This window comes from Euprymna scolopes, chromosome 5, assembly GCF_053919585.1.
Source record: "Euprymna scolopes isolate OS-2025 chromosome 5, ASM5391958v1, whole genome shotgun sequence".
Taxonomy (NCBI): domain Eukaryota; kingdom Metazoa; phylum Mollusca; class Cephalopoda; order Sepiida; family Sepiolidae; genus Euprymna; species Euprymna scolopes.
Window position 1 is genome coordinate 97,761,400 of NC_136486.1, and position 288,358 is coordinate 98,049,757.

General features: G+C 32.2%; 4 protein-coding genes and 1 non-coding gene across 12 annotated transcripts in view; 1 reads left to right on the forward strand and 4 right to left on the reverse strand.

The window, feature by feature from the left end:
- Positions 1 to 40,997, forward strand: part of LOC145276931 (cytochrome P450 2H1-like) — a 70,097-nt gene extending 29,100 nt beyond the window's left edge. Inside the window, exons 1-6 of one of the 4 annotated variants that reach the window (XR_013868057.1) lie at positions 2,207 to 3,446; positions 14,904 to 16,132; positions 20,013 to 20,807; positions 27,549 to 27,648; positions 36,827 to 37,241; positions 40,444 to 40,997. Coding sequence is in view for 1 of the 4 variants with exons in the window: in XM_080128407.1 (XP_079984533.1) it covers positions 15,739 to 16,132; positions 20,013 to 20,807; positions 27,549 to 27,648; positions 36,827 to 37,076 (1,539 nt within the window). In the remaining 3 variants the exon portion in view is untranslated. Of the gene's footprint in view, positions 1 to 2,206; positions 3,447 to 14,903; positions 16,133 to 16,970; positions 17,176 to 20,012; positions 20,808 to 27,548; positions 27,649 to 36,826; positions 37,242 to 40,443 lie in introns of those variants that run through there. The other 3 variants (XR_013868056.1, XM_080128407.1, XR_013868058.1) reach the window with 3 other exon arrangements.
- A 20,244-nt stretch (positions 40,998 to 61,241) lies between these two features.
- Positions 61,242 to 185,279, reverse strand: LOC145276932 (ATP-dependent chromatin remodeler CHD1-like). Of its 5 annotated transcripts, none has more exons than XM_080128409.1 (40): positions 185,001 to 185,279; positions 171,300 to 171,516; positions 165,100 to 165,703; positions 162,200 to 162,283; positions 160,501 to 160,568; positions 158,823 to 158,933; positions 157,186 to 157,329; positions 155,080 to 155,222; positions 144,319 to 144,378; positions 127,245 to 127,470; positions 126,270 to 126,370; positions 123,088 to 123,275; positions 121,040 to 121,164; positions 117,942 to 118,158; positions 116,380 to 116,469; positions 105,414 to 105,604; positions 103,450 to 103,585; positions 102,988 to 103,040; positions 101,940 to 102,246; positions 99,324 to 99,395; positions 98,317 to 98,466; positions 96,874 to 97,022; positions 95,775 to 95,877; positions 94,266 to 94,352; positions 92,121 to 92,172; positions 89,765 to 89,883; positions 88,088 to 88,299; positions 87,823 to 87,965; positions 85,552 to 85,684; positions 84,186 to 84,336; positions 81,103 to 81,213; positions 79,438 to 79,680; positions 77,301 to 77,402; positions 76,602 to 76,780; positions 74,150 to 74,261; positions 72,580 to 72,728; positions 67,680 to 67,880; positions 67,347 to 67,475; positions 62,696 to 62,857; positions 61,242 to 61,844 (listed from the first exon to the last, which is right to left on the reverse strand). In XM_080128409.1, exons 2-40 carry the CDS (start codon positions 171,362 to 171,364, stop codon positions 61,715 to 61,717), a joined length of 5,802 nt encoding a protein of 1,933 aa, XP_079984535.1. In that variant the 5' UTR covers positions 171,365 to 171,516; positions 185,001 to 185,279; the 3' UTR covers positions 61,242 to 61,714. The 5 variants fall into 5 exon arrangements, with proteins under 5 accessions (XP_079984535.1, XP_079984534.1, XP_079984537.1 ...); XM_080128408.1 differs by lacking the exon at positions 185,001 to 185,279 and adding an exon at positions 184,532 to 184,692; XM_080128411.1 differs by lacking the exon at positions 144,319 to 144,378.
- Positions 185,280 to 214,482: 29,203 nt separating this feature from the next.
- LOC145276616 (uncharacterized) lies at positions 214,483 to 214,851 on the reverse strand. The gene has a single exon (XM_080127809.1). The coding sequence runs from the start codon at positions 214,849 to 214,851 to the stop codon at positions 214,483 to 214,485; it is 369 nt and encodes a 122-aa protein (XP_079983935.1).
- Positions 214,852 to 230,411: 15,560 nt separating this feature from the next.
- LOC145276617 (uncharacterized) lies at positions 230,412 to 232,130 on the reverse strand. The gene has a single exon (XM_080127810.1). It carries the CDS (start codon positions 232,128 to 232,130, stop codon positions 230,412 to 230,414), a length of 1,719 nt encoding a protein of 572 aa, XP_079983936.1.
- Positions 232,131 to 272,052: 39,922 nt separating this feature from the next.
- Positions 272,053 to 272,125, reverse strand: Trnah-aug (transfer RNA histidin (anticodon AUG)). The gene has a single exon. It is a non-coding gene; the product is annotated as a tRNA-His (tRNA).
- Positions 272,126 to 288,358: the final 16,233 nt, after the last annotated feature.

The window sequence follows — 288,358 nt, forward strand, 5'->3', positions numbered from 1 at the left end:
CAAGAGTCGAAACCAAAACGTTTAGCTTATGATTTACTTTTTCCTTTGACATTAATGCCTGGCCTATGAAGACATGTTTGCTGCAGGACTAAACATTAAAACATGAACCGATAGTTAGTACGTCACGCATGCATATTTGTAATGCTGTCGTTTGACTTTCACCTGGCAAATTCCATTTTTTCCAATTTTCAAACTTTTGCACCGATTTTCCTCGGCTAAAACTCAAATATAAAGTTTTGCATGGGATCAAATACCCTATATGAAGTTAGACCAAAACTGACAGAGGAGTTTGGTAGGCAAAATTTTTTAAACAAATATATATATACATACACATACATGAATATATATAGAAAGAGTTTTGTATTTACTATAAGCTTTTTACGCAAATATTACGCAAGTATAAATCATGTAGAATATCTGCATTAATATAATTCCATGTAATAGTTAAATAAAAATTATCATCTGATAAAAAAAATGTAAAAACTAATAGAGAATTTAACTAAAATATTTTCAAGAATATGCAAATTAACTAGATCTTTTGCAAATGAATGTAATCCTACGATCCATATATCACAAAGTTGTATTTTCTTTTTCTAATAAGTAGAAAAAAGTGTTCTTAATATAAATATCAATACACAAAAAAAACACAAATGTATATAAGTATAGATATATATCTATTTCATATATCTACATAAAATTGTATGTATCTATGTTCAGTAGTTACTCTAATAGTGCTCAATACGTGAATTCTTTCTTCGCTCGTTTTTTTGGAGGGAATATAGCTACATTTTCTTCCTGTTAGAATAACATCGACTCCTTGCAATAGCCTTATAAATTTCCACAAAAATGGAACACGGACAATTCTGTGTAGCTTAATTGCCACATACACTTTCAAAATTTACTACCTAGACAGATAGGTAGTATTTTTTTTAAAATGTATATGGCAATTAAGTTCAAAACAGTAATATAGAAATATTAATATAAATATTAGTTATGGAACGATTCAATGTTTTTCCCAGATTCTCATCAAAATTCTGGATTCCGATTTAAATTTAAAATGAATAAGATTTTATTTCATATTTATTTTAATAAGGATAACAATTTATTCGTGTTTGTATACGTGTATATGATTATGATGCTTTTTTTTTTTCATTTTTTTTTTATATTAATGGCTCACCACTAAGCAAGCTGTAAAAAACACTGGAATTTCTTTCCTCTTGCAGAGAGCGGCCTCTGTAAGGTGGTTGGGTTACACAGTTAGACTTACACAACCAGGCTCCTGGGCGTATTAATTTCAACCAAAACTTTGAAGGACTACTTCCACACTCTTTCGAATTTACACATCAGTAACAGAGATAAAGTGGTCAGCCATAGCCTAGAGCGACACGAAGACTCCCTTTTTCATTTGGCTACTACACCAAGATATAAAAGAGGGCACCACTTCTTTCCTAATTTTTTTTTTAACACAGGAATCACCACTCATCAAGACCCGATGGGCACTCGAGGATAAGGGTTAATGAATATAAGGTGGGAGTTTAGTACTTGTTAATGGTGTAAGTTGGATATAATGTGATTATTTACAGGTACGGTTCAACAATAACTCGTTTACATTGAATTTGAAGGCTACCATACTGTAGTCGGCTGGGAAGTAGGCCATTGGGACAGTGTTCCACAGATGGGCAGTTCTAGGAACAATCTTTGTTCGTGGAATCTGCATTTAGATTTAGGCACAGATAGAGAGTGGGGGAAATTGTTGATAATGATTGTAGCTAGTCGAGTGTTCTTACCTTAATCATCACTTTAATCTAGTTTCTTCCATAATATTACGCAAGTAAAACTCACATTTGACCTTGTGTCTAACCTGCTGAAGATGAGGAAAATAAAGTAATGCTGAGATCTTAGAAAGGCACATCGAGTACCATTTTGAACTCTTCAATGACTCGCATGTAGATTGAACACTGATTTTCTTGGCATTACCGCCTATTTAAGATGATAGTTTAGTATCTGTTCTGTTGTTATGAGATCATATTCCCAAGCATTACCTTCCTTCTTTGTGGGGTAGTGCAGTTTGTTCGTAATGATACTATCCTCTTAGGTGAACACTCTCACCATTGTACCAAACTGGGTCGTTCATTGCAGAGTAAAGTGACAACTATTAAGCTTCTTTTATTGCTTATCTCCCTCCCACGGCAGGATGATGCGATACAAGGTGAGGAAAATAGGATTTGATACGCCAGCGCTTTAGTGGAAGAACACTTGGCTTGCATAAAATGTCTGGGTAGCCCTGTAGGTAGGGGTGCCTCAGGCGATTAACAATAAACTAATCTCTTCTCAATGGGTGAGAAGGTAAAGCCTACGAGGGTGGATCTCCTAGAATAACACAGGATCAGAAGCATAGACCTCAGTCAACAGGGAAACAAACAATCTTAACAATCTTAACCATCTTAACAATCTTAACAATCTTAACCATCTTAACAATTAACCATCTTAACAATTAACCATCTTAACAATCTTAACCATCTTAACAATCTTAACCATCTTAACAATTAACCATCTTAACAATTAACCATCTTAACAATCTTAACCATCTTAACAATTGCTTAGAATCTTTTGGTTTTGCTTCCGAGAAAAAAAAAAGAAAAAAAAACTTCTTTCTTAGAAAACTTATCCGGTCTGAGTTAAGGCGTAATTTGTAAATGATTCATGAACGGCGCAGTTTATCAGAATATGCGATATTTCCAACTCCGCCATTCCACAACATTCCAGTCACGGAACTGTTACCAAAAATACTTGAAAATTCTAGCATTAACGTTATTATCACGTTATCTAAATTAGATATCTGTGGGAACATGCCAACCGGATGCTAACGTCTCCAGCATAAGAGACCAAATAAAAAATCGTCGTTTGCACATGGCTCCACGCATCGCCTCCGTTTGGAAAAAGAAAAATAAGAAACCATAAAAGAATTATCAACCAATGGCAGAGCTCCCCGCCGAAAATAAAGGCCTAAAATATCACAGCCGCTGGGAGCCGGTTTACGACTATAAAAGGAGGGGACCAGAAAGAAAAGAAGAAGAGATTCGCCCAGCTGCGTCAGTGAACGCACGGACATTCTTCCACCCGACCTAAAGAGAAGAAGAAGAAGAAGAAGAAGAAGAAGAAGAAGAAGAAGAAGAAGAAGAAGAAGAAGAAGAGGAAATAAGGCACCAGTGAACTGAAGCCAACTCCGCTCTCGCGTTATGGGCCAAGATGCCTTCAATTCTAACAATGCCTATTTCACACAAACCAAAGAAGAAAAAGAAGAAGAAAAACACAGGAGGCGAAGACGCCGCGCTGCTAGTTGTTGATAAATGTAGTTGCCGCTCTCAAGTTAAAAGCCTGGACACATATCACCGAAGTAGCACGACCGGCCGCCCACTTACCACCCCCGTCGTCTGAAAAGATAAGTACGCTTTGTTTAATTATATTACCCTACAAAAGTTCATTCCTTATCAATGCATACACACGCTGGACTACCATTCTCAATTTTCCTACAACCTTTATTTCTCTTCCCACGCGCGAACAAACAATAGTGACCCGAACTTGAGATGAAAACACATTTCCTTTTCTTGCTACAACACCAGTCCTGCAACGAACATTGGTTACATACGCGCGGACATGTTATAACTAAAACGTTCATTCCTTTCAACAGCAAATAAACCACGTTTACCTTCTCCATTAATTGAGTCTTTGTTTCCTTCAATTCCTCATTCGTTTCATTATTCTTTTGTAACGGGATTGGGGTATTTATATATCTTAGTCCCCTACATATCCTTAACATTTTCTTGGCATTTTTTTTTAAATAATGTCATGGGTTACCATACCCTATATTAAAGTATTAATACAGTAGAACACCGGGATAGGGTGGCCATAGATTACAGTTTTTTTCAAGTTACGATGTGGAATACGATGTTTTTCTGTACCCTGGTTACGGTATTTGCTTCACCTTACGATGCTATTTATAATGTTATTTGATTATATGCATGTGTATTATATACTGTACTATATTTTGTTAATAATTTTTAATGCTGTATCCCGGGGTTCTACTGTATTTATATTAATATAAATATTACTGATGTGTAAATTCAAAAGGGTTTCGATCCTATGGCTTCGTTGAAAGAATGGATAAGAGTTTGTTTTTTTTTGTTTGTTTAGTAGAGGTAAAAAGAAAAAAAAATAGCCAAAGTAGCAAGATCGGGCCACAGGGGAAAGCCAAGGAAAACCTGAGAGAATTTGGTAAGGATGGAGTGGATAGAAAGAGAGATAAATAAGGACCTGGCCAGAGATAGACAATTTCTAAAAGCCGTCCAACACATGCTAGCATTTAAAACGGACGTTAGATCAATTATTATTATTATTATTATTATTATTATTATTATTATTATGGTGATGATGGTGGGGGGTGACGACGACGACGACGACGACGACGATGATGATGATGATGATGATGATCTAAACCTATGTCATTTTTGTAAAATCTTTTCACCGCCTGTCTTTATACAATGTATGTAATTCAAAGTAACTTGCTTCCTGGTAGGATATCTGGCACTCCCTCTACTCACAGGGATTGGACTGCATTGAAGAGCAGAGAATACAGGACCATGTAGCGTTCAAAAAGACATGCTTGTCAGGCCATCCCTGCTCCACCCGGCACCTCCTTCACATGCCCGATCTGTGACCGCACGTGTGGGTCCGGTTGTTTGGTTGGTTGTTTTGTCTTATGGCATATCAACCTTTTTGGGTTATTTAATGCCGAATCCAGTTATTTTGGAAACAGTTTTTATGCTTCAAGTTCTTTATTGTATTTATTTACTTCCCCATCAAAGCAAATTAGGCACAAAGCCGATTTTTATGGGGGGTAAAAACCAGCTCCCCTAAAAGTAGGCAAAAAGGGGGCACTCTGGTTACCAAAAATAATAATTGTCCCAGTATAGAGGGTTTCCCTTCCATTGACTGGTACAAATTATCTTAAGTGCAGCATCTGCAGAACAGATACTACACTTTGATCCCCGCCCGAAGGCCAAGAACAACAGGGTGTTGATTTATTTGCTTCCCCACTGAGCAAATTAGGCACAAGGCCGATTTTTAATGTGGAGAGGGAGGCGGGAGGAAAAAGAGGACCAGCTCCCGATGGGTGGGAAATGGGAGCTGGATAGTGACAATTGGTATGAAGGGTTGCCCCTACATTGACCAAGGTATTATCTGTAGGGTTACCCCCACATAGGGTCTTTGCTTGCAGTATCTGCCGGAACAGATATTACACTTTGATCTTGGCCCGAAGGCCAAGAGGTATTTATTTGCTCCCCCACTGAGCAAATTAGGCACAAGGCCGATTTTTAAAGTGACTAGTGAAGGGGAAATGGGGACCAACTCCCCGGGGAGTAGGGTAGCTGGATAGTGACAATTGGTATGAAGGGTTGCCCCTACATTGACCAAGGTCTTATATGTGGGGGTTTCCCCCACATATGGTCTTTGCTTGCAGTATCTGCCGGAACAGATACTACACTTTGATCTTGTTTATATATTTTATTGCTTTAAAAATTTTGAAAATACAATTAAGTAAAAAAAACAAAAGATTTTCAAACAACAAAATTAGGCACAAGGCCCTACAAGAAATTGGGGCGGGGAAGGGTTCAGGATCTTTGTGACTAAAGTGATTAAAAGTAAGAAATGTAGACTTTGGAGTCTTACTCTTGGCTGGCAACATTTACCAAAATACCTCATTCACTCTATGGATCTTAAAATAACTAATAAATCCCCAGCGTTTAAGAATCAAAAACATATTTACAATTTATAAACAGTTGTCTGTGTGTTTGTGTATGCATTTTTTTTTTAATTTAAATTTTTGTGTGTGTGTGTGTGTGTGTGTGTGTGTGTGTGTGTGTGTGTGTGTGTGTGTGTGTGTGTGTGTGTGTGTGTGTGTGTGTGTGTGTGTGTGTGTGTGTGTGTGTGTGTGTGTGTGTGTGTGTGTGTGTGTGTGTGTGTGTGTGTGTGTGTGTGTGTGTGTGTGTGTGTGTGTGTGTGTGTGTGTGTGTGTGTGTGTGTGTGTGTGTGTGTGTGTGTGTGTGTGTGTGTGTGTGTGTGTGTGTGTGTGTGTGTGTGTGTGTGTGTGTGTGTGTGTGTGTGTGTGTGTGTGTGTGTGTGTGTGTGTGTGTGTGTGTGTGTGTGTGTGTGTGTGTGTGTGTGTGTGTGTGTGTGTGTGTGTGTGTGTGTGTGTGTGTGTGTGTGTGTGTGTGTGTGTGTGTGTGTGTGTGTGTGTGTGTGTGTGTGTGTGTGTGTGTGTGTGTGTGTGTGTGTGTGTGTGTGTGTGTGTGTGTGTGTGTGTGTGTGTGTGTGTGTGTGTGTGTGTGTGTGTGTGTGTGTGTGTGTGTGTGTGTGTGTGTGTGTGTGTGTGTGTGTGTGTGTGTGTGTGTGTGTGTGTGTGTGTGTGTGTGTGTGTGTGTGTGTGTGTGTGTGTGTGTGTGTGTGTGTGTGTGTGTGTGTGTGTGTGTGTGTGTGTGTGTGTGTGTGTGTGTGTGTGTGTGTGTGTGTGTGTGTGTGTGTGTGTGTGTGTGTGTGTGTGTGTGTGTGTGTGTGTGTGTGTGTGTGTGTGTGTGTGTGTGTGTGTGTGTGTGTGTGTGTGTGTGTGTGTGTGTGTGTGTGTGTGTGTGTGTGTGTGTGTGTGTGTGTGTGTGTGTGTGTGTGTGTGTGTGTGTGTGTGTGTGTGTGTGTGTGTGTGTGTGTGTGTGTGTGTGTGTGTGTGTGTGTGTGTGTGTGTGTGTGTGTGTGTGTGTGTGTGTGTGTGTGTGTGTGTGTGTGTGTGTGTGTGTGTGTGTGTGTGTGTGTGTGTGTGTGTGTGTGTGTGTGTGTGTGTGTGTGTGTGTGTGTGTGTGTGTGTGTGTGTGTGTGTGTGTGTGTGTGTGTGTGTGTGTGTGTGTGTGTGTGTGTGTGTGTGTGTGTGTGTGTGTGTGTGTGTGTGTGTGTGTGTGTGTGTGTGTGTGTGTGTGTGTGTGTGTGTGTGTGTGTGTGTGTGTGTGTGTGTGTGTGTGTGTGTGTGTGTGTGTGTGTGTGTGTGTGTGTGTGTGTGTGTGTGTGTGTGTGTGTGTGTGTGTGTGTGTGTGTGTGTGTGTGTGTGTGTGTGTGTGTGTGTGTGTGTGTGTGTGTGTGTGTGTGTGTGTGTGTGTGTGTGTGTGTGTGTGTGTGTGTGTGTGTGTGTGTGTGTGTGTGTGTGTGTGTGTGTGTGTGTGAAAAAATAAAATTCAATTTCATTGGAAAATAAAAAGTTTTTAAATTAAGAGAAAGATTGTTCGTGGAGTGGGGAAAACTAATCAAAAGTGTCCATATCAAAAACAAAAGATAAATCCTACTGGGTTGTTAGTAAGACCCCCCCTCCCTGTACTAATCTAGGTTACTAGACCCCCCACTGTTTTCCGGGGAACCGAAAACAAGCAGGGCGATCCCTAATGGGGATTGGGGAAAATACCTTAATGGAAGTGGGAGAAAACAAAGGTGGAGGGAGGGTTGGAAGGTGACCTCTGAGTAGGGGAGTGACCGGGGATGTTGAAAAAGCAAGGATGTGACACAAAGGGGAAAGGCAGACTCAGAGGTTCTCTAGTACCAAAAAATAAAATCAGGAACAAGATCTCATTTATACCACCAGTCAAGAGTCTTCTTAAGTTTTTCTTAGCTAGAACCTAAGCGGGATGGGTTCCGAAGGCCCCAGCACTGCCCGTGCCATGCTTAAGGAGGAAACACGTATTGAAACTTGGCTCCTCGACGGATGCACAAACTAGTGCTGTGCACCCACCTCTTGTCAAATTCCACTCTAGGCAACCTCCTCCAATCGCATCTGATCTTTACTTTAAGCAAATGTTTAAAGTAAACGATCAGATTCCGATCAGGAACAGATGTCCCTTCGTGGACCAACTTGAGGCACGTGATCCAAATCACCATGCGCGCTACTGCCAGGATCGCCAGGAAAACCATGGGGAACGGCGGCTCCATGTTGTACACAAAATAACCTTCGTCGAGATCGAGCGGACATTCGGCATCGATGCGAGCCGTTACCCCACCGACGTACTCCAATAAGGGCTGGATCCGGCTGCAACTAAAAAACGCGTGCCCGATCGTTTCGGGTTCGCGTTCATCACAGCGCGGACAGAAGCCTCTCGTATGTTCTTTATACCAGCAGAGTTCGTCGAGAAGGGGCAGCGCGTTTCGGACCAGTCGCCAGGTGAGGGAAAATTCCGAGTTGTTCCCGTCCCGGTGCCCAACTCCAATGAGAACGGACAACCTCCATCGACCATCCCATTCGCCTACAAAGTGGATCCTTCACGGTCCCCTCCACTAGCTCCCGATAAAGTTTCTTTCTTGGCTGATCGAGGACACTGGTCCCCGGCAAAGCTCTAAGAGCGGTCCGGCATTCGGAGAAGAACTTAGACTCCCCCCTCGGTCTACTATGACCTTCTACCAAGGGGTTGGGTTTGAGATTGGGAAACGAATTCTCAACCACAGGGACCCAAGGAGCGTTTTCTTCAAGCGAACGACCCAGGAAAGCCAATCTCTCGGCATTTCTATGACACAAGAGACTGGGCTGACCCAGGGCTCCCTCGTTCGGACTCTGGACACAGACCTCTCTGCAGACATAATGCTTACCATCGTTCCACAATAGTGAATCGAGGCGCCCTGCAAGCGGGTTAGTCGTTCTGCAGGGAGAGGAAGTACAGACAATCGGTAAAGGATGAACGGAAAGATGTATGTAGCACACACCTCTGCCTGATCCTTCAAGGACAATTTCCTTCCAATCCAAGTCTTCACCGACGATTTGACCTTGCCATATACTTCCGACCAATTCTTTTCCAGCTGAAGTCCTGATCCAAACCAGACACCGAGAATACGGACCGGTCCATTGGTCCAGCTGAAAATACCTGGAAGCGAGTTTACCCCAGTCCAGGCCCCCAACTGCAGGCCAGCAGACTTGCTGCGGTTGAAGATGGCCCCTGTGACTTCTTTGTATCGAGCGAGCGCCTTGACCACCGCTTGAACGTCCGTGTGGCAAGACACGAACACGGTGATGTCATCAGCGAACACGGAAACCCTGGCTCGTGTGCCTCCAGGGAGAGCTATTCCACGCAGGACTGGTGTAGCCGCCTCGTCCCTTAACTTGCGAAGGAGGGGTTCCAACGCCAGGACGTACAACAGAGGTGACAGCGGACAACCCTGACGCACCGACTGAGAGACAGCGAATGACTCCGACAGCTTACCATTGATCTGCACCGCTACCGTCGGCCTATCATACAGGACAAAGATCCACTTGCGGAAGTCCAGATTAAATCTGGCGGCCTCTAGCACAGCTCCCAGGAACCGATGGTCGACCCTATCGAATGCCTTGGACTGATCTAACCTGATCAGCGCGGCTTCGGCGGCGTCTTCTGTCCCCTCTATGATCGAGCGTATCAAATGCAAATTGTCTTGAATCGATTTCCCCTTCACAGCATAAATCTGGTCCGGTTCGATCAAGTCAGTGATGACAACCTGCAAACGATTCGCAAGAATCTTTGCTAAAATCTTTAACTCTGTGTTTAGCAGAGTCAAGGGCCTAAAATCGTCGAAATTTTCCACCCCACCATGCCGTTGACCTTTCCTCAGCAATGTTATCACTCCCTTCATCACCTGTCCAGGGATGGAACCCTGAGCAAACCAATGGTTGAACATATCCTTCAGAATAGGGACCAACATGGGCGACAGCCTCAAGTAGAACTCGTAGGGTAAACCATCATGCCCTGGGGATTTGTTGTAGCCGACCTGCTTCAACGCAGTAATGACCTCTACTACACTTTGATCTTCGCCCGAAGGCCAAGAACAACAGAAAAAAGGTTCAAGTTCTTTATATCTTCAAATATTTATTTGTAGAGTTTGGTTTCGTTGTTTTATTTTACAATATCAACCATTTTGGGGCTATTTAATGCCGAATCCAGTTATTTTGGAAATAGTATTCATGTTGTATCCAGTTATTTTGTAGAAGGTTTTTTTTCTTCAAGCTATTTGTATCTTCAATCACTTGTTTGTAGTGTTTGATTTGGTTGATTTATAGTGGATTTTATCGTTTTTGTTCTCTTCAATGCAGAACATGAATGAGTTTTGCAATGAGAGGGGGAAAAGGATTACAGTATTAATGTTTGGCACATTTTAAATTACGAAACCAGTCAGGAAGTCGGGGGAGATAGAAAGAGAAAGAGGAAATGGGAAAAAAGGAAAAAGGGGGTTTTTGTTCTTGTTTTTGGTTTTGCGGTACATAATCAAGTTTTGCCAAAGGAAGTAGAAAAACAAAACGCGGTTCGGTGCGTTTCATCTCAGGAAGCCAATATCTTCAGACAGCCTGATCTGGTAGCACCAGTGTTGTTGGTCCGGAATAAAACTATTAAAACATCAGCAGACTCACTAGCATAAGATCATCAATATTAGATAACAATGGACAACCAAAAAGAAGAAGAAAATGAAGAAAAAAATGAAGAAAAAAAATAAGAAAAAAAGAAGAAAAGAAAGAAGAATTCTCCAAAATTGTTATAAAATTTCAACCAAATTTAGTAAAGTATTTTTTTTTTGTTAATGTCGAATAATAACATTTTTAATCGGTTACTTGTCCTGATACACATGATTATACAAGCATCATCACATTAAAAAACTGGTTCTCGTTAGATAACCAAAGTTAAGCGACATTGTGCGACCATTTGCGAATACTAGGCACTGTGTATATTCAGGTAAGAGGGTGAGATACATACCCCTACCTTACACAGTTCCAGGTCACCATTGGGGAAGGTGTAGCACCTGTTAACCTCCCTCTGATATTTTATAGGGTTACTATACAGGGCGTAGATGGTGTTACTCAGCTATGATGGAGGCAACACATCTAGTAAAGAGGGTGCCTGTTGAAAAACCAAACCCGACAGAGGAAGCCTGTTGGCTCTGCAGGGTAATCTTCTTGTGATGCTGTCACAAACCAAACAATTTGTCACAAGAGGGCCAGCATTAAAGTAGTAAGGCAAAGAAAACTGTCATGAGAATGCTCACGTCAGTGCGCAATCTGGTCTAATAGGAGATAATAAACCATAAGTGTAATATAGTGCATATGGCTCTACAGAGTGGAACGATAAAAATGTCGTCCTAAAGAAAATAACATTACAGCTTTATTTTAAAACTTTTATTGAAAAAAATCAATTCAGGTAGCTTGATTATCTAGTAGAGCTGACATCTATTCAATGTAGCCACCTTCAGCCTCAATCACCGCATTAGTACGAGTCCAGAAATGGGAGTATGCCTTTTCCACCAGCGCCGGCAGAAGACAACTCTTCTTTCACCAGAACATTCTTGAGACTTCTTGGGCTTTTGTATTCAACAAACTCTTTATCTTTCATCGTCATCAGTCGCAAAAAAAAAAATAATTATAAAAAAATTGCTACAACTTTGTACCCTTCTCTCACTGACCCCCTCCTACTCCGATTTGAACCCGCTGGACTACTTCGTTTGGTCATATGTTAAGAACATCACCAACATGACCTCCTACAACACTAAAGCCAGCTTGATCACCACCATCTGCCGAGTATTCGCCAAGCTCCTGCTGGCACTGATGGAAAAGGCATGCTCCCAATTGTGGGCCTGTATCGAGGCAGTGATTGAGGCTGAAGGTGGCTACATTGAATAGATGTCAGCTCTACTACATAATTAAGTTATCTGAATCGGTTTTTTCAATAAAAGTTTTAAAATAAAGCTGTAGTGTTGTTTTATTTAGGGCAACAATTTTATCGTACTCCACTGTACAGCAGACACATCCAACATCCTAATTACTTTTCATGAAAAGTTTACTGCAATTCTGTCCATTACTTTTACAGTTTGTTAGTAGCAGTGGCATCAGTAAAAGTAACACCACCCTAGAGTTCAAACCTTTTTCACTATGTGGAACTGGCAGAGTCAACATGGTAGTGCCAGTAGTGTCGAGTAGTTTTGGAACCTATATCTCTTTATTGTTTTTAGTTTTTAAAGTAATAACAATATTAATATTTTTAACCCTCATCTTAGAACATGCCTTGCATCTCAAGAGTGTTTTATGTCAGGTTTGGTGAGTACTAATATTGTTAAAAATAGCATCGGCAACTAACGGTGTTCTTATGTATCGAGTCTTGATTGGACAAAATCTCCAAGCAACAGCTTCTTTCAGCCAATCAGGGAAGCAAAAATAGTCAATGTTGAAAATTTGCGCATACTATAAAAACCCAAACACGTAGCTTTCTGCCTCTTTCCTGTCCTCCTTTCACTGACAACACACCTTCATATAACACGATCCTTCTCAGCCCCTGTGGGGAAAGGACATCTTGAGGATAGCACATACACATGACGAGAGATATTCACGAACTACAGTATAGTGAGCATACACGTCTCTCTACAAACGTACCTGTTCCCAAATTCATAGAAAAATCATAGTCTGTCATTAACAGAGAGTAGACAGAACAGATATGCGCTACATACACACATAAACACACATGGCACTAGCCGAAATGAGCACACATACATACTCTTACTAACAAAACAAGTCTGCCAATGCACACACATTACCATGCCTATCTCATTTATACACTCAATTTCTCTTCACAGACAAAATAACTTTTTTCTGTTTGTATTATTTAGATTCTTCAGACTACTGCTCTCATCTTGAGTGTTATTTTCACAACGTGTTGGTTAATGTAACCTTTGACCTTCATCAGGTACATCTTGTTGAACTCAAGAATTTTTCTGTCAAACTCTGGAATCTGGATGGGATTTCGAACAGAACCCTTTATTTAATCGAATTGTGAATTACTTAGGACTGACCGAACAAGAGCATGCTACCCCCATGGATCAAATAAAGGGTTCCATTCAAAATTCAGTACAGATTCCCGAGTTGGACAGAAAGATTCCCGAGTTTGACAAGATGGACCTGAAGAAGGTTGGAAGTTACATCGACTGATATGTTGCAGAAATAACACTCAAGATGAGAACAGTAGTCCGATGAATCCAAATAATACGAATCTCAAAAATGCAGAAATGTAACTCTTTTCTGTTTCGGAATTTTTAGATACGGATTGATAATTTGTATTATTTATTCGGACTACTGTTCTCATTTTGGATGTTATTCTTACAATTTTTCAGACAATGTAATCTCCAATCTTCTTTAGGTGCGTCCTATTGAACTCGGGAATCTATACAGAAGTCCGCAAGGACCTATGACACAACAAATATAAGTGTTAATTAATAGAGTTAAGAATACAATTACAAACCAGTAATACCTTGATATCAGTTGTGGATGGACTAGTCTAGCTTCTTCTGAAAGAGGAAGTGTACAGGGAACATCAAATTCATAAGTGGTCCCCAGTTGCATGGGAAGATGACTTATAATTAGAGCTATAACAACAGCATATTCTTTTCATTTTTTTACTCTCGAATGTGTATCCCTCAATATCGTATATGCTTTTATATCGAGTGATGTGGTTCTCGGTAGATAAACTGTATCTAATTATGTCGGATATATACTCGAGAGTCAAAAAAATGAAAAGAATATGCTGTTGTCATAGCCCTACTTATAATACTTAGCATTCTCAAATCGTCACCCATCTAATACCGGCCAGAGCCTACATCACTTTACTTTGGTGATCTAAAGAGAACTGGTGCATGAATGCGATTCTGATCAAGCATGACAAAACAAGAATAAGCTTCTGCTGTTGTAGGTTCCGTCTGAAATTCCGTACAGATTCCCGAGTCTGATAAAACGCACTTGAAGAAAGTCAGAGGTTACATCGACTGAAACATTATATGAATCACATCCAAAATGAGAACAGTAGTTCGAATAATGCAAATAATACAACTCTTCTTTCACCAGAACGTTCTTGGGACTCTCTGGGCTTTTGTATTCTACAAACTCTTTATCTTTCATCGTCATCAGTTGCGAAACAAAAACAATTATAAAAAAATTATTTTGTATGGATAGACTTTGTGATTCTTTCCTTTGGATATTGTTTTTTTCCTTTTACAATAGAGCTTATAAGTGACGAATGAACAAACTATGAAATGAAAGGGAACAAAACAACAACAACAACAACAGCAAAAATGGCAATGTCAAAACGTCCTCTTGTCGATACAACGCACGAAAGTCTTTTTTTCCTTTCTTTCCTCAACTTGCAATAAATCCTCGTGTATTCGATATTATCTTCCACCGTTCGTTCTCGTTCTAAGCTGTCCAACAAAAAACAACTCAACCCTTACGCTTTAGAATTCGTTCCTTTTAACAGTTACCAATTGTGCACATATGCAAATTAATAGCATACGTTCACCAATGAACGACCTACAAAATTATACTTGTCTTTTCTTTTCTACATTTTCTGCTAGCATTTTACAGGTTAAGCAAACACGAAGTTGTTTGCGAGCGTGATGCTTTCTTTTACACAAATAAACAATAAATGCTAAATTATAACATAGTAATATTACACACAGCATCCCAAGGGTTATTTATGCAAAAGTTTTGCAATTCTGTAAAGTATATTTGGAACTAATAAGTTTTAAGTTTTAAGAATAGTAACAATAGAGGTAGGGTTAACATCGTTATCTTTTCCCTGCTTTCGAACGCACTTGGGGCTACAAGGATTTTTCATGTAGAAATTTGTTGTTATGGAACTTATAAGTGACCAATAGACAAACAAATAATATATATATATAGATAGATAGATAGATCGATCCAATTAGTGTGTATACGGTAAGTAATTGTTTAAACGTATACATTGTATCGCCTCGTTCGGAAAAGAAATCAATCAAAAATCACAATTATTTACCTGTTTTATTTTATTTTATTTTCATTTCAGGTGTCTCCTTATTAATCACACGTGTGGAATTGTTGCTCTTACAATGGAAAATAATACGGTTCCATCGAACGTGACAGTTGAAATTCATTTATCAACTTCGTGGCACTTTTACAATGTTGAATGGGAAATCCAAACACTGGACTAACAAACATAATGAAAACATAATTAAAACCAACCACAACCTTAAATTTTATATCAATTCATAAACATATGGAAACTACGTAGAGCAAATTTCATATACACACACATATATATATATATATATTTATTTATTTATTTATATATTAAAAAAACATGGACTCTTCCTATCGAATCCCAACATATGAAGTTCAGGCAACTAAATTGTCTGAAATCTACACAAATGATTTGTTTATAGTGGTGAAGGCTTTGTGTAGAACCATTCACCTTTTTTTAAACTCCTGCTAAATTTATATATGATATTTTTTTGATCTTGTGAAAAAAATAAGCGAAGAAGACTCAGTGTAATACGACTTTGCTAGTCTTTCTCTATTATATCGTTATTTTCATAGCAGGCGCTTTACTGAGCTCAAATCTCTAGTCCCCCTCCTGTAAAACATTCACAGCAAAAACTCGTCCAGCTAAAACCACTATAAATAACATTCTTTTCTTCCTCTGTCCACTAAATGGAACTTCTATGAACAGACTTTATTTCCAAGAACTTCCCAATTATCTAAAATGCATATTTTTTTAAAAGGACGGAAAAGTTCATTTTTATTTGCATCAAAGTTTTAAGATAAAAAAAAAAACTGTTATAAAAATATTACAAAGAAAACTATTTTTAAAAAAAAACTTTAATAATCTTTATTCTTTGAAAATGGCGACGGTCGAGGAGAATGCTTTAATTTTTCTAAAGATTGATGACAGCACATGGGAGAATGTGGAAATGAGTCTCTGGTTCTCGATGGTCGGGGTCCTGGCTGTGACATTGTTCATCTTATGGAAGAGAAGAGACGAAAACTATCCACCGGGTCCCTTCTCGTGGCCGCTAGTAGGCAACACACAACTGCACAAGGCCCACATTCAGTTCACCAATCTCCGCTCGAAATATGGGGACATTTACAGTGCAACGGTTGGCCGGCAAAAAGTGGTGGTCCTCTGTTCAATCGATGGAATATTGGAATGTCTTCATTACAACGGAGCAGCGTTTGCAAACAGACCAAATTGTCCAGCATTGAAGTCTCTCTATAAAAACGAGGATAAAAACAAAGGTAATATTCTTCATTCATTATTCTACTTAATTCATTCATGTCTGCCTTAAATAGTCTTCACTTCCTGTATATTAATTCAAGGGAAGTAACTACATTTCATCTGATATTAACACTCAAGACTAATTGAAAAAAAGGTCACCTGACAATATAGATTTCTTCTATTGTCTAGACAATATATTTGCCTTAAATAGACTCCACTTCCTGTGTAATAATTTAAGGGAAGTAATTTATTTGTCATCTGACATTAACAATTTACACAGAGTGATAAATCTGTATAAAAGTGAACGTGTGTGTGTGTGTGTGTGTTCGTTTGTATGTGCAAAATGGTCTCTACCAATCTACTCTGTCAATTTTTAGTCTATAGACTTTAAATTTGATATATAGGTGATTTAGACCTGTGAAACAAATTCGATTTTGTTTTTTTAACAGGAAAAATAGCTGCTAAGAGGTCAAAATTGAAAACAATTAAAATTTGGCAGGTGTAAGCCGACTTAATTTGAATTCTCTACGCATGTGCAAATATACATTTAACTGCATTGATTTTTAAAGCTTTGCTGTGTGTAACCTTAGGCAATAAATATCACTGGAGAGCTAAATGTTTTGGTTTTCATTCTAGCTGATGGCACCCAAGTCATATTATTTTTTAACTTTTAAAATCACTACTATATACTGAGTGCAATATAATACTCAATAGGGAATTGGGTCCATAATAAATATGAAATCTGCATAAATTAAACTATAATCTTAAAATGTCTTTTTATTTAACAAAATTATCGTCAGTTCCTACTACTTGTTAACAGATTTGATCCATCTTCATTTGGAAAATATTTTGTGATAATGGTAATCTCTGGAAATCATATCCAAATCCTGTTTTCTCGTGAAGTCTTTGAAGGAAAGGAAAGGTCACAGCAGCAGTAGCAGTCGCTGTGACGTCACGAAGGTTGCAGGTTTTCTCGCCTATGCTGCTGCCTTATGTGTCTACCCACGGCCACCGAGAGTAAGAAGAAGGCCTGTTAACTGAAAAATGTCTGCAGGCAATGTAGGTAAGATTTGTTAGACTGTCAGTACTATATGAGGGTCATTTGAAAAAGAGCAATAAAACATTTTTAAAAAGAAAAAGGAACACAGTTCGATTAATACTGAAACTGAATTTTATTCAATATCAAATATAAACATTATCTATGTAAAATTAAGTAATTTTAAAGCAATATACAATTTAATACTGATAAAACTGAATTATTAATTAGGGAACAAACAATTAAAGAAACATTAAACAAATATTTTTTGGCCTTCGGAACAAGATCAGTGTAGTATCTGTTTTGATGCTACACTTTACCTTTTCTGTCTTCGGTCAGTGGAGGAGAAATCTTTCATGACTGAGATTATTTTTGTTCCTATCCAGATTGAGAAGCTGGATTTTCTCCACAAGATTATATGTTGAAATATTTAAATAACTATTACTTTAAATAAAGAAATTATATTTAAAGTTTTGGTTTTCTGTTCTTCTATGTCCATTTTTTCCCCATGTTTTTCATCAAAATGTGTAGCGTATTAGTTATCTCACAAGCCATCATCAGTGATTGCTCACTGGCAGTAACCTGTGGTGTTCCCTGGAGACCAAGTGACAAGTCTCCCCAGATTTCCAGTGTTCTCCACCTTTTGACCACTTGTGCAGATGATTGCATGTTATCGCAACAGCCATTGTCACTGATTTCTCGTTGGCATCGGCCATTAGTGTTTCCTGGGGTTTGGGTGACAAATGCCTCCCCAGATTTGAACTGCACACTTCCAGTGGAGATTTAGTCAGTACTCTCGCACCTCGGTCTTTCCATCCTCCCTGACCCTTCACAACTAGTTGGTGTGGTGTGGCGCCAGTCGATGTCATCTACACCAGTTCTTTTATTATTATTACTATTATTATTATGATAATAATAAGGGTGCTTGTGCAGTGTACGCACGTGTATTTTAAATATTATTTTCAAGTTAAATTAAATTTTAGGTTTGTATTGCTGTAAACATAGATTCGAAAAAGTTGTAAAAAAACAAATATATTACAAATAAATGTTATCAAAGGCAAGATAAGTTACTCTTCTACCTATCTGGGAAGGTTTTTAGTGGTTTTACTCACTTTAAAACGTGTAATCGCTTCGAAAATCATACAATGTTTATCAATATATTTTAAAAAGAAAAATGTCGGCATGTTTGTAACTTATCTTACCTTTGATAACATTTATTTGTTATATATTTGTTTTTTTGACAACTTTTTCGAATCTATGTGTACAGTAAAACAAACTCGTTATGTAAATTATTTACAGTTAAAACGTTATAAAAAAACAAAAAATTGAAGCTTTAAATATATTTCAAAGAAATGAATTACGCCCGTGCTAAAATATTGATAATTCACCAATCGTAAAAAAAAAAAAAAAAAAAAAAAAAAACACTGCCGTGAAAAATGCTTGTTTTAAAATATTTGAAAATACTCAGTGAAAAGTTGTATTTATTATTAAAAGAACGGACTGAAAAATATTGTTTGTTTCGCAGTAAAAAAATAAATGAATAAAATGAAATATTCGACTTTCTCCAATAAAAATAAAAGTTCAAACACGAATTAACTTACGATATTTTGATTAAAATTCTCCCAAATGTGCAATTATAATAATTATTTTCCTAATGGAGAATTGTCCTTTTTCTTTAGAACATACATGGACAATCGGTAACACATATTGGTAGCCATATTTTTTTATGCCTGTTAGCATGACCACATGGTTGAATACCGGAAGCTGTCTATACCTACAACTTAATTAGGAAGTGACATTACGCTGTCATATGCATCGGCCTTCTTTCTCGGTAGCCACGGTCCACCTCTACTACTACTGCTTCCACAAATTTCCATGGGTTCTTACTACTTATTATATATTTTTGCTGTCTCTCATGACTTTGGTTTCTCCAAGACTGTAGCAGTCGATGTTCACCCATTGGCGTACAAAATCAAAATGTGTAAACGTGTTTGTACGCACGTCATTTGTGCATACAATATCCTAAATAATATAACAAATAACTATATTTTGGACCAATCAGAAAACCATCTGAATTTGTTTGAAATGGGTTCTTTTTTTGGAAGGCACTTAAATCCTTTAAAAGCCAAATTTTTCTTCAATAAGCCAGAGGAGCCTAGTTGATTGGTGTCACTAGGCACCCCATTGTTGGTGCTTCCCTCGGCAACACCTCTCCACACACACACACACACACACACACACACACACACACATTAACGAACACACAGATACACACACAACTCATCGACGACGTTATCATCTGGCAATCTGTAAAAACTTTATTCATTGAAATATTTCCAATCTTTCTTACTGAATATCTTACTAATACGAAACCAAATGAACATTCTCTTATAAACAACTTTCAATGAATTATAATTTATTTAATTGAGCAGAGAAGTTTTGATAACGAATTCCTTATCCCTGAAACTCACAGCTCTTGATTAATCGATTCATACTTCTTCAATGCCTCATCTTCCCCTTGTTTTTACAAGAACTCTAAAAATATTCACGAACAATTTAATTTTTTTTTTCTTATTACTGTAAATTTCCACTTTAAACATATATAAAATATTTCTTTTGTGAATATATGCCTTCTTAACTCATTATTTTGTTTTGTTTACCGTATGACAATGTCTCTCGTTTTTCTCATATCTAGTTATAAACCTAAAAACTTTTTCACTGAAAATATTTCTCTGAATCCGGTTCATTCCCAAAATACTTTTCTCATTACAAAACACTCTAAAATAAAATCCCAAAACTGGTGCTGAACTAAAAACTAAGTGACCGAAATCCTAAAAGACTAATTCTTCATTTCTTCTTTCCAGGTTTCATAACGGCTGATTACGATGACAAACTGGAACAAAAACGCAACTTTCTACTTGATTCTTTGACCGGCTGTGCTTACACCTTCGAGGATGATATGGAAGTGCGGATCACTGGGGAGGTTCAAGACATTGTGAAGAAATTCCTGCGAGAGAGCAAGCCATTCAACCCGCTGCATCATTTCATCCCATCGTGCTTGAACATGATGCTCTCCCTCATTTTCAGCCAATGGCATCGCAACGATGAGAAAGACACAAACTTCCAAGAAATCCTCAAATCACTCTGCCTGCGCGCGCAGTGCCTCAAGCAGACGTTCCCCGACATCATACCGATGCCGACCTTCCTCCAAAAGATCCGCTTCAAGAGCATTTGGGAGCAGATGCGTCTGCAGCGGGACTATCAACGCAAGTTGATTAACTTCCATAAAGATACCTTCGATCCGTACACGATCCGTGATCTGACAGATCAGTTGATGATGTATGTGGAAAGCGGCGAGGACAAGGGCCTGTTTTCATGTGACGATATAGAGAATCTGCTACTAGAAATCTCTGGGAGTGGCTTCGAGGCGATGGCTATTACACTCAACTGGTTGCTAGGTTACATGGCCATGTATCCTGCCGTTCAAGGTCAGGTGCAAAAGGAGCTTGATCATGTGGTGGGTCGTGACAAGGAGCCATGTTTGGACGATCAAGCTTTGTTGCCCTATACTGTGGCCACTATCTGTGAGGCACAGCGTATGGCTACAGTCATGCCCTTCCTTTATCCACATCAAGCTGTAAAACAAAGTATGCTACAAGGTAAGCTATCACATGATTATAATTACGCTATTTTATTATTCTTATTTATGCGATAAATTTTCTTCAATAAGCCAGTGGAGCCCAGTTGACCTGAATCCGTGGATCAGTGTCACTAGGCGCCCCACTGTGAGCGCTTCCTTCGGCAACATCTCTCCACTCACATGCATACAAATATTAACGAACACACATACACACACACACAACTCATCGACGTTGGCCAAACAAGAAAAGTCAAACAACCAAGGACCTTTTTTTGGCTTGGATCTGCAGTTTGTTGTAACCTGTTGGGAAAAAATACTGAGAGAAACCAAGTTCAGATTTCTAGTTTATTCATTTTTGGATGAGCGGATCCTTTTAACAAAAATAATGGGTAAGTGATGTTGCATAACGAGGGCTGTTGTTTGAATGGCAAAGTTTCAATGGCACCTTAAGGTTAGAGGTTATCCCAGGCTTTGTTGCCATATAATGTGGCAACTCATTGTGACGTGCAGTGCGTGTATCGCTACAGTTATGTCCCTTCTTTATCCAAACTAACCTTGTAAAATAAAGTATGCTACAAGGTAAATTATCACATATTATTATTACTGTGTTGTTTTATTTGCCGCCTTTCTAGGTAAATTATCGGTTTCATAAAAGTGTTTCTGTAGAGCGAACTGGATTCCAACATAGTTTTTCAGTCCATGTTGTTAAGCACTTAGTCAAAGTTGTCCATCATCATCATCATCATCATCATTTTATTATTATTATTTTTTAATGTCCGTTTTACATGCTTGCATGCATTGGACAGGTTTGAGAAATTTATTTCCAAAGTAACCGATCTCCGGTCCATTTTTATCACCTCCTCTCCTTTGCTTTTTTTTTTTGTTTGTTTTTGTTTTTTTTTTGTTTTCTTTTTTTCTAATGGAAATTGCTCCAAACAAATCACTTGATGTAAAAAAAAAAAAACTTTAAGATGAAAAACTAACCAAAGATAAGTGTTAGATAGATTTCGACCCACAAAATAACAATTTCCCCTCCTTTGCCAGGAACACCGCTCACATCTGAGGATTAAAAAGACAAGGTAAGAAACGATGTTCATGGAATGTGAGGACTAAAAGATAAACTAATTAGAAGCAAGAGTTAGGAGTCTAAGCTTTCTCCTGGAAACTAGACCTGTTATCTGAACTATCCTACATCTATTAACTCTCATCCAATCTTTACAATGTGACCATACCCTCAAAATCTCCTGCTCTGCAGACATCTCCATATACTGTCCATATTTAATTTTCCTCTAAGGTCATCACAACTAATTCTGTGTTTAAGTTTATTGTATCATTCTCATTTAATTTATCTCCATGCAATACATGTCCTCAACCACGACTGACCAGGTTTCACTTTCATACATCATCACACTGTGTAGGCATGTCTGATAGCCTCTTCCCATGACAGATTATGTTATTTTGGTCTGTTATAAACGGTTTATTGTATACAATTAATTAAATACAAGTTGTTCTTTTACAATAAAGAAGAGGGTAGAGGATTTATACCATTAGTGCATAAATGACCACATTAAATCAAACAGGATATACCACAAAAGTATCTTAGAAAATTAGTAAAAGTTAAGCTTGTTTCATGTATATTTTTCATAATTATTCATTGATTAAGATTGTGCTTAATAGCCATATGTGGTAGCTTTCTTGTTAATCAATGATCTTTTTTTAGTAAATACTTATTTTCATGTCTACATGATAACACTATTTCAACTATCTCGTTTAATCATTTGTCTATATATATACAATAGGATAAAATTAGCAATAACATGATTAAAAGAAATAGACAGACTATTAAATGAGATAGTCGAAATAGTGTCAACATGTAGTCATGAAAATAAGTACTTACTAAAAATCATTGATTAAAGATAAAGCTACTATATACATATATATATATATAAATATATATATATATATATATACACACTCTCTCTCTCTCTCTCTCTCTATATATATATATATATATATATATATATATATATATATATATATATACACACACACACACACACTCTTATTCACTCACTTCACACAGGATATATTGCTACTCGAATGTAAAGGGCTACTATTTGCAATCATGTTTGTTGATATTATGTAGGGAGTTGGCAGTGAGATATCTGTTCACATTACATTTACATTTCAACATGTTAGTATAGTCAGGAAAGCAGAAAACAGGGTAGAAATTTCAAAGTCTAGCAGTTCAAGAAAAGAAACTGTTATTATAGAAGGCTTCCCAGCACATAGGGACCTCAATAGTGAAGGGGTGGGATTTTTCTCCTTGTCAGGTTAGTCAGGGGTATATATGTTGAGAAGGTACAAGTGCTATAAGCGCATTTCATTAAAGTACTTGTAGAACAGGTATAGGGATGGCGATGGGGCAGGGATTGGAGCTTGGTTGATAATGTGCAACCTATTAGATTGGAGACTCATTTTTCGACCTTGTCTAATTGTTGGTTTTGGTTGTTTTTGTTTTACAGCATATCAACCCTTTTCAGGTTATTTAATGCCGAATCCAGTGATTTTGAAGAAAAAATTTTTAATAGAATATATTTGTTATTTTTAAGTCAGTTTCTATTTAACCCATAGTTGGGACCCTAACAGGTACTACCACTCCGGGTCAGAGTCGACCTGGGAGCAATGGCTATTAAAGGGTATCTTCACACTCCACAAAGCCCGCAAGCTCGGGCCTCACCACTGGATATAGTTTAAGGTCATATATCCTGGACCACAACCTTGTCTAAGGGGGGGAGACTAGTAAGAGATGCACCAACCCAGATGTGGCAGCAATACAGCAATATGCATGAGCGAATGGTGGCTTTGTAGAAATGCAGAACATTGCCAGGTGTGAGTACTTTTTTAGTACGGTAGAGAGAGCCCATCTTCTTTGCAGCGGACTTGGCAATGTCTTCAATGTATTATCAATGTTATCTGTGATTCTTAAGTTTGAACGATGGGTTCTCAAATAGGGTCTTGGCAATCGGTGATTGATAAGGTTTCTCCTAATTGTTAAAGGAAAGAAGTTTAGTCTTAGTAGCATTACATTTTGCCATTAATTTTCGTCCACGTTCTGCTACAGACTGTGGATCATTTGATAAGGTTTTGAACCATTTCCTTGAGTATGTGTACATTCGTTTTTTTCCTCATGTCTATTATAGAGCATGATGTCATCAACAACTATGCCATCAGGGAAGTCGTTTTTTTTTTTTGTTTTTTTTTTTACACAGGCATCACCATCAAGGCCAAGAGGTCACTCGAGGATAAGGGTTAAAGAGTGTACAGTAGAAATTGGACAATATAGTAATCAGTTCGGTAAATTTGTTAACTTATATGGAACGGCTCATCAAGAACTTGTTTACGTTAGACTTGAAGACAACCATATTGTAGTCAGCCGGAAAGCAGGAAAACGGAAGACAATTCCACAGGCGTGCAGTTCTAAGAAAGAAGCTTTGTTCATGGAATCTACGTTTAGGTTTTGGCACAGATAAAGAGTGGGGGGAATTATTGATAGTGTTTTCAGCTAAACGAGTGTTTCTTGTGAAAGTTTGGCGAGGGGGGACCATAGACTGAAGCTTAGTCGAACACTTTCCATGAAAATAACGATACATCAGAGACAAACTCGCAACATCTATTCTGTGAGATAGAGGTTGCAGGGAAGAGAAAAGGACATCTCCTACGAGGCTACGAAGTCTATTTTGAACTCTATCAAAGTAGGACAAGTCCTTTCTAGCAGCTCCTTCCCATATGTGGCAACAGTATTCCATCCTTGGACGTACCTGGCTCTTATATAGATAGAGAATTGCATCAGCAGTGAGATATCTACTGGATCGATAGAAAGATCCCACCATTTTTCCAGCGCCCTTGGCAACAGATTTGATGTATGTGTTCGATTTAAGATCAGGAGTAACGGTCAAGCCCAGAAGCTTGTCAAAACTTGAGGCCTCCTCAAGGCGAGAGCCATTCATTTCAATTGATGCCAGATGTGGATCAGAGTGTTGATGATGTAAAGAGAGAAGCTTGGTTTTAGATGCATTAAAAGTAACCAACAACTCCTTTCCCCATTGTACTACGTGCTCAAGATCAGAGGAGAGAGAATCGGAGAGAACTTGGTCGTTTACTGTCTTAGATGTGCTACCATAAATGGTAGTGTCATCAGCATAAATGTCTACAAATGATGTAAGGATGTGATTTGGAAGATCATTAATGTAGATCAGGAAAAGAGTTGGGCCCAGGATGGACCCCTGAGGGACTCCAGCATTAATACTGTGAGCTTCTGATTTTTGCCCATCAACTACTACTCTTATGAACCTATCAGAGAGAAATGATTTAATAATTGAGAAGACATTCCAGCTATACCATAGCTAGAGATCTTATGACGTAAACCTTTATGCTATACCCTATCAAAGGCCTTTGATATGCCAAGAGCAATTGCCCTAGAAAGGTTGCCTCCGTTGAGAGATTTGCTAATCCTATGAGATATAACTGTAAGCACAGCTGCTGTAGATCTCTAAGCATGTCACTAGGAAGGTTGTTTCTGTTGAGGTGGTTGACTACTTCTTTATTTAATATGGATTCCAACAACTTACTCATGGCACACAGGAGACTTATTGGTCTGTACTGAGAGGGAGATGACTTTTCACCTGAATTCTTAAATACAGGGCATACTGATGATGTTTTTCAGGGTGTTGGAAAGCACTTAAGGCAACGCTTAAACAGTTTTGTAAGTATGGGGGCAAGTTCTGGTTGGAGCTTTTTCAGCACTATAACTGGAATGCCATCAGGGCCAGTTGCTTTACTGGAATCAAGGTTCTTGATTTACTTGGCGACCTCGCACACAGATATTTGTATGTTGCATAGCGTGTTGTCTGTTATAGGAGGAAATACAGGGAGTTGATGGTCATTGTCGCATAGGGTAGAATTAGCTGCAAAGTTCTTGGCAAACAGTCTGGCCTTGTCTGATGCTGACGAGATGACCTCAGGTCCATTGATGATAGTTGGGATAGAACGCACGCTTCTGTTCAAGATCCTGTTTGCTATTTGCCAGAACTGGTGGGAACCAAGCCGCTGCTCAGCTACTTTGGATTTAACAGACTGAGCATATAGCTCTCTTGCATGTTTCATTACTCTTTTACAGTGGTTGCTGGCAGTCCTGAAAGCAACTTTAGTCTCAGTACATCTATTATGTTGGTAGTTATGGAAAAAATGATTTCTGTGTGCGATGGCAGCAGCACATTCAGGGGAGAACCATGGCTGGTTGTTAGGTTAATATCATGCTGTTTGGACGTATGGTCATCAATGGCAACCTGGATTTTTCCCTTGTCTAAGAAAGATCTGAATATATTAAGTATTGGTCCAGTAATAAAATCTTAATAATTATAAACTTCTGGGAACCGTCCAGGCGTTATTGCTTGCTTGCTTGAATCTTGTAAACTTTGGTTTCGGTTTTGATTCTAGCTAATGGCACCCAAGTCATTTTTTTTTTTTTTTAAATCATGATTATATATTGGGTACAATATAATATGAAATAATCGATAAAGAATTGATTCTATAATAATTAGTGTTGAGATGATTAATCCCAATCAGGAATGGGAAAAATCAGAACTTTTTGAAATATCGGAATCAGAAAAAATTTATACCTATTTTCCAATGCCAAAAACGATTCTTTTACTTATCATTTTTTATTTGATTTTGTTTAAAACAAAATTTTCAACTGCTGATAGTAATGATAAAATAATAAATATTTATTGATTTTAAACTTCCAGTAAAACAAAAATCTATAGATCCCCCCCCCTCCACACAAGTATGTTTTTACGTTTGAGAAAATACATTCACATTTAAGATGTGTTTTTACAATAATCGGGACAAAATAACCATCTTATAGTTGCATATTTAGAGATTCATAAAGGATCGAAATCATGAATTTAGTACGGAATCAGTAACTGTATTGGAATCGTTCCATCACTAATAATGATAAACACAAAATGTGCATGAATTAAAATATCATATTTAAGCATATTTTACAACCGAGCGATGAGGAAGAACTTCATGTTAGACCTTATCAATTATTGAATATACATAAAGTAAATGCAGAGTTTGTTCCATTCGATTAGGATCAATGGCTTTTAACAAAACGTACATAATTAACTCTGTTTTCATCAGTCATATAAGATAGATATTGATTAGTATTCTAAGTACATAAAAATCGTATCTCTGATAGATTGTAATATTCAATTCTGATCAATGTTTTATTATCTTTTTATTATTCATGAATAAAGGAAGGCAAAGGAGTTTTTATTCTCTCACTCAGAATTCCTCCGACTGTCACCCCATGACACTGGGAACACATTTAATAACAAAAATATTTTTCAAGTTTCGTTGGCTGACCAATATTCGACTGTAAATAGAAGTAGAGAAAAAGAAAGTGTGAAAGAAATTAAAGAGGAGAGGGAAGGAAGTATACGGATGGAAGTTTTGACTATTTATTATAGTATTCTTAGTTATTATCGTCTGTAGTAGGGCGCTAACCTTCAGCCTCGAAAAATGTCACTTAGACTTGACTTGTGTGTGTGTGTGTGTGTGTGTGTGTGTGTGTGTGTGTGTGTGTGTGTGTGTGTGTGTGTGTGTGTGTGTGTGTGTGTGTGTGTGTGTGTGTGTGTTTTGGACTATTTGGACTACTATTCTCATCTTTGGTAATATTTTTTGTTTTTGTTTTCAGGTTATGATATCCCGAAAGATACCTGGATTTTGTGCAATGTCTGGAGTATCCATTATGATCCAAAATACTGGAAAAATCCGAAAAGGTTTGATCCAACAAGGTAATACAAAAAACAGTTTTCAAATGATTCGATCAATTTAGTAGTAGTCATGAGTGAAACATTGACAGATTCCAAGCTCCATGGCTGATGCTCTGACATTGTCATGTTTTTTGGGTTGGGCACCTCATATTCCTAAATGGTCACCCATCTGGTACTGACCAGGCTCAACGTTGTTTAACTTTGGTGATCTACTGTGATTACGTAGTATATTCAAATGATATAAATGTATTTTGAGAAAACAATATTTCGGTTTCAAATCTGATGAATTTATAAAATTATTAAGAGGTTAATGTAGTTTGCTTAAAGCATTGTTTAGTTCGTATATAAACGAAATGTAAGTTTATAGGAGGCAATACAATGCAAACTGTAGCAAATTAAGATGTGATGGCGGAATAAACTTTGTAACTTCACCTTTATTGATCCAATGTGCATGTATATACATATACACTGCTGATTAAGACCACTTAAAAATCTTTTTTAAAAAAAAACTTTTTTTAAGATTACCAATACTACAATCTACATGGTTATGGAAACAAAAAGCTACATTCCAAAGATTTATTTTTAAAATTTACTTTTTTATTAAATTAGGCTTTTTACACATGATGAAAATTATAAGATCAGAGACAAAAATTCTATTAAATTGTACAAAAAGTGTATGAAAAGTGTATGAAAACATTTAACAATCAAACTTAATAATGAGTTCTACCTCCACTGCTTTTGATGACTTCGAAAAAGATTTTGGGGGGCATGCTAGAAATAAGGGTTTCCATTAAGGTGCGGGGGATCTTGCTCCAGTTTCTGAAGATGGCTTCACAAAGTTCATTTTTTGTTGAATATTGTTTGCCATTTCGATAAACTTCTCTTGTCATCCATCCCCAAACATTTTCAATTGGGTTCAAGTCTGGTGAGCATGCAGGATGTCCCAAGAGATGGACTCCATTTTCTTGTAGAAAGCTTAAGGTCCGTCTTGCAGTGTGGATTGCAGCATTATCCTGTTGGAATAACCATCCATCCCCACCCAAACAATGACCCTCCATCATCAAAGATGCTTTTTATAGCATGCTAACATAACCAGCTGCTGTCTGACGACCCTACACAACCTGGAGCTCCATCGTCACTCTGTAAGAAAAGGCACCCTATACCATTATGGACCCTCCACTACTACGACATGTGGAAAAAATTTCAAGGGGCATGTTTTTGTCATGCCAATATCGCTGGAAGCCATCAGGACCATCTAAATTAAATTTATTTTCTCATCAGAAAACAGGACTTTCTTCCACTTCCCAACGTCCCAGGTTTGGTATTCACGACCAAATCTTAAGCAGTCACTTTGTGACGTGGAAGCAATCGAGGAATTTGTTTACCCTTTTTATTTACCATGCCTTTTTGTTGTAAGTGTCGCCTGATGTTTATTGGACTGCAATCAGCATCTGTAACCGCCATAATTTCACTAGAAGAAAGTCCTCTGCTATTAATAACAATCCGTCTGATTCTCCTACTCAATGCAGGAAAATTTTTTTTTTTTTTTTTGGGGGGGGGGGTCCTACCAAAGGATTTTGTTTTTCCATAAGTCTCAGTGTTCTTTAGAAAGTTGCAAATAACAGTTTTACTGCGATTTACCTTAGCTGCTATCGCTCACTATGACAAACCTTGCTTATGAAATCCTAGAATTCGAGAGCGTTCAACTTCGGTTAGTTTTCTTGCTTTACGCATGGTAACACCTTTACACAGTGATTGCTAATCTCTAACTGAACTAAAAACATTAGATTTACCATAAATTTAACAATTTATATCCTTGGTCTTATAATTTTAATCATGTGTAAAAAGCCTAATTTAATAAAAATGCAAATTTTTAAATAATATTTTTGGAATGTACATTTTTGTTTCCATAACCTTTTAGATTGTTCGGGACAAGATCAAAGTGTAGTATCTGTTCTTCCGATGCTGCACTTCAATTTCTTGTTCTCTGTCAGTGGAGGAGAAATCCTTCACGACTGAGACAATTTTCATTTTTGTTCCTTTTCTCCACGTTAAAAAACGATCCTGGTGTCTAACTCTGTCCAGTGGTGAGGCATTGTAAATAGGAACCTTTTAGATTGTAGTATTAGTAACCTTAAGTCGGAAGAGTTTAAGATCTATCCTTAAAAAAAAAGGTTTCTTTTTAAAGATTTTTAAGTGGTCTTAATTTTTTTATCAGCAGTGTATATATATGCGTGTGTGTGTGTGTGTGTGTGTGTGTGTGTGTGTGTGTGTGTACACGCAATGGTTAAGTTAGTTTTACTCATTTCAAACTGCTTTAAAGCTTCACCGCTCACTCATTTTGTGACTAAGTTTTAAAAAATTTTTGCAGTTCATAGGTCAACTTCTCAGCTATATTTTGAAAAAAAAATTTCAATTTTCCTTCAGGAAAACAAAAGTTATAATAAAATTACTGTGTTAAAAAATTCTCAGAATGTGCAAGGAACGTAGCAACGTTTTTTTTATTATTATTGGCTGCTGGTCACCATAGTAACCAAATCTGTTATGCTACCTTAAATTGGCTGGGTATAGCGGAGATGATTACGTAACAAGATATAAAAAAAACTGTCACTAATAATTCACCGCCATCCTGATCTGTCACTCAGCTCTACTGTCGTTAATAATTCACAGGTAACAAGTGAAAAAATATTATTTCAAAGCAAAGCCTGGAAAAATCATGGATTATATAGAAAAATGCAAGCATGAAAAGTAATATGGTTAAGATTAAACATGGAAAAGTACAAGGATTAGTTGTTAAAACTTGGGGAAAAAAGACAAGATATTCTAGTAAAAAATATAATAAATTTATAACTTAAAATATTGCAGTATTAATTAAGGATTAATTATATAATGTTAAATTGAATATTTTTTAAATTTAATTTTAATAACTAGTCCTTTACTTTTCTATGTTTAATCTTTATCATAATACTTTTTATGCTCACATATTTCTATGTAATATATATCTATCTATATATATATATATATATATATATATATATATATATATATATATATATGTATGTATGTATATATATATATATATATATATATATATATATATATATATATATATATATATTGTGGTGTCACTCACACACACACACGCGCGCGCTAATAAACAAACGTTCATTGATTTTAATTTCCCCGCGCATTTGCACAAAAATAAGTTCTTCTAGCAACGACATAATTTCAAATGCGCCCACGCGCTTTTCTTACAACAAAAGCAAAATAGACATATTTCTGGCAGATGTAGGCAAAGACAATACCACGTGACAATATCGACCAATGAGGAATTTTAGAAGATTGTTTTTTAACGCTTTCCCAAACCAAATATCAGCAGCAGCAATCTTGTGCTGGAATCCGATTCAAAAAGTATTAAAACACAACAAACATTCTTTCTCTCTCTTTTTTTGCTCTAACTTGACACGAGAACATGTCTCTTGTTTTCATCTCATCGTCGTTTTCAAATCTGTCGAAACCATAATTACGCACGCCACACAGGCATCAAAAAAAAACACACACACACACACGCACCCATTCCGTACATTTTCTATAAGAATTACTAACAACGGACTACTTTCCTCATGGGATTTTGAATAAGGAGAACTTCGACAGTTAAGACAAAAACCTTGAAATAAGGACATTATTTTCACAAAAGACTTTCACCTTCCAATCTTATTACTTTAACGAAGGACTTTCATCTAACATGGCCTTTTAATCTTAGTAATTCCACAAAGGATTTTCACCTAATTTGAATATTCTAACCTCAATAATTCCACAAGAACTTTTACCGATCGGACCTTGCTTGTTCATCTTGTTATTTTGTTGAAAAATAAATACGGCGCATTTTAAACGAGAAGGAGGTGTCACTGTGTTTTATTTCTTTTTTTTATTATTATTTTGTTTGAGGCAGGGGAATTTGATTTCTCTTAAATTTCTTTTCCTCTACAATATATATATATATATATATATATATATATATATATATATATATATATATATATATATATATATATATATATATATATATACAATAATAATTATTAAATACCAACAGACACTAGTGTTTCATCCTTTCAGGAATCATCAGTGCAGGATGTCACGATTGACACCAGTCCTAACCTGGCGACAGAAGCCATTCTTGGCTTCATTAGCAAGGACCCAATCCAATACCGATTCTGATACCTTAAAAAGTTCTGATTTTTCTGATTCCCGATTCTGATTCAAATTAATCGTCGCAACGCTTATATACATAAGTGGTACGATGAGTAATTGGAATCAGAATCGGTATTGGAATCGGAAAAATTTGTGCCTCTTTTCCAACGTCAAAAACGATTCCTTTAATTATCTTTTTTATTTGATTTTGTTTGAAAACATACAAAATCTTCCATGCTGTTAGTAATAATAAAATAATAAGTATTTATTGATTTTAAACTAATAATAAAACTAAAATCTATAGCCCTAACCCCCTACAAGTGTGCTTCCACGTTTGAGGAAATATATGCTCATTTAACATATGTTTTTTACAGTAATCAGGACAAAATAACAACTTTAAAGTTAAACATTTAGAGATTTATAAAGAATCGGAATCGGGAAATGTATTTGTAAAGTGTTGAGCCATTATGTTGAACAAAGATGGCGATAGTAAATCCAATTGACAAAGAATCAATGCAGTCACAGTCTCGAGTGTTGAGTAATTCTACAGAACAAAGATAGCGGCATCAGATTCAGTTGGCGAAGAATCAAAGCAGTCACGATCAGCAGTGGTTCAGTCGTGTCAAGACGGAGACTGATAGCGAACTAATCAGGAATTTAGTAAAAAAATATTGGAATCGTCCCATCACTAATACACATCACACATGCACACGCATACACGCGCACACACACCTGCACACACATACGCATACCCATACACGCACTAACACACTCATACACACACATGCACACACCCACACACACATGTACGCACACATACACTCACGCACGCATATACACGCGCTCGCTCACACACACACACACACACAGATATGCACACACACACAAGCACACACACACACATACACACACACACACGCACTCACACACATATTGGATCGATGTATAGTTTATTCCACCATCATATATTTATTTGCTTCAGCTTGTGTCTCTCCGTTACACTTCTGCATTTTATTGCATTATTTAATTATATCATTTATTATATAATTAATTATTTAATTATTAAATTTAATTTACTTCATAAAATAATTGTAACAATAAAATTTTAATTTGAAATTATGTTCATAGTTTAATGCAATAATAACATTGCTTTGCTATGAACAAATAAATAAATGCCCACCACTCAATAAGTCCCGGGCCTAAAATTTTACTTTATACATTAACGCATGCTCCTTCTAGAATGCTTCTCTAACAATTCAGTATCCCTATTTTTGTAGAATGATTTGTCTTTTGCCTCAAAATACATCTATATATATTTCTAAAATCATTCGAATTATATATATATATATATATATATATATATATATATATATATATATATATATATATATATATATATATATATATATAAAATAAAATAAAAATTACAATTAAATTTACCAAAATGATCCAAGATGGTAAAACTAAAGTATATTATAAATATTAAAGAATTAATATTTATAAAGTTATCTCAGCCAGATGTAAAAGCTCGATAAAACCAAATAGGAGATAGAGCTTATAATACGAGCAAACAGTTAATAAAACCTGTTAAAAAACACTTTAAAATGAGTTAAAACCATATTTAATCTGAATGGAAATTCAATTAACTTTCTTGAAGTTATATATTTGGATTTTACCGTCATTGGATTATTTATCTTCCACCAGACTATCCATTCACGTGTAATCACCTTTTTCTTCACCATATTCCCTCTGCTTCACTTTTTTTGTTATCAAGTAAGATCTTTGACTTACTTGTTGTTTCATCAAATACTTTTGCATGCAAAATCCGATCCCGCATTTTGCTAATTCCTACCCTCTGATGAGAAGGAAAGTATTTCTTCGAAACTCCACGGATTAAGGACTATTCACTTATCTAGTGTTTCCCTTTCAGATTAAATATTTTTTAACTCATTTCAAAGTGTTTTTTAACATGTTTTATTAATTGTTTGCTCGTATTATAAGCTCTATTTCCTATAGTGTTTCCTTTTCAGATTAAATATGTTTTTAACTCATTTCAAAGTGTTTTTTAACATGTTTTATTAACTGTTTGCTCGTATATATATATATATATATATATATATATATATATATATATATATAATATTTATTACGACACTATATATATATACATATTCCAAGGTCGTACCATTGGTTTCATTACGCCAAATCAATCATAAGAGGTTGGAAAGAGTCAGCATAAATTCATCAGGGTTGATTCAGCGCAATGAAACCACTGGTACCACCTTGAAATATGTATATATATAATGTTGTAATAAATATTGTATCTTCAGCTCTCACATCCACGATCGAGCACTTTATTGGATTTTTTCCATCGCCTCCTGACACGATATATATATATATATATATATATATATATATATATATATATATATATATATATATATATAATTCAAATGATTTTAGAAATTATATATATTATATATATATCTGTGTGTGTGTGTGTGTGTGTGTATTCCACATGAAAATAAAAACCATTGACTTAAACGAGGTTGTTGATAGTGCTTTTTAAAAAGAGCAAGATATTATTTTATTAAATTTAGGTTAACAAAATTATCATTGGTCGTGACAATAAATCTATTGTTTCAATCTAAAAAGATTACATCAGGCAACCAAAGCCTCCAGTCTTCATCGAGGCCAGTCTATTAATGGCCATTAAAAGACTGTTCTCGATGAGGACTGGATGCTTCTGTTCTCTGCTGAAATCTTTTTGGATTGAAACAGTAGATCTATTGTCACGGCCAATGGTAATTTTGGTTACCTAAGTTGAATAAAATTATATATATATAAGCAAAACTTGCTATCTTTTATAAGGTTTTTGCTCTAATCTGAGTTGTTTTCCTGTTTTCCTTAAACTGATTTACTGTAGGCACCCAGAGTTAACTCCCTTGTTTGTTCCTACTAAATATCGGGAAAGCAGAAGAAATTATGAAATTTCTTTTTTATTGTGTCGTTAACGTCTTCTTTTTTTTTTTGTATATATAAGTTTTTGCCTAAGCATCATTTTCGAAACTTAATCATCATCTTTATTTCTCAAGATTAGGTATAATCCAGATATACCCTCCCAGGAATTATCTCCTCCATTTTAGTGAAGTAGAGGGTTATTGGTGGTCTATTGAGGTGCCTCTACCAAGGAATACAGACAGGTCCATTCTCATCTTTTTTAACCTTCAGTGTATTCTCAAAGGAGAACCTCACCCCCCACCCGATCCATATCCACATGAAACGTATTTCATTTTTAACCTTGCTACAGTGGAATGCTTGAAAATAGTGAAATTTTTCAGTGGAATCAGGTCTTTATTTTTTTTCAGATAATTTTTAGTGTAATTTTCAGATCTTAGAATTTTTGTGGTGAGGATTGATAATTTGTATTAATTGAATTATTCAGACTGCTGTTCTCATATTATTATTATTATTATCATTATTGAAGTACAAGGAACTTTCACATAGGTCGTCAAAGATCTCTCCTTGAAAACAGCCTGTGGTGTTTCCTGGAAGCTGAGTGACAACAAGTCTCCCCAGGTTTCCAGTACTTTCCACCTCTTTCGATAACATCTGCAAACAAATTTGCATTATCGCAACAGCTACCTTCCATTGATTTCTCGTTGACAGCGGCTATTGGTCTTCACTGAAATTTGAGTGGCAATAAGCCTCCCCAAGCTCCCAGTTTTCTTCGCACATCTGGCGGAGGTCTTGTCAATTCCTCGTTATTTCCTTCCTCTTTGACTCTACTTGGTTATTTGGTCTCACTCTTTTTTTTAGGGGGGGGGGCAATGATATGGTAATGGAAGGATGGGGTGGGGGTTAGAGAACTTATAGACATGTGGCTTCAGTGTTCTTGGTTCCATGTATTGCTTCATATTTTGCCTTTGCATCAGTTTGTCTGGCCCGCGCTTGTTGCTCATGTGTGTTGGTCTCCACATTCAAGGGTTTTTTCTTAATATTTCAACTGTTTTTCATGATTGTTGTTCGTTGTATTTTTCCAGTCATTCCTTTGATTCCAATTTCTCCCATTCTTTTTTCAAAGTTTTTCGAGATTATTCCTAGTGCTCCTACTATTACAGGTATTATTTTAATTTTCTTCATCATCCATATCCCTTTCAGCTCTCTGGCTAGCTCTGTGTATTTGCTCCGTTTCTCCTTTTCTTTGATATTCACTCTGTGGCTAGCTGGAACAGCAAAGTCTACGATTTGACAGGATTTTTCTTTCTTGTTAATTATTACATCCGGTCTTCTTGCTTGGATGGGTTTATCAGTTTGTATGTCCATGTTCCATAGGGTTTTGTGGTTCTTGTTTTCAAGTACTTCTTCTTATTATTATTATTATTATTCCTATTATTATTATTATTATTATTATTATTATTATTATTATTATTATTATTTCTATTATTATTATTATTATTATTATTATTATTATTATTTCTATTATTATTATTATTATTATTTCTATTATTATTATTATTATTATTATTATTATTATTATTATTCCTACAACATTTTTGCTGGTGTAACCTTCAACTTTCTCTCGGGTGCATCTTGTCGAACTCGGGAATCTATACATAATTTCGAAATCATCCTATATTTAATCCACTTGGGTGAATTGTTCTCGTTCTGTCAGTCATGATTGGGTAGAGTTTTAAGTAATTTTTATTATATTCTTAGTATCACCTCTATTAAAGACTGCGTCTTCAGTCTCCAGAGATTGTCACTGAGAAGTGATGATCACTTAGCACTTTATCTGTTGTACCACAGGTCCGAGTCTAAAGTAGGTCGGAGGTCACATCAGCTGAAACGTTGTGTAACATTCAAGATGAGAGCAGTAGTCGGGATACTATAAATAATACGATTTTTATGTCTTTTTATTTTTTTAAATGATGCGATCGTCATTATTATTTTTATGTTTTTTGTTTTGTGTTTTTTAATGAAGAATACAATGTTTGTGCTTCAGGTTCTTAAAAGATGGTAAAACGGTATCAGTTCCTGATTATTTCCTTCCTTACGGACTGGGAATGCGAGAGTGTCCTGGTCAGTCGCTGGCCACGCTGGAAATCTTCCTCTACTTTTCTCATATTCTACATCACATGATAATCCGTTCCGCCGATGATACGCATTCGTTTTACATGGAAGGAGAACTTGACTCTCTTCTGCAGCATAAGCCAAAGCCGTTCCTGATCAAGGCAATCAGAAGAGAAGACTGACACAAGAAATAGTAAGACGGATTCTTCAATTTTAAAAAGCTTAAGAATTTTTATTAGACGTGAGAGTCGCCAACCTGATAGGTCCTGAACTGTCATCTAGGCTTCAGCCTCTGTCCCATCGACGAAATGTTGCATCCCTCTGCCTGTTCTACAAGTACTTTAATGGTGAGTGCTCTGACGAACTGCAAGCATTTGTGCCTCCTCGACGTGACTACCCCTGACAAACCCGACAAGCAACTAAGTCCCAACCCTTTACAGTAGAAATCCCTGGGTGTAAGAAAGCCTTTTACTCTAATAGTTTCTTCCCCAGAACAGCAAGTCTTTAGAACTCCCTTCCGGGATTCTGCTTTCCCAACTGTACTGATATGCAGAAGTTCAAGTGTAATGTGAACAAACATCTTGCTACTCATCTCCTTTCATAATGCCTCCGCAAATTATGTCCCTGATAGTAGCCCCCTACTTCAAAGTGGCACAGTTTGTTTGGGGTGAAAATTGAATAAAAATGAAAAGAAAATATGAAAAATTCATGTTTAGTTAATTAATCATTAATTAATCTTAATTAATCTTAATTAATCGTTAATTAATACTAAACCGCTTGTGAATCTTTGGGTCAGAATTTGTTATATTGCATGTGTGTGTGTGTATATATATATATATATATATATATATATATATATGTGTGTGTGTGTGTGTGTGTGTGTGTGTGTGTGTGTGTATATATATATATATATATATATATATATATATATATATATATTGTTCACAGAGAGTTTTAGATGAGATAAGTCATTGGTACCGTCGGTTTCAAACCCGAGAATTAGGACCGTTTTAGATACCCATATCAAGCTCTCTTCAGCCAATACTCTTATTTTCGAATTTTCCTTATAATAATTATAATTAAGCGTTAATTAATACTAAACCGCTTGTGAATATTTGGGTCAGAATTTGTTGCATTGGTTAAGTGTCAGTTTTAGCCATTTAGAACTGCTTTAAAGCTTCACCGCTCACTCATTTTCGACCAAATTTCAAACAATTATTACAATTTATAGATCATTTTCTCAGCTATATTGTTTAAAAAAAAATTCAATCTTCGTTCAGTAAAATAAAAGTTATGATGAATTTACTGGTGCTCGAAATAGTAAAAAAAACGTAAGGAGGTGAGGAACGTTTTTTATGACTGGTTTCCATAGCAACCACATCGCTTCAGCGGCTACTGTTGCTACCAATTCACCACTCTCATGAAAAGAGAAGTAACAAGGAAACAGAGAGAATGAAATAATGAAAGGGAGATAATTTCGGAGATTTTATTGAAAGCAGACGAATGATGTATATTGTTATTACATATGTGTATGTTATGTTTATGGGGGCAAAAAATAAGACTGCATTTACTAGAAGCCTGGAAAAATCATGGATTACAATAGAAAAATGCAAGCATGAAAAGTTATATGGTTAAGCTTAAACATGGAAAAGTAAAGGACTAGTTCTGAAAACTAGAAAAGAAAAGAACAAGATATTCTAGTAAAAAATATAATAAATTTATAATTTAAAATATTGCGGCATTAAGAATTTTTTTTAATTCAATTTATAGCATTATATAATCAACTCTTAATTCTGCAATATTTTAAGTTATAAATTCATTATATTTTTTACTAGAATATCTTGTCCTTTTCTTTTCCAGTTTTAAAAACTAGTCCTTTACTTTTCCATGTCTAAGCTTAACCATATTACTTTTCATGATCGCATTTTTCTTTTGTTATATATATATATATATATATATATGTGTGTGTGTGTGTGTGTGTGTGTGTGTGTGCTGAATGTGTGTGTGTGTGTGTGTGTGTGTGTGTGTGTGTGTGTGTGTGTGTGTGTGTGTGTGTGTGTGTGTGTGCTGAATGTGTGTGTGTGTGCGTGTGTGCGCACAAATAGGCTCCAATATGGTTTACGATTATACTAAACTGACCACACACAATGATATCACGGAGCAAAAATGTTACATTTTGAACAGTGGTGGTTTATTAAAATTGTGGGTCTGCGTACGCGCCTGCTCCCCAAAGAATGGAAAAAAAAATTTTTTTTTAACTTTTTACAAAGGTGTTTGACATAAATGCGCATAAGAATACTTTGATAAGTATGTTTCAGCTTGAACAGGGATGGTATAATAAAATTGTTATAAATATTTTGTCCGAGTTTACTTGGAGAACAAAACATCCTGGTATCGGCTTCACAAATCTCTGTACAGAGAAACCAAAGACACTCAACGATAGTATTTAGTAGATATTCAAAATCTTTTACTGCATATTGTCAATGGTGATGCATTATGGCAGAAGCCCTTTAATGTAAACGGTTCTGATATTTTTCTTTATATGCCCTGTATTTACATTAATGTATACTAGCAAATCTATATTATGATTCAAAGGAGGAGATAATGCCTAGGAGGATGGTCTCAAACAGGTACTACTCTACTCTCCACCTCTCAAAGAAAAACAAAGAGGTGATAATGCTTGGGAAGACTGTATTATGACTACAGATCAGATACTATACTATTCTCCACTCAACGAATGAACATTTATTACCCTTCTGCCCCCAAGGAGAATAGAATGCCTAGGAGGACGGTATCATCACAACTAAACAGATACTATGCTGCACAAACACACATAATTAAGTATTAGGGGCAGTATCTCTCTTGGCAACCCCTCAGCAGTGAGGATGAAGGTCGCGTTTTGGGTTTTAGTGTGTGCAGGCGTGACCGACAAGGCCGATCCTGGCATTGAGCTGCCTTTCACAGTGAGGGAAGGCAGCCCCATTTCCATTTGGAGGGTGTGCTTGAGAACGTTTTCCTCTCTCCTTCCTCCTCTTTGTCTTCTCCTCAAGGTTCGCATGTGGGTTAACCTCGAAGGCGGCTGTGCCTTTGGCGATGGGCTGCCTTCAGGTTTGCCTGTCTTTGGCCTTGGTTTCAAAGGTGTATCTATTGATGCCACACTTCATCAGGTTTGCTTTCAAAAGATCCTTATATCGTTTTTTTTTCTGGCCTCCTCGGGTGTGCTTTCTTTCTTTTAGTTGCCCATAGAAGAATTGTTTCGGCTGCCAGAAATCTGACATCTTGATAATATAGCTCAATCACCTCAGCTGGTGATGATGGCTTTGATGCTGGTGGTGTTGGCCTCCTGAAGAACACTGAGGTTGGTGTGATAGTTCTCCCAGATGTTCAGAATGCTCTGCAATCTGAATCGAGCATTAAAAAAGATAGTAATAGTATTGTTTCGGCTTCAGACAGACAGACAGATACCAAATTCCCATTATTAATAGATAACATTTCTGATATAATTTTTTTTTATCTTTTCATATGTATATTATTTTTTTTTTTTTTCAGATTAGCAGATGTTTCTTGGATGAAAATATATGGAACATTCATGATTGGCTTCCTTCAAACGCACGTTTTACAGTTGTGTCACGGGATTTGGTTTGAAACAGCAGAACCGTTAAGCAGGAAAAGTTCAATTTCAATTTTGATCTCGAAAATCATTTAAAAAAAAAAAAAAAAAAAAAAAACTGTGTCGTTAATTCAGTGATATCGTCTGCTTAGTAAAGTGGACCAAAGAAAATAAAAGAAAATGGAGAAGGAGGAGGAGGAGGAGGAGGAGAGAGGAGAAGGAGCAGAACAAAAACTAACAAAAGGATGAAATCGAAAACAAAAACAGCAACAACATGATGATGATGATGATGATGATGATGATGATGATGATGATGATGATGCGCACTTTGATTTTGTTGATCTAGATTCTCCACAATATGTGATATTATCACAGGATCCAAACATATGATGTTGCCATAGAGCCATTTAAAGTATATGAATTTTAAAATATAGAATAAACAAACAGTTTTAAAAACGTTTTTAGATGCAAATAAAAAATAATTTTCTTTGTTTTTTTTTTTTTCTTTTTTGTTTTTTTTGTTTGTTTTTTTTCTTTTTCTTTTTTTTCTTGTTTTTTCTTTTTCTTTTTCTTGGAAGCAAATAAAAAATAATTGTCTTTGTTTTTTTTTCTTTTTTTAATTAATTTCGGATTTTAAATCCTTCGTCAGAGAAAGAGTTCTTATGTTTTGTTGGTCTTCTTTTTATTTTTTTATTTTTTTTCCTCGGAAGTTAAAAGTCCTTCCTTTTGTTGTGCCATCGAGCCCGTGCCGGCTGGCTAATGTACGTAGAACTCTCCAGTTCTCTTCATAAGATAAAAAGAACTCTTTCTCTGACGAAAAATTTTACATCCGAAACTAATTAAAAAAAAGAAAAGAAAATTCTTTTTTATTTGTATCTAAAAACGTATTCTTAAAACAGTTTGCCAGTTTATTCTATATTTTTCATTTCATTCCAAGATGCCTCTACAAGCCGGCACACTTTCAACATTATATAAATTGTGAATCAATTTGAAACGCGATGGTTCTTTCGATCAAAAGTTGAGCATCATGCAACATGGTTTTTATCGTGGCTCATTTGTTTTTTTAATTGATCTTTCATATTACAAATTTTACTTTTTAAATTGGTGGTTGTTGCTTAGCTTGTGCAGATAAGTCGAGGTTTCAATCTATATGACATCTGTAGCGGACCAGGATATAATACCCTAGCTCGCCACAAGAAAATAATGAAACGAATGGAATTGAAGGAAACAAAGACTCAATTGATGGATAAGATAAACGTCGTTTATTTGCTGTTGAAAGAATGAACGTTTTAGTTATAACATGTGTTCATGTCCGCGCGTGTGTAACCAATGTTCGTTGCGGGACTGGTGTTGTAGCAAGAATAGGAAATGTGTTTTCATCTCAAGTTCGGGTCACTATCGTTTGTTCGCGTGTGGAAAGAGAAATGAGTGTTGTAGTGAAAATGAGAATGATAGTTCAGCGTGTAGACAAAGAAGAGGATATGAGAGTTGACATCAGTTAGTAGTCAGCTACGCGAAGGTGTTCTCAGCGAACAGTATTAGATAGAGAGAGAAAGAGTGGGAATGTGTACATACAGTCTGTTAGCTCGTGCCCCATACATAGTAGTAAGTGGGCGTGACGCGCACGAGCGTGCGCCTCCCGAAAGGGAGGCGGCTGGTTATCCCAACCTCTCTGGTCGAGAGTTGGTCCTAAAAGGGTTAGAAACAGCTTGTCTCTTTGTTTTATACTCGTTTCCGGTGGTGTTTTGCGCATGTGTATATTTCCCCAGAAAGCGGAAGTGACATCGTCCATGTGTGCGTTCATGTGTGCGTGTGTGAGTACATATGTGTGCGTTAGCGTGTGTGTCTATACACGTGAATGTGAGTGTATGTACACGAACGTGAATATGTGTACATGTGTGACGTGGGCGCGTATGTTTGTGTGCACGTATGTATATGACATAGCTTGAAATGTGAATGTGTGTTTTTGTGTGAGACTTGAAAAAGGCTCGTACACATCTTAAGTTGAACAGGGTAGTGGCTTTGAAGATGTAAGTAAAAAAGGTAAGTAAACAAAAATGTGAGTAAAAAATATATATACACCAGCTCTACTATAGTATTGAACACTATAGAATGGATATATACCAAACTTATTAGCTAATAATATATGGTAATATCACAGCACTTATAAATATGAACTGTCATAACAATAAGCCAAGCCTAAAGTAAGCTTATATATATATATATATGTATAAGGAATGAAAAAATATACCAGTGGTGGTTGACGTTATGTTTAAAGAAAAAATAGAAAAAACCGAATGAAATTATTAAAATATTATTATTTCAATTATCCTGAAGATGTCCTCGGAAACAAGGACGAAACGTTGATTTTTTAATAATTTCATTCGGTTTTTTCTATTTTTTCTTTAAACATATATATATATATATATAACTACTTCATTTACTCACACAAATTTAATATACGAAAGTATAGATTTATGTGTAAACTTTAAGTATTTACTTCAAAAGTGCTCAATACGTAGGTAGAGCTAGTTAGTAATTTATAAAATATATATGGCGATTAAGCTACACTGAATATTCTGCGTTTCATCCATTGTAGGATTTGTGACGAATCCTGCAGTGGATGAAACGCAGAATATTCAGTGTAGCTTAATCGCCATATATATTTTATAAATTACTATATATATATATATATATATATATATATATATATATATATATATATATATATATATACTGTATTAACAAAACCAAGACTTCAAAAAAGGAATTGATAGCAACAAAAAGTGTATTTCATTGTAAGTTACAATTGTTTCAATACCGGTTGGACAATTTCAAATTTTTACTGAATTATACGAACCCAGTAAAATTCAGTATATTACAAACAAGTGTATATATATATATATATATATATATATATATATATATATATATATATATATATATATATATATACGGTGCTAATGCACTTACTGATCCGTGCTATTTTTTAAATCGTATTTCCAAGTTTAATTAAAGTTTTATGATGTTTTTTTTTATTCAATTGTAAGGTTAAAGTACAGAATAGATACAAAACACCCTCCCCTCCCCATGTTAAGAATGGCTTTTTATATATATATATACTGTATTAACAAAACCAAGACTTCAAAAAAGGAATTGATAGCAACAAAAAGTGTATTTCATTGTAAGTTACAATTGTTTCAATACCGGTTGGACAATTTCAAATTTTTACTGAATTATACGAACCCAGTAAAATTCAGTATATTACAAACAAGTGTATATATATATATATATATATATATATATATATATATATATATATATATATATACGGTGCTAATGCACTTACTGATCCGTGCTATTTTTTAAATCGTATTTCCAAGTTTAATTAAAGTTTTATGATGTTTTTTTTTATTCAATTGTAAGGTTAAAGTACAGAATAGATACAAAACACCCTCCCCTCCCCATGTTAAGAATGGCTTTTTAAATAATAACGTTATTATTTCAACAGGGATCAATAAGTGCATGAGTACCATATATATATATATATATATACACAACTGTACAGAAGGTCAGAAAGACATTGGTACCGTCGGTTTCAAGCCTAACATAAGGCGGGGCCAGTTAATAGTAAATAATGTTAGGCTCTCCTCATCCATATTGTTTTCTGTTTATCTTTCTAAGGAAAAACGAGGACCACACGCATTATCTATAATTATGTTCATTTTTATTTAATTATAGTTTTTCTGTCCCTATTTTTATATATTTTATTTTAATACCAATTTTTTATTTAATATATTTTTTAGTAAATACATGTTTAAATTTATTTTGCCCTATTCTGTTCTTAGTTGACATGGCTTCCGGTCCTGGTTTTTTCCCCAGAAACAGAAAACAATCTGGCTGACGAGAGCCTAACATTATTTACCATTAACTGGTCCCCCTTATGTTAGGCTTGAAACCGACGGTATCAATGTTTTTCTGATCTTCTGTACAGTTTTAAATAAATAAATATTAAGCTCTTATATTGAAATGTTTTCTTTGTAATCGAGCACTTTGTTGGAATTCTTTCCCATAAAACAGTCAACAAATATATATATATATATATATATATATATATATATATATATTATTATTATTATTATTATTATTAGTTTTACATAAGTATTTATATGTCGATACATATTCATGAGTATGTTTTGGTCAGCCAATGACAAGTAACTAGGGATCTATTCATAAACGTGTGTGTGTTTTATCAGTGATAATATAAGATGTTTGTATGTTATGGACCAAAATGTAAAATATCTTCAACATGATAATCACTGACTCATCTTCTGAACGTAAGAAGTTGGCAAGGAAACTGATAATGCTTTCTTACTATAATTTGTCAGTTTTAGGCAGATATTTAAGACCATGGTAATAGTCATATTTATGAACATAGTAACAATCATAGTTATAAACATAGTACCATCATATTATGAACATCGTAATTATTATATTATGAACATAGTAGAAATCATATTTATGAATATAATTGCTATCATATGTATGAATATAATAACTAATATTTATGAATATAATTATTATAATATTCATGAATATAATAACTATTATATTTATGAATATAATTACTGTCATATTTGTGAATGTAATAAATATAATATTTATGAATATAACAACTATAATATTTATGGATATTATAACTATCATATCTATGAATATTATAATTATCATATTTATGAATATTATAACTATAATATTTATGAATGTAATAACTATAATATTTATGAATATAATAGCTGAATTTATGAATATTATAACTATCATATTTATGAATGTAATAACTATAATATTTATGAATATAATAACTATCATATTTATAAATATAATAACTATCATATTTATGAATATAATAACTATCATATTTATGAATGTAATAACTATAATATTTATGAATATAATAACTATCATATTTATGAATAACAACTATTATATTTATGAATGTAATAACAAGGCACAAATCAATCATCGAACTTGTATCATTTCGTATTTGGACTGCATTGTTTATAGAAGTTTTTCTCAGTATCTAGCAAGTTTTCTATTATGTATATCTGTTAAATCACTATTATGTTTTGTTTTCTTTAATTTTTAACTGTTTGCCAGCGTTTTGAACATTGACTATCATTTTCAGTAAAAAAAAAAAGTTTTCTTCCGGCTGTCTGTATATTTATATATTCTTTTATATTTTATATTTTCACACCATAGGTTGTCCTCTTAGTACCTAAGTGTGACTTCTATCCAGTGTCAGTTCAGTATTTTTAAGCCTAACCCATCCACCTTAACTATAAGGTGCAAAACTCAACTTGAATGAAGAATCATCTCTTCACTTCTTGACAATCTATTTCTCACAGACGACACGAAGTTGCTAGTCTCTCTACTTATTTTCTATTGTAGCTCCAATCTCCTTCAATCCCCCTCTCCTGTAAAACGTTCACAGCAAGAACTCATCAACTACCACCAATACAAAGAACTGTTCTTTCTTCCTCTGTGTACACAAAACTAAATGGAACTTCCATGAATAAAATTTCTGTCCAAGAACTTCCCGTCTGTGGAACATAATACCATAGGACTGCTTCCAAAACGACAACATAGTCGTCTAAAAGTTTAATGCCAACAAATACTTGTCAAGCTGTCCTCTGAAGTAATCAAATTCATTCTTTTCCCCGCATCGTTCCTGATCCTTTCATCATCCAATTGACAATCTCATCAACTCTTATCCTCGAGTGGTTTTTGGCTTTTATAAATGATGGTTAATTATTAATTATTTTATTAATTTAAAAAAAATACATAAATTGCAAACTGTCTTTTTTTTTATGTGAATCCATAAAAAAGATATCAGAATTTCTACACACCATTGATCTAAAGCAGGGTTTCCCAAAAGGGTCCATACCGCCCACCGAGGAGACGTTATGAGACTTCAGGTAGGCGGTGACCAAATCTATCTTATATCTGATATCCCTTACTAGGTTTTCTCGACCCATTCTCGTTGGGATTCACAATTCGTGTGAAAATGGATTGCATCACAATTATTGTTAATTGTAAAAATTAATTCAAAAATCACAAACCGTAATGTTGAGAAAGCTATATAAATATTCGATTATTCATTTTCACTTTAACTATGTGCTTTCTCTACTACTATTAACATTATTATGTAAGGAGGCAGGAGGGGGGGGTAGTAGGCATCCGTGTGATGAGGGGGAGGGGTCGAAAAAGGTTGTGAAACTCTGAACTGAAGGAGACACATAAACTTGTAATGTTCATCAAGAAATTGAATAGAGAGACAGTGGTGTTCAGGGGTTTGGTGATGTCCTGCTGATGCCCGAGATCAACCCCTCAATTATATGCCCCAAAGACTCAAGTGCAAATCCTAGTGCTGAAAAGTATTATGAGAAAGGAAGCTAGTTCGAATATGATTGAATGCTGCTCTCCAATTTGGTTGCCCGGGACCACCGTCCCCTTCGCCTCCCCCCCCCACTCTGCACACCCATGCACATCAAAGAATTTCTGCTATTTTTAATACAGCATATGTTGGAAGTCATTCACAAAACGTATGACCTTAGTATGAGACAAAAAAAGATGCCAAATAAAAATAATAATCATAAAATATATTCTGTGAGTCTGTGTGTGTGTGTCCAGTTAAAAGTCAAAAACTACGCAAGACACACAAAGCTAATATATTCTTTTGCAGCATTGCCCCAGACAAAACATATCCCTCACCTTTATTTATTTAATATTTGGTATTCATTCTTTTGACTGTTAATAGAATTAATCAGGAGTGGACATTTAGAGCGATTTTTTAATGTTATTATACGGTCGGTGCAAAAATAATGCCGTTTGTTTTGCCATGAAGTGGAACGTCAAAAAACGACATTATTGTTGCACCATGTAGTAAGTCGTCAACAATTTTCTCCAGTTGTCAGAGAAAGCGACAGAAGGATAATAAAAGAGGATGGGGAGAAAGAGGATGGGGAGAATAGGTGGTGATATCAAAAGAAAGATAACGATAGACAGAAGGTATAGATTGTGATAGTTTAGTCGCTTTATCACTATAGACCATTCTTGTATAAAGTTTATGCCTTTATAAATTTTTTATTTCACTTAAATATCGTTGTGGTTGACGGTTGCCCTGTGGTTTGTTCCTTGCTAGTTCTAAGCAACAGTCTTCTGGAGGTTAATGGTTCAATCCTTGCCACAGGCGATAACAACTAAAAATTACATAATAATTAACACTTCTACCTGGTCATGGCTGACGAAACAAGAACAATCTATTACTATGGATTAACTGAAGGGTTTAATTTTAAAAGTCTGTATAGGTTCGACATAAAGACTCCCAATTTCAAAGAGATGCACCTGAAGAAATTCGTCCGAAACATTGTGAAAAATGACAACCAAGATAACAATAATAGTAATCCAAATAATTCAAATAATATTAAAAAAATGCTTAAAAAAGAAAGAAATATCTTATGCCTTGAAATCAAATCGATTAAATGGGCAACCATTTTTTTTTTCTGCATATGAAAACAGAAAGAAAAAAAAGATAATCTGAGTTCAAGTTTAAAAATGGTTCCAATAATGCTTTTATAATATGATGAAGCCCAATTTTTTATTCTTTATTTCAGCAATCTCAAGTGTCGGTTGCAAGGGAAATAATCCAGTTCACTTTCTCGTTTTTCGGCGGGGCAGAGTTGTCTCCCTTGTTCTAACACTGACAAAAGAATGTGTTTTATTTCTTTGTTAAATTAATTCATAAATAAACAAAAGTACCTTTACCATTTTTTTTTTGTTTTTGTTTTTTTTTTTTGTCACACCGAGTCTCTGCTCTTCTCCATGAGTTCATATGTGTTAACTCTCTCTGTCCTGAGCACCAAATTAACCTGTTAAATAAACTTTGTTTATATCATCTGTAGAGGACTAGGATATATAAATCCTAATCCCGTTACAAAAGAAAATAATGAAACGAATGGAAAGAAGGAAACAAAAACTCAATTGCTGGATAAGATAAACGTGTCGTTTATTTACTGTTGAAAGAATGAATGTTTTAGGTGTAACACATGTTCATGTCCGCGCAGGTGTTGCGGGACTGGTAGTATAGAAGGAAAAAGGAAATGTGTGTTCATCTCCGTTCGGGTCACTATCGTTTGTTCGCGCGTGGGAAGAGATGTGAGTAATGTAGTGGAAATGGGAGTGATAGTCCAGCGTGTAGACAAAGACATGTTAGCAGTCAGCTACGCGAAGGTATTCTCAGTGACAAGTTGTATATATATAGAGAGAAAGAGTGAGAATGTCAATCCAGTTCATAGAGAGAGAAAGCGTATATAGTGTACGTACGGTCTGTTAGCTTTTTGTCCCACATAGTAGCAAGTGTTGTGAGGCACGCGCGTGCGCGCACCTGCCGAAACGGCGGCGGCTGGTGCGTCGACCACTCATCTTGGAAGGCGGGTTGGAAAAGAAAGATGCGGCTTATTGCTCTTGCTTTTATAATTGTTTCCAGTGGTCTTTTGCGCATATGTGGATTTCCTTTGAAAGGGAAGTGACGTTGTCCATCTGTGTGTACATGTGCATACGTTAGCGTGTGTGTATAAGTGAATGTGAGTGTATGTACGTGAACGTGAATATATGTGCGTGTGTGGACGTGCGCGCGTATGTTTGTGTGCGCATATTTTTTTTTTTTTTTTTACATAGTGATCACCACTTATCAAGGCCCGGAAGCCACTCAAGGATAAGGGTTATTGCAAGTACATTACGTTAGTGTGGAGATTTGATGAAGTGTTTACTTAAGGGGGTGGTTCATTAGGAATTTGTTAACGTTGGACTTCAAGACATCCAAGTTGTAGTCCGGTGGGAAGCAGGCAGACGGAACAGAGTTCCACAGGCATGCAATTCTAAGAAAGGTGCTTTGTTCATGGAATCCGCGTTTTGATTTAGGCACAGATATAGAGTGGGGGAAATTTTTCACAGTGGATTCGGCTAGACGGGTGTTTTTCGTGAAAGATTGGCGAGGGGGGACCAGAGATTGGAGTTCAGACGAGCACCTGCCATGGAAATAATGATAAAACAAGGATAGGCTCGCAACGTCTCTTCTGTGGGAGAGAGGTTACAGGGTAGAGAAAAGGGCATCCCCCACTAAGCCACGAAGTCTATTTTGTACTCTGTCAAGGCAGGATAGGCTATTTTTAGCAGCTCCTGCCCAGATATGGCAACAGTATTCCATCCTTGGAATGTATATGACAAGTAATATGGCTTGAGATGTATATGACAAGTAATATGGCTTGAGATGTGAACGCGTGTTTTTGTGTGAGACTAGAAAAGGCTCGCGCACATCTGACGCTAGTACTTTTGTGAATGTCTCAGACCTTATTTCCATTCACAGATTTTTTTTTTTTTTTGACAATAACATTTTCCTGTCGCTCGTGCTATCGACCTACTTATATCACTATAAATATAAAGAAGTTTTCTTTTTGTTTTTTTTTTGTTTTGTTTTTTGTTTTTTGTTTTTCAAAATAATAAGTTTTTTTTTAATTTTGACCGGTGTCTTGCCTAATAACAATCACCAAAGAGGATGCACAATTGGGCTAATCAATACTATCACAACTTATTTAATTATACTGAATCACTAATACCTGATGTGGTATTATCTCTGGGTGATCTATACAGGCTTCCTCCAAAGGATGAAGTTTACAAGGAATACCAAATTCCCAAGCAGTTCCTAGCTGCATATGAATATCTTGGTTATAGATGATATACAGTGCCTAGCATTCACAAATCGTAACCCATCTAGTAGTGGCCAGACTATGTTGCTTAACTTTAGTGATCTAACAAGAGCTGGTCTATAAACATGATTATACTGTAATTTATGTAACTGACTTTACCAAATGCAAATACTATTGCATCTATTGCGGCCATTTAAGCACTAATAATATTGAGAAAGGTATAACCCCCACAATCTCCTCTCTAACTATGGCTAAAATAGTCACTTGTATTCAACAATAATTCTTTTACGATTAAATTAACCAAAAAAGAGTTTGTTGTATAAACATATAAACTTAACCAAATGCCAAATTGAAACGGTTTCCTGTATGATGCATCCAAATATAACCTTTAATATTCACTAAGATCACACACTGTCAGGAACATTGATTTTATCAACTTATATATTATTAATATATACCGAAAAAGAAAAATCATATTTTATTTTAATCCCTAATTTTTTTTATGCTTTTTATTTTTGTTTAACCAAAGAGAAATTTTTCAGGGTCTATTTAATGACAGTCGCTATTTAATTGCTTCCTCATGAGGCCAAAGTAAGAACACGAGGTTGCTTTTTAATGAGAGAAACATTCTAATCCCCAAAAAGAGGCACTCAGAATGAAAAAAATAAATAAATAAATAAATAAATAAAAAGAATCATCACGTTCAAGGAAGATTTTCCTCTGACTTAGGACAAACAGGTTATCTTCAATCACGGGTTATGTTTGCTTGTGTAACTGTTAGGAATGGATTTGAATTGTTGAAAGAACACAAAGTGGCAGCAACAAGGGAACTTTATTAACTGAAGAGCTATTGGCAGGGGGAGACAATCTAACTGTGTATATAACAACGGGTGTGAAATATTACAACCATTTATCATTCAAACACTGCTGTGTTTGAATGATAAATAGTAAAGTGGCAGTTTCAGTCATTTAGAATTGCTTTAAAGCTTCACCGCTCACTCATTTTTCGACCAAATTTCAAACAATTATTATAGTTTATAGATCACCTTCTCAGCTATAGTGTGAAAAAAAAAAATTTTTCAATTTTCGTTCAGTAAGTTATGATGAATTTACTGTTGTTCGAAATCATAAAAAAACGTAAGGAGGTGAGCAACATTTTTTTATGACTAGTTTCCATAGCAACCGTGTCGCTCAGCGACTACAGTTGCTACCAATTCGCCGCTCTCGTGAAAAGAGAAGTAACAAGTGAAAAAGAAAAATGAAAGAATGAAAGGGAGATAATTGAGGGGATTTTTTTAAAGCAGACGAGTGTCGTATATTGTTATTACACATATTTAATGACAGTCGCTATTTAATTGCTTCCCCATGAGGCCAAAGTAAGAACACGAGGTTGCTTGTGAGAAACATTCTAATCCCCAAAAAGAGGCACTCTGAATGAAAAAAAAAAAAATTAAAAAATAAATAAAAAGATTCGTCACATTCAAGGAAGACTTTGCCTCTGACTTAGGACAAACAGGTTATCTTCAATCACCACTCTCGTGAAAAGAGAAGTAACAAGTAAAACAGAAAATGAAAGAATGGAAGGGAGATAATTGGGGGGGGTGATTTTTTTAAAAAGTAGACGAGTGCCCTACATTGTTATTACACATATGTAATAACAATGTAGGGCACTCGTCTGTTACGTTATGTTTATAGTAGCAAAAAAAATAAGACTGAAATTAAACAAAAAATAATTGAATTTACTGGATGCCTGGAAAAATCATGGATTACAATAGAAAAATGCTAGCATGAAAAGTAATATGGTTAAGCTTAAACATGGAAAAGTAAAGGACTAATTGTTAAAACTGGAAAAGAAAAGACAAGAGATTCTAGTAAAAAATATAATAAACTTATAACTTAAAATATTAAAGCATTAAGAATGTCGTGCTTGCATAGATCTCACATCAATCGTATAATAATCACTTATTTCAACATATAGTTTATTTTTAGATCAATATTTGGAATTTAATTACTATAAATACATTAATAATATTATAATTATTACAAATTTATCATTCCTATCCATAAACTAATTTGTGGACTAAAATATATGAGTCAAATGTGTTAATTGTTAGAATGGATGTAAAAACACTATTATAGTTATAATAAGGTATATCTATCGAACATCAATTCAGATAATGTATATATTAAAAAAAATATATAGTTTAACTAATCATCTATAAATTCATTTCGGAATTATAAGTTAAATTAAAGGAAAAAAAGAAAAAAAAAGGAAGGAAAGAGGAAAAAAGATTGCTTAGGGTAGGAGGGGCTAAAGTACAAATAAATTGGAAGTAAACATAATCTATAATATTATGTGTAAATAACATTAATAATTCTTAAATAACTTAAATTAGAATTAGATTTCACTTGCATATACATTTAACTAATTAAAACTAAAAGAACATATTATAAGATTAGTAAACTCTGAAACCTAATTATTAGGGAATTAGGATCTATCCAATGTTAAACTAAAATTATACTTAACTAAATAACTAGTTAGAAAAATGTTTAATAACACTAGATTGTAAAATATTAAATTAGTAAAAGTATGTGAAATGTGAACTTTAAAATATTACTTTCAAAATAATTATAATAATATTGATAAAAATAAATTAAAAAAATAAATGTAAATGTAAGAACTAATTTATAATTAGATATTAAGCAGAAATGAATTATAACTTAATGACTTATGACGATCGATTGAAATAGTTTTAATACTAACATTTTATATTGAATGTATTAGTGAATTAATTTATAATATGCACTGAAGTAATCATTGAATAATATTAAGTGAAAGACAGAACTATATAAACATTATTTATTAGTGGAATATGGATGAAAAGGGTTATCTATATATATATATATATATATATATATATATATATATATATATATATATATATGTATATATATAAATAAAAGCGAAAATGTATGTTCACTTTTTGTGTACGTCGAAGAAAGGCTTTTTTCAGAGAAGAGGTCGGTCGCCTAACAACTTTTTAAAACTTTTTATATCACATGTAAATTGTAATATCTCAGAGTTAACAATGGAGCTCGCCTGTCTATTTAATTTGCTCGACTTCGGGAAGATAAATATTCAAGTTTTTGCTCGCCGCATGTAGGTTAGACCTTTTTCTATGTTTCCCCCTACCCCCAACGTCTTTGGGGGGAAAAGAAAAAAAAAGCATTCCCACACTAAATGAAATGCTACTCCCACAGTCAAAAGTTGACCTCATAAAGTCATTAAAACGTGCACTTGCTAATTTAAGTAATTAAATAAATTCAAACGTGTTTCCATTAGCATTTTGCGGTGGCGCAATGGTTAATGTCGCACTTTTTTTTTTTCTTTATACTTTAATTTACAACCTTGCCTCAAGGGTTCGGGTTCGATCCTCATACTTACCTACCGAAACATTTTTTTTTTATTTTAAGCCCCCAAAAACCACACACACCTCCAAACACCTGGGCAACGCCGGGTACCCCTCGCTAGTTTATGATAAAAGAATGAATGTTAAAAAAAAGGTAAGTCAATATACCGATGGATTTGTTCTAAGGGCAGTAACTCTATCATACAATAAATTGAATTAATTTTAACTTTTTACGCTTAAAGTAAACAATTTGCCAGTAAAGAGTATTTAGCAAAATTATAAACTTCAACTAAGCATAATTATAGGTTTAGAAATAACTAATTCTAAGAATTATAATTGAAGTAGTAATAAACTTGATTATAACAGTTAAGTGAACTTAATTATTTTCAAATTCCAAATTAATAAATAATTTAATATAACCGTAAATTGTAAACAGTTTTTTTTTTAGTTTAGTTTCGTATATGCAAACATGTATAATAGATTATAATTATTAATGTTATTTTCATAAGTGTGAATACATTAATTAGAATTAATAAATTTACTAATTATTAAATAGAACATTTTGGCAGAATATTCCTAAATTAATAGAACATCTTAGTACAAATAGATTGGTTTAGGGACTTTATTTCTAAAATTCAAAATGGTGTAATGGAAACATATAAGGTATTTGCAGCTTCTCTTCCAATTTTCGGATTTTAATATAAATATATATATATATATATATATATATATATATATATATACTAGCAGTTCTGCCCGACTTTGCTCGGGCCTTATGTACTGTCCATAAGTTTATGTGCATACGTATATATTAAAAAGTGTGAATATGTAAAGTAATGCCTTTCTGTATAATAGTCTTCCTTAATTACCATAGAGAAAAGACAGACAGACATTTTCACTTATAGAGATACATAGATAGATTGGATGCAATATATAGCAATGATTTAAAAAGTATAAAAAAAAAAAAGACTCATGCGTCACCACTGAGAATCGAAACCAAAACGTTCAGATCATGATTTATTTTGCCTCTGCTGTAAATGACTAGGCTATGAAAACGTTTACTGCAAACTAAAAATTAAAACATGAACCTGCTACTATGTTATGCATTCGTAATGCTGGCGTTCAACCTTCACCTGGCAAATTTTATTTTTTTTAATTTTCACACTTTTGCACCGATTTTTTCGGGATAAAACCCAAATATAAAGTTTTGCATGGATTCAAATACTTTATATATGAAGTTTCATGTCTGTAGACCAAAAACTCTAGGAGTTTGGTAGGCAAAATTTGTTAAACAAAAATATATATATATATACATAAATATATAAGGAAACAATTTTGTGTTTACTATAAACTTTTTATGCAAATATTATGCAAGTATAAATCATGTCGAATATATGCATGAATATAATTACACGTAATAGTCTAATCACTTGAAATTTTAGATATAGGTTCCTTGGACATGGATCTAACTTAATAACTTGATTTGAGCCCAAAACAATAAATGTTTTTTAAAAATTTACCTCTGCTGTCTCTGCCAAATTACTCAGTCAATTTCTGGTCTAAACATTTGAAATTTTACATAAAGGGTATTCAGAGATAAGGCAAGGTTTTTAATCGGTTTGGGTCGAAAATTTTTAGTTACCAATATATAAATGTATGTATGTTTGCATGTCTTCCTAAAACTTTCGACAGAGGCGACGGATTTTACCAAGATCAGTATTGTTTTGAAGTTCGACCTTTCAGACGACAAATATCGAAAAATTGGCTAAAACATTAATATCTTAACCTTCAACTGGGCACTTTTCTTTTTTTCGTCAATATTTCTGAAAGTCATCCTCTCCTTTCGATTTCTAGCCGTAATTTAAACATAAGTAACTTCTAGTTTGTTAGTGGTCGTAACAGCAAAGATGTCAGGTTTTTTCCCCGTTCTTTTCCTTCTTCGCGGTACGGGTTCAAGCCTGCCTTCCTCCTATTACCACTTTTATTTTTTTGCTAAATATACACATCCAAACACCCAGGTAACGCCGGGCTGAAATGCTAGCATATATATATATATATATATATATATATATATATATATATATATATATATATATATTAGTGGCCTAACAAGGCCACAGGGGAGACAACCGAAGCAGCAAACTGAAGCTGCCTGCAAGAACACTATATATACAAATGTAGATAAATTTGAGCATATTTTAATGGTTTGAAAATATAAGTTCTTTTTTTACCAATTGTCATAAAATTTTAATCATAGAATAGTATTATAATCTTTAAAAAGCCTGAAAATTTTCATGTAGTTTCATCCCATAGAACCTAACCTAAGAGTATAGATATATCCATATATATCTCATATTTTGGGGCAATTTTATAAGTTACAAATCTCAGCGACTATTGATCAGAATGTAACAAATGAAGACTCGTTGGAAAACTAATGGCCGGAATTGTGTAGTGGGCTATGTGATATTTGCCCTTAATGGTGTACATTAACGGGATCATCCATGATCCAGAGCCTATTTTTTGGAATTTTTTTTACAACTATAAAGTTTTTCAACCATAGTCATGTTTTCCTAGTTTTGCATATGAATTACAAAACATCTGATATTTCCCCAAATCCTCTGGCCTTGATGAAGGAGAGGCTAAAACTTGCTGCTATGGTTTCAAATGATCTGAAATAACAGCAATTGAGACAGTTGATTCCAAATATTTCTCAGGTGTTATATCTTCCATCTTTAGTTTTCATACATAAAGTAAATTTCACAGTGTATAAGGATTATTTGATACTGGAGATTATTCATAATTGTACCTATTTCCAATATATACATACATACACACACTTCCAAATGAAAACAATCAATCAGATTAAATAAAAAAAAAATCGATTGTAAATAAAAAAAAATTTTTAACATGAAACAATGTGTATAATTTTTAATATTGAAAATAATTTTTTTTATACAACTTTTATCTGTTAAGCTATACCAGTCAATTAAATAGGGGAAAATATCACTTTACTTCATATATATATATATATATATAATTATATAACAATTATAGCTAATAACCTTATGTGTGTATGTGTATATATATATATATATATATATATATATATATATATATATATATATATATATACACACACACACACACACACACACGCACAAACACACACATAAGGTTATTAGCTATAATTGTTCTTCATTTTTCATGCTTGAAAGTGACCTTTGTTCGTCAGCAGTACAATTCTTGATGTTCAGCGCTTGCCCTCTTGATCTTTGAGGACGTGGGGAGAGAGTTGATTTGACGGACCAGGACCTTTCAAAATCTGCGGCCTAAATCAAAGTGGCAACCTTTTTTGCAAACAGGTATCAAGTGACCAATCAGAACCCAGGAACGACCAAAGCTGGAGATGTCACAAGAAGGAGAGGGGTAGATTTTCCTGTTAATTCTTTTTAACTCTATATTTTAACTACACTATTATTTTTTAAATAGTATTCTGAAAGTTAAATATAATTATACAGTATTAGCAGAGAGACCCGACGTTGCCCTGGATCAAATGATGATCAACGAATATTTCACTCTCATATTTTTTAATCAAATCGATTGATTGCCTGCTCTAGTTGGGAACTCATCGCAATGCCCCGGGAGGAAACTTCACATGCCTCCCTATAGTGACTTAGTCCACAATCAATTGTAGCTTACATTGCACTGTAGAGAACCTACTGTTGATTTTATATTATTATTTATATATTGCATTAAAGTTAAAATGCAAAAGTAAAGTATCATGGTTCAACAGAAACAATCATTTCGAATGCACCTGTCATATCAAAGAAGCTACTGTTGATTTTATATGTTGTGTCTTTTGGCGTGTGTGGTAATAAAACTTCTCAAATGCCCTTGTCGGGTTAGGCTGTGTAAGATGTTAACTTTGGTCAAACTCGCTTGTTCCTTCTTTCATCAGATTATTTCAATTATCGATACTTATTGAAGACATTCCGATACAAAACCTATCTAAGAACACTACCATACACATAAAGTACATTCGTATCCAATTTCATAAAAATCAGCCTAGTTGTTTCCGAGTCACAAACTCACACACAAAAAAAAAAAAAAGTTCCTTTTAAATAATAGTAGAGATAATTTGATCATTAGATTATTAATTATGAAACTATAATTTGATCATTACATTATTAATTATGAAACTATAATTTGATCATTACATTATTAATTATGAAACTATAATTTGATCATTACATTATTAATTATGAAACTATAATTTGATCATTACATTATTAATTATGAAACTATAATTTGATCATTACATTATTAATTATGAAACTATAATTTGATCATTACATTATTAATTATGAAACTATAATTGTTATTAAAGTAATGTTTTAATCATTATCTGTAAAATAATTGGATGCAAATAGTTTCTAAGACTTTTAATGTTTGGATTTACTTTGGATTTTAAGATCATAAATCACTTTGTATTACATTTGTATTACACAGTTAAACAATTTTTTTTCAAATTTCGGAAGGTCAAAAATGAAATTATTATTTATTTTTTTAACTATTAACAATATATTAAAATGGCTCATTTATTTATGAAGAAACTTAAATGTACTTTGACAGATTTAATCTTGCAATTAAATTGGATTTTAAATAGGACTTTTTAACAGTTAACTTTAATACTTTGTACTATTGCAATAACTAAGCAATTAGTAGTAATTGAAAAGATAATGTGTGAGCCATAGCACACATACAAGTAATGGTCACAGTTTTATTTATATATATATATATATATATATATATATATATATATATATATATATATATATATATATACACACATATCATATTTAACTCTTCTCATTTGCATATTAAGGCAATTTGTACAATTAGTACTACTAACAAACTTTTCAAAATTTTTTAAACAATAAATATATTTACATTGGGAATAAATTGTTTGAAGTTTCATAAAAAAAAAAATCATTAGATTTCAAAGAATAAAAAAAGAAATATTTTTTTAAATTTTATTTATATACATGTCACAGTGTATATATATATATATATATATATATATATATATATATCAAAGTGGGGAGGGGAGAAGCATTTTTTTTTTCATAGAAGTGATACCATTATCTGTCCATCAGATCTTCAGTAAATGTCGAAAGTTTTGAATATTTTAAGAAAAACATACAAAACAAAATCCAGTAAAAGAATCAACCAAAGTTGCATAGTTGCTCCAAAAGACAAAACCAAATGATCGAATCGCAGCATAAGACAATAGTTCAAAAAAATTCAGATTGTGCTTTTCTCGCAGAGTTTTTTTATATACAGCAGACTCAAGTGTCTATCCTCATTTTGTTTCATGTTTATCTTTTGTTTTGTTGTTGTTGTTTTTATCCAAACCCGACAATTGAAGGAATGGTGCAATTATCAAGTGTTGTCATCACTTTTTTTTCTAATGTCAAGCACTCAGCAGTTTCAAACAAACTGAATCATGTTTTTGCAATACAAATTGATCTTTTATTTAAGCTCCTTCATTAAGTTGGGAATTTTTGTTTTTCATGGAGCAAAAAAAAAAAAAAAAAAAAAAAGAAATCAAAGTAATGTTTTGCAAGTGGAAAATGTATATTCACATCAAAAATTTACACAAATTATTATTTCCTCCATTTCGTTTATTTTACACGATAATCTCAGATGAGAGTCTTTACTTTGGTTGTTATTAGCACAACCTTTCAAGCACCATAAACTCAGCCTTCTCCAGTTTTATGATAACCTTCAGGGGAAATTTTGAACTGAAAACCACTTATGTAAGTAATCAGAGATTAATTTTGTTCCACTGTTCATGTTTACTTATATCTCTTAAGCTCGAGTTACTTTGACTTCGATGTGTTTCATCAGAGATTCCAGCGGTATCATTATGGAATCTTGGAGTTGGGTCTATTATTTTTATACTAATTGTATTACAATCAGCAAATTGTATTCCTAAATCAATATTAATTTAAGACTTCAAAATAGCTGAGGTATAATTTCACATGAACAGTGCAGAATGGAATTTCGAGATGATTGCCTGACTGAGCCGTGAGTACTGGAGAGCGAACATGTGAAATATTAAACAACAGCTTACCCTTGGACAAGGGAAACATAGCGTTAAATGAAGGGAGAGAGAGAGAGAGACAGCTGGAGAGAGAGAGAGAGAGAAAGCTGGAGAGAAAGAGAGAGAAAGATAGTATAAGGTAGATAAACTAACTGCTGTCTGAATAATTAAGTAAAATATTCATTTTTGAAATTGCCCTGAAAAGTTATGAACTATGAAAGACATTGTTCACATGAAAAGTACAGAATGGAATTTGGAGACGGTCGATTGGCTGAGCCGAAAATACTGGAGAATGAGCTTGCGAATTATTTAAAAAAAAAAAAATCAGCTGCCTCCTGGACAAGGGAAAGGTGAGAGAGAGAGAGAGAGAGAGAGAGAGAGAGAGAGAGAGAGAGAGAGAGAGAATGTTCATTTCAAAATTGCCCAGAAAGGTTACAGACCATGAAAGACATTACAAAAAGATCAGAGGTTATGGCAGATGAAACATCGTGATGATAGCAAATATGATACAGCTATCAATCCGTACTAGTGATTGCAAAAAGTTTTTGACAAAGGTTGTTTATGTTTTCAGTGTATCACTGGTTCTGTGATTGGGAGTTGGTTTAAAGAATGTTGGTATCATAATCATCATCATTATACTTCACCATCATCCATAATTTAACTGAGCGGTTTAAAAAATATATATATATTTCAATGAAATTCTCATAAAAATGTCATTCATGAGATCACTTTCTTTTTTTTTTTTGGTTTGTTTTCATGGAGTGACCTTTCCTCAGTCACTCTGCTACTTACAGTGTTTCAAAAATGTAATGCAAACATAGTTCTTCATCTGTCAGCAATATACATTAAAATGCCATCTCAGTTTCTCATTGCATCTAAATATTTTAAACGCCCCCTACACACATTTCACTTCCTTGTATCATACTTTGCCTCTTCCCCACCACAACCGACCTGCAATATACTTATCCCAAAATAAAAATTCTAAAATTATCTGAATTATCAGGACCATTATATTTAAAGAACTTTATATAAACTGATATATTATTTATATTATTATTATTAAAATGTTTGGTGATTGTAAGTATTTTTTCCCTTAATATTTGACTAAGTATCTTATCAAGATGAAATTAAAAATTGACTCTTAATTATTAATATTAATATATTATTTTAGATTAGAAAAGTTCACGCAATAAGAATTAGCACTTTACAATTACAAGATTAATTTGCCCATTATATAAAAAGAAATCAAGAAAAAAACATGAATTACTATAGTATATTAACTCTCAACTGTCTCGTCTTGAATTACTTTATACATAAAAGTAAATTATCTAAAATAAGCCACAAAAAAAAAATTCATCATAAAATCCATCTAAATGCTCTTTGTCACCGAAAAACAATGTTTCCTATCTACACCAACATTGTATTATTCTCTTATATTTTTAAATGTTCATATATTTTCTGAATTGTACACGCTATAATCGGGAAAAGAAGATGTTTTTTCTTTCTCCTCCAATTGAAGACGGTTATCCTTTTTTAAATCTTGTCGGAAATTATCAAAGCGAAGTTGAAATATCACTGGTGTCAAAAATGCAAATTTGGTTCTCAGATGAGTTTTTGCTTGTTTCGTTTTATTTTTTGTAAACTGTCCGCAAGCACCCATCAAGTCTTGCATCCAAACAATGTCTTATCAGTCTAGATGTGTATGCAAGAAAAGAGCCAACATTGCAATAAATTTATAGTCTGTTGATTTTTTTTTTTTTTACATACATTGTACATTTGAAACAATGTTCATGTATAGGATGCTTTCTTTTATCTTTTCCTGTTGAGCCACTAAAGTGGCTGATCTTTATGAGGAAGGAGTGTTGATTGGGAAGGGGGAAAAAAATCTTTAAAATAAATTAATATGTTCATAAACATTTGGAAGGATTCAATTCCTGGGTCTTGGATCCTGGGAAGATTGTGATGATCGTGACATATTGTCCGTTTTACGTTCTTTGTTGCTGCGATGTTCTTTGCGGTCATCATTTCTTCGTTTTCTGTCTTGATATGATTGATGACTACAAAAAATAAAAATTTAAGATTTAAAAATTGATCATATATAAAACATCAACTGAAGAATTGGTTAAATTTTGTATCTTTAGCCTGGCAGGCTGAGTTTCTATGAAACTGAAGATTTCAATGGAAGACCAAACTAATGTATAGTATCAATTGACTATTTTAAGATGTGTTCTTGCATAGCTGACCATTCTGGTTATTTCTACGGTGACAATAAATTACAAAGTTCAAATATACTGATCACTTTAAAAAAAAAAAATTCTTTTTTTTTAAAAATGCTCAATACATGTGTAGAGCTTCTATAGAATTATGTAAACATTGTAAAGAGTCGACGTGGATAGATCAGTGTTTAAGTTTTAAAAAAATGTTTATATAATAGTATCTGTATGTATACCAATATAACACAATATACACTTCATCCCCCCCTCCCCCCCCCAAAAAAAAATATTTTGTAATTTTAGAGTTAAAGAACGGTATCATTTGAATGATTATTGTAGCATGGATGATGTGAACAAAAAATATATTTTAGGATTGCCACAAATTGAAAGCAAAAGTCACATGTGTACAAATATTCATTTTCTAATCAAGAATTATAAAAAAAAAACAAAAAAAAAACAGCACTTTCAAAATACTTTTGAAGCTTGAAAAATAAAAAATCTCTACCCAGAAGTTGAAAAGTAATTTAGATAGTTAGCACATTTAAAAGTTTTAAAGGTGGATGCATTCTGTGTATGCAAGATAAGATTGTGATAATTGTAAATAATTTTAGAGTAACTGATCCAACTCCACCAGTCATTAAATGATATAATTGCAGACTGGAAAAAAAAAAAAGAGGGAGAAGGGTCTAGTTTACCTTTTGTCACGATCATTTCCTCCAGAATGATGGTGTTTATAGTCCGATCGATGATGATACCGGTAATCTCCACCTCGATGAGAATCAAATCGATTATGTGGCGGGTAACCAGAGTTGCTTGAAAATGGCGGATGGTCTCTGTCCCGCCGATCATTGTTGTATCTTATAAAAAAGAAGACAGAAGAAAATGGTTTAAAATTTAAAGCAAACAATAACAAAATTTATACGCTACGCACCCACCCACCCTAAAAAAAAAGTTCAGAATGTAGTAAGAAAATGTAGCATCCCACCAGATACAAAACTTCATTATTGTCTGTTTTGGCCAGAGAAAAAGGGATTATTTTACATTAAGACAGGTTTTATTTTTTTGTCCTAATCCAGAGTTACCCTTTTTGGGAAGCTAAATTTGAACCTACTTTAAAAATCAAATTTATGTCTAATTTTGTCCTTCTAGGGGAGGCAAGTAAATAGACTCTATAGAAATTAAGATTTTCAAAATACTATACAATTTTTAAATTCATAAAGACATTACCACTTTTATAATGTTTTAAAAATATTCAAAGACACCTCAAAAGATTAAACATTTTAAAATTTACATTATTCTAGCAAAAAGTAATAGTTTTCTCTAGGGTTGTCAAGTTGAAAGGTATAAGAACTTTGTCTCTGACTCTTAGAATTCCAAAATATCAGACTACTTATTTTAAAACATTCCAATATTCAAAAATAATTGAAGTCGGTCTTGTAATTAGATTCAAACTCCTACCATTCTTACAAGTCTGGCACGGATTCCATTTAAAACCTGACTTTCTTAATATATAACATAAATAGGATCCCATTTGACATTTTTTCCCCCCTTTTCATTCCATAATTTGTAAACAGAAGGAGGTGGAGGAGGGTCATTTTCTCATAAAATTATTAAAGAAAATATGACCCTTTTCTTCCATCTATTTGAAAAACACAAAACATAAACAAAAATGATCAAATAGACCCAACCCCAATCTTTTGTTTTAATGTTTAGATGTTAAACATGTTTAAAACCAAAAATTATAATTAAAACATTTGCTGTTAAACAATTGGATAATATTCTAATGAATATTTTAAAAAGTCAGTAATAAAAATTTTAATTGAAGAACAAATAAAAATACATACAGACATGAAGTAAATAGATTTGTATATAAATAAACAACTAATAGAGCTGTAGTATTAGTTTTTAAGATTGGCACTGAAATGTTCCTGATTTCATCTGCTGTCACTAGGGGCAATTATTAATTAGGCTCATAAAATCACTAAAATATATTCGAACAAAAAAGCTAAAAAAATTTTAAATTAGATTTTTTGGTTCTTCTTCATTATTCTATTGAAATTTCAAAAATTGAAATATTGAATTTCCAGTGGAACAAATAGTATTTACTGAATTGTCATGCCACAGTGAGGAAAATAACCACAAATATGAAAATTGATATGGTAGAAAATTAATCATTAATGAAAACAGTTTTTGAAGACAATTACCGAAAATTAAGTTTTGTTAAATTGGCCAAAGATTTTCAGTTTTAAGAAAATATTTACCTCCCTATAGTAACGATTCGAAGTTTCCAGTTTCTATTTTTTTTTTTTTTTTTTTTTGTAAAACTCAATTTTCATTAGTTATCTTTGAAAATTATTTCCATTAATAATTAATTTTCTACCTTATTGTTTTTCATAATTTTGGGATATGTTCATTACTGTGACATGACAATTCAGTAGATACCATTGGTTTCACTTGAAATTCAATATTTCGGATTTCAATAAACTAATGAAGAAAAAGTGAATTTTTTTTTTGTTTCATAAAAAATAAAATTTAAGAAAATATATCGATGAAGAATGTATTTAAAAAAGACTTAATTGTTTAAATAATCATTTTCATTGATATTCTTAAAATTTTTAAATAATTCAATTTGCTTTGATTCATCAAAGCCATTTGCCATTTTGCAGCTGTCTGTAAGAAACACAGTCAATAAGTAGTTTCTTATGAAAATATAATGTTGATAGTTTTTTCTTTACTTCATTTTGCAAATGTTATTTAACATTTTCTTCAAGGCAAAAATTGTAAATATGTCTATTTGAAATTATTTCTCATTAGCACTCTCTCTTCACATTAGTAATGTGAATATATATTGACTAGCTGTATATACCTGGCATTGTCAGGTTGAAACATGTTGGCAGGTCGTAGGTTTACTGAATATCTTAACTTCTTACAATTTTCCTGAAAGTGGACCACATGTTGGATTTATGAAGATTAAATGGGAAATAACTCACAGCTAAAATAAATAAATTTAATTCCATTTTTAAAGGCAACTGGTGTCGGCTAATAATAATAATTGAAAATAAATTCAATTCAAAGTAAATTAAAAAAAATAAACTTTAAATAATATTTCTAAATAGAACAATCAAAACGATTCTATTACAATAAACAATAACATGGAGCTAATTATTAAAATAGATTTTCTTAAGTATAATACGTGAATGAGGTTACTTCCTGAATGTAGATTTAATTTAACGAAATAGTATACATAAAAATTATGATGGAATGAAAGTAAGATCCTTTTTCAGCATAAAAAGGAATTTGTGAAACTGTACCTTTTGTACATATTAATTAAATTGTGTGAAAACAGACAGGAATACAACTTTATTATAATAAATATATTACTATTATATATATATATATATATATAGAATTGGCATTTTAGGAGTCAAAATCCATCCATATAACACATACCATTAGTTTTTGACTTTGTAGTACTAGCAGCTCTTTACATCAAAAACATTAATGTCGATTTCAATTAAAAAAAAACTATTCAGTCCATTAAGTTGGAAATAAATGAAAAATACCACAAAGTTAAAAATTACACTTGTACAGGATTCAAACTCGAGTCTCAGAAGAGGGACTGCCTAACATGTTCCTATTTCGTATCTCTAGTTTTGGCTTTATCTGGATGTATGACTCGTTAGTCGAGTAGACTGAGACAATGTCTACATTAGATGGTTAGCAACACACACACACACACATATAATTTTGTAAAACAAAAATCTTATTGAGATTAAATCAATTAAAAAATATGTCTTAATTTATGCTTTAGAAGGAGTAGAGGTTGCGTGACATCAAATATTGTGTCAAGTTAAATATGTTCCTTTCAGGTGCTGTAACATTATATACAAAGAGAATTCAAGCAGAACTTTTTCAAATTGGTTGGACTATTAAAAATAGAAAGCAGCATTTTTTCATTTTAAATAAACATATCCAAAGGAATCATAGTATGTGAACCAAGAATTGGAAAAATGCATCATCATCAGTCACAATTATTATAGGGTGACAAGAAGGTTCTTAAGGAAATTTTAATTTTAATTTCAAATGATGTATTTTTAAATAAGTTTTCAGTATAATACCTTTACTTTATATATCAATTAAAAGAGTGCTTTTCACTCTATCTAATCGTTTAAATTGCAATTGTTTTAAAACAATTGTTTTCTTTTTAGAAAGTTTAATACAAAATGGAAAAAAAGCAAATTCGCACAATTTTCTTATTTTAATTCAAGCTAAGCCAAAAAGATGCTGAAACATTTGGCCCAGGAATCACTACTAAACAAACAGCACAATGGTGGTTTAAGAAATTCTGTGGCGGCAACGAGTTTTGAAGATTATGAGCATAGTGGTTGGGCATCGGATGTTGACAATGATCAATTAAAAGCCTTAGTCGAAGCTAATCCACACACAACTGTTTGAGAACTTGCTTCTGAATTAGACATAACATATATGACAATTTCCAATCACATAAGAGATTAAAAAGACAAAAAAAAAACTTTATAAATGAGTGCCTCAAAAGAAATACCACTATTAAGTGTCTCTTCCCTTCTTTTACGCAACAAGGTTGTGACTTGTGATGAAAAGTGGGTTCTTTACAACCTATGACACTCAGCTCAGTAGTTAGATGCCAACTAAACTCCACAATTTCCCAAAGCTAAAGCTGCACCAAAAGGTCATGCTGACTGTTTGGTCGTCTGCAACTGATCTCATCATTAGTTTTTTTAAATGCAGGCGAAACTATTACACTGGTGAAGTACTGTCAACAAATCGATGAAATGCATCAATAAACTTCGACAACAACACCCAGCATTAGTCAACAGAAAAGGCCCAATTCTCCTCCACAATAATGCCCGATCGCACATTGCTAAATTGACCCTGCAGAAGTTGAATGAATTCGGTTATGAAACTCTACTTCATTCGCCATACTCTCCAGACCTCTTACCTACCGACTACCACTTTTTCAAGCATCTCGACAACTTTCTGTGTGAGAAATGCTTCAAAAACCTAAGTGATATCAAAAACGACTTCAGTGACTTCATCACCACCAGAACGCAAGATTTTTATCTTAATGACATAAATTAACTTGTTTTGCGTTGGCAAAAGTGTGCTGATCTTGATGGTGCTTATTTCGATCAATAAATTTTTGTTTGAGCCAAGATATTTTTATCTGAATTTAAAAGTTAAAAACCTCAAGAACTTTCTTGTCAATCTGATATTTTGAAGAAAAGTGTTTGATTATTTAAGTTTAAATATATTTTAATCACACTTTGTACTTAAAAAAAAAAAAGGAGGGGTTTTAAAAGTTCTTACTTGTGGTGGTGATCTGGGTGATAACCTCTGTTGAATATGTCGGCATTAGGTGGTGGTAGGGGCGGGGGTGGATGTGGAGGGGGATGATGTGGTTGAGGTCTATTATAGGAATTGGGACCCATATCATATCTGAAAGGAAAAATAGAAACTCATTAATTTTAAACAAAGCAAGTTATTTACACAAATCTATGAATAAAACAAAAAACAAAATGAATAAAAATAAAGAACAAAATCAGCACCAAGATAAAGCAGGAAAAATATTTTAGAGAAAGCAGGATAGGTGAAAAATTGAGAAATCAAGAGAGGCCATCTTAGAATGAAAGTTAGGCTTACCGATTTCTTTTTACATCTCCTGTTCTAGATAAAGGACTATTATGCTGCCATCTATCTGAATGGGGATTCGCAGCGGATTGCGGAGTGTCCAACCGACTTGAATCTCGACCTGTGTTTCCTAGCACATTACGGAATGACGTAGGGTGGTTGGAATTAGAGTTGGAAGAACTATGCCATGGACCATTGCTGTGAGACGATGTACTGAAAACAGGAACATATTAATCTCAGAGCTTCGAAACGGATGCAAATGTCTAAACAAAGACAGGGCATATTTGTTTTGTGCAGCAGACACATTTCTCTGCTGCACAAAAGTAATTGTGATTTTGCAAGATATTTTAAAGGAATATTACATAAAATTTATAGTCACTGCATGATACGATACACCACCGTTTGAAATGCACCAGTATATTTTACAAGGTACGATGACGAAATGTATTGAAATCACTTGAAATTGTTTTTAGATGTGCCCAAACATTTTGATAAGAGGTTCTGTCTATGACGCTTAGGTTTGAAACAGAACCTCTCATTTTTAATGATTTTTTTTTTTAAATCTTAAATTATTTGTTATTTAATCACAATAGTTATAAAGGGTTTAGTAAATGGAGTTCCAAACTGTTTGAATAATGTAAATATCCTTAGTGGTTCAAAAATAATAAGAATTTAAAGCTGCTCAGAAATTCAAGGTAAAAACTGATATTATTATACGAAAAAATATATGAAATCATGGATTGATTCACAAGAAATTCATTCATTTCTTTGTAATTTCTTTAATTTTGGAGCAATTTTGATAGAAGTTGGCATTCTTATGTAAAAGGGTTTGTTTTTTCTGATTCTGCATTCAAATTGTATATAACTATGATCTAACTCATTATTTAAAGAATAAAAATTACAGCTATCAGTATTTTCTTTTGTTTGTTTGTTTTTTTTTAAGCAATGGAGCAACAGCTAAACACATGATCCATACAAAGTGTGTGTATGTGTGTGTGTGTGTGTGTGGAGGGGGTATATATATCTATAATCTATAATGTAAAACTGAATGTCTGTGTGTGTGTGTGTGTGTCTGGTCACGAATAGGCTCTCCTATATGGTTGACTATTATAAAAAACTGATCACATATGATAGATGTATCGAGACACAGGAATAGGTATGCTTTATCTGGCATAATGATGATTCATTAAAATTGTGGGGTCTGCGTACGCGCCTGGTCCACAAAGTATGTAAATAAAAAATTTAAAAATTAAAAAAAAAACGTTTACAAATATTTTTGATATAGATGTACATAATGATACTTTGATAAGTATGTTTTAACTTAAATAGGGATGGTATAATAAAATTGTGGGGTCTGCGTTCGCACCTGGCCTCCATAGAATGGAAATAGGCACAAATTTTAATAAAGACTTTTCATATCTATCTGCGTAAGTATACTTTGATAATTATGTTTCAGTTTGAAGAAATATGGTATAATAAAATTTGGGGTGTTCGTTCATGCCTGATCTCCATAGAATGGAAATATGCCACAAAGTTTAACAAGGTTTGTTTAATATAGATCCACAGAATATTGTGATAAGTGTTTCAGTGTAAACAGGTATGGTATAATAAATTATGGGGTTTATCTATTTTATTTTTACTTTCATCATATTTTGCTTTGGTTTTGATATCCCCAAATTCGAAGCTATCTCTTTACAACTCTTCCTTTTCATAACCTATCATACTTTCATAAATCAGAGTCCATTTTCTGTAGGCTGTTTTTGAACCCAGTCAACGACGGGTACTTTTACTAGTATATATATATATATATATATATATATATATATGTCTAGTAATAGTTTTAGTAGTATTACTATTATATATAATACTACTGCTAAAACCGTGAATGATGTTTGTCTCTGTGCATAATAATGGATGACATAGTTAAACAAAGAAGAAACCTTTATAATGTCACAAAGGGATGACATCATCCATTAAAACAGATTGAAAATATCAGAAAGAGATCATGCACGATGTAATAGGTACAAATTTGTCAATGTTGCATAATAACAATTGACAGGCTGGGAATACTACATTTGGTTTGAAACAGCATCTGCTGTCTGTGACATTTAAGTTGAGAAATAGCATCTGCTATCTGTAATGTTTAAATTTGAAATAACATTTTTATTGCTAAACACTTGGACTGAATGGAAACCTTTTAGGAATACCCATTTGTTTTTTGCTTTTGTTTGTTGTTTTTCTTTTCATAGAAAAAAAATTCATATTTTATAAAAAAAAAAAAAAAAAAAAGATTTTTTTTTTTTTAAACAGTGAATTATTTTGGATTAGATTATTAAAAAATACAAATATATTCAGTTACTGCTTCATAGAATGCACCAGTCTTTGAAAGAATATTTTCCAACTTATCATGAATGTACTAGATGCAGATTTTACTTTATTTAAAGCGAAAAAGAAAAAGTTTTTTAACAATATCAAAAGTAAATATTTAAATATTTAAAACTACCAAAAGGATTTTTACAAACTATAATAAGATGCAAAGTTATAAGTTAGTTCCCTTGTTAAATATTATATTCCTTAAATAAAAACTGTCTTGTCTATAGATAACAAAAATATATACATATGTTTGCACAAGATAATTGACAGATATATTGTGTAGTTGTATTAGTATTACATGCATAATACAATCAGATATACATGCAGTTTAAAAAAAAAACATATATATATATATATATATTAAATTTGAAAAAACATTTTTGTAGGTACAAAATTTAGTTATGGCTTGATATAGACCAATTAACATGACGATTAAAAAAAAAAATGAAAAGAAGTTAGCTAACTGGGTTTTATTCCTCACTCAACAGAACTAAATAAAGGAAAATTGCGATTAGAAAAAAAAAATTGCTGTGAATATGGCAGGGGAGAAAAAAAATTAATATAAAAAAAATAAATGGGGGGGGGGATCACATAGAAATCAAATTAAATCGTCAATTTAGCTGTGTTGAGCGAGGAACAAAACCCAGTTAGCTAGCCGTTTTTCATTTTTTTTTAATCATGTTGATTACTCTATATTTAGCCATAAAATATTAAATTATATAAACATTAGGAACAAGTAATGTGAATCAACCAACATTTCAATGTTAGTATGTCTCATGGGGGCCCTAAAATGATTCAAGCCATCAAAAAATAACACTATCCAAAAGATTGAGTAAAAAGTGATAGCTGAACAGTTCACCATATTCAGCATGCCATTTATTCTTTCTCTGATTAGACGACCTCCTCCCCTACTTTAATATATATATATATATATATATATATATATATATATATATATAATTATTTATAATTATTAGCTACTGAGCACTGTCTGGAAAATAAAGCTGGTCAGCTGGTTTTGTGCAAGATCACGATTACCAGTTCTTTGACCATTACTGTCTTAACGTTGTGCCTGTATTAGGTATTTAAAGTCATTAATTTCCCTTAATTCTTATGGTGGTTAATGGTGGCTGAGAGGTAACGTTTTGAATAAATGGAGTCAAAGGTGGCTATGTAGCTGGGTTCGAATCTCTTGACCCGTAGCATCAGCACTTCATGTACTGATGATTACGAAAGCATGAAACACTAGTGCCTTTAGGTATAAAATATATATATATATATGTATATATACTAGCAGGGAGACCAGACGTTGCCTGGGATTTAATTAAGATCAATGAATGTTTTACACTCCCATATTTTATTGTCATTGAAATCACTTATTTTTCAATCAAAGCAATTAATTGCCTACTCTAGTTGGTGACAACTGCAGCACACTATTAGCAAGCTCCACATACCTCCCAACAATGACTTAATTTACAATACATTGTAGTTTACATTGCACTGTAAAAAACCTACTGTTGATTTTATAAAATTATTTTTATATATAATGGCTTGAATTAGTTTAAAATGAAAAAATTAAGTATCATGCTTCAATTGTGCTCTAAACAGAAACATTCATTTTGAACGTGCTCCTGTCATAAAGAACCTGACTGTTGATTGATGCTGAGCCTTTCTGTTTATATGGTGATGAAATTTCTCAAATGCACCTGTGATGATAGACTGTACAAGGCACAAAATTTAGTCACAATCGCTGATTCCTTCTTTTATCGGATTTTATTGATGATCAATACTTATTGAAAACATTACAAAATCTAAGAACACTGCCAGGCACATAAAGTACATTTGTGCAAATGGGACAATTCCAATATTTTTCCTGATTCCAATACAATTACCGATTTCAATTCTTCATAAATCTCTTAATATATAACAATAAAATTGTCATTTTTTTCCCCCAATTACCATAAAAATACATGTTAGATGTGTATTTTCTCAAACATAAAAACACACCTGTGAAGATTAACTATAGATTTTAGTTTTACTTGTAGTTTAAAATCAATATTTATTTTATTATTACAATCAACAGTGAAAAACTTTGTTTTAAACAAAATCAAATAAAGAAAGATAATTAAAAGAATCGTTTTTTTTAGCATCAGAAAATAGGCACAATTTTTTTCCGATTTCGATACCCCTTGAAGTTCCGATATATATATGTGTGTGTGTGTGTGTGTGAATGTGTGTGTATGTATGTATATATATTATACACTGTAATGGATGTTATTAATACAGGTTACACTTTTACTCTGTAACAACATTTCTTGAATAAGATCAAATTTCTTTTGATCATGACTAAGTGAAAAGCGAATTTTTAAATATTAAAAGCAACATTCAAACTTAATGAAATATAATGGCAGATGTTGAAACATTGTTTAATGAATAAAACTGAAAAAAGAAGTCATTTAAATTAAAATAATTAAAAACAAGTACATATTACGTCTTATAATTTTCAGTGTCGTATATGCATACAACTATCACCACTCACCTGTCTCTACTCTTATCTCCCCAATGGTCAGATGATCCAAAATGTCGTTTGTTAGGCGGTGGATCTTTTCTAGAAGTCTCATTCTGCGTTCGCGGACGTTTTGCAATTTTGTAATGTGATAAATGCTGACTTTCGGAAAACTTGGGGTGCTGAAATTAAAATCACAAACATCATTTCACATTGCAATGCAGTTTATGTAGTATATGTAAAATAAAATTTAATTCATGCCCCACTGCTAGAACATTATGCTGAGATCTTACTCAAAACTGTGTCATTATTTATTCATTAGAATAAAGTCATATTCTTGTTTGTTTGTTCCCAATTTAATTAATATGTACAAAAAGTGCAGTTTCATAAATTTATTTTAATATTGAAAACTGACTTTTATACACTTTTATTTCAGCATGATTTTTATATATGCAACGTATTCAAAAGAAATCTATATCCAATGAGTAACCTCATTTGCATATTGCATTAAAGAAAATCCTTTTTAATAATTAGCTTGATGTTATTGTCTGTTGTAATAGAATCGTTTTAATTGTTCTGTGTAGAAATATTATTCAAAGTAGATTAATTTAATTCATATTTAATTTAATATTTTTTCCATTATTAATAGTTTAAAACAGGAAGTAAACTTATTTAAGCTATGAGAGTTACATCAGTTTGATTTTCATAGACCAAGATGAATGTTTTATGCATGTGGTCACTTTTCGTAAAAATTTAGCATATTTGGTGTATCTTACATATTATGTGACTAAACCCTTTGCCCGACAATGTTTTGACCAGGCAACACCGACTATATACAGCTAGTTTACAATAAATTCATACCAAAATAGTTGCTAAAGCATAACAGAATTATATAACACATAAATTTATCTTGTCAGATTAGTAAAGTCAGACCCAAATAGTATTTAAGCTGACAAATCAAACTTTACTTCTATTTTAATTTTCAGTAATTGTTTTACTACCATAATAACATACTTCACGACAACTTATTCAAAAAGTGATTTAGTTCACACCAAACAACTACTAACGAACATTTTAAAATAAAATGTAAAAAAATAACAAACTTTAAAAAAAGAAGAAAACTTATTTGTAATAACTGAAGAATATAATAGGAATTGTCTACCTTAAGTTTAAAACTGTGGTACATAGGTACCATTTGTTTTACTTGAAAGTCAATATTTTTTTTGTTTGTTTATCATATAAAAGCACAAAATTTTAATTAAAAATACAATCAGTCTTATCATATTTTGCTTATCTACCATTGATAAAAGTGGAAATTCTGTAAAGGGGGAGATAAGTCTGGTTGTTGTTTAACCAAGTAATAATGAATGGCAGATTGGTAAAATACAAAAACTGATTTTTATCTTTAAAATTCTACTTGATAATTTTTCCTAATTTTTGGTTAGAATACTTATTTAATAATTTTTGGTTAGAATACTTATTTTTGCATGATACATAAGTACATCAAAGAGTTTGTACTTGGAATGAGATTTCCACCTGTGCCTCTTGCTGTATAAATACTAAAGATGACAACTAATTCAGAACAGTTTGAAATATTACATACTTTTTCCTTTTTCTCTTGGCTTTCTTCTCGTCTCTTCGCAGCAGTACGATAAAGTTTATAAAGCTTTTTTGCACTAAGATCAGTAAACTCAGAAACAAAAATCCATAAATAACTGAAAAAAAAAAAATTATCATTTGAATAATTGATTACAACAAAACGCCTTTAAAAATCTTGTTTAAATCACAGAAACATGAAAAGCAAACATCACAGAAATTAACATCATAATTACTGAGCGTGAATGTCTACACATGAAAATTGCAATGTAATACTGAGATTGTAAGTCATACAATTAAGACAAACATTAAAAAAAAATCAAATGATTATAGTTACAGGGAAAGATTGAAAACATCACATTGATGCTTTAATATTGAGCTGCTACTACTATTACTACTACTACTGCTACTACTACTACTACTGCATGTCTATCCACGGTTCCTACAGATTTTCAATGTCCATTTTCGAGGCTTTTCAAAGTTCTTCAAAGCCAGACAAAATTCAAGTTTTTAAAACAAAATTTGATATATAACCAATGAGATAATTAACCAAATAACTTAATAATTGACAAGAGGAAGTCATTTTCATTGACATACAAAACAACATGTCTGTTTACATTGCCTGACCTACTTATATTTGGCCAACCAAGTGCAATTAAATGTTATTTTCCCCTTTGTAGATTGGTCTATGCTGAGTTTGTTTTGCTTTTAAATTTCCAGTATTGTGTATGCAAGAGTTACATCCCTTTATCACAAAACTACCCAATGTTATTATAAGGGTGATATTGGGTAGTTTTGTGATAAAAGGACATAACTCTTGTATCCAAAATAATAACGATGCAATTTCAGAACAATGCATTTCAATTTTATATTCAATATTTAAAATATATTTTATTAATACTTAAAAAATAATAGTATTTATTTCGAGTTTATTTTCATACAGAATATGATTTTCAAGGCCTCTTCAGGACATCTTCAAGAAATTTTCCATATTTTCAAACATTTTTCAAGAAATTCCATATTTTTTAAGATTTCTTAAGAAATAAGGCATTTTTCCATATTTCCAAATATTTCCAAATATTTTTTAATACAGCTTTTTTCCATATTTTCTAAGATTTTTTTAGAAATAAGGCATTTTTTCATATTTTCAAAGATTTTTTAAGAAATAAGGTATTTTTCCATATTTTCAAAGATTTTTTAAGAAATAAGGTATTTTTCCATATTTTCAAAGATTTTTTAAGAAATAAGGTATTTTTCCATATTTTCAAAGATTTTTTAAGAAATAAGGCATTTTTCCATATTTTCAAGACATAAGGCCTTTTCAAGACAAAAGTCAAAATTCAAGGATCTTTCAAGCCTGTGTGAACCCTCTTATCGTCACTTGTTCCTCGAGTTCAAGAGTTGGACGTTTGGATCATCGACTTGATCGAATGGCTTCTCTCCACTTGATTAAATCCATTGTGAATGCTTCCGTTAACCCATAATATTTCAGGTCTTGCTTGATGCTATCATTCCACCTCTTCCTAGGTCGACTTCTTGGACAGACTCTAGATACATTAAAGTTAATAATTCTTCTTGGCCATGTGTGGACTGCCATGTATTGGATGTGGTTGAATCATCTCAGTCTATTTCAGCATAAGGTCTCATCTACAGAATTGAAGTCAATTGTGGTTAAGGGGTTCAAGCAGAGGAATAGTGCCTTCCTGAGTTCCACTTTTGTGGTTTCCTCAACTGGTTTCCATGTTTCCAGCACTATGTGATGCATAACATAGCTCATTTTGCAACAGATTTTCCATAGTGAATGGCTGTCTGTACATAGGGAACCTACATGGGTAACGCTATCAATATGCATGTGTATAGACAGAACATGGCAGATCTAGGAGTACACCTCAATAAACTATCCTGTTAATACCATGGGTAGCAGTTGTTCTTGTGGCATCTAATGAAAGTGTGGTAGCGGGCCAGAGAATAGCATGGTTATGCGGATGAACACCTCCACAACAGACAAGCACAATGCTTCCAGTTAGTGAAGAATTATGGCGAGATGGTATCTTGACCAACAATACTCATCGTTTTAGAAAGGTTGGTGTTTGGAAGAGCAGCAACCCTTTGCTCTAATTTTAATGAGTCATGTTGAATTTTTTTTATTTTAGTAAAATAAACTTATTAAAATGTTATTTTATTAAATAATTTAAATTAAATTACATCTTTTAAAAGAAGTGTAATGCCTCTTACTGTGATAAAACAAAGTTTTGTAATAATCCACTCATTTTAAGCTGCAATAGTAGACTTCATTACAAATATTTTTTCTATGTAAATAGTTTGTCAGTAAATGTCAATATGACTTTTGAAAAGGAGTTACAGCTTAAAAATAAAAAAAACTTAAAGTTATAAATTTTATATCAATTTTTGTAAAAAGGATTAGAGAAAAAAAAACAGGTAAACCGCAGCAAACTCACTTGCGCCATTCCTTTATCTTGTCGGGATTTTTGTACTCAGCAAGGCACTCATGGATACGATCGCCAATCTTCAATAGGCATTGACGTGTTTGGTTCATTTGTTCTTTCTCAGACTGGCTTTCATCACCACCACTCAGTTGCTTCAGAGATTTCTTTGTAGGTCGCATCTTCTCTTTACACTAAAATTACATCATAAAAATTATTAAAATGCTGTACCACAAAACCTATGTAATTTGTTTATATATTTTCGTAAACATACACATATACTTGTAGTTATGATCTATAGATTTTAGTTTTACTGGTAGTTTAAAATCAATAATTATCATTCTATCATTAATATGAGTCCTGAAAAAATTAAGTTTTTGAACAAAAACAAACAAAAAAGTGATTAAAATAATCATTTTGGGCATCGGAAAATGGACACAAATTCTTTTTAGATTCCTCAAAAGTTCCAATTTTTTTATTTCCGATTCCGATTAATCATATCAACACTAAAATATATATATATATATATATATATATATATATATATATATATATATATATATATATATAAGCATAGAAATATTACAATTCGCATAATACTAACAGAAACACAAGATACCATCAATAAAAAAAATCCCTTTAATCCAAATGAATCCGTTTTGATCTATGAATGGATGTAAAATATGCTATTTTTTAATATTTGAAGAGTCATACCTCTTTAAACACTTCAGGGGGAAGGCCAAGATCTACTTCTTCAGATATAGCTACAGGTTCAGATGTTGCGGTGAAATGCATAGGACCCTCATTACGACTTTTCTGTAAATAAAAGAGAAACAAAACAAACAGCATAGAATTATATTTTAGTTTAAAAATAAATAAAAATAAAAAAATAAGACTTATTGATCATAACAAATATTTCCTTTGTTTAGGATTTACATGAAATGATAAACAATAATTCATTTTGAGATAAAAATCCATGTAATAATAAAACTCTGGATCTTTTCCATTTAGTTTTGTTCATTTGTTTGTTTGTCCCCATGCACATTTGATGACATCACAGAAGGATGATGTAATCCATTAAAACAAAGATGGGGGGATAACCATGCATAGTGGATGATGTGACAGCATTCAGCAAATCACCACCCTTCATGGATCATTAAATAATTTTAAATTTGATGAATTACTAACATGAATTGAGAAAACAATAAGATAAATACATTTTAATATTAATTATAATAATAAGAATAACAATAATATGAAAAAGAAAAAGAAGAAACAAACTTTTATTAATAAGAAAAGCATCCATTAAAAGATGATAAAATTATAGTGAAATTATTTAAATGAAACAAATAAAAAGTTTAAAGTTTATTAAGTACTAGCAGATGTACCCGGCGTTGCCCGGTTTTAAATGTTATGTTAAATTCGTTTAAAAAAAAAATGAAGTAAAGAAAAATAAAGAAAATACAGAAAGAAACTGAGACATGTGCATGTGAGTATTATGTTTTTTTTAAACAGTTCACTTCCTATAAGTAAAAAAACAAAAACATTTTTTTTAAATACTAGAGCTGAGATTGAAACCAAAACCTACATACTGAGTCAAGTATCATAACCATTAGGCCAGTTCACCATGATCTTTCAAAAGTATTTTCAAACCTACTTAACATACGGAAACTGTCATGTGAACAATTCACGCACGCCCAGTCGTGAAACAGTTGATAAACAGATAAAAAATCCGATGAATCCCCATGCACCAATTTTTTAATTTTGATCCCTTAGCAGCCCTTTTTCTGGATAAAAACTGATTAAAAAGTTTTTCACATATCTGAATACTCTTTATACCAAATTTCAAGTTTGTAAATCAAAAACTTGTTGAGTATATAGGTTGAGAAGTGTCCTCACACACACACATTCTCACTTTTATAGATATATAGATTATACATTTTTAATTGTTTGTGATTTTGCTGATCAATTTGCTCGGACCATCAATTAGCGATCACTAATCTAGACAACCTATGACAATCTAAAATTAAAAGGAACTTTAAAAAAAAATAAATAAAAAATGAAAATATGTTCAAAAAATGTTAAGTTCCACTTAAGGAAACAGCAGCATGCTACACCAATTGATTTACACAAGATCGGCTTAAGCATTCTAAAATGTAGATCGAGAACTTAAGTTTAAAACAATCCTTGCCAACGGCCTGTGCACATTGTCAGATTGTTTCATAAGTGCCGAGTGACAACGATTTTAATTGACAAGTTCAAATCATCATCATTTTCAGTTTAACATTTTTTTTGACATCCTGAAATGTGTTGCATGCCTTTTAGAATTTGACTTCCAAAGTAACCTATTTGGACAGGTTATTTATACCCTCTTTCTCTTAACTCCATTCTTATCATTTCCTCTAATATTGTCTTGATCTTCTCTGGACAAATGACTGTTACCTCAAACAGTTCACATCTGCTAACCCAACAACTCTAATTCGTTCTTTCAATGTGACCATACCATCGAAGTCTTCTGTTCTGTACACATCTCCCTATACTGTCCAGATTTAGTCTTCCTCTGAAATCATCAGATCTAAGCCTGTTTTTAAAACTCACATTACACATCCGTTGTATCATTCTCGTATCATTTCTCTCCATTCAACGCATGTCCTCAACCCTCACTGGTCAGGTTTCACTTTCATGCATCATCACTCTGCTCCGTACAGAAAATATTGACCTTTAAGAACACACCAAAAAATACCTCTGCTACAAGTTGGCACTGACCTATGAGCTCGGAATATTTTTGTTTAACTCTTACGATGTATCCGCATATAAAGACAAAAAAAAAAAAAAAAAAACAATCACCAACCTTATCTTTCTTCTTCTTTTCCTTTTTCTCTTTCTTTTCTTCTTTCTTTTCCTCATCAGGCTTCTTTTCGTCTGACTTTTCTTCTTCCTTATCTTTTTTCTTTTTCTTTGTACTCTTCACGCTGTCCGGTAAGCTGTCGTTCGTTTCTTCTTTGGCACTCAAATCTCCAATGTCATTAATTTCAGAGATAATCTCAGCAGATTTAGGTTTCTTCCGTCTTTGCTTCTTTGGTTTTGTAACCGGCTACAGAAAAAGAAAACACAGATTGTACATACATATGAATTACCTACATGAGAGTTTGAATTACCTACTAGACATTATCCTTGAATGCCTTTCGTCTCTCTGTACAAGAGTTTGTCAGAACAAGCTTACATGAGGATACTCCACTCTACAAGTAAACCCCAACCAAATATTCAAAATAGCATAGTATTCGAAAACCAAATAAGATCCCCTCGACATGGCTATACATTGGCTTATACGAGAAATGGTGCACCTTCTTCAAGTGATGTTGCATCAAATAACAGCACGAAGCTGAATACTCCACCAGACTAGATGAATTCTTGTCCTGGAATCTGGTATGAACAAAAGACTACTAAAAAGATATACTATAACATAGTTAACTAGTTGATTAGGGAGAGAAAAATAAATGTTCTTAACTTCTTTACTAATTCAATGCTTGAGAGGTAAAAGGGAACTTTAATAGAATATTCAAATATCTATGTACCTTATATAGAAATCAAATGTTAGTCTTAGAAAAGAGATCCCTTGATTTCCGAGAACTTTGACTGTAATAAAATAAGACAAAACAGAATGTGTATATACGCACAGGATTAGACTTCTAACCATGAGGATCCCGATTTCAAATCTCGCTAGATTCAGCCACTCTGATGAGTTGTAGACAATGAAACACATGTTAAAGGATAATTATATTTTTGAAAAATTATATATATATATATTGTATTGGTAGTAATTATTTGTTTGTTTAAAACAAAATATATAAGTGTGTCACCCAAAAGAGTGCTCAATGTTTAGACAGAGCCAAAATAAGTGAATTTAGTTTACAAACAAATGGCTACACAGAGTTGTCCTTGGCCTGACGAAGCGATTCCCTTACTGGGTTTTCGCTGAAACATGTATGCTTATGTGTAGCCATTTGTTTGTAAACTAAATTCACTTATATATATATATATAATTTTTAAAAAGACACTTCTTTGTACTTATAAAGTTGTGCTGATTTCAACTTAATAGAAAAAAAATACTTTATAATATCCTGATCATGCATATGTGATCAAAGTTACATGACTAATTTGCATATTGCTTTGTGAAAGAACATCTCATTAATTAAACATTTGTTTCTATTGTTTCCAATTTCAGCAACTTAATTTTAATATAGCAAATACAAATATTTTTTTTGTATTGTGAATAAAGGCTGGATATTTTTGGTAAAAAACTTTTGGATCCAGTTATAAATTCTAAAGTAAACCTGCCCCCCTCCACAATACCACACTCTGCAGCCAAGCAAACAAGTCTGTTCTACATATGATAACCAAAGAAATTTCATTCATTCTTTCAATGTGGCCAAACCAACAAAGTCTCCTGTTTTACACACATCTCACTAATAACTGACAAGAACAGTGCCAATATTCATTTTGTTAAGATACTTACATTCGTAACATTTTCAACTTGTTCACATTGTTTCTTGAGAAGTTTTAGAAGGTAATCTGTTCTGGTTTGAAGATGTTTACCCTGTGGCTTCAGATCTGAATCAGGAAGAATCTGAAAGGAGAATAGGAAATAAATAAAATAATGAAGTAATTGACTCTAAAGAGAAGTCTCCAACATCAGAAATATACAGAAAGAAATACTCCCAGCCAATGGCCCTGTGAGAAGATTTATTTCTATGCAGCTGAATATGAAAGATAGCAAAAAAAAGTTAAAATAGCATTTGAGAGACCTCAGCAAGACAAACCTAAATAAACATCAGTCAGAAATTTGTATTATTTAGATTCTTCCGATTTCTGTTCTCATCTTAAGTGTCATTTTCATAATGTTTCGGTTGATGTAACCTCCAGCCTTCTTCAGGTGTATCTTGTCGAATTCTGGAATGTTTCTGTCAAACTCTGGGATGTTTCTGCCAAACTCAAGAATTTGAATGGAATTTCGAATGGGACTCTTTATTTACTTCATGGGGGTAGTATGCTCTCGTTCCATCAGTCATGACTAAATAGAAGTACTAAGTAATTCACAATTGTATTTTTCATTTGCCACATGTCTGCAGGACCCATGGTGCAGTGGTTAGAGTACTTGGAAAAATCAATTGTAAATGTGATATTCTCTTGAAGATTGAAGGTTCAATTCTCAGAAAAATACAATTGCAAATTACTAAGGATCATTTATCCAGTCATGGCTGAGTAACAAAAGCATGCTACCCCATGAAGTAAATAAAGGGTTCCATTCGAAATTTCTGTCCAAATTTCTGTTTGACAGAAACATTCTCGACAAAGTACACAGAGGTTACATCAACAGAAACATTGTGAAAATGACACTCCAGATGAGAACAGTAGTCTGAAGAAACCAAATAATATGAATAACCAATCGTCATTTAAAAAAATTCAGAAGTGTAATCAGCCAGAAAATTAAGAAAAAAGAAGGAACACAGTGCACACATGAGAGTACTTTAACAAAATCCTCTTTTGTTTTTGTGCCACCAATGGGATTCATTTCTGTACAAATAAGTATCTCCTAAAATTCATTCACTGAGAAACGCATCAATCTAATAAAAGTAACTTTAAGAAATGAAGAATAAAATCAAAAGTTATTTTTCAATCGTTTTTTTATAATTCAAACAGTATTCAACAAATTAAAATTTAAAAAAAAAACTTTCAATATGATTTGAACATCACAAAATGATTAATAAATTATTCGATTAATCAAATTTGATTAAGATCAAGAATTGTTTTTAAATAATGAAATTTTTTTTTAATTAATTATTTGGCATATACATACATATATATATATATATATATATATATATATATATATATATGGGGTACGAATGAAAATTGAATTACACAGATAAAAATCACAGTTCCAAACAAATTAGCAAAAACAACAAAAAAACTTTTTGATATATCAGACCAAAATAAGTATCTACATCAAAAGTTAGAACAAAATATCAAGTAGAAGTTTAATTAAAAATAAAAAAAAATCAGTTTTATCGTATTTTGTTGATCCACCACTGATAAAAGCTGAAAAAAACAAAGCAGGAAGAGATAAGTCAGTCTGTCATTTAACCAAGTAATTATGAATGGCAGATCAATAAAAATATAAAACTGATTTTTATTTTTAATTAAAATTCTATTGGATATTTTTTCTTAATTTTGGGTAAGCATGCTTATTTTTGAATGATGCTTGTAATGCGATTTTCATTTGTGCTTCATATTGTATAAGCACCAATTATTCAGTTTTTATTATAAAAATATGAGGAAGAACGATAAGAGTTAATATTAATAACCATCATGATTTTTAATTACATGAAAAATTAAAATTAAAAATAAATATGATCAATTATTATATTTTGATAACTGACGTCTTTTTTGTTGTTGCTATTATACTCTTATTTTATATTTTAATATTTTCGCTGCTGCAAGTGTCCTAGACTCCAGGGTGGGCAACATCTGGAAATATCTCAGATTTGTTTCCATGCAGGTTGATCCAAAGGGCTGACATTAGTCAGATTGTATGCAGTCATATCTCTTCTTACACATTCAAGCATGTTCCTTTTCTAAGCCTACCATCATCATATAATAGGCTGACCATAGATGGACAGGCAGTTGTGGGCAGCATCATATAAAGAATTAGAAATTGGAGCTCATTATTTTTTTAGATTAAAAGTTATTAGCACAAGCAGGTTGTCTGTTTATAAAAAAGTGTCATAACAAATTTGGAGAGACAGGTCGAACAGGCAGAGCGGTCGTTGACATGGTATGATGTGGATCGCCACGTCACAGAACAATTCGTGGAACGCGACTTTGGAAGAGTCTGTTTCAAGTCTGTCAGAGAAAGTAGATCAGAAAAGGTCTGTCTCTGATTCCCCAAAAGAATGGATCGGAAGACATCTCATGGATGCGACGAGATAGAAATAAATGACGGCTAAAGCTATAACAAAAATAGAAACTCCCACCCTTCTTCTAAGGATGAGAAACGATGACAATTTCGACCGTGGAAAACCATGGTGACTGAATAAAACCTATTTGTTCAGAAAGAAATGAGACTTGTCTGTTGCTGTGCATTGAGAGAGTTTTTGTTCCAGATGCGATGAATGGCAGGACATAAAGCACTCGGGGAACACAGCCAAAGTGCACAAAAGCAGGATATAAAACGTGTGTTCGATTTTGTTTTTATAAAAACTTCAAAAACGGTTGATGCACCGTAATTGGGAACACTGACACAATGCAACACCACGTTCTCTATTCCTTGGGATAGCCAGACATGTTATAAAAGTTTGTGCAAGAGATGGTGCACTGCATATGGCCAAACACATTTCAATGCTGAGCACATAAGGCATCCATAATGCCACCAATGCTAAGTAATTCCTGATGAAGTACGGTTCATGGGATACGTTTTTTCCATTTGAAGCTACACATCCACCTAATCATAGCAGTTATTTATTAAATTTGCATAAATATAAAACAATTTAAAAAAATACACACCAATAGAAATTTTAAATGAAACATAAAATACTTTACCTTTTCACGAAGATGTAATTCAGGGTCCATTTTTATGTCTTCCCAACTACCAATGCCATACTCGTATACACCAACCAATAAATTAATATCATCTTCTACTTCCCACGGACAATCCCAATGAACCAGTTTTACTCTGCCATTTATTTCATACCTGTTTAGATAAGGAAACATAAAACAAGGTTAATTCATGCTTAGTTCAAAATAAAATATAACGGGCTGAGAGTCAGAAGTACCTGATCTGTTAGAACATTTTTCGTTCAAATAATAAATTTTATTGATATTTAGGTAGTACAAATGTACATGAATCAAATTGAATGATAAATTTTACTGATTTTTAATTCTGATGAGCTTTAAGGCTATTTTATAAAATCCATTTTATCATAACGCATCCAAGTATGTTTCGTGTATAAGGGCTAGACAGAAACAAACAATATAACAGTGACTTACAAATTTTTTGAATTCCATTGTCTTTTTTTATTATTTTATTGTAAGTCAACTATCTCTCTCCTAAAGATACATAACTTTAAGATGCTATGCCAGTCTTTTATTTTTTTTTAAGTACTACAAAGACATTTGAGCTGGCATTTTACAACATTACTTGTCTTTCTCCTCTGCCTACTCCCTTCCATCTTGTTCTTTGCTCTCTGGTGCTTAAGATAATCAATTTTTTTAAATATGTCGTTTTAAGCAAAAACACTATTAAGTACTTCATTGTTATGTCAAAAATAGTAATATATCCAAAAATTATGAAAATTCATTGAGTAGAACAACTAACACGCCATGAACAAGTAATCTAAAATATTTGTTCTGAGTCATGTCCCCCCTTCAGTCTACTTTATAATGTCTACGAAAAATGCAATTTTACCCAATTTTCCATAAAAGTTATTTTTAACGATAAATAATGTTCTACTCAATGAATTTTTTGTAATTTTTCAGATATATTATTATTTTTGACATGACAATTAAGTACGTAATATTATTTTTGCTTAAAATGACATATTTAAAAAAAAAGCTGATCTGTCGACTATCTTAACAAGCACTTCACCTCCTTATTCATTTTCATCTCATCCTACCTCCTCTTCATACCACAAAGTTCACCAGATGTATGTGCATTCAATTTTATTTTATAGATGACGTGAATCACCATGGCAGAAATTGCTATGATAAAAGCACCTCATATTGTGAGGAGTACAGTAGTTACTGGTACTAAAGGCAGAATAGGTCGGTCTCAACTATATATTTGTTGACAATTCATAGATACTGAACGTGGCTAAGCATATTTGATTACTTTTTAATGTGTAGTCGGTAAATAGATAAACATCATTTTATAGTGGTCGGTTAACAGTCAACATAACAATTTACTTACGTTTTCTTTCCATCTTTTTCTTTGAGGCAAGTAAACAAAGGCTCGAGTTCTTGTTGTACTTTGATAACTGCATGAGCATTTACAGTTACAGATGACAGTTTGAACGAAGCGCCACGTTGTGGCTTTTTGTTACCTAACAATGCAACAAAACATCAATATCTTACTTGCAAATTTCAAATGCAAAAATCAAAAAATAAAAGAAAAACATTAAAAATAAAACAGTCAAAAAGAGAAAGATACAAGTTTATCTCAAGTCGCAATTTTTCATCAATCTCAACTTGTGAAAGCAAAAGGGAAAAAAATGAAAATACCGCATAAACTGTCTTTTTTCTCACTCACGTCAGGCTTGTCATAGTTGTTTATTTATCCACAACGCATGAAAAAAGACGCTTTTTCCCTTAGTTGAATTCAAATGGTGTATCAAGGGTTTGTAGACAGAAAAGATGTGTACAGATTAGAAGGGATACATATAGGAGTGCCGATAGAATTAGTAAATATTTATGGCCTTAGAACAAGTAAAATCTCAGTCAAGTTTGAAGGAACCTGTGAGAAAAGAGGATGATGCTGATGTCAAAAGATATTTTTTGTCTTTTTTTAGCTCTGCGATCCATAAATAAGAGATAGAAAGAGTCACATGACCAGCATCAGAGTGTTCAGAGCAGCAAGAGACTCAAACAGGCATTTTGTCTTTATTACTAAACCTAACCCACTCAAATCAACATTCATAACACCCCCCCACACACACACTCACTTCATAATGCTGGTGCACCACCAATTTTCCAGCAACTAATCGTCCAGTATGTCTTTGAATCTAAACCCCCAAAAAAAATTAAAAATATCACAAATATGACATTTATTATTCCACTACCACTAGACTAGTATATTAGGCAGCTAACAGATGATTCTATGTGCAGCATCAATTTGTTTGTTTACACTGCACCTGCTGATGGTAGTTTATTCGTTTTTATTATATCTTACATTGCTTAAATTTAAATAGCTATAGCTTCACCAACAAATTCAAGTAGCAAACATGGTGTTAAACGTAAACACTGATTTATTGCCATAAAAAAAAATTGAACTGCTTGTTTAAGTCTCTAGCATTCTCTGATGGTTTTAAGACATGTAATCTATCCCGGGTTACACTGGCCTTTTGAAAATTGTGATTTTGCTATGAAGGTTGGTTAGTGCAACAAGAGTTCAAGGGTTAAGTTGCTGACATATATCAAACTCTGTAGCTGGGGTCAATGACAGCACTGAAAATACGTCAATCGGGTTTGTATGAAAGAGAGTGTGGAAAGATAGAGAGCATGAAAGAAAGAGAGGAAGATATCGTTTCTCTCTCATGCAAGTCAGTCTGGTTTCTGATTTGGGACGGAACAGACGCATCGAGATTGGCGCAAGGATGTATCGGAAAAAGAGACTCAAAAAAGAGTTAAGAACGGCCGATAGGAAAAAGTAGGAACCACCAAGACTAAGAAAAAAATAAAACCAAGCATTAATTGAACAAATCCTCCGACGTGTTATCTGATGCATGTGGTTCCCTTTGCAGCTACAAGTGATGAAGCCAAGAAGCAGAAAAAAGGTATGTCAATGTTTGGTTGTACACACATGCCCACACATATGAATTCAGACGATAAGACATTGTGATCAAGGTCAAATACAGATACATACATAAACAGACAATCACAGCTGCGCACACACTCGTATAAGAGACACACATCATAAGATAACCACGCAACAGAACCCCCTCCCCCTACATTACAGAGACATGATAAGGGTATATCTCACGTGTTGCCGTTGCTGTTGTTATTGTAACAATTGGTCTGGTTGAACCCGCTTCTTCTCAGACCTGTACTACACTTGAATCGTAGCAGCCTATGCACAATGGTCTAAGCAAGATCACACTAGATAGCTAATAAATGTTGATTTTACTATCAAAGGCTGACCACCTGTGGACCTGAGAGCTTAACCAAGTTCTCTTTGATGGTTGTTGTCCAGATCCTCAGCCATCTACTGATAAGCTTGTGCCACGAAGGCAGAATGGTCAAATAAAATTTGTATATAATTTGTACAGATGGCTTTTTATCATTTATTTTGATTACATGCACGTTATTCTACAAACTGAACTTGTTTATCATGGATCAAGTGCAAATGCAATCTTATCAAGTCAAATGCAATCTTATAGGAAATAAAGAAGGTGATTAAGTATCTCCAATTCTACACCATTTTGAAAAAAAAAAAAATGCAGGAAATTTAATAATTCATGCTTACCTTCGGCAGCAGGATCCTCACAAAGTTTCTCTTTATGTTCTGCCACAGCCTGCTCGCATCTCTCTTTTAACAATTCGGCCACTCGCTTGAGATCACTTTCAGATTTCTCTTGGAGCTCAGCATCACGGGAGATGGCATCAAGTCTGGCAAAACAAAATGTTTTTAATTTGAAAGGATAAACAAGAAGAAAGTAAAATACAGAAAACAAGGGAAATGGGAGAAAGAGCAATACAAATATGAAAGAAAACTTTTAAATTGTCTTTACCTATTAATAGCCGAAGGAAATTTCTTATAACTTTTAACAAATCTTCTCACTTCGGCATCCGTAAAGCCCTTGACGCAATCCTTGTTAACAGTTCGAGGCCGACCTCTTCTGCGGGGTTTGTCATCGTCATCATCATCATCTGAACTCTCTGTGTACTCAGCATCTTTTCCCTTCTTCTTGCCTTTTTTCTCATCATCCGAATCCATTTGAATCTAACAAGAAGCACAAATAAAAAAAAAGAAGAGGTAAACATAGTTATATGATGTTCTGCTTTACGGAGATTCAGAATAACTACATCAAAATGTTCAGTTTAAAAATTTTTTTTTAAACTGAACATTTTCTTATGCTTAAATATCAGAACTATGATGAGAGAAAGAGGAAGAATCTGTATGCTTATCTGTTACTGTTTTGTATATCATTCTTTATGACTTGTCTGAGTAAAATTGTTTATTTAATATACACCATTGTTATTCTGTTTCTTCAAAAGCTGTTGCTCCTAATCCACCTATATTTTTAACATTTATCTTGGAATACAATTCCTATTTTTTGTGTCAAAATTGAACTTACTTCTGGAAATCTGCACAATATTCAAGAAGTTGGAGACGATACCATTTTCTATTTGTTCTCATCTTAACTTTCGTTGAAAATTTATTTTCAAAGAAAGTCTGCAAAACACACAACAGACACTTTAGATTAAGATGTTCCCAAGAAAAGCAGTTGAAACACAGTCTATGTCAAAGACTTCCAATTTTCACCAATCAACCACCCACATTGGTCATGTGTACTAAGTGTACCTTTTATGTAATTATTTTCCATTAATAAAGCCAAGTATAACATTCATGAAAAAAATAAAATAAAAGCATGAGTTGTCTGCCCCTGTGGTCACTACCACTTGAATAATGTAAAGAAAAATATTAAATCACAACTTTGTTCAATTTTAGAAAACTAATGAGAACGTTTAGACTTTTGTAGAAAAAGTGAAATTTTGCTGATTTTGAGGTAACCATTTTTTCATCTTTTGAAGGAGCAAATCAGTTTTCCTGATATGATCAGTACTTGTTTTGTAGAAATAACACTTAATCCTTAATTTTAGTAAAAGTTTGAGATAAAAAAAAAAATAGGACGGAAAATTTCAGATGTTTGCAAACAATTGCCATTCTAGCATTTGCGATTTTCCGAAAACTCTGGCTCAGTCAGTTTTCTGTGTTCATAGTCATTAATCTCATGTAAAATTACATAAAAAACTAACAAACCCATTTTGAGAAAAACAGAAGACTAACAAAAGAATAACGGAATAATCCACTCTATAATAAAGAACAAGGTGTGTGTACGCATGTCTCTGTCACACAAAAAATAGCAAAAAAAACTGCCCGACAAATCTATTTTCATTGCTTTTTCTTTTTTGCAATTTATTTGATTTTTTTTTTCTTTTATGTTCTTTTAAATCTTTCAGATTTTTTTTTTCTTATTCTTTTTTACTAACATCATCTATTCAGACATTATTTTATATGAATATTCATGCAAACACTGGTGAAGGATTTTTTTTTCCTGTTATTTTTTACAAAGTGTATACACTTACAATATAATCATGGACAATGATAAAAAAAAAAAATGAAATCTTTTCTGATTAACATTAGTGAACAAATAGATAAATATATATATACATGTATGACTTACTTGCTGTATAGATTTTCGAATACGAGGAGGCAAGTTCAGTTCTAACAATTGAGTCTGTCTTTCCTCTTCTTCAACTCGCAGTCGGTCTTGTTCAGGAATTATATTATCCCATTCTTTTCCTGGGAAATTATAAAGACAAGCATGAAAAAGCAACCAAAAGTGTTTATAAATATGGTTCTTATTGAGAATTTTAAAAAATAAAATAGAAAAATCACAGAACAAAGATGTCATATTCCAAAACCCACATAATTTAATCAAGTACTTTTTTTTTTAAACCAAGAAAATCAAATTTTATGAGTAAAAACAAGGGCAGATAAATCCACAATAATTCTAACTTGCAAGATCAGCTATTTCACATTAATTACTTTAAATCATAAAAAAATAATTTTATTTATATTAGGTTGGTGCAAAAATAATATTTTTATATATAGAGTTGAATGTCTAAAAAAGGCATTATTTTTGCCCCCTACCTAATAAAAATAAAACTACTAGATCAATTTATGTGATTTTTGGAATATGACATTTTCATTCCATGATGGGTACGTACATCATAAAGATTTTTCTGTAGTTTTTTGGGTTTTTTTTTTTAATTAGGGTGAATTCTAAATAAGAACAATAAATATTTACATTTATAAACTAAAAATTTGTACCATTATTGATTAAAGTCTACATAAACAAGAAGCGTATATTCTAATAATCTTATATTGTCTAAGTTTTCCTGATTAAAAGACTACTGCAGCTGACACATCATGTTTAGTTTTAAACTAGAGCTGATAAAACCCCAAATTCAGTCATTCCAGGTTTCCCAAAGTTATCAAGATGTCTGTAGACAGTTGAACATTGCATATTCATCTATTTCTTTTGGAAAAAACATAATCATTATATGTTAGATTATGCCAGGGAAACACCGGGTTACCTTGCTGATAATTGTTAGATACAGGGTCAGCTAGCAACAGAGTTAGGGCCCTGTATGGCAGGGGAAGCAGGATCTAAGATGCATACAATCTTCATGCAATGGGAAAGCAATTGGAATAAAAGCTGTCTGAAAATATAACTGGAGATTCCTGGTCGTTTCTTTGGAAGGAATCTTTTTTGCAGCTTTTGTAGATTTGTCAACCAAGACCTGGATGAAAGGAAGGTAATGTTTTCCTGTTTGGCAAGATGTAATTCCCCAGAAAGATGTTCTGTCCCTTTTTTGAAAGGAACTGTTTGTTTATGAAATGTTACATATCCTATTGAAACTGTATCTGTACGTGCAATGTATATGCGTGACAGAGTTATGCACACATCTACAAGGAACATTATGAAACATTAGACAAAACAAAGAAACTCATTATAAACACACGTACGTTATATAAACTCCTTTACTCACATATATATAGATCCCGCTATCTAAGATACTGTTAACCTAGTACAACGTGATATATATATTAATCAAACATCACATCAACGCAACCTAGTTCACTACCACTAGCATCCATTCCTCTGTGACCGCAAGGTCAGCAACCATTTAAAGGCAAAGATCTACCAGACTATTGTGAATCCCGTTATTTTGAACAGCTCTGTGAGCTTGCTGACGACAGGGAAGGTGGAGCTAAGATTCAGCGTTATGGAAACCAAAATGCTCTACTGGATCTTGGAAATTATACTGTATGGCTATATCTGTATTAACGACATCTGACGGCATTACTATGAGGCCACAATAAGGGAATGGCAGTTCAGATGGTTTGGGACAGGTGTTGAAAATCAACACCATCATTGTGACGTTCACTTTTAAATTAGAAGTCACCAGAAAATGACCAAGAGAAAGATCAATGATGAGATTGGCAAACACCCTACATAATGATCACAGTAAAACTGAACCACATCTGGCCTTTGTACGTGCCAAGTTGAAAGAAAAATTCATTTTTGTGAACCCTGATTAAAGTGAAAAAAAAAAAAAAAAGCATATGTAAATATATTTTACTGTGAATTGAAAATTTTCAATGACCTTTCCCCTTTGAATTAAGAATAAAACGAAATAAAAGTTGTAGTAATTTCTTAGCTGTAAAAGTTATTTTTATCACATGTAACTTTGGTTACGTTATAAATGTACACAATTTTAAACACGTGTTATTACTCAAAGCACATCAATTTATCATGAAGATAGATCAAAAGTAACTCCTAGTTCTATTTCATTAAGAAAATAAAAATCCAATTTAATGTTCAAATTGTATTATTTTCCAAGAATGAATTTGCCATCCAAGAAAAGAGAGAGAGAAAAAAGAATATCTTCATCATTGGCCCTCAAAACAGAAAATCTGACATGAATAGATGAAGTTTATTTGTTAAACTGATGTAGTACATTGGTACTTACCTGGTGTCATCTTAACTGGCTCTTCTTCTTCTAAATTATCAAAGCTAACAACCTAAAAAAAAAAAAAAAAAATCAAGTTACAAAACATTTTTAAATGTATTGAAATCTTATTTAAAATATTTTTAGAAAACAAGTGATGCATTAAAAAATATTAAAAATTATCTCCTGGAAAGATCTTTCAACTGATCAGAAGAAAGACTTTTTTTTTTTTGTTTACAAAGGAGTCACCACTTATCAAGGTCCAGAGGCCACTCAAAGGATAAGAGTTAATGAGTGTACAGTAGTTAATGAGACAATATCGTAGTAATCGTTAGTAGTAGAAATTTGGTAAATTGGATTACTTAAGGGGACAGCTCATCAAGAACTTGTTTACCTTGGACTTGAAGACAATATTGTAATCAGTTGGAAAGCAGGCAAATGGAAGAGAGTTCCAAAGATGTACAGTTCTAAGCAAGAGGCTTTGCTCGTTGTTCATTGAATTTATGTTTAGGTTTAGGCACAGATAAAGTGGGGGAAATTATTGATAGTGATTTCAGCTAGACGAGTGTCTTTCGTGAAAGTTTGGTGAGGAGGATAATAGATTGGAGCTCAGACGAGCACTTGCCATGGATATAACGATAAAGCAGAGATAGGCTCGCAACATCTCTTCTGTGGGAAAGAGGTTGCAGGGAAGAGAAAAGGGTATCCGCCACTAGGCTACAAAGTCTGTTTTGAACTCTTTCAAGGCAGGATAAGCTGCTTCTAGCAGCTCTTGCCCAGAAGTGCATCAGCAATAAGATATTTACTAGAGCACGTGAAGGATCCCATTTTTTCAGCAACTATGGCAACAGATTTGATGTACGTGTTCCATTTCAGATCAGGAATGAAAGTCAGACCCAGAAGCTTGTCAAAACATGGAACCTCTCTAAGACAAGAACCATTTATTTCAATTGATGCCAGACGAGGATCAGAGCGTTGAGGATATAAAGATAGAAGCCTGGTTTTAGATGCATTAAAATTAACCAGCCACCTTGTTCCTCATTGTACCATGTGCTCAAGGAGAGAGAATCAGAAAAGCTTGATATGTCAACAACAATTACCCTAAAAATAAAGCCTTCGTCAAGAGATTAGCTAATCCTACAAGATATAACTGTTAGCACATCTGCTGTAGATCTAACAGAATGGAAACCATATTGCATGTCAGTAAGGAGATTAATTTTTGCTGGGGTGGTTGACAACTTCTCTTATTAACACAGATTCCAGCAACTTATTGAACATGCCATCTCAACTGTTTGACATCTACTAACCCAAGAATTTTCGTCCAATCTTCCAAGGTAGCCATACCATGGAAGTCTCCTGTTCTGCACACATCTCCCTATACTATCCAGATCTGATTGTCCCCTGAGATCATCAGAACTAAGCTCATCTTTAAGTTTCACATTTACACATCGATCATATCATCTTCATATCATTTCTCTCCATGCAACTCACACATTTAAAGAAAATAAATATTTGCAACTAATAAAAAGGAGAATCAATTTATCAATTCATGTGGGTTAATTCCTTTTCCACTGGTGCACCACTATTACTACTTTCGTTAGTTGATTATGAAGGCCAAAAGTCACTTGAGGATAAGAATTAATAAGATAGACGAATTGTCAGTTTAATGATCAACAATAAGCAACACAGAGTCTGGCCAATACAAAATGGGTGACCATTTGGGAAGATCAGGTGCTATATATAACAAGTCTTAAATAACCTACAAATCAATCATATAAAAAATATCTGTCCATGTTTCTGTTCCTTGGAGCAGTTTACTAGGAAAGAGTGTGGTGAGGTCTACTGTATTCAAATTTAAAGTCACTTTGGGCAAACATTCAGACTCTATATAGTTGTAATATCTGGTTTTACTTGGCTTGCTTCACTTTTTGTTATTTTTTTGCCAATCAAATTGAGTGAAAACAAGTATGATTTTTGCATTTTATATATAATGTAGCAATCGTTCACATGCTTTAAAACCCAACTACAATAATTTCCAATATCCTTTAAATATATACAAATAATAAGACTAGAATGCTAGATAAATAAAAATTACAAGGAGATATTCAAAATAAAAACCCTAATTTTTGTATGAAAATCATCTATTTCATGTTCATTTAAACTCACCTTGAATTGCGACAGAAGTTCATCACCGGCACTGCTGGTCTCTGTTTCTCTTGTTTCGGCACTTTGTAGGATATCATCTATATCCACCTAAAAAAAAAGTATCAATCAGTTCAATAATTTCTAAAAGATTTATTTTTATATCCACACACACACACACACATCATAAATAAATTATATATATATATTCTAAATATTTAAAAAAAACTATTTTATCTTAGATCGATCTTCCATAAGTTTTGTAACCAAAAGCTTTTGCTTAAATCAATTTATAATCATTCTTTGTATCCATGTGATGGCCATTCCTATCTCACACCGAATAATTGTGCAATTGGGATCTTTTATTGAGGCAATGTAAATTTCTAATTTATGTAGTTGTAGTTAACAGGGAATATTCACCTGTGAGATTTGTTCAATATTTTAAATACCAAATAAGAATCACAATGATATATATATATATATATTAATTTATTTGGATTCCTTTAATCATAATTTGTGTATTCATTTATTTTATGGACTGCTATCCTCATATTTGGGGCCCATGGTGCAATGGATAGAGGCATTGGGTCTGAAGATAGCAGTTTCAATCCTACCCAAAGTTGGCCAAAACGTGGTGAGGTGACAACTATTACTGGGGATACATTTACAAGACTCAGCATTCCTATCCCATTGTGGTTAAACACGTGAAGAAAGCCAAAGGATATGCTGGCCGAAACATGGTGAAACAACAACAAAAACAACAACTATAAAGATGAGGATAACAGTCAGCAAAATAAATGAATACACAATGAGATAATTGATAGATTTGATAATTATTGATAGATTTGATAATTATTGATAGATTTGATAATTATTGAGAAATTCCTGTAAAATAAAGAGATAGGTAACTTTGAATGAATAAAAGCAAATGAATATTTCAATGAGTGATTTTTATTTCAATCTAGGATTTTGTTTTGAAAAACTCAATCATAGCCATGGTTAGAATCCCTTTATGATGAAATATTTAGGAGCAATGACAGTGGTGTTAGCAGTTAAAATGACTTCTGTTGGTTGATTGTAAAACTAGTTTCCAGTCAGAAATTTCAAATATTAAATCTCTCTGTCTCTTATAGGGGTGGCCATGAGGTATCTACAATCAGAAATCTGTATATTAAGTCGGAAAAATGGAAAATAGTCATTCTAAAAATTCTAAAATAATTCTCAACTGCCCACCAACACATTATTTGTCATGCAAATATAGATCAATTTGTCATTGTGGGTTTATATGCACAAACGGCGACAATAGGATTTGAACTTAACACAGCTGATTCCATGGATTGCAATGGTATTCATTTAGCCCACACTTTATGAAGGTTTACCTCGCTGCTAAATCAGGAAATTTTTCTACATATCATGCTTACAGTATGAATATATATATATATATATATATATATATATATATATATACACACACACACACAAATACACAAATTAACATCGCCCTTCTGCGCATATAAAAATCAATAAACTTACTTGAGGCTCATCATCATCATCATTCTCATCACCACCAAAAAGTTCTTCAGCACCAAATTTGAGGATGGCAGCTAATTCCTCTTTGTTGAATGGAGTATTGTTACTGATGAAAAATAAAAAAAATGTAAATAAATCCATAATAAATAAATTTAAATAAATTTTCTTTTTAGTTAATTATCATTCAATGTCTGTTACATTCTTCAAATGACGTTGGACATTTTTGCATTTGGATTTGTATTTCCTGCCCTTCTTTCTTATATACAGAAATGTTTAATTTAATTATTTGTTTATTAGAGAATATTGTCTCTTTTATAAAAATAAATAAATATCAAAATTATGTGTTTTTGTCAGTCTGTTAATAACTAATAGGCCAGAATTATGAAATTTCCTTTGAAATCGCATGATGAGTTAGTTATATGGGGAGGGGATGTTAATTCTACTACTGACAATACTAAAATAACATTCAAAATTTATTGATGTTAAAGCCATTGAGCAGAATTGTAGCCAATTTGTTTTGAAATGCACTTGGCATGAGAGATAGCCATCATTCTACTACTACAACTACTACTAATAATAAACACAAGAGTTAAACATTATTAGTCAAAAATCAACCAAATCTTGCATGAAAACCTCTCAACATACCTAATATACGAAAATCATAACGCTACTATATAATACTAAGCGTAAGTGATAAAAATAAAATATGTATCATTCAAATCTATTCTGCAAAATTACACCAAATATGGTATAAAGAGCCTTGGAGATATTGAATCTAATAAAATGAAAAATACTAATTATAACAAAACAAAACATTGCACCAGCTTTTACACTTATACATCATAAAAAAACGGCTTTAAGTTTTTAGAAATCAACTTCTAAACTAACCTATCTTTCAACTGTTCTACATCTACTAACCCAAGCACTTTAATCCATTCTTTCAATGTTACGAAACCAACAAAGTCATCTGTTCTGTACTCATCAAATAAAAGGTACAAAAAATATTGAAGTATTATTGAATGTTAATATGAAAATACAGAAAACTCTGCAAACATCAACGGATGACTAAAAAGCAGAAAGCATCCAATTTATTTTCACTCACCTTGAAGGTACATTTCCCCTGTTCAGTACAGTACGCCCTGTTGTGTCCATGCTTTGAATAACTAAATGATCCAAAACCATCTTTTTCTTTGCCCTTTCCACAATGTTTTCTTCCACACTACCTTTCGTAACTAATCGGTAAACACTGACCTGTCAGGGGAAAATAATGCACGGATTTTACATATAGAAATTTGAATGTGGCATAAGAATAAACAGAAAAGATATTAATCTCATATTAATAAAGATGTTTTACTTTCACTTGTTTTCCTAGTTTCAAATAATATTAAAAGAGTATTAAAACACAGAGAGGAGCGTGTACTTTACCTAAAGGGAAAAAGGGTGTAGTTTCAAATGATATTGAAGAGGAATGATTTGAAATCATGTAGATAGAAAGAATGAGCATTTTTAATCTCATAGAATATTTTTCTTTATGTGTTTGCATATCTCAATTTGAAAATGCTATATATATATATATATAGCATTTTCAAATTGAGATATATATATATATATATATATATATATATATATATATATATATATATATATATATATTAATTCACACTGTTTTGCTGTATCACAGCTCTTCAATGTGGCTAGATCAGCACTTATCTCAAACCTGGGATTTAAACAACAACCATTGAGTAGATACTCAGTATCTCTTACCACCACGCTATTGGGATAGGTGCTAATAGTAATGATATCTAATAATGCTTTAAACAACTATTGGCTGCCACTCCAATAGTGCTCTACTTGTTTATTTATAAAGAGTTTTTGTATTAGTAGGAGGCAATATTACTATCAAGACAGTCACTTAACTGAAATTTTGAAATACTTTCAGATTACAGATTGTATAATACTGTAAAATTAAAGTCCATATAAATATTATTATCAATATTTATAAGACAATCTCACTCAAGCATGAATAATATAAGTGGAAGGGAATAAAGTAAATAAATAAAAGAGAGAGAAGAAAAGAGAGATGAAATGGCAAAAGATAAAGAGGGTGGAAGAAGAATACTAGAAGCAAAACGTACAGTGAGAAAAGAGAGAGATAAAGAGGGAAGAGAAAGAAGAGGATGGAAAGAGAGAGTAGAGAAAGAAATAAACAGAAAAGATCTATTATGACATACTTTGGATTCTCATTTTGTAAAATCCTTTGACTTTGCAATGGAATGATATAAATAATTTTAAAAATGACAAACAATTGAGAGAGAAGAGAGGTTTTTTTACTTTGACATCATAATATATTTTGACCTTTTGAAAACCTTTGACTTCACAATCCTTATAAAAATATAATTATCATCCAATGGTAAAATTAAAAAAAAAACTGTATGTAATAACATATATATAATAAATACTGACCCCACAAGTCACAAGTAACCTAATAAATAAAAAAATTCAGTATTATATGTTAAGAAAGAAAAAGCATAATTCCGATATATACCTGATTTTTCTGGCCAATTCTATGAGCTCGCGCTTGAGCTTGTAAATCGTTTTGAGGATTCCAGTCACTATCGAAAATGATGACTGTATCGGCTGTAGCTAAATTCACACCTAAGCCACCAGCTCGAGTGGACAACAGGAAGCAGAAATCCTGAAATGAATAGAGATTAATTTTTGATGGTGATTAATCTACTCAATGTAAGGACTATGATAAATTTATAATTTCAAAAAAATTATGGCAAGACTAATCGGTTATAGTCAGCTAACATACTTTCTAATTTCCAGCATGGCTGCTACTGGAAGAGGTGACAACGAAAATCGGTCCCTTTGCTTTTTCTCTCAAGACTATATTTCCTCTTTGAGTGTATTCTTTTTTTTTATTACATTTTTCCAATTGTTCTTTTTTATTTAATAATCATTGAGAAGATTTTACCGTCTTATTTTAATTAAGAATTATTCAAATTAGTTTTATTATGTTTAAAGAATTATTGAAAACACTTTTTAAAATCTTTTTAAGCTATTTTGGGAATATTATGTATTGGATACGTTTCTTTTATGATGTTTGAAATTTTGTTATTTTGATTTCAATAATGTTATTTTTATACTTTCATAAACATATAATTATTGAATAAATTCAAATAAAAAACTATTTTTTAAATTCCAAAAGAAAGAAAAGTATTTTTATAATTCCATAAATATATTTCTTATAAAATTTCAAACAAAATAAAAACTTATTTTTTTAATTTTGTTATTAAAAGTGCAAATAAAGAGAATTGTGTTATTTTTATCTGTACAGTTTTGTTAACTTTTATTGTATATTTATATTATTTGTATATTTTTCAATAATGTCCTTTTCTTATATTTCAATAAATCACTTCACACTAGAAACACAGAGGAAGAATAAAAGTGAAGGAACTGATTGTCACCACTTCCGGTAGCAGCCACACCAGAAATTAGGAAGTACGATAGCTGACTATTACAGACTAATCTATAAAAAAAAAATCTTACCTGCGATCCTTCAGCATTAAAGTGGTCAAGGGCTTGTTTTCTAAGATCACCTCGTATTGAGCCATCAAGTCTCTGAAAATATTTAAAAAAAAACAATTAATAAAACAAAGTAATTTTTTTTTCAATTTTAAAAATAAAAAGTAGTAAAACTTCATTATTTATTTAATATAAAATTTATAATACTAAAACATTTATCTTATATTTTGTCCCAAGAAAATAATGAATTAAAATATAGATTTCTAAAAATAAATTTCAAACTTTTACATTTGATTTATTATATATATATATATATATATCATGCAACTATATTGTCCATTGGTAGACAATTTCCATTTTTAGATAGGTGATCAACAACTACAACTTTGTGATTTTCATCATCAGTTATAGTTTTTTCTTCTTTTTTTTTAAATACATAATTAACAGGACATTAGGGGGGCAAATAGCAAACCTTCACGTGGTGCCCTCTGTTAATCCTTCGGGAGAACCAATTGCTACATTACGCAACATCTCTGCATATCTCCGGTGGCGGTAAAAGGATAGACCCTCGGCCCCAAAAACAACCTGTCGGCCAAATTCAAGATCATCAGCTTCAATGCTGAAGGTATGTCCCTACCCAAATCTGACATTTTATCTAACCTGAAAGCAGATGTCCTCTTATATCTAATGTCTCTATGGCTACTAGGAGGTGGCTAGACGACTTGTGTCCCGGCGAAGCTTTGCCACAGTGGAGGAACTACCGGACACTCCTACATCCTCTTACCGGCTGCAGATGTAGAGAGAGGTAGACCCTCAGTCTATAAATATAGCACTGCCAGAGCCCAGTGAGACCTTACCACCTGGCACATACCTGTCCCGTTCGGAGTGGGTCACTCTGAATAGGGCAAGGGCAAAAGTTGCAAAAACTGGCGACAACCTCCTCATGTGGGGTTACTCTACAACTGCTGAATGCCCCTGTGGTGCCCAAGTTCAGACCATTGAGCACATTTTAACATCTTGCCCACTAGGGCCCAACTGCACGGACGAAGACCTCAGTGTTGGTAATGAAACCGCACGCCGCTGGTTGAAGAGATGGAGCGACAAGATATGATGAACAGGACATTAACAGCAACATTTTTATTCACAACTAGCCATCTGAAAGTTGTTCCCCAATTTGTCATCCTATCAAAATAATTTTTTTTTTAATATTTACGAAAGATTAAAATCACTGACTTTTTTTATGGAGAAATTAAAATGAATTCAGTTGGATTTAATTTTGTTACTAAGTGGAAATTTCTTCATGAAAAAGGTGGTATTCCTTAAAAATTACAGAAACATATTTTTTTAAATTTTACACCATACAACCTCAATTTGGTACACTACATAGAGAAATAATGAATATTATTGGATTCCTGTTACTGTTACCTCATATCAGTGTCTTCAAACAATATTGAATTAACATCAGCTTTCAAAAATTAAAGTTTTGATTTTTTGTTTTTTAAATTTTGTCTTATTTTAAAACTCATGGTAGAATTTTTTCCCATCAGTAGTAGAAAAATGTAATTCCACATGTAATTATCAAAAGTCATACTGACATAAGAAATATGTGCGCACACACACACACACACACACACACACACAAAAATTATCTCATAATTTATCTAATCTAGAAATAAGAAAAAATAAATAAGAAAAATCTAGTACATATAAAATATAAATGAATATATTCCAAAAACATTTTCTTTTAAAGTATTAAAATACATGTTTTTGATAATTTGTACCATTTACATCATGCGGACGACTGTTTTCATCTTGGATGCTATACTCACAGCATTTCAGCCGATGTAACCTACACTTTTCTTCAAGTACATCTTGCCACACCTGGGGAATCTATACAAAACTTTGAACGGAATCCTTTAATCCACAGGGGCAGCTTGCTTTCATTCTGTCAACCCTATCTTAAGTCATTTATAATTGTATTCGTAATATTGCCCATACTAAGTACTGAACCTTCAACCTCAAGAAAATTGTTACTTAAAACTGATTATACATAGCACTTTTATCTATGGATCAAATAATAGGTCCCATTGAAAATTCTGTACAAATTCCAGAGTTCAACAAGATACACCTGAAAAAGGTCGGAGGTTAAATAGGCGGAAACATTGCAAGAATTTGATTATTTGTTTATTGAAGAATATAAAAATATTATCTCTTTTATAAAAATAAATAAATATTAAAATTATGCAGTTTTTGTCAGTCTGTTAGTAACTAGTAGGCCAGAATTAGTATGAAATTTCCTTTGAAATGGCATAATACGTTATATGGGGTGGGATGTTAATACTACTACTGACAATACTAAAATAACATTCAAGACTTATTGGTGTTAAAGCCATTGAACAGAATTGCAGCCAATTTGCTTTGAAGTGCACTTTGGCCATCATTCTAATACTACTATTATTGATAATAATAATAAATACAAGCATTAAACATTGGTCAAAATTCGAAGATAAAAACAAAATAATTCAAACTTCTGATCTTATTCATGCTTCCTCTAAGTATCTAAAACACTCAATGCACAAATAAGCAAGCAAGATCTGAATAATCAAAATAAAACAGTTATTAAAATGTGCGAAAAATTACCTGGAATGGGAAATGCCTGAGCATGAGATAATCTGCGAGAATGTCCAACATTCTAACCATCTGCGAAAATATCAGCACTCGATGTCCACTCTCTTTCAGTTTTACCAACAATTTATCTAACAGAAGCAATTTACCGCTGCCTTTAACCAACGTCTGTAACTTATCCATGTGTTCCTGGTTTTCTTCAGTCCGTATGAGAAATGCATGGTTACAGCACTTCTTTAACTCCATGACAATGTTCACAAAACTGCTCACGCTACCTTTCACTCCTTTGCTTAAAGCTTTGTAATTTTTCGTTAGAATCCACCTAAAACAAAGAAACAAGCAAAAAATAAAAACATAATATAAATTATTCTTAGCCATCAAATTTTTCAGGTTTGATACAAATATCATAAGTAACAAATATAAAAATCAAGGATGTGATTAACTAATGGTAAAAAATCCAAAATCGAAATGTGGATGTAGGGAGGGCATCACAGAACATTAACATTTAAAAACAATTTAATAGAAATACATAAGTGTATGTAAGGGGAAGGAGACAGGAAGTCATTCTTTGATGAAACAAAAGGCATCTATTCCCCTAACCACTTCATGAATTGCTTGAAGTCTTGGCCATCACAGCCTGAAGTCTTGGCCATCATAGCCAAAATAATATTTTCAGTTTTCAAAGAGAACAGTTATAAGAGAAAAAAAGGAAGGCAAGACAAGAGAATGAGGTTAAAAGACAAAAAAAAAACAGGAAAAAGAGAAAAAGACAAGGAGAGGGAAAGGAAAAGAGAAAGATGAGGGGAAGGAAAAGAGAAGATGAGAGGAAGGAAAAGAGAAAGAAAGATGAGGAAAGGAAAAAGAGGAAGGAAAGAAGAAGGAAGATAAGGAGAGAGGAAGGAAAAGAGAAATAAAATCCAACCAAATAACAAAAAAAAATTAAGTATCCATGGGAGACTCTAGTAATTTAATCAAATATCTGCCTTTTCTGGATTATTAACAAATTTTGCTAGAAAGCAGAGAACTCAAATCCCTAAAGAAATGAAATAAAAAAGGAAATTACTTGTAATATTGTTTCTGTATTGAAGACATTTCAACCCTCAGGATTCGTTCCACCTAAAAGAAAAAGAAAAAATATCAGATATTTTGTAAAGTCATTTTAAACAATAGTTATACTTATTGGCTCTAAAATTACAGCAGAATTGCAAATTTAGCTTAAAGCATCCTTGCGATGCATGGTACGCCATAAAAAAAATATTTAATGATACTAATGCTAATAATAATCAAATGGATAAAATGTACTAAATTTAGTATGAAGTTCCTTTGGGATGCCAAATGGAAGATTAAAATTAAATTAATAATTAAATATAATACCAAATATTACTATTATATTTAGAAAAGAATGTTATAAAACTCATTTATTTTTTTGATTGCTGTATTTATTATTTGCAACATCAATATTTAATAAATAGCATCAAGTTTTCAGAAGAAGTGGAAAAGAATTTTATGAAACATGTAAATTTACCTTTGCAGGAAGAGATTTTTCAACATCTTTTTTTACTCTTCTTAATAAATAGGGCTCCAATTCTTTGTGGAGTGATGAGAAACCAGTTTTGTCTTCTGTGGAATGTACTGCTTCAAAATCGGTCCATTTACTAAATCTGGTTAAGAAAATACATAGATGGCATTCACAACAAATTATTAACAAAAATGAAATTTTTTTTTTATTTTTAATTAAGTGTTACATGGTTAGAATTATAACCGTTCATTTTAGGTAGAATACCATGAAGTACATAAGACAATTTTATACAAACATAACATGATTAGAGATGGATGTGTAAAAATAATGTTGAGAAAAGTAGTTTTTCACATGGCGTTAAAGTAAGAATATGACTATAGTGAAAAATTTGGAATTTGTCTAGAGTTCCTCCGTATGAAAAAACGTGTACTTATGACAGAAAGAAAATATTGAATTTCAAAAAGTACATAAATTAATCAAGTATTTTTACTTTTATAAAGAAAATTATTTTCAGGCGATTAATGGGAATTTGTATGAAAACAAAAAATCTCTCACGTTTGAATTATATCGAGTTATCTCCCTTATTCCTAGAAGCTGTTTCTAAAATGGAGTCATGAGTCAGTCGCTCCATGATTTAGCAATAAAATTTGATTTTCTTGTTTAAAAGTAAAATTCAGATAATTTTTAGAATACAATATTTTCTTTCCATCATGGGCACATGTACGATACAGATTTTTCTTTAGTTTTGTTCTTGCATAGAGAGAGAGTTTTAACCACATTGTACGGAAACATCTATTAGGCTAATGGATGTGATAGAATTAAGGATACTAATTAAAATGAGTAACAAAACTCCAACAACTCTTTGCATAAGTAGATAAAAAAACACACATTTTTAATAGTTTATTATTAGTAATACAGAATTTAATAAAATTATATAAAGAAATATAAAGAATGTAATTTTTAAGGTTATAATTTACCACCCTGCATAGCTGAGTATTTCAACTAGTAATATTTCATGTTATTTTGAGTCACTGAAGTAAGCTAACATACTTTCCTAATTTCCAACGTAATATCAGAAGCAGTAATAAGGCAAATCAGTTCCTTCACCTTTATTTCTCTTGTGCATGTACTACTTTTTTTTTTATTATGTTGTTCCGATCTTTCTTTTTTTTATTTAAAAACCATTGAAAAAAAGTTTTTTTTGGTCTTATTTTAATTAAGAATTATTGAAATTAGTTTTATTTTATTTTATTTTGTTTTTTTTTAAAGAATTATTGAAGACACTTTTTGTGCTCTTTTTTAAAAAAAAGAATTATTGAAAATATTTTGAAACTATTTTGGGAATATTACTTATTGGATATGTTTTTTATGATGTTTGAAATTTTGCTATTTTGATTTCAATAATTTCATTTGTTATTTTGATTTCAATAATTTTATTTGTTATTTTGATTTCAATAATTTTATTTGTTATTTTGATTTCAATAATTTCATTTGTTATTTTGATTTCAATAATTTTATTTTTTTTACTTTTATAAAAAAATATATTTATTATATAAATTCAAATAAAAAATTTATTTTTAAAAATTAAAAAAAAAAATTATTTTTAAAATTTCATAAACATATAAAATTTCAAATAAATAAACTTTAAAATAAAAATGTTCTTATTAAAAGTGCAAATAAAGGCTTATTTTTACCTATATAATTTTGTTAATTTTATTGTATACTTTTCAATAATGTCCCTTTTCTTATACTTTATTTCAATAAATTACTTTAAAATAGAAATTCTCAAGAACAATAAAAGTGAACAAACTGATTTGCCTTGTTACCGCTTTCAGTAGCGTTACATTGGAAGTTAAGAAAGCTGGCATAACCAAGATTCTAATTTGAATCCTAAAATGCTACACGATTAGTTCAAATTAATTCAAAGAGATAAAAAAAAAAGTGAGAGTTTATGGAACAGTTTTACTTACTTGTCAGGCATAATGAAATGTAATAGAGACCACAATTCCTTCAGTGAGTTTTGCAAAGGAGTACCTGTGATCAAAAGTCTGTGATTTGTGTCAAAATCCTTTAAAGATTTATAAAGTAAGGAGTCATCATTTTTCAGGCGATGAGCTTCATCAACACCAAGAAATGCCCAACTGACATTACCAAGGAAAGACTGAAACATAATAAAGTTTTAAAATGATTCAACAACAACAAAAAAAAAAAGGTTTTAATTGAAAAATATGTTTTCAAAATGCTTAGAGAAGAGTTCTCAATGATTAGTAGGTTTTATCAATTGTTTAGCGTTTCTCAACATCAATACATAATTTTGCATTGCTTCGAAAATGATGCCCTATGCAACTAAACATTTTGAACTTTTATTTTTAAGATTTGGAAAGCTAGATCAAAATTTTAATTATCTGTATATTTATAAAGTTGAGCAATTTGTCACATTGACATCAAGATAAAAAAAGTTCAACTTCTTAGTCACAGTAGAACAGATTTCTTACATACTCAGCGAGCTCTATGTGATTGTCATCTGAAGGTTAACTAACTTGCATTTATGTTTTTGCAAAACAAAATCCTTAATTATTTGTTCATTTGGTTTCTTATTCAATGATTTTTATTTTACTATTACCTATAATTTTATTTTAAAATATTTTCCTATAGCATGGATAAATGCTGAGCATTTTTTCCATGAAAAGTGTCTTTCTGGTTCTTTTAAGTCAATTTACTTCTGGAAATTACAAATTTTGGTTTCCACAATCTTCCCAGGCAATGCCAGAACACAAGTTCTGCTAGTAACTTATATTTACAAGTACAAAAAAAATTGATAGGTATCAAGCAAATTATAATTTAGTAACTGTATTTACAGAGGTGGTAGAAACATTGCCATGGGAAGGGGGGGGGGATAAATTTCAATAAATATTCGTTCATATATAAGATAGTTTTTGCTGTCCATTTAGCTGAATAATTAGACATGGTCAAGCAGACAAGAAAGCCATTTTTAACATTCCGTGAGGTGGGTTGGTTGTTTTACAGCATATCAACCCTTTTCAGGTTATTTAATGCCAAATACAGTGATTTTGAAGAAAAAATTTTTAATAGAATATATTTGTTTTTTTCAAGTCAGTTTCTATTTAACCCATAGTTGGAACCCTAACAGATACTATCACTCCAGGTCAGAGTGGAGCTGGGAGCAATGGCAATTAAAGGGTGGCTCCACACTCCCCAAAGCCTGCAAGCTGGGGCCCTCACCATCAGATATAGTTTAAGGTCATATCCAGACCCCGTGGGATGGGAGGTAGGGTTTTATGTTATCTAAGAAGAAGATAATCATTAATCAGAAAGGACCACATTTTGCTTGTCCCCATCATTCTGACTGCAAAGCAGAAACCAGAAGTAAAAACGAGCAGATGATCTCGATTATTACCAAATATTAAATTAATAGTAAATAAAAAAATATACATTGTAGCTCACATAGTTGCAAGGGGAAAACAAACACACTGGTTGTGTTATAATTGTATGAATATAAAGATTATCAATCTAAATATTAATTTACTTGTCCATACATCCAGTGTCACAAAAACCATCATCATTGCAAACATTAATTAAGAAACGAATTACCTCCCTTTACAGTCATTCTTTATCAGTTAAAATTCATCAAAACCATTTCCTCTCAAAAAAAAAAAAAAAAAAAAAAAACGGCTGTCTGTTTATGGTTTCAAATTGGCTATTTTATTTTATAATTTTTTTAAAAAGTCATGTTGAGGAGACTGTAAGTGTTTTTATTATAGATTCTTTTTAAAATTTTCAAAAATGTGCAAGTGAATTGACATCCGTTCCTTTGTAATTTATATAAAAAAATTATTCAGGAAAAAAAAAATGTGTTTGTGTGTTGAATTTTCATTGAAAAAAATCTTATTTTCTTAAATCAATTCTTTTTAACTTTAAAAAGTAAAGCGAAAATTTGCTAAAAATAGTTTTAAATTTGTCATTATTTGTTTTATTTTATTTTTTTATTAATTTTATTTATAATACGTTTTAAAAATTTTCAACTACCATGGAATTTCCACAGGTTCTGTTAGTATAAATTAATACAATATGGGGGTAATAGTTAACAAGTATTGGTATATTTTTTTTCTTCTTTACTCTAATTAATGATGTGCCTTACACTTTAGAGCAAACGCGATTTTCTTGCTTTAAATAATATTAGAGTGCATAAAAAAGGAAATGGGAATATTGGAATAAGTTTTTTTAATGTACTTGAAAATTGTGAACCACAAAATTTTTTTTAAAGCTGCATTAACAAAAAGCACAAAAAATTTATAAGGTCGAATTAATAGATCAACACTTAAGTAGTTAATTAAGGGGGTGACAATCCGGTTGTGCCAAACTTGAATCCAGACAGTTCCATAGAATGACTTTCACTTGTGAATAGTGACAACTTTTGCACAGTTCCTCTTTTAAGTATCTGATTCTAGAAAGAATCCTAGAAAGCCAATGCCAACAACAGAATTAAAACAGTCATATCAGATTCATTCATATGAATTTACAATAACATTGAGAAGGCATAATCACGTTGACACACCGGTTCCCTATGCTGGATCACCAAAGTTAAGCAACATTGAATCTGGTCAGTACTAAATGGGTGACCATTTGGGATTTCCAGGAGCTGTATGTGCTCTCTGCTTATCTCGACATTGTTTTCAGTCGTCCTGGACTTCTCCTTGCCACTGGACTCAAACAGTGTCGATTCAGGAGAGGTGTGGTTGAGGATTGCACAACTCTGTCTTCACAATTACATGCACAGCTACTCCTACAGGGGTATCCTTTGTCCTTTGAGAATGAACAGATACATCATCGATTGAAGGCATGTGTTGTATGGAGAGAAATATGGTTATGATACAAGGAATATGTAATGTGAATCTAAAAGACAGGCTTAAATCCAATGAATTCAGAAGAACATTAAATCTGGACAATATAGAGAGATGTGTGCAGAAAAGGAGACTTTTTTATGTTGAAAGGATGGATGAGAGTTCTTGGATTAGGAGATGCAAAACAGTTTCAGATGGCAGCATTGGACCAAGTAAACATGACGGGAAGTGATAAGGATGGACTAGAGAGAAAGGATAAATAAAAACTTGGTCAGAGATAGTTATTTTGGAAATCAAAAGCCACCGGTTATAGTCAGCTAACATACTTCCTAATTTCAGGCATAGCGTTATTGGAAGTGATGACAAGGCAAATCAGTTCCTTTGCTTTTTTTCTCTCATGCCAATATCTGTTACATATTTGTTGTTTTGATTTCAATTTTATTTTTATACTTTCATAAACATATATTTATTATATAAATTCAAATAAATAAATTTTATTTTTAAAATTTTAAAAATAATAAAATTATTTTTATAATTTCATAAACATATTTATTATAAAATTTAAAATAAAAAACTTTTTTTTTTATTTTATTTTGTTACTAGCAAAGATACCCGTGCTTCGCACGGAGATTTGTTGCGCACTCGGGTACCAAAATCTATGGGCACCTTTCCCGTAAGTTGATGTTGTAAGAGCAACGATTGCATAAGGTGATTAACATTTTAACTACCTCTTGTAGTGACTGAAATTCAATCAGGAACTTCACAAAACATTTTCATCAAAAAGGAAGGTTACTTGATGTTACATAGTAAATTTTTCATTGGAGTAATTTTCAACTCTTGCTTAAATTTTATCTTGCACATTCAATACTAAAAACTTACCACAATCAGATCATGTCAGTTTTTCCTCATATCCATTTCTCGAACTTTTCACTGAAGAGCCTCAGGGTAAACTACATTTCTGCTGCTTTGATTTGGAGCCAGAATGTAGAGTTTTTCTGAACTTCCTGTCCGGCTGATGGAGACGTAGAACATACCGTGACTGAAGCAGTCTGATGTCAAGTCTACGCCAATGGTGTTAAATGTCTGACCTTGACTTTTGTTTATGCTCATTGCAAAACACACCTTCACAGGAAATTGGAGTCTCCGGAATTTAAATGGAAGTTCTGAGTCCGATGGAACTAAGGGGATCCTTGGCAGTAGAACGGTTTCGCCTTTGTAGGGACCACAGGAAATGATGGCCTCAAGTATATTGGTGTGCAATCTGGTGATAACACATCTGGTTCCGTTTGTTGTTTTTGGCGGTTCCAAGGATTGAAGAATCATGATTGGCGATCCAATTTTGAGATTTAAAATGTGTGGAGGCATTCCAGATATCTCCAAAGAGTTTAAAAACTCCACAGGGTAGTGAACAGCTTCATATTCATTAGTAGCCGAATCAACTGACTTGTATTGCTTTGTGTCTCCTGGAAATTCATCCATTATTGAATTGTTCAAATGATTCACATTGCTGTTTAATGGCGAAATAATAGCCCTCTCAGCAAGCCAATCCGGTGATTTTCCATTGTTTTGCAGGTCTGGGTACACTTTGTCTTTCAGTTGCTTCTGATTACCGACACATTTACCAAGCGCAGTTGGAATCTTAATTGTGTCAGGTGAAGAAGTGATAGGAAACTGACCATTACCGATTTGGAGAAGCAATTTTGAGAAGTCTGCTGCAGCTGTGTTATCAGAGATATAGGTTCTCATATTAGTAGTCAGTCTCTTCACTATAACGTGCCTCCAGAGATAGGATTGTTTCAAACTTGCATTGACAATGTTAGCCCTTGTGCCATTTTTAACCACTGGGAGGATTTGACGGAAATCACCGCAAAATAAGGTTGGAATGCCACCCATGGGATTCTTGTTTCCTGTGATGTCTTGCAGTGTTCGGTCAATTGCTTCATAAGCACTCTTGTGCGTCATTGGGGCTTCGTCTACAATGATTGCAGAGGTGTCTCTAATTACATTTGCCAAGGCTGAGTTACCAGTAATTTTGCAAACTGGCTGATCCATTCGATGAGTATCCAAGGGTACTTTAAAAGTGCTGTGAAGAGTGCGGCCACCTTGTAGTAGAGTAGCAGCAATGCCACTGGATGCTGTTGCAAGCACAATCTTTCTCATGGATCTAATCTTTGCAAGGATCAAATTGATTACAAAAGTCTTGCCCGTACCACCTGGAGCATCAAGAAACATCATGTTTTTGTTCATTTCACCTTGTGCTTCCAACATTGCCATGAATGAATTGTAAACTTCTCTTTGAGAATCGGTCAGTTTTTCTTGCATATTTTCTGCTTGTAGGGAAAGTTCTTCAAGATTATAAGTAACTTCACGTTGATACTCTCTCGCGAGTCTTTCATCTCTCTCTTGCGTTGGTGCAGGTAATCCATAGCTTGCCAATGGTTGACCGCACATAAGGAGAACTTTTTCTTTAATTAGACAAAGAGTTTTATTGTAGATGTCCTCATTAAAATCTGCTTCTGGATTGTTAACTTCTTGCCTGTATCTGTGAAGAATGTCTTCAGATATTACATCACGAAAAGCCATCCAGATCTCAAGAGGATTTCTTGGCTCACAGACTGTTAAAATTATCACAAATAGGCTTCGCAAATTTGAAGGTGATTGAGTGGCACTTGCCTCTCCTACTGCTTGATGCAAGTGATGGTCATTTTCTAGAAGGCCTCGAGCAAGGCACGCTGCTCTGTATGTTTCAAACACCTGACCATTGTATGCTCGCAAATCTTGAAATGAAGTTGGACCAGCAACCTCATTGAGCAACAGGCGTAAGAAATAACACTCCCCTGCTTTTGGACTAATCGTGTAGATTCTCCCAATGCATGGTGCCTTCCATACATCATCATTTTCAGTACCTTCAACTTGTACCCCACGCATTCTTCTCATCCATTTCTTTGTCGATTTGTTCCAAGTGTAAAACTCAGGGACTTCTACGTATTTGAGACCCCTTGCAAAGTCATCCTCATGGCAGAGTTGAAAAAATGCTGTCAAAGTTGTGGCAGGCGGTGGACCTTGGGCTCGTTCCAGAGCAGTATCAGCTGAGAACATGACACGCTGCCCATTTTCAAAATGAACAGAAAGTTGTACAATTGGGGGGAAATGTTCATGGATGGGATGTTCCAATATCCTCCAGGCCGCCTCTGAACTGCCGACATACCTTGCATTCTGGAACTGTTGGATCTCATCCGCAATGTGACTTTGTACTTGGCCTTGTTGGTTAGCTGCTCCATCAGTTCTTTGTAGTTCAAACACTGCTTGATCACATCCTTTATTCACGTATTTGAGGACATATTTGATGCTTTGGATCGAGCTGCAAATTTCTACGTTAATGTGAGCGTTGAACTGCTGAAGGAGGACCTTGTTGTACGGAACAATCCACTGGTTTGTTATTTCTTGATTAACATACCGACCATTTCTCTTCATCCTTATTGTACCAGTCTGGCCTCCATCTTCTGGTTTTCTTCGCCTGTACTTGGGGTAAGAGTCTTGGCCTTGCTCGGTACACTGAAGAAATTCTTTTGGGTATTTTTTGGAACATTTGTTGTCAATCATACATGGACAATTTGGATTAAATGGTCCACAAGGTCCATGCACCATATGTGCCATCACTTTAGCATGAAGATCAGGATCTTCCTCTTTGTCAGGGATCTCTGCAGATATGCAGAGATCCATTTTTTCTGGTAGAAGTTTGTCCTCTGGGGCCTGCAAGGTGAGGATGTGTGCATGCGGCAGTCCTCTTTTTTGATATTCAATACTGTACAGGAAAGCCCTCAACCTGCCAAATCCTCCCTTTTTAATAAATTCAAGTAACTTTTTTAGCTTCTGCCTGAAAACCCTGGCAACAATATCTGGACGATCCTGAGGGTCTTGCCCTTGAAGACAATTTTCTGTAATTTCTGTCCACTTTGGATTTGTTGTGAACGTGATGAAGAGGTTGGCTCGGCCCATTCGCCGAACATATGCCATGGCATCACTTTGACGCTCAAACATGTATCGAGGGCCTCCTGTATAAGTTGCCGGAAGTACAACTCGTTGACCAAACTGTTCTGGATTCCCATCCTCCCTAAGAATTGAATCTCTCAAGTTGCTATAATTGTCAGCTCTCAGGGTCTGTTGCTCACGCCTCAGGAACTGTAAACGTTCTGTTTCAATCTTGCAGTACACATCCACCAGCCATTGTTGAAATAGCCTTCGGTACCAGAGAAAATAGTTTCCAGGCCGAGTCATTAAATGGTACGAATAAAATTGCTGTTGGGTAACTTTTCGCCCATTGGATGCCTTCATGTAGATGTTGTAAGATGGAGAACCATAGGGGTACATTAACGGGTACATTAAAGTATCGTAGAGGGGATGTAGTTCGGAGATCCGTTTTAATGTATCATTTCTAAAACGCAAGACAATATCCCGGTTAGCTGTTGGTTCATTCTCCATTAATATTCCAATCTCATACGTTGTTGTTGGAGCATTGAATCGCCGTGGATGCTCTTCTTGCGGCCTTCGGTCTTCCCTTATGACAACTTTATGTTCTACCAAGTGTTCTTCTTCAATCCTCTCCTTTGTTGTTTTCAGCTGACAAATGAAGCTGTTGTTCTCATGTAAAAATTCAGTCAGACTTTGGAGAATGTCTCTATTGAGTCTACTGTCACGTCCCCGATTATGTAGTTCCTCTTCCAGACTATCCAAGAAGTAGACTTGAATAAACTTTGCTGTTTCATCTTCAGGTGGTAAAAGACTCCCAATCTGGTGGCAAACCTGGCCTCGAATTCTAAAAGAAGGATTCCACCCATGTACTGCCGCAATTTTGTGACCAAATGATGTCATTGCAAAACAATTGTTATAACTGCGTAGATTTTGCAGAAAATCTTTAGAGATGGGACCATTGCCGGAGAGCAAATCTTGAAGCAACTGAGGCAGTGGTGGAAAGCTATCAAGCACAACTTTGCCAGAAGAACAACAACAACCAGGGGTTTCTCCTTTAAATTTTACAGCTGAGCAATGTTGACATACTTTGTCCATTTTTCCTATATCAGCTGTAGTGAGAGAGTCATTTTTGTTGTAGAGCAATCCTTTTCTATTGCAGTGTTCTATTTCATGGTGTCTCAAAGCAGTCATTCGTTGTCTAGCTGCCTCGTTTTCTGTCAATTGCTGGGGCAAAGTCATACTCTCTCTCCATGCAGCCTCTCGTTGTTGCCCTTGGTATAGGCGAAAGCTTCGTTGGGTTTCTGATTCATTCTGATGTCGTTGAGCCACTCTCAACTGACCTTGTGTACGTCTACTTACCTCATATAATTCATTCGATCGTAATATTGCTTCTCTTTCCAGTGCATATCTTTGCCTTTCTTGAATTTCATCTTGTGATGAATTTAACCGCCTTACAGCATGTCTAGTTCTGTCAGCTTCACGTTGGGTTTCTCTTTCCAAATCTGACAGTCTTGCTCTCCTTTCTCTTTGACGTATCCTGTTAAGTTCTAGACGTCTTTCTCTATCTGAATTGTTTTCATTGGAGCGAATTGCAGCAACTCTTAGTCTATTAGCTTCCAATCTTTCCATTCTTTCTTCCTCACTTTCGTTTCTACTTCGTTTGGGTGGCATAATTTCGGTTTTAAACGGAATTGTTTAACGATATTAATGAGTGTAAATTAATTAAGCGTAAAGGAAATGTATACTAACTGAAATGGACGAACTATAAATAATATTTCTGAATAGTACAATTATAAACAATCATATTGTACCTATTTACTATGCCTCCCCACGGGACAGAGTTAGACACCAGGGTCGTTTTTTAACGTGGAGAAAAGGTACAAAAATAAAAATTGTCTCAGTCGTGAAGGATTTCTCCTCCACCGAAAGAGAACAAGAAATAGAAGTGCAGCATCTGAAGAACAGATGCTACACTTTGATCTTGACCAATTATATTGTAGCAAAAATGAATAAAAGCGACCCACTTGTGACTCATTACTTCCGGGTGTAAACGTCACAGTCTAAAAGTAATAATTAAAAAAAAAAAGTAAATGTAAAATAAATGTAATACCAACTTAGGTTAACTAATATATGTAAACAATACAATTAAAACAGTTCTATTAAAACAAATAATTACTAAGATCTAGGTAATTGTTAGTCTCATTGTTATGGTTTTAAAGAAAAAAATGTGTAAAAAAAATCTGCTTTTGTGAGTACGTGTATTTCTTTTAAATTACATAACCTTTTTATTTTATTATTTATATCTCTTTTAAATTTATATATTTTGTTAGTAAACTGGAAGAAATTCAGTTGAATAAAACCTTGTTCGTGTTCTTTACGTTAAACTCATTTTTATAAAAGGTTCATCCGGTTTAAAGAAAGCACTAAGTTTAAATAAGACTGGAAATAACTAATTCAATATATAAATAGAAAAATGAAATAAATATAAGCTTTAAGTCTTAAGATAGTAATAATCAAAATGTAATAAATTATTTGTAGTTCAAATCTATGATAAGGCAGGCTTTCGAAATAGGCTCGACCAGAAAGATTAAATTGGAACGAAATTATAATCTCCGTGCCATTTTCAAAACAACCCCACAAAAGTAACTGTATCCTGCAGTTGGTTAAATGACAACGTTGGTTGTAAGAAAAATGTAAAAGAAAATGCGCTTATCTGTTTATTTTGACATTTAATTAAAACAAAATTGGCTATAACTGGAAGAGAGCGTTATGTTTTGGGGGCTGTTTAAAAAATAGAATGGAAATAAAGTTAGTTCCGTTTTAATTGTCTTTAATTGCGGCAAGCGAAGCGCTAACAAAATCGAAAAATCACTGTTCACATTCGAAATGTTAACTTTTACAGGTTTGCTGACAAGGCTGGGGGTGTTTATTTAGAAAGCCATACTTAACATGGGGAGGTTGGGATGTTTAATACAATTATTTTACTAAATTGATTTTTTTCATTTAAAAATAAAATTATTTCTTTTTTAATAAAGTTTTATTTTAAAATATTTGTTTTTGTTTATTTATATAAAATTACGATAGTTGAATTGTATTCTTTCAATTATATTGGCAAGTAAAATATAAAAGATTAAAACGGAACGAAATTGAAATTTCCATTACATTTTCAATACAATCCCAAAACATAAAGCTTCTCGCCAATGAATTGTTTTGATAATATAGGTAAAGTGAAATAAATCGAATATAAAATTAAATGAAAATATATTAAATAATTAAATGTTAAATAGATTTTGTAAATAGTACAGTTGAAATGATTAGAATATTTCCAATATGTAATAAGGTCGAGGTAATTAGTTAAAGAGATTTAATATAATGTGATATGCAAATGAGCGTAAGTCATTCGATATGGGGGTGGTTTGTAGAATAGTATATAAAGAAATTAGGCATAGATTCTTATGTCTCCTATAACAGAAACATCCTAAAATGGGTTCTAATGTTTCTCTATCAGGAGAGATCTACCCTCTTACCTCCTTTATATTTCGTTGATGATGGAGAGCTGTACACACAGACAGAAACACACGAACCCTATTACTTTATAAAAATATAGATTAAAAGTGCAAATAAAGAGTGTGTTATTTTTATCTGTATGATTTTTTTTACTTTTTATTTTATTTTATTATTTTTCAATAATGTTCTTTTCTTATATTTTATTTCAATAAATCGCTTCACAATAGAAATACTGGAGAACTATAAAAGTGAAGCAATTGATTTGCCTTGTTACTGCTTCCGGTAGCAGCCACACCAGAAATTAGGAAGTATGTTAGCTGACTAAAACCAAACCACTCAAAACATGGCAGCATGTTAAACTGAATAGGATGAGATCATCATAGAAATCCATACGCTTTCAATCACTTTTCAGTATACTTATCCTAACAGTAAAAAGTTTACTTATATTTGTTCATGTCTATAACCTCCCCCACTTCCGCCTCACTCTTTAATATTACTTTGCTATTTAAATCCTATGTTTAAGATGAATGAGTCTGTGCATCTAACCTAAACTACAACACATTACTGCCAGTTAAAGATGACATGATTGATATACCTTATCTTTGAGTAAAATTTCATATGTTGTAATGATGACATTGAATTTCAGCCGTTTGTTGCCAGGATGACACCATTCATATTCACGGATCTGTAAAAGTAAATTGTACAAATTAGCATCCACAATCAAAACACATCAAAATTCAAAAACTATTATCAACTACAAGATGGAAACTAAAAGAAATCGATTTTAGTAAATCAAATATTAAGATTTATCTACATCATTATAATGCACCTATGTTAGTGGGACTTTTCACCTGTGATTGGAATCATGAAGTTGCTTCGATGTAAAGATAGATTCATTTAAATAATTTATAGCTAATGTTGCTAAAGTATTTTGCTTTTAGGTTTATTTTCTAAAGCTAATAATTCAAAATTTCTCTTAACGTGTTATGTTAAAATATAAAATACAACTTGGAAAACTTTAAATATTTACAAAATCAATCTATTATCTTTTCTGTAAAATGTACTTAAGTTCATTATGGAGAATAGGATATTATTGATAATTTGACCATAAATTAAATGAAAAAGATAACTGATACATAGATGAACAGGAAATAATAATAATGTGTAATTATATACAGTTGCAACCAGTTTGTAATAAAAAGTCACTGTGTGTGTGTGTGTGTGTGAGAGAGAGAGAGAGAGAATTCCTCCTAAGTTCCCAAATTGCTGAGCTTAGTTTTTGCCAATTTCACACACAGGTGATTTATATGTCTGGCAGTGTTCTTAGATGTGTTTCGTACAGAAATTAATCCAGTAAGTATTGGAAATCGGAAAAATTTGATCCTAAAAATATTTTTTTTCTTATAGATAAAAATAAGAATTTTTACAGAGGAATTTTTATACATTACATACATTAAATATGTTATAGTATATCTTTCTTATGGTCTCTTGATCTTACTGGATTACAGGACAAGAACTCCTTTTGTCTGATGGAATATTCAGCTTTGTGCTGTTATTTGAGATAACATCACTTGGAGGTGAACCAATCCTCATAAAAGCCAATGATGGTAAACCATACTGAGAAAATCTGTTTTGAGCTGCAAATATTATATAATTTTGAATATTTAGTCAAGTTTTCCTTGTATGGAAAAAGTATCCTCCTACCAGGTTGCCCTGACAAACCTCTGTACAGAGAGACCTTAGACACTCGAGGATAGTGTCTAGTAGACATTCAAACTGTGTGTGTAAAAAAAAACAATTGTTTTATACAGTTCCGATTGATTCTTATTTAGAATCAATTTCCTTAACAAAATGAAGCTCAATATTCAATTTGAAAAATTAGTTGATATGGAAGGAATTTTGGTTCTTTGATATAAGAATTTCATTAGATAATTTATTATTTTGATTAAGTTTTCCTTGATTCCTGAAGAGTTTGTTCTGTGAGACGTTTTGACATTATACATAGTGTATATTTAATAACGCAAATTATGATCGTAAGCATTAGAATAAAGAAATGTTGTCAAATATAGAAATAATTTTACAAATCAAAAATTATTTTTTACAAGATATGAGAATGTTGGTCATAAGCAAATTGATTTTTGTTAAAAAGTAAAATACCTTATTTCGGCTATTGACATCACCAAGATAGATGACAATATTTATCTCTGGAGCCCAATTGAGAAACTCTCGTTGCCAAGCAACAATGGTTGATAATGGTACAACTAGCAAGTAGGGTCCATAAAGCTGGTAACTATTAAAAAGGGTTGACAAGAAACCAATCGTCTGAATAGTTTTACCTAGACCCATCTCATCAGCCAAAATGCAAGAATTTTCCCTGCAGAGAAAAAAGAAAAAATAAAATAAAATAATGCAGATTCATTTCCAACATTTTATTTAAAATTTCAAAAACTTATTAATTCATAATGAAAGCTTTAAAGACATTGATAAACTTAACCATTTACCGTCAAATTGTACTTCCAAGTCGTCTTTCAAAAAAACAATACTTCTTACTCTTATGGCTTGTCAGCCCAACTGGTCTTCAAAGTACAGGTTTATGCAGAGTTCAACAAGTGAATGAGGAGTTTGTTTATGTTCGTGCACCAGTTGCATGCTAACTTCCATCACGCATAGGTTTCATGATTAAAAAATTTATTTATAATACATAAAAAAAATTCTGGCGGTAAAGGGTTAAGTTTATTTTATTTAACCTTCTAAGTATAACTTTTGCTCAGAGTTTCACAAACGAATTTTAGATTAGCTTGATTTTGTTTCAAGTCAAAAGTCTTAAGAGACAATTTAATTTGTCTGTGCGAGAATGTCTGTAGTGATCTAAGAATTGTGAAATCCCCAACAGCACCTCTCCTGAACTGGCATTGTTTGAGTCTAGTTACAAGATGTCCAGGATGATTGAAAACAATGCCAGAATAAGAATTAACAGATTTCATGTAAAGGATATGTTCTTGGCAATCAGAAAAACTCTCAAATAATACCGGTTTTTCTCTTTTTATTTTATTTACCTTGTCAAGGAGGTTAGACACAAGGTCAAGTGTTAAATTGATAGCCAGTGCATCTGATTTACAAAAAAAAAAAAAAATATCCAAGCAATCCCATCAGCATTCTCTGATAGAGGTGCTTCAGGCGAATAACGATAAACGCGAACCCCTTTACAAAGAAAAAGTAAAGCCTAAGTGAAAACAGAGTAGAACATCCTATCATACAATAATCAAAACTGAAATTGGCTTGAACCATATTTTTGGTGGCAAGCTTTGTTAGCATGCATTGATTTTTAATCTGCAGTGTCATGTTCTAACTTTCGCTTAGTTTAGGCATGAATACGTATGCATAAAGCCTAACCACAACTCAATCTAGCATAAGATACAGTGCATACATATTCAAAGCAGGTCACACATGCAATTGTTACAGGTACATTCTATATTAAAAAAATAATACAGTTTGTCTCACTTCAATACATGCATGAAGTGTTACATATTCCATATTTTTATATTTCTCAGAACTTTCACATGGTACTAGATAGCCATACTGAATTTTACTTTCAGGGTTGAAATTTATTTTAAAAGAAAGATTTATGGGCAGATGCCTTTTAGAACTGATAGGTCGCACACACGCACACAAATATTACTCAACTATGCACCGGTTACCTGCCCTTGTTGTGATTCACGTTTTCACTGACAGACGCCGTTCTACTTCCTGTTCCATTAGCTGCCTATCTCTATCTCTTTCTTATCTAGCCATCGACGTGAACACCCGCTTTTTCTCATCTAGCTGTCGATGTAGCACAAGCAATTTCCCTGCATGCCTCGACAGAAGCGTTATCATTTTAAGGTAAGACGAAATCATATACATTAACAAACTCTCATATGCACTCACACACGCATACACAATGAATATACAATACATACACGCAACAAACATTCCAACTCCATTCGTGTATACACAATGAACCCATACGTACAATGAACATTTTTAACTTAATGCATGTTCAATTACATACACACAGACACACGTGTGTACACAAGCACACTCTGTATTGTTCAATACTTCTACATGCAAATAAATAATCCGTGTATATATGTAAATACATAACCCTATTTTATCGTGCTTCCTTTTAATGCTTCTTTTAAATGTACTAGTTAAATTTGCTCTTTATTGTTGATTGTTTATTACGATGCCTCACCTGCTAATGGTGACCTTCAACCTTAAACGTAACAGCCTCTATGAAATACCGAACACACAGCCGACAGATCGGTAATGCTATTTCCAATATGATTACCACGGATCTCTACAGATTATATCCTTCTTTTGTTAATGTCCCTCATCAAGTAATTAACTACAGGGAACTCCCTTAACTTTTCATAAGGATTTCACTTTCTAGGTTGCTTATAAGAGAAACTTGAAAAGTTTTTCGATACGACTTTATCTATTTTCAACTAACAACTTTTTTTCTATCTTCATATAAGATAATTATAATGAAAACATTGTGTACATTGCTCGGGTGCACTACAACCCGTCAAAAGTGAAACGCACATGTGTCTATGCGTATGGAGCAGAAGCATCACATGTAGCTTCTGTGAATTTCTGGAAACACAAGGGTTTTAATTGATGCAATGTTCCAGCAATCAACACCTGATGCAGACAATTTGTCCCAGGCTTCATTTTTGACTTTGAAAAGATTTTTCCAAAATCCCGAGAGTTTTGTTGTTTTCTTTGTCAGCATGTCTATGTATATTAGATGCATACAGATCAAACAAGTGTTTGGAGTTGGAGTTGTTGTTGGCAATATGGTTGATAATTTTGTGAATGTTTGCCAAGTCAGTCACTAAATTTAATGAATCCAAGCTAAGGAAAGCAAAGCATTCAAAGAATAGCAAGTGTCAGATGGAGGAATTTTGCTTGGTTACAGTTTTTTTGAACAGTTTATAAGTAATTTCAGTTCTGAGTAAGATGCGGCTTCCAGACCGATAATGTGAATACTAAATTTTAACCCATTTCCTAACATGTGACTCATCCTTGTAAATTATAACCACAAAAAAGTTTTTGTAGATACAAAAATTACATATATTTTTTAAATGTCTAACTATATCAGAAAATTACTAAAAACAAAAACAAACTTTCTTTACTATAATTCATGTTTGATCAATAAAAAGTAGATAAAAAAAGAAGCCTCATTTGTTTTTAAAATGTGAAATAAAACTTACTTGCACCAGGCATGTACCAACCAATTTATGCCATCCAGCTGGTAGTCTCGTAATACCAAATTTCCAGCACCCATATGTTTCGATTGGTTTTTCGCTTGTTGAAATTTTGGACGGGATTTCAGAACCTAAAGCAAGCAAAGAAAAAAGAAAACTTCTTGAATGCCAAATAGTTATATCTTATAAGTTAACAGATTATAATATCTTATAATAACGCAACAGATTATAATATCTTATAATAACTTATCAGAATATATTTTTATAACTAGTTGCCTTCACTCACTTACTATCACTTCACAAAGTTTCCGACATTCAATTCTCAAAACAAATTTTAATTAATAATCAGTTTATTTATAATTTTGTTGGGAACACAAAATGAAAACTTTTGAATTTGTTCATATAGATAAACAAAGATTTTTTTTAAATATTGATGAAACTTTAAAAGTGAAAGAATATATTTTCCAATCTTTTTTTATTATTATTTTTTAAGATTAAGCCTCCACCTCTTTTCTCATAAAATTGAATTTGCATACATGATTATTTGTTCCTTTTTTTTTTTATTATTATTATTATCAGTTATTTTTAAGATTATGCATCCCCTTCTTGGCAAATAAAAATTAAATTGCATACATGGTTATCGAAGCAGTCCAGACACACATATTTTCGCTTTTATTATATAGATTCATACACTCAGAGCATAGTGAAATTCTAAATGATATACTCCTCAAAAAAAAAAAAAAAAAGCCTTTATTTGTGTACAACAGAGCACATACCTTCTTGTTTGTCATTATCACTATGTCAAATTTTCTTGTATTATCCACCAAAAAAAAAGTATATTTTAACCAACTTTACTAATAATTGTTCTCTGGATCTTCAAGCACATTATAGACATAGAAAAAAGTGGTAACTATTAACTTTAACTACAACAGACCACCAGCCACTCTAATTTGTTTTCTAAAGGGTTTTCGGAGTCGCTGACAATGAATCTGATATTCAAATCTGTCGCAAATTTACTGTTTGCATGGTATTAACTCCTGGATCCTGGGAATATTTTGCACCATTTTACCTATGTGCGGTAGCAGTTTCTTATTAAACTGTACATTCGCACGCGCATAGGCACATAATGTTTCACAAGGCGCATGAATACATAGCAGACATTTTAAATTACAAGAAATACTTTATATAAATAAAAAATAAAATAAAAAAAATAGTTTTCACCTTATTTAATAGCAAAAATAAGACTGTTAGTAAATTTTCACAAGCAGTTTACAAAAATATTTTTATGTTTTTCGTTCTTTTTATGAGGGGTAGGGTATTCAATTATAGAACTTGTATAGTTTTCTTAAAAAAAGAACAAAAAACATAAAAATGTGTTTTTTGTAAAACTCTTGTGAAAACTTAATTTGTTAGATCAATTAAAAAGCATTAAAAAATATGTAACAATACAAAAAAAATGCACCACTTTTTAAAAAAAAAAAACTTTGTTATTTCAAATGTCCACTAAAGATTCCTCCGCGATGTGACAAGTCACTTTACTGCAAATGCATCATGTAAGAAAATACTACCGCACGCTCACACGTAGGATTAACAAAGGTAGTGAAATAGCATAAAGTAGTCTCAGAGTCCAGGGGTTAATACCATGCAAATGGTAAATTTGCAATAGGTTTCAATAACAGATTTGTTGTCAGCTACCATGAAACCTCCTAAAAAAAAACAAATTAGAGTGGTCGGTGTTGTTGTAGTTAAAGGTAACTTTTACTGAAAAGTTTCTCAGTCTAGTAAGTTTACCAGTCTATTTAGTATAATAATTAGAATGTCTTTTAATGAGCACAGAGACCAGGGTTCAATCCTCAGTTAAGTCATACTGAGGATTCAAAACATGATACTTGCTAAACACCTAGGACTATTAAGTGAGAATCTGGAGTAATCCTAAGAGAAAAAGAGACATGCTTTCCTACATATCTGTGTAGTAACTAATGAAAGGGGAGCCTTTTGGTCACTCTTGACTAGGGTCAACCACTTTACTTATTTCTATGAAAATTAAAATTTACCTTAGCTTGTTTTGAAGGTATCTTCTGTGATTTATTTCTTACATGGTATTCATCAACAAACTTCTTGAACTTATCTGAGATAAGCTCACCATCTTCCCAGGTACAATCGGCATGTGAAAGTCCCTGCCATTTGCACAAATAATCTGGAAAACCATTGTCGACATTGTTTGTTTTTTGATTGGTATGAGCTGAAAGAAAAAAAAATATCCAATGACCATCTTCCTTTTAAAAAAAAAAATCACATCTACACGAAATATATCAACTGATTCAAGCAAATGATTAGAATTTAATCAAACTAATATAAAATGTTATATATATTAGGCCAGATATAAATGTGTTGTGTTTAAAAATTTTTTGTAGAGATAGTTAAAGGTAGAAATAAATTTTTTTTTAAATGTAGAAAATACAAAAGAATCAACAAATAATGCAAAAAAGGTTCTCATCCAGCATTAAACCTAATTAAAAAAAAGTACAGAATAAAAGTATCATATTTTGAAACAAACGTAAACTGATCAAGTAGTTTTTTATATAGAAAATCGGCTTTTTTTTTTTTTAAACAATTTTTAGCTATTAATAGTATATTGTAGTCATTATAAGACTGATTTTAAAATCTTAGATCGAATCGAGTTGTTTCCCTTTATTATATATGGCAGATCAAAACAACGTCTCAATTAGTGATAAAATTTTATTTGATACTTGTAGTTTAATCAAGACATTAAAAAATGAAAATATCGAGAAAAAAAAGGTTATATTGTATGTATCTGTTATGGAACGAAGTTCTCCGAAAAAAATTTCACTTAATTTCATCAAGTAGTTTCCTTTTTACAGCAAAAAATAACAATTTGTTATGATACCGAGCAAAATGTTTGATTTTTAGGAAGAAAAGTTAGTATTAAAGATGGGGAGGGAGTGTCGGCGCTTTACATTTAAGATTCCCTGTGGCGTGTTCAAAAAATTCCATAATGGCTGACTTCAATGCGCTCTCATATAAACGTGTTTTTCTGCTGTAAAAAAAAAACTACTTGATCAAATTAAACAAAATCTTTTTTTCGGAGACCTTCAGTCCAAAACCGATACATACAATATAACCTTTTTTCAATATCCTCATTTTTTAATGTCTTGCTTAAACTGTACAAGTACCTTTTATTGTTTTTAGTTTAAAAAGAAAATCTACTTAATTTATATGATGATGATAATTTCATTCTGTGATCATAATTCTACTGTATCTGTTTTTTTTTTAATTACGTTGAATTCTGGACTTCCACCAAAGGTTATAAAAAAAAAAAATGTCAAAGTGATCACAGAAAAACTTCATGCTAAAAATATTCAGTAAATCAATCAAGTGAGTGAAAAGTACTGCATTATTTTTACACAAGTCAGCAACTTCAGATGCTTTTGTGAAAATAATGCAAGTCATGAACTACACTAGACAATGAGAATGATGCACTGCTGATATTTTTCAAGTTTGCCTCCATTGCTTGGAAGCCGATCTGATCTTGACTGATGTTCTTGCAAACTAAGCAAATTTTTCCGAATAATCTGCAGCTACCACAATACTCAACGAATGTGACTCCGCACAGTACTATACTGCAAGTTCTCTGCAGTACCATGAAACAATAGTGAAACACAGCAATCATAAAGGGAAACACTGATATTTATTACTATAAATCTAGTGGAATCAGTCATAGTGTTTTCAATCAAGAGGCATATTTCTCTCAAATATATTCATTTGTTTAAGCTTTCAAGTATTTGACCACAATTCCGGAAGCAGGAGATATAAGCTCAGACTCCGACTCCTTTGATTTTAAAAATTTGTCACAAATCCCCAAAATTATAAAACAGCCAACTCATTATTTTCAAGAATTCCAATATTCAGATTGTCTTGATTCTTTGGGGGGAAAAAAATTCGATTTTAACTCCAAAAACTTGTGCTTGACAAACTATCATTCCACATATTAATATAAATGTTCATAATTTTACACTTCATAAGGTTTTTTTTTTTTTTTTTTTTTTTTGCAAAGCTCTTGTTTTATTTTCCTAAAAGCAGCATTCAACACAAGATTGACAAGGATCAGATCATTTGAACTATCACAAAATTTTATTCACAACGAAAACAAATATGGTACAAATAGTTGCTTCAAAAGTTTGTGGATGGTTGATAAGGAGACAATTTATCAAATGCAGCTGTATTGTGAATGGAATGGAAATTAAATTATTATGAAGAAATACTAAATTTTAAAACAAGGATGCCATCCAATTTTAAGCAACCTGTAACTATGCCAGCACATAGATTAGGTTAGCAACTACTACTGTACAGTGAATAATTGTGCCCCCACTTTTTCATAAAAACAAAGGGTTTTGGTTGCTTCTGTACCATTATGACCTATGCCCACTTCAATCTCATCGAGAAGCAATTCACAATATGTTATGGCTACTTTCCACTGCTTGAACTACTGCAGTCACATGATATACAACAAAAATAGCGCAAAACTTTTTACTCACCCTTATATATTAACCCTACCAGACAGAGTTACCGAAATTGATTTAATTCCTATATACCAAGTTAATGAATTCTAGGTATTTGGGACATGTGAAGAAGTACTAAAAATAGCAATAAAAGGCTCATGTTTTTCACTAGACATATCTAGAAACTCTGCATTGACCTGATTGACAATTACCGCTCAACAATCATCCATCAAGAACAATTAGAATCGCGCCCCCAATGCCTCACACCAGGCAACTACTGACTTAAAATTCCAGAAACAACTATCTGCACTGTCTACATGGAAAAATGCCTTCAATACAACAGAGCACACCTTAGAGTAGCATACAAGTACAACCCACACAAGACGGTTAAAAATCAACACCAAGTGCTCTATGTGCAAGAAGTACTTCCGTGTGAAGCATGGGCAGACTATCACTCACTCCAAGGTGCAATAGATGGAAGGTATGCCTACTTTCTGTTATATCTATAAGTTTCAGCTCATTCTGATCACTGGTTTTCATGATACTAGCAATTTTCTAACCCTTATACATTCTTTTTATTTTTCACCAAGGAGGCCAGGTATGGGGGCAAGTTAGCATGGGAGGCTTGAAACTGGAAGGCTTAAATATGTTGATCATTTTTTTTACATCTTATTTACACAAAGAGTTAATATATCTGAATAGAATAAAATTCTTACCAATGATCCTCTCTATTTTTGAATACTGTTGATAAAGATCTGTGAACATTTCCTGTTGGCATTCATAATACTCAATGTCTTCTGGGGTAGCATTCTCTTTCCTGAATTTAATGAAGAAATTTTAATCATGAGCAACTCAGTCACATTTAAATCTGTTCATTAATTCATAAATTTCAAGCAACACTATTAACAATGCATTGTCTCATAACATTACAGTTGGGAATAGCAAATGCAAAAATGGAAAAAAAAAAAATGGAAAAAAAGATTAAATCAAGAATTTTCCAAGCTGGCCTGCCCCCTTCAATGTGTGTGGAGATAAAGAAGTACTTAAATCAATTTGGATTATACGCTAGTGATAGGTAATAAAAAAACATTTAAAATAAATTTGCAATTGGTTAATAAAAAAAAGGAATAGGCAAACTGCACATTATTAGGGTAGTAGTTTTAAATAACAAAAACACCACATAAATATTTTTGGAAAAACTGTGTGATCATTTTTTCTTAATTTAAAAATCTGTATATTTGGTATCAGTTCAAAGTAAACTATTATTGCTTTAAAAACAATTCCTGTTTTTTGCTAATAAAAATATGTAAATATATTCATCTTAGTTACTTAATCTCTCGAGTAGTATATATATTTTTTTTTCCACAAATATTTTTTCTCGGACCAGCTACAAGCAGTAGAAGGAAGAAAATGGAAATTTACATATTCAGATACTGCACCAATACTGATCAAAGAACAAGTATAACTACTTTTACTACTATTAATATTAATAATTAGTTATCAGTTCAAAACTAACAAAATTCCACTAAATAAATTAAGAATCTGTTTTTGATTAAATTATTTATTTTTAACTTTTAATTGAAAAAGCTCTGTAATTATTGATGCAACAGAGAAGTAATATTAACCTTGTTTTTTATTGAAATAAGTACACCCCCACCCCATCATCGCATAGTGTATAAAAAAATACTCACCATTCTGCTATTTCTTCCTCTTTCCGTTTATAGTTTTCCAATTTCTTCAAACCATTCACTTTTTGTTCTTTAAGTGAAGCTTCAACCTCCCATGTGTTGTGGATGTGAGCCCAGTTTTTCCATTTAATCAAATACTGAATCTCCGTCTCTTCTGTTTCAGGATTAACGTCAGCATTTGGATCACCATCCTGTTCGACATTGTACACTGTTGTTTTACCACCGGTAGCTGCACACAAGGAAAATTGGAATGGTAAGATTTTTTGGCTTTAACTATATTTAGGTTTTCAAAAATAATTTGCACATGAGTTCAAAATATCAGACGATATAAAAAATATTTATTCTCATTGAAACAAAAACCATTAAAATTGTAAGACACAAGCAAATTAAAGAGTACCTTTTTTTTTGTATAATATGACTTTAGTATAATTCAACTAGAATAAAGTATAAGTATATCCTTATGTGTAACACAACCTCATATTATAGTACATTTTTTTCTTTACAAAGAGGTATCAGATTATGCATTAAAATCTCAACGTTGCACATATATATTTCAATAAAATATTTAATTTCATTCACTATTTAAGAAAATAAATTAATTAGATGTTTTAAGTTTTTCAAAGCAGATATTGCATGTCAACAAACGGGAAAATATGAAATATCAAAGTATTAGAATTATTGCTCCATTATTCAAACAGGCAAAAATAAATTTTACAGTACAGAAGTGATATAATGATTCAATCTCAGTTGAATGCAAAACAAATTTTCATTTTTTAAAAGCAATATTTTTATATCAACAAAAAGGGATTACTTCAAGATTTTAAAATATTTACACCTATCTCCTGTCAAAATTATTTTTATTTATGATTGTTTTGAATATTTCAAATTAATTACATTACAAATTAATTGAATATTTCAAATTAATTATCTTTTTTATATTAAAATCACTTTTCATCTTTATATTGAATTAGATTTCTTTGCTTCAAATTGAATTTTAAATCTATGCTTTAATAAAATAATGATTAATTAAACCATCCTTATGCTTTTCTCATAATAATTTCAATACTTTATTTTAATTTATTAATAAAATAGTGGTGAGTAGAAAAATATTGTTATACTTCAATATAGGAACACAAATGAACCAAATACTTGACTTTAGGATTTTTAATTTTATTTCAAGCCAAAAATGACTTTTATAGTGATAGTTTAAAGACTTCAAAATCACTTTCCAGTTACACATGATAGTGTAGAAATCACATGACAGACATTTTTTTTTTCTTAAAAAAATTGGAGAAAATTGTTTATTTTATAACCGTTAACATTTGAAAGTGATTTTGAGGCCATTAAATTGACACATTGAAAGTAATGTAAAATTTTAAGAACAAAGGTCAAGTATTATGATTCATTTGTGCATCTAAACCATGATCAATATCTTAATAATTAAATTTACTTCTTTAAATTCTATTTAAAAAATAATAATTTGGTAAAAAAAAAGAAAAATATATATATATAGCATAGTTTTAAAAGGAAAGTGAAATACAAATGAAAATAACAATAACAAAAAAAATCATCAGGCAATGCCGAGTTGTTACAGCTAATATAGTAAATTATGAAAATATATATGGCAATTAAGCTACACAGAATTTTCTGTTTCATTCTCATGAGGACTCGTCAGGCTAAAATAAAACAGAAAATTCTGTATAGCTAAATTGCCATATATATATATATATATATATATATATATATATATATATATATATATATATATATATTCAGAACATACTACCTAGTTCTACTCACATATTTATCACTGTTGAAGTAAATACTGAAAATCGATACATAGTATAATATTATATCTCCTTATAACATTTTATGTGGATATATGAAATAGCATACATTATATATGTCGTTTGCATATGTACAAATACAGCAAAACATTAGTAAAATGCAATAATCACATAATTCCATTGTATAGTTTTGTTCGTTTTACTGTTTCAACTTTCCATACTAACAGATCTTGCATTCATTTCTTTTCACAGTATAAAAGGAAATTTAGATAATATACCATCAACCAAGCCAAATTCTTCCTTTATTCTTTTTTCGAAGAAAATATAAATACAAAAGTGTTGCTGAACTTTTGAAATTTAAAAATGATTAATGGTTATTTTAAAAGCATATTTTGTAACTCCTTTGAACAACAAGAAACATTATCAAACATGTCTATATATAAAGCACTGTTGAACTGGAATAACATTTTTAGTTTTGAAAAAGAAAAAGAAACAAAAAGTGTATCCATGTCTTATCGAAAACTAAAAGACTGAAGAATAGTAAATAAAAAAAAAAGAACACTGAATACAATATTTAACTTAAAATATTCAATTATTACTTTTTAGATTTTAATTTGACATAGAAATGTTAACCCTAGATATAGTAGAAGACTAGGTCTTTGAATTTTCATAAAAAATTTACTAAACTCTCAAAAATTTCTTTTTGCTGCAAATTTAGCTTGGTAAAGATTGAAAGTGAGAGATTCTGAAGAAATTATTTCAAAATGAATTTCTGATTCTTGTTCAAAATTCCCCCATATTACAAACAAAAATAAAGAAAAATCTGTATGATGATGTATCAGTGATGAAACAAAAATATCATATTCCAAAAATCACATAAATTGATCAAGTAGCTTTATTTTTATAGAGAAAATCATTTCTAAGTGATTCATGGGAATTCGTAGGCATTACATTTTACAATCTTGAATTATGTTGAGTTATCTGCTTTTGTTTTTTTTCATTCGGCCATTTTCAAAATGATGGACAAGACTGCTACTCTTCAGTTACTCATAAAATTTGATTTTCTTATTTAAAAATAAAAACAATTGATCAATTTATGTGATTTTTGGAAGATGATATTTTCGTTTCATAACAGGTATGTACATCATAAAGATATTTCTTTATTTTTGTTTAAATATAAAACAATTTTGGACAATAACCAAATTTCTTTTAAAAAACAAATTAACACTTTCTTCACAATGTACAATATTATAAAGCAATAAACATCATTTAAAAATACATTTTCTTTATTAGTTTTTTTTTTTTTTTCAGAGAGGTGTAATTATAATAGACAATATATGAATAAAGCTACAGTTACAAAATTAGCCAAGCAGGAAAAAAAGTTTCCGATAAACATTTCACATGCACACATCAGCGGGACAAAAACAAACGGGTTTGATCACATGCAAAATTGCCATGTAAATGAAAGCATTATAAATAGAAATTTCCTCAATTACTAGTGTAAGAATCAAATATAGTTGATTAAATAAGGTATTTATACACTGAATTTTGTCATGCCAAAGGTTTCTTTGCCCAAAAAAGCAATTTTTTCATGAATCACTAATCCACCTTGAAATTATTGATATCAAAGCAATAATTCCAAGAGGAGTTATTGAAAAATTGCCTTTCTGGATAAGGAAACCTTTGGTATGACAAAATCTAATACTCAAATATATTATTTAACATTTGCTTGTTTATATAATTAAATAATATCTCAAGATCTATGCAAAAAAACAAAATAAAACATCTAATTAAGTTAACAAGTGAATAAGTTTTACGACAGTAACTATTTTTATATTATTTGGATTCTTCGAAATACTATTCTCATCTTAAGAGTTATTTTCAGATTTCAGTTGATGTACTCTCCAACCTCCTTCAGGTGTATCTTGTTGAACTCAGGAATCTTTCTGTCAAACTTGAGAATCTGCAGAAAATTTTGAACAGACCATTTTATTTAATCCACAGCAGTAGCATGCTCTCATTCCATAGGTAATTTGCGATTGTAGTTTGAGTGTTACCCGCACTGAGGATTGGATTTCCGAGTTCGAAAGAAAGAGTCTAGAGTTCAACATGATACACCTGAAGGTCAGAGGTTACACATCCACCAAAATCTGAAAATAATACTCAAGATCAGAACAGTCCAGAGAATCCAAATAACATGAATAATCAATCCTTATCTCAAAAAATTCAGAAAAGTAATAACTATTTTATCTTTTACAAAATAAAATTCATCTGGGTTGAACACGATCCCATTTTTGGCACAGTATGAGATATCAAATAGTGTGCCTAAAGAATGGTTCTATATCACCACCATCCCACTTCTGACACCTTATTATAACAAAAACATTGAGTATAGAACGTCCATAATTGATAGAGACTTATAACATATTTTTGCTTTTATTTATGTCTCTTATTATTTTTTTTTTTTTTTTTACAAAGGAGTTATCACTTATCAAGGATCAGAGGCCACTGGAGGATAAGGGTTAATGAGTGTACAGTGGTCAAGGAGAACATGTTGTAGTCATCTTTAATAGTGGAAATTTGGTAAATTGGATTAATTAAGGGGATGGCTCATCAAGAATTTGTTCATACTGGACTTGAAGACAACCATCTTGTAGTCAGTTGGAAAGCAGGAAAACGGAACAGAGTTCCACAGGTGTGCAGTTAATTCCTTTTTCTCCCTCACAACCAAGATCAAGAGCAGATATCTCTGATATTATGTTAACATCAGTTATCTGTACAAATTTGACTTGCACTTAACGGTTCGTCTGAGAGACGAGCAGGCAATCTTACACTGGTTTTAGGATGTTCCCGGCCCCATATATACACTAGAAACATTTAATGGTATCAACTAAACAAAAACATCCATAAAACAGCAGCATTATACATTATTTATTGTCAGAAATATATTCCATTGTTTACTTAATTAAATGTTAACCATATTATCACCACCAAACACTTTGATATGTGACATATTAATGTAAACAAACATATTGTCCACAAAGTTGTACAAAGATTCAATTCATTTAAGTTAAAAGTATCTAAATGATAGATATCCACACTATTGAATATATTTTTATCATGAAACTGAACTTTTACAGTAAACCCCCATATTTATAAAATAGCCAAACTTATATGCATAATAAATGCAATTACATAAAGGCAATACTTATATAAGTACAACTTTGAATTATACCCAAACCTTATTTAATAGCTCAAGATGACAGGAGTTTTGGGAGGGTTTTTTTTTTTTTATTATCTCCCTTGCTTCCTAAAACTCTTCTTGCAAGGAGAGATACCTTTTATATAAAAACCTCTAAAGCGCCAAAAACAAGACAAAACCTTCAAAGAAAGAAGCATAAAATAAACAGAGATTTTACTGTAAACCTCTTACTTTATATCAATATCTATATTTAGTTCTATAAATCAATACAATGAATAGAAATTATATCAGAATTCTGGCTAAGTAGAAAAGAATAAAAGAACATACTCTGTTAGTTTAGCTTGACATCTATAAGGAAACTATATCTACACTGTATGCCACTCTACTTTGATCTGATATCTATAATGAATAGATTATTTAGCCTGTAGTAGTTCTCGTTAAATAATTGAACTGCTGTATAGTCTCTTCTTTCAATGTTGGGGTTAAGTCTCCAGGCTCTCTAATCACACATTTTTTTAAACCAAAGAGAGGCCCATGTCGGTTCTTCTTCAGTAATAAAAAGTGCTTTACTATGGACATTGTAGCAGCAAACAAATATTTTTTGGGTGCTTTTATATTATAAAACGAAAAAATATTGAATGGTACCTACATAATTCACATGTCGCAAATAATAATATATCAACAAATTATGGAAAACGATAAGGTAGAAAAATAATTTTTCATGAAAAACAGTTCCAATAAGATATTAAGATTTTTGTTCCTTAGAAGCGCTGGTTGAGTTTGAATAAAATGAAATGCATATTATATATGTTTAAAGCCAAAACAACGCATTATTAAAAAATAAACGGACATTTATTTTGTTTGAAATTTATATTGAAATCCATAAATATATTTCTAAGTAAAGCTTCATTTTTAGTATGTCTTTCTTTTTTTCTTTTTTTTTTCCATGTTGTTGTTGGAGCAGAGAACCAGAAAGTAGGAGTCTGTTTGTTGTTTTTACGGTAGTTTTTTAAATCTCGGAACGGTGCGTTAGTCACGCGGGATTTACGTCAAGATTTTTGTTCCTGAGAAGCACTGGTTTAGTTTGAATAAAATAAAATATGTATTATATACGTTTAAAGCCAAAACAATGCATTATTACAAAATAAACGGACATTTATTTTGTTTGAAATTTATATTGAAATTCATAAATATATTTGGAAAAAAAGAAAGAAAGACATACTGAAGATGAAGCTTTGAAATATATTCATGAATTTCAATATAAATTTCAAACAAAATAAATGTCTGTTTATTTTGTAATAATGCATTGTTTTGGCTTCAACCGTTTATAATACATATTTTATAGTTCCAATAAGAGTTAAAAACAGTTTGCACAAGTTTGCTAGGTCAGGCATATTGGGTCATGTAACGTAACAAAGGGGGAAGTAATTCAGTTGAAACACAATGTATAGCAGACAGAATAAATTCAGAAAACAAATATAAAACATAATTTGTGAATTTTTAAAAAATAACTTTAACTGTTTGAATTTTTAATTTTTTTATAATTTGTGAGAAATGGAAAACTTAATTACCTCCCCTGTTAACTCTTCAATTCAAATCGATAGATTTTGAAACCAAAATCACTAGATTTTACAACTGTCTTTTGTCATGAATAATTAATTTTCTACCTTATTGTTTTCTGTAATTTTTGCAACTTGGTAATTACGTAGGTACCATTTGTATTATTTGAATTCCAATATTTTTTTCGTTATTATAATATAGAGGCAGCATTTCATTAGCTGTTGATTAGATAAAAATCTTAATACACAAATTTTATTTCTGCTAATCGAAAGCTCAGAAAATATACCATTTTCACATGTTTTTTTGGAAAAACCGAAGTTGGAACATTAGCACCATGCCAAACCTAAGAAATGCTTGACACAGTCTGCCTGAGATCTTACACATTTTAGACTCACTGCTGATAATAAATTTAAATTGTCCAATATTAATCTTGTCCCTTAAAAAATTGCTTCTTTTTTTTTTTTTTCTTTACCAGTGACTGTATATTTAACTATTTCTCCAAATGCATTGTATTGCTTTAACCCTCTATACGTCCATAATTGTTTTGTCAATATAGACTTTCAAACAACAGTGAAATCAGAAAAGATTCCTAGAATTAGAATTAATCAAGGTAACTAAGAGGTCACCAAATGCTAAATCTTATCAAGAAATTTAAATTTGGCAATTTTTAAAATAACTGAATGAATAAAAACTAACAAGTAGTACATTAACTAACAAATTATTCATAACTGCTTTAAACAATTTGAACTTTTTTTTCAGTATGATGAAATAGGTCTTGTCTAGAATTTTCTCTTTATTAAAAAAACAATTTTTTTTTTTTTAAATCTGAAGGCACAGATATGTAATTATCCAAAAGTCACATAATTTGATCAGGTAGTTCTCATTTTAACAAAGAAATCAAATTTTATGAGTACGCAAAAAGGGGCTATCTTGCACCAATGTGTTGAATAAACACGGGCAGATAATTAAAACTTGCAAGATCAGCCTAGTAACACGTACAATTTTCAATTAATTGCCTAAAAATTATTTTCTTATTTAAAAATAAAACTACTTGATCAATTTACATGCTTTTGGAGTATAATCTTTTCGTTCCATTATGAGCATGTACACCATAAAGATTTTTCTGTATTTTTGCTTTTCAATATAGGGAAAATTCTGGAAAACCACCGATAAAACTCCAAAATTATGACAGATAAATATCAAACATTCCAGTCTCTTGTTACATAGTATGAAAAAAAAGTAAGGGCTTTGCATTGCAAGGAGAGTTCTAGTAAGCAAGGGAGATAATAAAGTTTGATTACAATTACATTGATTTTATAAAAAGTATAGATATTGATATAAACTTTTATAGCTACAACCTGCTATTTTATGGTACCGTCATCATCAAATATTTTCTCAGCATACTGTAAAATGCAATTGATCATGAGTTAACTGTTTCAATACTTTCTATCACTACTTTGTTTAGTCGAACATTTGTGGTATACAAATTGATAAATATATTTGCATTGTTATATTTATAGGAAAGCATTCCTAATATCAGTGATGGAATAGATATGTTTGTAAAAAGGTACGCTTTTGCACATATTTTCCATTCTTTATGGATATCAATCTTTTTTTTTAAATCAGAAGCTCGATGTTAAGACATAACAACAGAGCATATATAAAGTTTTTGTTTTGAAAAAATGATTGATAAGATGAATAAAATCTTAGACTTTGGAATTTAACAAAATTGTTTATATAATTTATGCTCTGCTATGCATTGAGCGCTTTCACTTAAGATTTCCTACAGAAAGTGCTGTATCATTTTACAAAGGGTCACAAATAGAAGTTCAGGGAAAACACATTCTTATTTCACAAATATATCCAACTTTTACAGAAAACAAAAAACAAAAATACACAAAATTACATTAGTTTCACCTTTTATATATCAAAATCATCTGTACACGCATCAATTTAAAATTCTTTTATCCATTCCTCAATATCCACTGGCCATATGATTAAAGTTTTATTTTAAGTTAATGAACTCAAAAAAAGGAATATAAAATTATATTTATAAAACACTAGCTTAAATACAATAAATTAGATAAGTGAATTATGTAAAATTAAAGACAAAATTATTCATACAATAGAAAAAATCGTTTTAAATTGATTAATCCGTGTAAGTAATTTAGAAAATTATTTTATCAGAGAAGTCATCTAAACTATTGCATCCAATATTTGTGATAAATCGAGCAAAGAAGATAATATGGTGCATTCACCATTGTTATTCTTACATTAACAACATGATGGGACAGACAAAGGAACTTAGCATTTATTTGAGACAGAGAATCAGTAATGTTGAGAGATAGTTATAGAACTCTTTCAAACTGATTAGCTATCTCTAGATATAAGGTACAATCCATTATAAAAAAGTTTAAACAGTTTGTCAGGACGAGAATTTGCCAGGCATAGAAAGAAATCCAAACTGACATCAAGAACTGAAGTATCTCTCACGTGTAGGGAACATCTGGAATGATTCTGTAACAGATGTTCTGCCTTTTTGAATAGCATATTTCTCAATGCATTGAAGAACACATTATGAAACTTGAATGCCTACTAGGCACTCTGTTTGAGTGTCTAATGTCTCTCTGTACGGGGGTCTGTCAAGACAACCTGGCATGAGGATACTTTTTGCTACAAGTAAACCCTGACTAAATATTCAAAATCACATAGTATTCGTGGCCCAAATAAGATATCCTTGGTATGATTAACTCACACTGACTTTTATGAGGAATGGTGATCTTTCTCCAAGTGATTACGTAACAGCATGAAGTTGGATACTCCTCCACTTTAATGAATTCTTGTCCTAGAATCCAGTAAGGTTAATAGACCAAAAAGAAAGATATACTATAACATTTTAAAATGGTCTATTGGGGAGAGGAAAATTATGTTCTCAATTTCTCGATGTTTAAGAGATAAAGGTGAATTTTAATTGAACATTCGAATATCTATGTGTCTTATATCGAGATCAAGTGTTAGTCCACAAAATTCTGAGAACTTACAGTGAAGTAAAATGAAACAAAAAGACATAATTACAGTAAGAGGAATAATGAATTCTGAAGATTAATCTACAATTATCGGCACAAGATCTTGATCCTGGTTGAGATTTACTTTCCAGTAAAAAAAGGATCCCAAATATACATTTAAATCAGTGACTTCTATAGAAAAAGAAGATTACAGTTCTATGTCCTTCAATGGGTCCAGATTTGAATTCTATTGAAAAATTTATGGCACAAATTGAAAGTTGGAATAAATCATTAGTCGCCAAAAAACCTGCAGGAATTAGGATATGTAACCACTGAAATAATGTAATAACGAATTTCAGAAAAGGATTGTCCAAATCTTATCAAAAAACTTTTGACCATGATTGCAGTAAGTTATAAAAACGAGAGACTATGTTATTAGTCATCAAAACTGTGAAAATGTTCAATTGTTTTTCAATTTTATTCATGCTGTACCAATAATATTGTCTTTTTTGCTCGTTTGTTTTTCTTATACTTAGTAAATTTAGCCTACCCACCTCCAAATTGAATTTTATATATTTTTTTCTACTAAATAACATATAAATGTCTGGTATCATACAAGCATTAAATATTAAGAAAGCAGTTAATACATAGGGTGTCCCAAAATGATCTGACACATTTGTTGGCTAAAAAAAATTAAAAAAAAAAAATTTAAATGACAATTAAATAAAGAAATTTTATCTTTTATATATACATAGAATGCCATTTTATTTCACATAGTCTTAAATATTAAATCAGCGAAATGTTTCCCATCATTGCTAACACATGATTATAGATGTTCACAAAAGTTTTCAATAACTTGATAGATCATTTTGGGTGGAATAGCAGCAATTTCAGAACGAACAACCTGTTTTAATTCTTCAAAAGACCCAGGGCAGTGGCTGATTACTTTTGATTTCAAATATCCCTACAAGCCAAAAAAATCGCAGAGGTTAAGATCACACAATCTTGTGGGCCAACCAATATCACCATGCAAAGAAATCAAATGATTTAGGAACATTTCTTTTAGAATTCCTATTGCACGTCTAGAAGTATGCGATGTTGCACCGTCCTGTTGAAACCATACATTATTTCTATACTCAAGTTCATTCAGTTTGGCTCTCAGAAAATTGTTCAGCATGAAACAATATTGTTTAGAAGTAACTGCCACTGTACCATTGTCAACTTTGAAAAAGTGTGGGTTCCAAATGTGAAATATGTGTAAAAAAATGCATAAATACAGATATAAATGAATTTTGCCCTAATTAAAATAAAAATGACATTCTACATACATTTAAAAAATAAAAAAAATATTTTCTTTAATTGTCATTTAATTTTTTTTTTTTTAATCTACAAATGTGTCAGATCATTTCGAGATGCTCTCTCTATATATATATTACACACATGATGAGAATAATGGAAATAGTATTCTGACAAAATAGAGAAATAAAAAAGGAACAAACCAAGTTATGTGTTCATCAACATTTCATCTATTTCCAACATTTATTTCCTTCCAGAGGAAGTTTCAAAATAAAGAGGAAACGTTGATGAACACATAACTCGGTTTGTTTCTTTTTATTTCTCTCTCTCTCTCTCTCTATATATATATATATATATATATATATATATATATATATATATATTCATGGGTGTATGAATAATTTTGTCATTGACTGCATATGGTTCCTATTCTCTTTAACCATTAGTAGCTCAATGCTTCATAACACATAAACCAATAAAAGTTTTCAAAGATATTTTTTCAAAAAGCACATCTTATACACAGCACACAAAACAAATGCACAATTTCTGTGATATAGAAATCCCACCATAGAAAAAGTAAAAGTTATTTGTTTTTGAATAAATTTTTATTATTGAAAAGCATATATTTTTAACAAATGTTTATATTTAAGAAAAATGCATGCAATATTTTTAAATATATACACACATACACACGCAGATACATATTGACATAGAAATGGACAAAAAAAGCTATTCAATAGGCATATGTAAAAGAAATTCAATTGCTTGATTTAAAGCCATTGGATTAGAGAGAGAGACAGACAGACAGAGAGCAAATTTACCAGCAAGCCAAGCAATGGAAACAAACAAAAATGCTGTAAAAAAAGGAATTACGGGGAAGGTGATAAACAGTAAGTATATATATATATATATATATATATATATATATATATATATATATATATATAGCAACCCAAGAAACAGGCATTATTAGATGACATATACAAGCAAATAAAAACTTTTACGCAGATGACAATGGATCCGATTAAAAAGCGAGCAATAATTGTTCAATAATTTACAGCCTTCCACTTTAAGTAGACACAAAACTAAAAAGCAGTGGAAAGTTTTAGAAATGAGATGGAAAATTATAGTAAATAATGTAATTACTAGGGATGCACCAATATGTGAATTGACCGATTAATCTGTTGCTGATTATTTACTTATGTGTGTGAGCGTGCATGTGTGTGTGTGTGTGTGTGCAAGTTTGGTATTTCATGCAATGGTTCTAAAGATGTATTTTGATACTGATGGATGAGGTTTGAAGCAGAAAACGATGTCTTCTTATAACTTTTTTTTATTATTATATCTTTAATTCACTATTTCAACACCCTGCATTCTTCATTAGGAATAATCAGAGAAATGGAAATTCCACATTAAAAAAAAAAAAAACACAAGACATTTGAAATATAGCATTACTTTAAATTAAACTATAATTAAAAAAAAAAATATTAAATAAAAAGCAACATTTAAAAAATTGAGAATTTTTATTATAATTGAGATTTGGTGTGCCCATAACTAAAACATCATCTCATCATTTCCGTCGTCTTTCAGGATGCGTCAACTGATGTAACATAAAAGACGTAACATCATATTCTCAAATAATTTTCCATTTAAAAAATTAAATAGTCTTATTTTAATATTAACACTATTGTTACTATTTACTTAGACTTTCCTATATATATATATATATATATATATATATATATATATATATATATATATAGAGAGAGAGAGAGAGAGAGAGAGAGAGAGAGAGAGTTCCTTAGAGAGAGTTCCTTAGAGAGAGAGAGAGAGAGAGAGAGAGAGAGAGAGAGAGAGAGAGTAAATGACAAAAAGTTATATTCCAAAATACATGATGTTGATGTTTTATTCCTTTACATCAATTGATCTTTACAGTTCTTGACAGTGTCTGTTTCGTAGCGCAAAATCAATTGCTTAATAATTATATCAATTAGTGAATCTATTATGCCCTTAACTCATCATATATATATATTTTTTTAACAGACTTAGCATGTATTATGGTTACTGTATATATACACAGACAGCAAAAAGAAAGTCCGCATTTGTAATTTATTCAAAAACTGCAAATTTAAGCTAAATTTAATGTAACTGTTTAAACAACCTATACCTCATTTGATTTGCCTTTTATTCCTCTATAATTTTACCTGTTCATATTTGACTTTTAATTGAAATATTCTAGTGTTCATGTCAATTTTAAAAAATAATTTCAACTTGAGGAGGCAAAAAGAAAGTCCGCACAATGAAAAATTGTTATTTAAATGTAACTTTAGGACATTAATGCAACACAAATACAACAGGAACGCAATGAACTAGTTAATATTTAGTAGCATAGCCCTTCTGCAACTTGACAGATTGCAATCTTTTGGAAATTCCTTGAATTAGACTGCAGCAATACTCCAGAGAAAGGGCATCCCACTTTTCTTTAAGTTTTGTCCAAACTTCTTCCAAATTTGGAATTTTATCATTGCGTAGCTGTTGCTTGATGTAATGCCATACGTTTTCGATAGGATTGAGGTCTGGAGATTGTGCAGGCCAATCCAAACACGGAATATCATGCTCTTTCAGAAACCTCTTGACATTGCCAGCTGTGTGAATGGGAGTATTATCCTGCATGAAGATGGGCTTATCATCCAAATTCTGACCAAAGTAGGGAAGAAAATGCTCAGTCAGCATATTAATATACTTAGTCAAATTAATTCAACCTTGCAAGCGAACTATAGGCCCTGGACCATTGATACTAATAATGCCCCACACCAAAACTGAACCTCCACCACCTTGCAGTGTTGAAACTGAGCACCTAGGATTAAATTCTTCGTCTTTCCTCCAACGGACGTACTGCCTGCCATCACTGCCTAGCCTATTGAACTTGTTTTCATTGCTAAAAAGCACTTTTGACCAATATGAAGAGTCATGATCTTCATTGCATCTTATGAAGTCTAGACAGCGCTTTCTGTTCTTTACAAAAATCATTGGCTTGTGTCTCGCAACATATCCTCGCAAATTAAATTCCTTCAATTTGTTCTTGACAGTAGAAAGAGAGCACTTTTTAACAAGATTGCACTGTTGTTGGATTTGGGGAGCCATTTCAAATCTGTTTCTTAGGCTGCAGATCTTGATAGCATTGTCGTCCCTGTTAGAATTAACTCTAGTATGACCAGATTTAGGGCATCACAAACACTAACAACAATTACGATTAGAGATGCTTTCTTGCCTGTTGGTGAATATTTTAAACTGATTTAGGGGCAACAATTTAAGCTGTTTTTAAGCGAATTTGTTGCTGGGGACTTTCTTTTGCCTCCTCAACTTAACTCAAGTTATTTTTTTTAAATTGACATGAACACTAGAATATTTCAATTAAAAGTCAAATATGAACAGGTAAAATTATAGAGGAATAAAAGGCGAATCAAATGAGGCATGGGTTGTTTCAAAAGATTAAATTTAGCTTAAATTTGCAGTTTTTGAAAAAATTACAAGTGCAGACTTTCTTTTTGCCGGCACTGTATATATATATATATATATATATATATATATATATATATATATATATATAATTAGAATAATGAGATGAATTAAATCACAGATTAATGAATCTTGTGGTATCAAGTTTTACCAAATATTTTTTTAGGGTAATATTTTTATATGAAACAATCCCAGCCAAATAAAATTGCTCAATATACTAGATAGAGCAAATTAAAACTTTACAGTTTTCTATATTTAAATTTCATTCAGAAAAATATGATTTTTCTAAACAAAAATTTATTATTCAATCAAAAAATACAATATTCAAAATAATTTCCTTAATCCATGGATTTTCGATGTAGGCTCATCTCCCCAGAGGAAAGTCATTAGCAAAATATTAAATCTGGTTTGATAGAATTTTGCTATTCAGGACATACATAGAAAATATATTAAAGATTAAATCTTTTTAAGGAACATGTGCTGAATAGCAAAATTATATCAAACCAGATTTAATATTTTGCTTATGACTTTCTTCTGAGGAGATGAGCCTACATTGAAAATCCATGGATTAAGGAAATTACTTTGAATATTGTATTCTTAGTTTAAATAATAAATTTTTGTTTTTAAAAATTACATTTTTCTGAATGAAATTTAAACATAAAAAACTGTAAATTTTATATATATATATATATATATTTCTGTAGAAATATATTTTCTTATAATATATACCAATCCTTATTTAAGAAGCTCAATGTAATTTGTCATTTATTCACTATATATATATATATATATATATATATATATATATATATATATATATATATATATATATAAAAGCTCTGCTGTCATATTTAACAAACATAGAACTTTTAATTTAAAGAAGGATCGGTATATACAAGAGTGAAAAATAATCATAAAAGCATAATTTTTCACAAAGCATGTATATATATATAACAACCAGGGTTTATTAATAAATAATACATGTTAATGAGTCTATATAAAAAAATGACAAAAAGCCTATATTCCAAATTCCAAGATGTTGTTCATCTTACTTTCAGCATATTAAAATGTTCAATTCTTGAAAGGACCTGTTTCATAGTGCAGAAACAGTTATATAATTATTATAATATTATTTAATATTTTCTGCCCTGACTCATCAGAAAAATAAGAACTCATTAACTTAATCCCACAAGAGATTTCTTGGCCTTCAGGCCAAGATCAAAGTGTAGTACCTGGTCTTCAGATGCTGCACTTCAATTTCTTGTTCTCTATCTCACTGGTGGTGAAGTCCTTCACGACTGACATTTTTTTTTTTTTTTTTGTTCCTCCATGTTAAAAAACGACCCTGATGTCTGTCTCATGGGGAGGCATTGTAAATAGGAACTTTAAAAGGAAAAGAAAAAAAGATCCGAAAAATAGTTGCAATTGTGTTTTATGATATTTACACCATCTTTGATATTTTTTTTAATTCATAAAAAAAAAAATATTTCAAAGCTGGCGTAAAACTCATAAGACACAATTGCAACTATTTTTCGGATTTATGTAATCATGCCCAAATCCTTTTTTCTTTCCTTTTAAAAGTTAATGATTTTTTTTTCCTGCGCTACGAAACAGATGCTGTCAAGAATTTAACATTCTGAAAGAAATACACATTAAGATGAACAACATCTTGGAATTTGGAATATGGACTTTTTGTTAGTTATTTGTATATGCTCTATAGTTATAGTCAACATACACCGATCTTTATAAATAAAAGAATTGGTATGAATAAAGGATGAAATAGAATTGAATAAGCATATTTTTCTCATAGAGAGAGAGAGAGAGAGAGAGAGAGAGACAGACAAACAGAGAAAGAAATGATTCTATTTGTTGCAATTTAGATAATCATCTTAAGAAATAGATGGATATATTATTAGCATAGCAACACTTTGCATATTTTTAGAATGTATAATGACTATATTGTCTATAAATTAGATATCTGCACACAACTGCTGCATATTTTTGCTAGTAACATTTTTTTATCAAAGCATATTGTGTACCTAAAATTCGTCAGCTAAAACGTAAAACAATATGGAATGATAATAGGTAAAATAGCTGATAACCGATCATCTGCTGATCAATCGGTGCAGCCCTAGTAATAATAATGATGATGAAATTAATGATGATGTTTATGATGAAACGGTTCACAAAAATTTTTTTTTTTTTTTTTTCATTTCTTCCCTCACTTTTCCCAGTAGTAAAGAATCACAGAGCTTCCTTTAGCAGATAATTCAAAGATTTGGGACCATGTTATGATTATAGATTCAGTGATAAATTTACTATCTCGATTAGAATTTGCAATCACAAAAGTTGATTTTTCTTTTTGAATAACTACTGATTTTTTTCTCCTTTTTAAAAAATAAGACCCAAAAGTAAAAGAAATAGACAGATTTCAGACAGAAGATATTTATAACATTGCCTTCTTAATGATAACAATAAGGATAGAATTTAATCATTTCAAGCCATTTCTTAACAAAAGCAGCAGTGGCTTTTATTTAACTATAAATAATAAGAGTAAAAACTATGTATATTTGTGTGTGCGTATCAAAAAAAAAATCATCTCCCACCCCAGGTAGGGATGGTAGCAAAGGGAAAAGTTAACGGAAACTCTGATTATTCCACTGGATTTTTTGTTTTGTTTTTGTTTTGTTTTCCCCGACCAAGTTTACCTTCATTAGCCTCTACATTGGTCGTAGACTGCAGGTCAATCAGCGGTACACCACAACCAACTGTCAAGAGAAGATAAGATGCAGCAAAGCTGCAGAGAATTTGTCGACAGACACAGAAAAAGAACAGAGATAAAAGAGATGCCATTCGTTTATACAAAAGTAACTTCCATCTTGTCAACATTTATTGACACTATATTTCTTTTGATTTTCACTTTAATTTGCATAACAGAATATAAAGAAAACTTCCTTTTTCATTGAATTAAGAAAGATGACAAAAAATATACTGTTTAAAAGTGTTCAATTCTTTTTATTATTATTCAATTAGATTAATTACTATAAATAGACAAGATAAAAATATGAAGGTAACTTATATCCTCAAACGAAACCAAAAGATAACACAAAAAATAATTATTAAATAAAAAAGATTTTTCTTTTTCGTAGACAATACTTTTAATGAAGAAATGTAAAACGTTATCAATCTCAACAGATATACACAAAATAAAATGAAACCAGATGCACATTTTTTGATTGATAAAAATGTATTCAAAAACAAAAAAATAAACAATAACAATCAAATTCAAATTTGAGAATTTAATCTTGTTTTCTTTTTTCCCTTTCTATTGTTTTTATTTTTTTAAATAATTGTAACATTAAATTTTTTTTTATTATTGAAATTGTTATTTTCATTTAGAACTATGTTAACACACTGTAAAAAATATAACAATGGAAAAGCTATATTAGTGAAATTATCTTTTTTATCAGTGTAGAAAAATGAGATAACACTAACAGTAAAAACAGGCAGATACAGAACTCAAAGTTACATATCACAACCGAGTTCACCTCTGCACATTATGGCTTTGTGCTATCATTTACAGGATTACAACTCAACTTAATTTTACAATAACAATTTGTGTATGGGTGTATGAATATATATAATGGTAAAGAAAAATAATTCTAATTATTTATTAAGAAATATAGTTTATATATATGTGTGTATATTTAGACAGAAAGTCATTGTTAAAGCATGTTTGGTTGAATATGACAGTTTTCTTTTTTTTCTTAAATTTTCTGCTAATTTGACGAGCTTTTTTTTTTCTGGTGGAAAATTGTGTAATGTGTAACTGAATCGGCCATTTTTCCTCGAGCACTTTCGATCTATGATCATCATCAGTGAATATGTGTGCGTGTGTATATATATATATATATATATATATATATATATATATATACTCCGATAAATTTTTTTTGTGTGTGTGTATTGATATTCATATTAAATACCCTATTTCTATTTATTTAAAAAGAAAATACAACTTTCTTATATATGGGTTGTGGAATTGCATTCATCTACAAAAGATCTAGCTAATTTTATATTCTTTTAAACATTCATTTTAATTAATTCCCTATTAGTTTTTTCAGTTTTTTTATGGGCTGATCATCTTTAGTTAACTATTACGTGTAATTATATTCATGCAGATATTCTATATGATTTATATTTGCATAAAAAGGTTATAGTAAACATAAACCTCTTTCTATATATTTATGTGCATGTGTATACATTATGCGCATATATGTTTAAAAGATTTTGCCTGCCAAACTCCTCTGTCAGTTTTTGGTCGACAGACATGAAACTTAATATATAGGGTATTCAAACCCATGCAAAACTTTATATTTGGATCTTAGTCGGAGAAAACTGATGCAAAAGTGTAAAAACTTAAACAAATGGAATTTGCCAGGTAACGGTCGAACAACGGCATTACGAATATGCATGCATAACGTAATAGTTGTTGGTTCATGTTTTAATTTTTAGTCTTGCAGCAAACATGTCTTCATAGCTCAGGCATTAACATCAAAGTAAATCATAAGCTAAACGTTTTGGTTTCGGTTCTCGGTGGTGGTGCACCTCTTCTGACCAGAAGCATTTAGCTTTGAAATGCCATGGCCTTAAAAGGTTTTTCTTAATTTTCCCTTTTACTTTTCCTTATTGTTCTGATGATATAATAAATAACTTTCATTCCTCGTCTTTCATTTGATATTATATATATATACAAACAAACACAGATATATATTTTTATGTTTATCATTATTCTTTGTTGCTTCATTGTGTTTGACAATTTTTTAGACTGATCAGCATTAATCACCCCCTGCAGCAAGCACATTCTTAACAAACAGAAAATTAAATGAAAGCCAGTTAATTTAATATGATCTTGGAGAAATAAGATTGACAGAGTATTGGAAAAAAAAAAAAAAGTAACAGATACTACACTTTGATCTTGACTGATCAAACTGTTCATTGGCTGCTAATGTTTAACAGATTGACGAGAATTTAACATCAGATTTTGTTTAATCTGGAAGGGAAAATTGACACAAATGCACAATACCCAATTTTTTATCAATGAAGTTGGAAGGATTGTAAATCGTCCATGACAGATTATGAATTAAATCTGATATTCACACTTGTTACTAGGATTGTGAAGTTGGAGGTTGTAAGAAGTCAGGGTCAAACTCATAAGAATTCTAGGAGTTGGAATCCAAATATTTTTAATCTAAAAAAAATGTTAAAGGAGTTAGAGCAGCTTCTAATTCCATATACTTGTTGTTTACACTGCCAGTTATTGATGAGGTAATAAGGAAGATTTAAACTTTCAAACTCTGACAGGGTTTGGTTTGGTTTGGTTTTATTTTATGGCATATCAACCCTTTCTGGGTCAGTTAATACAGAATCACTTATTTTGGAAAAAGATTTTGTGTTTCAAGTTCTTTATATCTTTAAATATTTATTCATAGTGTTTTGTTTGGTTCATTTTGTAGAGGAAAATTGTTGTTTTTGACTTTGCAGAACATGATTGAGTTTTGCAAAACAAACTTTGATAGGGAAAATAGTCTAAAAGTTGCAATTATGACTACACTTGAGATCTTGTATGGGTCTATTTCTGACAAGATGAACAAATTTAAATGAGGTCAGATTTGGAGATGTATCGACACTGATAATCTAGTAGCCAGAACATATTGTTGTCTCTCAATAGTCCCTATTTTCTTGCCATTCCACGAGGGTAAAGTTATACCCAAGGTCTTTTATTATATAGGGACATATCCAGTTCTCCAAAAAGTGGAACTAATACAAAAATAAAAATTGCTCTAGTCAAGGACCTCACATCCTCTAACAGAACAGATGTTACACTTCTTTGATTTATATATCTTATTTTGACAAGAAAACTGTTGATAAAGCAAAATTAGGTACAAGGCCAATCAAAAAAAAGGGGGAAGGGTGGGGGGTGTTATGATCATCCTTGTCACTATACCTTTGTTGAAATTTTAGCTAGAGTTCTCAATCACCATAATGCCACATTCATACTAGGAGTCATCTTAAGATTCCCAAATTGGTTATATATAATATCAAACTGCCGATTGGGCAATTATAAGTTTGATCTTTATTAAAAGTTTAGCCATGCTGACAACGGGTGATACCCAAAAAACATGTTCATGGATAATTTTTATGCATGTAAAAAAATATTTACTACATAGTTCAATAAAAAAATATTTAATAAATAAAAATTAATAATAATAACAAAAATATATCAAAAAAGGGGGAGGGGGGCAACGCAAATAAACAAAGGGCAGGTAACTCCCTCAACGCTCAGATGAGCATAACAATTAAATATCATAGAATCCATATATATATATATATATATATATATTAGTGTAAAAAAATAAACTTTTGTAAGAATCATTTGTATTCCATAGAAAATTTCATCGGAGGATGGCCAAAAAACAAATTGTGTTAGCAAGGCCCTCCCAACCCTTTCTAGATGGTAGACCATCCACTGTCTTCCGGCTTGATGGGGGCCAAAAACAAGCAAGTTGATCTCTAAGTGGGTCTGAATTCTAGACAGGAAGACAGAAAAATTAGGGTGGGGGAGTTAAGGGAGGGAGTATGTGATGTTACTCTAAGATGGAAGCAAATGAAAAAAAGAAAGTGAAAACTAACACGTTACTACTACTACTACTATTGATGAAAACTACTATTAATGCTATAATAGCAACAATAAAGTAATTTTTTATACATTCTTTAAAATATAAAGTTTATCTGTATTAATAAAACTAGCAAACACTCTCTCATGTGTACTTGTGTTATAAGTAGAGCTATGACAACAGCATATTCTTTTTATTGTTTTCACTATCGAGTGTGTATCCGTTGCTATCTTACGTGCTTTTTTATAGAGTGACGTGGTTCTCGGTTGTCTGTGTCAGATATATACTTGAGAGTCAAAACAATGATAAGAATATTTTGTTGTTATAGCCCTGGTTATAAGTATGTTTTTTATAATTATATATTGAATTTTTATTGAAAATAAAATAAGGTAAAACATCTTTTTTTAAATCCTATTTTTTTTTTAATACGTAAACATGATAATATTTTGATATATTGTCTGCTTATGTTTGATCTGCCATCGTGCATGGCAGTGAGATATGGGCCCCAAACACTTCTGACTTGCAATTACTTCATCGTTGTTACCATGCCATGATCAGGAGGATATGTGGCAGTGAACTAAGAGATAATCCTCTCAGCCATGCTCTATCATAAACTTGCTGTTGTTGAAACTTGGGATGCTTTACATGCTCAGCATCTAAGGTGGTTTGACCATGTACAACATGCCACCTCCGGCATTAACTCAATAACATGCATAGTTAATCCAAACACAAAAACGTGTGAAAGACCAGGGAAAACCTGGCTTGGGTATGTACAAAGTGACTTGACTGCTTGCAACCAGACTAATATGAACCCTATGGGTCGGATTGGATCACATGGAGAGCAGGCATGAGACATTGCCATGTGTTGCCCAACTCACAATTCACGACACCTGACGTACCTTAAATATGACCATGATTTTTTTCTATAAGCTCTCCACACAGGGAACAGTTATATATCGCCAAACTGAGGAGTCAGGTAAGATGATATATATATATATATATATATATGTAGGAATATTAAAATATTTTTTATCGGCAGCGTATGACATATTTCCTTGAAAAAATAGGATTTATTTTTCCTATATTTCATATGGCTGTTACACTGGCCATAGCAAATAAGGGATTGGATGGAAACCAAAGGTGACTTCAGTTCGTGATTCACACAATAAATTATCGGAACAATTATATATAGCCATACTGATAAGTCTTGGTAAAAATGAAACCTACATGTATGTGAATATTAAAATATTTTTATATATATATATATAAGGAAGTTAAGGAGTTTTTGTTAGAAAGTTTATCACCACAACCAGTTATATCAATAATTATTTTTAAAACTATTTCAGTACTTGTTTTATTACAATTGAGACTAACATCTTCACAGAATAATTTATTACAAAATTAAACTGATAAATCTGAATTCATAAAGAAAAATATTGAAAAACAATTGATAAGGATTATGCAATAAAATAGCAATGGCAAAAAGGATCGCATAAAAATATGGCTAAATCAAGTGAAGATATAATTCCAAAGGAAACAATATATGAAGTCAATCATTTAATCTGATCTAAGTAAAAAAGAGAAATACAAATTAAGTTTAAAACAAATATAAAGATTAAAAATGAAATGAAAAGATAAAGCTAAAACCAAACGGACAATGGTGAAGAGAGAACTTATAATAGAACGTATTTCTTATCATAACATATGAGAACCAATCAATTTAAGTTTTTGGAATAAAAAACTATCGGTAAAAATGTTGCTGAGTACATGATTATATTTTTGAAAAACAAACCGAATAATTTATAGATTTTTACATGGTGAAAATATAAGCAAGTCTTATCTCTTTTCATATGAAGTTATGTATGCGTGAATATGTATATATGTGCAGGATTTACTCCTAAACTAATTAACCAATCATTATGAATTTCAAAATGCATCTGCTAGTTATAAGCGGTTCAAATATGGGTTATTAATTTAATTTTATTAAAAAGTGGCAAAGAGGACGGAGCTTTTTTTAATAAAAATTCAAATAGTTCTAATTTTTGTAAAAATTTTAACATGATAAATATCTTCCAAATTTAAATTTCCCATTTGAAAATTCTAATATTTTAGACATTTTATGAATCCCTTAAAGTCAAATATATTTGTCAGTGCAAGTCCATAATACTCCCCTTCATGAAAAAATAAAACAAAAATACTAAAAATAAAAAAAATTATATATATTTATGGTGTACATACCCAAGATGGAAAGAAAAAAATTGTATGCTAAAATACATGTAAATTAATTAAGTAGTTTTATCTTACAAAAAAGACAGTTTTTTTATTTTTGTTTTTAGAGGGGTGGAGGTAGTTATGGACTAGCAGCTATTTTTGAAAATAAGCAGAAGTTGACTACCTGGGTTTTACCAAACAAAAATCAACAGGTAATCTTAAAGTATTAAAGACTTATTCAATTAAAAATATCATAACTGTTGTATCATTTAAAAAAAAAAAACGTGAAATAAACTAGTACTCAAATTTTATTTTCTTCCAATCCAGTGTGCCCCTTTGAGGATAGATTTTTCCCACATTAAAAACCGACCTTGTATATCTCTTCGATTTAAATATTTGTCGATTTTACATTTTTCTACTTTTCAAAATAGAATTAACGTTTACAAAAGTAGATTGTGAGAAAAATTTAAATCACCACATTCTGAGGATTTCTCCTTCACTGACAGAAGACAAAAAAATTATAGTATAAAAACACGAGCACTAATTGTATTTTGAAAAGTAATACACAGCACAAATATTATATAAGACATTTTAAAGATGTTTCTTAACTTATTCAAAAGAAATTCATAGCAAGAATGGGCATTGTTGCAACATTTTGCCTGTTTTCTAGATGGTGGTAGCTGATTTGGTGTCCTCGATAAAACATCTTCTAACAGATATTTTAACTGAAGAAATTTATCTTCAGTTAATAATTACAAGAAATAAATATTACACATTTATTAAATAAAAGAATTGTTCACATTATACCACTTGTTTTTGCATAAAATGTTAATAATAAATAATATATACTATGATTTTTTATATCTGTTATAAGGTGTTTCGTTGAGGATGCTAAATCATTTAGAACCATCTAGAAAACAGGGGAAGTGATACAACAATGAAATGTCTCAAGGAATATGCCGGAATGCCCAAGAATTCTTTTTACAATTTTGTCAAAGCCAATTTATTTTAGAACCTATGTTATGATGAAAATAAGCTTCTAATTTTTCACTCATTTCTTTCATAAGAAATTTAAAACCAACAAAATAAAAATAATTTGAAACTTTCTCATAAGAAATTGCATGAAAATTATTTCCAATAGGAACTAGATAAACTATTATCACATTTAAAGTTTCAAAATATATATATTTTTTTTTTTTTAAACCATCAAAATCCTCATGATCCATGGTTCTAAACCGAGAAACTGCATTGTTAAAGTTTTTCAAAAGTTTTCTCAAAATATAGGTTGTAAAATTTTTTTTTTTTTTTTTTTTTTTTTTTAGTTAAATAAAAATTATGAGTCGTTTTCTTGCAAGCTAGAACCTAAGATTACTAATTGAAAAATTCTTTGGAAATAACTTATAACAATTATTTCAAACGGAATCTTTAATATATGTATATCACTCTTATGTATAATAAAATGGACCCTCCTATCGATTTTCGACATATGAAGCTCATACAAGTTAGTTGTCCAAAATCCACACAAAAAATTTGTTTATAGTGGTGAAGGCTTTGTGTAGAACAATGCATCCATTTTGGAAACACTGCTAAACTCAATCAGTGCAAATGATTGCCACAAAGCAAACAGTAGACTTTAGGTTTTACATCAGTTTTCCTTCTCCTAGATGCATATCTCAACAAAGACTGAGGGTGCATTTCTTCCAATGGAACATGCCCCTGGATACTAACCTGGAAATTTCTATACCCTGGCATGGTACATACAATGCCTAGTATTTCTCAATGGTCACCCAGCTGGTACTGGCCAGGCTCATCATTACCTAACTTTGGCAGTCTAATGAGAACTGGTGTGTTAACATGATAATACATATATATCAACTGATGGTTTAATCGTGAAGAGACTTGCCTGCTAAAAATGCATTTTGTTTTGAATCATAGTTGGAAGCACTCATTCATTTCTAAATACACTAAAGAACTGTTATACAGTAAAATTCATATTTGTGAAAGAACTTTGCCAAGTGTTATTAGTGAGACCACAAAACTCTTCATGAAAACTAATGAAGCACTCTTAACTGTTGATATTTTTTTACATAAACAATTTCCATAACTCACTTGTGTTGACAAAGTGGACAGGAACTCATATGTCTATATATATATATATATATATATATATATATATATATATATATATATATATATATATATATCTGTATGTAGTATGTATGTATGTATACATAGATAAATATATAGATATATTTTTTTTGCCTATAAATATTGAGATAAGAATATGTTTTTGCCAATTAGGTCTACCAAGAAACGCTTATATATTGGGACCCTATGCCGGTGGGTAGAGATTATGTCAACTAGTGTGAATTTCGAATGTCTCATTAAGTGCATGTGAGCATAACCTGGCAAGAAATGGAGACGGGCCCAGTGCATCCAGCAAGTGAGGCCATAAGGATTTGAGGATCAGCTCTTAGACAAAACAGCCAGAGGTAGGTGTTGAATTGATAGATGGAAATTGCGTCACATGTTTGAAACAAAGTTTTCAAAGCAGTAATGTAAGGAATGTAAAGAGCTAAGTGAGAAAAAAAATAATAGTAGCATATTTTTTATAAAGAGTTAATCTTGGTCTCTCCCTCCTCAATAAAGCCTTTAAAACAGCCAGCAAGTTTCCTTGTATTTCCATGCACAAATTTTATTCTTCTTGAGTTAATAGAAGACCAAAAATCATTGGACAATCCTATGATACAGAGCAACAGTCACAAAGGGGAAGCGATGTGGAAGAAATGAAGATTGGACTGCACTAAAGACCTTTATTTAATCGAACTGATCTTCATTGCTCACCGGCAATAACGCATAAGTACATGTTTGTCAAAATGCACAAGCACACTACGCATCCCATGTGAATCTCTTCATTTAAGATTTGTTTGTTGAACAATTTTATTTATTATTGTTATAAAAATATATCTGTAAAAATGATATCAAGCTCTTCATGTCTACAAGATCAAATGTTTGTTCGATTAAGTTGATTTTTTATGCTATATATGTAATTATTTAATATAAATTTTTATGAATAAAAATATTTCTGGTCACATACATGTGCATATATATTTCAGCTAATACCTGAAATGGTAGATGCTTCATCAAGCTAAATATTCAATCAAAAATGAATGCCAATGCAAAGAAAATCATATGACCAGAATTTCACCAACCACCAAAGAAATTCATTCATGTCATCTAAGATGTTTTGAATCAGTTTTTTTTTATAGAACTAAAACATTTATTTCTTCACACTTCTGATCACAAATAAATTCCATTAACACTATCTTATTACCTTCAGTACAATCCCAGATGTTTAGATCAAATAAATGCATGCATTACTAGTTTTTATTTTTATTTTGAATTATGTATGTGCACATGCAGCCAGATATGTTTGTATAAATGAAAAAATATATACATATATTCAATATATTGTTATACTTGTTATTGTGAACTATTATACAAACACAAGATTCATAGACTTGTTTATCCAATCTCTATGAAGACAACTACGCCTAGAGTATATATAATTCAGTAGATTATAAAATTATTAAATGAAATCTGTTTCACATATGTTAACGATTGAGCATATTTTTATCTGCAATGTTTAATATATTCCAAGATATTCATAAAATCTATTTTGTTAATAAATAAATTTTGTATTATTTGATCTGGGATGATTTGGAATTCTTTTCCGTTTTTTTTTTTTTTTTTTTTTTTTTTTTGATAAAGCTAGGACATTTTGCGTATCAGTTTCAAGAATTCAAACAAATCAATTTACGACTTTATAATCATTATAGGTGAGTTCTTCTATTGTACAATAATATTCAACTTAATTAAAAAATAAATAAAAATACAGACAAATTTTTATGATGCATTTACTTGTTATGGAATGAAGATGTCATATTCCAAACGTCACATAAATTGATGAAGTAGTTTTTTTTTCAAGAAAATCAAATTTCATTATAAAGCGAGATGCTATATTTTGATCTGCCATGTTTTATAAATAATGGAGAGACTACTCAATTTGCACTATCACGGTCAAAATCAGCCTTGTAATGGACACAATTTACTATTTAAATCACTAAAAATCGTAAAAAAATTATTTTATATATAAAAAAAACTATTCAATCCCATTTATGTGATTTTTGGAATATAACATCTTTGTTCTATGATGAGTATCTACATCATAAAGATTTTTCTGTATTTTTTCTTTTAATTTAGTCAAATTCTAAATAAAAACCATTAATTTTAATGGCTGCTTCTTTTGACACAACAATAAGTGAAATTTTTTTGTCAGTAATTTAGAAGCAAAAAAAGAGAAAAAAAAAATAAACAAATAATTAATATAAACTGACTAATTTCACAAATTTTTATGCTCTAACAAGTTTCTGTTTCCATCATAATAATCACGGCTGGTAGATTTGGATGATAAAGATTATTAAACTAATAAGAACTATCACAAGGACAACAAAAAATGGTGTAAAAACTACAAAATATATCAATGGATGTTTGTGTTGCAATAGCAAATGAATTGCTTACCTCCTTTGCGCCCTTTCCGATGCATAATCACCTTCTCTATAGTTTCACGATTTTCATCTTCTTCGTCACCAGCCGTAGTGGTAGCCTGGACTTCCAACAAATCATCAGAATCAGTTTGATTTTCGGAATCTGCTTCTTTATAACTGAAATAAAATTAAAAAGAATGATATTTATTATTTTCTGTCTTTTATTACATTAAATCAACCATTGGGGAGAGGGGGCAGTTAATCTCAAAACACAATACCTATTGTAAACTACTGTCTAAAAATAGAATTCAACTATGAGAATTTACGGCTTGAATATAAAAGTACAGAAATTAAAATTATATTTCAAGAAAACTAAAATACAGGTTTTAAAAGAATTTAAACAAAAATACATTATGAAAAACACCTTTAAAGTGTTGTAGAATAACCTAAATTACCTCCGTAAGGTTATGATGGACTACTCCAACATGTCCATGTTGGATAACAGATACAATGTTAAGTAATAATTAGTTCTAAGTAACAGTCGAAGGTTCAATCCTCACTACAGGTGATATTAACTAAGAATAAAATAAAAATTGCTTCAGACATGGCTGAAGGAATGAGAACAGTCTATGCCTGTGGATTAAATGACGAAATCTATACAAAATTCTATATAGATCACCAAACTTGACAAGATGCACTTGAAGAACATCAGAGATTATATCAGGTGAAACATTGTGAGAATAACACCTAAGATGAGAATAGTAGTCTGAATAATTCAAATAAAACAAATTATTACTCCTCCTCTGAAAAGTTTCAAAAATATACTCAAACATTACTTAAAAGACCATATGTGGCAATAGACTAAATCGTATTTAGTATTGTTTATGTTACTGCCACTAGTGGCTATTTATTATATACTAGCGGAGAACACCTGGTGTAGCCCAGTCAAAAAATATGCTTGAATATATTTTAATTCATGAAGGTTTCATATTTATTATTACAGAGCCAATTCTCTATTTATATTATTATGTAGCACTGATTTCAAGAGTTAAAAAAAAAAGAAAAAAAAAGAAGACTTGTGTGCCATCAGCTAGAATTGAAACCAAAACATTTAGCACCCCAGCTGCATTCCCTACTGATTAAGCTATTTACAGATAGCTAAGATTTTAAATTAAACCACTTCAACCTATGAATGAATTTGAGCATGCACAAAACTAATAGAAACATGTTGGTAAGTTGAAATGGACATTTTGCATTTCAGCTGGTTGACATATTTCTGGATGTGTTATCCCTCCATCCATCCAAACAAAGATTTTACTCGTTATAAACATCCTTGGTGTATGATTACTATTTCCTGTAAAATTTAGTGTTATGTAACTAGTAGTTTAAGAGTTTATTAGCTAAATGTTTGCACACAGAAACATACATACATACATCTACTGTTTTATTCATATAGATCAGACCATTAGTGACTGATTGGGGTCAGTATTTGTACATATATATATGTATATATATTATTAAATTACATTATATTCTTAAGACATCTGGGCAATGCAGGGTAGAAATAGCTATGGAATAATAATTCTTGTCATCATATTTCATGTCAACAAAAATATTTGATTTTAAAGATTTTTGTTTTACTTCTAGGAAGATTTAACATTATTCAGTTTTGCATTAAAAAAAATGATCAATTTTGAAAATTTCAGAAAAAAAAAAAAAAAAATTTTTTATATGCTCCTTCAGAGAAGGTCCCTATCGCAGCCGAAGTTCATCCAGGGTTTTTATTGAATTTTAGTTTTATTTTATGGATACACTTCAGACAAGGCATGAAGCCACTTAATATAAGAAGCTTAAAAAAAAAAAGCAAATGATAAGTGTAATATGAATAGATTCTGATCCAAAAAACAGCAATTTTTCCACACTTAGTCAGAAACATTGATTAATCATAGAGAAATGTATGTATATTTACATATATTGAAATATATTGTATATAAGTTTTCTTTTAGTTTTTTTTTTACCCATAGCTGGGTTAAAATTGCAATATCCATCACACAAAGCATATTTCCCAAAATGTGTATCGTTTACTCTTTTGAGAAAAAAAAAAAATGTCACCACCACGCCCACATATCAGACAACTCACCTCACTTTCTTAGTTGTATTTCTTCTTAAATGTCTCTGCTCAGCTTCATCATCACTGTCAGAATCGGACGAATAACTCTTCTTCTTTTGAGATCTCTTAGCAGCAGGTTTCCGAGCTCCTCCTGCTCGACTGCGACTAGTTTTCCTGGAAGTACAATAACATTTTCTTCAAAGTTTAACTTTGCATAAAGTCGACTTCTTCCTATAACAATTTTCTATATGGTAGTTAGGATCAACAGATGGCTTCACTGAAGCAGATTTAAATAAAAAAATTTAGTGCCATTCTAAAATTATATTGATTTGAAGAAAGTGTAGTATCTGTTCTGACACTACATTTTTTTTTAGTTTAGTTCTTTTTAAAGAAAATTACATACATCATAAAGATTTCCCTGTATTTTTGTTTTCTTAATAAAGTGAAATTCTAAATAAACACAAACATTTATTTATAAGATTTTATATTTCATTTAACTAATTTATTAACTATTCCTGGTGGCTGAGAAGTTACAGTGCTTATGCAGTTTAACAAAGACATTAAAAAAACAAAGATAAAGAAAAATTTCTATAATATTCGTGCCTGTCATGGAATGAACTTATCATAAAAAAATTTTTTTTAAATCACTCAATTTGATCAAGTATTTTTTTTTTTTTTTTTTTTTTACAGAGGAAAATCAAATTTTAGTAATAGTGATTGTGACGGAGACATGTTGGCAATTCCATAACTAGAGGGCGCCAGGGGAGATAAATTTATCTAATTATGGAAACTGTCAAAATTTAACAAGATTATTTTTACAGTTTTAAATAATTTTAAGTATTCTTTTTTTTTCTTTCTGTTTTTATTTTTCTTTCAAAAGATTATTTCAAAATTTCTTAATAAAATTATTATAACTTCATGTGCGCTTTGGCAATCTTTAAGAATTAGATGGAGTTATCTCCCCTGACCCAACGCCTTCCCGCCTCGTAGCTGGAATTGCCAACATGTCTCTATTGTGATATTGTGATCACTCACTAAAATTTGATTTTCCCCAGTAAAAAAAAAAAGAAAAAAAAAGTCAAATCAACCAATTTTTTTTATAACTTCATTCCATAACAGATATCATAAAGATTTGCTATAATATATGACGACAATAATCCATATGTCGAGAACATTATTCTAATTCTGATCAAAATCCATTACATGATTTTGATTCTAGAAAATTACTAAAGTATAAGGCTTAAACTTAACAGGACCTAAAAAAAGATTTTTTTTTTATTGAAATTCTAGGAATCTTGTTTAATTGGTGTCTAATGACCATGGATCAAATTTAACGCAAATCTGAAATATTTGAATTTCCAAATGAGATGCTATAACAATACTATGCCTCCTAAAAATCATCCAAAATATTCCATTGAAATTTGGGGAATACTTATTAATTGATGCCTAATACCTACTCTTTGCATAAACCTAAAATAAACTAAATATGGCCCACATTATTCATCCTTATGCCTAGCAGCTGCGTTCCAAAATTCATAATGATCAGCTAATTAGAAGTGTATCTTAAACATAAATATATGCATATACCTGACTTTATGTATAGATAATGATTATATAAATGGATATCTTTTTTTATATAAATTATTAAAATATAAAAAGAAACTTACGAAGCTTGAGGCCGCCGAGCGGGAGGCTTAAAATCATCACTATAACTGCTATCGCCATCGTCGTCATCATCATCTTTATTATCATCATCACTCGTGTGCCAGTCTTTTGATCTATGATGAAAGAAAGAAAAAATACAAAAATGTCAGAACAGAAATGTAAATACTGGATCGATTCATATACGTACGATGAATAAGTTTTATGCAATTATACAAGCACATAGAATGTTACATTTATTGATCAATATTATACAATATTTGTCCTATATATATATATATCTCATGGGGTCCTCACAAAAAAAAAAAAAAGATTTCAAAATATATTGTTATATCATCATCATCTCTCTCTAATACACAAAGAGTGAAATATAATTGAAAAAATATTTTACCAGAAAAAAAAAATACTTCTGCAATTTAAAGCCTTTTTTCCATGAAACTTGTTCGACAACGGAAACTGCCGGATTATACCGAGTGAACAGAAGTCAATTAAAAAAAAAAAGAACAAAAAAGAAACTAAAACAAACAACCTACCGCAGTAATTTAATAAATTTTACTGTTTTATTTTATTTTTTTTTTATAGCAACTATGTTTTTCTTTCTGTTCTTTTTTTTTGGGTGGGGGGGAATAAAATTTCTGTTTCTTTGAATTAGTAAACCAATTTATTTTTTGTTTTGTTTGTGTATGGAAAGTTATTTTGGTATTTTTTTATGATCTGCCCCAGCATAGGATAAACACCTCCAACCTCCCCATGTTAAGAACGGCTGTCGAGGTTGGGGGTGTTTATTCCAAAAGCCGTTCTTAACATTAGGAGGCTGGGGGTGTTTATTCTAAAAGTCGTTCCTGACATGGAGAGGTTGGGAATGTTTATACTGGAATTATTCATTTTCCTTCCTTGTCACAAGATTTGTTGCTTAAAGAAGTGCAATGATATTCTGCCCTTTCTTTTCTTTTTAAACTCTTTCCTTTTCTTTCTTTTTTTCTTCCAATTTTATCGTCTGCTTGCTTGGCATCTTTTTTTGCTCACTCAGTATAATCTGGCAGTTTCCGTCGTTCACCAGGCATTGCTGCTAAGTGAGACTCACGGTCTTTAAACTGCAGAAGTACAAAAAAAAAAAAAAAAAAAAGACATATATTACAGAAGTCTAGAACAACACGGTACCATCGGTTTCAAATCCTGTTGTTTTAAACTTCTGTAATACAATCCATAAAAAAAAACATTATGATCTTACTTTGAATTTCTTTTTCAATAATCAAGTACTCTGCTATTTTTGTTTTCTCACAGAGAATCTTACCAAGATTATATATGTGTGCATATCTATGTGAGAGAGATAATATAAAAACAATTCTTTCATTTTTTTCTTTCAGGCCAGATCACTTTATAGGGGAATCAAATTTTAGAACAAAATTAAGCCTTTTTTGCAAATTTTAGGACAAAATTAAGCTTTTTTTAATCTTATAAACAACGATTTGGCCTTTTTTGTAAAAAAGAAAAGGAAGAGCAGAATTCAACTAAAAAGCAGAATCCTCACATTTTTGCAAACTAGCAAACTATCACTCCTCATCTACAAACTTCTGAAACATAATACCTTCTTTAGTTCACTGCTACATGCTCTCATCGTAATTTATTTTAATAAAATAAATGCTAGAAAAAAAATCTTTTCATGGGTAAGTAAAAACTTACTCTTTCCTTCGTCTGCGTTTCTTGGGCTTTTTATCTCCATCACTGCTATCATCATCACTATCACTATTCTATAAGAAAAAAAAAAATTACAATGTCAAATAAACTCGCAAAATAACAAACAAAAAAATGTATTTAAAAAATAAAGAAAATTCTGAAAGAACAAAAAAAAAAAAAAATTAATTAAAAATATGGAACAAAACATTCTGAATAATAATGTCCTGTACAATTTCTTAAAACTACAAAAGAGGTTTATTTGGGTGTTAGGAAAGAGTTAATATAAATCAGTCTAAATAAGTAATTTTTTTTTATTAAAAAAAAAAAAAAAGAAAAAAAGTATTACATGCAGCATGCAATATAAGCCAGCCATTCTAAAATCGCATGCACTGGAAATATATGTTACATTGTGAACCGGCATCCCATTCACAAAAGTTATATGACCAAACTAAGAATCAAAATAATCACTTATAATTATTTTCAAATAAAATTGACTCATAGTCATACTGCAAAGATTGAATGGAAAAAAAGAAATCAGGGTTTTTTTTACAATCCACAGAGATTCGAAAAAGTACCGAAAAAAACAAAAAACAATGTCAACTGTTACGCAATATCGTTGACATTACTTGTTTTTAAAGCCAAATAAACATTTTATATTAAATAAAAACACTAAAAACCTACCAAGCTAGGTAGAAGAGTAACTTATCTTGTCTTTGGTTATATTTGTTATATATTTGATTTTTTGACCACTTTTTTGAATCTCAGGAGATTGTAAAACAAATCCAAGAAATCTAATAAAATTTTTTAAATCGTCTATACTTTTATTCTAAATTAATTTCTTTTTTTAAAGCACTCAAGCACTCTCTTCGGTGATCAGTCAGTGCTACAGAAGTAGTGGTTTTTTTTTTTTCTGTAAGCAATTTAATATTGTATACTAAAGTCGAGTTAATTATATTTGTTTTTTTTTATCATTTTTGCTCGTATATATTTAATACAGAAAATGCATGATAAAATATTACTTAGTTTTGAGATTGGATTATGTTTCGACTTTTATTTCATATAGTGTCTACCACCCTTGCTTCCATCTATGTCTCTTTTTCTATACTGATGGGGAGAAACGGTGATAGTGTTTACTACTGTTGCTCTTTCTGTTAGAGATGTTTTAACTGCATCATTTCCTTTAACTCTCTTCCTCCTCTCCCCTCATTATACTGATGTAGAAAAACATTAAAAAGGTGTTGAGAGTATCAAATACTGCTGCTACTCTGTCAGATACTCTTTCCCATTTTTATCTCCAACATCACTTCTATTAACCAAGAGAGACAACAAAAAGAGAAGAATGGCGAAAAAAAGTGTTGACTATAGAAGATCTGAGTACTCCATCATAAACAAAAAGAAATATCACTGATAGTAGTAATACTATTTAACTAGTTGGAGAACGAAAGAGAACCGAAAGATTAATTTAGGATTCTGTCTATATTTTTCTAGAATTTAACTGGCTTTGCAAACTCACTTTTTCTGAATTCAAATAATCTAACCCAAGCTCAATGGCTGACCTAATGGGTCAATTTTTCTTTTTCTGGTAAATTATAAATCTAAATAGAAGATGATACAAGTCTCTTGCTAGCAACATAAGAGAATTACAATATAGATAAAACTAGATATTGCCTCAAGAGACTCGGAATAATCTAGTAACTCAACTTACCTGAGTTTGAGTGTATCTCGTGGGTTCTTTACGAGCCCTGCTTGATCTGCGAATGCCATATAGGTCAGGAGTCTTTTCCCACAACTGAGTAAATGAGTAATCATAAATGTTACACAAGTAACATAATATATAAAAAACGTATCTTGATCGCAATACGACATGATATTGTTACACATACAGATAACAATAACCAGTTAAAACCAAAGAGACAGGTTTGTGATTATAACTGATTTTTTCATTTATTAAAAAAATAAAACTTGTCCAAATTGAAATCGATATTATTGCAATTCATTAACATAATTAATTTCAGTGGCAAATTCATTATTATTATAATAGATAAATTTGGAGGATTCAAACCATTCTCCAAATCAATTTCTAAATAAAAAGTGTATATATAAAGGTATTATGGTTGTTTACAGATGTTTAAAAACAGTGTTTATTTTAAGTCATACAATTATTTAAAATTTAAACATTGACTCTTCAGAATATATTTTAATATCAGAATTTTCCTAAGTGCTTTACAAAAAATAATAGTTTTAAAATGTACATATCCAAAAAATGTCTCTAATTTCACACACACACACACAAAATGAAAAAACAACTAAATCACAAGAAAACTTTTGCTGCTACAGATATATACTTATAAGATAATGTTATGTATATATATATTTGTTCTGGTATTTACTTTAACATTACTCAAATAGTATAAAAATATATTTATGATGCATAAGCTGCACAGAAACGATAGTGTTTCATTCCCCCGAGGAAATTTGTCAGGCTAATTTTTAATTTCTCCAGGAAATGAAATAAGGGTTACTGTGTAGGTTATTTGCTGTAAGCATATTTTTATACTATTTTATAAAGGAGTCTTTGTTTTATTACATCACCAAATAAAATATACCCATCTCTTCGATATTTTTTAACATGAATAAAATGATGGTAATTAAAATATCCAAATAATTAAAGACTAGTATCAAAAGTGATCAACATAAAAATACTATTTATAAAAAGATGCCCTAAAAACGAATATTGAAATATAGGCATTACTATTTTACAACTTGATGATCAAAACAAAGCCCACATCAAAATAAGTAAAAACAATTCCAGCTTTACTTAAATACAAATTCTTACTATATTTTCATTCTTTTGGTTTTTAGTATTTTTTTTTTTTTTGTTGTGCTTTTATTCACTCCAAACAAAATATAGGCATATTGACATTGAAGTTTAAAGGAAGCCAGATTTATACAGTATAAAATACAAAATCTTCCAGGATTTAGAAATCGCTACAATGAAGGGATAGGATTTATTGCTTTGTCAAGTGGATTGGGAGTACTTTTTTTCTTTTTTTAACTACCAAGGTCATTGCTTATCAAGGCCAAAGGCCATTGAAATATAAGAGTTAACGAGCTGGGAGTGAAACTCAACCAAAGATTGTAGTACCCTCATATTGAAATATATTTTTGTATCATTTGGATTACAGTTCTAATCTTGGATGTTATTCTCACAAAGTTTCGGCCAATGTAATCCCTGACCTTATAAAAGTGCATCTTGTCAAATTCAGGAATCTAAACAGAATTTCGAACAGAAACCTTTATGCAAAATTCTGTGCAGATTCGCAAGTTTAACAGGATGTACCTGAAAAATGTCAGAGATTACTTAGCTGAAATGCTGTGTGAATAACACCCAAGATGAGAACAGTAGTCTGAATAATGCAAATTATCAATCTTCATCTAAAAAATTCCGAAATAGCAATACTTTTATTGTGAAAGTTTCTTTGGAATTTATTTGAGAAGAGCCCTAGGTCATATCTTAGCAAACGTTTTGCTTGCCCTAGATTCTCCATAGACACGGAGAGAGAACGATATGAGGTTGCCAGAACAGTCTCTGGGTTTTCTCAAGATCCCTTTTTACCTAGTTTGCTACTCTAATACAGCTGGGTGCCAGAGTAATCCCGCTTGGGTGGTCCTACCAGGAACCAAAATTCTTCCTAGCCTAACTCTGACATTACATTGGCATTGCCATGCCATGGTGAGAAAGAGTTAGACTTCAGAACATGAGCTATCATGGCTGAGTAGTCAAAGTTGCCAGGCTCAAAGTACAATCTGTATAAATATTTTTTCATTGTGTATCATAGTTTTTTTTTTTTTTTTTTTCGAAACTTACTTGTCATATCCTTATAAAGTTTTTGCATGAAAAATAGATCTCAAGTTGTAAAATTTTTGGTCCTTGTACAGTTTAATCAAGACATTAAAAAAATGAAAATATCGAAAAAAAAAAAAAAAAAGTTTATATTGTATGTATCCATTATGGAACGAAGTTCTCAAAAAAAAAAAAAAAAAAATTTTTCATTTAATTTCATCAAGTAGTTCTTTTTGCAGCAAAAAAACAATTTGTTATGATAGCAAACAAAAGGTTCGATTTTTGGGAAGAAAAGCTAGCATTAAAGATGGGGAGGGAGTGTCAATTCTTTAAATTGAGTTATTTCCCCGTGGCATGTTCCAAAAATTCACAGATGGCTACCTTTAACATGCTGTCATAAAAACAAAAAAAACTACTAGATCAAATTAAGTGAAATTATTTTTCGGAGATCTTCAGTCCAAAATGGATACATACAATATAACCTTTTTTTTTCGATATTTTCATTTTTTTAATGTCTTGATTAAACTGTACAAGTGCCAAATTTTTAAACTTTTGGTTTGGTGGATTCTATGTACGACAAAAATAGAAAAGAAAATATTGAACAGATATTTCCAGAAAAACAATTTGAAAACACAACCTGGTAAAATTCAGTAAAGCAACACAGCACTCTCCACAAGATTAATTCAAAAGATGTTAATAAAAAAAAAAAAAACATCTGTTTTTTTTTAAATAATGAAAAAATATGGAGAAATAAAATCTACCTCTTTCATTTCTTTTCTGGAATTTTTCTTCTTGGGCTTTTCTTCGGGTTGTGAACTGCTGCCATTATGAGAATCTTCATCATATGAAGATTTCTGATCATTACTATTGTCATCATCGTCATCATCTTCATCGTCCTCCTCTTCATCTTCATCCTCCTCCTCCTCAGAGTCTTCTTCTTCCTTATCTTCGGATTCAGCTTCCTCTTCCTCCTTGTCGTCAGATTCAGCTTCCTCTTTATCTTCAGATTCAGCTTCCTCTTCGTCTTTATCTTCCTCTTCTCCAACTTTATCCTCCTCATCTACTTTATTATCGTCGTCATCGTTGTCATCAACTTTATTATCATCATCATCGCCATCATCTTCATTCTCCCCATCTTCATCGGCTGCTTCTTCGGTCTGCTCTACAGCCGCCACCGAACTACTTTCATCATCTTCTTCCTCCTGCTCATTTTCCTCCTCTTCTTCTTCTTGATCAGATTTGGCAGATTTCTCAGAATCAGAATGGACGGTTTCACCAGAGACATCATTGCTTTTCTGTTGGCTAGAATCAGAATCTGAACTGTGACCAGAATTAGAATCAGACTCTGAATCTGAACCAGATGCACTGAAAAAACAAAAAAAAAAAAAAATAGTGTAAATTTCATCTTAAAGTTTGAAATAAATAAAAAAATGTTTTATGTACATGGAGCAGCAAACTAAAACCCATTTTCTGGGTTGTAGGCAGCCTTTGAGATTTGAAAAAAAAATCACTCGACCGCCGGTCGAGTGTGCGGAAAAATTTACTTGCCCCAAAACATTTTTACTCGTCTGACTTTATGCCTTTGTTTCAGTCAATAATAGTAAATAATTTTACAACAATTCAAGAAATTACCGTGTGTATAATCTAACAAGAAAATATTTGTTTAACTCTTGTAAATCAACTATTTTATTACTACAGACATTTCAGTAAATATTCAACAAAACAAAATACAACACCAGTTTCTTTATATAGCATCATTCATATTATTGTTGCATAGAAGAATCATTTCTTCGGATGCTTGACGGAACGATGCGTTTTTTTCCTCTTTCAAATGTTCGTCTTTACTTTTGTAAGCATGAAGTGTATGTAGTTGTAGCGTCGAAGAATTTTTTTTCCAAATGAATTTCAAAATCAGAGAGCTAAATGAAGGCGACATTTTGACTACACGGCGAATGTGTAAATTTGACCTCTTGTTGACTTTTAGCGTGACCACTCTTTTTTCAATACAATATTCCAACGGTCTCACAGCTAGAGACGAAAGAATTCACAAATGATGAGACATTGGTCATTCTAAGTCACCGCATATTTGAGAATCGTAAAATAAATGAGTTTTTCCCGTTTCTTTATTTAAAGAAATTTTATCGACTGGCGGGCTAGTGATTTACGATTTTTAGTCGCCCCAAAGAATTTTCAATCGACTGTGGCGACCGGTCGTGTAAAGTCTCAAAGGCTGGTTGTGGGTATGCAGCATTGTGGGTATTAACACACAGTATGCTTTGGTCAGGCGAAAACTTAAAACTCCGATCCTTCTCAAGACTATGCCATCTGGCAACCTCTAAACAAGTACTAAGTGAACCCAGTTCAAAGTGACACTCTCCTGGAGGCTCAATATTAAGAATATAATTACGAATTACTTAAAACATCTACCCAGTCATGACTGATGGAATGAGAGCATGCCACATTAAAACAGCTGTCTGTAGATCTCACACACACATATATATACTAGCAAAGATAACCACATTTGCGCTGAACTTTGCTGAACACTCAAGTACAAATTTCTACATAAATGTGAGCGTTTAACTGGTTTATGATTTCTTAATGAATATACTGACAAGTTTTTTAACATACTTATTGTACCAGTCTGGCCTTTATCTTCTGGTTTACTTCACCTGTACTTTTTTTTTTCAAAGGAGTCACCACTCATCAAGACTGGAGGCCACTCGAGGATAAAGGTTAATGAGTGTACGGTAGTCAATGAGAAAATATCGTAGTAATCGTTAATAGTGGAAATTTGGTAAATTGGATTAATAAAGTCTTGTTCACGTCGGACTTGAAGATGACCATATTGTAGTCAGTTGGAAAGCAGGAAAACTAAAAATCTCCAAGTGGGGGAGTTTATGAAGAGCCGCAGCAAATATGACCTTCACCTTGAAAAATGTTGTGCACCATCTCTAGGTCGGAGACCATCATCATGTCATGTTTGGTCATGATCGGTTCAGTGGTGTAGGCTATAGGAGAGTATAATAAAAAAAGAATTGCTCTACAACAAAAATGACTCTTACTACATATGCTATGACCTTGACGTTTGACCTTTACCTTGGAAAATGGTGTGCAGCATCCCTAGATGGGAGGCCATCATCATGCCAGGTTTGGTCATGATTGGTTCAGTGATGTGCGCTGTAGGAGGAGAGTTGTACACACAGACACACAAACGCTACTACTTTTATGTATATGCACGCACAAACATCAATAAATAATAATAATGCACTTAAAAATGTCATGATTTACTAGAGGCATTTTAAAAAGTGAAATCATAGTTTTTTTAAAAGCAATTTCACACACTGAAATTCCAATCAGTTGCATCTATAATATAAATCTCATCCGTATTTTTAAATGTATGCATGCATATTTGTATGCCTTCCTAAAACTTTCGACAGAGGTGATGGATTTTTTACGAGATCAGTATCATTTTGAAGCTCGACCCTTGGACGACAAATATCGAAAAATTGGCTAAAAACATTAATTTCTTCAGCCTCAACTGGGCACTTTTCTACAGGGATGGGGACACTTTTTTCACCTTTATTTTTGAAAGTCATTCCTTCTTTTCAATTGACTAGCCTTAATTTAAACATTTGTCACTTCTAGTTTGGCGATGGACACAACAGCAAAGATGTCACATTTTTTTCTTACACATTCTTTTCCTCCTTTGCAGTACGGGTTCAAACCTGCCTGCCTGCCTGCTACAACTTTTTTTTTGTTCAACACACACCACCAAACACACCTGGGCACCCAGGCTGGTTAATTATAAATTAAATCCAGTCCAATAATTCTTTCTAATAAAAACTTACAGAGATTCATCGTTTTTGCAAATGAAAATTCTACTATTTTATATTACACTAGCGAGGGGTACCCGGCGTTGCCCGGGTGTTTGAGGGGGTTAAAAAAAAAAATTAACTATGAGGATCGAACCCGAACTCTTGAGGCAAAGTTGTGAACAAAAAAAACCGTGCGACGTTAACCATTGCCCCACCACGACATGCTTACGGAAACACGTTTGAATTTATTTAATTAGTTGGATTTAGCAGGTGCTCGTTTTAATGAGTTAACGAGGTCAGTTTGACTGCGGGATTTCATTTACTGCTGAATGCTTTTTTCCTCGCCCCCAAGATGTTATAGGAAAAAGTCTAACCTACATGTGGCGAGTGACAAATATTGAATATTTATCTTCCCGAAATCGACCAAATTAAATAGACAGGCGAGCTTCGTTGTTAAGTGTGAGATATTACGATTTGTATGTGATATAAAAAGTTTTAAAAAGTTGTGAACCGACCGACCGCTTCTCTGAAAGAAGCCTTTTGTAGACACACAGAAAAAGCGAACACACATACATACATACATTTTTGCTTTTATATTTATTGATAGTAAACCTAAGAATGATGTGACTCTATACTTTATAAAGTTCCTGAATTAGAAGTTCACCACCAGATGCGGTTTAATGTCATATATTAATAATAAAAATATACTTTAAAATGTTACAATTTATTAAAAGCGTTATGCATACTGGAATTATTATATATATTTTGAAAGCCATATCAGTCTAAATAAAATCCTGTAACAAAATGTTAGATGATTATATATTTTTAAACAATATTCTGAATATTATTCCTTTATAAAGTTATTGAAGACAGGAACTTTTCTATCCTCTTTTTTATTTCTTTACATTTATTATTTCTGCATATCCAGCAAGAATTTCACATTTTGAAAATTGAATACTTCCATTGTAAAAAGAATTCCTTTAAGACAGCAGTAAACGGTATGCTTAGCCAAAGCTGATTTACTGTTTATGATGATCTTTGTGAATCATTCCTACTACGAAAAAAATGTAATATGTGAAATTTTTATGTTATGTGGATTAGAATTCAACACACAATTTCTTATGTTTGGCAAGACACACCCAAAGGTCACAGATTACATTGGCCGAAATATAAAAATAACATCCACAATGAGAACAATAGTACAAATAATTAAAATTATAAATCCTTATCTCAAAACATTCTAAATCATGAAAGGAGAAGTGGTGCGGAGAGGGGAAAGAGGAAGGGGGTGTAGTAGTAGTTGCAAATAAATAAATGATGTAAATATAGAAAAAGAAAATCTTTAAAATTACTGAACATTATAAAAATAGTAGTATAGGGTTCAGAGATGGGAGCAAGAGTAGACAGAGGTTTTCATTCATTACCAGGAAACACTTGGTAAACCCTCTATCTTACTAAAAAGAAAGTATTATGATTTTATGTACATTATATATGTCACCATGTTGCATGTTCAGGTAGCACCAATTAACCCTACTTACAGGCTAAGGGTTAGGTGGGGGTTTAACATGAGGTTTAAGAAATTCATTCTTTTCTCCAAAGTCCGGAATATGTTTTTATTGCCAATATGGTGGACAATAGGTACAATTATTGCCAATATGGTGGACAGAAAGGAAACTTCTCAACAGGGTGAAGTTAGCATTGGTGACAGGAGGTCCACTTTGATATCTGGGAAGAAATTGTTATTGGGCCACGTGTTTTAAGTATCGTGATGGGAATCGGGTTGAAAGATCGAGGGGTATTACTGCTGGTAGAGTTTCTTTAAAAGAAAAATGAGTTGGAGAGAGAGGAGGGAAGAGAGGAAAAGAGAATTGAGGAGAAATATGGTTTAGGATGGAGAGAGAAAAGAGATTCAGAAGAAAAGAGAAGAGAAAAACAACGGAGAAGGAGGAAGTGGTCCCCAGGCGACAGAGGAGGGGGTGTTGGTCTCAAGGAGATAGTGGTCAAAATTGGGGTTCAATAGAAAACCATTGTGTTTTGGAAATTCAGAGGATTTGCTGACTGGTATTGAAGAGTACGTATCACCTTGGGCTCCTGCCCAGAGGGGGCCAGAAACCTCAGAAGAGCTAAACTCTTACTCCTGATTAAGAAGCTGTCTGAATGAATCTAAGTTGAAAACATCCTGCATCATGAAACCATTAAGAACCCAAAGAATTAACTTTCCTTTGCACAAAATGTACCCTTAAATATCTTATGAATAATTATTATCGTTTATTAAAAAAATGATCTCTTGAGTTATTATTGCATTGTTTGATTTAAAATTCCAGTTGATTACAGCACAAACACCACAACCAATCTAGATTGCACTGATAAAAGTGATATACCAGCAACACCAGAGCATCTATGAAAAGGAATTCAACATGATGTCAAACCAACGAACGGGCAACCAGAGTGCAAAACTATTGCCACACAGACTAAGGGTCATGAACATTTTGTGTGCCCTGAGCGGTATTTTCCAGTGACCAGTGAGTCTGGTTACCCTTGAAGGGTCTACCACTAGACAAAGATAAAAGTATTGCCACAGGGACTTAGGGTCAGTGTAGATTTTCTTACCCATGTATACGATGAGAACCCATCCAGGGTAGTATTACATATTTGGTCCCATGATCGTGACAAATGCACCCTGAAGGCATATATATATATATATATATATATATATATATATATATTAGTATCGGGACAATTAATCGGGATTGAAAAAAATCATAACTTTTTGGGGTATTAGAAACAGTATCAGAAAAATCTATACCTATTTTCTGATGCCTAAAATGATTAATTATCATGTTTTTTTTTTTTATTTAATTCAGTTTAGAACAAAATGTTGCACTGCTGATAGTAGAAATAAATATTTACTGTTTTCAAACTACCAATAGTAATAAAATTTATACACCATCACTCAAAAATGTATTTTTACCTTTGAGAAAATATCTGCACATTTTACATATATTTTTTCAGTAATCGGGGAAAAAAAATAACTCTATAGCTAAATATTTAGAGATTTCTAAAGTACCAGAATCTGTAATTGAATTGGAATCTGAAAATAATATTGAAATTCCTAATATATAAAATTAGATGAGCAAAAGATTTACCTGGAATTACCAGAGCCAGACTCTGAAGCACTGCTTTCTTCTTCTTCCAGTTTACTAAATGCCATGTTTAGTTTTGTGTTACCATACGAAGGAGGAATGTATTGCTGTTATACAGCATCGTTTTTCGTCGTCTGCGCTCGGGTTAGTGTTGATGTTGTTATTAAACCAGATTCTGTGAAATTCATATGCTTTCTAAGAATAAAAAGAAAAAGAAAATCTGAAAAAAAAAAAAAAAAAAAAATTAAGAAAATACTCAAAATTAAATTTTCACCATTGAAAGATACAAAGATGATCATGTTTATTTATAAATCTAACCTGTCTGTTTAAATGTATGTTTGTTTGTATGTATATATGTATGTATGTATGGCTAAAACTTTCAACAGAGGTAATGGATTTTCACAAGATCGATATTGTTTTGAAGCTCAACCCTTTGGTTGACAAATATCGAAAAATTGGCCAAAAACATAAATTCATTCACCTTTAATTGGGCACTTTTCTAGAGGGGGGGGTCGCTTTTTTCGCCGATATTTTCAAAAGTTATCCCCTCTTTTCAATTGACTAGCCTTAATTTAAACCTTCACCACTTCCGGTTTAGTGATGGACACAACAGCAAAGACATCACATTTTTTCTTCTTCCACATTCTTTTCCTCCTTCGCAGTACGGATTCGAGCCTGCTTGTCTACTACTGCTTTTTCTTTCTTTCTTTTTTTTCTTTTTTTTTTTTTTTGCTCAACACACACCTCCAAACACCCGGGAAACGCCAGCCATCTAGGCTAGTGTTTATATAAGAAGGAAGAAAAGCTATATAAAGCCAAGATGCTGCAATGTGTTTATCCTGTGTCCGCCACTTGTAAAAATCTAAAAAGATGCGAGGAACCTCCTACCCTACCAATGTGTCGTTGTGTTTGATATTGAGCAAATAGGTCCATTAGTATATAATTTAGTTTGTTGTGAATAACAGAAAACCACTGAATGGTTAAATGAGGTCAAGTTGATGATCTGTAGAATTGAACAATTTTTAGGCTGTGGCAATGTACTAGAAACAGATATTACGTCACATGGTTCCAAAAGAGAGTGCTAGAAAAAGATAGTCTGATGGTAAGCACGCAAGGTGTTCAGACGTATAAGAACACGGATTGAAAAGATATAATTAGTTATTTCAATATTTTCCATCCACTGGTCTGTGATTTTGAACAAAGATCACCATCTCACAGTCTTCCACCAGTTTCGTCTTCAGTTAGTCTTTTTGAAAAGATGAAAGAAGCTTTAATTACAGGATGACATTCCTTTTATACATGATCCTCCCAGACTGGTCTGGGAGGATCATGTATAAAAGGAATAATCAGCAGCCAAGGTATCACTAACACTTTACGAACTTTAACATTTCTATCATTTGTCTGCTTTTGTTTGTTACATTCACAGGTTGAACCCGCTCTCTCCAAAAGAGAAAGTGTCAAGGGAATATTCATAGGCAGTTCCCAATCACCTGTATATCTCTGTCAGGGGAGATAACGTTAGGTTTTTGCAGTTTTGCATGGTGGTGTCGAAGTCATCCTACATACAGCATCTAGTATACCAAAATCATCACCGTTCAATGCTGCTTAACTTTGGTGATCTAATGAAAACGAGTGTGTCAACGTGATGATGCCGTATATATGCATGTATATATATGTTTGCTTTTTGTTATCTGCTGCATTATTCTTTGAACAAAGCTTCTTTCTTAGAACTGTATGCCTGTGGAACTCTCTTCCGTTTGCCCGTTTTCCAGCTGATTACAATATGGTCATTTTCAAGTCCAATGTAAACAAGTTCTTGATAAGCCATCCCCATTAGTAATCCAATTTATTAAATTTCCACTGCTAACTAGTTACTATGATATTGTCCCATTGACTAACAGACACTCATTAACCCTTATCGTCGATTGGTCCCAGGGCCTTGATATGTGGTGACCCCTTTGTTAAAGAAAAAAGAGACTTATTTTGCTATTTAATTTACATATGTGTTTATTGGAATCAGCATTTATCAAAGCCACAGACCTCTTGAGAATAAAGGTTTTATGAGGCAGGAATGATTGCCAGCCGAAAAATGAATAATATCATGGGAGTATTAATATTATCAATGGTATGAGCTGTGTTTGATGTCCATGACAAGAATTTGTCAATATTTAAATATTTAAAATTTAAAGATGCAGGGGAGCAGTCCTGCTGCAATGTGTTCTACAGGTGGGAAGTCCTTGAAAAGAAGCTCTATTCATAAAAATTTTACTTACAGCTAAGTGCATGGGGGAGAAAGGAAAATCCTTTCATTGTGATAGAAAGACAAGTTCTTGCTGTGAATGTCTCACAAAGAGAAACAAAAGACTGGAGCACAGTCAAGTACTCCCATGCAAATAATAATAGAGTAAAGAGAGACTAGCAACATCTCTTCTATAAAAATGGGGTTGTAAAGAAGGGAAGAGATACACACACACATTGGATTCAAAGTCAATTTTTGGTAAAAAGAGAGAAGCGTTTCATCAAAATGTCAAAAAAGCCGAATTCAATAAACAAGAACTTAAATCCTACTCAGTCGCTAAAATTATTTAGAGTGAAATTGAGTTTGTCATTGCTACCAACGAACTTATTAAAAATAGTAAAGTATAATGAATTTCATTGTGCATATGAAACACCGAAATGAAAACTACACAGAAAAAAAGTCATTTTAGACGAGACAAGAACGAAGCTAAGGGCAAATAACTCAAGTTCACAATTTTCTCAATATTGTGGGATTAAAGATTTTTTCAACTGAAAAAAAAAAAAAATGGTTAAAATAATGTTTTCTTTACTTTTTGCATATACTATTTATAAAATAAAATGGTTCTCTTTGTTATTCAACTAGAGAATTAGGACTATCATTATTTTTTCCGATCAACTTTTCATTTTCGCTGTTTAACGGGTACGATGAAACTTGCTATTTATTATTTTACTAAAACATAGTTTTAATGAAAAAAAATTTTGGTATTGTTACACACGTTTTGAACTGAATTTTGTCGATGTAGAATTTCATAAACAGCCAGAAAGGTCAAATAAAAACGAACTGGCATCAAAATTTAAATAAACCAGCATTCCAACAACAAAAAAAAAAAAACTGTATGTTAATTTTTATGAAAAGTATTTTTTTGGCAAAAATAATAAGGAAAGCACTTTTATATTTGAACGAGAGAAAAATCGAACCATTTTTTGTTTGTTTTACCCTAAACTTTTTATTACGCTTAGTAACAAATATTTGTTGATTATTTGTTTTTTCATCCCATTTTCATTCATTTAGTAATCACCAATTGCTTTCCATGTTTTCTGATTGGATAAGTACTTCAACCTCATCCGACTGTTTATGCCAGTGGTTCCCAACCTTTTTTATATGGCGGCACACTATTGAGCTCTTTAAATTTTGGCGGCACACCTATCACAAAAAGTGAATATTTTCTACTCATAAAGCCTTTTTGCAGTTAATAAAAATAAAAACAACCAAATAAGGAAAATTTTTATTCACATAAATAAAACATATCCTGTATTCAATAACTGGTATAGAATAATAACAGTGAATGTCAGTGGGACAGTTGTGCCTGGTGCTTCTTTACTGGAAAGGCTTGCTAATTCTTCCTCTTCACGTAACTCAAAACTGGAAAGATTGATAATCGATTTTCAATGCTGACTGGGTGAAAATATTCAATTTTATTTTCTTAACATGACAAATGTTCACTAATAATGGGAATCATCTTGGTAGGTTTTGCAAACTCCTGGAAACATATTCAAATCGTCCACCTTCATTCTATTCTTCCATATTGCAATTTTCTTCTTAAAAGTAACTCATTTATCTGTCGCCATAAGAATGTTTTCATTTCTGCCATGCATATTGCTGTTCAGACTATTGAGATGTCCTAATATTCCTCAAGTACTCTATTTTGGACATCCACAATTCATTTTTCAGGTATTTATAAAATCTATCAAGTTTTTCATTATCAAAAAAATAAGAAGTTCTTTCCGAAGTTCATTTACTCAAGATAGCACCTTTCCCATCGACAACCATCTTACTACTGTGTGCAATAGTAAACGAACATGTTGAGAATCTATATCCTTGCACAGTAACTTAAAAATTCTGGACTTCATCGGCCAAGTTTTTATTAAATTTACCATTTCAATCACTTGATTCAACACATCCTTTAGTTCATTTTTTGCTATCTTCGAAACTAAAACTTCTGTATAAAAAACAATAAGTTCGCACAATGTTAGGATTTTGTTTTTCCGCTAAAGATGTGAAACCTTTAACAGAACAGACCATGGTGCTCCATCGATATATATTCCCATGCATAAGTCCCATGATAAGCCATATTTTTCTAGACATATTGATTGTATCACAAATATCTTGACCTTTTGTAGTTGTGAATAACTGCTTGAAGCATAGAAATTGATTAATTATGGCATCTTCATCGATGACACGTATAAATGCAATTAACTGTGCATGATTACAGATGTCAGTGGATTCATCGATTTGGAGAGCAAACGGACTATTTTGAAATTTGAATATTACATTCTAACAAGTTAAGAATCATCCTTTGAATTGTATTGTTTGAAAGAGGAAGCTTGCTAATTTTCTGGTTCAACCTTATTGACAGGCATAATTTTCACCATCTTTTTGAATGTTAGAAGATCACTGATTCTGCAAGAATATGTGACTTTGATTTGCAATCATTTCTGCCACCTCATATGAAGCTAATTGATAGTTATTGTTTTCTAAAATAGTTGACTTTGCGTTGGAAATAATCAACATTTTTAGTTTGAAAGCTTGGATGATTAGTAGTAAAATGTCTTTTCATCTTACTTGGAACCATTGCTCCATTAGAAAACATAGTGAAGAAGGAATCTGTGTATCTCCATTCGAGTGGAATGCAAATTTCAAGTAATCATTACAAAACAACCGGTGAACTTTTGTTATTTTTAAATGAAGTTGTAGAATTATTGTTGTCACCATCGTTTTTTTTCTTCTTCTTCTTCTTAGAAACTTGTCTATAAATTAAGAATGAATTGAATCTAAAATTGAAAAAAAAAAAATCATGAAAGTAAACTTCCATCATATTTAATCATGTTTTTTTTTATTTTTCCTATTAAAAGCTTATTTTACAAAACCTAAATATTAAATAAGAAACAACAAAGAATCTGTTGATATAAACGAGATACATGGAAGATATAAAGCATAAATCAATGTTTATTATTATCAAAAAATTTAAAATACCCAACAATTTAAACAAACGAGTTAATACACATTATTTTTTTTATATTTTAGTGTTAACATCAATTGAGTAATAATATGTTAGTATTTAATAATACAAACAACTTTGGTTTTAACAATATAAAAGCTGTTTTCCACCTAAAGCAACTTGTAACTTCCACCTATAATCTCTTCGCAGCACAGTGGTTGGGAACCACTGGTTTATATAAACAGTTGGAAAAAGCTGAACGAGAATTCAATTTTGTCTGGTTCAAAAGCTGTATTAGTCCCAAAGTTATTTGCATGTAGTCTCGAAACCCATGCACTTTGAATAATTTGAGTGACAAAAATAGGATTTAATCAACATAAACAAAATACTGATAGAATTCCATCCAATAACGGTCAGACTTTTTGGATGGAATTCTATCAGAATTTTGTTTATATTTGGACTTTCGAGACATTATAGACACTCCAAAGACAGCATGTTTTTGTCCATTTAACTTACCACCATGTCACTATGTTTTTTTAACCAAATAAAAGCTTTAAAACATTAAAATACATAAAACTTATTCATGTAGGTAGATGAACAACTTATCTTACCTTTTGTAACATTTATTTTAATTTTTGCCCCCCTTTTTGTTTGTTTGTTTGTTGGCTTTTCTACTAAATCCCTTTCCGTATTTTATTCTTTTTTTTTTTATTATTAAGTGCAATTCTAAATGAGCACCTACCTTTTAAACCAATGCATTTAAGGTGAAAAAGTTACGTTTGTAGAAATTAGTATAAATTTTTTAAATTACGAAAAATGATTTAGTAGATGTGCTATTTATATTTTTAACACAAAAAAAAAAAGCATCTATAATCAATTACAATCTGTTTAAAAATGGTGGACCCTCAATTTAATTCAAGGAAGATAAATCAGCACATAAAAACATAGATAAAACTCGATAAATTCTATTGTTACTTGTAATTATTTCTCTACTAGATAATTTTTTATATTTATAATGATTTTGCTATAACACGTAATGCTTTCCCTCGAAATGCGTTGGTTTAAAACATGCATAAAATGTTCTTTTGTTGAAATCCTTTTTTTTTCCTAAACCCTAAGACATGTTTATATATATATATATATATGTGTGTGTGTGTTGAATTATTTAGACGATTATTTACTATTAATCGATTATTATTGTAATAAAACAAATTTTAAAATAATATTTTGTTTAAATAAATTAACTAGAATACGTTTTTGTGCTTGTTTAGAGTCGATAGATTGATTATTGTAAAATGTATTTGCTTAAAACAGTACTTACTTGTCATGTCGAAAATAGTAATATATCGAAATATTACAAAAATTCAGCGAGTAGAAAATTATTTATGGTTAAAAGTAATTTTTACATAAAAATGAGGGGAAATGGCATTTTCTCTACATGTGAACACCTTGAAGATTGCAAATACAAGGCACATATCTCCCCTTTTGTTTTAGCCGATAGCGACAGACTTTTTTATTTTTACTTTTTTTTACTAAAAACACAATCAGTTCTACTCGAACTTTCGTAATTTTTAGATATATTACTATTTTCAACATAACAATTAAAATAAATACTGTTGTTTTGGCTTAAATTACATATTTAACAAATCAATCTGTCGAATCTAACTTAAGCCTAGCACATTTTTTTCTCTAATTATGTGAAAAAAAAAAAATTCTGACCCTTCGAAATTTGTAAGCATTTAAACTATCAAATAACAAAAAAAGATTAAATTTTGTGTAAATCTTCATGCACGAAAGTTTTGTAAACTATTTACATCCAATAATTTTACATAGGTTTATAATAATTTGGTTCAATAATTCAATGACCAAACAATACAGTAGTTTTGTTTTTTTTTTTAATTTAAATCAATAGGTCTCTTTGAACAATATGAATAATGCAGATATAACGTAGACCACTTTAGTTATTTTTTAGAGAATACACGAGTTAAAAAACGATGGCAATTCGGAAATGATTATACTAACTTTTGGTGCTTTATTCAAATTGGCACTTATGGGAGCAATTAAAAGTAAAGACAATACAGACAAATGTGTATGATGTATGTAATGGTTATATATTTAAACAGCTTTATAAAATGTTGCAATTTTTATGAACCTAAATTTATTTTGTTTAGTTTTCGTAACATGAAATGTAAAGGGGGGGGGTAAATAATATATATTTCCCCTGATATATTTAACGAAACCTACTGTTAATGTCAGTTTAATTAAAAATGGGTGCTAATGTAGAGTTCTGAGATTTTAGCCGTAATTTTCGCACTGCGAAAGACTAGCTCTGCTAAAAAACTGTGGCCGGTGTCACACAAAAATATTCCCCTGTTATCGACCGACGAATTTGGGTTCGCGATAAGGTATAATTAAAAACTAAATGTTTACTTTTACAATTTATACACGTTTTTATTCACATTTTTTGAAAACTTGAAATTTACTTCGCTTTTCTCCCCCACCCCCTGAAAAAGAAATAAATAAAAAAACTAAAACTTATACAGAAAAAGGTGCACTTTGTTTACTCGTTAAATTAAAAACGTAGTTTTTGTTTTCCCAAAAAATTTTTTTTTAATTTTTTTTTGGCGGACGTGAGGCCCCGATAAAGAAATACGCATCCGCATCGGTTCCGCTGTTCCACAGCGTTCTAGAGAGCGTGGATTATTTTATTATATGTTGTTTGTTTTGTTTTTTTTGTTTCTGGATATATATTTTGTTTTTGTTTTTTTTGGTAAATTTTTACGACATGACCCAGCGTATTATAAATACCCCAACCTCCCTATGTTAAGAACGGTTTTCGGAATAAACACTACACCCACCCCTACCCAACCTTGAAAGCCATTCTTAGCATGGGGAGGTTGGAGGAGGATTGGGGGGATATTCCGAAAGCCGTTCTTAACATGGTGTGGTTAGGTGTTTATATTACGCTGGGCAAGTCGTAAAAAGAATAACAATTTTTTTCTCCGTATCGATGAGGGCGGGGGAAATAGGGTACTTTTACAGTTTATCTGCGTAAGAAAATATAATTTTAACAACATAAAACAAAATAATCCGAAAAGCGCAAAGTTCAAGCCAAAATAAAAATTAAAAAAAAAAAAAAAAAGGCCACGCAGCCACGCAGTACGCACTCCAAAATTCTTTCCTTTTCAGAATAATGAACACTCCCTCGAACGCCACGTACAGCATCGAAGCCGATGCGTATTTTGCTACGGGGGGGGGGGGGGGGGGCTCGCGGCTCGCCTCACTCGTGTCGTGTACGTCAGCCACAAATACTTTTAATTATGAAAATACTTTTTTAAAATTGGTCATAGATGTCTGCCTATGTCACGGTAACATATTGAGTTTATAACAGTATTTTATATATTTTGTTTGAACTCGTTTTCCCAAACTTACTGTCTCCTGTGGAATATTTAAAATCCTATATGGATAAGTACGCCGCTATTTGTCTTTTTGTTTGGATAAACACTGCATGATTTTCGAACTAATTACGTTTTTAAGTGAGTAAAACCACTAAAAACTTTTCCAGTTAGGTAGAAGAGTAACTTATCTTGCCTTTGATAACATTTTGTTATATATTTGTTTTTTTAACCATTTTTTTTCGAATCTATCTGTATAGTAATACAAACCCGAATCATTTTATATAAGTTAAAAACAAACTTTGAAGAATATTAAAATGGCTTCGGCCTTCTTACAAGGTAAAAAACGGCAAAGTTGAAGTTGTTTCCGAAAAAAAAAAAAAAAAAAAAAAATTTTTTTAAATTATTACTTGGTCAATTTTTGGAACATACTATCTTAATTCCTTAAGTAGGTACACACGAAGTTTTTCTTCATTTTTGTTTACTGCCGTAAGTGGCTATCCGAATAAGCACCCCCCCCCTTTTTTTTTTTTTAAACATATTTCTAAGAGCTACGACGTTACAGGCTTCCTTCATATTTAAAATCCTATATGGATAATGTTATGTGGATATATTCTATTTATAATAAAACCGATATTTTGCTCGTCATGGTGTAGACTTTTCACATGGACACGAATGCTTTAGATGGTGTCAGGACGGGCAAATAACGTAAATACCGAACGATTAGTATTAAGGCAAATGGCGGATATAATTAAGAGAGAGGAATATTTATATATAAGAAAATATATATTAAATTATTTATTTGAAAAAAAATTTCTAAAAGCTTCAAGACTCCATTTTCAAGTAAAATACTTTCTGTAAAAATATTACCAACGTAAAAAAAAAAAAAAAAAAAAAGTTAAAAAATATTTATTTAAACGGCCAAAAGATTAACATGAATTTAAAAATTGGACAAGATATTGTAAGACTAAATAGTATTAGATATATAATTTATTGATGGCAAAATTTTTACAATATAAAATTGAAAAATAAGAACGAACAAATTTAGGCACAAATAGTCTTATTTAAATATCAGGGGGAGATAACTCCGGCGCAGTTGTCTCCCCCTCGTTTACATTATGGAAGAAATGATAAATTCTCCTGCCATTAATTTTGCCTACGCAATCTCTAATCTAAAACTACTACTACTACTAGAAATTGTTTTGTTAACGATTAGTTTCTTTACCAAGACGGTGACATCTTGACTTTGTAATCTAGGTTATTTTCATTTTAATTTCCGTATACTGCAAAGCAAACTTCCATTGGGTTTCTATAAGCCTCGTATTTATAGAGTAATAGTTAAAAAATAAAAATAAAAATAAAATAATTTTAAGATTGTTTTATACTGGTTACGCTTAGATCAGAGATTTTTTTTTTTTTTTTTTAAATGTCCAGACTTTTTCTGAATACCTATTTATATCCGTATTAAAAATATGTCCAGACATTTTAATACGTATACAAATAGGTGACTATTTTAAGATCTTTGAATGATAGCTACATGTTAAGTTATTCCGAACGATTTTTATGGAAGTATGGAGTCTTTCTGGGAATATTATAATCAACTCATTTACATACTGACTGACCAAGAAAAAAAGTTTCATATATTCAGGTTTTGAAAATGAACTAAATAAAAATGGCCAAACAGTATATAGGATTGATCGAATTGTGTTCAGCAAGAAAATAGAACAGTCGCTAAACTAAATTAATTCGCATTTATAGATGTTAGTTGATGCAACCATAAAATTGTTTTTCTTTAGATTTATAGATGTTTGAATCGGTAATTATTATATTTTTTATTTATAAAATCAACTTAAATATGATTAACAAAAGAAATTTTATTTTATTTTTAAAACAATTTTTTTGCGGTTTCTTAATATACTAACTTTTTTTTTCAGCAAACAGTATTCGATAAAACGTAAAACCTTTTGGATAGAAGCATCCTACACTTTCTGTCCTCAGTCAGCGAAGGAGAAATCATTTCAAGCGTAATTTTTGTCCCAAGCTACAGTGGATTTTTTTGGAGCTGGATTTTCCCGATATTTTTAATGCAGGAAAAAAAAAAAAAAAACTAGATACCAAAATCGATGCTCTTTGTATCTAGTTGAGAAGCTAAGCAAGCAGTGGCAATTTTAAGTAGTGCAAATGCATTTTTATTCCATGAAGTAGTTTAGCTGAAATAAAATTGACTTCATATTATATTTTGGGTTGTTTTAATGTACACAGATTCGAAAAAGTTGTCAAAAAACAAATATATAACAAATAAATATTATCAGAGGCAAGATAAGTTACTTTTCTACCTAACTGGATATATTTTTAGTGTTTATATTTAATGTAACATGTTTATTCAGTTCGAAAAACACACATTGTTTAGAGATGTATTGGAAAATTTAAAATGGCCGCCGACTCTTTTGAGGCGGTAAGTTTGGGAAAATGAGTTATAAATAAAAAAAAGACAAAATACTGTGAGAAACTCACTCAATGTTACCGTGACATGGGCTGACATATATTCGGCAGGTTTTCTACCTAAGTGGATATGTTTTTAGTGTTTTTATTTAATGTCAAATGTTTGATTCGAAAAATCAGTAATGTTGGAGGCTGCCGGCTAACAAGACGGCCGCGATGTCCATGAAGACTCGATTATCACTTCAAAATAAGAAATAAACCAAAATGGTGGTAGAAACCCACCCAGTAAATGTTAGTGACATTTATTGGGTGAGTTTCTATCACCATTTTGGTTTATTTCTTATTTTGAAGTGATAATCTAGTCTTCATAGAAATCGTGGTCATTTTTTCTTGTTCGCCGCCAGCCTCCAACATGACTGTATTTCGAATCAAATAAACATTTCACATTTAAAAACATATCCAGTTAGGTAAAAAATTAACTTATCTTGCCCTTGATAACATTTGTTATATATTTGCTTTTTCGAATTTATTTGTATAGTAAAACAAACCTAATCATTGTTTGCAGAAGAGTTTTTTTTTCATATATCAATAATTGTAGAAGGAAGATGTTATACAAATACTTCTGGTACATTCTTACTTGAAATAACTTTATCTTTCCTCTCCTCGATCCTCACAGATTGAAACGAATCCACTCAATCCTGAGCGTACATTTTAGTGACATTAAAAACCATTTTATCTAGGACTTGTTGAGAAGTCAAGTAAATATGGATTAAAAAAAAAATAAAACGGTTTGATCTTAAATATTTTTTAACCAAAATGAATATTAAAATTTCGCTTCAATTTTATATATGCACATTTTTTTTTCTTTGCAATTCTAATAATTTTTTTGAATGGTTCATAAGAAAATACGGTTTAATAGAAAGTTAGGTGGGACATGGGGAGTTCGAATTTAAGATTTAGACAGTGATTATAAATTTTAAAAAATCAAATTTAAAGAATGTTATTCAAATATTTTCACCACTACATAAAGCAATAGTTTTAGTTTGATAAAAATGAAGCAGTAATTAAAACCTTACATTAATTGAATTTATATCGATTCTCAAATTCCTGGAAATATGTTTAAATAAGTTCAAGATTTAAGAGAAATAGTTAATTGACTATATATATATATATATATATATATATATAAAATATTTGAGATAAATATTTTTAATTATTGGATGGGGCTATATTAGCAATACGTTATAAAATCAAAACTGTAAAGTCGAAAAATGCTACAATAACAAACACGTGTTGCACGTCCTTTTTCGGCCTTTAATATTAAATAATCATTTATATATTGTAAATGTAATAGAAATAGCAAGTATTATGAACACACACATATTTGGAATATAAACTTCAACCTTATTTTTTAAATATTTAAATGGATGAGGAAAAAAAGGAATTAAATGTAAACAATAACAAGGAAGTTCTGAAAACAAAGAAAATCGTCATGAAAAAAGCAAAAATGGGTCCCACGTAGAATAAAAAACCTTCAAGGTCATTTGAAAGTCACGTCTATATAGAGCTGAATTAGGCAAAAATTTAATTGAAACTCATTCAATTAAATTTAAATTTAATAAATTAAATTAACTGCCCCCCTTTGTGATGGTATTTCCTCGAATAAAGTAGGAAAAAAGTAGAGGAAAACTCAGTGTTGTTAATTCTGAGAATAACCGCACGTGGTATAAAATAATTGCTGAAAGAAATGATAGTGTTATAAACTTTTTAAAAATATTAATATAAATTCTAAACAACTAAATTAAAATCAATTAAGTTTGATTAAATAAGAGTTGTGAAGATGCGTAAACGTCGGTGAGCATATGACCAACAGAGGTGATGTACGGCAGACTCCAACGAAGGTTATAATATGATAAAATTAAACTAAATGTAATTCAAGTATTTAATTAAATTAGGTGATAATGGGTTAATTAATCCGGATGTTACACGTGGTTTACTAAAATCAAAAAATGGTCTACAATGTAGACAAGAATTGAGTTAAGTACGAGTCGACATCAATCATGGCGACCACTTCCAAGTGGGAACGAGACGCGTTCTGAACAAACAATCGAAAAAAACATTTCAAATAAAACATTAAAAGATTGAATCCAACAAATATTACCTTATCATAGGGAAAATCGGTCCCTTTTTCCTAAAAGATTGTTGTTAGTGTAGGGGGGGAAACACAAATTATCTCCGATGAAAAGGGGTCCTTACAGTAATGGCGTCACTGATACAACTCAGTTTGCCATAGGAGAGGGAGGGGGAAGTCACTCCTCCTCCTCCTTCATGTATAGACATATAGAGAGGAGGAGTTTTAGTTTACCCTCTCTCTTGAAACATAAGAGAGTAGTTCCTAACTTCCCCCTCTCTAACAGTATATACGAAACCTCTCTCTCTGTCAAAGCTAGATTATATCCTGCCACTACAACCAAACATTGAAGGGGAGTGTGAAAAAAAAAAAAAAAAACTAGGAAAAATGGCGACAAGACATTGAAAAATGGAGGGATATTAAAACATTAATGACGAAGGAGACATGAAATGAAAAAAAATTGAAAAACAAAAAATAAATGTCTTTTCGTATAAAATACCTTTGATAAGTTCGATTGAGTAAATAAATAAAAGATGATTTTCTTTTTAAACTTCGAATTCCTTATTTGTTTCTTCTTTTCTCTAATTGCAACTGCTTGCACACTAAAATTTGCACAAAATAATGGCCGACGCCATCTTTCGTCTTTCTCGTTGTGAGCAACAGAAAGTCCCGAGACAAACGGGAACTCTGGGATTGAAAAAAAAATGGCCAACTAAACGCGTGGCCTTCCTTATTGAGATTGTGCTGTCTGTACTCCTAACAAAGTTGGAGAAAAACTGAAAGATAGGATGGGCTTATCAACAATAAGAGACAAGCCTCCCTTTCTCTACGGACTGTGATCTATTAGTCGTACACGCCATTAATAAATTAAATATCCAAATATTGAAGCCATCTTGTAATCAAAGTAGACATTTAGTTGCATATCGATTTTTAAAAATTCATTTTCAAGAACTCAACGATATGTTAAAATGGTGCATCCGCCAACATGTTCTTATAAATGTTTTTGAATGAAAATGAAATCATGAAAGCTGTGATCGTTTGATTTCAAATTAGAAATTACGATCGAAATATATAAAATGAGTTTTAACGACTAGTTAAAATTCACAATAAATTTAACTCATAATTGTGGTACAAAACATTAAATCATTTAAATTAAAAACAAAAAAGTTTTAATAATGCTCAAAAATTTAGATTTTTTTTTTAAATTTAATGAATTAACACTAGAAAACAACCTTGTAAAGATGCTAAATTACATTGTTTATATTTTTTTTCTATATGAAATTGAAACAGTGAAACACTTTTTAGCAAAATATACATTTGTTTATGACAAAAATACATTTTTTTACGTGTAACAAGCAGGCATATGAATGAGTCAATATGAATTATTACATTTTACAACTTCTATCAATAAAACATTTCTTTTTAAAGAAAACACTTTAAAAAAAACAATTAAAAACAAATAAAAATGCAAAAACTTTAATGAAACAAAGTCGCTTGTTTTACTTTTGATACATTTTATTAAAAAAATTAAAATATTGTGCAAAATAGTACAATTTTTACAAAACAATAATATACAAAAATATACTCGATTTTTTATTTTTCATCTTTATAACTCGATTTATATCACGTTTTACACAATGTACAGTAAGAAATGGTAACATTTCAAAATCAACAATAAAAAAAATTGTCAAGAAATTTTTTTAATACATAAATTTACTTTTTTCTATTTAGATTTACATCAATAAAGTGAAAATAAATTTAGTAAGTGAATAAAAGTTAAAAATGACATTTCAGGGGGGGAAAAAAAATTAAAATTGTGATAGGTTAAAAAAAGGTAAACAAAAAATTTCGTCACATAAGCTTGTGTGTTATTTACCATGACGACAGAGTTAAACAAAAGGTGATATTTTAAATATGAATATATATTAATCCAGCTCCACAAAGTGGGGAGAAAAAAGTAAAATCAGCCACTCTTTAACTAACTGAGGATAGATATAACAATTTGTTTACAATTGTTTTACAATTCACAAATGTACGAAAAAGTTGTTAAATGTAAAAAAAATGTTTATTCGGTTCGAAAATCAAGCAATGTTGAACGCTGCCGGAGAACAGGTAAAGATGGCCGCAGTCTAGCTTTACATCTTTGAAGTCTCGACAATCACTTTAAAATAATAAATATTTGGGTTTGTATTATACACATAGATTCGAAAAAGTTGTCAAAAAACAAATATATAACAAATAAATCTATCAAAGGGCAGATAAGTTACTTTTCTATCTAACTGGATAATTTTTTAGTGTTTTTATTTAATGTAACATGTTTATTCTGTTCGAAAAAACATACCATGTTTACCGATGTATTTGAAAATTGCAAATGGCAGAGAGAACTCTCTGGTGAACACGATAAGGTTGGGAAAACGAGTTAAAAAAAAAAAAAAAAAAAATACTGTTAGAAACCCACCGAATATATGTCAGCCTATATTACCGTAAAATATATTGAGCGAGTTTCTAACTTTTTTTTTTTTTTTTAGTTTTAACTCATTTTCCCGTTCTCCGGCAGCGTTAAACATTACTTATTGTTTTTTTAACCGAAGAAACATTTTACATCAAATAAAACCACTAAAAACTTATTCAGTTAGGTAGAACTTTTGTCGATAACATTTATTTGTTATATATTTGTTTTTTTTTGACAACTTCTTCGCATCTCTGTGCATTGTAAAACAAACTAAGAGAACAAATATCAGGAATTAATTAGAAAAAAAAATTTTTTTTAATAAATAATTTTAAGTGGAGGCAGACATATATATGTGTATTAATCATACATGAAAATATGAAAATAAAATGCTGACACTTATGGCGGCAATTTAAAGATACAAAAAAGTTTACGTACAGACCTAATATGACATATTCCAAACATTAGGTAATTTGATCAAGTATTTTTTTAAAAATGTTTCAAGAATCAGTCGTTTTCATCGGCCATGTTAAAATCCGATCACAAAAGGGGAAATAACTTAATTTGAAATGTTCAAATAAAAATAAAAACAGTATTATGTTTAATATGAATTAATAAAATTGCTAAAAATCGTAGATTTTGATCTTTTTCAGTTAAAAAAAAAAAAATCCTTGATTTACGTTAATTTTTGGAATGACATTTTCGTTCTTTAACGAAAAGAAACTTTCCTGGTATTTACTTTTGATTGCCACCAAGTGCCAATCTGAATAAGCACCAAAAATGTCAGAATTTCAGATCGATGAGGAAAAAAAATTAAAAATACAAAATAAGTGAAATAAAATACTAAATATAAAAATTTTAAAAAAAGCTGAAAATGTAAAATTTTCAAAAAAACCTGAAAAAATTGTTATAGTGTGCGTTTTGCATCTTGTAATATCTATTGAATATGACTTTAATGATGTAGGTTAAAAAAAGTACTTCTGCAGCTTACGACCTGTGCTAAAAGTTATTTAGAAACTTATTACTATGGGGAAGGGGTTAACTATTTGGTACTAGTGCAGAGAGTGATCCGGACGTAAATAATAACATTATTTAAAAAGCCATTCTTAACATGGGGAGGGTGTTTTATACTTCAACCTTACAGTTTAATAAAAAACAAAACTTGGAAATACGATTAAAAAAAATAGCGCACTAGCACCAACTATTTTGCACTTTCAGCTAACGATTTAATAATATAAGATATCGTGTACTTTTAAGGGTAAATTTTCATATAAATGACGACTTTTATAGGTTTTCTACTATGCTGAATACGAAAATCGCATAAAATTTTGCAGAAATAAGTAGTTATCGAGATATAAAAAGTTGTATCATGCATTGTATTCTGGTAAAACTATACAAACACCGTGACAGCGAATTAACCCTAACCCTAAACCTAACCCTAACCCCTAACCCTGTCACGGTGTTTGTATAATAATACCTGTATTCTTTGGCGGCCATCTTTTTACGCGCGTGCACGCGCCATAAACAAATCTACTCATCTATGACTGACACTGCACGCGCGTGAAAAAAGATGGCCGCCAAAGAATACAATGCATAATATATTTTATATCTTGATACCTAATTATTTCTGCAAATTTTCAATGCGATTTTCGTATTCAGCAGGGTCGAAAACCTATAAAAGTTGTCATTTGTGGAGATGGACCTAATCTAAAAAATACCCCTTTAAGTCCTATGGCATGATTTCGTAAACTGCACAAAAAAATAAGAAAAAATGCACAAAAATTGACGAAACAATGAAAAAACATGGTTTGCAAAAAATCGATATTTATTTTTTACGAAAATACTCAGCGTAGTATAAACACCTCAACCTCCCCATGTTAAGAACGTCTTTTGGAATACCAGCCCAACCGCGAAAACCGTTCTTAACATTGGGAGGTTGGGGTTGTTTATACTATACTAATTACGCTCGTAAAAAATCTTTTTTTTTTAATAAAAAAATATGACACTCTTTGTAGGTGCGATGTGGGGGTAGAGGCACCAAAAATATGAATCTTGTGTTTCTCCTGGAGAGAAAGCAACTGCCAATATTATATTAAAAAAAGACTTAAAAATGTATACAAGCTATCAAATACATATATATGAAAAATTTACGTTTTCATAAATTTGACAGATTTTCTAATATCTAAATATTCGAATAATCTCAATGAAAGCCGTGTGTCATCATATATGTGTTATGGAAAAATACTTTTCATAAATTGTGAGGATTTTCTATACTGAAATTTACTTGCAAAATATCACTAAAAAGCAATATTAAGACATGAAAATATATATATATATATATATATATAAACGTATATTATCTATGTATTTTTATGTCTTAATATTGCTTTTAGGGATATTTTGCTACTTTCAATATTTGAAAATTCTAAATTTATGAAAAGTGGTATTTTTCAAGTTTTTGTGTGTGCATAAGTATGTGTGCTCGTGTGCATATAATATATATTATTTTTTTTTTTTTAATATAATTATCCACTGACACGTGTTTCGTCATCTACGACTCGTCAGAGTGGCTGAATAATATTTTAAATTTTTTTTATATTTTTAAAATATTTTACCCCCCCCTCCCATATACATATATATAGGGGGGGGGTAAATTTGACCAAATATAAAATATTTTAAAATTCAATTTTAAACATCTTTTACAGAAAATGAATGCTTAAGGAATTACGAGAAAATTCAAAAATAAACAAAAGGCAGTTAAAAATCTGATAAAAAGCTATTAAAATTGAGCAAAATTGTACTACGCAAAAATTTTTACAAAATGAATTTTTTTTTTACTCAAGTTCTCCAACAAATGATAAAATGTTATAAAAAATTATGTCAAATAGTTTTTTTCTCTCAATTAATACGTCCATTTACTTAATTTCAGATTATCAACTCAACAAAGGAAAAATTATAATATAAATGTACTCCTACTAAACATAAATTTCTCAATGACAAATGAAGGTCAAATAAAAAAATTTTACAAGAACTCTAACTATGGAAAATGGGGAAAAAAAAACAAATTTATCGAGTTTTACATAGAAAAAAGATTTAGAATTAATGCAGATTAAAATAAAAATGACAAAATATTTTCTTTTGGCGAGACAAAGAGAAAATTTAGAAAATGGAGAATGGTAGCAAGATTATATAAGACCTTAATGGAAGGATACATGTTTGTTGGTTCTTTTTTTTTCTCTGTTCGTTTTTTTGGGCCATTTTCCTCCAAGTTTTCTTTTTTTAAAGATGAAAGCTCCACGCGTTTGCCTTCATACAACAAGTGATCGCGGATGTCTTAAAAATTCAACCGACAGCCACTTGTTCGTACAACAACTGCAGTGGAAAAATGAGAAATCGTTTTAAAGAAAGAAAAAAAAAGGCCTTTCTTGTCAGTTCCAGCCATGGTGGTGGGTCTTGTTGAAGAGCGGCAGAAAAACACGTCCTTTCAGCTCTGCGAAGAAACAGCTAACAACGTAGAAAGTTTGAAATTTCCTACTATGTAATCTGACAAATACGGTAAAGGGAGACAACTCGCTACTCTGGGCGCACTTGTTTGTCAATAATACTTTCGCTTATACCCCAATATATTTTAATAATCGTCAGAAAAACAAACAAATATCCACATTTAAAACATTTTGAAAACATCCTTTAATAAAAAAAAAAGTTTACTAAAAAAATTAATATTTTGAAAAGATTTCTGATTCGACATGATGACGTCATCGTCAAGATGCGCCCTGTAAAATCGATTATGTACACTACTTTTATATGAATCTAGAATTTAAATATAAAACACATACGACGTTTTATATGTTTTATTTAGATTGTTTATGTTTAAATAAGATGCGCTATAGATGTTTTTAAAGTTTACAATTATCAACATCGAATAAAAATTGCTTTATGTCGTTGTATTTGCAGATCGAAAACTTGTACACAGATACAATAAAAATGGCGACTTTTTTTTTAAAGTGTGTCAAAGAGATTAAAAGAACATTTTTCACGTATTTCTGTAATGAATAATGGTTTGTTTCATTAAAATAAATATCTGCCACGTTGATTGATCGGCAAATTTAGATTAACATTGAATGATGGCATGTATCAGAAAATACACAAGTTCAAATTTTGTTTTGGGGCGATTTTATTTTCCAGATTCAGCGATAAAAATATTTCTGAAGCATTTTAATTCATTGAGATTAAAAATACGTTAAATACAATAGGTGAATCTAACTTTTTAATTGTACGTACATAACCACATATGGTTATCATCTTGGTGTCACCCTTTTTAAAAATATATTTTCCACTTTTATTCTTTAAAATTACGGATTATAAATACAAACCTATTTTGTAAATTAAATTTTACACAAAAAAAATGTGCACTCACTGCACTTATGAATGGCTAAAATTGATTATATGCACATTAAAAACAAAATATGTGATTATTAGCTGTTATATTTTCTCCGTCGTTTTAAACGTTTAATTGAAAGTATTTTCGCATAGGTACAAATAGGTATAATATGTTTTGAGTTAGCCTTGTGGACAGGAACAAAATGTAGTATTTGTTTTGGTACTACACCTTTTCTGTCCTAGATCAATGGAAGAGAAATCCTTCTAGACTGAGACAATTTTTATTCCTATCCAGAGTGGCTCTTTTGGGGATCTGGATTTTCCCTAAATTAAAAACCGACCTTGTGTCTAACTTTACCCTCATGGGGAGGCAAGTAAATAGGGATAATATTTATGTGCTAACGAAAATATAATCAAAGTGCTCGATCGCAAAAAAATAAATAAATAAATAAAGGCAAGAAGAAAATATGTTGCTTTTTATTTACCTACTAGGCGTCCATTAATCGAGAGATAGGTAAAATCCGGTATTAATTTAACAATCGAAATAAAGTAAATATGTTACGTATCAACGTGTAAAATACGAGTTTAAAATAAAACCTACGAAATTATCAGACGTGGTGAATAATATACTTATTAAAAAAGCAAAAAAAAAAAAAAAAAAAACGGGTTTGTACACAGATTCGAAAAAGTTGTCAAAAAAACAAATATATAACAAATAAATGTTATCAAAGGCAAGATAAGTTATTTTTCTACCAAACTGTATATATTTTTCGTGTTTTTAGTCAATTTAACATGTTTATTCAGCCCCGAAAACATAGTGTTTACCGATGTATGTATTGGAAAATTCAAGATGGCGCCCGCCCGACTCTCTTTTTAACACGGTAAGTTTGGGAAAAGGTGTTATAAATAATAAACTAGACAAAATACTATTAAAAACCCACCGCATATATGTCAACCTATGTCACAGTAACATATATTGAGTGAGTTTCTAACAGTATTTTGTCTAGTTTTATATTTATAACACCTTTTCCCAAACTTACCGTGTTAACAAGAGAGTCGGGCGCCATTTTGAATTTTCCAATACATACATCGGTAAACACTGTATGTTTTTGGGGCTGAATAAACATGTTACATTGACTAAAAACACGAAAAATATATCCAGTTAGGTAGAAAAGTAACTTATCTTGCCTTTAATAACATTTACTTGTTATATATTTGTTTTTTGACAACTTTTTCGAATCTATGTGTACAGTAATACAAACCCAAACAAACATATCACAATTTGTGTAAAATTATTTTATTTTAAACCTCTATTTACGTTATGAATTTGATTTTACGTTAAAACAAATTAGTTTCATAAAATAAAAAATACCCAATTCATTAGTTCACATCATAATCGGCGTCATCTTTTTCTCCACTTTTCATAAACATTTAAATCGACTTGTACTGTTAACAATACGACAAAAATACGGTAATTTTATAGAGAATTCTCTAAATTAATTTTTTAGTTTTACCATGAATTCACTCTAAATAAATCGACAATATGATTAAAAATAAACGAGAACAAACTCAAACGTAAATTAGATTAATGGCGATCGTCGTCCATTAAGAAGTGTTTTTCTATTTGTATTTATGAGATTTTCCAGATAAGCTTTCTCTTGTTTTGTTTTTTGTTAATTTTTATATTTCTATACTTTATGTTTTAAGTTAATCCATTTATTATATAATTAGTATAATATTCGGATTTCATCCGCCTGTGCTTATTTTCTTTGTATTTTTCCAACGATATGTAAAGCTAACTTAAATCTAGTTATGATGGCGACTGGTTAATTAGCTTCGACAATCTACGAATGTTATTGTTCAATTTACATCTGCTATGTAGTTAATATCAGAAATAAAAAGTATGTTTTAATAACAAATAGCCATATTAGAAGGCTTTTTAACAAAGTAAAACGGCAAACCTCTTTTAAACATCGGCTACACGATGAAAATTTATTTGAGCAAAATCATTCTTTTTCTAAAAAAAAAAAACGGCTCCTATGTGAAAAAATTTCTTTGATTTAGTAGTAGAAATGAATTATAATGCTCGATTTTCGAATATAATTAATGTATGTATCTTTTCAATTTCTCAAATTCTATTTTCAAAAGACGTAATTCTATACGATTATTCGCCTTGTAGTTTTTAGTTTTACAATTACATTCCAACTTAAGATGTAACAACGTAAATATATTAATAAATATTTTAGCATCGATTCTTTATTTAAGACAACGTGCTTGTGCTGCTTGATCAAGTTTTACATTTGGAACTTTCGTTAAAAGTAATTTTTTCACTTTTTTTTTTTTTTTTTTTTTTTGCTATAGTCACTTATTTATTTGTTCCGTGTTATTTAAGTTAATAAAACAAGATATTACTAAATTCTTTTGAAAAAATTGATAACTAAACCCTACACATCTTCTCTATGAAGAGGGTGGGCCTGGACCTAAACGAGAATCATGCTTCCCCTTCTTCTCGTGTTAAGAACAGCTTTCGTTTTGTTTTTTTAAGTTTTCTGTGGATTATTGGACTATACGAGGGGGTTTTCGTTCAGATTCGCCTTGGAGAGTTTTACTTTGTTACTAAAAATCGTTTAGTAACGTCCTTATTGGGACGCTGAAAGCGTATGTAACTACATAGTTCATCTAAACCATATTGGTGACTTCTAACATTAACACGGTTTCAAATTGATTTCCTAAAAAATAGATAAAAAATCAAGACAATAATTACACGAAACTGAATTTAAAATTAAAATTATTTTTATGTAGAATTAACATCGGAATGTAAGCCCCCCCCCCTACACACCTGACGGACGACACGTCTTCCTCGTGTAGCACACAATAAACTAGGTTAAGTCTGAAATGTCGATTAGGTCATTAACAAAATGACGAAAGAAGTAAGAACTTTATAAATTATAGTGAATTCATGAATATTCTAGTCTCTATCTTATAAAATATGAATTAATATGGTTAATCTTTTATTAAGCAAGTGCCAGTAAGCTTGTTGTTCTTGTCTAAAATATTTTCGGCAATTGTGCAATATAGTTAACAAGATGTTATTGTAATTATTTTCTTGTCAACTACACAGCACAATCGACAATTTTAAAAACAAAATAAAAAACAGGGTATTATTTTATTTTAAAACCCGTCTCACGTTCGTATATAACAATTGTAGATTTCGGTGTGCTAAAAATGAATGTGAAAACCGTTTCCGTTGCAAAAAAAATAGTTTTTTCGAAAAGTGGGTGATCACTTTTCCATGTAAATTTAACTTAAAATGAGCACCCAATTTCTGGCCATTTTTTTGTGTGTTTATTGTCTAAAAAGTTTTTGGATTTCTTTTGCATGGTATTAACCCCTGAACTCTGGGACTATTTTATATTTCACAGACTAGCCTTCGTTTACGTTACGCGCGAGCATAAACGAAGGCTGTTAAATGTGCACTCGCGTACCATTACCAAACTGCCTTGTCAGTGTAGTAGTATTGGCGAAAAATTAAAATTAGACGAAAAATAAGTAGTTTTCCAAATATTAAACCATGTAATTCTATATGTTATCATGAGTGGCCATTTTGTACGCGCAGGCGTGCGCATATGGTCGATACAAAAAAAAAAAAATTTAAATAAAAACCGGAATGGATTTGGGGGTTGGTTTACTATACACAGATTCGAAAAAGTTGTCAAAAAAACAAATATATAACAAATAAATGTTATCAAAGGCAAGATAAGTTAATTTTCTACTTAACTGAAAAAATTTTTAGTGTTTTTATTTAATGTAAAATGTTTATTCGGTTCGAAAACATGTTAACGTGACATTATTGAGTGAGTTCCTAACAGTATTTTGTATAATTTTATAGTTTGAACTAATTTTCACAAACTTAACGTATTCAACAGAGACTTCACTTCACTGCCATTTGTCTTCAAACTGTATGTTTTTCGAACCGAATAAACATTTTACATAAATAAAAAATACTAAAAACTTATCCAGTTAGGTAGATAAGTAACTTATCTTGCCTTTGCCAATATATATATGTATATATATATATATGTATATATATTGAATCTATGTGTATAATAAAACAAACCAAAATTCCTACATTTTTTAAAAACTTTTTCAACAAATGAAAAACGGCAAAATAATGTTTTTCTTTGCTTAGCTTTTGGAAATAAATTATGAACTTGAGTTATGTGCCCTTAGCCGTGTTTTGACTTGTTTATAAAATGATCACTTCCTGGACGATAAAATTCGTTTTTATTTTTATTATTACTCCTTATTTCCCCCCCCCCCCCGGGGGCCCTCTTGTAGGTTAGACAAACCAGGGTTGCCACACATAAATGGTTGAAACCAAATTTTTCAGGATAAAAAGGCAAAAAAAATAAAAGCCATAGGAAAAAAATTTAAGAAAAATTGTGTTTTTTTACAAGATTATTAAATTATTTAAATATAACATTTTCACATATTATTCTTTCTTTAATTCCATCACTACGATTTAAAAAAATTATAAACTTGTTTCATGGTGTGAATTTATCTAAATATATTTTTAACACCCCCTTCCCCAATGATATCAAAGAGACTACGATTTCAATTTCATAAAGAAGAACTTTGTGCCCTCACCATAAAGAAAATAAAACAAATATAGGAAACGCACAAACATTTGAGACTTAACATTTCCAATATAGTTGAAAATATGTTCGGTATTTTTTTAGATTAGGTCCACCTCCACAATTTTCTTTTAAATGGCGACTTTTAAGTGAGTTGGGTTTTTACATGAATAAGGATAAAGATATGAAAAACATCAAAAGATAAAAACAAATATCGAATTGAAACGCAGCTATGATGCACATAAACGTTTGTAATAGTCCACGAGAATAGAATGTCAAAAGAGGTAAATGTGGTAGAAAGGTAACAGAAATATAACTTGTCCAGAAAGTTCAGTTGTTCTCATTTGTTTTATATGAAAGATGCGGAACTGCAAGTTTGTAGAATTAAATGTATGTGCAATAATTAATGGAACATTTTCCAATGGAGTAAGATGACATTGTATAAAAGACGCATATTGGCCAATGGAATGCAAAGACAAACATAATTCCTCCTGAAAATGTCTATAACATGGCAAAGAGTGGAGAAAGTCTTCTAAATACTTAATTTCATCATTATTTGTAGTGCTCCTTTCTTTTTTACTATAAAGATTGTCACTGTTGTGTAGCTTTATCATTTTAGTTGTGCATATAAAGCCTTTGCAACAAATATCGTTATATAAAAGGTAAGAACGAACTCTTACAATAGCATCCAGTAATTTATTTTGAATTCTGTTATGAGGATTTGTTCTGATAGTAGTAACTAAAGAAAACATTCTTTCAACTGTTGCATTAATTGCAGAGGTTATTACGGATGTTAAAGCATATGCTGCAAGTTCCTTAAAAGTATCATGTTTGACCACACTTTGTCAGAATTTAAGAGAATCTGGAGGAATGCAAAATATGGTTCTTCACACGATTCTATCAAACAAACTTTTCTGTATTGTACCTCAATTAGACAGTTATTTTCCATGACATATGGAAATGGCAAATCTTCAAACTTTGCTCTTAATCTTTGATTAAGATCTAATAAAAAAAAAAACCTGGACTGGATTCTCAGCGACACTCTCCGCTTTAACCAGGTTCAATCCGGTTGTCGAGAACTCAACGGCTCGACTCTCTCAAACATCTTAACTCCCGGCCTTATATTACCTCATTTATGCAAATTAATGCGCAATTGAACCTGATGATTTGTCGCCTTCTCGTGTCCCATCGGTCGGGTTTCGAGTTTGTACATACAGCCCACCTCCGTGACTGCATTCACACTACAATATTCACTACACGCCCCTCTGATCTCACGATCATAAACTGGGTAGGGAAGTAGTATCCATCTTTGCTAGACACAGCTAGCCCTCAACACTCCGCTAGACACGGCTAGCCCTCAACATTCCGCTAGACACGGCTAGCCCTCAACACTCCGCTAGACACGGCTAGCCCTCACTACTTCACTAGACTCAGCTAGCCCTCACTACTCCGCTAGACTCAGCTAGCCCTCACTACTCTCCGATAAAGACAGATACTACTTAGCAAGTGGGGCAACACAGCTAGCCACAGAAATTAATTTTTAAATTTCTCATTTAAAAACGACTTTACATACAAGTCGACTAAATCGCATTGTAATTCTTTTTAACAACGACTACTTTTTCTTCAAAAACAAAATCGACTTGAATTGTCACCAAAATAACTATCGTTCAAAAACGACACCTTTTTCTCCTTTTCAGCACGACACGATTTCATGTTAAATTCCGTATTTAAAAATAACTTTTAAATACATACAAGTCGTCCGAATCACATTTTAAGTTCTTTTAACAGCGACAACTTTTTTCAAACACAATAAAATCCGACTCGAATTGTACTTTCATTAAAAATGAAAGTTGTTTAAAAACGAGACCTTTTCTTTTCAACACAGCAGGATCTTATTTTAAATTTCTCGGTGAAAAACGAATTTAATGTACACAAGTCGTCCAAATCATATTTTAAGTTCTTTTAGCAGCGACCAGTCTTTTTCTTTCAAACAATAAAATCCAACTTGAATTGTACTTTTATAAAATAATTTTCGTTTAAAAATGACAACACAACAGGATTTCCCTCTAAATTCCTCGTTGAAAAACGACGACTTTAATACACAGGTGGTCTAAATCGAATCTTTAAATTCTGTTAACAGTGACTTTTTTTTTCTTTTTTTTTTAACAAATATAAGCGAATTTCATTCCAAATTCAACATTTAAAAACGACGACTTTAATACAAGTAGACCGAACTGCATTCCAACACATTCATTTGACGACAATAGTTAAAGAAATCCAACGAATCCCACTGGGATTAACAAACAAAAAGACAAAAAAGTCTGACTCACTTCATATCTTCAACCTTCACAGTTTGAGATGACTCATTCAATTCTCTCTTCGACAACGCTTTTCAATTTTTAACGCAACTTTTAATTTTTCAGGTTCAATGCAAATCATTTAATCCATTTAAAATTTTCCATTTCATCTCGGCCACATTGGTTCCATATTTAAAGCTGAAATAGCTTCTAATCGAAAAAAAAAAAAAAGCCTGGACTGGATTCTCAGCGACACTCTCCGCTCTAACCAGGTTCAATCCGGTTCTCGAGAACTCAACGGCTCGACTCTCTCAAACATCTTAACTCCCGGCCTTATATTATCTCATTTATGCAAATTAATGCGCGATCGAACCTGACGATTTGTCACCTTCGTGTGTCCTATCGGTCAGGTTTCGAGTTCGCACATGCAGCCCACCTCCATGACTGCAGTCACACTACAATATTCACTACATCAGGGTTTAGAAATGGAAGTCCTTTAAACATGTTGGCAACTTCAGGAAGTCTTTTTTCTACTTGATGTAAGATTTCTTAGCTTGACACCTCAATTTCACCTCTTTTATTTTGTAGTTTTTGTCTACTTGTACACCAGCAGTTTATGTGAACATATGGATTTCCTGACTAAATCTGACACCAAAGTCAACATTTTCTAATGTTTTATATGTTCCATCTTTGTTGAAAAGCTTTTCTTACAAACTCTGGTGATGCATTATCAATTGTTTTGAGAGTTTGTGTGGATCACTGTTTTCTTGTTGAAATATTGAATTTATCATTTCAAATCCCTGAACAACAGAAGTTGCAAACAAAAAATAAAAATAATTAATCCTATCTACCAGCATTTCTTTTAGCAGATGACTTTTGTATTTTGAACTAATATTTAATTTTGCTTCACAAGTGCTAAAATAACCTAATAATTCCTTCCAGTTCATCAAAATATTATACAAAATTTTTTACTCTTACTAGATATCTTGTTTTAGATAAATTTTGAAATGGAAGAGGAACATTTCTCCTTTGGTCATTTTCTTCATCTACAGGGTTCATTATTTTAAATAAATTTTTGCATTCTTCTCGTCTAAAGGCACTATTACTGAACCATAATGGCACTTCAATTAAAAGAAAACCAACATTAGAAAGCAACTTTGAGAATGCATGCTCGATGCAAAGACTCAGAGAATGACAGATGCATTTTATCTGAATATAACCTGCTGATTCAGACTTAATTCATGACCACACTGAATTTTTACTGCCAACCATAGAAGCTGCACCATCACTAGCAGATCCTATACAGTTTTTAAGAGTTTGTCCAAAATCAGTTATTTCTTCAACTATTTTGTCAAACAAAATATGTGCAGTAGTTTCGATTACTGGTACAATAGACAGAAAATGTTTCTGAGTTGATACATCAATGGATTCATCCACAAGTAAAACATATTCTTTGTCTTTCAAATCATTTTTTAGTTCTTCTTTTAGTGCAGCCGAAATCACATTTTTAATTATTGCAGTTCACTTAGTTCTATGCACGTTTATATTCTCTGGACAAATTTTGTTCACCATATTTTTTCACAATCTCACCAAGATGGTCAATTGAATGGATTGAAGAATGGCAAGTTATACTTAAACTAAGTTTTATTTCTGCTTCTTTTTCTTGGTTATTTGATTCTGTACATATAAAATTATCAAGAGAACTAGGAGAAATATTCCTGTTTGGTGTTTTATCTTGATGCTTTTTTGTTTTTTCGTGTCATGAAATATTGTTTTGCTTAAGTAAAACTGTCACTTTGCATAACACACAGTATGATCGCTGACAATGATTAGCACTTTTGAACCATGGATATGACTTTTCCCAGGCTTTATTATATTTATGCCCAGTTTCATATTAATTTTTCCACTTGGGCATTTTGAAGGGATAACCAAGAAAAAATATTAATATTTGTCCAATTCAAAGATTAGACTTGATGAGTGGTGTTTGTGTGTATGTGTGTGTGTGTGTGTGTGTGTGTGTGTGTGTGTGTGTGTGTGTGTGTATCATTTACTATTAATCGAATATTTATTGAAATGAAAAAATTAAAAGGGAAAACTGAAACTCAGTGACCTAACTGGACAGGGCCAAGATGCCAGTACTAAACAAATGTCCTCAGAACGGTTTTATGCTCCACTGTGAAGTCTCTGAGAGGTTTCATATAAACATTTAGTAAGTAAGTGTGAAAACAAATTTAAACACTTAAGTGTGAGATTCCCTCAGTGCTGATTTTAGAAAAAGATTTTTTTCCTGATATGACAAATGTTAACAGATGTTGATTTCAGGGCTGTTTTTCTTGTGCAAATCCATGAATCAAGGCAAAAAAGCCAAAATGAAAAAAAAATCTACAAGTTTTGACATCCAACTACTTTTTAAATTACTTGATATTTACTTTTTCTTTAATAATTACTATTAAATAAATATTTATATAAAATGATTAGAAAAAGGTCTAATTTGATCCCAAATTTGTAAAAAGGCCGAACAGATATTTTGAAAGCCAAATTACTTTTAAAAAGGCCAAATTTCGTGAATTTGGCCTTAAAAAAGCTAACCTGACAATCCTGAGATAAACAAAAATATCAGGAATATACGGGGACATAGTTGACGGTACACCGCTTGTAAGAATGTCATTTGATTGGCTATTGAAAATGACATAATTGTTGTAAAAGAATTTTTTTAAAAATTAAATTATTGTTAAAGAATTCAATTATTGTTTGATTATTAATTACTTAACAATTATTATTATAGAAAATATAATTCTTGTAAAAATGGCGTTTATCAGTCAAAGAATTTACGCAAACTTTTCATTCATAATTTTACTTCAATTCAAAAAATGTTTCGGAAAAATATCCAATGTTGCTTTAATTTGGAAAAATGTTTCATTTAAATTATTAATTTGTTGTTGATCCTTCAGTTTCTTTAATTCGAAAAATGTTTCATTTAAATTATTTATTTGTTAGAAAAAAGAAAAATATTTTATAAAAATCGAATATTGCTTTAATTACAAAATTGTTTTATTAAAATTATATTTTCTTCTCCAGACTTTTCAATAAATGTCTTTACATTTACATTTTTATATATTTTTATACAATAAATGTTTTGGTTTTCAAATATTTTTGTGTTCGAAAAAAAAAAAAAAAAAAAAAAAACTTGTTTATTATTTATTTGACCAAGAAGAAATTGGAGTTACCGCCCCCAACAATCCCAAATACTGCAAAAGTGTCAAATTGTTTTATTAAAATTATATTTTCTCATGCAGACTTTTAAATAAATGTTTTTACGATTGTATATTGATACATTTGGTATTAATACAGTTTATCACTGAAAATGGAGACGCCCTTTTTTCGGGCAACTGTCATCAAAATCAGAGGGAGAAATCAGTATTTCAAATTATTAATGTGTTGTTGACCCTTCAAATGTTGCTTTAATTCAAAAAATGTTTCATTAAGATTATTTATTTGTTTGAAAAAAAAAAAACAACTTTATTTTATAAAAATCCAATGTTGCTTTAATTACAAAATTGTTTCATTAAAATTATATTTTCTTACACAGACTTCCTAATAAATGTCTTTACAATTACATTTTGATACATTTTTATACAATAAATGTTTTGGTTTTCAAATGGCGCTTGCCCGAATACTGCAGAAGTGCCAAAATATGTATTTTTTCCTGTTACCAAAATCCAGTTTAACAATTATGAATATGTCCTTTCCATTTTTAAGAATAATGTCTTTTTCATTTTCTGTTTTTAATATATATATATATATATATATATATATATATATATATATACGTTACATGAAAAGCTTTTCCGTTTTCATTAATTAAATCAAAACATTTCCAATTAAACAATTACGGATATATGTTCTCTTTCACTTTATTTACCTTTTTTTTTTTCATAGTTCTTTCGGGAAGTAATTAATATCTAGTTTAATTTTTTTTGGTTATTTCATACTTCAGTCATAGTTTAAAATATTGATTTATCCCTCTGATTCTAATGACGGGTGCCCGCAAAAAAGGTCATTTTAACTCCCAGCGATAAACTGTAATAGTACCATACATTTTTATACAATAAATTATTTGGTTTTTAAATATTTTTCTCTTCAGAAAAAATCGAGTCAAGTATTTCCTCGTATATTAATATGTATCTGAGAACAATATCATTTCTAATTATGTTTATTTGTTTCTGTATTTAATAAAATTCATGTAATAAAAAAGAAATCTGTATTTTAGGAAAATCATTTAATAAAAAATATTGTTTTCTAATATTGTTTGAATTTAATTTTTATTACGTTAATTTCAATATTGTTTCATTTTAATTAAAAAATTTTTTACATCAATTATGTCATTTTCAATAGCCAACCCAATGACATTTTTACAGGCGGTGTACCGTCAACTATGTCCCCGTATATTCCTGATATTTTGGTTTATTTAAACTGCAAAAGGGCTGTTTCCTAAACTTATAATTTTATTGGAAAACGACATGTATCGTCTTTCCAAAAATTGTCAGGTCAGGAAACTTTACTGAAATATGAGCTACTTGTGCATTTTAAACATAAAATTTAGAAAGTCATTATTAACATGAAGAGGAGAGAAGGCTTTGATAACTCTTCCCTTGTACAGATGGAAGTCTCCTAAATTGAAAATAATTTGTTTTGGGGATGTTAAATGAACATGTGCCAAATATGATTTGAATGAAAAGTAAGCTGTTCGAGTATAATATCAGGTTAAGGTAGCAAAAGGGGGTCCAAAAGTCCAGTCTCATTCTGAGTCCGGGGAAAGGTGGATCACGTGGTACTCTGTCACCGATATCGAGGTAGAATCTAGCTCCTTTTAATAAAGTGGCGAGTTGTAAAGTTCGAAAAACCAAAAAGCAGAAAAGGTGTAATATAGAACAAATAAATGCTACCAAAGACAAGATAAATTAGAAGAAAAACAAAAAGCAATTCAAAGAATTAAAGAAAGCAGTTCAAAGAATTTTCAAACATTTATTACTATAGGCAACATTTTAGAATTAGATTTTTTTAATTAAACAGTTCAAAGAATTAGGATTGTTTTAATTCAACTGTTCAAATAATTAGAATTTTTAAAAAATTAAACAGTTCCAAAAGGTTAATTAATCTTGTAAAACTCTGTTAATTAAAAAAAAAAATCTAATTCTAAAATGTTCTCTATAGTAATAAATGCTCGAAAATTCTTTGAAGTGTTTTTTGTTTTTCTTTTAACTTGCATTTGGTAGCACTTATTTGTTGTATATTACACCTTTTCCGTTTTTCTGTTGTTAGAAGTTAACAACTCGGCACTTTATTCAAAGGGGCTAGGTTCTGCCTCAATACCTGTGGCAGAGTACCACGTGACCAACCTCCTCCACCCCACGATTCAGAATGAGGCTAAATTTTTAGACTCCATCTTGCTACCTTAACTATAATATCGAAAGCCATTTCACTCTAAATAATATACATGACTGAAATAGGAATCAACTTTTTTCTCTATTGCACAATTAACTGGCAAATCAAATAAATTTGGCAATTCGGAAGCTTGACTCATTGTTCTAAGGGAGTTAACTATTTTACTAAGAAATTTTTTTCAACTGTTTTATTTAATGTAACAAAGTTTTATAGCGTTAATAACAAAAAAATGTAAAATATTGTAATTTTTCTTAAACAAAACGTAAAGTATGTAAAACATGTTTAGACGGAGTAGTTTCCCTTGAACTAAGAGAAACCAACTCAAATTATAATAGTAGTAGTATATAATTAACGACTGGAATAAAGCAAGTTCATAAATTACCTTCCTTTGAGATGAGTTATTTGTACATTTATTTATTTGTGTACTTTGTCATCCTCATCTTCATAGTTGTTGTTGTTGTTGTTTCACCACATTCCGGCTAACTCGTCCTCTAACGTTCTTCAGGTGGTTACCTCGACAGGATAGGAATGCTGAGTCTCTTAACTGTATCTTCAGTAATTACTGCCTTCCATAATTGTTGTTGTCTCACCATGTTTTAACCAACTAATCCTCTGGTTTGCTTTGGGTAGGATTGAAACCGCTATCTTCAGACAATGCTCACTTGAAACCGTAGAGATTCAATGCCTCTATCCACTGCACCACAGGCCCTGAAAGGCAGTAATTACTGAGGATACAGTTAAGAGACTCAGCATTCCTATCCCATCGCGGTTAACCACCTGAAGAAGGCCAGAGGAATAGTTGACCAAAACGTGAAACAACAACTACAAAGATGCGGATAACAGTCCACAGATAAATAAATACCTTCCTTTTGTTTATCTATTACAAATTGGTCACAAGGATTTGAATAAAGAATGAATTATGGCTGCATTCAGTCAGTTGAAATTAGTGGTGGGACGATTAATCGGAATTGGAATCGTTAATCGTAAGAATCGTGTATTTTGGGAGGTATCGGAATCGGAATCGCATCGTTAAAAAATACCTTAATTTTCCGATTCCTTCATTACGATTCTTTTAGTCTGATGTTGAAAAATAGAAAAAAATGTCCTGATTTTTCTAACCACAAGAGAGAAATGTAGCATGTTATAAAAAGAAACCAAAGAAATTCATTACTAACAGGGCAATGCTTACTGCCCCCTCCCTTACAAGATTCATTCATTCAGATCTATTGTAATCAAAACTACAAAAGAGTTAACTTGAAAAGAAGTATTCAGGGCTCTACATTGCGAGTAAAAATTAAAAAAACGCTTATCTTTTTGGCGATTGTTTTTTTTTACTGACAAATCTTCTAATACTGAATGAAAATGCTTTTTCAACTGATATTTTCTTAAAATAAAACAAGCAAAGTCAAATTATTTAAACAGTAAAAGGTTTAATAGAACAATATACTTTTTTTCTTTTTTTAAAAGAAGGCTGTTGAAAGAAATATCTCTAAAATGAAATTGATCACGTTGTATTATTTCGCAAAGTTTTGACAGTAGTCGGCTTCTTTTGAAGTTTCAAAAAAATCGACCCCATACCTATCTCTTCCAAACCTAAAGTTATTAAATAACCCCTTCGTTAATTTAAGGGTAATTAATTCAATTCAGTCAAGTTTTTTTTTTAATTTCATTGAAATAAAATCCATTATTTTTTTTAATCTTTTTCTCCAGAAAGATAAAACCCTGAATTTGATTATATTAAAAGCAGAATAATATAATCTTTTCTCTAGAATTTTAAATTGAAAATTAAGTGTTTTGCACAGTTTTTTGCCGAACGAAAAAGAAATTAATATATATATTTTTAAAAGGTTTTGTAATCAATTAATTTTTATGCCTAAATAATATTTACGATTAATTAAATAATTTCATTTTAAAAAGTATTTATAAATAAAATTTACAGAAGACTTATAGTTTAGCAATATTGAACCGCATCAACCATGTGTGAATTGAACACAGTCAACAAAAAAAAAATTCAAAAGAAAATGCATATTTGCATTTCATTATGTAAACTTTTATACATTGGTTTCAAAAATTAAATTCTATAAGTTTTTTTTGTTAACTACCGGTTGGTGCAATTTACCGCCCCATCCCTTTATATTTTTTTCTTTTTGTCTTTTTTAGCGGATTATTTTCAATTAATTATCCAAATAAGTGACTAGCTTTAAAACAAAATTTAATAGTAAATTATTTGTTTACAGATAAACTGAATTTTCTAATATGGCCCAAAGTCCAAAAAAAAGTCTTGCATGGAAACTTTTTTAAGTTGATGAAGATGATGAGTTGAAAGCCATTTGCAAAGTCTGTCAAATTAAAATATCGCGAGGAATAAAACCATCTAACATGACCACAACCAACATGTTAAAACATTTAATTATGAAGCATCCAAATAAATTGGAGGAGCAAAATAAAAAAGAAAAGGAACAAAAAATTACCAACTAGTCACTCAGAGCAGTTTTATTAGTGAGGGTCGAAATCGCAGTGTCTTTTTTCTTTTTTTGCCTACGTCACCATCTAGGTGTCACCAATTTTTTTTTAACCCTCCTTAACTTCAAAGAGTAAATAAAATATATACAACTAAAAAAATAATTTTTAAAAATGCTGATTCTATTCATGAAAAATTCTTTTAACTAGAAATTAAAACTTAGGTAAAGATAGCTGACTGACAGCAACAGGAGCACTGGTTAACTACTGAACCACGTGGAAAGGTGGGGGGGGGAAATTAAATGATGATAATAAATTATGATAACCGTCTTTGAAAGGCACTAAACTCCTAAAATTTACTTCTTTAAAATTTTAGGCGGCACTCCCCGACGATTTTAAAGTACTCTCTCTCTCTCTCTCTCAAAAAAAAAAAAAAAAAAAAAAAAGATTTAATTTTTAAGTTTGGGAAAGATATATTTATTATAACCGAATTCCTGTATGAAGACTGGATCTACTTTATTGGACGTTAATTTGTGAGATAAGTAATTTTTCAATGTTTAATATGTTTTTAAAGTTTCAATTATCAATTAAATTTTTTTAATTGCGTTTATTTTTCAAATTATTTAAAAAAAAACAGGGTGTAAAATGTATTTTTCAAGGTAACAAGCTTCGAAAGAAGTCTAATAAAAAAAAAATCACTAAATTTTTAATTTCGAAAACCCTGAGAATTTAATTATTAAAAAAATATTGAAATGTGACATTTTTTTATTTAACATTTCTATTAGTTCAATTAATTTTCTTTCAATAATTCATTTCACTCAACAAACTTCACCATGTTTTGTTTTGTTTTGTTTTTTAATCTTTTTCTGTAATTTTGGTAATTATGTTTGCTCAATTTTATCTAATATTTCATTTGTTTTTTATAGTGGCATAATTTTTATATGTGTTCCTTTGATATACCCTATTTCAAAATTAGTTTGGCTAAACTTATTCTTCACGTTAGAAACAACGTGTAAAAGCAATGAAAAAGTAAGAAAAAATAATAGGTGTTAACTACTCCTTGTGAATTATGGAGGTCTGAAGAACTGCCGTCACAAATACAACTATCAATAGCCAAACAAAAAATCGTTTTTGAAATTCCTTTAATTGTAACTTTTCGCTATACCTACCTTTTGGTATAAAACACAAAAACTTTTGATTAATAGTATTTCTCATATATGGTCGTTAACTTTGGAAAGGTTATTTTGTATCTACGGCGCCATGTCACGTGGTATATTGCTTTTTTTTTCATTACGCATGTTCATTTATAAATTATAAAATTAAATATTTATCTTTTTTATATTTAATTAGTATATATTTTCTTTCTCTTCCGCTATATTTTTTTTATTTAATTTATTAAATCTGTTAATTATGAGGACCAAAATAATGAATCGTGTGTATTTATTCTCTAATTTTCTTGTTTTTGTTCTGTTATATAAATTCTATTTTATTTGTTTTTGCTCTGAAGGATAAATTCTATTTTCTTTGAGTTTTTTTTTCTGTATTCCAATTAAGTAAAATAAATTTTCTCTAAAATAAATTTTGCTAATTTTTCCGTTTAGTTTACTATATAATAATTTTATTTAAACAAAAACACGACGGTGTAGACATAAAATATCTCTTCCAAAGTTAGGGAACATATTTGGAAACTACCGACCATAAGTATAGAACTACCTGGTATATTTCAAAACAATAATTCTCTAGGAATCGTACTTGGTATCGGAATCGTTAATCAATATTTTCCTGGAATCGGAATCGTATAAAAATTAGGAATCGTCCCAACACTAGTTGAAATCGTTTGATAGTTGAAGTTGAATAATCGTTTGATAGTTGAAGTGAATGCCTGGAATACTTTTTCAAAGCAAATGATATTCCGAGAGGGGGGGGGATATGGCTCACGTGAAGAAGTGGGCTATTATTTTATCGGTTTGTGGGAGCAAGGTGTACAAACAAATGTCAAATTAATTACCTCCAGAGAAACCAAAAGATAAAGAATTTGATGAATTTGTCAGACTGATAAAAAACTAATTGATTATCTCTGAAATTGTTATTGTTAAGTTGACTTTGGATGAAAAGATCCAAAAAGAAATGCCTTACCCTACCATTAGGTTCAAGGAAGGCTTTCCACTTGGGCTTAGTGGTAGGAAAATAATTTTTAATGGCTATTTTTACTAGCCATCTTCACTTCAGCATCTTTAGGCTGCTAACATGACTTGCCAGAAGATGCCGATGCAACAGTGAAATTGTTGGTGATTGGGTCTGTCATGGTCCAAAGGCTGTGGAAAGAGAATAGAGACCCCGAAGTGGACCTAAGTCCATGGCAGAGTGGAAAAGACTGCGATGATGTCGAGGTCAAGTTATTTTGGGGAGTCAATGTGAGGTGATGCCGAGGTCAGAATGGACACTAGCAGCAGTAGGAAAGGGAAAGAGAAGAAAAAAGAAAGAGAGGGAATCAGTCAGGATTCACGTCAAGAGGTGGGAGAAAGAGGAAATAAGAAAAAAAAAAGATTCAGTCTAAGTTGGCATTTTCGGCAAGAAAAGGTGATGTTTTTGTTTTCTTGGCTCGTGAAGTGAATGGCAAAAAAAAACAAAAGAAAACAAACAAAAAAAACAGACGGATGATACCTTAAAAAGGAAAAAACATTATACGATTGACTCTGAGTTAGCCATGAGGGTTCATGAATTTCTCCCCCTCTGTTCCCTCACCAAATGACTTTTGTGTTATTGCAATCTTGGATTGTTACTTTTTTTGTTTGTTTGCTTGTTTATTTGTTTTATACAAAAAAAAAAAAGATAAATAAAGCCCATATAAAAGGAAAAAAAATACATCTAAACTATATTTCTGCTTCCGACCTCCTCATTATTTCATATTAAATTTTTTTTTTTTTTTTGCCGCCTTTAAATGCTCGCTTCTCACTGTTTTGATTAGAGACTTGGGAAAATTTGATAGACAATGAAATTTGCTTACACTCGACTGGATTGGGGACCAGTCGCGTAGCCGTCCTTGGTGGTGAATCCCCTTACCCTTCTTAAAGCCGGGTGCACGTAGTAACCCTAAGTCCATGTGCTGATGTTAAAATTAGTGCTGTGCATTTAAAACCAGACCAAGAATGTAACAGGTCATAAACTGGATAAGGACCACCAAAAGAAATTACCACCAAGAACATACAACTCCACAGAGATGTATTTTTGGGGTCTATGTTGAATATTAACCAGGCAACGTAGAAAGATGTGCTGATCAACAATTATTATGATCATTATTAATATTTGTAAAAGTAAAATGTAAGAGAGAATGTTATCATAGCAAAATAAATATTTACAGATAACATCATTTATGTTAGAATGTTTTAATAGAAAGGAATGTTAGTTTTCATAACTAGCACAAACAAAAATGTTAAGTTAGTGAAAAAGAATGCTAGAACATAAAAAAATGACATAACTAGAAATGCACATATCAGTTAGTCAAGTGTTGGGAGTCAGAGTTAGCAGATCCAGTCAAAAGTTAGAGGGAGAAAGATGGTCCGCAGACAGTAATGGCTCCGAGTAGGGGAAAATGTTGATATTAAAAGTCCAGCATTGCTGCTTTCCAATGAGGGAAACATCTGGAATAAAGCTACTGTAAATATCAAAAAGGATTTGAGTCATACAAATTTTTGTTTGCAGCTTTTCAAAGGATCTGTCAAATCAATATCAATCCAGATAGATAAGGTATGTTTCTCCATTGGCCGATGTAAAACCCCAGAGACTGTTATCTGTCCTTTTGTTAAATTGTTATATGTTCTGTTTAGAATAATCACTAGACGACCAATATTCACATTCATATTTAGACGATCAAATATATAGATGTATAAATATATATACATGTCAATAATTACTAGGGCTATGACAAGAGAATATTCTTTTCATTATTTTGATTCTCGAGTATATATCAGTTAATATCTTATATTTTTTTTATATAGAGTGATGTGGTTTTTAATTGATTAACTGTGTTTAACTGTCGGATATATACTCGAAAGTCAAAACAATGAAAAGAATATTCTCTTGTCATAGTCCTAATAATTACCCATCATATATGCAACAACCCCACCCATGTTTTACAGAACCCCACTATACAACATATCAACACTATAAAAAATTGGCTTTTTGAGATATGTAATCGACAGAGAAGTCGATGTTTTATTTCTAATTTTTTCATAAAGGAAATGATACTGCTTTGTATTACAATTTATTTAGACACATAGAAGGCATACGTAAAAATAGCAGACATACCCATGACCCTGATATATGACCATAGAACCGTAAATAATTTGGAAAATTATGTGGAATCATGTACACACGAAAATAGCGAAGCATATGTGGATGATTTTCAAAAATAGATTTAAAAGTATATATGATGTCGTATCATCAACACTGTCATTCCATTTAGATGAATTTGTGTAGCGATAACTGTACAGAGAGCGATACATTCAATAATACACTAGTACACATTTCATAATTTTATAAAATAAATTAAGTAATGATTAGGGCCGTGACAACAGCATATTCTTTTCATTCTTTTGACTCTCAGGTATATATCCGATACAGACACACTTAATCAACCAAGAACCACCTCAGTTTATATAAAAACATAAGATATTAACAGATATATACTCAAGAGTCAAAACAATGAAAAGAATATGCTGTTGTCACAGCCCTAGTAATGATACACAACATTTTTTTTTTTACCTAGTCTTAAACTAAACCTAAACTAAATTTTACATTTAGTTTGGCAAAAGTCTGTGTAGTTTGGTTTGTTTTGTGTAAAAACACAAGGTTATATTTTATTTCTTTTATGCAAATCATTCCCGACCAGGTATGAAGCCACTTAATGTAAGGCGCTAAAAAAAAAAATAGTACTCCATGGTCAAAAGCTGGTCAACAATAAGTGTTAGATGGAATAGATTCTGATCACAAAAACGACAACTCTTTCCTCTTTGTCAAAAACATTGGTTCTGGAATGTGAGGATGAAAGAACAAAATAAGGAAAAGAAAGAGTTACAGAGCTGCTGAAAGTAAACCCAAGATCAAGTAAATAAATGGTGATAGTTGTTGCCTTGATATTTTTACATTGTTCATTGAAAAATGGGGTAACATTAAATTCTGACCTAGTGTTCCGAATTTGTAAGTTTGGTCGACCAGTTTTGAGAATGTAACTTAGAATAGCAGAATGATTTTGAACTGACCTGATAATTGATACTGAACATTTTTGCGTGTAATAATTGCAACGCTTTACAAAGTTCATAGCAATTGTCATATATCACTATTCGTTGGATGCATGTAGAATTACATGTAAATGTGAAAGGGTACTAGTTAATAAAAGGTGTGATATTAAATTTAGCCATTGTGTTTACTGAATAGAGTATGGGTGAATGCCATATTACTTTTCTGCAAACTGACTTTGTAAGCGTTTAGCAAATATAATTTGGGATAAGAAAAAAAGTTTCTGAACAGTTATTGAAATTTCCTGGAAAATTAAGAATTGAAGCAGAAGGGAGCAGTAATTATTTACGTAGGGAAGTCATTATTGGTTGGAGATAATATCATGGAATGTATAAATAAAACAATGACCATCTTTTTTAAGATATGAATATTATGAAGATATAATTACCAGTGAATGATAGGGGGGGGGGTGCTAGCAGTTTTTTTGTTTTGTTTTTTTTGAGTGAAATATACTCCTACCTCCTCTAAGTAGGATTTATTTGGAACAGTCAGTTTGGTAGGAATGCAGAAAATTATAAAATTTAATGGAATCGACTGATAATTTCCAAAAAGATTAATCCAGTATTGATAGAAAGTGTGATCATATTGCAATTATGTATGACACTTGTGTTTATAATCCTATGATGTCTGACTGAAGAGGGGGAAGAAACAAATGTATTTGATTAATATAAAAGAGTATTTCCGAAAGTAAAACTCCCTATTTTCTTTTTTAACTCAAATAGTTGGAAAGCTATGAAGACAGCAGTGGTACCATTAAAATGAGTAACATTTTGTGCTCCAAATTTATTTTTCTACAGTTACCACCATTATCAATGCCCTTTTGCCAGGAATTCAATGATGTATCTCTTCTTCTGATGCACATCCATGACTGGGGTTACTTTCTTAGTACCTCATACTATCAATATCTGAAACAGAAACATGAAACTTTTAGGTCATGAATGCAATCCGCTCTGATCCATTTGAACAGAATAAAAATATAAGGAATTCTCTTTATACATAAGTAGAAGTAGATAAATAGATAGGTAGAAGCAGATTTATTTATGAAATTCACTTTGGGGTATTTTTGTATTTTCTTTGGCAAGGAATTAGAATTTCAATTGAATTGCCTTCCTCCTTCTTTAAATCTCTTTTTAAACAACACAACAAAAAACATTAAAATCAACAGTCTAAACAAAATGTAATAAAAAAAAAATTATGTATAGGAAATAAATCGTTTTATTAAAAAACATAGAACCATTTATTGCCTATACGAATCATTTACAGTTAAAATCTATTTAATACTAGCAGTTCAACCCAGCTTTGTTTGGGCCCTGTTGGGTTTTTACTTGGTACTGGTTTACTCTGGTTGATGTGGTGGTTTGGTTTCCATACTGTTCATAACTTTACATGTACCTTTTGATTTTAGTAATAATGTTTGATATGAAAAATCGATTGGCCGCTCATGTGCTTGATTAAATTTTGATACTTTGAACAAATTTTCTCCAAACTTTAATTTACATTATCAGTAGACTTTTCATTTCAACCAATTGGTTGGTCCTACTCTATGTTTTAGTGGGTTTGACTTGACCATTACGAACTTATTATTTCATGCTGGTATTTTGAATGTACAGTTTAAGTTTCTCTTGAGCATTTTCATGAGTTACAGTTCATATTTTCCAAACTTGGTTATATACAAAAGATGTAGAGAAAAAGAGTTTTATGATCAACACAAACGACTGCAAACTATTTTGCACATGATTCATATAGGGAATTGGAAAACATAGAACCAAATAAGTCAGTATATTTATATTTTGAAGATTAATTGGATAATTTGAAAACATTTAACAAGCATCTACAACCCTTTTGATAATATTAACACTGCTGAATACAAAAATGAGGAGATTGGCCTTTTTAACTGGAAATAAAAAAATTTTCATTGGCAAACAAAACAGTAATAGTGACGCAGCAAACAAAAGCGCAAATTATTCAGCAGTAAAAGAAAAAGTGTCTCTCACAGTAATTCCATTGTAAGATGATGAAGAGAAGGGCAACTAACAAGAACAAATTGGTAAATTTCCTTCATAAAAGACGACTGATTGAATTGATTTTCCTTTAAGAAAAAATAATGATATGTTAAAGGAAGTTTTTTAATTTTAGTTTTGTAAATACACACGGAAATGTAATTTTAGTTTTGTAAATACACACAGAAATGTAATTTTAGTTTTGTAAATACACACGGAAATGTAATTTTAGTTTTGTAAATACACATAGAAATGTAGATGGTGTGATCCATACTTTTTGAGAAGACAAAGAATGAATTAGATGGATCTTTATCAGAAGGAGTTCCATTGTCAGTAAATCGAGCTTAACTTTGTTATAAAACTTAATTGTAAATAACATTTTTGGTTTTTCAATTGGAAATGTATGTAAAAAAGGCTGTTGCAACTACCTACATGAAAATATCCAACGTAGAGTTATTCGTGTGAAAAACATGGTCGTACCAGATGAAGATCAGCAACCAAGTTTGGTCCTGGGATTTGTTAATGGACATTGCAAAAACTGTAAGAGGAAACCGAATTCTTTTGAAAATATTAGATGTCTCATCTGATGCTTTTGTTAGCATGACCTTTCGGATTTAAACCTTTTCTCCCTTGCCAGTAGGTAGGCCAGGGACATTTCATGAATTGAGAAAATCAACGGGACATTTTACATCATCCTTCAGATCCACATTTTTGTTAAAAGATTTGAAATCTTTTTTAGCACCGGAAAGAATTTACATCAGCTGACGATTGTTGAAACAGTTTAATTGGTCGCAGCTAATATAATATGGCAGTATATATATATCAGCTAATATTAATATAGCCAGTCATGATTATGGTAGTTAACTGTCAAGTTTGGAAAAACAGATTGTTTAAAACCGTCCAGGCAACATATATTGTTGATGTCAATGTTATCATTTGGATTTGACAGTACACCACCATCTCCAACGATAAGGTCATCAGAAAATTTTACTGATATGTCATCTCCATGGAGTCATAGTCACATGCTAGTGGTTAAATGAAGTGTTCTAACCTGATACCATAAGCGTGATGATTTGAGACATGCACTAACCTGATCAGCTTTGGTACCCCTAGGTATAAAAGGAAAAATTTGACGAAAATCTCCAGAAAACAAGAGAGTTAAACCACCCATAATCTGATGAGATTTCCTAATATATCTGAGTGATCGATCCAAAGCCTCAATTGATCCTTTGTAAGTCATGGTGCATTCATCCCTCATAATCAATTGACATTGTCTCAAGAGGTCAGCTCTGGGGCTTTCCTTGGGAATATTGCAAAGTGGGATCTCTGCTGAAACGAGGTTTAAGAGGAGTTTGAATTTAATGCCACCAGGAAGAAGTGTAGCCATTATTCCGAATGATCTAAGGGCAACTGCTTTAATTTTGCAAGGATGAGTTTGGTAACTAATCTCTTACCAGTGCTGCTGGGATCATCAAGAATGAAAATGCCACCAGTCTGGTCAAACACACTTTTAGTAATTGTGTTGAAGGTCAAAAGCTGATCAGAAAGTAGCCTAGGCTTCATTTCAGCAACAAATCTTGATAAGACATCTATGTCATAAGAGTAGGAATTTTGTTGCATATGCGAGTTTCAGATGAGCCATATGAGTTGTTGGTAAGTTTCAGGTAAACCATATGATGGTAAAGCATTTCCACCCATATGAAGGATCTTATCCTCTACATTTATAAGTGCTTTATTGTATAGTTCATCACTGTACTCAACATGAATGCTTTGAATCTCAGCCTTTGCTTGATGCAGAAAACCCTCAGAAAGTTGATTTCTAAAATTTAACCACAAAGTATATGGGTCGCCAGCATTGCAAAACAGTAATATCTTCACAAAAGCATCTTGAAGGCTTTCAGTACTGCATGATGAAGCAATTTCATTCAAAGTTGCTCCCCAATGGAAGTCATAATTCTCTAGCTCAACAGGCTTTATAGTAGGAATGCAAAATGCGATTTTCATATGTCCGTAGATCCTCAAAACACATTAGTCCTCAAACTTCATGCAGCAATATTTGCAGATGGAAACAATCAATTTGATCTAGTGAAACTGTGTAAACATGTTCCAAGCAATTGTTGAATTTCATGCTTAGATTGCTGTTTACGGTCTTACCTATCTTTGTGTTGCCACTGGTTTTTGTCCCATTTGTAGTACAGCAGTATCTCAGAGTAAAGTAGTGTTTTTGCAAAGTCATCATTTGAAGAATGCAGTTAATGTTGTTTCCCTGGCTGTCTCTACTGTTGCAGCCATCATTTTTAAATGTAAAATAAATGTGCTGTAAATCTAGATGTTGTATTGCTGGATGTTTTTCATGAATAGGGAAAATGAAGATGCATCCAAATTCCTCATTGCTATTTATATAACATCCAGCAATTGCTTTAACTTCATTAATTTCCTCCTCAATTTGCAAAGTGAAATAAGCAGCATCGGAGTCTTTATAAATATATTTACGAATGTGTTTTATGCATTTGACGAAACTGCAGTATTCTACATTGATGTGAGCTTCAACGGCACTGAGTACATGGAGATTGTAGGATATGACAAATCTATTGTCAACTTTGTCATCCTTAATCCTTGCAATAAAACCTCCTTCTTTGGGTCGGCGCCGTTTGTAAAGTGAGTAGTCTTCAGTATCAGTCTGAGTTTCACTAATGAATTCTCGTGGGTAGTTCTTGCTAGATCTTTCATTGTTCTTGACACAAGTCTCTCCAGAATTCAAGTCCACATGAACCATGAATCATATTCATATATAAATCCTTGTCTAATGCAGGATCTGGAAATTCTCCAGAAATTATTTTATCAATATCATTGGAATTTATCGTTGTCTTCAACCAAATTAGAATATGCGCATAGGGAGAATTGACTTTTTTGCCATTTAATTGTATTAGCAATACCAGACACCATAACATTCAGCACTGAACAAGGCATACACTGCTACTTAATTTGACACTCATAGTCTTTAAATCAGTAATAAGTACATTTCTCCTACCTCCATCAAAATAAAACTTATATAACTGGATTTACAATAAAATTTACTTTGAAATGATATTTTAATATTTTGGTTGTGATTCAAAGAACTAGCTATTTAAATCCGACTAAACCTGTCAGCATAGCATGCTTGCTGGTGGTAGATCACTTTTTGTAAATAAGCAGTCGAGGTGTGTTCACATAAATACTTGATGACATTTCTAGTTGTTTTAGTTAATCAGGGAAAAGAATTGTCTTTGCTACAGAATTTGAACACAACACGTACAGTCAAAAGTTAGAATATTTCAAATTTGACGCTTTGTAGTACAAAGATAAGTAAAGATAGAAACTGTGTTCAAAAGCTATTTAATAGCAAATATATTAATTTCTTTTGTCCTAAAACTTGGAAAGAATTGGATAAAAACTTTTTATGCATGAATCGCTAGAAGTAGTGACAGATTCATATAAACATGAGAATTTTTGTGTGCCGAAACGCATACAAAAACATCTGAAAACAAAATGTTCATCAACTAACTTATGTACATAAAGTATTCATTTTATTTTTGTTATTATTTAGAAAACATAAGTTTTTAATTATAGAAAGGAAAAGAATATTTAAAAAAAAAAAATTCTTTGAAAAAGAATGACCGGCAATGACCACGCTTTTAAATGAGTTAAAAAACACAAACCACTTATCCAGTTAAGTAAAAGAATAACTTTTATTGGATTTGTTTTACAATCCACAAAGGTATGAAAAAGTGTCCAAAAAACAAATATATAACAAATAAATGTTACCAAAGGCAAAGTTACTCTTCTACCTACCTCAATAAATTTTTAGTGTTGTAAATATTTATTCTGCTCAAAAAAACAAGTAGTGTCGAGCGTTACATGAGAACAAGAAAAAAATGGCCGCGATGTCTCTTGAAGTCTCGATAATGACTTGAAAATAAAAAATTATACAAAATAGTAGTAGAAACTCACTCGAAAATTGTGACAGTAACTTGAAGTCATTAAAAACGAAATTTAATTATCCTAATTAGTTTAATGAACATGAAAATATTACAATAGTACTCTGTACAAAATTTCCTTTCATTTGATATGCTACAAGCCATATTTTGTTAATAATTTCTTTGAATCATGTCTTGGTGGCCAGTGTAATCATGACAAATGATAAAGTCAATCAGAATAACATTTTGCATAATGATAAAGTCTTACTTCCCAGTTTTTAAACGTTTTTTATGATGCTTCTACTTGAAGCCATTAAAATGAAACTTAAGTATGCTAATTAGTTTAATGTACTTGAAAACATAATTCTGATCTGTACAAAAATTTCCTTTAATTTGATATGCTACAAGTCATACTTTGTTAATAATTTCTTTGAATTGTGTCATGATGGCATTTTGGATTTCCTGGTCACCATCTTGGATTTTTCATGATGTTATAATGGCAAATGATAATGTCCATCAGAATAATTCTTCCGATGATGATAAAGCCTTACCATTTTTCTAAGTTGTTTTTATGATGTTTCTACTTAAAGCTGTTATAATGAAACTGAAATATGCTAATTAGTATGCTAGTCTGTAAGTTACCAAGTGAGATGATCATAAATAACACCAACTGAACCTTCATGATATTATGATAATATGTTCAAAATTTCATCATAATATCTTAAGAAGGTCTGAAGATACAGTTTTTAAAGATAGATTAGTCTGTAAATTGTACAAATTTCCAACCATTTTCAGTCACAAGCTTATAGGCATTTGATTAGGACTGACTTAAGGCAAAATGTCTAGTTAACCACACATTTTTTTAAAAACTTTGAATGGTCTTAACTCCAGTTCTAATGGGTCGATTTTAAAAAACTAAAGATATTATTTTTGTTTTTTATGCTCTCTTTTCAGTTGCATTGAACAGGCCCGAAAACTTCATCTAATTTCATAAAATCTATAAGCTTATGTAATTTCAGATGGAATAATCTGGTAATCAGATCATGTTGATGTATCACAGTTTGACCAGGAAAAAGTCCGGACATAATTTGCTTCTGTTTTGGGTTACATGTAAAAGTTATGAATAGGTTAGGCCTACCATAATGACGAACAATTGTTGTTGTATCTTGTGTTTTTTCATCCATGTATCGAAGACTGCCTGTGAATAAAGAAGGCAGAATACACACTGTTGTAGGCCTAGAAATACCCGATTATATTGAAAAATGTTATCTAAACAGATATTTCTATCAGGTGTTGTTTGCCCCTATTGTGCAGAAGTCATAGATACAGCATCTCTGGCTAAACGGTTTGCACATTGAAGTTCATTATCTGAAGCACTTGCAGTAGCTGTAGCAACGCCATCTCTGAAGTTCATTCTCCGAAACTCTTGCAACAACCTTAAATGCAGCATCATGTTTCAAATGAATAGTATACTGAACTTCATTTTCAGAAATTCTCACTACAGCCTTAGCTGCAGCATTTTTTCTCAAACAATGTTCGATTTTGAACGTTTATCGCAGAGGCTCTTGCATCTGTTTTGTTCTTTGCTTTTCTTAATAAACTAAACTTCTGTTCATCATGCACCACGACAGCACTTGAAGCTGCAATTGGAAAGCGACTTGTGGAATGATCACCAAGAATATCACTATCCACACTCACACTCGAGGCAACAATAGGATGAACACCCTTAATCAATTGACTGAGGCACGCGGCATTATTTGACATGGCAGTTGCTTCAACAAACCATACTGCACACAGTCGTTACCCACAGTTTTCTGATGGGTTTCTTTGCTCTTTTTTTTTTTTTTTTTTTTTTAGTTAATGATAATGTTTACATTGACTGATCAAAGATCGACTTCTTTTGAGCATTATACTGTTTTTTTGGTTGTTTATTAACTGTTGTGGAGTTTTTTTGGGTTTTTTTTCATAAAATTAAAATGAGGCAACAATTTAAGTTTATTATTCTTAACCGATAAAAATAGACAAAAAAAATTTTTTTAAGTTTTTCTTTAAATCACAATGGGTATAATAAAAGATGAAGACAACGTTTAATAAAATAAAATTTTTAAAATATATCATTTTATGAATATGTTTGCACAAGGAACTTAAAAAAATAAATACAATCAAAATAATGTCGAAAACAAAATTGGCAAGATGTTTTGGAAATAACAGTTTGCTCGATAGATGAACAAAATAGAAACAGCAGCTCTAAATGAAAAAAAGTTATATTGCAACTCAATCATTCAAAATTCCTTTAATAATAAGTAAATTTTCAAAGCAATTACACAGATATTTGTACAACCAACTTACAAGGAATCTTACTTAAGAAGTTTTCCAAACAAATCGTATAGATTATGAAAATAAAGTGTTTTGTGATCACATGATAATTTCCAGGAATTAATTCCTGTTTCAATCACATAAATTCTTTTGAGTTGAGAATAAATAGTGTTGAAGTTTTTTTCTTGTTTCTCCCACAACAAAACATATAGGTTTTCATGATCGCACATTATTTTTCAGGAATTAATTCCTATTTCAGTCATGTAAATTCAAGTTGAGATTGTGCCCAATGAATAATAGTGATTTCTAAAGTAAAAAAAAAACATATCACTTGCGTCTTTTTTAACTGTTATTCTCATTTCCGTGATTAAAATAGGAATTAGCAAAATATTGAAAATATATTCGCAAACAAAACTGGTTTTCTAAAAAATCTCATTGATAAAACTCACTATGTTTATCTGTCTGTCTGAAATTGTATCTTCTCCAAGACGGAGAGTCGCAAAGCAGCACAAAGCATGTCAAATGATTGCATTTTGCATTTTCTTTGGACTATTTTTTTTATGGGTCTTTACTCGGTTAAAATAGTTGTTAGCGGAAATAGTCAAAGCAATTTACAATTTGAAAGTTATATTTTTTGGAGTGGATAGGATCACCTATTTTTTAAAGAAGCAAAAATATATATTTTTCAATCTAACCTTTCCTATAACCTAACCTTTCCCATAACCTAACCTTTCGTATGCTTAGGGACATCTGCTTATTTTTTCATGGCTTATAAATCATAAAATACTTTGACTATTTCTGGGACTGATTCAGAATTCTCCATAAATATTTTAGATTGACTGTTTTTTGAGTACTGAAATTGTTTGGATATTCATTTAATACAAGTCTCGTTTTTTTTTTGTTTTGTTTTTTTTTATTTGAGAACCAGTAGGTGTATCAGAATTTTTGTAGGAATTTTTTACACCCTAACACGAAACTGTAAATAAAATATTTAAAAAAACTCGTAATTTCTCTTTTAAAAGTGGGCTGTTTATTTTCTTTATGGATTATACTTCCAAAATAAACTATTAAAGTTGTATAAAAAGTAATAGAAATATTATTTTTTTATTTTTTAAAAACAGTAATGAAATTAATGGAATTTTACGAGTTCAGTATTTTTCAATTTTTAACTTTAAAAATCTATCAAAATTTTTCTATTGATTCTATTTTTACGATATTTTCAGGGTCATTGTGAAATTTTATGCTCTTTCCAATAAACCGAATATAATATTTTAGACAAACGTTTTTTTTTAATTCACGTCCCCCCTATATTGAAATGTCTATTAAAAAGTAAATAATTAATTTATGTGCCAAAGTTTTATATATCACAAATTGAAGATAAAAGATCAATAAATAATATATTCTAATTTAAAACAAAAAAAAGAACAGTTTTTTGGAAATTTACCTGTAAAGTCCGAAGTTTAAAACCTTTTTTTTTTTTTTTTTAAATGAAACCTTGGTCCTTGCCCCTTTAATTGAAAAAAAAAAATAGGGTTTGAATTACATTTTTCGAGTAGTTATAAGCTTAGAAAGACAGGGGGTCGAATTAATTCACGCCCACCCACATTTTGAAATGTCTATTAAAAAGTAAATAATTAATTTATGTGGCAAAGTTTTGTATATCACAAATTGAAGATAAAAGATCAATAAATAATATATTCTAATTTAAAACAACAAAAAAAAAGAACAGTTTTTTTTAAATTTACCTGTAAAGTCTGAAGTTTAAACCCTTTTTTTTTTAAACCACGTCGTTTGTATCTTTTTTTTTTTATTTTTAAATGAAACCTTGGTCATTGCTCCTTTAATTGAAAAAAAAATTAGGGTTTGAATTACATTTTTCGAGTAGTTATAAGCTTGGAAAGACAGGGGGTCGAATTATTCAATATTTTTCACAAAGTTTCTGACACACTTAGAGAACCAGTTACGTTTTCAATAAATTGTTAATTCCTATTCTAATCACATAAATTAGAGTAACACTAAAAAATAAAAATGCGTATTACCTAAGCCATGTTTTAGTAAGAAAATATTAATAATAAATAAAATAAAAGTGGCAACAAACCATATTCACTAATTGTAATCTAATTTATAAAACTCACTATGTACGTCTGTCTGTCTCCATTTTTGTGAACTGTATCTCTTCCAAGATGCAAAGTCGCAGAGCGGTATAAGGCAGATCATATGATTGTATTTTTTTGTGGACCACTTTTATATGGGTTTTTAGCTAATAAAAATAGCTTCTAAAGTGTCAACACCGAAGGAAATTGAAATTTGGCATGATTTATTAATCTGCATTTATTGGGGGGAGGTATAACAAGAAAACTGCAGTTACCTCCCCTGATTATTCTGTTTATTATTATAACTTGCAATTTTTTTTCAAAAACTATTTTCATTATTAATTAGTTTTCTACTTAATATTTTTTCGCAATTTTTTTTAGTAGGAACCTAATTTCGACATGATAATTAAGTAGATACTATTGGTTTAAACTGAAATTCAATATTTCTATTTTCGTTCTCATTCCAAAGAAGCACCCAATTTTACCAGAATGCACTACCTTAAGGGGGGTTGGGATTGTTTTGTTTTTTTATAGCACTCTTATTGAAATGAATACAGTAATATAACAATGTTCTAATGTATGATTAACTGTTTACAGTGAAATTAGTTGATTTTTTCTCAAACAAGTTGATAAATTTATAGAATCACTCCCGTCTCTAAATTATCAATCGTGTTTTTCTTAAATATTTTGGGCCTTAAAAATTAATATGTTATCAAAATCAATAAGAGTTTGTCAGGGAAAAATTGTGTGTGTGGGGGGGGGGGGAAATAATAAAATAAAATAGTTATTTTAGAATCTAGAATAAGGGATCAGTTTCGCACGCACATAAATTTAAGGTACTTGTACAGTTTAATCAAGACATTTAAAAATGAAAATTACGAAAAAAAAAAAAAAAAGGTTATATTGTACGCATCTGCTTTGAACTGCAGAGTGCAGATCTCCGAAAAAATTTTGGTGCTTGTAGTTTAATCAAGACATTAAAAAATGAAAATATCGAAAAAAGTTTAAATTGTACGTCTGTTATGGAATGAAGTTATCCGGAAAAAAAAATGTCACTTAATTTCATCAAGTACTTTTTGTTTCAACAGCGAAAAAACAATTTGTTATGATACCGAGCAAAAGGTTCGATTTTTAGGAAGAAAAGCTAGTTATTAAAGATGGGGACGGAGTAGTATAAGTATCGGTGCTTTACATGGAGTTATCTCCCAGTAGCGTTTATAGACTCCAAACAAAATTAAAAAAAAAAAAACAAAAAAACAAGATATCTGCCTTCAACGAGCTCTCATAAAAACGTGTTTTTCCGCTGTAAAAAAAAAAAAACACAAAAAAACTACTTGATCAAATTAAGTGAAATTTTGGTAAATATCCGCCACCCCCTCGGGGGTCCGGGCATATGACTAGCAAAGACCATATGTGTGGGGGTAACCCCACATATCTGACATTGGTCACTGAAAGGGCAACCCTTCATACCAACAGTTTCTAATCCAGCTCCCACTTCCCTCCTCTCGGGAGCTGGATCCCCATTTCCCTCCCCCTTGCCCCTATCTCCACATTAAAAACGGCCTCCTGCCTAATTTGCTCAGTGGGGAAGCAAATAAATAAACAGATACGCTACAACAGAATGCCGACCATTCTAATTTGTTTATATATATATATATATATATATATATATATATATATATATATATATATATATATATATATATATATATATATATAGGTAAATGAGGTCGCTGACAACGAATCTGATAGTCAAACTTGGGGCAAATTTACCGTTTGCATGGTATTAACCCCTGAACCCACGAACTACTTTCCACCATTTGGGGTTAGCGCGTGCCGCGCGCCTCAACACCACAACGCCCCCCCCCCCGCGCTCACGCCCCCAATGTAGACAGTAAAATCTTCGAAAAATGTTAAAATGGTGTTCTAATTGGTAAATGTCGGTGCGTTACTTTTTGAAAATTTGACAATTCTATGTTCCAGGAAAAAAAAAAAAAAAAACAATTAAGGTAATCGTGAAGAAAGAGAGAGCCTGTTTCCTCCGTTTGACTATAGGTGGCGTTACTGTCTGTCCACCCAGTTACGGAAGCACAAAATGTATATAATGCCACCCTTGAAATAAAAATAAATGTTTTTGTTATATTTTAATTTTAAACATGGTTTTTTTTGGGGGGGGGGGTGCAAACATATTTAAGTTTTGTTTTTTGTTTTTTCAAACATATTTACGTTTTTTTTTGTTTGTTTTTGCAAGCATATTTAAGTTTTATTTTTCCAAACATTTACGTGTTGTTGCTTGTTTATTTTAAAACATTTACGGTTTTTTTTTTTGTTTTTTGTTTTTTTTTGCAAGCATAAACTAAATATTTTTGAAATATTTTTCTTTTTGAAAAGTTTGCTTATGCACTTATTGGTACCGCGCTATTTTTTAATAGTAGTTTCAAGTAAGATTCAGGTTTTACAATATCCTTTTTCAAATATATATATATATATATATATATATATATATATATATATATATATATATATATATATATATATATATATATATATAAATACTTGCGGAAAAGGTAAAATAAGTGCAGAAAAATTAAGAAAAAAGGGGGGGGTCCATAAAAAAGATAAAAGAAAAAACGTTGATTTTTTTTATTATTATCATAAGAGCGTAAAAAATACTCGCGAAAAAACGGTTGTACCCATAAATATGTTTAAAATAAAAATATAGCAAAAAAATTTAGTTTATGCTTGCAAAAAAAAAAACGTAAATGTTTAAAAATAAACAAGCATCAAAACGTAAATGTTTGGAAAAATAAAACTTAAATATGTTTGCAAAAAAATAAAACTTAAATATGTTTGCACAAAAAAAAAAAAAGAAACATGTTTAAAATTAAAATATAACAAAAACATTTATTTTTATTTCAAGGGTGGCATTATATACATTTTGTACTTCCGTAACTGGGTGGACAGACAGTAACGCCACCTATAGTCGAACGGAGGAAACAGGCTCTCTCTTTCTTCACGATTACCACAATTAAATTATCCCCCTCCTCTCCTCCTCAACTTGGAGTGCTTTCCTTTTCTTATTTTATTTATTTTTTTTTTTCAGCTAATTTTAAATTTTCCACCCAAAAAGTCCTGTGGATATTTACCTTTGAAAATTAGTAAATTCTATGTTCTAGAAAAAAAAAAAAAAAATTAATTACCCCCCCCCTACAACTTGGTGTGCTTTTCTTTTCTTGCTTTATTTCTTTTTCATCTAATTTCAAATTTTCCACAGAAGATTTGTACGCCATGTGAGAAGCCAGTTCGCTTGTTGAAGCCGTCGTTTATGCTACAGCGCGCGCAGGCGCGTAGCGTAAACGGAAGCTGCAAAATGGTGGAAAGTAGTTCGTGGGTTCAAGGGTTAATACCATGCAAACAGTAAATTTGCCCCAAGTTTGACTACCAGATTCGTTGTCAGCGACCTCAGTTACCTATAAAAAAAACAAATTAGAGTGGTCGGTGTTCTGTTGTAGTGTATCTAGATATTTATTTACCGCAATTTTTTTTTCGGAGATCTTCAGTTCAAAGTGGATGCGTACAACTTTTTTTCGATATTTTCATTTTTTAATGTCTTGATTAAACTGTACAAGTACCGGAAGTTCAATCGTCTAATCGCAGACAAAACAAGACGCCCGTTAAAAGAAAGAAACAAGCAAGGGAGGTAACTCCAAGTAATCTTGCCAGAGAAGAAACGCGTATATGAAAGGGAAAGACGTTCTTTGAAACTTAAATTATAAAATAAATAATATATATATATATATATATATATATATATATATATATATATATATATATATATATATATATATATATATTTGTAGATAAAAGGGCGGATGTGTACAATGTACACCCTCTAATATATATTTTTTTCTTTTCGGCTTTTTTGCAATTTTATCAGTGGATTATCGATTGGACTCTATCTACCAGATTATCAAAACGAAAAAAGACATTGGAAAGTGCCACTTTCCGAAAGTGGTGTTCAGTTTTTAATTACAACGTTCTAATAAATCGATTCCCCATATTGGAAATACTCGACAAGAACACGTCAATATGGGGGATCGATTTATTAAAACGTTGTCATTAAAAACAGAGCACCAGTCACCACTCACCACTTTAAAAATATCTAAATATGGACTTTTTGTTTTTGATAATCTGGTAGATTAGTGTCCAATCGGATACTAGTACTTACACTACTAAGTGTATCAGAATTTTTGTAGGAATTTTTGACACCCCTAACACGAAACTGCGAATAAAATATAAAAAAACTCGTAATCTCGTAATTTCTCTTTTAAAAGTGGGTTGTTTATTTTCTTTATGGATTATACTTCCAAAATAAACTATTAAAGTTGTTTTAAAAGTAATAGAAATATTTTTTTTATTTAAAAAAAAAACAGTAATGAATTTTACGAACTCAATATTTTTCAATTTTTAAACTTAAAAAATCTATCAAAATTTTTCTATTGATTCTATTTTTACGATATTTTCAGGGTCAATGTGAAATTTTATGTTCTTTCCAATAAACCGAATTTTAGACAAACGCTTTTTTTAAATTCATGCCCCCCCCCCATTTTCAAAGTGTCTATTAAAAAGTAAATAATTAATTTACTCACCAAAGTTTTATACATCACAAATTAAAGAGAAAAGGTCAATAAATAATATATTCAAATTTAAAACAAAAAAAAGTAGTGTTTTTTTAGAAATTTACCTGTAAAGTTCGAAGTTTAAAACCTTTTTTTTTAAACCACGTTGTTTTTTTTTTTTTATGAAATCTTGGCCCTTGCTCCTTTAATTGGAAAAAAAATTAGGGCTTGAATTACATTTTTCGAGTAGTTATAAGCTTGGAAAGACGGGGTGGAATTATTCAATATTTTTCACGAAATTTCTAACATACGTACACTACTACAATTTATCGCCGAAAATGGAGACACCATTTTTTTCAGGCACCTGTCATCAAAATAAGAAGGAGAAATCAGTATTTTAAACTATAACTGAAGCATGAAATAAATTTAAAAAATCCATAATGATTACTTCAGGAAAAGAACTACAGCGTAGTATAAACACCCCCAATCCCGCCTGTTAAGAACGGCTTTCGGAATAAACACACACCCCAACCTCCAAAGCCATTCTTAACAGGGAGAGGTTAGGGTGTTTATACTACACTGGAGCGATGCCCGGAAAACTCATCCCCGGAGCCCCCCCCCCCTTTACTAGGTAGGAAAACTCGTCCCTTATTGAATAAATAGTGATTGAAAACACATTTTATGACCATTCTTGAAAGAGATATTGTTTTTAAAAGAGACTATGCACCCCCATAATATTTTTAAAAAATATTTTTAACTCTTACTTTAAAAAAATAAACTTAATCACGAAGTCAATACACGAAAAACGAAACCAAATATTTATTTAAAAAAAGACTAGTTTTAACACTTTTTGTGTTATTACGAAACAAAAAGAAAACAGAAAACACGTATTATCAAAGAAAGCAATTATTTTATTTAGAAGAATTAATTCAGTTGAAATAATTCTTGTGTTATTACAAAACAAAACAAAACAAAACAAAACATGGTCTTATGTAATTTTGGTACCACGCTGAAATAATTTTGTTATTCCGAAAGCCATTCTTAACATGGGGAGGGGAAGCTATTGTTTAAAAGTCATTTCGGGGGCAATTGTGCAGTATGCAGACGGCGGTTATTGTTGGGGGCGATAATTCCAATTTCTTCTTGGTTGTGAGAATTAATTTCCTCACACGTTTTAGAACTCGACAGACTGTTGAAAAACGGACAATGGAATAAAGCAAGCCTTACCTGCGGCGATGGACTAGAGTCTTCTTTGGTAGGATTGCGAAAAATATGCCCATTTCTCGCGTCTCTGAGAGTCTGATAGTTTTCTTGGGGTGTTAAATTGCTTCTCTTCGGAGAAGCTAGTAAAAGGGAACAGAAACCATTTATTTATGGTATCTGAATGAATAAAACTCCAATTAACAGAGTTGAATTATCAGTTCTAGGAAAGACGATGTTCGTCTAATAATTCCTATCATAATAGGAATAAATACTTGGTAAAAAGAAAAAAAAAGGGGATGGTGCTCCAAGCATGGTTGACCTGGAGGTCTGCCCTTGGAGGAGATACTTTTTTTTGACGTCCACACCCTGGCAGGGATTTTGCATTTTGCAAAAGAGAGCGAAAATGTCTGAGTTTTAAAACTGTGCGCGCAGGAAGTTTTCTCGCAGTCCAATCAAAGGCCTGAAAAAGAAACCATGGCATTCAGTGCCTCAACCAATCAAGCTCGCCTTTCCATGTACAATTTCCAACACACTGCCAAGGGAAGAAAGAAAAAGGAATAGGTATCTATTACTTTTTTCTAATACTAATTACAATTAATCTATGTCAATTAATGGACATTTAAAATAATCAGTTGCAAAGATCTAACAAACTGTTATGGGTTTAGCATCTTTAGTTAAGGGAATTATGAGTTAGTTTTATAAACAATTTACCTCTTATAGGTTGCCAATATTAGTAATTTTAAGAATTATATTTTAACGTAAGTCTAATGGCAACAACTGAGGTTAAGGAAAGAGAAGGTTAAATTTTTAGTTTTCCGAACAATTCGGACAACTCCATTCCCCCAAGGTATCCTGTTGACTCACCCCAACACAGTCGAAATGATACCAATTGTCATAGGCATCACAGCGCACCATAGGAGCTGATCCGTCATTTGCGACAAACAGGTCGGACAGAAGAAAGGACCTTCTTCCTCTACGAATTCTATAAAAGATGGCACAGAAGTGGCCTTTAGTTCCAGGGGAAACATGTTTTAGGGAGTGAACCTGTCCGCAACCATCTCTCAGCACACAGGCCGAACAAACTCTACCATCGGTCCCATTGATGAGTCTGAGCACTTTGCCTAGACTCCAAAAGGGTCTGGTTTTATTTGGTGCTTTAATCAAAACGATTTCTCCCACCGACACCTTCAAAGGTCTATCGCCCACCATATTGGCATCAACCTCTCGCAAGGACAACAAATAATCATTGTGCCATATCTTCTGGAATCTCCATATATTGATGTCTCAATTTTAGAGACTGCAGAAGTTTTGCCCGACTGGGGGGGATCAGGGCACAATTCGTCCGATCCATGACTGCTTATCAACAAACGAGGACTATACCCGGCTTGTAGAAAGTGATTGGGCGTTAAAATATCGAGACCTCCTTTGGAAGCTGCTATGTAGGTGAGTGGTCGATTGGTGATCGCTTTTTCTACATATGAAAGAATGGTAAAAAATTCAAAGTAGCAGGCTTTCTTTCGGCCCAATAACTTTTTAAAACATTGTTTGAGCGTCTTATTCTCTCCCATGCACCCCCATGCCAAGCTGAATAAAGAGGGATGGTGAGATGACTAATGGTAGTCGATCTGAAATTCTCTTTGAATTCATTAGAGACAAATATTTCAGATAACAAGATACCGGACGCCAAGAAGGTTTTCACATTGTCTGAGTAAACATGCGTAGGAACCCCAAACTGGTTGGTGAATCTGACAAATGCCAATATGAAGGAAGTGGTGCTCATATCTGGTAAAAGCTCCAGATGCACTGCACGCAAGATCATACAGGTGAACAATAAGACTTTTACCAAAAAATGACCGGTAAAGTCAACACCCACCTATTGAAAAGGATGAATAAAATTAGCCCGATGATTGGGCAGTTGAGAACCTGAGAGAGTTTTAAAAGGCATCGAATTGACCTTTTTTGCAAATAATACAATTGCAAAGAATTTTCTTCACCGACTGCCTTCCTTGAGGGATCCAAAACCCAGACAATCTCAATTTTGCAAGAGTTAAGTTGGTTCCTAGATGGCAACAATTTAGGTGTGCCTCTTTGATAACCAATTCAGTCAAATGATGATTTTTCCCCAGAAGTATAAGGAAAGACATCAAAGAGGTGGATGTCAGAATTCTGAATACAACTGAATTCGCATCAGACCGTCCTTATCAAGGAACAAACCAAGAGCAGATACTCTTCGAGGGACAGCTTTATTAGAGGGCTAGCGCAAGTATTCCAATTCAAATGGATATTCTTCCTCTTGCATATAAAAAAAGAGCAGTAGTTTAGCTCTATGATTGGTATCTGTGTTTCGGTGTTTTAACTTATCACAGAACCTCAATACCTTCTCCAACACGTTAATTGCTTTGGGCAGCAAAGAATAATTGGTGATATTTATGGCAAGTAGTTCTCATCAGTGCTAGGACCATCGGAAAACATACAAGAAATGACCCTTTTGCTTACGTCATTAAGGCAAGGTAAATGAGACACTGGCCAGTCAATTGCCAGTTGATTCAACCAATTGGGGCTGTGTACCCAAAATTTTAACAGTTGCTCAAACTTAGAGGTAGTAAGCCCTCTAGTTTATAAGTCTGCTGGGTTTTCGGATGAAGGAACATATTTGAACCGAGGGCGAACTTGGAACTCTAGATTAAATTCATCCAGCATTTTTTTTTATGTCCATCACACGGTTGTCTACAAAGATATTGTTTTTAGTTCCTTTCCCGTTTAAGACCAAGATAAGGCTACTTGAGCATCAGACACAAGAAAGAAGGAATTAACGTTGATAGTTCCCAATGCTTTCAGTACATTAGGCACTACTTTAAGGGCCAGATAAATGGCCAAAAGTTCCAAGGTAGGAAGAGTCTTCCTTTTAATAGGAGCCACTTTCGCCTTGGCAAATAGCAGGGAACATTGTGACCCTTGTCTTACATACAGAGAAAACCCGTAAGTGAGCTTAGATGCATCACAAAAACATATAAGCTGCATCGGGCAGTCATCCACTAACACATGGCGGGGGAACTCTATATCACCTAGCTTGTTCAATTCTTTGGCTAGGGCTTGCCAAGAGGCAGTAAAGGTTTCAGGAATTTCTTGATCCCATGAAAGTTTGTCTTTCCATAGTTGGCTGACAAGTACTTTGCCTTGTATAGTAACTGGAAGTAGTAATGACAAGGGATCGTAAAGGCTAGAAATTTGGGAAAGGATCACACATTTCGTGTTGGCTTTGGCAACAGGGCTCAATCTGACTGTGTCTAGGCTAGGGGAATAACGGTACCCCAGGACTTTTTTAAAGGAAGGGAGAGAAGTGATAGATTCATCCTCTATCATTTGTTTCTGCAAGTCAGGGCAGTTGGAATTACAGGATTGGAGATCAAATCCTGCCTCCTTTAATCTTTTGCGCAGAGTATTATACACTTCAATTAGAGATTGATAGTCTCGTCCAGTGGTGACCAAATTGTCGATATAAAAGTTGGATGTCATTATAGATGAAAATTCATCAGAGTCATATCTCTCAGCATGAAACTTGAGAATGTAACTCAAGATGAAGGAACTGGCACTGAAGCCGAAAATAATAGAATTGTAACTATATGTGCACAATTTCTCCTTAATTTTGAGGAAAAAACAAAATCTGTTTTTGTCCTGCTCAGTGCGCAAGCGAATTTGCAAGAATGCTTTGCAGAGGTCTCCCAAGAGGACATAATTATTTTTTCTAAAGGCCAATAACAAGTCAAGCAGCTGTGCCATTAAATTCACACCAGCATAAGCTGTATCATTAATAGAAACTCCCCCCTTCTTTTTTAAGGAACAATTAAAGACTGGGCAGATTTTAGTGGTAACTCCAAGACCCTCTTTAAAAACGGGTCTGTGAGGAATCCAACAATATTTGACATACTCACCAGGAGTAACAGAGAAAGGTTCTACGATGCCCAATTTTTCATAGTCATTGAATACTTGTAGATATTTATCATACAATCCCTGCTTCTCCAAGGAGACTGCCACTCTTTGCATAATTCTCAGAGAAGGTACATAATTGGAATCTACCTTAGCCAACTTATCGTAGTCCCACGGTAGATCGACATAATAATTTCCATCTTTAAGCACAACAGTTTTCTTAAAATCCTCTATCTTTGCTTCATCATATGAAGAAAGTTTAGCCTTCTCGTCGATACCTACGGAATCCAAGGAAAGAAATTGCTCTATACCGCATTCAACGAAAGACTCTTCAAAAAAGGGGCCCAAGGAGTCCCAATACGACGGGATAGGATTCAACACACTATCCACCAAATATGTGGAACAAGCAGATAACGAATTGCAAACTTGCTCAAAGGGAGGCAACTCATTGGGAGTTTTAATTATTTCGGGCTTCAAAAAATTACGTCCATCTCCGAAAGGAATAATTCTATTGGACATCTTCCACGCAGTGCCATTAATACATTCAACCATACTTAATATAATGTCAAAAAAATTAGCCATAATAGATAAAAATGTAGGAAAACGTTCCTTCGTTCTGGACATTAGTTCCCTTCTAACGCTGACAGGGAACTTACGGAACAATATATGGGCAATAATAATACCCAAAGTAGAACTCTCTGTAAAGAAGTCGGTTCCAAAGGACTTATCTAGCTCGGACAAATCCATTTTAACCTGTTCTACATAGGTCTTTAATGCTTCTAAATTCGAGATGGGCACCGTCGGAGGCATTATCTCCTCCAATATACGATCCTAGATGAGGGACGGATTCAGGTATTTCTCCTGCAAACAATTCAAGGCTATGATGTAATTGTTGGACGTGACATCCAAACTGGAGATCAAGTCATAAGCTTTCCACTATAATTTGGACTTAAGTAGAAGTAACTTGTCCGCTTCTCCCACATTGGAGGTACAGAAATCAAACCTCTGTAGAAGGGTTCTAAATTCAAACTTATCGTCTGAAGGTGAGCCACTGAAACTGGAACATTCTAAGTCCATCCGTAAAGGCAGAGGAGTGGAGGGTTTCTTAACTACATGATTGGCCTTCAACAGAAGCAGCTCTTCTCTCATTTCGGATGAAAACTGCTCTACCTCAAGACATATCTTCGTTCTCTCCTCGTGAGGGGACTTTAACACCAGCTGGTCAATAATTTCGTCAAGTGTCCGAAATCCATCTCTCCACATCTGCCGCTCTCAAATGAATTGAAGATGGTGAGGAATTATCCTTCAACCATTCCACCGTATTTGAAATTCAACATTTCTTGGCTTCAATTTTAGCTAATAAGTCTTTACCGGCGTTCATCTTGAATAAAGGGACGAGCACAAAACAACGACGAAGGAGACCAGTCGTAAAAGAATGGATAGAAAATACCCTTCAAAGGCGAAATCCTGTCAACAACACCGTAAGAACGAGAAATAGAAATAGTGGGGCGTAAATTTAAACCCTTAGAATCAAACAATCTTAATTTAAACAAAAATGCAAATTTAATAACCGAAAGAAAATTTTTTTTTTTTTTAATAAATTAATACCAGGTCTGCAGCAAAAACCCAGGCTCACAGAAAATGTTTACATTAAAAACAGCGGCCCGGTCACCGCGTGGAATTAACATCATGTTGACCTATGACCCTATGAAATTCGCCGTCAAACTCTTGGATAAATGAAAAACACTTCGGGATAATTTATAGTTATAAAAATCAGAATTAACGCAAAGAAATATTTTTCTAGTACAAACAAGTCAATAACGTTTTATCCTTCACACAAAAAAAAAAAAACGGACCTAGTTAAGTTTCGAGGTCGTTAAGTTTCTTTTTTTTTTTTTAACACATTTGTTTTTATAGAAAAGGGTTAATTCATTCAAGAAACATTTATCTAGTGTTAAGCGTTTCTCAATTTATAAACATAACTTCAGCAACAACTCAATTAATTTTAAAACGGCCCTGGAAAATATAAAAGAGTACGCACTAAGTAAATACAAGCTAAATTATGAACGGAATATTAAATATTTTTAGGTCCTTTTTGCAAAAATAAAATGAAGAAGGATATAAACTATCAGCATAAATTTTTCGCAAAATAAAATATGTGAGAATTAATTTCCTCACACGCTTTAGAACTCGACAGTGTTGAAAAAAGGACAATGGAATAAAGCAAGCCTTACCTGCGGCGATGGACTAGAGTCTTCTTTGATAGGATTGCGAAAAATATGCCCATTTCTTGCGTCTCTGAGAATCTGGTAGTTTTCTTGGGGTGTTAAATTGCTTCTCTTCGAAGAAGCTAGTAAAAGGGAACAGAAACCATTTATTTATGGTATCTGGATGAATAAAACTCCAATTAATGGAGTTGAATTATCACTTCTAGGAAAGACGATGTTCATCTAAAAATTCCTATCATAATAGGAATAAATACTTGGTAAAAAGAAAAAAAAAGAGGATGGTGCTCCAAGCATGGTTGACCTGGAGGCATGCACTTGGAGGAGATATTTTTTTTTTGACGTCCACACCCTGACAGGGTGTTTGCAAAAGAGAGCGAAAATGTCTGAGTTTTAAAACTGCGCGCAGGAAGTTTTCTAGTGGTCCAATCAAAGGCCTGAAAAAGAAATCTTGCTATTCAGTGCCTCAACCAATCAGGCTCGCCTTTCCATGTACAATTTCCAACATGGTTAAATAACGCGACAAATAAGTAACAAACAAGATTTTTTTCCGAACAGAAAAATATTTGAAAACCAAAATATTTATTGCATAAAAATGTATGAATATATAATTGTAAAAACATTTATTTAAAAGTCTGCGTAAAGAAATATAATTTAATAAAACAATTTTGTAATAAAAATAACATTAGATTTTTATAAAGTAAAATAGCTTCTTTTTTTTTTAAACAAATAATTAAATGAAACATCTTTTTGAATTAAAGCAACTTTGAAGGGTCAACAAAAAAATTAATAATTTAAATGTTTTTTGACAGAGACGCACCACATGGCAACAGTTTAGTGAAACGCACCAAAAAAAAAAAAAAAATGGCCGTGGTACGCATTCTGCAGAAGTGTTGTTTTGCGAACAAAAAATGTGTTAAAACTAAATTAATTTTTCGGTAATTCACGGGGAACGTGGACCGTGCATAAATGGTATTTTTATTTAATGATTGCTCCCTACAAGCGTTTTCTTTCACTTTCTTTGTGACTTTATTTTTAATTGCGCGTGTATTTATTTTATTTTTTTGAATTTTTTCTTTTTGTGTGAATTTGATTCATACTTTTATTTAGTGCTTGTTTTTATTTTATTTTTATTTCATTTTATTTTAATTTTTTTATTATTTTCTCCACTAAATATTATTTTCTGTTAAATTATTTTTTCATATATATTCAAATAATGCTTTTGCCCCCCCCTCCTTTTTTGGCCTCAAATAGTACTTTCAAATAGTTTTCGTGATTAAATAAACCAAAGAAAACGTTTTGCGCATGCGCTTTGGAGGAGCAATCATTAAATAAAAACACCGTTTATGCAGGGTCCACATTTCCCGTGAAGTACCATTTTTTCTAAATAAAATATTTGTTTTATTATTTGATAATACAAAAAGGTTTTTGTTTGTTTGTTTCGTAATAACACTAGAAATGTTAAAAACTAAAGTATTTTTTAAATAAATATATGGTTCCGTTTTTCATGTCTTCCATTCAGTTTCGTTACATAATCAACCGTATCCACTTCTGGTAGCTTGATTTTTTTCCGGGCAGTGATCTTGGACATTACTTACAAATATACAAATTTATTTTCTTTTGGAGCGGCGGAGGCTCGTTTTAAAACTATATCTACCTCAGTATTTTCTTTAATTTTCGGACATTTTTGCTCAATATTATTTACTAAATAATGTCGAGTGCAACATTACTTGTCATTTTTTTAACTAAATAAACTTTAAAGTAAGTTTAAACACCAACAACTTACAAAACCAGGTAGAAAATGAAAACTTAGAAAAATCAATTTAATTTTTTTAAAACAGTAAATAAGTAAAAATATTATTGGATGTGCATTACCTAAAAATATACAAATTTATTTTCTTTTGGAGGGGGGGGGGGCTCGTTTTAAAACAATATCTACCTCAGTATTTTCTTTAATTTTCTATTTTTGAGCAATTTGCGAGACTCCTAAGACGTGATCCTCTTATGTTGGACATTTTTTGTTCATAGTAACACTCGACATTACGTTTTTCTTTTTTTTAACTAAATAAACTCTTTAAAATAAGTTGAAACACCAAAAACTTTCAAAGCTAGGTAGAAAACGAAAACTTAGAAAAAATTAATTTAATTTTTTTTAAAAACAACAGTAAACAATTAAAAATATATTTTTAAAATATTATGGGATGTGTATTCTCTTATAAAGACAATATCTTCTTCAAGAGCGGTCATAAAATGTGTTTTCAATCGATATTTATTCAAGGGACCAGTTTTCCTACCTAGCAAAAGGGGTCGAGTTTTCCGGGTACAAGTTTTCCGGGGACGAGTTTTCCTAAATTCACTGGGGCATATAGTAATTAGTTCTTTCTGGAAGTTATCATTATCTAATTTATTTATTATTTTTTTGTTATTTATTTCATGCTTCGGTCATACTGATTTCTCCTTCTTACTTTGACGACAGGTGCCCGAAAAAATGGCCACTCCATTTTCGGCAGTAAACTATAGTAGTACCTCCAATCGATAATAATCCGCTGAAAAAATTGCAAAAAAATAAAAAGCCAAAAAGAAAAAAGATTAGGCGCTTCTACACTATCAGGACAAAATTTTTGAAATCATAATACTGAATTTCACATGAAAACAATGATATCTACATATTCCTCATATTTTTAAGATGATTATATCGAAAAATTGCTTTAATTAAAAAAAAATGTTTCATTATTTATTTTGTTGCATGCGGGTTATATTTTAGAAGTGATGACGTATATTATATCTTTGTTGTTGTGTGTTCGTATTAGAGTGTTCATATTGTGTGCAGATATATTGTGTATATATAGAGAGACAGTTCTGTATATATAAAGAGACAGGGTACATATTAATACAGGAGAGTCGACAGCATGTAATACACAATGAGAGAAGATTTATGATATACTAGCGGGGGGGGTACCATTGACATTTATATTGTTGATAGTTCTGTGAATGGGAGTGTTTCTATAACATTGGCACATATATTTCTTTACCTATTTTTGAGATGATGATTTTCACAAAGTTCTTATAATATAAATTGACAATACCTTTTCTGTTGAATAACATAACACCAAGATGCAGATACAAAAAGATGGTGTTCGTTTATTCCATTCCGACCGGTTAATGGCTTTGCATCAAGGAATTCAAGTCTTTACATGATTTTCTTCTTCTCCCCTTCGCTTCCAAGGTTCGTTGTAAGCTCTCTCTCTCTGACTCCTCTTCTCCCTTGACTGACTGGCTTATCTAACTAAAGCTCTCTATATTGAAAACTCATGACGTCATTGCGTGACCAACACGTGCATACCTGACTTGTGGCCTGACATGCCTCCGTCTCCAAGCATGCATTGTTCTTCACATGTTTTTACAAACCGATTTCTCTAACCTAATTTTCTTAATCCACTTTAGAAATATGTTTAATATTTTCTATTGTTCTGATCTAGATTCCTTATTTTAATTTCATTAACAGAAACAAAATTGTATTATTACATTCCTTTTTCAATAAACAGATATCTAACTATTTTATGTGAACTAAACAATGGTTAATTCTACATTCCATTTTCAATAACATTCTGTATTGTTTATTTTAACTTATGATCGGAATTCTCAATTCCAATCCCAGCTTCACAGGTTTGAATCCTCGGCTATCCTATCTCATATTTACTCACTTACAAGAACAGATGACTTGTTCTTGTAACATTTTGTTCGAATAAAAACAAAACTATTTTATAAAAAGTCAATGTTGCTTTCATTACAAAATTGTTTTATTAAAATTATATTTTCTTACACAAAATTTTCAATAAATGTTTTTACAATTATATTTTGGTAAATTTTTATGCAATAAATGTTTTGGCTTTCAAATGACGCTCATCCAGTTTAAATAATTATGAATATGTCATTTTCATTTTCTGTTTTTAATGAAAAAAAAAAAAAAATTAATAATTTAAAAAAAAAGGCAGTCTTTCAGTTAAGCCCGGCAAACTCGAAAGTAAGTTCGACAACTCTAGAAGGGTCACATCAGTATTTACACCGTCAAATCATGTGTTATTTTGTTAAGAAAATTATATTGAACGAATTGCAAGTAACCACTTGATTAAATAAAGTAAACGAACAAAATATACATTTTTATATATTTATAACTATTTATTTAACAGAAAAACAAAACAATTTTAAAAAAGTGTATTATTGTCTTAACAGAAAAACAAACAAAATAAAATCTGAAGTAATGAACCGCGTCACAAAATATAAATTTATTTATACAAAATAATACAACTTTGAAAATTAAACATTTCTTAGAAAATGTATTGTTGTCTTATGCTTTTAATAATTCACAACTCTTCCATGAGATGGGAATGGAACAAATTTTCATTAGTCGCTACTATCCTCATCTTCCTCTTTATGTATGACCAGAATCCCTCCACAGTTTGTGTGTGCAATGACTGATGCGTCCACTGGGTTCTGGCCTGCTGGATTTTATGCAGACCATCATACGCCGCTCATCTGTCACTGATGATCCTGGTCCCTGGCAGAATCCAGGATCTTATAATTGTGAATAGTGTTTCCCGATACCTCTTTTTTACCTCTTTAAGGTTGCATTGATTTGTCCTCGTTCCACGAACCCAAAAACCCACACTCTATTTTTTACTCAACCTCTATTATATTTACGTCGGAAGAATAGAGACTCGTCGATCTCAATTTCTTTGGGTAGGTGTGTTTCTTCATTTTTTTCACCCAGCATCATTGGATTGTCCATGATATCTTTTGTAAGAAATTATTTCTCATATACCAATTTACTCCCTGCAGAGGCAAAAGAATCCACAAATACAAAAGCCATATTTTTTCAAACTCAAAATTTATTCAAATGTAACAACAATGAAAGTTTATTGGTTCTGGTATTGTCCATTTGCAAAACGGTGGCCTGTTTTGCCTCCATACGCATGGAGTCAGTAGTATGAATTCCTACTGTCGGAATGTTAGTTCTTTGTTCCTCGAAAGGATCATGAATGTTCATGGTGGACTCGGCCGGAATATTGGCGCCTATAATTAGGCATAATGTGAGTCACCTGGGACTCTAGATGAATTGAGATAAGATCCAATATTTGGTAAATAAGCATGAAGAACTGTTCTTGAATGTCATCCTTAATTTGGATAGTTTCAGCAGTGTAAAGTTGTCTCTGCTTGTAAAGATGTGGTCCCTTGTTCACCAACAGTTTGGTGATACAACATGAAGGAATTGTCATGGCTCCCTCCAGTGTAGGAGCCGCTGGGTTTGGAGTCCATCTGACGCTGAGTTCCTGTGTGGACTGAAAGTAAAAGCATGATACAAAAAGTGTGCCAAGCAAATTACCTGACACATTCAAAATTAACCAATGACGGCCAACCACCATAGCTGCGAGGGCGGCCAAACACAACAAGAAAGATGACGACTGTATATGGAATTTCTCACACTTTCTTACATACTTCGCGGAGTCCACAATAGTGTAATTTTACACTGGGGCATTTCCATGCTCCACTAGAATAATTTATTCAGTGGCAAGCGGCTTCTCTCAAAAAATGACCCTTTTCTCACACTGGCTGTGGACTTGCAAGACCGTACCGGACAATTCCACACAAATCCGTCAGAATGTTTGGACCTTTTGTTTAAGGACTTAGGACTATTACAATTTTGGCAGACGCTGGTGTTACTGACTAGCCTTAAAGAAGCTGCAGCTTGTAAGTCATTACCAGGAATTCTATGAAATTGGAAAAGGTCAACTTCTTGGCAGTCTTGCAGTTAAGTCCCGGCAAAGTTCGACAACTCTAGAAGGGTCACATCAGTATTTTACACCGTCAAATCACAAATATTACGAATTATTAGTTTTAAAATAAAAATTATTAAAGTTTGAAACTAAAGAAATATGTAATTAATCTAAAAAAAACATTTTAATATTGGAAGTAAGAACTTGATTAAATAAAGTAAACGAACAAAATATACATTTTTATATATTTATAACTATTTATTTAACAGAAACACAAACAAAATAAAATCTGAAGTAATGAACCACGTAACAAAATATAAATTTATATATACAAAATAAAATAACTTTGAAAATTAAGCATTTCTTAAAAAGTGTATTGTCTTATGCTTTTAATAATTCGTAGAAATGCGTGTCCTTTCTCACGTCGTCTCCACAACTCTTCCATTAGATGGGAATGGAACTAATTTTCATTAGTCGCTACCATCCTCATCTTCCTTTTCACAGGTGACCAGAATCCCTCCACAGTTTATTAAATGTTAATTACATATTTTTGTATTTTAAAACTTTAATAATTCATAATATTCGTGATTTGACAGTGTAAAATACTGATGTGGCCCTTCTAGAGTTGTCGAACTTTGCCGTGACTTAACTGCAAACTACCATATAAATTTAATAAAAACAACTTTGTAATGAAAGCAACATTGGATTTTTATAAAATAGTTTGTTTTGTTTTTTCGAACAAATAAATAATTTTAATGAAACATTTTTTTGAATTAAAGCAATTTTGAAGGGTCAACAACAAATTAATTTAAATGAAACCGAAAAATCATTATCTAGTTTAATTTTGTTATTTATTTCATGCTTTGCTTGCTTCGGTCATAGTTTAAAATACTGATTTCTCCCTTGGATTTCAATGACAGGTGCGCAAAATAAAATGGCGTCTCCAGTTTTGGCGATAAAGTGTAGAAGTACTCAAAAGAAAAAAAGTACATCTACAGTTTAATCAAGACATTAAAAAATGAAAATATCGAAAAAAGGTTATATTGTACGTATCCGTTTTGAACTGAAGATCTCCGAAAAAAAAAATTTAACTTAATTTGATCGAGTAGTTTTTTTTTGTTTTTTTTTACAACGGAAAAATACGTTTTTATGAGAGCGCGTTGAAGGCAGATATCTCGTTTTTTTTTCTTAATTTTTGTTTGGAGTTTAGAACACGCCACGGGAGATAACTCCAGTTAAAGTGCCGACACTCCCTCTCCATGTTTAATTCTAGCTTTTCTTCCTAAAAATCGAACCTTTTGCTCGGTATCATAACAAATTGTTTTTTTGGTATTATTATACAAACACCGTGACAGCGTTAGGGTTAGGGTTAGGGTTAGGGTTAGGGTTTAGGGTTAGGTTTAGGGTTAGGGTTAGGGTTAGGTTTAGGGTTAGGGTTAGGGTTAGGGTTAGGGGTTAGGGTTAGGGTTAGGGGTAGGGTTAATTCGCTGTCACGGTGTTTGTATAGTTTTACCGTTTTTTTCGCTGTAAAACAAAAACTACTTGATGAAATTAAGTGAAATTTTTTTTTCAGAGACTTCATTCCATAATGGATATGTACAATTTAAAGTTTTTTTTCGATATTTTCATTTTTTTAATGTCTTGATTAAATTGTACAACTGCCAAAAAAAAAAAAAAAAAAAAAAATACCAACTGCAGAATATCGGTTATAATTAGAGGGGGGTGATTCTTGTTCAGTAGGGATTGCCAAACGATTGTGGATTGGACCGCATGTTTCCGTGACGTCAGATTTGTGTGTACTATACGAACTATGGAAAAGCAGAAGCGACTTAATGATTTTTTAAAACCTTTGTTTATCTTCTTCAAACTGCAATTAATAATTAATCTTTGTTATAATTTTTTTAGGTTTTAAGATTTACACAGTTTAATGAATAATAATAATATAAACATTTGTATATTAAATATGAAATACGGTTTTACTGAATGTTCTTTTGGTTACCTACGGGCTTCCATATTTTGTTCGGAAAAAAGAGACAAACAAAATATGAGGGGGGGGCTACAAAATGCTTAATATTGTGCAATATTTTCTAATTGGTTTTAATCTGGCGATAAAATAGCTGACAAGAGTCATGTTTATATTAAAACTTAATATTTAAAAAAAGATTTAAACACAATTAATTAAAAATCTATGTTGTAACGGAACATTTTGAAATAATGGAATTTTAATAGTTTTAATCTTTTAAAAATTAATTAATGTTTACGAAGTTTCTTTTTGGCAATTCAACTGATTATAGTATATATTAATTCGAAAAAACGCTATTTAAAAAAAACATAATATTAAGTTTATATCAATTTTTTAATTGCAACTTCAAGGTAAATTTTTATTCAATACGTGTATTTAAATTTCTAAAAAATAAATATTGTTTACTTATTTGAACTCTTATGTTTCATAATAAATAGAAATTTCGATAGATTTAAATATATTTTGTTCGAATTTCGAAAAATAAATGGAGGGGCACGCACTAAAAAAATATTTCCCTGCGTATATTTTACGAAAACTGCATTTCATATGTAATTTCATTCTAAAATGGATAAGTATCGAAAATTTCACGAAAATCTGACCATTAGTTGATTTTTGCTAGATTTATTAAATACGGGTGTTTTCACGTACATGGGAACGTTATTTTAAAGCGCCAATATGTAAACACGAGTTTCGTCTCGCAATTTCATTATTTTCGTTCGATGAAAAAAAATTTTTTTAATCATTACTGGTTTATTTTGCCCTTCTTTTAAATGATACAAAAGTTATACTGATAATATTAATTTATAATGAAGTTGTGGCTGGGTGGGGGTAATTCTCTGGTGACTTTTGGCAGTCCCTAATGTTCAGATTCGCCATAGATCTTTTTTATTGTTAAATTATTAAATGAAAGTATAGAATAGTTACAAAACATTCTCCCTCCTCATGTTAAGAATGGCATTCTCAGCACGGTAAAATAAGTGCATAATTACCCTATCTTTTAAATATTGCTTGACGCAAATAGGTCACAAATGAGAAGGTGAAGCATATAAACTGTTTTCACCTAATTCCCAACAATATCACTTTTAAAATAATTTATGTCCTTAACAGCAATAATTACCTGTGGTTCGCTCGTCTTATCTTTCAACTTAAAAAAGAAAAATAACGTTTAATAAGGAGGAGCATAATCTTGTTGTATTAAGGGAGATAACTCTTAAAAACTTTCAGAAAAATTCTCCTCACGCGTCTTGTGCCTGTGTTAGTGTTTTTCTCGCATCTACGAGACTTACATGTTTTTTCTTCTCCTATTATTAATTAATTAATTAGTGAAATTAAAAATGTAATAATGTAAAATAATATAAGTTTTTTTAAAAGTCGAACTAAATAAAATTCAGCAAAATGCATTTCGTCCCTCCCCACCCCCGTAAACTTAGCCATTTCTTCAGCCTTTCGTGCTTTGTGCACTGCAGGCAGAGGTAGATATTTACGCCGTGATCCAGCGTCGTTTAATCCCTAAAAATTGAAAAATCTATTTTTTTTTTTTTTTTTTTTTGCCTAATACGTTTAAACGGCTTTTATAAATAATGTGAAAGAAGAAATTAAAAAAAAGATAAATAAATAAAATTTAACATTTTAGAGTGGAGGCTCATTTTCCTATATAAATTTAACGCAAAACTCCTTGGCCACCTAGCGTTCAACGAGACATGTCGCCCTTGTTTAAAAATGGCGGATCCTTAAGGGAGATAAATCATACAAAATTAGTCAAAACCCTTCTCCATTAAAACATACGATAAAGCTCTATTCTATTATTACTTATAATTATTTTTTCTACTGGACAGTGCATCACTTTTAGTAATTTTTGGAATTTAGGTACTTGTACAGTTTAATCAAGACATTCAAAAATATCGAAAAAAAAAAAGGTTATATTTTCCGTATCCGTGTTGGACTGTTGGAGTTGGACTGAAGAAGATCTCCGAAAAAAAAATTCATTTAATTTGATCAAGTAATTTTTATTTTACAGCAGAAAAACACGCTTTTATGAGAGCGAGTTGAAGTCAGCCATTATGAAATTTGTTGAACACAGCACGGGGAGATAACTCCCGTTAAAGCGCCGACACTCCCTCCCCATCTTTATCACTAGCTTTTCTTCCTTAAAATCGAACCTTTTGCTCGGTATCAACAAATTGTTTTTTTTTTTGTTTTTTTTTGTTTTTTTTGCTGTAAAATAAAAACTACTCAATGAAATTAAGTGAAAATTTTTTTTTGGAGAACTTCGTTCCATAACGAATACGTACAATATAACCTTTTTTCGATATTTTCATTTTTAATGTCTTGATTAAACTGTACAAGTACCGAATTGATACTAATTTTGACACAACACGTAAGCACGTAATTATGTCTTCACGTGAAATGTGTTGATTTAAAACATTATTAATCTGCACAAACACCCAGTCGTTTGTTAATGATGAAAAAAAGGAAAGAAAAGAAAATGACCCTTCAAAATTGGAATCATTTAAATTGTTGGATATAAATTATTTCTGGCTTTAAATGTTTTAGTGAATCCTCATATCCATTTACTACGTGGAATGATTTTAGAGATTAGAACCTTACTTTAGCAAAATTAATTGCAAGTTATAATAATTTGGTTCAATTAAAGAAAGACTGCAATAATTAAATTTTAACTTCTTTTTAATAATTTGAAGAAAAAAATAAAATGAACATTACAAAAAAGAAAAAAACGGCATAGTTTAAAAAATATTTTTTTAAAATAGCAGAACAAATATGAAAGTTAAATAAAAGTCCTAGCCAATATCATGTTGGTACAATTAGTTTATTAATAAATTTGAAAGATGAAGGAAAAAAATTTAAATACAATATAGATGTTTCTGTAAAAAAATAAATATTATTAATGTTCGAAGTAGTGGCAGTGAATGTTGTTTTTACGTATCGACTCTTGATTGAACAAAAGCTCAAATCAGCAGTTTTCTTTAAACCCCTTAAAATTAAAAGAATATATATATATATATATATATATATATATATATATATATATATATATATATAACTACTTCATTTACTCACATAAATTTAATATACGAAAGTATAGATTTATGCGTAAACTACTTCAAAAGTGCTCAATACGTAGGTAGAGCTAGTTAGTAATTTATAAAATATATATGGCGATTAAGCTACATTAAATATTCTGCGTTTCATCCACTATAGGATTCGTCAGGCTTATGCGCAAATTTTTTGGTTGCTTCTTGTTTTTATATATGTTGAGGATTTCTAGTTAGCCAATCAGCTTTCTAGTATCCACCGCGCCCCCTCCTATCAGCCAATGGGCATGCATTTTATTGAACAAAGGATCTGTTTTAGAACTAGGTTAGTGGTTTAAGGTAGATCTTTTCCTTCTTTTTTTTTTTATATATATATAAATAAATATACCTATGTGTACACACATACATGCACATATATATACATATATATATATATATACATATATGTGTGATCGTTTATGTATATTCATTTTTATTTAATTTATTTATTTGTTTGTTTTCTATTGTTATTGTTAGTTTTAAAGCTATTTTGTATCGCTATCCTAGAGTAAGTTTTATTTTGTGAACACAGTTGTTTGCTAGTGTTGTTTTTATACACTAGCAAATAAATACTGGGAACTCAAAGAAAGCGGACATTCGCCGGTAGTCGAATGGAAAATAATGAGACAAGCTACCACGTGCAGACATTGAGACGACCCATATAAATTATGCCTCCATGAAAAATCTGCTATCCTGTACTTTAAAGAACCTCAAAATCTATTAAACTGTAGACGAGAAATAGCAAACAATTGTGTTCACAAAATAAAACTTACTCTAGGATAGCGATACAAAATAGCTTTAAAACTAACAATAACAATAGAAAACAAACAAATAAATAAATTAAATAAACATGAATATACATAAACGATCACACATCTATGTATATATATATATATATGTATATATATGTGCATGTATGTGTGTACACATAGGTATATTTATTTATATATATATAAAAAAAAAAAAAGGAAGGAAAAGATCTACCTTAAACCACTACACACACACACACACACACATATGTGTGTGTGTGTAGTGGTTTAAGGTAGATCTTTTCCTTCCTTTTTTTTTTATATATATATAAATAAATATACCTATGTGTACACACATACATGCACATATATATGTGTGTGTGTGTGTGTGTGTGTGTGTGTGTGTTAGGCTTGAAACCAACGGTACCAATGTTTTTCTGGCCTTCTGTACAGTTTTAAATAACTAAATATTAGGCTCTTATATTGAAAATTTTTTCTTTATAATCGAGCACTTTGATGGAATTCTTTCCCCAAAACAGTAAACAAATAATATATATATTTTTTCACTACACCGATGAAGACTGAAGGATCGGTCGAAAATTATGTACCTGTAAAAAAAGTTTTTTTAATTTTTTTTCATAATATTATTTTGTATTCCTGCACGTCATCAATTGAAAACGAATAAAGAAAAGTTATAAGCTTTTATACTTTTCATATTCTTTTTTATACATTTCCATATATATATATATATATATATATATATATATATATATATGTATATATATTAAAAATGAATTAAAAATGAATAAATAAACTGTTTCAAAAACCATTTGAAGGTGCAATTATTCAGATTTTTTTTTGTTTTTTACAATTGAAATATATCTTATTAATTTCGGATCCTCTCTCTCTCTCTCTATATATATATATATGTTTTTTTTTGTTTTTTTTGTGGACTATTATCCTCATCTTTCTTAGCTGTTGTTGTTTTATGACGTTTCAGCCAACTATTCCTCTGGCCTTCATCAGGTGCTAACCACAACTGGATAAGAACTCTGAATCTCCTAACTGCATTCTCAGCAATTACTGCTATCCATAGTTGTATATATATGATTTGATTGGAATTCATTATTGAGATGAGTATTAATAATTTTTTTTTTTTTTATTGCAGACAACTATGTTCATCTTTCTTAGTTGTTGTTAATCAAATCATATACTTTTATAATATTGTGTCGTATTCTTACTTGCGTCAGTGTGGTCTGATAGAAGTTCTATAATGATGGACAAAAATCGGAGGCCTGCAATATAAATGCTGGAGTCCCTCAGGGGTCAATCCTAGGCCCAACTCTCTTCCTGATCTACATCAATGACCTACCTAAACACATACTTAAATCATTCGTTGACATCTATGCTGATGACACGACCATCTACGGCAACACATCAAAGGCTGTAAATGACAAAGTTCTCTCTGATTCTCTCTCCTCTGATCTCGAGCGCGTGGTTCAGTGGGGGAAGATGTGGCTGGTTACCTTTAATGCATCCAAAACCAAACTCCTATCCTTACATCATCAACGCTCTGATCCCCATCTGGCATCAATTGTGATGGATGGCTCTTGTATGGGAGAGGCCTCGTGTTTTGACAAGCTTCTGGGTTTGACCTTTACTCCTGATCTGAAATGGAACACGTACATCAAGTCTGTTGCCAAGGTCGCTGGAAAGATGGTGGGATCCTTCTACCACTCCAGAAGATATCTCACTACTGATGAAATTCTCTATCTATATAAAAGCCAAGTACGTCCAAGGATGGAATACTGTTGCCATATCTGGGAAGGAGCTGCAAAAAACAGCCTATCCTGCCTTGACAGAGTACAAAACAGACTTCATGGCTTAGTGGGGGATGCCCTTTTCTCTACCCTGCAACCTCTCTCCCACAGAAGAGACGTTGCGAGCCTATCCTTGTTTTATCGTTATTTCCATGGCAGGTGCTCGTCTGAACTCCAATCTCTGGTCCCCCTTCGCCAATCTTTCACGAAAAACACCCGTCTAGCCGAATCCACTGTTAAAAATTTCCCCCACTCTTTATCTGTGCCTAAATCAAAACGTGGATTCTATGAACAAAGCTTCTTTCTTAGAACTGCACGCCTGTGGAACTCTGTTCCGTCTGCCTGCTTCCCACCGGACTACAACTTGGATGTGTTCAAGTCCAATGTTAACAAATTCTTAATGAACCGCCCCCTTAAGTAAACACTTCATCAAATCTCCACACTAACGTAATGTACTTGCAATAACCCTTATCCCTGAGTGGCTTCCGGGCCTTGATAAGTGGTAATCACTGTGTAAAAAAAAAAAAAAAAAAAAAATATGCTATGATATTTTGGTAACATTTATATGCTTTAATTCATTTCAGTTTGGTTCAATCCATTACACCTCTGCATTTTATTGCCTTCTATAAATTACGTTTCTTTTAATAAATTTTGCTTCAATAATTGAACTGTAATTATAATGTATTTTCCTGCCTTGAAAAAGGAAAAAATATACTTCGTTTTTAAGTATCTATAAATTTGAACTTTAATTCCAAATTTTTCTCAATGACCATAATTTTTTTAAAAACATTTTATTATATTATTTTATATTAAAATATCAGCTAATATGTTTATATAACTTGTTTGTTGTGTAAAAAGTATGATTAGAGTTTTTGGTTTAAAAAAATAAAAAGTATGGAAGGAAAAGAAACACCTGACTGCCAGGTAATTATAAAATTCAGTTAGAGTCAATTAGAGTTTTATGAGGGACGTTTAAAAAGTAATGCCTCCTACTTTTTTTTTAATTCCACCTGAATGCATCAAGAGGGATTGCAAATAGCGTTGTTATGATGACTGAACTTATTTATGCATCCATAATCTCAGTTTCATATCTTTGTTGCTGATATTGACAGTATGAGACTAAGAAAGCATCTCTTGTCATAGACATGGAAAAATTAAGCATCAAAAAATAAAGTCTAAAGAAATGAAATGTTAAAAATTAAAGTGATAAAATAGAAAATTAAATTAATAAAAATAACAGGTTAAAATCATAAATAGAAATAAATACAATTAAATAAAAAATAAAATTATTAAAACAATTAAAAATAAAAAAACAAGTACAAAATTAAATAAGGAGGCCATTAAAATAATAAAATACGGGTTTGTATTACGATACACATGACTTCGAAATAGTTGTCAAAAAACAAATATATATATATATAAAACCCACCGAATATATGTCAGCCTATATCACGATAACGTATATAGAGTGAATTCCTAACAGTATTTTGTATAGTTTTTAGCTTTAACTCATTTTCTCAAACTTCACGTGTTCAACACAAAGTCCGTCGCCATTTGTATTTTTCAAATACATCGGTAAACATTGTGTGTTTTTCAAGCCGAATAAACATTTTACATTAAATAGAAACACTAAAACATATCCAGTTAGGTGGAAAAGCAACTTATTTTGTCTTTGATAACATTTATTTGTTATATATTTGTTTTTTGACAACTTTTTCAAATCTATGTGTATAGTAATACAGACCCTAAAAATACTTTATATCTTTTCATTTCTTCATTTGGACACTGTTCAACTTTCTTCTACCTATACCAAACAGTGTAGGTAATTGAATAGACCCCTTTTATTGTTGTTATAAAAAAGGTTTTCTTTTTTCTTTTTCTGCGCAATGGTTTTTGTTACCTACTAATAGTATACAGTAGTTGATCTTAACCCCCACTAATAAGGCCAGCTTTTATAATGGTACTGGTTTACTCATTTTATTTTTATGATCTTGTAATTTAGAGCTTCTGATCTTGAGTCACCCAAAAATTTCCAAGCACTTTTCCAGCAGGATCATCATGTCAAGACACATATCCAACCAATGTCAAATGTCGGCATTGAACAACTACAAATATGCATGGTAGGCAGCCATACAGCATTTTGTTTGTTACATGCTCTCACTGTTGTGGACGATGCATAGCATTTGGGTGAAGATTCTTAGATCAAGCAATATTTAGTGTTCAAGAGTCTGAAAAAAAATTAATATGAAAAAGAAAATAAACTTTTTTTGTTATACATGCTCTCCCCCCCCCTCTCTCTCTCTCTCTCTCTCTCTCTCTCTCTCTCTCTCTCTCTCTCTCCATTTAGAATTATTTCCCCCCTTGTCAGACATTTTTTGATATTTCATAAGTTAACTCTCCAGTCATCAAAATTCAGCTGTCTTCAAATTCTATCCTATGCAATCTTGTCTAATCCAATTCCAGATTTTCAAAAAGGGTTGTTAAGGAAAGCGACACTCTAACACTGGAAGAAACTGTTCATATCGGTAAAAACATGCAAAGCTTCTAACATACATTTAAAACAACTTAGGCTCGTGCTGAACAATAACATAAGAACATAAGAACGTCAACAACGCGTTCCAAGAAATTCAATAACTGTCTCAATTGTGGTAGAAGTCATGAATTTCGCCATGAAGTCTGCTCAGCATTTGAATCAAAATACAACACATGTGGTAAAGCTAACCACTGAGCAACAGTTTGTTTGTCAAACAAATCAAGACAAAGACTAAGGTCATGAAGTAGAGACCATGAAAAATCAACGCCAGAAAATCAAACACAATATCAAAGGAACAAGTCCAAGAAAAGGCAATCCATCCAAACCGATGCAGTATATAGCAACAATACTCAAGAATTAAACAGACGGTTTGAAAACTTAACTTTTGATAGCATTAAGACATTTTCCATTACTAAGAGAGATGAAGCTAATGTATATGTGAACATAAAACTGCCAAACGGAAATAGAGTTCATAGATTGCAAACAAAATTTGATACAGGAGCTCAGGGAAACACACTTCAAATCTCTACATTTCATAGAATGTTCCCACAGAAATTAGACATTGATTGTTTTCTAAACTTAACAAATCAAACAAGTAAGAATCTGGTAGCATATAACGGCACACCAATAAAATGCTATGGTAGCATTAAAATACCATGTCAATATAACAATTCAGACTGGTATAACAGCACTTTCTACATTATAGATGTACAAGGGTGGGCAGTTCTAGGACTACCATAGCTAGAACTGCTTAAACTAATTACCTTTCGTTGCACAGCCCAAAAAGAAGCAGCAGCAGTAAGTATTCGCCCAGCAAAAAACATCTGTTCTACAACAACAAGCTTTGGCTCAACAGCAATCCCCCATGCTAACACCTCAACAAATTTTGGCACAACAACAGCAAGCTTTAAGCCAATAGAAGTCCAGCCTAACTGCTCAACAACAGAGCTTGGTGAAAAAACAACAAGAATTTGCTCAACTTGCCCAACAAAGACAACTATGTTAGCTCAACAGCAACTTTTTCCTATTGGCCAACATAAATGGAAACCAGCCACAGTCCTAAGTAAATGTGCAGAACCAAGATCATACATTCTCCAACTACCAGACAGATCTTCAAAAAGACGAAACAAAGAGCGGATAGAAAACCCATCTCCAAACAGGTTCACTTCAATGATCACATCATCTCATCACAAAATACATTCAATAACAACAAACAGCATCTCACACCAATTAACCCCAAAAGAATCCACACACAACACAAGATGTAGTTGTGATATACGTAGACCAAAGAAATTTAAGCAACAAATATCTGAACAATTTTCTTGTTTTTTATCTGGTAAGGGAGATGTAGTGATAACATGGAACTATTTTCATACGCAAATATCTGTAACACCTTGGTGTATGAATATAGACAATATAACTCACTCTATGCTTGGATATGGGTTGACTAACATACACGCTTCTACCCTCATGTATACATATATATATATCTATATATATATATATATATATATATATATATATGTATAAACCATTAGTTCTATAATGATATGTCTGTTGCATTATATCACACCTCAATACAACAACCACGCACCTTTATTTTACAGCATCTATAAGCGCATGTGTGAGAAAATCAGCAGCAACTGTGGGATAGCTGGCTTGCAAAGGTTTTAGCAGTAGCAGCTGTTAAAGCATGTACGCAAATTAGCAAGTGTGCACGAGCTTGTGTCACAAGAAAAAGAGAGAAAAATGCACCATGTGAAGAGAAGCAAAGTGAGCACCTGGCAAGATGGACATGTGAAAGTCGAGGGCATGAAAACACTGCCAGTGTGGCGTGACAGTGTTAGAGACTTTTAAGAAAAGCGCACGCATGTACAAAGAGACTTTGGAAAAATAATGAAATGCATTGTTTTGGAAGAACTATGAATAAATGCATTTCATTTGCACTGAAAAATTGAAATTTTGCAATGTATTTAATACATTTTCAAAAATTGATAGGAAACTTGTAAGAATCAGACAGACAAAATCTCTATTCATATAAGAGTAGCGGGGTTCCCCGACATTGCCTGGGTGTGTGAAGGTATAGTAAGGGGATAATAGTAGCGGGGGGGGGGATCACAACAACAGTAGGCAGTTTAGGTGGAGAGAGGGGTCTTAAAAAATGTGGTAGTAGGCAGGCAGGCTCGAACTCGTAACGCGAAGGAGGAAAAAAAAAAAAGTAATATCTTAGCCAATGTTTCCATTGTGCAACCGGAAGTTGAAAGCGTTGAAATTAAGCATAGTCGATCCCACAATGATGATGACTTGCTAAAATGTTGGCAAAAAAAGCGACCCCTTCTTGTACAAAACTGCTCAGTTGAGGGTGAAGGAATGAATGTTTTTGACCAATTTTTCGAAATTTGTCATCTGAAGGATCGAGCTTAAAAACGATACCAATTTCGTGAGGATCTGTCACGTGTGTTGAAAGTTTTTGTGAGACATACAAACACACACACACACACATTTTGCTCTTTAGATATATAGATTAACTTGTTAAAAATGAAAAGAGAATATTTTAACATCTTTATATACGTCTGCTAAGATAGCAAAATAACGAATCACGCGATACTGATATTCTGCACTAGTCTGATATTCTAAGTGCTATTGACTGGATTTTAATATAACCTTGGAATCCAAGACCTACTTGATCTTGCCTTAACATCAAAACTTCTTGAACCATTGGTTTCTGTTCGATTATCAATTGCTCCTCATCTTTGACCACAACAAATGTTTTGAGTTTCTTCCATGGCGTTTGTTGAAAGCTCTACATCTCCAATGCGACTACATTGCATGTTCACCAGTGCAGCATCAAATCACACGTGGAATGAAACAATGCATAATGTTCCAGTGCACAAATTACAACAATCTTACGAATCACTGTGATTTAAATTGAACGGCTTCAGTCTTGTCTTGAGTCATCCATTAATTATACGGCACAATCACATTGACAAATCGGTTCTCACCAGATCACCGGAGTTAAGCAACGTCGAGCCTGACCAGTACCAGATGGGTGACCATATAGGAAGGTGAGGTGTTGTATGTACCACGAGGTAAAATATCAGGTTGGGAAAACTGGCGCGGTCTATCCTTCTCTCGAAGGTAGATGGGCCTCTCTTAAGCCGTGGTAGGCAACCCATCTTGTGATGGCATCACGGTAAAAAATACTCTTGATAGCCCTAGCAAAGCATCAAGTATTCAGCTATGGACAAGATTTGAATTACACTACAAACCTGTGTAGTGGGTTCAATCTCGGCTGCAGCCGCATGTGACGTTTACGTTTAATTGATGGTGAAATATTCAAAGTTTGTGCATCATGATGCTTACTCACTTATTATGATCAGAAACTCCAATCCCAAGAGGCAAGTGACCTTTTCCAGAAGAGCCTTGATTTTAATATGAAGTCTTTCACCCTATTACTTAATCTCAGGGAACCATGGAAGCACTTTTCTAACAGGATACATGTCCAGTCAGCACCAAAAGTTACCATTGAACAAGGCAACCATGCCGTATTCTATTTGTTAAATGTGGATTAACCATGATATTAAGAGGTTAATCTACAATAAGCAGAAAGAAATCGTTGTTTTAAATTTTTAAAATGTATAGATTTTAACATGTCCATATTTTTTTTGTTTGATCACAAAGGAGAAAGAAGATATTATATAACAGCAGATGATTCCTTTGTTGCTGAATTATACTTTATGTACTGAAGAATGATTTACTAGAGGATATGTGATAACAACAGCATCCTTTTAAAGCTACTTGGCTAACAGGATTCTGGTTAAAATTCAGGATCCATTGTCATCTGATCATCTCACTTTCTGCATATGGTAAGCAAATGCATCTCAGGTGCAAAACTACAAATTAATGAGTGTGACAACATTGTTTCCGTGTCATTCTTTGGTATATTCTGGGCCAAAGCTTCCCCAACTTCACATGCAAACTATTGAATCTGTAGTGACTAGCTAAATCCAGTTGCTTGTTACATAAACAGAAGAATCTATATGGCCGGAATTTATTCACTTCAGGAACAATTTGATTTTGTCCCTGATCACCTATACAAACCTGTATTACATAAGAGATGCAACTGTAATGCATCATTTTGACACGCAAATCCATGGGACTATAATTTTTACTTCTCCACGTATGAAGACAGTAAACAGGTTGGAACATTCTAGAAACTCAATATAAAAGCATTAGCATGCCGAAATTAAAACAGTCCAGACAGTGTTTCCATACGTCATCATTGTGACCACCCGTCATGTCACTCACATCTAACTCCATCAGAAGGACGTTAAAAACCAAACAGTCCCAGCAATGATTCCATGATATCTAGCCAACTTTCTGCAGACCGAATAATTGCTGCTCGAAATTATCATCATGTGGACCTCAACTGCTTACACAAAAAAAGCTGCACAAATAAAAGTGTCATATAAAAACTGAAAACGGCCGAAATATTCTATCCCTTACTAAGGAAGCTACGCAAGCAACAATGGATAAATATTCTATACTCACAAACTTTTTCTCGCTAGTATTTCATATATGTAAAGTTTTCTTCATAAAATTACGTTGACATAAATAACTTCCTCAGTCTCAGAGGATTTTTACAGTCACTAGAAGTTTCCAGCAACACCTTTATAATTATGCAATACTCTTTTCCCACTTGAATGATCTTCCAGAACTCTTGTCTTATAAAAAATACACATCTCACCACATTATGTATATACAACATAATCACATTGACACACCGGTTCCTAGCAAATCACCAAAGTTAAGCAACGTTGAGCCTGGTCATTGTTAAAATGGGTGATCAATTTGGGAATTCCATGCACTGTATGTAGGAGAACGTCAACACCTCCTTTGGAAGAGTTACAAAAACATAATGTCGTCATATCCCCTAATGGAATATATGCGACTGGGGACCACTTGTGAATTTTCATACTTCCATAGAATTTCCTCCTTCAGAGGTAGCCGGTTATACCCAAATAGGTGTAGTGCCATTTCAAACACGCACGCACACACACACACACACACAAACACGCACACACTCATATTATGTATTGAACCCAATCTTTTTAATTTCACCCACATGGGAGACAGTGCACATTTAAGAAGGACTATGACTTACTTATACAGCAAAAAAAAATATCCTTTTCTGGTTAATAAAAATTATTATTTTAAATGTTTGTAATTGTTGTAAATTTTTGCTAATTTTTTTTTTTTTTTTTTTTTTTTGATAGTGAAAGGAGTTTCGATCCATGCTCTCATTTTCATCATGAATTCGGAGACCGGTTAATCCTCCTTCACTCTACAAATCTTACTAATCTCGGTGTTAGGAAAAAGCTAAAACCAATGAGGAAGACTTCATGCAGATCGTACAATCCTGAGGCACAATCTATGTGATCTCTATGCAGAAATCTAGCAAAAAAGACGCAAAAACAGCAGTAGACAGGTGACAGTGGCTAAAGTGTTACTGACATGGATTGACAGCCTGGATGTGCCACATTTGAACCCGGTTTATTCCACAGAAACACTTTCACTTAGGGATGTTAACAACCTTCATGTAGTCCTTTCCATAATACCCAATGTCTTTCTAGAAAGATTTTTAACTCGAAAGATATTGGAGAAACGAATATCAACAATAATCATCTGATTCACATGAAATGAATGAATGAATGAGACTCATCACAGCAACAGAGAAACAATCTGTGTAAAATGTTCAATGTTTATTGGTTAAAACACTTAATACTGATTAAGCAATTCTATCAAAATACTCAATTTTGATTGGTTACTGACACCGGATTTGAACCCCTAAGTAAGAGTCAGCCTAGAAGCTGAGCACCTGCTGGTGTTGGTTACATAAGCGAAAAATCAAGCACATTTACTAAGGAGAGACTCAATTGCCACACAAAACAAAATTATCAATAGTTACACAACAATCCCAACACAGGCACAAAATAATATTATCAATAGTTACATAGACTCTTCGCAGGCAAATTAAATCTAGCCCTAACCACTTGGTTGCATGTATCTTGGCAAACAACACAAGACACGGTCATGGACAACCAAACATAGCAACAGCTTATACACAGTTTTACAAACTCATTCATATACAAGTCCATACACATACAGACATAACTACACTTTATTCGTCTCAACTCTTCAAACACTTCTTAATTCTTCATTTTTGGTTATTCTATAAAAATATTGTTTTAATCAAGGACATAACCGGGAGGGATTGGGGTGGGCTGTCTAAACTTTCTTAGTAAGTATTTTACAAGATATAGTGTTCCATTCGTTTTTTTTAGTAAAGTTTTGTTTCCTTTATTCTGTTTTTTATCATAATTATGGCAACCTAAAAATTGCAATTAATGCTCATTGAATTTTCTTATAATATAAGAGTTAAATTATTTTGATTAATTTATTAATTTTTTTATATAATTATTTTGTCAAATTACTCAACCTGATTAATAAATGCAATTTTTGTGTGGCCCTAATTATAACTTCTCATGTTTCATATATAATTTTTTTTTTTTTTTTGTTAAACCTTGGTATCTTTTGCCTCATTCCGGTCATAATTAAATATGTACGAAGCAAAACAAAATATGAACAAAACGAAACAAGGCAAAAAGTTTCGTTTCGTTTTTGTACAAAAAAGTAAAAATATAAATTAGTAAATATTTGGAACGAAATGAATCCAACCCTACAAAATTCCAATATACATAGGTAAACTTTAAGGCATTATTGTGAAATGGCAGGCAAAAATCGATTTACAAGCAGTAAATAATTCCCTCATTAGCAGACAAATAATTTACAAAGCAAATGCTTGTCTATCTCTGACTATCCTACTGGTTCTTTAAATTAGGGAAAAACCATTTTGGTCGACTTCTCTGAGGGGAGGGGTCCAAAAAGTATGGAAAACAAGACTGGTTATACCCTTGATTTTTTAATCACATACTGATGTTAGTCCGTGAATTTACACTTAAAACAATAATATTGTTTGATTAGCGCTGTTGCTATCGACTAGACCAGAATTGGTGGTCAATCATGCAGAGATGGCGTCTTGATAAGAGTACTTGCCCCTATCACCTCAATGGGTTGGCATCAAGAAAGGCATATAGCTTATAAAAAATTCTTTGCTCCAGATAAAAAAAAATGATTTCCAAAGAATATCAGATAGGTTAGCTTGGAAGTTACAAGGTACCTTAAGTAAGTTTCCAGACTTTTTTGTACATTTAAAATTGTTGTAGATTTTTGAAAATTCAGTATGTTATTGCTATATATCTTATGAGATGACTGACCAATTTTTATGATTTCAAGTTCAAATGAACAGCTACAGCAGGAATTGGAATACACCCCACTAAAGCCCGATTGTCACAGCTAATGAATTTCAAAAATGCAATCTGAATGTGAGGACACTTTAGAAGAACGATATGCAATAAAATTCTGTTTTAAACTTGGAAAAAATGCCGCAGAAATGTATGGAATGCTTCAGATTGCTTTTGGACCATCTTGAATGAATCGAGCATCAGTTTGTGAGTGGCATAAGAGATTTAAAGAAGGCAGGAAGTCTGTAAGGGATGATGAGAGGTGTGGAAGGAGTAAGGAAGCCATAACACCAGAGTTGATTGGCCAAATAAAGAATTTCATGGATAGAGACCGTCATGTGTCTATAGAGACAATAAGTGCACAGTTTGATGTCAGTGTGGAAACTGTACACACAATTATTCGCGAGGAACTGAAGATGTGGAAAATTTGTACGAATGCACCAGTCCACAACTTCATCCTTGTCACAGACTATTTGACCAAGATGGGCACCAAGACAGTTCCTCATTCTCCCTATAGTCCAGACCTTGTTCTCTGTGATTTTTGTTATTCCATAAGTTCAAGGAAAACCTTAGGGCCTGTCGTTATGAGAAAATTGAGGAGATGAAAGAGGTTGTGACAAGGGTCATTGACACGCTTGTACAATCGGACTTCCATGGGGCCTTCCAGAAGTTGTTGGAATGGTACAACAAGTGCATTACAGCTGGGGGAGATAACTTTGAAGGGGGACTAGAGTTTCATGTGTTGTACTATCAATAAAAATGCCCATACAAAAGAAGTGTGGAAACTTATTGAAAGCTTGTAATTTCTAAAAGGCATCCAACAAATGGCAGTATGTAAAAATGTCCATTAAACTGAACTGATGATGACTGATGATAATGTTTGCGTTAAGTCTGCGATCCTATGCATCAATTTCACACCTTGTATCTTTTTATTCAAATTAATAGCAGCTATTCTACACACATAATCTATAATATAAATCTCACCTGTCTGTTTAAATGTATGTATGTGTGTCTGAGGGAGTGGCATTCGTCTGACAAGACGTTGCAATCATCATGTATGCATGTATGTATGTATGTATGTATGTCAGGTCATGTCATGTGCTACTGTTACCATGTAACCCAGTACTAGCTGCCTCATGATCGGGTCACCGGCGACTAAACTGGTTCCTCCACCAGACTTGTTTGGTGAGGAGGGTGGCTAGTCTCCCTGAAGGATTAAAAACAAGACCTTCCAAAGGGCAAATGAACCCTTTTTCTGGGTGAACGGCCAACTAGCACCATGTATATTTGTGTGTGTATATGTGTGTTGGGGTGGAGAGGGCTCCCATAAGCCGTGGTGAAGGCAACCTTTCTAGGAGAAGCAAATCTCTGATATAAAAAAACCAGGAGACCAGTACCCTCATAAAGCTGATCTGCAGTTTAATTTGTTGCTGGCTGTCTTGCTCTTGCTTGTTGCTGGATCTCAACATTTTGAACCGAGAGAGAGACTTAGCTGCCATACAAAGCTAAGACTCTGTAACATCATCTGTGTATAGATACCCCCTCAGCCATTTGTCTATTAAAATGGTCCTGTGGCGATGGAAGTCATTTTTGAGCTCATGGACTTAAGTGTCTGAGGGAGTGGCACTCGTCTGACAAGACGTTGCAATCATCATGTATATATGTATGTAGTCAAGTTAAGTTGGTGGTCAAGGTTTGGTGTAGACGTGTGTTAAAAGCACACAAATGTCTTAGTGTTATACTGTGCCTCTCCCAGACAAATCAACCCCACTTGCACGTCATGACCACTGCCATGCTGACAGGGTTCTGATGAACGGCGAGTGTCCTGCGCCATATAACTGGACCTCCACTGCCTTGTGGGCCAAGGTTTTTTTAACCAAAGGCTAAGGGTGAGGTAACCCTGACAGAAACCTCTAGAGGAGCTTAGGCCCTGTCAGCTGCGGCATACATGACCCACTGGCATGTGGATTATGCTCTGGTGCCCAGCAACCTAAGTCCCAGTCATGGATCAAATGGCATGGTGAGTGGAGAGGGCTCCCATAAGCTGTGGTGAAGGCAACCTCTCTAGGAGAAGGAAAACCCTGATATAAAACCTGCGGCAACTGCTGCTTCCAATGATGTTGACTTGCTCTTCTTTTTGGTTCAATGTGGCAGTTATTTAGAGAGTGGTATTCATATTGTCTCAGTGCAAAGTCTTTCCTCACTATAAAAAGCTTCAAGCACAGGCATTACTTGATATGCGATGGAATACGCATTTTCCAATCAGTGTGTATCTCGATAACAAAAAGGTTGGCTTTAGCCTAAATGCCAAACAGACATTCAATAAGGACTGATGTAAATATGCGTGTCAATGGCAATAAGGGCTCTGGAACTTCCAGAGTCTGGCCTGGTAGATGTTCGGGGCACCACAGCTTGGACCTGGTCATCAGTGAATGTGCAGGACTATAGAAAGTTCACAGAAGTGACCATCTGGAACGTGTTGCTAGTTGCGCTCATGTTTGCGTCATTTGAGCCAGAGATATATTAAGTAAACGCAAGAGAGTTGCATGCTCAGTCCGTCAAGTCCAAAGTAGCTGAGCAGCGGCTTGGGTCCCACCAGTTTTGGCAAATAGCAAACAGAATCCTGAACAGAAGCGTGTGCTTTATTCCAACTATTTTCAATGGACCTAAGGTAATCTCATCAGCATCAGACAAAGCCAAACTCTTTGCCAAGAACTTTGCAGCTAATTCTACCCTTTGCGACCAGGGCTGCCAACCCCCAATATTTCCTCCTGTATCAGAAAACACGCTATGTGATATACATATATCTGTACGTGATGTTGCCAAGCTAATCAAAAACCTTGATTCCAGTAAAGCAACCAGCCCTGACGGTATTCCAATTATAGTACTCAAAAACCTTCAACCAGAACTAGCGCCCATACTTACAAACCTGTTTAAACGTTGTCTTAAGGAGAATTGCTTCTCATCACCCTGGAAAATCTCATCAGTATGCTCTGTATTAAAGAATTCAGGTGATCGCTCATCCCCCTCCCAGTACAGGGCAATAAGTCTACTGTGCATCATGAGTAAGTTGCTGGAATCTGTGTTAAATAGAGAAGTAATCAACCATCTCAGCAAACTTAGTGACACACAATATGGTTTCCATTCTGCTAGATCTACAGCAGATGTGCTTACAGTTATACCTTATAGGATTAATGAATCTCTCGACGGAGGCTACCTTTCTAGGGCAATTGCTCGACATATCTAAGGCCTTTGATAGGGTATGGCATGAAGGTTTACTTCACAAGATCTCTAGCTGGAAATGTCTTCTCAATTATTAAATCATTTCTCTCTGACAGGTTCATAAGAGTAGTAGTTGATGGCCAAAAATGAGAAGCTCACAGTATTAATGCTGGAGTCCCTCAGGGGTCCATCCTGGGCCCAACTCTTTTCCTGATCTACATTAATGATCTTCCAAATCACATCCTTACATCATTTGTAGACATTTATGCTGATGACACTACCATTTATGGTAGCACATCTAAGTCAGTAAATGACCAAGTTCTCTCCGATTCTCTCTCCTCTGATCTTGAGCACGTGGTACAATGGGGAAAGGAGTGGCTGATTACTTTTAATACATCTAAAACCAAGCTTCTATCTTTACATTATCAACGTTCTGATCCCCATCTGGCATCAATTAAAATGAATGGCTCTCGTCTTGAGGAGACCTCAAGTTTTGACAAGCTTCTGGGCTTGACCTTTACTCCTGATCTTAAATGGAACACGTACATGAAATCTGTTGCCAAGGCCACTGGAAAAATGGTGGGATTCTTCTATCGATCCAGTAGATATCTCACTGCTGATGCAATTCTCTATCTATATAAGAGTAAGGTATGTCCAAGGATGGAATACTGTTGCCACATCTGTGCAGGAGCTGCTAGAAAGGACTTGTCCTGCCTTGATAGAGTTCAAAATAGACTTAATAGTCTCGTAGGAGATGTCCTTTTCTCTTCCCTACAACCTCTATCTCACAGAAGAGATGTTGCAAGTTTGTCTTTGATGTATCGTTATTTTCATGGAAAGTGTTCGACTGAGCTTCAGTTTATGGTCCCCCCTCGCCAAACTTTCACAAGAAACACTCGTCCAGCTGAAAACATTATCAATAATTCCCCCCACTCTTTATCTGTGCCTAAACCTAAACGTAGATTCCATGAACAAAGCTTTCTTAGAACTGCATGCCGGTGGAACTGTCTTCCGTTTTCCTGCTTTCCAGCTGACTACAATATGGTTGTCTTCAAGTCTAACGTAAACAAGTTCTTGATGAGCCGTCCTACTTGTTAACAAATTTACTGAATTTTCATTACTAACAATTACTATATTGTCCAGTTGACTACTGTACACTCTTAACTCTTATCCTCGAGTGGACTCTTGGCCTTGATAAGTGGTGATGCCTATCTAAAAAAAAAGAAAAAGAAAATACTCGAGAATGAGTTGCTGCCATCATCATGTTTGTATGTCTGCCTAAAACTTTCGACAGAGGCGACAAATTTTCACGAGATCAGTATCGTTTTGAAGCTCGACCCTTTGGACGACAAATATCGAAATATTGGCCAAAAACATTAATTCATTCACCCTCAACTGGGCACTTTTCTACAAAAAGGGGTCGTTTTTGTCGCCGATATTTTCGAAAGTCATCCCTTCTTTTTGATTGACTAGCCTTAATTTAAATCTTCATCACTTCCAGTTTCGATGTAGGCGCAACAGCAAAGACATCATGTTTTTTTTTTCACATTCTTTTCCTCCTTCCCGGTATGGGTTCAAGCCTGCCTGCCTACTACCACTTTTTTTTTTTTTGCTCAACACACACCTACAAACACCAGGGCAACGCCGGGCACCCAGGCTAGTTATATATATATATATATATATATATATATATACATGGCTATATAAAGACGGAAGATTCTAATAACCCTTTATATTAAGTCTTCGGAACCTTCGCTTTGCAAAAAAACAAAAAGGAAAATCTTTTTGTACTTGATGTGGTTTCTATTTGATCCCCCCCCTCTTGCGCTTATTATAATCTCCATTCTATCATATTTTTTGTAATACTAACCTTTAGCTCTATTGAGCGATGATCGAAACCAGATAGCTAGTCCATTCAGTTGTTTTATTTTTTTAATCAATTATGCTTAAAAAAACAAATGATCTGTAGCCATATTAAAATTAGTTCACAAATATATATATATATATATATATATATATATATATATATATTAGTAAACTTTCAAAAGCCACAGATTTATTTATTTCACATTTATACTGTTTTATTGCTGATATGTTACATCTTACACATGTTTTATTGAATCGTAGAAATTCAAACAAATCTTCAGAGACATATAAATTCTTCGGAAAAAATACAGTTACCTTTTTATAAGTAGATATAATATTTTACGTATAGATTTTCAGTATTTACATTAATATTTTAGAAAGCCATCCTCTCTTTTCGATTGGCTAGCCTTAATTTAAACCTACATCACTTCCGGTTTTGCGATGGGCGCAACAGCATAGACGTCACCTTTTTTTTCACATTCTTTTCCTCCTTCGCGGTTTGGGTTCGAGCCTGCTTGCCTACTACCACTTTTTTTATGCTCAACACATACCTACAAACACCTGGGCAATGCCAGGTACCCAGGCTAGTATATATATAAGTTAGAGTTGTTGATATATTTATGAATAGATAAAGTTTGTTATCAGTTTGGATAGAGTCTTACCCTCTACCCATGCACACACATTTCTGGCTTGATCTGCCCATGAACTACTCCAGCAGTTGAGCAGCTCAAAGCTGTTTTGAATTGTTATCAAGGAGATGTGAAAATCTGTTATCCTGCGCATAAAAACACTTAAACGAATTGTTTAGCTGCACTCGCCATGTCCACTTATAACCAAGCATAAGTAGACAATGAATCTCATCAGGTTGCGATCCAGTAATCCTGCCGGCCATAATCACCTTTTACTCATCAATGTACACGGCAAGTAAGATTCAGTACCAGCATTTCTCGGTTCAATGAACACGTATCAAGTTAACAAGATTCTGAAAAGGCTTCTGCTTTTCTGTTACTACAAGTTTTATATAAAATGATGTCTGAATCAGTGAAATTAATAAGAAAAATTGAAAACGTCTCACACTGGAAAGTTTAAAAATAGAAAAAAGAAAGAAAAGAAAAAAGCGGCTCATTATGGGACATAAATTAAATGCAGATGGTTGTTTAATTTGCTGTTTGCTTTCTCAATTCTCTTTTAGGAAAATAGAAAGTGGACCTTGTGTTTACTTTCGGTAAACTTTATAATAATACTAGCCTTGGTGCCCGGCCAACCTAGTTTAGTGTGTGTGTGTGTGTGTGTGTGTGTGTGTTAACAGCCTTAAAATATCGGGTAATAATATTTAATTAAGTAATATTTAACGGTGGGACCTTTTCAAAGCAAATCTTGTTTAAAAAAATCCCTCCCCAGTCTTTGAAGTGTTTCTACGTATTTTTAAAATGTTTGGAACTTATGACCCCCACCTCCGCCACCAAACTTGAAAAAATGCTAACAATTACAAATCTCGTTTGCTCGTACGTGGCTAAGAAGTGGGTGCCCATTTTACATTAAATTTATATAGGAAAGTGATCCTCAACTCTAAAATGTTAAATTTTTATTATTTAAAAAAAATTCCTTCTTTTATATCATCTTCAAAGTCCGTTGAAACGTATTAGCCAAAAGAAAATTTGATTTGACTTGGATTTCTTTTTAGGAGGTAAACTATGCTGGGTTAGAGCGTAAAAAAATGCCAAATATTTTTTTTTTTAATATGCAAATTGATAAAGTAGTTTTTTTTAAATTAGAAAAACATGTTTTGTTTTTTTTTTGTTTGAAAACGATTCCAACTTGCAATGAAAATACAATCAAAATAATCCTTTTAAAAAATTTGGACGCTTGAACTGTGCTGTCTTTCCCTGTATAATCAAAAGCATCCATGAACAATATTTGTTTAAAAAAATTCTGTTTATATTGTTTGAAATTAAAAATAAAAAGGTTTATATTGTATAAAATTATAAAAACTATTTATATTGTCTCAACGACTAGGCAAGCTGATTTGAGTAATTATGTCGTCTTTAAACTGTCAATTACAGAATATAAAAAAACTTATTATTTAATCCTTTGCTTATCTATAAAGTGTTATGAAAGTTTTTTAATTTCCACTCTTAGAAATATGATAATTTTTATCTGGTTTACGTCCAACTATCTTAAATTTAAATCTATATATATAAAAGCGAAAATGTGTGTTCGTATGTATGTATGTGTGTTTCTTTGTATGTATGTATGTGTGTTTGTATGTCTTGCAAAAACTTTCCACACGGGTCATGGATTTTTGCCAGATCTGTATCATTTTAAACTTCCAACCTTCGCCCGACAAATATCGAAAAATTGGTCAAAAACGTTAATTTCTTCACCCTGAAATCAGCAGTTTACTACAGGGGGGGGGGGGGGTCAGCAAAAACCGTCCTCTCATGACGAGTTCAGTTCTACACATGCGCAAACGGCATCGTAACCTGATTTAGTTTAAAGATTTGAAAAACTGCCACAATTTTGGTGACGTCATCTTAGCTCATTTGCTTAGAGCGCGGCCTCATTATCTAAAGGTTTTGGGTTCGAATCGTGGTGTGAGATGTCCTTTTTTTTTATTTTTAAATTTAAATTTATATATATAAAAGGCAAAATGTGTGTGACTATTTCATGTATGCCTCGCAAAGGCTTCTTTCGCACATGCTCCCGGGGTCGTTACTATCGCTTACAACTGTTTATATAGGCCCTAGATAATAATATTTAGGATTTGGCAATGCGTGTAGCGTCTAGATTTACTTACAGCGACTTTTACAAAATTATTGCTATTTTGGCTTCTCACATGTTGATTCGCCTTTTTTGTATAAAAAGCAAAACTAATTCAAAGCTAACACGGTGTTCTTGGCATCGCGCCAGGAACGTCCACAAGCAATCAGCTTTGATCAATTTGGGGCTAAACTCCTTATATCAAACAATTGCTAATCCCCTTTCATTTGAGGAGCCGGTTTCCCCCCCCCCACCATCACCTTGGGGAACCATCATCTTGGGGAAGCGAAAACTGCCCCGAATTGAAACAAAGTAACAAACCCCAAAAAGCTGTCCCGCATTAAATAAAATACTGCTACGTCATTTTGTAACGCTCCCTTGATGACATCATTTAGCGGCTATCTGTCAATCAAACCTCTTTCACTCGCTTTATAAGCCTTATTTTGACACTCTAATAAATTCCTCTTACTCCTGGCCTAGACGGTTAAGTGGTTGGCATTTGTTTCACCTCCGCCTCAAGGCTTCCGGGTTCAATCCCGCCTCCCGACCAAAACTATTTTTTTTTCCTTTTACATCTTTAAACACTCGGGCAACATTTTTTTTTTTACTTCGCTTATTCTTTAGTTTACCCCACCCCTCCTATACATACAGCGTTTTTTTTCGCTGTTTTTTTGTTTGGGTTTTGGTTTTTCCGATTTTTTTAACATCATTGCAGGGTTATTATTTAACCCCTCCCCCCCATATACACACCTACAAACATCCGGGCAACGCCGGGTACCCCCCCCAGTCTATATATATAAAAGGGCAAAATATGTGTGTGTGTTTGTATGTCTGCCAAAAACTTTCAACATACGCAACGGATCCTCACGAGATTGGTATCGTTTTAAAGCTCAATGTCTCGGACAACAAATATCGAAAAATTGACTAAAAACATCAATTCTTTCACCATCAACTCGCCAGTTTTCTACAAGGAAGAGTTGGTTCTTCCACTAACATTTTTGCAAGTGACATCTATTTTCGACTGACTAGCCTCAATTTCAAAATTCACAACTTCTGATTTTCAACTACTCAACTAGTAGAATCAAAATAGTAGGCAGTTTGGGGGAAGAGAGGTGTTAAAATAAAGGGGTAGTAGGCAGACAGGCTCGAACCCGTAACACAAAGGAGGAAAGAAGTTGGAAAAAAAACATGATTTCTCTGCCGATGCATCCATCGCAAAACCGAAAGTCGTGAACATTGAAACTGAGTCATCTTCAGATGAGTGATGAATTAAAAAAATTGTGTTTAGTGAATTTATTGGAAAAAATCAATTGAAATCGCTTAAAAGCACTTAAGCATACCCTCTCCCTCATATTGTTTATGCAAATGAGTAAGGGTTCTATGATTGGGAGGTTCAGGTTATAAGGTGAGATGGCTAAAATGGCAATATTTTTTATTAATATATTCTAAATTCAATTTTGGAGGTGTCATGTGTTACTAGATGTTGGTAGCTGGAGCTGTTTGGGGAAAACAGGTGACATGTAAGCCAGCGAGAAATACTAGTCCTAGTCATGCCGATATATGTATTGTTTTTGGAGACATATTTTCCTAGTCCTATAGGACATTTGAAAATGTTCGTGGCTATGGCAATTTTTTTTTTTTTTTACACTAAATCAGAATGTTCAAACATTGACCCACCAAATGGGGAAGGCAGATTGCGAGAGAAACAACCAGGAACTATCCTTGCTATTCAATGAACCTGTGGCAACAGTCACGGAAACAAGTGGTTAAGGATGGCATGTGTGATGCTCAAAACTCGAAACTGACTGATAGGATATGAAAAAGCAACATATGCTCAAATTCAATCACGTCTTAATTTGCATATGTCGAATTTGAGCATATAAAAAGCCTTTATTTATTTGATTGAGGAGATTTTTTTTGCATCGTTTTGTATGTATTTTTTTTTTTTTTTACATGGAGGTCACCATTTATCACTCGGGGATAAGGGTTATTGCATGTACAGTAATCAATGGGATAGTATTGTAGTAATCGTTAGTAATGAAGATTTGATGAAGTGTCTTTCTTAAGGGAGCAGTTCATCGGGAATTTGTTTATGTTGGACTTGAAGACATCCAAGTTGTAGTCAGGTGGGAAACAGGCAAACGGAAGAGAGTTTCACAGGCGTGCACTTATAAAAAAGAAGCTTTGTTCATGGAATCTACGTTTTGATTTAGGCATAGATAAAGAGTGGGGAAAATTAATGACGGTGATTTCAGCTAGACGGGGGTTTAAAATGTACTTCGCGTGTCAGTGGGAAAAAGAACAACAGATTATTTTTTTCATACAGTTACCTCGCATGTCAAAGGGAAAAAAGAATGACAGATTTTTTTTTTTTTTGTGCACGAAACAGTATTCGACAGTTTAAAACTTAAATTTCAACACTTCAGAACTCAAACAGGGCTTTACATTGTGAGTGAAACAGCCGCATTTGCAAGTGATTTTTCCAAGGGGCGACAAGAAATAACAAAACGCTTATTTGCATTTTTCCCTGACAATCTTCCAAAGCTCATTTCTGAGTGAAAAATGTCTTCTCAACCTTTATTTCTTTAATAAAACGAGAAAAATCAAATTATTTATACAATTAAAGGTTTAATATAACAATATACTCTTTTTTTTTTAACGAAGGTTGTTTAAAAAACATCTGCAGAAATTTGAACTTTAATATCTTCAAGTCTCAACATAAAATCCGGTGCATATTTAGAATTACACTTATTTAAAAAAAAACATACAGAAAATCTTTATGAAGTACGTACTCATCGCGGAACGAAAATGTCATGTTCAAAAATTCACATAAATTGATCAAGTATTTTTTTTTAATAAGAAAATCAAATTTAACGATGTTTAACGATTAATAATGAAAAATTAAAATAAAATAGCTTGGACAATAAATATTGATATTCAAATGGAGTTGCCGGCCTTTGAATTTTAACACATTCTAAACCAATATGTCCATCCTCAGTCCTCTCCTACTTTTTTTTTATAAAATTTGATTTTCTTATTAAAAAAAAACAAAAAAACTACTTGATCAATTCATGTGATTTTTCCAATATGACATCTTTGTTCTTTGACAATTACATGCATCATAAAATTTTGACTGTATCAAACAATTTGACTTTTAATGTAGCAGTTGCATCAATTAAGGATTGCATGGAAACTGGTTCAAGTATGAAAGAGGAGTACATTCCTGGAGGAATGTATGAAAATTTGATACTATGCATTGAAGAGAGTATCAACTTTTCATACATTCCCCAGGAATGTATGAAAAGGTTATACTGTGTATTGGAGAAGAAGTCTGAAAATTTGCAGGGTGATCTAAAAGTTCAAGTTTTTTTTTTTTTGTGAAATCAAAGAAAAACTACAGAAACATGTTGAAATTACAATCAAAGAACTTGAGTCGAGGTTTCAAAATTTATTGGGAACAAATAAAAGTGTAGACGCTCAAAGTGTGGTTAAAAGCTTCATTAACGTATTCAATTATGACACATGGTCAGAATGCAAAAGAGAACTTTTTTTTTTTATTATTATTCAATTTTCACCCCAAACAAGGCACAGTACCACTTTGAAGTAGGGGGCTACTTGTTGCAGGGACATTATGAAGGGAGATGAGTAGGAAGATGTCTGTTCACATTGCACTTGAACTTCTGCATGTTAGTTCAGTTGGGAAAACAAGAACTCGGAAGGGAGTTCCAAAGTCTAGCAGTTCTGGGGAAGAAACTATTGGAATAGAAGGCTTTCTTACGTCTAGGGATCTCTACTGTGCAGGGGTTGGATTTAGCTGCTTGCCAGGTTTGTCGGAGGTATTTACGTTGATACAAGTGCTTGTAATTCGTCAGAGCATTCGCCATTAAAATACATGTAGAACAAGGAGAGGGATGCAACATTTTGTCGATGGGACAGAGGTTGAAGCTTAGATGACAGTTCAGGACCTATCAGGTTGGCGACTCTCTTTTGGACCCTGTCCAGGAGGGAGAGACTAGTAGCAGATGCAGCAGCCCAAATGTGACAACATAATCTATACATGGGCGAATCGTGGCCATATAAAGGTACAAGGACTCATACAAAACTGCCTTATGTAATGTCATCTTGTAGGAATAATATTCATTCTTTCAATCAGCTCTGCAGAGTGTGATAGCCTTTTCTGCGCAGAAGAGAATAAAGAGTGATGTATGGAGCAACTTGTCTGTCCAGTGACTGTCAGACTTTGTAATATCGAAACTGATGATATCTTGAAGACTTCAAATTTGCATTTAAATTTCGTCAGAAAGTTTACTGGATATTTCTAAATGACACCTTTCAAAGTTTGACAGTTAAAGATTGAAGTGAATGTAATGTTTTCATGAGGCTGTTGTTTCAAGTCTAGTAACTAATATTGAAACTGATGCGATCTTCAAACATGCATCTTGTCAGTTGACTGAATTATTCCGAGTGATATTTGCCAGGTAACAATATCACTGAATGTAATTGTTCTTGAAATTCCTTAATTTCCTCCCATAAATTTCATCTGCATTATTTTAGAGAATCAGAAAATAAAACAAAACTTTACCTGGAATTGTCATATTCATAACATTAAAGTGAAATAACATTGCATGAGTTTGGCTAATAACTTTTCTATTTGGCCAGTAAACGAAAATATTTAGTTGTCAAAGGTCAACTAAATTTTAAGTTGTCCATAGAACCCTGATAAATGTTAATTATATTTTTACTTATAGAGACTAGTTTTTCAGGCTTATGCAAACATCAGTGTAGGAAGTGATAATTATGGCCAGTCGAAGGATTCAAACTCAGTCACAAAATCACTTTTGACTGCAGCCTGGAATTCAATCCCTTGGCTACTAAGAATTATCAGAGAAAAAGAAAAACAATTAAGTTCTATGTATAATGTTAAATAGAGAAAAAAGTCAGATAGAGTTTAATGACAAATGCCAGAACATTGCATTACGTTAAGGTAGACAGCTAATTATAACTCTCTTAAAGAGACCCAATGCTAGTTGAAAGGGTGTTATCATATTTTTATGAATAAATATTATTTTTACTTATAGATACTAGTGCAAGCATCAGTGTAGGAAGTAATAGTTACTGGCAGTTGAAGGATTCAAACCTAGTCACCTTTGACTCTATAGATCTTTTTCTCTTGTATGTAGGGATATATATATATATATATATATATATATATATATATATATAGAGAGAGAGAGAGAGAGAGAGAGAGAGAGAGAGAGAGAAAGAAAGTGACATTAAAGAATCAAAGTTAAAGACTTAAGAAGGAGAGAGATGTGAGGAAAAGATGAAAGAGAGAAAAGGAATTACTTGAAGTTTTCTAGATAAAGAAATGTAAAAATAATCTACCGATGAAAGATTTAAGATCTCCGAGGGCCTAATCCCAAAATCCCAAACATTCAAGACAGAAAAAAAAAAAAAAAAAAAAAGAGATCCTATACATTGGGTCTTTATCAAGGGATTCACCCCACCCTCCCTGAGTTTGCTATAATATTTAGGATAAGTTTTTCTCATCTATCATTTGAGCGCCACATTTTGGGGAAGGGAGGGTGATGCTTGCATACTTTGTCTGCTCTTACCCCCGCTCCCCCCTCCCTGCATTACAGATGGCTAAATGTGTTTTTTTAAGGTCCCTTGATAATGTAATTTGTACTTAATACCAGCATCAATTCACAAAGGGTCAACAACAACAACAACAACAACAACAACAAAAGACAACAAACAAAAAACATATTCCTTTCTAAAACTTTACACAATGTAAACATTTGTTTTTCTTTACGATCCTGTGAGCTGAAATTCCACTTTTCGCTCAGTTCCTTAGTCTTTTGGCTAGAAGCAAAGTATAGCATCTGTTCTGATACAATAATTCACATTTTCTGTCCTATATTCATGAGGAAGAAATCCTTCTAGCTTGAGAAAATTAATTTTTTTCCCCTCCAATCCAAAGTGCCTCTTTTTTGGTGAGTCTTAAAGACTAACTTAGATCTGGTAACCTCAGTGGAAGATAAAATCTGGATAGTATAAGGAGATGTGTGCAAAGCAGGAGACTTGGTTGGTTTAGTCACATTGAAAGAACACATAAGAGTTCTTGGATTTGGTGCTTATATATTTTTGGTACCCCGCTATTTTTAAATATTTTTTCAGGTTAAATTCAAGTTTCACAATATCTTTTTTTTTATTATTAAATTGTACAGTGGAAGCACAGAATAGTTACAAAACAGCTTTCCCTCTGGATGTTAAGAATTGTTTTCGAAATAACATTATTATTTTAGCGTAGTACCAAATACATAAGTACCTTGGATTTTCTTCACATTAAAAACTGGCCTTGTGCCTAACTCTGCCCTTGTGGGGAGACAAGTAGATGGATAGTCGTTTTTTTGTTTTTGCTAGCTGACTTCACCCTAAGTGGGTTGAACCGGCTTCTTCCAAAGCGAAGGAGGAAGTTTCTAAGGAATATCAAACACACAGCGAAGAAGGAAGTTTCTATGGAATATCAAACACATATGTTATGAACTTATGTTTTTGGCTTCAGGGCATATATACTTGCTAGTTGGACCGTCTTTGTCAAGTATGGAATCAAAACTATATTCGATTTCTTTGTATAAATAAATCAAATATTAACAAATTCTTTTAAGTCAAAATTATAATTGCGATGTGAGGAAGAGGGAAGGGAGGGGGAGAGAGAGATAAAAAAATATTAAATAAAAAAAAAAAAAAACACTGCACAGAATTCACCCAAATTAACATGAAACACCCTAAATATCTCTGGTGTGTCATATCAGGTTATGAAAAATTATATTACAAACTAGCGGCTGTGCCGTGTCGGCACACACAACGCCGAGTCAAACACAAAATCGAGTATATTCAACATCGTCTTACCATCAACGCTTACCCTGTGAACTCGGAGTATGGGAAATTCTCATGTGCACAAAACAAAATCACTGAAAAAGCAAAAATACTCTAAGTAGATAATGAGTAAACGTTTGATAAAATGATGGTTAAAATTATTATGAACTTGCCAGGATTCGAACCTGGAATTTTCTGATCCATAGTCAGACGCGTTATCCATTGCACCACAAGTCCTGTCCGTAGGCCGAAAGATGTTACCGCGACTGTATATAGACTGTATACATTGACATGGGCAGTTAACTTTTTCGGCAAAAACGAAACGGCATCAAAATCCTTATTTCGGGCTTTTTGTGTGACTCGGTGTTGTTCATTAAAAAACATATATTGATAAGGACAATCTAGAGACTTACACCTTTCAGGGGAAAAAATAAGTTTTTAATTCGGTGCATCCGTTCAAAAGTTTTATTGAAATATATGCACACACACACATAAATAAACATTTAGAATTTTATTATTAGTATAGATACTAATGACAATGAGAATAACACATGTCTGTTATAGTGTGATGGTAATCTACCCTATTTTGCACTATATGGACTCTTCTAGATTTTTTGTTTTTGTTTTTAATTTTCTTATCAGTTTGTTCAGTTTGGGAATGGGGCATCTTACCGAATGCCTAACATTCACCTACTAACTCAAATATTCCCATCGAGAGCTCTTTTTAAGATTCTAACCGTCCCTTTAATTGTTTGAATCTCTCTTGCACTTGGTTCACCAGATATATTCGCCAGGTAGGATGCCCTATCCCTATCTTGAACAAAATCATAATAAAATTAAGAAAAAAAAAAAGAAAAAGAATAATATAAGTAAAAAACACTTATAAATGTGCCAGCATGTTGTATTTGAAAAAAAAAAAAAAATCAGATCGTGCGACAAAATCGATTACATTTTTGTGGCATTATCAGCTGATTTTTTTCAACACATATCATCCTAAATATGTTTTTAAGAGCAAAAAATGTTTTGGCAACAACATATATTGATTACCTGATAGCAACATCAATTACAAAAACTAAATGTTGTGAATTGATAAAAGGATAGTACACGTAAATTGCATGTTGCTTCACCATTGTTCAAACTTCAGGTCTTGAACTTCCATTTCTTCGAATTCCTAGAATGCTCAGCGGCAGAAAGGTCTCTTCAGATTCTAACAGTAGTCAGCTATCATAACTGTATCCCAGTGACATTAATACCTGGTCTCCATCTATTTCTGGTCCTGATGGAATCTCTTCCCCTGCCCATTACTCATTGGACCCAGGTTCTCGGGAAACCAGTCCATATGTGAAAATAGGTTGTGCATCTTCATCCTCATGTTGCAGTCCAGGTTTCTGGAAGCAGTCAGCATGTTGCTGACAAGTTCTGTGTAGTTTCTGGCCTTATTGTTGCCGAGAAAGTTCTTTACTACCAGAACAAATGCCTTCTACATTCCAGTTCCATTTTGTTCACTGAGTTTTTGAAATCTGGATCTCTGATGAGTTGCCAAATCTGAGGACAGTCAAAGATGCCAGCTTTCAACTTCTCCATGGTTAATCCTGGAAAAGCCTAGCACAAGTAAGTGAAGCAGTCACAATCCTTGTCCAGATGCTTGGTGAACTGCTTGGTTAAGTCGAGCTTGATGTGCAGCAGTGGAAAGAGTATTCTGTCTCTGTTCACCAGAAGGTCGCTAATGATGTTCCTTTCTTTGCAAGGCACCAATTCCTCCTGCAAAAGCCAATACTTCTTTGTGTATGCTGAGCAACAATTCTGGGAAGATTTCGAGATGTTATAACTTCAAACTGATTCAAACTGATCCCTTTTTGACATAATCACTCAGAACTGTCGACCTGAATACTTCTTGTCATCAAAATAATCATTTCCAATAAAAACAATTATTCGACATGACATTTTAGCCCATCAACTTCTTCTAAAATGCTCCAAACATGCATACATGTGAACAAAAACGTAAAAAAAAAAAAAAAAGACATGTGGCTATAATTCAAAAACTCGAATTGATTGAGCAAAAGCAATGTGATTTTTGGGTTCAGTCATCAGATTCATCTTAAATTAGATGAAAAAAAATGCAGGCAACAATTTTGTTGTTGACTAGTGATCGGCCCTTGAAAGTCACAAAAATAGCAAATCAACCATTTTGAGATTATTTACTGTCTTGAAACAATACCTATTGCAAACAATTCATTGTATACACTAAATTGTAGACAAGTTGTAATTTTATCAATAACTGGCAGGAAAATTGATTTTTTCTTTTCTGTAATTGTTTGAACAATACTTGTGTATTATTTCGGGTATTCAGACTATTGTTCTCATCCTAAGTGCTATTCTCAGTGTTTTGCCTGATATAAACCTTGACCTTCTTCAGGTGTACCTTGTTAAACTCAGAAATTTATACAGAATTTCGAACGGAAACCTATATTTAATCCAGAGAGGTAACATGTTCTCATTCCAACAGTTATAACCAGGTAGAAATCATGATTGACGAACTAAGAGTATACCACACCCATAAAGGGTTCTGTTCAAAATTCTGTGCAAATTCCCAAGTTCAATACAAAAATTCTTGAGTTCAACAAGATACACCTGAAGAAGGCTGGAAGTTACATCGATCGAAACGGTGTGAAAATGATGCTCAAGATGAGAACAGTAATCCAAATAAACCAAATACAGTATAATCTCGGATACGGTGGCCCTAGGATATGGTTTTTCAAGTTGCAATGTGGAATGCAATGTTTTAAGCCCCTGGTTACGGTATTTGTCCCACCTTACGGTGTTATTTATAATGTTATTTGATTATATACATGTGTATCATATACTGTACTGTATTTTGTGACTAATTTTTAATGCCATATCCCGGGGTTCTACTGTAATCCAAATTATCAATCCCTATCTCAAAAATTAAGAAATAAATGGATATGATGAATTAAAATTTGTTTGTTAAAATATAAGTTTTTAAAATAAATTGGCTTTGAAACAATTGTAAAAGAAAATACAGTCTAAAATTTTTTTCAAATTATCTGAGAACATATATATCTATAATATAAATCTCACACCTGTCTGTTTAAATGTATGTATGTATGAAACTTTCGTCAGAGGCAACGGATTTTCACAAAATCAGTGTCGTTTTGGAGCTCCCCCCTTCGGATGACAAATATCGAAAAACTCGTTAAAAACATTAATTCCTTCACTCTCAACTGGGCACTTTTCTACAAGGAGGGGTTGCTTTTTTCGCCAATATTTTCGAAAGTCATCCCCTCTATTCAATTAACTAGCCTTAATTCAAACCTTCACCACTTCTGGTTTGGCGATGAATGCAACAGTAAAGACATCACGTTTTTTTCTCCACGTTCTTTTCCTCCTTCATGGTACAGGTTTGAGCCTGCCTGCCTACTACCACTTTATTATTTTTTTTTTTGTTCAACAAAAAATACTCTCTATATACCCGGGCAACGCTGGGCACCCAGGCTAGTATATATATATATATATATATATATATATATATTTGTAGTCATCGACATACAGTCCTGTTTCGTTGTATCATAACGCACCAGTGCCGCTAGACTAGTACCTCTCCCAAGCCGAGGATTGAACCTAGAACCATCATGTTGACAGTCAGCAGTTCTACCAATCGACTCACGGGAACAGCGCCCATAAATAATCTCGCTAAATGTCTATTTAAACAAACATCCGTCCACCACTTGTACAGTGCTCTAACTGCCCTGTTTATAAACAAAGAGCGAGTGTCGCATTTATATATATATATATATATATATATATATATATATATATATAAGCTCTGTGTTTGTACAGATGGCATTGAACTTTTATTTTGTGAATATAAATAATGTAATAGCACCATCTCTATACTATGATAATGCTTTGTGTCCCATGCACAAAGGATGATGTCACAAAAGTATAAAAGACTTGTCCAGCCTCGATAGAGTTCAAAATAGACTTTGTAGCCTCATAGGAGATGTCCTTTTCTTTTCCCTGCAACCTCTATCTCACAGAAGAGATGTTGCGAGTTTATCTCTGCTTTATCGTTATTTTCATGGCAAGTGCTCGACTGAGCTTCAATCTATGGCCCCCCCTTCACCAAACTTTCACAAGAAACACTCGTCTAGCTGAAAACACTATCAATAATTCCCCCCATTCTTTATCTGTACCTAAAACTAAACATAGATTCCATGAACAAAGCTTCTTTCTTAGAACTACACGCCTATGGAACTGTCTCCCATTTTCCTGCTTTCCAGCTGACTACAATATGGTTGTCTTCAAGTCCAACATAAACAAGTTCTTGATGAGCCATTCCACTTAAGTTAATAAATTTACCGAATTTCCATTACTAATGCTTACTATATTGTCCAGTTGACTACTGTACACTCTTAACCCTTATCCTCGAGTGCTCTCTGGGCCTTGATAAGTGGTGATGCCTATGTAAAAAAAAAAAAAATGTCATCGAATAAAACAGGTGAAGGACATTGGGAAGATCCTTTACGACACCACAAAGGAATGATTTCATTTACTAAAACAAGCAGGAGACATCACGAAAAGGCGGAAATTTTTTATGACATCATGAATAAATAAGTAACCAAAGGATAATATAATCCATTAAAACAGACACAGAGATTATGTCTGGTTGAGAAATTTTAACTTCTAAACTTTAAAGATTCCCAAAAGCTATTAAGCTGTAGAAGTGAAATAGTAAACAACAGAAATCAGTATGGGCAGAAACAATTGTCTGATAATAAAGTGTTTTTGGATGGAATCTGGAATATTTTTCCCTCTCTCTCTCTATATATATATATATATTATATATATATATATATATATATATATATATATATATATATAATATGAAATGAAAGATGAGGAGTAAAAGTTATATATAACTACATTATATCATCAGAACAAAAAGGAAAAGTTAAGGGAAAATTTAAGAAAAAAAAACTCTTTAGGCCATGGCATTTCAAAACTAAATGTTTCTCATCAAAAGAGGATAAGGGTCAGAATTATACAAAATGCAAACATAGAAAAAAAAAACTAGCTTAATGGCATTTAGAAATGAAATGAAAATGAAGGAATAGGATAAAATGGAAAATAGTAGTTAAAAATCGATATAACTTCTAAATGTCATTAAGACAGTTTTTTTTCTATATTTGCATAATTGTGGCCCTTTTCTTCTGATGAGAAGTATTTAGCTTCAAAATACCATACCCTAAAGAGAGTTTCCCTTAAATTTCCCTTTTACTTTTCCTTATTTTTCTGATTATACAATAAAGTTATATATAACTTTATTCCTCATCTTTCATTTAATATTATTGTTTTTTGCTCCCCTTGATAGTGTTGAACTTTTCTTATCTTGATAAGTTTTGCTTTGTTAAAGATTTACTCTTTGATAACATAATTATTATATATATATATATATATATATATATATATATATATATATATATATATATATATGATGGACTCTCCCATCAATTTCGACATATGAGCTTCTGCCACAACAAATAAGTTGTTTAGAAATCCACACAGATCATTTGTTTATAGTGGTAAAAGCTTTGTGTAGAACCAACTACACTTGTTGGTATTACTGCTAACCTTTGTCGATGCAGATGACTACCACGGGACAGAGTAAACAGTAAACCACAGGTTTTTACATAAGAGTTTCCTTCTCCTAGATGCATGTCTTAACAAAGACTGGGGGGGGGGGCATCTCTCCCAGTGAATTAATGCGCCTCTAGATACCAACCTGGAAATTTATATGATTCAGCGCAGCCTTCCCAAATGGTCACCCATCACTGGCTAGGTTCAATGTTGCTTAACTTTGGTGATCTGGCGAAAACCGGTGTGTCAATGTAATTGTGCTATATATATATATATATATGTTACAATCACAATATATATATATATATATATATATATATATATATATATATAGTAATTTATAAAATATATATGGCGATTAAGCTACACTGAATATTCTGCGTTTCATCCAACTATAGGATTCGTCAGGCTTATGCGCGAATTCTGTCATTGCTTCTTGTTTTTATACATGTTGGGGATTACTAGTTGGCCAATCAGCTTTCTAGTATCCACCGCGTCCCTTCCTACCAGCCAATGGGCATGCATTTTATCAAACAAAGGATCTGTTTTAGAGCTAGGTTAGTGGTTTTAGGTGGCCGTTCTGCTTCTTTTTTTTTTTTTTTTTTAATTTTTTTATATACATATAAATATACCTATGCGTACACAATAATGCACATATATATACATATAGATATATATATATATATATACACATATGCGTGTGATCGTTTATGTATATTCATGTTTATTTAATTTATTTATTTGTTTGTTTTCTATTGTTATTGTTAGTTTTAAAGCTATTTTGTATCGCTATCCTAGAGTAAGTTTTATTTTGTGAACACAGTTGTTTGCTATTTCCCGCCTACAGTTTAATAGATTTTGAGGTTCTTTAAAGTACAGGATAGAAAATTTTTTTCATGGAGGCATAATTTACATGGGTCGTCTAAATGTCTGCATGTGGTAGCTTGTCTTATTATTTTCCATTCGACTACCGGCGAATGTCCGCTTTCTTTGAGTTCCCAGTATTTATTCGCTAGTGTTGTTTTTATACGGTGTTTTTTATTTTTGAATGTGCTTTTGTGGTCATAGTATCGGGTTTTGAAATCTAAGGAAGTCATGCCTATGTAATATTTTTTGTTATTCGGGTTTTCTTTTGCAAATATTGTTGCTTGATAGACTACGCTTTTTGTTAGACATTTGTTTTGGACTGGGCAAAGTGTGCGGTGTCTACAATTGCATTTATCTTGTTCGTTATTAGTATTTTTATTTATGGTATGGTTGTACATATATATATATATAATTTTGACACACAGAAATTACATTAATTGTAGTCACTATTTAGATGGGCGACTATTTGGAAAGACTTAATGATGTATGTAAAAATCTCTTTGGAGCTCTGGGGACATATGGTGTGGTTCATATTAGTTAGAGTTTAACTGTCATAATCAAACAAATCTGAATGGAATTATCCAGTGCAGACATCATTCCAGATGGATAAACAGAAAAAAATAAACATTATATATATATATATATATATATATATATATATATATATATATATATTAGTTTAAAGTGGATAAAAAATGTTGAATGTATTTTTTGTAGATAGTGCGTTTCTAGCAAAACAGCTGCCAAGCATATTTGCATATATATATATATATATATATATATATATATATATATATATATATATATATATATAAACATACAATGTTCTACCATATTGAAGCAAGCAAATGTTTTAAAGCCATTTATATAAACAAGTAAAAGTTCCTCATATTTTGAGAGTTATTTTTGTTTCTTTCATAATTACTTAACCACTTAATAAAAAAAATACTTAGATAAAAACATTGTAAGGGAGAAAGTATGTAAACATACGGACATATTTATATTTACTCGCGTGAACCATGGAAATTCCACAGTTTTATGCTTTATTTGTTGTATATTGCTGTTGTGCTTAAAATGTTTCCATTCTTTGGATTTTCATGTAGTTTCATAATATATCTTGTTATTACAGTCTTTCTCCAAAACTCTGGTAGGAATTGTGAAATTTCATGGACATTCAACATAGACATAAACGGCACAATATTATTATATCACCTTTGAAGTAGGACAAAACATAAATTACACTTTCATCCTAGCCTGAAAACCAAAAAAGTGTTTTTCAGTTTGAGTTTTATGCTTGACAACATAATTGTTAAATCAAAGGAGTTTTGTCTTAGTAGCATTAAATCTAACCATTTTTAGCCCATTCTACTAGAGAATAGGTCATTTTGCTAAAAGCCTATATTGTAAGGAATAAATTATTTATAATGGATATTTGAAAAAGTAAAAGTAAAAAAAAAAAAATGTGCTTTGAAAAACTGGTCAGAGAAGTCATTCTAGATTTTTAAAATAATTTTTTTTTAAATGTAATGTGACCGTTATACTTTAATCTAGTAATTCATAAAAATAAAATTTTACTTTAGTAATTCATAAAAATAAAATTTTACTTTAGTAATTCATAAAAATAAAATTTTACTTTAGTAATTCATAAAAATAAAATGGAAATAAATAAATAAAATCCCGGGCTGTCATTTTTTTCCTTTTTAACAAAAGTTTTTTTTATGACCGTTATAATTAGTGGTGGAACGATTCCAGTAATTTTCCCAGTTCCGATACAATTACCGATCCCGTACTAAATTCCCGATTCCGATTCTTTATAAATCTCTAAATATTTAACCATAGAGTTGCTATTGTCCTCGATTTCTGTAAAAAACAAAACAACCCCCCCCCCCAAAAAAAACACATGTTAAATATGCAGATATTTTCCTAAATGTAAAAATACCCTGGTGGAGAATGATTTATAGATTTTAGATTTACTGATATTTTAAAATATTTATTATTATCTTATTATTATTACCAGCAATGGAAGATTTTGCTTTAAACAAAATCAAGTAAAAGAAAAAAAGACAATTAAAGAACCGTTTTGGCATCGGAAAATAGACATCAATTTTTTCGATTCTGATACCCCCAAACTTACGATTAATCATCCCAACACTAGTTATAATTGTTTGGACACCACTTAAAAGTCTTTCACCATGTACACTTTTCCTCTTTGACCCCATTACGGCTGCAGCCAGCCATTTCTCACCTTTGTTTTAGACATCAATTTTCTTCATTGTCTACTTTGTACTTATTTACCACGGGACAGAGTTAGACACCAGGGTCGTTTTTTAATGTGGAGAAAAGGTACAAAAATAAAAAATTGTCTCAGTCGTGAAGGACTGATCATCCACCGAAAGAGAACAAGAAATGGAAGTGCAGCATTTGAAGAACAGATACTACACTTTGATCTTGACCAAAAGGCCAAGTTCATCGTCTACTTTGTATCTGCCCCAAGCACGTACTGTATTTTTTCTCTTTTTTTTCCTTTTTCTTTTCACACACCCTTCCTAATTTGTATACGTCTTTTTTTTGGCTACTGTTGCTGCCGTTAATCTTTTCACAGTCAGTCATCCTTTGCTGCTGCTGATACTTTTCCATGCACCCATATGCACTATATCACAAAAGCTTTTGTTCAAAAATTGTTCCTGGACAAGAGTAGATGGTTGTATTTCACCTTCTTCACTTTCAAAGATTCCCTCATCACTATAAAATTTCTGAAACCACATTCATATTTACCTTTGTGCTCGGTTGACATTGTTTGCAACTGTTTGGGGAAAATTATGAACGAGTTTGCAAGAAAGATGTACATATTTTCTCTACATTACAAACCGAGTTTGTGTCTAAGTCTGTCCTTGTAGGAAAGCCAATAAATAGGGACATCATCTCTGCAATTTTTTCTTTTTATTTTAGATGTTTGTTTTGTTTGTTTATTTGAAATGTTTTGTAAATAAAATTATGTATTTAAAATTTATTTTATTTGTTTGTTTTGTTTATTATAAATTTTTTGTAAATAAAATTATGTATTTTAAAAATTTTATTTTATTAGTTTGTTTTGTTTATTAAAAATGTTTTGTAAATAAAATAATTTTTTTTTACAAATTTTATATCATTTGTTTGTTTTTATAAAAACATTTATTTCATTTGTTTGTCTTTATAAAATGTTTTGTAAATAAAATTATGTATTTAAAATTTTTGTTATTATGCTTGTAAATGAATATGCACAGCATCTTATTTCAATTTTTTAAAAATTTATTTTGGTTGGAACTTTTAATTAAAAAATTATTTTTTCTTCATAAATTTATAAGTTTACAAAACAAAACGTTTTGTAAAACAATTGCAAAGGCAAGTGTGTTGTTTATAATCGGAAGTTCTGAGGTGCCTCAAGCATAATTGATCCAATATTTCATCAAATGATTATGATTTTTACTAAATTTTCTTTTTGATTAGAGATATCAATTTTTTTTTACATAGGCATCACCACTTATCAAGGCCAAGAGGCCACTCGAGGATAAGGATTAAAGAGTGTACAGTAGTCAATTGGACAATATAGTAATTGATAGTAATGGAAATTTGGTAAATTTGTTAACTTAAGTGGAATGGCTCATCAAGAACTTGTTTACGTTGGACTTGAAGACAACCATATTGTAGTCAGCTGGAAAGCAGGAAAATGGAAGACAGTTCCACAGGCGTGCAGTTCTAAGAAAGAAACTTTGTTCATGGAATCTATGTTTAGGTTTAGGCACAGATAAAGTGGGGGGAATTATTGATAGTGTTTTCAGCTAGACGAGTGTTTCTTGTGAAAGTTTGGTGAAGGGGGACCATAGATTGAAGCTCAGTCGAGCACTTGCCATGAAAATAATGATAAAGCAGAGACAAACTTGCAACATCTCTTCTGTGAGAAAGTGGTTGCAAGGAAGAGAAAAGGACATCTCCTATGAGGCTACGAAGTCTATTTTGAACTCTATCAAGGCGAGATAAGTCATTTCTAGCAGCTCCTGCCTAGATGTGGCAACAGTACTCCATCCTTGGATGTACCTGACTCTTATATAGATAGAGAATTGCATCAGCAGTGAGATACCTATTGGATCGATAGAAGGAGCCCATCATTTTTCCAGCGGCCTTGGCAATGGATTTGATGTATGTGTTCCATTTCAGATCAGGAGTAAAGGTCAAGCCCAGAAGCTTGTCAAAATATGAGGCCTCCCCAAGACGAGAACCATTCATTTCAACTGATGCCAGATGAGGATCAGAGCGTTAATGATTAAAGATAAAAGCTTTTTGTTTGAGAATGAAATTATTTAAATAGTCCAATCCTACATTCAGTTCAACACAATCGTCATTGTCACAACACCATTTTTTGCACAAAACTAAAATTTATTTGCAATTATTTTGAAAAAAAAAAAAAAGAAAAAAAGTTGAATTTATTTTTGTTCACCTTGTATCTAACTCAAGTATATAGGGACATCTCTGCAATATTTTTTTTTTACAATTGTCTATTTTGTTTGTTTATTTTAAAATGTTTTATAAATAAACTTATGTATTTTTAGTATTTTTGTTTTATTATGCTTGTAAATAAATTTGCACAAAATCCACTACAATGTTTTTTGCTTAAACTTGCTTTTGTTTGTTTATATATTTGGTTGAATAAAAAGTGTGTACCTTTTTTTTGTTGTTATTTTTTTTGTAAATAAGCTTTTGTTTTGTTTTCTTTTTTCAATACAGAAGTGCCTTTATAGTGAACTGGGTATTCTTTAGATTAAAAACAGATCATGTGTCTAACTCTGCCTTTGTGGACAGGCAAGTAAATAGGGATTGCCATCTCTGTAATGTGTTTTTATATATTTGTTTGTTTTGTTTGTTTATTATAAAACGTTTATGTATTTTTAAGTTTTATTTTATGCTTGTAGATAAAGAGTTTAAATTGATTTTGCTTGTTTATATATTTTTCTTCAATAAAACTTGTAACTTTTTTAATCAAATTTTATTTATGTACAAATCTCTAAAGTTAAAAATGTATCAGCAAAGGCAAGTGTGTTGTTTAAAATTTAACCAGGTATAAAAAGAAAAGAAACAGCTGTCAAACCAAAATGAATCCTTTTGGTTGTTTTTTTAATTCTGGATTAAAATTTTTTTTTTTTTTATTATTACATTTTCACCCCAAACAAGGCACATTGCCACTTTGGTGTAGGGGGCTACTATCAGGGGCAGCAACTACTGGGGCACTATGTAGGGATTTGGGCAGCAAGATGTCGGTTCATGTTACACTTGAACTTCTGCATATCAGTACAGTTGGGGAAGCAGGGACCTGGAATGGAATTCCAGAGTCTAGCGGTTCTGGGGAAGAAACTATTGGAGTAAAAGGCTCTCTTGCATCTAGGGATCTCTACTGTGATTTAGCTGCTTGTCGGGTTTGTCGGGGGTATTTACGTCGTGGGGGCACAAGTGTCTTCAGTTCGTCAGAGCATTCACCATTAAAATACTTGTAGAACAGGCAGAGGGATGCAACGTTTCGCCGATGGGACAGAAGCTGAAGCTTAGATGCCAGTTCAGGGTCTATCAGATTGGCGACTCTCTTTTGAACCTTGTCTAGGAGCGAGAGACTAGTAGCAGATGCACCAGCTCAAATGTGACAACAATACTCCATACATGGGCGAATGGTGGCCTTATAGAGGTACAGGATACTTTCAGGTGTCAGTAGTTTTCTAGCACGGTAGAGAGAGCCTACCTTTTTCGCAGCAGCCCTGGCAATGTTTTCAATATGATTGTTCCAACTCATGTTTCCTGTGAACGTTAGGCCAAGCAGTTTGAAAGATGTACTCTCAGACAGGGAGTCACTGGCCATTGCTATTGGTGGCAGAGAAGGTTTCTTGTAATTATTGAAGGAAACCAGTTTAGTCTTGGCAGCACTGAATATGACCATCCATTTATGTCCCCATTCCACTACAGATTGGAGGTCATCCTCTAGTGTTTTTGCCATTTCTTTAGATATGTGTTCATTTGTTTTCCTGTCGTGCCTGTTATAGAGTGTAGTGTATATATCCATCTCAGAGGCAGTTTTGTCAGGGAGGTCATTAATAAATATTAGGAACAATAGAGGCCCAAGGATAGACCCCTGAGGCACTCCCGCATTTATATCATATTGTTTAGATGTACGACCGTCGAGGACAACCTGGATTTTTCTCTTATCTAAGAAGGATTTAATTATGTTAAATATTCTACCAGTGATACTGTATGATTTAATTTTCCTGAGGAGACCCTCATGCCATACCTTGTCAAAAGCTTTAGATATATCAAGAGCTACTGCTCTGCCCTTCGCCGCTTTGTCCAGTGAATGGTATATACGTTCAGAGATTACAGTGAGGATGTCTGTGGTGGAACAGGCTTGTCTAAATCCATATTGTTTGTCAGTCAGAAGTTTAGTATCTGTAAGGTGACGGAATAGAGCATGGTTAATTATGGTCTCAAATATTTTGGCGGAAAGTGGGAGGAGGCTAATGGGGCGATAATTTGATGGATCAGTTCTTTCGCCAGAAATCTTGACTACTGGTACCACAGAAGCAGTTTTCCAACAGCCCGGAAAGCATGATTCATTAAGGCATTTGTTGTAGAGTTTGGAGAGAACTGGAGCTACTTCAGCTGAGCACTTTTTTAATAGCACAGCTGGGATGAGATCAGGTCCACATGCTTTTGAGGTGTCAAGGTTTTTTATGATAGCATGCACCTGAGCAGGAGTGATTTTTAGATCGTCTAGCGTGTTGTCTGTCTGCAAAGGAAAGTCAGGCAGGGAGTTGTTGGGAGGGTCCATTGTGGAGTTAGAGGCAAACCGGCTGGCAAGCATATTAGCCTTGTCGGTTGCTGAGCAAACAACCTTGTGATTGTTGGTTAGTGGGGAAATTGTTGATTGCCCATTATTTATTACACTGTTGTAGATTTTCCAGAAGTCACGAGTTCCTAATTTTTGTGCTTCGATGCGTTTTTTTGTGGTTTCAGTAAATTCTCTCTTAGCTGTCGCTATTTCCTTCTTAACGTTACTTCTAGCTTCTATATACTTCTGCCTGTTTGAACTGGACTTATGTCAGTTAAATCTGCGGTATGCATGCTGCCTTTGAGCAATGCCAGTTACGCAAGTAGAAGTAAACCATTGGGGAGAGTGAGGCTTGCTATAAAATTTCCGCATGGGAACATGTGCTTCAATTGCTGTTTTGAACCATTTAGTGGTCTCATTTGCGCACTGTTCAGCAGGAAGAGAAAAAATATTTCCCCATGGGGCATCTCTGATAAGATCTCTGATGGCTTCCCAGTCAGCCTTTTTATAATATCTCATTGTTTTGAGCACTGGCTCTTCAGTTTTGCATCTAGAGTTTAGGGCGATTTCGACCATTATCACTGCATGATCAGCATTCCCGAGTGGTTGCTTCAAGTATAATTGATCCAAAATTTGTTTTAAGATTTTGTTAAAAAATTATCAGGAAATCTGAACAAATTAAACTATCATATTTAAGCGTATTTTATGACTGGGGGTAAAGCCCCCCCCCTCCCCTAGTATATATATATATATATATATATATATATATATATATATATATATATATATATATAAACACACATACATACATATTTATATATACATATACATACTAGTGGGACCGGTTCCAGAATTGTCTTGAAAAAAGTGAGTAATCTAAGAAACTCCTGCTCCAAGCCTTGAACCTCGTTTTTATTTTATAATCTTTGTGAGTAACAATATTGAAATTATAATCGAAAATAAAGTAAAATTGTTTTTTCCTACCTAACATCAAACTTTTTTCTTTGTTTCTTTTATTATTTTCTTAAATTTAAACTGTCATTGTTAACGTGGAGACCTATTTGCTGAAGGGAGCAAAAGAGAAAGATAGATCTAAGTACAGTCGATGTTACAATTATTTTTTAATACAATTTTAAAAAATGCTGCTGTATTATAGTTCTTAATCCATTAGGAATTAATAATGCTATAATACTTTTTATACAATGCCAAAAAGGAACTGAATAATAGAAACAAGCAAGCATATTGTTTGCTGGAGATTTGTTTTTTTTGTGTAAAGTGTACTTTTTTCTAAAAATAAAAGATGAAAATAAAATAAAGCACATATTGTATGTATGTAAATGAGTAAAAAAAGTCATCTTTCCTTACAGGATCATTACTGCACCAAATTCATGTTAAAAATAATTAATGCAAACTTTAATTTATTAACCGCATAAGGAAACACAATTATCTCCCTTGAACTTTATCTTAAACTTCATTTTTGCTTTTTATTTTTAGTATCTTTAGCCGATTTAGTAGTATTTATATTTTATAATTTTCATGATTTGGACATAAAATATATCGGCACTTGTGCATTACTTTTTCTTTTCTTTTTTTTCTGGACAATTTTTTTTTTGTTTTCATTTTTTAACAACTCCTTGTGTGGGAGACAATTAAAAAAACAACTTAATCTAAAAATATCAAAGTTTTGCATAACTTTTAGTTAAAAACAAAACAAATGCACTAAAGTAATACAATAACACAAAATAAAACAATTAATTATCTAACATTTATTGAACTGAAATAAAATTAAGAAAAATTTGGTTTCTCAAAACGAAAATAAAATAAAACGTTGCATGCATTCCAATAATGATTGCTACAAATTATTTATAAATTTTAGAAGTTTTACATTTTCATATAATGACAATTTCATTAATTTCAGTATTGGTTTTTTGCCTTCAGGCCAATATCACAGTGTAGTATTTGTTCTAATGCTACAGTTCACTTTTTCTGTCCTCAGTCAATGGAGGAGAAATCCTTAATAACTGAGACAATTTAAATTTTTGTTCCTATCCAGTGTGCCCCTTTTTGGGGAGCTGGATTTTTCCCACATTAAAAATCGACCTTGTGTCTAACTCTGATCCAGTATTCAGGAATAAATACACAATGGACATTAAAGGCTGTTTTTAAAATTATATGCAAACAACATTGTAATTAGGTGTTATAAGTCAAATTAGTTTAGCTTTTTGTTTTTTTATAAGAACGTTACTACTTATTAAGTCCCATAGGCCATTCAATAGGAGTTAATGAGTACAGTGGTCACTGGAATAACAGTGTAGTAATCGGTAGTGGTGGAAATTGGATATAGTTTGATTATTTATAAGGACAGCTCAACAAGAACTTGTTTACATTGGACTTGAAGAAGACCATAGCATAGTCAGCTGGAAAGCAGGCCAGCTGAACAGAGTTCCACGGGCAGGCAGCTCTAGGAAAGAAGCTTTGTTCATGGATTTTGCATTTGGATTTTAAGCACAGATAGAGAGTGGGGGAAATTGTTGATAGTGGGAAATGATAAAAGCTTGGTTTTTGGTGTGTTAACATTAACCAGCCACCTTTTGCCCCATTGCACCATGTGGTTAAGCTCACTGCAGAGCTGCTGTTGATAAATTCAAATTCCTTAAATCTGAAAGACAGGAGACATTGAAAGCAAAAAATAATTTTTTTTTTTTTTACATGGTGGTCACCACTTATCAAGGCCTTAGAGCCACTCGAGAATGAGGGTTAATGGGTATACATTTATCATCGTGATTTTAGCATAGTAAACATGAGTGGGAAATTTATAACTTGGATTACTTAGGGGGACGGTTCAATAAGAACTTGTTCACATTGGACTTGAAGACAATCAGATTGTAGTCAGCTGGAAAGCAGGCAAACGGAATAGAGTTTCACAGGCGAGTAGTTCTAAGAAAGAAGCCCTGTTCATGGAATCTACGTTTAAGTGTAGGGAAATTGTTGATAGTGATTCTCGCTAGATGAGTGTTTTAAACCTAAAAAAACAAAAACAAAAAAATTTAAAAAAGCAAAACAAAACGACCTTTCAGTTTAGCACGAGAGCAATTGAGGTT

Coding starts and splice junctions, on each gene's coding strand:
- LOC145276932 (XM_080128409.1), bottom strand. CDS start 171,364: ATGGCATTTAGTAAACTGGAAGAAGAAGAAAGCAGTGCTTCAGAGTCT. Junction 126,371..127,244: donor GAGGAAGAAATAGCAGAATG/GTGAGTATTTTT, acceptor CATTAAATTCAG/GAAAGAGAATGCTACCCCAG. Junction 92,173..94,265: donor AACTTCTGTCGCAATTCAAG/GTGAGTTTAAAT, acceptor TTTTTTTTTTAG/GTTGTTAGCTTTGATAATTT.
- LOC145276616 (XM_080127809.1), bottom strand. CDS start 214,851: ATGGCTACACTTCTTCCTGGTGGCATTAAATTCAAACTCCTCTTAAAC.
- LOC145276617 (XM_080127810.1), bottom strand. CDS start 232,130: ATGGTTGAATGTATTAATGGCACTGCGTGGAAGATGTCCAATAGAATT.